This window comes from Oncorhynchus kisutch, linkage group LG29, assembly GCF_002021735.2.
Source record: "Oncorhynchus kisutch isolate 150728-3 linkage group LG29, Okis_V2, whole genome shotgun sequence".
NCBI lineage: Eukaryota > Metazoa > Chordata > Actinopteri > Salmoniformes > Salmonidae > Oncorhynchus > Oncorhynchus kisutch.
In genome coordinates this window covers 25,389,725-25,663,169 of record NC_034202.2, presented here as the reverse complement: position 1 = coordinate 25,663,169, position 273,445 = coordinate 25,389,725, and the positions used below count along the sequence as shown (strand labels likewise).

Here is a 273,445-nt window from a genome sequence, read left to right as displayed (position 1 = left end):
GACATGCAGTTCCTAAACCATCTCTCTCTCTTCTCTCCTAAATAACCATAAAAAGAGCCTGTGCTTTTCTGGGCCACCATGCTGCACTACCAGGGAGGGACACATAATTGACACACAATTAGAGTAGGCAATTCAATTACTGGTAAATTGATTTATGTAATGAGAATTGTGTTGCAGCAGAGAGGTGGCAGAGGCGATTAGGATGACCACACATTCCACTCTAATTAGAGCACAAACCCTGCATGACCTTTTCCGACTGCAAATGGTTACACAGGTCACTGTTTGGCCAGCCACAGAGCCTCCTGCTTATTTAGAATGTATCAGAATCTATGCATTATTGCTTCATTAAGTTAGCTTGCATGGAATGATCGACCTGACTGAGTAAAAACAAGGACAGTGTCTGTCAGAGCCGTGCCGGATAACTCAATCTCAACCCTGACCTGCTGACCCTGTAGCTGGACCGGGTTTTAACCTTGTTGACATCTAAGCCTCAGAGAGAGAGAGATCCACCAAGACTCCTATTTTGTGAGTGGTTATGGAGTAATAGCAACAGTAACAATGGGCATTCGTTTGAGTTGTAAAATGTAAATTAATTCCAGTGAAAAGAAAGCAGAGGCCTGCTAAAATCACACCTGGTGGCTGTCATGAGGAGTGATACCAACTGAGCAAGAGAAGACAGAATACTTTTGAATTACTGGATGGGAGGTGAATTTAAAGACATATGGAGATCAAACAGACTTAAAACCGTCAATGTTTTCAATCATCCATCATGGAACTATAATTTCAAAAGCTTCAGTACAAAATATATCTGACATCACGTGGCAGAGGCAATAACCACTGAGGTGCTGTGGACACAGTATGTTTTTTAATAATGTTGTTGGTGGGTGAAGTGGAAACAATGTGGAACAAAGTAAGCAGCAGCCATACATGGAAACAAGTTTTGCAGTTACAAAATTGTTAGGAATTACAACATTGAGGGCCAGAGCAATGTTTCTGGATCATGCTTTGTGTTTCCACCAGAAATGCTCTTAAGGCGTCTACTGGTGTTGAAATGCATTGGGTGCCCACTTGTAAAGCAAATGGCTTTATCTCTATTTGCTTTGTATCTTCTTGCTGTAACTCAGTGGGATCACAACATGATTTTTATAGATTTTTGTGCAATTTGCAGCATATGACAGACACCTCAAAAGACTCCAGTCGATTTTCTCAAGTGTATTAGTAATAGACGATGACTGAAGATGCCCTTTGCCAACAGAGGTGTTGAACATACACAACATTTGATAAAACAAAAACAATGACAGGCCCAAATACCATGCTGAAAGTCAGGGAGGACATGTGAATGTCTATTCAAACGTCATCATTCAGCACAACTGTAATATGATCCTCTGCTAAAGTGCTGTCATATTTGTCATATTTGTCTGTATTGTCTCTGTCACTGAAAGGCCCACATGGCTTTGCAACAGGATAGGATTCATGTTAGGGAGGTGAGGGGTGCAATTAAGCCTCATACACTGTTTTACAGTCAATCACTATTGATCAGGGATGAAATGGAATTACACCTTGGGTGAGAAGGAGCTATTAACTCACATGCACACATGGGTTAGTGGACATTAAAAGGACATTAGTTGGCACTGACAAAACGTTGGCACACGGTGGCAGACGGTGATCTTGTTAAGACTTCCCTCTCAGGCACCAGGCCTGGGACCTATTTGACAGTTGGACAATCCTTTATAATTATAAGATAGGGGGATAATGTTTTATGTAGGTAGGATGTGGGGGAAAAGCAAACCTGTTTTGCATGACACAGCAGTATATATGGATGGCTCTTTATCTGGACCTATGCTGCCTCCCTGTGGGTGAGAGTGGAACTTGCAGCAGCAGTGACAGATTCACAGCATACTAAGAAGACACCTGTCTGAAAACAGAGGTGGGATATTATGTCATAAATATATTTAACATTGCCCACTCCCCACCAGCCAGATAATTGCCCACTTCAAACAGTGCTTAAGCAGAGAGGCCTCTACATGTCTCCCCCTGAGACTTTTCCAGCTGATGAGAGACTCTCTGTAGCCAATCAATTCTTAATGAGAAAGAAGGAATTAAGCCTCTAGAGCTATCGATCATTTCAATGATGGGTCTTATTCACTTCCATCACACAGACAGTATCATCTGCAGTAATTTGGAGGACCTTGGCAATCAGTTTCATTTTTCTCTGTACACTTTTGAGAGCTTGTGTTCCACCATACTGACTAGAGAAGAAAGGGGAGAAAGAGTGGGACCACTGTTCTTACTAAAGAATATCAACTAAACACATACTTCAGTTTCATTGCTGTAACTTTCCAGGATTTCTCATCATTGCATAGATGGAACAGATTGCAGCTGGTTTCACATAGCCCTATACCCCCTTCATAGAAGCTACCTGCCTTTAGCGCCTTCTGATTGAAGGCATCTTCTTCCGGGGTGGGGTCCTTTTGTTAAGAGTCCCGACGCTCAATCTGAATGTGAACACGGTAGCCCATTCATAGAAGCTAACTACCTTTACCGCTTGTTGATGAAGGTATCTTCTTCCCGGAGTCCTTTTGCTCAGAGCCCCGACGCTGTTTCTAGAACCGTATAGCAATTGAGAATCGATTCACGTTAAGATGGAGTATTTGGCTGTTTTGGCTGCCAGAGCGAGTCTACCTCTGAAGAGAACATCGGTAGCCTCAGTGCAGTCAAAAACTTAATTCTCAAGTGTTTCATATATATCCACACTATGAAGTTGGGATAATACTGTTAAATTGTGAAAATTATGATCAATGCCCTTTAAGTGTAAGAGCTATTTGAAAAGACTACCTGAAATGTCAGCTTGTTTTGGTGGGATGAAGTTTTGACCTTCCATGGGGACACCACCATGTGGTAAATTAGTTTATAGAGCAATAAGAAAGAGTTCCAAACCTCTCTGTCAATAACAGCTAACTTTCAGTTTCCCTATCCCCACTCAGACCACTCCCAGACAGTCCAAGCAAAAATCCCAGTAAGGTGATCGCTCTGCCATTTCCTGTTTGCAAAACGTTTGTGACAAAACAAGCAAGTCCAGTGTAGAGAATCATTGTACCATCTAAACCGCTGTGAAATATATTTTCCATTAAAAAAAAAAGAGTGTATATTCAGCTGTTTGAAGCTGGTGTAAAAAAAACAAGAGTAAAAGATGCAAAAACAAAATTAAGATAGGGAAGCATAGGAATAGCGCACATAGAACAGATCTACCGCTTCTTAGACTTCCTTTCAATGAGAATGAAAGATCACTAACTCACTTTTCTATATGAATTTGGTCAGGTTGCCCAAAAAGTGACATATTGCAGCTTTAATTGTTACCCAGAAAGGATTTGATATTGAGATACAAAAGGGCGGTGTTGTGATTTAGAATTCTTCATGATTCTAGCTATGGGAACACCCAAAACATGTTGTTGGTTGGAATGGCCATATGCACTAGATATGCAGGTAACTGCCAAAATAAAGAAAACATGAACATAAAGTGTCTTAATAGGGTATTGTTGGGCCACCACGAGCCAGAACAGCTTCAATGCACCTTGTCATAGATTTGTCCTAGAAGTGTCTTGAACTCTATTGGAGGAAGGCGACACAATTCTTCTTCAATAAATTACATAATTTGATGTTTTGTTGATGGTGGTGGAAAATGCTGTTCAATGGCGAACGTGCATAAAGATGGCAGAATTCAGATATGATGTCATTGTTTTAGCACTATCCACTATTTATAACAACGTTTTTTCCCCCAAATTGCTTGCGTCTAGAAGTAACAATTGGGATCATGTATACTCTGCTAATGACCATACAAAAAAAGACCCACGGAGAGCAAAGTACAATTAAGCAAACTAACAAAATGAGGAATTTGTGATAAGTGCATGGGGGCCGCCATCTTTATGCACCTCTGCTAATAGGTTGAGATCAGGTGACTGAGATGGCCATGGTATAGGACCCTAGAGGCTCCCGAGTGACGCAGCAGTCTAAGGCACTGCATCTCAGTGCCAGAGGCGTCACTACAGTCCCTGGTTTGAATCCAGGCTCTATCACATCCGGCTGTGATTGGGAGTCCCATTGGGCGTTGCACATGGGGGGTGGCAGCCTAGTGGTTAGGCTGTTAACCCCCTATTCCCCAGGTGCTGATGTTGATTAAGGCAGCCCCCTGCACCTCTCTGATTCAGGGTTGGATTAAATGCAGAAGACACATTTCAGTTGAATACATTCAGTTGGACAACTGATTAGGTTCCCCGCTTTCCCAATTGGCCCAGCACTGTCTGGGTTTGGCCCGGGTAGGCCGTCATTGTAAATAAGAATTTGTTCTTAACGGACTTGCCTAGTTAAATACATGAAAAAGTACAGTCAATGCTTATAAACTTAAGTTTTTTATGGGAATTTCCATATCATTGACACTAACAAAAGGGTTGAATTGTTGAGCAACATGTGTAGTGAACATGGTTTTGGTGATGAAAGGTACATCATGTATTTGTCATCTCCCTATCAGGCCACTGCATGCTGTGACATGGGCTTGGATGGTGACACACATCTTCTTCAAGCTTCCTGACTCAATTCTGGGGTCTTCAGTGGTTCCGGAAGCAAGGCCCTTACCTGGGAGCACAACAACAGTCTCTCTGTCTCGCAGTCATTCTGTTAACATACAGTATATTGTATGTAACCACTCAAATTCATACAAACTGCTACGGACGCAAGCGCCGACTTATATTCACTTTGTCCCATTCTTTAATCTTGTCTGGGATATAGGTGAGAAACCTATATGATATATATTAACACCAAAGTTTTCACTGTAGACACGACACCTGAATTGATTTTAGACCTTTTAAATCATAAACTCCAAGTATATTTGTCTGGATGTTTAAGTAATCACAAAAGTTAGTAAAAATATGAAGACCAACATGACGAACATGCTATGAAAAAATTTGTGTTTTGTTATCTAAAATAAAACAATGTAAATGAGTTGTTCATGCAAAACTATTGCATTTGGTCAGCCCCAAAATGTGTCCGTTGAAAGCATTTCACTATAAGGTCTGCAGCTGTTGTATTTGGGGCATCTGACAAATAACATTTGATTTGATTTGAGTATAGTTAGCTGCTAGCTTAGCCAGATGCAGCCTGTGAGGCCAGGATAATTTTGCAGTCAAACTGCTTCAAATAGGGTGATTAGCCTAGGTAGCTAGCTAGCTAAATGAAAGTATTAACTATTGCTTAATTCAGAAAGTAGGCTTCACCTCCGAGTTACATCTGTAGGCAATAGCTTGCTAGCTAGCGGGATCTAGCTAATGTGAGCTAGCTTGCATTGTTTCTGATATACCACAGTCCTGCTTACTTTACATCTGACATATGTAACTACTGTAGCTAGCTAGATAAGAATGGTTTATGATAATTGCAGTTCATTATCTAGCACTTAGCTGGCTAACCAACTATGCAGTTATAAAAGACACTCACTCTGTAACTTACCATACTTTTCTGACCAACTAGACAGAGTCGCTGAAGTAACGGTGTTGAGGCTGCTGCAGCTTTAAGATTTCCCTTCACTGGAACTATGGAGCCTAGCCTGAACGATGAAAAACAGCCCCAGACAATTATTCCTCCTCCACCAAACTTTACAGTTGGCACTATGCATTCAGGCAGGTAGCATTCTCCTGGCATCTGCCAAACCCAGATTTGACTGCCTGATGGTGAAGCGTGATTCATCACTCCAGAGAAAGCATTTTCACTCCTCCAGAGTCCAATGGCGGCGAGGTTCACAACACTCCAGGCGACGCTTCGCATTGAGCACGGTGTTCTTAGGCTTTTGTGCGGCTGTCGGCCATGCAAACCCCTTTCATGAAGCTCCCAACGAACAGTTCTTGTGCTGACGTTGCTTCCCTGAGGCAGTTTGGAACTCGGTACTGAGTGTTGCAACCGAGGACAGACGATTTTTACGCGTTTCAGCACTTAGCGGTCCCATTCTATGAGCTTGTGTGGCCTACCAATTAGCTCCTAAGCCATTGTTGATCCGTTTCCACTTCAATAACAGAACTTTCAGTTGACCGGGGCAGCTCTAGCAGGGCAGAAATTTGACAACCTGACTTGTCGGAAAGGTGGCATCCTATGACAGTGCCACGTTGAAAGTCACTGAGCTTTTCAGTAAGGCCATTCTACTGCCAATGTTTTGCTGTTAATCTTTTGAGACTGCATGGCTGGGTGCTCGATTTTATACACCTAACCTAAATCCACAAATTTGAAGGGGTGTCCACATACTTTTTATATAGTGTAGCTATTCAGTACATTCCAGTAGTCATGGCCAGGATTCTCATTCACAGGTTGATCATCGCACAGCCCTACCATAATGCAGGAGACGAGGTACGGGATGATGCACTTCCCATCACCTGTGAGCAGAGACAAGGTCATATCCAAATTCCCAAAGGTACCTAAACAACACACCATCAGACTGCTACCAGCCAACTGGCCATCTGGACCAATTCAAAGCTACCATAGTGTTTTAGTGGCTCGGGAAAGCCGCACTGGCGTACACCCCCTTCAGGGCTGCAAAGGCTTCAGAGGATGTGGCAAGACAGACACATTCCCAATACGCAATGATTTAGCTACGTAGGAATACTTTTCCCTACAGTCTCTTGGCACCTTAAATTAAAAGTTCAGGGGATTTTAGGTAACATTTTATAATGCTGGATATGAGAAGGGCTTTTACAGTGATGTCAACAAGAATAAATGGAACACCGAGGCTTCAGAGACAGCTGGTATTAACATGGAACACAATAAAAAATGCCATCAGCATGTCAGATGGACGCTCATAACAAGATCAATGTCAGTGCTGCATTATTGTTTTCATTACAGATACCAAACAATGCATAAACTCTTCTGTGTGACTGCATGTCATTGAGAGTGATGTGGGTTAACGTCGATGCTACAGTTGTTTCCAGTGTATTACTCTACATGCATGTCTGCAGATGGAGGACTGGAATACTCAGGCAAAGGTTGTCTGTAAAGACAGCGCCAACAGGCATCAGGTGTGAGTTTCCTCGTTAGGTGAATTGTTCGATTAAAGTCTGTGACTGATTGATTAATATTGAATTCATCTGGAAAAGCAACAGTGGTTTCAGATGTTAAATATTTCCTTTGAAGATGGGACAGACTGAAAATGTTCAAAGCAGTGGTTGTTGGTGATCTGAATGTGGGCAAGACCTTCCTAATCAACCGGTAAAGTATTCAACTTTTGACCAGACTACTTGGGGTGGCAGGTAGCCTAGAGGTTAGAGCGTTGGACTAGTAACCAGAAGGTTGCAAGATCAAATCCCTGAGCTGACAAGGTAAAAATCTGTTATTCTGCCCCTGAACGAGGCAGTTAACATTTCATCTTCCTTTTAGGTGGTAAACAGCCTCCTAACATGCTTGTATATTCTGTGCTGCACTTTCAGTTTCTCAAAGATATATTTACCAGAGACTACAAGGCCACCATTGGAGGTGACTTTGAGATTGAGATTGAGATCTTTGAGCTCTCAGGAGCTCCATTCTCCCTTCAGATGTGAGAGAGGGTCAAGGCCTGGTTTGATTTTGTGCTTTATTATTTGATTAGAGACATTATACTTATTTACTTTTATGCAGGTAATAATTTTCCCCCCTCCTCTACATAGCTGGGACACAGATGGCCAGGAACATTTCAAATGCATCGCTTCAGCATACTACAGAGGAGTTCAGGGTAAAACCGAGACAGCCAGTGAAATACCTTTGTAGAGTAGAATATGGAAACCCTGGGGGGGTTCGCTGTTGCTGTTTGACATGGCAGACATTAAGACCCTGCAAGGTAAGTTTATTTAATAGATTATAAAATCAAGAGTGAGCACAATACAAAGATAAATCTGAATGATCAAAGTCAAATTATATCTCAAATTAAATGTCTATTTATCTCTCGCAGGCAATGGTTAGAGGAGACCATGAGGGAGAATGAACCTGGTCGGAACCAAGAGCCATGACCTACTTGTGAGTGCACATACATGTACATGGTTCATGTTAGGTAGATAGGCTACTGTAAATAGATATTGTAGAAAGGCACACATGCACTTCCCTACGTATTTATTTGTACAGTGAAGCTAGAATGTTTAATTTAGCTTTATACTCCAGCATTTTGGATTTCTTTTGGATTTCTTTTAAATGAGGTGACAGTTCAGATAATCAGCTTTTATTTGAGGATATTTTCGTACATACAGTGAGCTCCAAATGTAATTGGGACAGTGACAATGAATTCCTGAGTTAAAGCAGTTCTGCATTCAAGAGTGGGCCAAAATTCCTCCACAGTGATGTGAGAGACTGATCAACAACTAAAGGAAGCATATAGTTGAAGTCATTGCAGCTAAAATTGTCACAACCAGTTACTTTTTCACACAGAAATTGGGTGTTGCATAACTTTGTTAATTATACAAAACAGGTTCCTTCTAATATTAGATTTTGGTTGAAGATCTGATAACATTTAGTTTAAAAAATATGCAAAAAAAGACAATCTGAGGGGCAAATACTTTTTCACTGTATGTGTATTAAAGTATTTTAAAGTTTTGTATTTGGTCCCATATTCTTAGCACACAATGATCAAACTTGTGACTCTACGAACTTGTTGGATGCATTTGCTGTTTGTTTTGTTTGTGTTTCAGATTATTTTGGCTAACAGAAATTAATGGTAAGTAATGTATTGTATAATTTTGGAGTCACTTTTATTGTAAATAAGAATAGAATATGTTTCTAAACACTTATACATCAATGTGGATCCTACCATGATTACAGATAACGTACAATTAGAGGACACAGGGGATACACACGTCAGAGAAGATTGGAAGAGGAGAGGGAGATGGGTAGAAAAATGAAAGTGGATTTCAAAAGTGGAAAGAACTGTGACTGACACGAGCCTCCATATCTGTCTTAACTGGTATCATTCGTACGTGCCTCACTGTCTAGAATGGACACACAAGAGTCTACAGCCTTTATAATCATAATTTAGTACTGCCATTTTGGCATGTAATGTATCAACATGCTTGATTTTAATATGGTCATCAATTACCTTTATTTAATGCATTGTATTTTATGAATTCACAGTATTTTGTCTAATTTTGGAAATTAGGGTGCATTTCAGACTATTTTGTATTTGAAGTGGTTTGACGGTTGTTTTATGTAATAGATGATCATGTATTGTAATGTGTAGCCCTAACATTCTGCAGCTGAAAATGTGACATGTATTGTGTATTTGTGTTATTACTCCTAACCTCGTCCCTATGCTGAATTGCTACTGCTCAGAGATAGAGCCGGCTGCTGGGCAAGATTACTTCAAAATAAAGCGTTCTATTTTTGTACGGGTCTCCATAGTGTGACATTTACATATCTCAGTTCCTTTCACTTGGATGGCTCTTACTTTATAAAATGCTACAGTGCTTTTTTACAAAAGACAATCACCTCAATGGAAAACGGGTTCAATATACTGCTTGGACCACCATAAACATCTCTCCAAACACAGAATAAACTGCAAACAAACAAAAAAATATTACTGCAGTGGAATAACTTTCTATAAATATTTGGTCAAATTTGAGTTAACAAATACCGATACAGAGAAACAAGCATAACTTCTGAGCAGATTTGACCCAAAACAATTGCTCAAGACAGCATGGTCCCCAAAATGGTCACCTTCAAACAGAATACACACCAATGATTTGTTTTGAAGCCACAGTGCCTCCATCTTGGCACTCCCGCACCGTTGTAAAAAATATTTTGGGAAGCTGAGTGTGAGGCTATAAAAATGCATTTCTTAATGTCTAGGTTTGTTTTTGACATGTTTATTCTATTACAGACACTGTAATGCATACTTTTAAATTATATTATGTGAGCTAAACAAAAATGAAAATAAAATGTTTTATAAAAAAAACAGCTACCTTATACACACAAGTGTAAAGGGATGAAGAATATGTACATAAAGATATATGAATGAGTGATGGTACAGAACGGCATAGGCAAGATGCAGTAGATGGTATCGAGTACAGTATATACATATGAGATGAGTAATGTAGGGTATGTAAACATTATATTAAGTGGCATTGTTTAAAGTGGCTAGTGATACATGTATTACATAAAGATGGCAAGATGCAGTAGGTGGTATAGAGGTATAGTATATACATATGAGATGAGTAATGTAGGGTATGTAAACATTAAATTAAGTGGCATTGTTTAAAGTGGCTAGTGACACATTTTTTACATGTATGGCAGCAGCCACTCAATGTTAGTGGTGGCTGTTTAACAGTCTGATGGCCTTGAGATAGAAGCTGTTTTTCAGTCTCTCGGTCCCTGCTTTGATGCACCTTTACTGACCTCGCCTTCTGGATGATAGCGGGGTGAACAGGCAGTGGCTCGGGTGGTTGTTGTCCTTGATGATCTTTATGGCCCTGTGACATCGGGTGGTGTAGGTGTCCTGGAGGGCAGGTAGTTTGCCCCCGGTGATGCGTTGTACAGACCTCACTACCCTCTGGAGAGCCTTACAGTTGTGGGCGGAGCAGTTGCCGTACCAGGCGGTGATACAGCCCGACAAGATGCTCTCGATTGTGCATTTGTAAAAGTTTGTGAGTGCTTTTGGTGACAAGCCAAATTTCTTCAGCCTCCTGAGGTTGAAGAGGCGCTACTGCACCTTCTTCACCACGCGGTCTGTGTGGGTGGAACAATTCAGTTTGTCCGTGATGTGTACGCCGAGGAACTTAAAACTTTCTACCCTCTTCACTACTGTCCAGTCGATGTGGATAGGGGGGTGCTCCCTCTGCTGTTTCCTGAAGTCCACGATCATGTCCTTTGTTTTGTTGACGTTGAGTGTGAGGTTATTTTCCTGACACCACACTCTGAGGGTCCTCACCTCCTCGCTGTTGGCCGTCTCATCGTTGTTGGTAATCAAGCCTACCCCTGTAGTGTCGTCTGCAAACTTGATGATTGAGTTGGAGGCATGCATTGCCACGCAGTCGTGGGTGAACAGGTGAGTACAGGAGAGGGCTCAGAGCACACCCTTGTGGGGCCCCAGTGTTGAGGATCAGCGGGGTGGAGATATTGTTGCCTACCCTCACCACCTGAGGGCAGCCCGTCAGGAAGTCCAGTACCCAGTTGCACAGTGCAGGGTTGAGACCCAGGGTCTCGAGCTTGATGACGAGTTTGGAGGGTACTATGGTGTTAAATGCTGAGCTGTAGTTGATGAACAGCATTCTCACATAGGTATTCCTCTTGTCCAGATGGGTTAGGGCAGTGTGCTTGCGATTGTGTCGTCTGTGGACCTATTGGGGCAGTAAGCAAATTGGCGTGGGTCTAGGGTGTCAGGTAGGGTGGAGGTGATACAGTCCTTGACTAGTCTCTCAAAGCACTTTATGATGATGGAAGTGAGTGCTATGGGGTGGTAGTCGTTTAGCTCAGTTATCTTAGCTTTCTTGGGAACAGGAACAATGGTGGCCCTCTTGAAGCATGTGGGAACAGCAGACTGGGATAAGGATTGATTGAATGTGTCCGTAAACACCAGCCAGCTGGTCTGCGCATGCTCTGAAGACGCGGCTGGGGATGCCGTCTGGGCCTGCAGCCTTGTGAGGGTTAACACGTTTAAATGTTTTACTCACGTCGGCTGCAGTGAAGGAGAGTCCGCAGGTTTTGGTAGCAGGCCGTGTCAGTGGCACTGTATTGTCCTCAAAGCGAGCAAAGAAGTTGTTAAGTCTGTCTGGGAGCATGACATCCTGGTCCACGACGGGGCTGGTTTTCTTTTTGTAATGCGTGATTGACTGTAGACCCTGCCACATACTTCTTGTGTCTGAGCCGTTGAATTGCGACTCTACTTTGTCTCTATACTGACGCTGAGCTTGTTTGATTGCCTTGCAGAGGGAATAGCTACACTGTTTGTATTCCGTCATGTTTACGGTCACCTTGCCCTGGTTAAAAGCAGAGGTTCACCCTTTCAGTTTCGCACGAATGCTGCCATCAATCCACGGTTTCTGGTTGGGGAATGTTTTAATAGTTGCTGTGGGTACGACATCGCCAATGCACTTGCAAATGAACTCGCTCACCGAATCAGCGTATTCGTCAATGTTGTTGTTTGATGCAATGCGAAACATATCCCAATCCACGTGATCGAAGCAATCTTGAAGCGTGGAATCAGATTGGTCGGACCAGCGTTGAACAGACTTGAGAGCGGGAGCTTCCTGTTTCTGTCTATAGGCTGGAAGCAACAAAATGGAGTCATGGTCAGCTTTTCCGAAAGGAGGGCGGGGGAGGGCCTTATATGCGTTGCGGAAGTTAGAATAACAATGATCTAGGGTTTTACCAGCCCTGGTAGCACAATCGATATGCTGATAGAATTTAGGGAGTGGTGTTTTCAGATTAGCCTTGTTAAAATCCCCAGCTACAATGAATGCAGCCTCAGGATATATGGTTACCAGTTTACATAGAGTCAAATAAAGTTTGTTCAGGGCCGTCGATGTGTCTGCTTGGGGGGGAATATATGCGGGTGTGATTATAATTGAAGAGAATTCTCTTGGTAGATAATGCTGTCGACATTTGATTGTGAGGAATTCTAAGTCAGGTGAACAGAAGGACTTGAGTTCCTGTATGTTGTTATGATCACACCACGTCTAGTTAATCATAAGGCATACCCCCCCCCCTGCCCCTCTTCTTACCAGAAAGATGTTTGTTTCCGTCGGCGCGATGCGTGAAGAAGCCAGCTGGCTGTACCGACTCCGATAGTGTGTCTCGAGTTAGCCATGTTTCTGTGAAGCAAAGAACGTTACAGTCTCTGATGTCTCTCTGGTATGCAACCCTTGCTCGGATTTCATAAACATTGTTGTCAAGAGACTGGACATTGGCGAGTAGTATGCTCGGGAGCGGTGCGCGATGTGCCCGTCTCCGGAGCCTGACCACAAACGAAAATAGATTTTTAGAACTTTTTGCAAATGCATAAAAAACAAAACCAGAAATACCTTATATACATAAGTACTTTTATTTAACCTTTATTTAACTAGGCACGTCAGTTAAGAACAAATGTTTATTTACAATGATGGCCTACCCTGGCCAAACACTCCCTTAACCCGGTCGAAGCTGGGCGAATTGTGTGCCGCCCTATAGGACTATCGATCACGGCCGGTTGTGATCGAACCAGGGTCTGTGGTGATGCCTCTAGCACTGTGATGCAGTGCCTTATACCGCTGCGACACCTATGTATTCAGTCCCTTTGCTATGAGACTCAAAATTGAGCACAGGTGCATCCTGTTTCCATTGATCATCCTTGAGATGTTTCTACAACTTGATTGGAGTCCACCTGTGGTAAATTCAATTGATTGGAGATGATTTGGAAAGGCACACACCTGTCTATATAAGGTCTCACAGTTGACAGTGCAAGTCAGAGCAAAAACCAAGGCATGAGGTCGAAGGAATTGTCCGTAGAGCTCTGAGACGCCAGAATTGTGTCGGGCACAGATCTTGGGAAGGGTACCAAAATATTTCTGCAGCGTTGAAGGTCCCCAAGAACATAGTGGCCCCCATCATTCTTAAATGGTAGAACTTTGGAACCACCAACTTTGGAACCACCAAAAATTGATTAGATTTAGATGTTTTGTCACTGGCCTACACAATACCCCATATGTGTCAAAGTGGAATTATGTTTTTAGAAATGTTTACTAATTAATATAAATTAAATGCTGAAATGTCTTAAGTCAATAAATATTCATCCTCTTCGTTATGGCAAGCCTAAATAAGTTTAGGAGTACACATTTTTTTACAACTCACATAAGTTCCATGGACTCACACTGTGCAATAATTGTGTCATTATTTTTGAGTCACCATCTCATCTCTGTACCCCACACATACAACTATCTTTAAGGTCCCTCAATTGAGCAGTGAATTTCAAACCCAGATTCAACCACAATGACTAGGGAGGTTTTCCAATGCCTAGTAGCTCGAGCTTGAATAATGTTCAAATATTGTACAATCCAAGTGTGCAAAGCTCTTAGACTTAGCCAGAAAGACTCACAGCTGTAGTTGCTGGCAAATGTGATTTTAACATTTATTGGCTCAGGGGTGTGAATACTTATGTAAACTATATATTTCTGTATTTTATTTTCAATAAAATAAAACAAAAAATCTAAATACATGTTTTCACTTTGTCCTTATGGGTTTTTGTGTGTAGATGAGTGAGGGAAAAAATCTATTTAATTCACTTTGAATTCAGACTAACACAACAAAATGAGGAATAAGTCAAGGGGTATGAATACTTTCTGAAGGCACTGTATATGTGTGTTTATCTGCTATATACACTCACCTGACAGTATATTAGGTACACCCATCTAGTACCAAGTCACACTCCCCTTTACATCCAGAACAGCCTGAATTATTCTGGTCTTGGATTCTACAAAACTGTCGTTCCACAGGGATTTTGGTCCATGCTGACGCAATGACATCACACAGTTGCCGCAGATTGGACTGCGGTCCATTCATGCTGCAAACAGCCCATTCCATCTCATCCCAAAGATGATCTATTGGGTTTGGTCAAACAATTTTCAGGTATGGTATCAAGGGAACTAATGTGTGCCAGGAAAATATTCCCCACACCAGTACACCACCGCCACCAGCCTGTACATTTGACACCAGGGAGGATGGGTATGGACTCCTGCTGCTTACGCCAAATCCTGACTCTGCTATAAGCAGGAACTGAGATACGTCAAACCAGGCAAGGTTATTCCACTCCTAGATTGTCCAGTGTTGGTGATTGCGTGCCCACTGGAGCCGCTTCTTCTTGTTTTTAGCTGATACCGGTGTGGTTGTCTGCTGTAATAGTCCATCCGTGACAGAGATCGACGAGTTGTGTGTTTCCCGAAATGGCATTCTAAACATCACTGTTGTACTGCGCCATTATTTGTCTATTTGTGGCCCACCTGCTGGCTTGTAAGATTCTTGCCATTCTCCTTCGACCTCTCTCATCAATGACCTCTTGTCACGTCTGCTCCCTCTCTTCCCTCCCCCTGGTGCTCCCCCTGGTGCATTATATGTCTGTTATTTATTAAATGTTACTCCCTGTACCTGCTTCATCTCTTCAGCGTCAACACGTGATAGAATGTAGCATCCATACGAAGTATCGGGAAGTACTGGGGTACCGGTTGGTATGGTGGCATCGGCTCTGGGTCGCCACCGGGCTTCCGTGCCCTAGCTGGCTCGAGAGGTTTCTTTGCACCGGTTGGCTCGGATGGCACCCATCCCAGGTCGGTCCGCAGCCGGAGTGTCAGTTCTTGTTCGCCCAGCCGGTCCAGGAGTTTTTTGTTGTTGTTTGTTTTGTTGGTGAGGTCGGGGTGGATTCCACCGCCGATGGAACCAGGTATGCCTAAGCCAGCCCGTCGGGCTTCCACGACCTGGCTGGCTCGAGAGGTTTCTTTGCCTCAGTTGGCTCGGCAGCTTCCCATCCCACGTCACACTCCACCGGATCATCGGGTTTCCTCAGCATGCTCGACAGGCATCTTGCCTCAGCCGGATCGTCAGGCTCCCATGCCTCAGCTGGCTCGCCAGGCTCTCACGCTCCTGCCAGTTCGTCGGGCTTCCACGCCCCAACTGGCTTGCCCAGCACCCATGTCTCGGCCAGTTCGCCCAGATGGGACGCCGGGTGGCGCCCCTAGAGGGAGGGGGGGGGGGTATTGTCACGTCTGCTCCCGCTCTTCCTTCCCCCTGGTGCTTGAGGGCGCCAACTTGCCTTGCATCACGCACTCCTGCCATCCATCACACAAACCTGCCTTCCCTCGTCACACGCATCAGCGTTATTGGACTCACCTGGACTCACTTATAACCTGTTAATTTCCTCCCCTATATCTGTCAATTCCCAGCTCTGTTCCCCACTGCTGCATTGATTGTTTTTGTCTTTGTTTTCTGTTTGCTGACTCTGGTCCTGTCTCATTATATGTCTGTTATTTATTAAATGTTACTCCCTGTACCTGCTTCGTCTCTCCAGCGTCAACTCATGTGACACCTCTCTCATCTGTTTCTGAGATACTGGAACAGGGGCGCCTGGCACTGATGATCATACCATGCTCAAAGTCGCTTTGTTCGCTAGTTTTGCCCCTTCTAACGTTCAATCGAACAGTAACTGAATGTCTTGTGCCTGTCTGCCTGCTTTATATAGCAAACCACGGCCACCTGACCCACTGTCTGTAGGAGTGATCCATTTTTGAGAACAGGGTGGTGTACCTAATAACCTGGCCAGTCGGTGTATATGTGTTTTTGTTGTAATCATACTGCTCATCAGATCACACCTATTTCAGATGTACAGTATGTATGTATGTAACGTCCTCCCTTCGGCAAATCTGACCACGACGCCATCTTGCTCCTTCAATCTTATAGGCCGAAACTCAAACAGGATGTACCAGTGATGAGAACCATTCAATGCTGGTCTGACCAATCGGAAGCCACGCTTCAAGACTGTTTTGATCACGCTGAGTGGAATATGTTCCAGTCAGCCTCAGAACACCATCGACCTATACGCTGACTCGATGACTGCATTTTATAAAGAAGTGCATTGGTGATGTTGTACTATTTTTTATTTTTTATTAAAAAATTAAAAAATTTGGATGGATGGAAGTATTCGCACAAAACTGAAAGCGCGATCCACCGCATTTAACCATGGAAAGAGGTCTGGGAATATGTCTGAATACAAACAGTGTAGCTATTGCCTCCAAGGAAATCAAACAAGCGAAATGCCAGTACAGGGACATGGTGGAGTCGCAATTCAACGGCTCAGACACGAGACGCATGTGGCAGGGTCTACAGGAAATCACAGACTACAAAAATAAATCCAGCCACGTCAAGGACACAGACGTCACGCTTCCAGACAAACTAAACACCTTCTTTGCCCGCTTTGAGGATAATACAGTGCCACTGTCGCGGTCCGCTAACAAGGACTGCGCCCCCCCCCCTCCTTCTCGTGGCCGACGTGAGTATAACATTTAAACGTGTTTACCCTCGCAAGGCTGCTGGCCCAGACGGCATCCCTAGCCGCGTCCTCAAAGCATGCGCAGACCAGCTGGCTGGGGTGTTTACGGACATATTCAATCGCTCCCTATCCCAGTCTGTTGTCCCCACATGCTTCAAGATGGCTACCATTGTTCCTGTACCCAAGAAGGCAAAGATAATTTAACTAAATAACTATCGCTCGTAGCACTCACTTCTGTCATCATGACGTGCTTTGAGAGACTAGTCAAGGATCATATCACCTCTGCCTTACAGGCCACCCTAGACCCACTTCAGTTTGCATACCGCCCCAACAGGTCCACAGACAACGCAATCGCCATCACACTGCACACTGCCCTATCCCACCTGGACAAAAATAATGTCTATGTAAGAATGCTGTTCATTGACTACAGCTCAGCATTCAACACCATTGTACCCTCCAAGCTCATCACCAAGCTGGAGGCCCTGGGTCTCAACCCCGCCCTGTGCAATTGGGTCCTGGACTTTCTGACGGGCCGCCCCAGGTGGTGAAGTAAGGAAATAACATCTCCACTTCGCTGACCCTCAACACTGGGGCCACACAAGGGTGTGTGCTCAGCCCCCTCCTGTTCTCCATGTTCACCCACGACTGCGTGGCCATGCACGCCTCCAACTCAATCATCAAGTTTGCAGATGACACAACAGTAGTGGGCACTCGGAGTGTGGTTTCAGGAAAACAACCTCACTCAACGTCAACAAAAAAAGGAGATGATCGTGGACTTCTAGAAACAGCAGAGGGTGCACCCCCCATCCACATCGAAGGGATAGCAGTGGAAAGTTCTAAGTTCCTCGCCGTACACATCACAGACAAACTGAAATGGTCCACTCACACAGGCAGTGTGGTGACGGTGCAACAGCGCCTCTTCAACCTCAGGAGGCTGAAGAAATTGGGCTTGTCACCCAAAACCCTGACAAACCTTTACAGATGCACAATCAAGAGCATCCTGTCGGGCTGTATCACAGCCTGGTACGGCAACTGCGCCTCCCTCAACCGCAAGACTCTCCAGAGGGTGGTGCGGTCTGTACAACGCATCACCGGGTGCAAACTACCTGCCGTCCATGACACCTACAGCACCTGATGTCACGGGAAGGCCAAAAAGATAATCAAGGACATCAACCAGGCGAGGTCAGTACAGGTGCATCAAAGCTGGGACCGAGAGACTGAAAAACAGCTTCTCTCTCAAGACCATCAGACTGCTAAATAGCAATCACTAACTCAGAGAGGCTGCTGCCTACATTGAGACCCAATCACTGGCCACTTTAATAAATGGATCACTAGTCACTTTATACAATGCACTCTAAATAATGCCACTTTAATAATGTTTACATATCTTACATTTCTCATATCACATGTACTGTATATACTGTATTTTATACCATCTATTGCACCTTGCTTATGCCGCTCGGCCATCCGCATCTATATATTTACGTGTACATATTCTCATTCACCCCTTTTAGATTTGTGTTTTTTAGGTAGTTGTCGGGTAATTGTTAGATTACTTGTTAGATATTAGCGCACTGTCAGAACTAGAAGCGCAAGCATTTCACTACACTCACGTTAACATTTGCTAACCATGTGTATGTGACAAATAACATTTGATTTGATTTGAAGTTCTGGTGGACCCGCTTCCTGCTACTGCCGGCCGGGGGGGCAAGACGTGTGGTGGACGGGAAGGAGCACTGGGACATCTACAGAGAGGGAGCGGGCAGAGAGGGCACCAGGGAGTGGGCCCTGCTGGACGGCTTCATCTACTTCCTGGAGGGACTCGACTGCATCCACAGACAGGATCATCAGGGTAACACCCTAAAATGCTGTCTTACTCAGAATAAGTTTAGGAAGTAAAAAATACTAAAACTCTAAATATCAACTCAAATTATGTGATTGAGCAGTCTTGCAAACCCAGTCAAGAGGAAAAACTGACTCGAAAAGAAACTAGAAACAATAATTCTATGCAATGTTGTCTTAAGCTGTTTTAAGTTTTTGAGCTTCCTGTCATATTGTCTTCCCCTCACTCAGAAACCACACATTGCACTAGTGTTTGGCAGATTTGAGCCAAAACAAAGGTAAGATCTTAGTTATCCTCCTCTGTATTTAACTAGCAAGAGACCAGGAGTGATTGTTATGTAATATAAATTAAATGAATAGAAGGCAGCAGAGTAAGTACCTGAGTCTGTCTGACTTCATTCTAACCTTTGCTGATTGGCCTTTAGGTTTCTAGTAGGGCTGACCCCATTTAGTCGACTGGCCGATTGTTTGACCGATAGGCTGTTGGTCGAGCAGTTGCAAAATGTTTACATTTTGATTGATACGTGTCTCAGTGGACTAATCCATTGTGGTGGCAGTGGGATAGTATCACCAAATCAAATTTGATTTGTCACATGCTCCGAATACAACAGGTAGACCTTACTATGAAATGCTTACTTACAAGTCCTTAAACAACAATGAAGCAAAATAAATATTTACTAAATAAACTAAAGTAAAAAATAAAAAGTAGCACCATAAAATGACATAACAACGAGGCTCTATACAGGGGGTACCAGTACTGGGTTAATGTGCGGGGTACAGCTTAGTCGAGGTAGTTTGTACATGTAGTTTGGGGTAAAGTGACTATGCATAAATAATAAACAGCGAGTAGCAGCAGTGTAAATACAAAGGGGGGGGGGGGGGTCAATGTAAATAGTCCGGTTGGTATTTTGATTAATTGTTCAGCAGTCTTATAGCTTGGGGGTAGAAGCTTTTAAGGAGCCTTTTGGACCTAGACTTGGCGCTCCGGGAGAACATTCTAGACTGGGGTCTTTGACAATTTTTGGGCCTTCCTCTGACACCGCCTAGTATATAGGTCCTGGATGACAGGAAGCTTGGCCCCAGTGATGTATTGGGCCATACTCTCTACCCTCTGTAGCGCTTTACGGTTGGATGCCGAGCAGTTGCCGTACCAGGCGGTGATGCAACTGGTCAGGATGCTCTCATTGGAGCAGCTGTAGAACTTTTTGAGGATCTGGGGACCCAAGTCAAATCTTTTCAGTCTCCTGAGGGGGAAAAGGTGTTCACGTCTGCCTCTTCGGCCCTCCTTTTCCTGTAGTCCACGATCATCTCCTTTTGTCTTGCTCACATTGAGGAAGAGGTTATTGTTCTGGCCAAACACTTCCAGGTCTCTGACACTCCTCCCTATAGACTGTCTCATCGTTGTCGGTGATCAGGCCTACCATTGTTGTCGTCAGCTAAATTAATGAGTCGTGCTTGGCCAAACAGTCGTGGGTGAACAGGGAGTACAGGAGGGGACTGAGCACGCACCCCTGTGGAGCTCCAGTGTTAAGGATCAGCGTGGCAGATGTATTGCTACCTACCCTCACCACCTGGGGGCGGCCCGTCAGGAAGTCCAGGATCCAGTTGCAGAGGGAGGTGTTTAGTCCCAGGATCTTTAGCTTAGTGATGAGCTTTGAGGGTACTATGGTGTTGAACGCTGAACTATAGTCAATGAATAGCATTCTCACATAAGTGTTCCTTTTGTCCAGGTGAGAAAGGGCAATGTGGAGTGCAATAGAGATTGCATCATCTGTGGATCTGTTTGGGCGGTATGTAAATTGGAGTGGGTCTAGGGTTTCTGGGATAATGGTATTGATGTTAGCAGTTACCAACCTTTCAAAGCACTTCATGGTTAAGGACGTGTGTGCTACAGGTCTGTAGTCATTTAGGCAGGTTGTTTTTGTGTTCTTGGGCACAGGGACTAGGATGGTCTGCTTGAAACATATTGGTATTACAGACTCAATCAGGGACATGTTGAAAATGTCAGTGAAGACACCTGCCAGTTGGTCAGCACATGCCCGGAGCACACGTCCTGGTAATCCGTCTGGCCCCGCAGCCTTGTGTATGTTGACCTGTTTAAAGGTCTTTCTCACGTCGGCTACGGAGAACGTGATCACACAGTTGTCCGGAACAGCTGATGCTCTCATGCATGTGTCATGACTGTCCTGAGTGGGGGTTTTATGACCCCTCACGCCCCTGGTTCATCTCAGGCCACAGACAAATTCCTTTGTCCTGTTACTATGGAGAACCAGCATCAGAACATTAAACATGAAATAAAGGGACTTTGGAACAATGGTTTCCGTCAGCCACAATGGTGGTCATGACGATATGTCATTTTTGTTTTGTTATTAAAGGTTAATAGATTACGTTATTACGAAAACATTGTAACGTGAAGAGTTTTCCTAGTATATGTTTGACGTTTATACATTGTATGTTGTATGTAAAATATCCAAATTTCCAGACAAGACTACGTGACCCAAGCTGCAGTCAAGGTCTAAAAAGTCAACGAACCCAGAACGCAACACAAGTTTCAAGACAAATAAATATTTTTCTACCCAAGCTACGGATGAGTAGCTGTGACTAAGCGGGTGAATACAAGTCGAACCACCTAGCCTCCATCTCCGATCGAATCGTGGTATCTACACTGTTTCATTCCAACGCTCTGAGCTACAGAGCTGTCTGTCCTCAGAAGACCGCTTCCATAGCAAGGGTGAGGGAACATACTCCTAAGCCAAAAGGACACTGACATCGTGAGGACGACCATGAAGGCGCGCCGGAGAAGTGCATCATCGAGCAGCTGAACGGTCCCTTGAACGGTTCATGCAAAGAATCCTTGGAGACCTCCCCCACATAATTACATCATTATATTCTGTCCCATAAGAACGGCAGTTTGGGGCAAGGCTAAGGTTAGAATAGCATAGCTGACAAATTCCCCCAAATGTATATTTCTCTCGTGTACTTTCTTTTTTCTCTCTCTCTTTGAAATCCCCATTATACTAAGTTCTAATCAATAGCCTATAATGTGTTTTGTCTATATCTTTTATCATCATTTTAGCTTTTTAGTAAATAAATATTCAACTAAGATTGGTGTGGTACGAACTCATTGGTGAGACCCGGGTCCGTGCAGATTCACGGACTATACGACGTTCGGAATGAGATTGTAGAGGTAACTGGTTAATTAGTGGTTGTTGTAAAATCGATATTCTGATATTCTTTGAGTTAATTTGGGAAATAGAAACTCAATAAAAACTAGTTTTCCCATGGTGCCCCAGGTTAATGAGTTAATAATTGCTTGATTCAGATAATCACACAATTAGAAACTTTTAATCATTCGATGAACAACAGTCATCACATTAACTAATACAACGTCACGACACATGCCTCAGTGTTGCTTGCCTCGAAGCGACCATAGAAGTGATTTAGCTCGTCTCGTCTGCTTCCTGCTTTAGCTCGTCTCGTCGGCTTCCTGCTTTCATTTTTGCTTGTAAGCAGGAATCAGGAGGATAGAGTTGTGGTCGGAATTACCAAATGGATGGCGAGGGAGAGCTTTGTACGCGTCTCTGTGTGTAAAGTACAGGTGATCTAGAACTTTTTTTACTTCAGGCGAGCAAAATCTAGAGACTTCCTTAGATTTTGTGCACCAGCTGTTGTTTACAAATATGCACAGACTGCACCACCTCTCGTCTTACCAGAGTGTGCTGTTCTATCTTGCCGGTGCAGCGTATTTCCCGCTAGCTGAATATCCATGTTGTCATTCAGCCACGATTCCGTGAAACATAGAATATTACAGTTTTTGATGTCCCGTTGGTTGGATTTTCATGATGTACCTCGTCTAATTTATTGTCCAATGATTGCACGTTGGCGAGTAGTATTGACGGTAACGGCAGCTTTCCCAGTCTCCTTCTCCGGGTCCTGACCAGGCATCCGGCTCTTTGTTCTCTGTACCTGCGTCACTTCCTCTTGCAAATAACGGGGATGTTGGCCCTGTCGGGTGTTTGGAGAATGTCCTGTGCGTCTTGCTTGTTGAAGAAAAAATCTTTATCTAATCCGAGGTGAGTGATCACTGTCCTGATATCCAGAAGCTCTTTTTTGCCGTAAGATACGGTTGCAGAAACATTATGTACAAAATAAGTTACAAATAATGCAAAACCCCCACATAATAGCATAATTGGTTGGGCGCCCGTAAAACTGCTGCCATTTCTTCCGGCGCCATTTTACAATCTCTCATGCATGCTTCAGTGTTGATTGCCTCAAAGCGAGCATAAAAAGCATTTAGCTCGTCTGGTAGGCTTGCGTAACTGGGCAGCTCACGGCTGGGTTTCCCTTTGTACTCCGTAATAATTTGCAAGGCCTGCCGCATCCGATGAGCGGCAGAGCCGGTGTAGCAGGATTCAATCTTAGTCCTGTATTGGCACTTTGCCTGTTTGATGGTTCCTCTGAGGGCATAGAGGGATTTCTTATAAGCGTCTGGATTAGTGTCCCGCTCCTTGAAAGCAGCAGCTCTAGCCTTTAGCTCGGTGCGGTTGTTGCCTGTAATCCATAGCTAATGGTTGGGATATGTACATACGGTCACTGTGGGGACGACATCATCAATGCACTTATTGATGAAGCCGGCGACTGAGGTGGAATACTCCTCAATGCCATTGGATGAATCACAGAACATATTCCAGTCTGTGCTAGAAAAACAGTCCTGTAGCGTAGCATCTGCCCACTTCCGTATTGAGCTGGTACTTCCTGCTTTAGTTTTTGCTTGTAAGCAGGAATCAGGAGGATAGGATTTGCCAAATGGAGGGAGAGGTAGAGCTGTGTATGCGTCTCTGTGTGTGGAGTAAAGGTGGTCTACAGTTTATTTTAATTTTTTATTATTTATCTTTTTTTTCCCGCTCTGGTTGCACATGTGACATGCTGGTAGAAATTAGGTCAAACAGATTTAAGCTTGCCTGCATTAAAGTCCCCGGACACTAGGATGCTCATGTTGTTGTTTGCTTAAGTTCTTATGTAGCTAGTTGAGTGCAGTCTTAATTCCAGCATCGGTTTGTGGTGGTAAATAGAGGGCTACGAATAAAATATAAGAGAACTCTCTTGGTAGATAGTGTGTTCTACAGCTTATCATGAGGTACTCTACCTCAGGTGAGCAATACCTTGAGACTTCTTTAATATTAGACATAGCGCACCAGCTGTTATTGACAAATAGGCACACACCCCTGCCCTGTCTTACCAGACATAGTTGCTCTGTCCTGTCAATTCACGGAAAACCCAGCCAGCTCTATATTATCTGTGTCGTCGTTTAGCCACAGCTAGCTGAAACATAAGATATTACAGTTTTTAACGTCCCGTTGGTAGGATAGTCTCGACTGTAGATCATCGAGTTTGTTTTCCAGTGATTTCACGTTGGCCAATAGAATCAATGGTAATGGCAATTTACTCACTCGCTTAAGAATCCTAACAAATCACCTGACTAAGTACATTTGCCGTTAATTCCCATAATTTCTAATAAACAATGTTTGTTTATTTACCAGAATTTCTGTTAATCCATTAAATATTATTGTTAGTCTTTTACAGTTCTCATTGTAGGATTGGACACATTGTTTGCAGTGCACAACCTAGGCTACACTTGTGAGAAACAAGTTTTGTTTATTCATTGAGTTTGGACGCTCATGTCAATGTTAAGTAAAGATGCGCAGCTGATTACACATAGAAGTACGCCAAGGCTACCTGGCCTGTGCGCAAATGTAGGCTTATAAATGTGCCCATTTGGGGTTTCTGATAGTCACCACCACTAATGAGCTGTGGAGCTTCTCAGAGTAATTTTTTCTTCACCTCAAACAGAAAGTAAATAAAGTCTGCTTTTATATACAGTTGAAGTCGGAAGTTTACATATGCCTCAGTCAAATACATTCAAACTGTTTTTCACAATTCCTGACATTTAATCATTGTAAAGATTCCCTGTCTTAGTTCAGTTAGGATCACCACTTTATTTTAAGATTGTGAAATGTCAGAATAATAGCAGAGAATTATTTATTTCAGCTTTTATTTCTTTCATCACATTCCCAGTGGGTCAGAAGTTTACATACACTCAATTAGTATTTGGTAGAATTGCCTTTAAAAATTTTAACTTGGGTGAAACATTTCGGGTATCCTTCCACAAGCTTCCCACAATAAGTTGGGTGAATTTTGGCCCATTCCTCCTGACAGAGCTGGTGTAACTGAGTCAGGTTTGTAGGCCTCCTTGCTTGAACACGCTTTTTCAGTTCTGCCTACAAATTTTCTATAGGATGGAGGTCAAGGCTTTGTGATGGCCACTCCAATTCCTTGGAAGTATGCCAGGGGTATCATCGGATGGGGCTACAGTGTCTCCTGACCCCTCCTGTCTCAGCCTCCAGAATTTATGCTGCAGTAGTTTATGTGTCGGGGGGATAGGGTCAGTTTGGGGTTTTAGGGTCAGCTTGCTGTTTGGGGTTTTAGGCTGGGTTTCTGTACAGCACTTTGAGATATCAGTTGATGTACGAAGGGCTATATAAATACATTTTATTTGATGCTTGGTGGTCATTGTCCATTTGGAAGATCAATTTGTGACCAAGCTTTATCTTCCTGATTGATGTCTTGAGATGTTGCTTCAATATATCCACGTAATTTTCCATCTATTTTGTGAAGTGCACCAGTCCCTCCTGCAGCAACTGTGGATATAGATAATTTTGTACCCGTTTCCTCCAGCATCTTCACAAGGTCCTTTGCTGTTGTTCTGGGATTGATTTGCACCTTTCGCACCAAAGTACGTTCATATCTAGGAGACAGAACGCGTCTCCTTCCTGAGCGGTATGACGGCTGCGTGGTCCCATGGTGTTTATACTTGCGTACTATTGTTTGTACAGATGAATGCGGTACCTTCAGGCGTTTGGAAATTGCTCCCAAGGATGAACCAGACTTGTGTAGGTCCACAATTATTTTTTCTGAGGTCTTGGCTGATTTCTTTTGATTTTCCCATGATGTCATGCAAAGAGGCACTGAGTTTGAAGGTAGGCCTTGAAATACATACTCAGGTACACCTCTAATTGACTCAAATTATCTCAATTATCAGAAGCGTTCTGTCTCCTAGAGATGAACGTACTTTGGTGCGAAAGGTGCAAATCAATGGCATAATTTTCTGGAATTTTCCAAGCTGTTTAAAGGCACAGTCAACTTAGTGTATATAAACTTCTGACCCACTGGAATTGTGATACAGTGAATTATAAGTGATACATATCTGTCTGTAAACAATTGTTGGAAAAATGACTTGTGTCATGCACAAGTAGATGTCCTAACCGACTTGCCAAAACTATAGTTTGTTAACAAGACATTTGTGGAGTGGTTGAAAAACGAGTTTTAATGTAAACTTCCGAATTCAACTGTACAATGAGAATGAGGAACTATTGTCAATGTAGCCTATTTCCCTCTCTCCCTTTTGATAACCACTTGGTATGAAAGGGAACATTTTTTAATGCTCTGATCTGGTGGAAACGTCATAAAATAGACCTACCTGACTACTTCTTATCCCATGCGCAAATAGCCTACATCTTTGTCTGTCCAGAGCTCAATGGTGCCTTATACTCTGAGCGTCCAGACTATTTCATACAATGGTGCAAGTTTGTTAGCACAAGCTTCTGCTGCCAAGTTGATAGTTGATACAATGTTTCATGTTCCTTGCAGACAGGCAATGTGATTTATTTTCTACCTGCAGGCTGCCATGTTTTTCTTTGTTGGCTTTATGCAAGCAAGTTTTACATAGTTGGCAATATAACTCACTTTTAGATTTGTATAACTTTCATTTATATTCAGATATCATTTTGATGACTCACATGACAATGATTTTGAGATAAGACTTTATTATAAAATAAACTGTTCCACAAAAATGTGCATATGACAATCATAAACTGGCATGCAGATCGGGTGAATTGGTAAGATAAATTGGCACTCCAAATGGAAAAGGTTGCCAACCCCTGGTGTAGCCTAATACCAGCAGCTCTGGGAGTATAATGACAGACTCTGGGAAGGCTAACAGCAGCGGGAGGAGGAGCTCCGGGAACAGTTTTTTTTTCTTCTGGTTAGGCTATCTTGATCTCTGGCTCTCTCTGGAGTCATTTGTGTGTAGTAATTATTTGATCAGTGTGCTTAAAGCATCATACAAGCTCAGTAGCCTACATATAATGGATTTGATTAAAACACATAGGGTGTGTCTATACTGTATATGGAAAAATACATGTTTTTACATTTTAACCAGTCGATTGGTCAAAAGAACAGACGACCAACGATTTTTTTTGGTCAGGGACAGCCCTAGTTTCTACAGTCTGTTGAAGGAGGAGCCACAGACAAAGGAGGTTAGTCAGGGGCTGGGGCGGGGACCAGTGCGGCTGCAGCCCATGCAACATGGGGCACAGGACACAGTTTACATTCAAATCAGAAGGGATTTTTATAAATTTCTTTCCCACCTACTTTCTGTAGTTAAAATGTTCAAAATCCAGGGGCAGAACGACAGATTTTCACCTTGTAAGCTCAGAGGATATGAACTTGCAACCTTTCGGTTACTAGTCCAACATTCTAACCACTAGGCTACCCAGCCGCCCCAAGTTTGTGGTTTGTGGAAAGACTTCTCCTCAAGAACAACTGTGTCACCCTCTGTGTGCTGTGTCCCCCTCAGGACTTGTGCCTTGCATATGGGTCAAGGTTCTCCCAAGATGTACTCTTAAGGAGCGTACTGTTACTCTTTGGGGTCCAAAGATTTTATGTTATTTCAGAGGTATTTTGGCACTGGCAGCCAAAACAGCCAAATACTCCAAACTAAACCACAAGAGGCTACTGAGGGGAGAACAGCTCATAATAATGTCTGGAACGGAGTGAATAGACTGGTATCAAACACATAGAAACCATGTGTTTGTTTTCAATACCATTCCATTTATTCCATTCCAAGCATTGCTAAGGTGCCACCGGCCGGCAGTGATCTAGACGTGAATCGATTCTAAATTGCAATACAGTTCTAGAAAAATAAAGCATATTACTTTCATATCACATCAAAATAATTTCATAAATGCAAAATATACACTGACTGTACAGTGTTTTAACCGGCTTTATCAAAGTTACAGCCGACAGTATTTTTCAGTGACAACACGTTTCTGGCGGGCTTCTTCGGATCATGCTAGATAGCCAATTAGCACAGGTCTTCTGTCGGTCTTCCGTAAATACATGCTGTAACTTGGAGATATGGCTGTGTGGGACCCTTATGTAACCTTTTTTAAATGTTTTTTTATTTTCTCGCTGATATGTAAGATGTATGTATGTAAGATCCTTATACTTCCAAAACCGTACCGCAAGCGATGTGCGTTAATGTTCAGACCAAGAGTCGGGCCTCTTAACAAAACTCCCACGAACAAAGGACGTCTTCGTCCAATAACTCTTATGTTTAATGTAATGGAACTGATCTAGGGCTAGGTTAAGGTGAAAGGTCAAATGCTGTTGATATGAAGGCTATGGAAAGATTTAAATTGCATACTCCTCGTCTCCTTCTTAACACACATTGGAGGTTAGAGGGGAAGAACCTCTGGCTTTCTCATCCAATGAGTTTTGAGAAGGAAATGAGGAGAGAAGACACGAGTAGTATGCAATTGATGTCTTCCCCATGCCTGACGAGCAGAGACCCTAATGAGCTGCTAGTCTTTTTTGAAGTCAAGTGAATAATAAAGAATAACTTTAAAAAACAACAACTAATTTCACATTTATTTAACCAGGTAAGTTAGTTGAAAACAGGTTCTCATTTACAACTGCGACCTGGCCAAGATAAAGCAAAGCAGTGTGACACAAACAACAACACAGTGAGGAGGTAAGGCAACAAATAGGCCATAGTAGCAAAGTAATTACAGTTTAGAAAATTAACACTGGTGTGATAGATGAGCAGAGTAGAAATACTGGTCTGCAATAGAGCAGAAAAGTAAATAAAAATAATATGGTAGTCTAACCCTGGTAAATGTCTCTACATAACATGTCCAGGAGTGCAACATTGAAAACTTGGACTTTAAGCAGATTTTTTTATTTTACCTTTATTTAACTAGGCAAGTCAGTTAAGAACAAATTCTTATTTTCAATGAAAGCCTAGGAACAGCGAGTTAACTGCCTGGGGCAGAATGACAGATTTGTAACTTGTCAGCTCAAGGGTTTGAACTTGCAACCTACTGGTTACTAGTCCAACACTCTAACCACTAGGCTACCCTGCCACCCCAGTATTCATGTATTATTTTGTTGCAGAAATTAATACAAAATAAATATCAATAAATTATTAGGTGGTCTGTTCAGGATGTCTAATTGCATGAGGATAAGGTAATGCCAGTTTCCCTTCTCTCTCTATATATAGTGTATCCTTCTACTCATCAGCTTGCCATAGTGCCCAGTTACAGCGTCATGTCTCTGGCATACAGCTTTTGTCTAATTGACGTCAAAAGTTGATTAATTAACTGCAGCTAACCCTAGGCTTAGCAGTTGCCAACAACCGGAAGTATCTGTTTTTTAGGGATGCAGCTAAACCTAGCTTCATAAATGATCCTAACCAGCCTAAGTCAATTTAGACAAAAGCTGTATCCCTTCTAGACTAAACCAAGTAACAGGGAAGAGAGGATGGAATGTGAAGTGTTTACCTTTTAGGGATGGATGAAGGAGGGAACGCTTCTGAGGACCACGGAGGTCTTTTGCACCTTTCAATGACGTTTATACATTACAATGGTTGGCATAAGTGCCATCATAGCTACCATTATTCCCCTATCATGGCTTTGGGACTGGGCAGATGTGAGTGAAGGCACTGCTTTTGTCCTCCATGTTCTCCTCGCCATCCTATTTTGTAAGCTTTCCTTCCATGTCCATACTACATGTAAGGCCTGGAGAAGTTACTCTACCTAGCACCACCAATGATATACAGTATACACATCATTGGCGCCAACCCTACACGCACGCGCCCTCAGTTGCTGCAACAGCTCGAGGATGCAGTACGTCGCACTGCGCATGCACGCTTGCAGCGCACGTTTCTATTTTTAGAAAGTGACGTCATCATGAAATATCAGCGGCCGCCTTCGGCCCCCACACCGGATAGACTGGATTGACTGGACGCTTGCAGTAGCACCACAGGCCGCAGTAGCCATCAGTTAGAGATAGAGAGGGTTTGGAGCTGTTTACTGATTGTCTCCCTTCTAATTTGCGCCTCAGACATTAGCATTAACAGAATTGCTTCACCATTGTTTTAGCTAGGTCTTATGTAAGCGGGTATTTCAGAGAAAATCCGCAGTTACGTTTGATGTACTGTTTATAGCTTTGGACATCAGCAGGAAAATACACATCCGTCTATTCGAAAGCAATTGTCGATAGCCTGCTTCCTGTATCGTGGAACTGACTGCCCGACCTTCGGCGCACATCAACAGCGACAATGGCAGATAGAGAGCAACTGATCCAGAGAGCCCGTATGGCTGAGCAGGCGGAACGGTACGATGACATGGCCTCGGCGATGAAACAGGTACTAGAGACGTCATCGTTCTGCACAATGCATCTCACATGAAATAATTACATAATGTGACAATCATTGATATCAGTTTGTAACAAAGGTCATCAGATGACATCATTCAATGGTCATACAATGTAGTATCTTGCTAACTACGGTAGCTAGTTAGCTGGGTTTGTCGTCTTTCATTATGGAAATTATTTATAAGTATCTGCATAATCAAATCAATATGAAACCTGGTGCACACAACATCAAGGTTATTTAGCTTCTGTTACTGTTATTTTGTCATATCGTTTTGAGAAGTGAATGTAGTAACTAACGACCTAGTTATCTATATCTAGTTAAGAATGATACTGGTGGTGGTCTGGCTTCGTGGCTAGCAACGGCTGGTCGATGCAGTAGCACCAGCCAAAATGAACATAGGCACACATTGGGTGCGTTCGTTCACTAGTTACGGCACTTCGAGCTAGTGAATAAAACTAGCTAGCTAGTCCAAGCTTGAAAGCTGGTTTTACATTACCTGTAATAGCTTAACGAAGATAGTAATGGTGAACTTTATGTCAGACAGAGAACATTTTTCTTAAATAACTAGCAAATATGAAGGTGGAAATGTATGAAGGACCAGATTTCGCGCCTTTGCGAATGCACCCACACATATCCTGTCTGCAAGAGGGTCGTCACTTGTTACCACAGCCACAAATGGATAAACCCTGTCTAGTTCTATAATTGATCTTCTTCTTAAAATCTGACTTTAAACCTTTTTGTTTTCATCAATGTATGATATAGCCCATTTTGACTGGTAACTAGTGACAACCCTGCAAGGTCCGCTGTATTGATGCTGATGGATACATTTTCAGCTATTGACTTAAATGCTTCCGGTTGCTCAAAAGGCATAGAAGTATCTTTATATAATAAAACTAAACGTCTGGTTCAATCAAGCACAGCTTCATTCCCAAACACAGCACACTGTACATCTCCACCTAGATATGGATGCACCCTGCAACCTCACACCTTTGTCATGGTGAATGTGTAGGTCCTCCCAATGTTAGGCCAATTTCTTAGATTTATAAAAAGTATATGATATGGTAGCATTTTCACATCCTGTCAACAATATTAAAATATATGCCATTTAGCAAATACTTTTATCCGAAGTGACTTCCATACATGCGTGGATACATTTTAAGTATGGGTGGTCCCTGGAATGGAACCCATTATCCTGGTGTTGCGAGAGCCATGCTTTACCAGCTGAGCTATTTAACACTTCTATGTCCTCACCAGGTGACTGAGCTGAGCGAGCCTCTGAGTAACGACGACCGCAACCTACTCTCTGTGGCCTACAAGAACGTGGTGGGGGCCCGGCGGTCCTCCTGGCGCGTCACCTCCAGCATCGAGCAGAGGGCCATGGCCGACGGCAACGACAAGAAGCTGGAGCTGGTGAAGGCCTACCGGGAGACCATCGAGAAGGAGCTGGAGACGGTGTGCCAGGACGTGCTCAACCTGCTCGACCAGTTCCTCATCAAGAGTTGCGGAGAAGACCAGCTGGAGAGCAAGGTGTTCTACCTGAAGATGAAGGGCGACTACTACCGCTATTTGGCCGAGGTGGCCACAGCCGAGAAGAAGACCTCCGCCGTGGAGTCCTCCGAGGGAGCCTACAAGGAAGCCTATGAGATCAGCAAGAGCATGGCGGCCACCCACCCCATCCGGCTAGGCCTGGCCCTCAACTTCTCTGTGTTCTACTACGAGATCCAGAATGCTCCCGAGGAGGCCTGCAGGCTGGCCAAGGAGGCCTTTGATGAGGCCATTGGACACCTGGACAATCTGAACGAGGACTCCTATAAGGACTCCACCCTCATCATGCAGCTGCTGCGGGACAACCTGACCCTGTGGACCAGTGACCAGCAGGACAGCGAGGGGGGAGAGGCCCAACCCTGAGACCTCCTCCTACCCCCAGATAGTCTTTAGCTAGAGTTAGACACTCCCCTTCCCCTTATTCTCTACTATTTTCTGACCTTCTCTATTCCCTCTATTTTCTTCTCTTCCTAATCGCTCACCTCTTTTTCTCTTTGTGCCATTATAATGCTCAATTAAGGCCTCATCAGGAAGAATCTGTTCTCTAGTGGCCTGTCGTTTTGTCCTACATTCTCACCTTTACCCCTGCTGCTGCATTCACCTTCTCATACTGTCCTCCTCAACTCTCTCCCTCTTCTCTGTCCTCCCAAGGCTTTCTGTCCCTGGCCCACTTTCTGTGCACTAGTGATATTTTGTTTTTATTATAGTCATTCCATCCCATTTTTGATAGTTGCTGATGATGAACTGAATGGTTGGTATTCAAGTGGCATTTCCACAGGATGTTCTCGTGAGGACAATCTATCATCATGATAATGTCTGTAATGCTAACTAGGGAAATGTTTCATTATTTTGCACAGCATAGTGCAAATGTCACTATTTACCAGAATGTTGTTGTGCTCTCCTCCTTGACTTGTACCGCTTCTATGCCCCCCCCCTGTCACTGTAAGATGTCTGTCTGTTGTTCCTCTCTATTTCTTGCCCTTTCCACTTTGCCTTCTGACCTCTGTGTGCACTGTTAGCCCCTGTGAACGTATTCCAGCCATCTTCCATCTTGAAATGTCCGTCTATGAATGTTGATGGGACAGTGTCTAGAGTTTTCAGTTGTGCAAGTACATTTGTTTATTATTATGAATCATGCGTGGTCATTAAAGAATTCCATTAAAACATAACCTACCATGGGAACTTGTGTGGGTTCATGCCCTGTGCTTCAGAGTAATTTATCATTTCAACAAATGGCCTTGATTTCTGTCTTTGGTGTGCTGTTTTATAGTGTGTTTGTGTGCAGACATGCGTGTGTAGCCTATTCTGTGGGAATACTTGGATGAACAGCATGATTGTGCGCGTCAGTCGCTGAGTGAATCTTGCCCTGCAGTCATGAGCAATTTGGTCATGTGTGTTTATTTTCTCATTCAGGTATTACACACAGACACACACTGATTTTGTTCACTGTGTAGGATTTTGTGTTTATGGTGAGGATGTTGCTCTCATGGTATTCCTCACCCATTCTGACTTTGTCCATCAGGGAATCTTGGTGCAGTATACATTTCCAATTAATTATCGACACACCTTTTATATTTAACTAACTTAACCATTTGTTTAAAAAAAAGGCTAGTAATAAGTCTAATACTACCCGTTTTTGTTTTCTGTTGCAAATGTTTTGCTTTCATGTGCCCAACTGAACAGAACCCTGGCTGGTTTCACCACCCTTTTTTGAGCCTTGCGGGCTCTTTTTTTTTGTCCTCTGCATTTAACCATGCTCAGCTCAACTCAATAGCAGCATCTAGTGATGGTTTTTGGTACTTTTACTCTCAACTACAGGGTTTATAGTGTAACAGCTCAAGTAAAGTAATATACACTACTGTTCAAATGTTTGGGGTCACTTGTTTTTGAAAGAAAAGCTTTTTTTTTCGTCCATTAAAATAATATCAAATTGATCGGAAATAGAGTGAAGACAATGTTGTAAATGACTATTGTAGCTGGAAAAGGCTGATATTTAATGGAATATCTACATAGGCGTATAGAGGCCCATTGTCAGCAACCATCACTCCTGTGTTCCAATGGCACGTTGTGTTAGCTAATCCAAGTTGATCATTAGAAAACCCTATTGCAATTATGTTAGCACAGCTGAAAACTGTTGTCCTGATTAAAGAAACAGTAAAACTGGCCTTCTTTACACTAGTTGAGTATCTGGAGCACCAGCATTTGTGGGTTCGATTACAGGCTCAAAATGGCCAGAAACAATTAACCTTCTTCTGAAACTCGTCAAGTCTATTCTTGTTCTGAGAAATGAATGCAATTCCATGCGAGAAATTGCCAGAAACGAATGATCTCGTACAACGTTGTGTACTACTCCCTTCACAGAAGAGCGTAAACTGGCTTTTAACAGAATAGAAAGAGGAGTGGGAGGCCCCGGTGCACAACTGAGCAAGAGGTCAAGTACATTAGTGTCTAGTTTGAGAAACAGATGCCTCACAAATTCTCAACTGGCAGCTTCATTAAATAGTACCCGCAAAACACCAGTCTCCAAGTCAACAGTGAAGAGGCGACTCCGGGAAGCTGGCCTTCTAGGAGATAGTTCAGGCTTTGAAATAGCTGAGATAAAAGCACAGGGTCGGGATTGAAGCATCAGGCGATACCAAGATAGGAGCAATACAAGGGTATTGTAAGATCATACTGTGATGTTACAAATGTTATATATTGTAGACACTGATGCAACTTTGTGAACAAGATTGTTTGTAGCTGTGATTGAGATGTGACAGATAATTGTTTATGAAAGAGAAATACATATTTTATGGATAACAGCACCTCACACACACTCAAGTCTTCACCAGCAACCTGACAAGGAATGACGGAAATACATATAATTCTATGGATAGCAGCACCTCATTACACACAGTCAAGGAGGAATGACGGAAGGACAGAGTAATAATTAACCCACTATCTGTGGGCGTGTTTACTCTGTGGGTGAGGTAGCGTTGTGGAGAAAGTACCTTTTTGGTTGACTGACCTTAGAATTAGTTAACTTGTTGATATAAACCATCATATTGACAGAGGTCATGGACTAGGCTTGCAGTCAACATACTATACTATAGCGATGACCATTAACATACATCTAATGCCATTGTTATTATACTGAACAAAAATATAAACGAAACATGCAACAATTTCAAAGATTTTACTGAGTTACAGTTCATAAACTCAGCAAAAAAAGAAACTGTCAACTGCGTTTACTTTCAGCAAACTTAACGTGTAAATATTTGTATGGACATAAGATTCAACAACTGAGACATAAACTGAACAAGTTCCACAGACATGTGACTAACAGAAATTGAATAATGTGTCCCTGAACAAAGGGGGGGTCAAAATCAAAAGTAAGTTAGTATCTGGTGTGGCCACCAGCTGTGTTAAGTACTGCAGTGCATCTCCTCCTCATGGACTGCACCAGATTAGCCAGTTCTTTCTGTGAGATGTTACCCCACTCTTCCACCAAGGCACCTGCAAGTTCCCGGACATTTCTGGGGGGGAATGGCCCTAGCCCTCACCCTCCAATCCAACAGGTCCCAGATGTGCTCAATGGGATTGAGATCCGGGCTCTTCACTGGCCATGGCAGAACACTGACATTCCTGTCTTGCAGGAAATCACGCACAAAATGAGCAGTATGGCTGGTGGCATTGTCATGCTGGAGGGTCATGTCAGGATGAGCCTACAGGAAGGGTAGCACATGAGGGAGGAGGATTTCTTCCCTGTAACGCACAGCGTTGAGATTGCCTGCAATGACAACAAGCTCAGTTAGATGATGCTGTGACACACCGCCTGTAACGCTCATTCCTTCAACGATAAATGCGAATCAGACCATCACCCCTGGTGAGACAAAACCGCGACTCGTCAGTGAAGAGCAACTTTTGCCAGTCCTGTCATGTCCAGCGACGGTGGGTTTGTGCCCATAGGCGACGTTGTTGCCGGTGATGTCTGGTGAGGACCTGCCTTACAACAGGCCTACAAGCCCTCAGTCCAGCCTCTCTCAGCTTATTACGGATAGTCTAATCACTGATGGAGGGATTGTGTGTTCCTGGTCAAAATGGCGCCGGAGGAAAGATTTTTTCTTCAACAAGCAAGACGCACAGGACATTCTCTAAAAACCCGACCGGGCCAACATCCCCTTTATTTGCAAGAGGAAGTGACGCAGGTACAGAGGACAAAGAGCCGGATGCCTGGTCAGGACCCGGAAAGGCGCCAACGTGTAATCATTGGACAATAAACTAGATGAGGTACGGTCACGAATATCCTACCAATGGGACATCAAAAACTGAAATATCCTATGTTTTACGGAATCTTTGCTGAATGACGACATGGATATTCAGCTAGCAGGAAATACGCTGCACCGAGGATAGATAGAACACCGAAGAGGATAGAACAGCACACTCCGGTAAGACGAGGGGGAGGCGGTCTGTGCATATTTGTAAACAACAGCTGGTGCACGAAATCTAAGGAAGTCTCTAGATTTTGCTCGCCTGAAGTATATTGTGATAAATTGCAGGCCACACTACTTGCCTAGAGAGTTTTCAGCTATACTTTTCGTGGCTGTTTATTTACCACCACAGACAGATGCTGGCACTAAGACCGCACTGAGTCAGCTGTATAAGGAAATAAGCAATCAGGAAACCACTCACCCAGAGGCGGCGCTCCTAGTGGCCGGAGACTTTAATACAGGGACACTTAAATCAGTTCTACCAAATTTCCATCAACATGTTAAATTTGCAACCAGAAGGAAAAAAAAATCTAGATCACCTGTACTTCACACACAGAGACGCGTACAAAGCTCTCCCTCGCCGTCCATTTGGTAAATACGACCACAACTCTATCCTCCTGATTCCTGCTTACAAGCACAAAAATTAAAGCAGGAAGCACCAGTGACTCGGTCTATAAAAAAGTGGTCAGATGAAGCAGATGCTAAAACTACAGGACTGTTTTGCTATCACAGACTGGAACATTTTCCGGGATTCTTCTGATGGCATTGAGGAGTACAACACATCAGTCACTGGCTTTATCAATAAGTGCATTAAGGACGTCGTCCCCACAGTGACTGTACGTACATACCCCAACCAGAAGCCATGGATTACAGGCAACATTCGCACTGAGCTAAAGGGTAGAGCTGCCGCTTTCAAGGTGCGAGACAATTACCCGGAAGCTTACAAGAAATCCAGCTATGCCCAGCGACGAACCATCAAACAGGCAAAGCGTCAATACAGGGCTAAGATTGAATCATACTACACCGGCTCTGATGCTCGTCTTATGTGGCAGGGCTTGCAAACTATTACAGTCTACAAAGGGAAGCACAGCTGCAAGCTGCCCAGTGACACGAGCCTCCCAGACGAGCTAAATCACTTCTATGCTCGCTTCGAGGCATGCAACACTGAGGCATGCATGAGAGCATCAGCTGTTCCAGACGACTGTGTGATCACGCTCTCCTTAGCCGACGTCAGACCTTTTAACAGGGCAACATACACAAGGTTGCGGGGCCAGACGGATTACCAGGACTTGTGCTCTGGGCATGTGTTGACCAACTGGCAGGTGTCTTCACTGACATTTTCAACATGTCCATGATTGAGTCTGTAATACTAACATGTTTCAAGCAGACCACCATAGTCCCTGTAACCAAGAACACAAAGACAACCTGCCTAAATGACTACAGACCCGTAGCACTCACATCCATAGCCATGAAGTGCTTTGAAAGGTTGGTAATGGCTCACATCAATACCATTATCCCAGAAACCCTAGACCCACTTCAATTTGCATACCGCCCCAACAGATCCACAGATGTTGAAATCTCTATTGCACTCCACACTGCCCTTTCCCACCTGGACAAAAGGAACACTTATGTGAGAATGCTTTTCATTGACTACAGCTCAGCGTTCAACACCATAGTACCCTCAAAGCTCATCACTAAGCTAAGGATCCTGGGACTAAACACCTCCCTCTACAACTGGATCGTGGACTTCCTGATGGGCTGACCCCAGGTGGTGAGGGTAGGTAGCAACACATCTGCCATGCTGATCCTCAAAACTGGTGCTCCACAGGGGTGCGTGCTCAGTCCCCTCCTGTACTCCCTGTTCACCCACGATTGCATGGCCATGCACGACTCCACCACCATCATTAAGTTTGCAGACAAAACAACAGTGGTAGGCCTGATCACCGACAACGACGAGACAGCCTACAGGGAGGAGGTCAGAGACCTGGCCGGGTGGTGCCAGAATAACAACCTATCCCTCAACGTAACCAAGACTAAGGAGATGATTGTGGACTACAGGAAAAGGAGGACCGAGCATGCCCCCATTCTTATCGACGGGCTGTGGTGGAGCAGGTTGAGAGCTTCAAGTTCGTTGATGTCCACAACAACAACAAACTAGAATGGTCCAAACACACCAAGACAGTCGTGAAGAGGGCACGACTAAGCCTATTCCCCCTCAGGAAACTAAAAAGATTTGGCATGGGTCCTAAGATCCTCAAAAGGTTCTACAGCTGCAACATTGAGAGCAGTGATGCAACCTGACTGGTTGCATCACTGCCTGGTACGGCAATTCCTCGGCCTCTGACCGCAAGGCACAACAGAGTGTATTGCATACGGCCCAGTACATCACTGGGGCTAAGCTGCCTGCCATCCAGGACCTCTCCACCAGGCGGTGTCAGAGGAAAGCCCTAAAAATTGTCAAAGACCCCAGCCACCCCAGTCATAGACTGTTCTCTCTACTACCGCATGGCAAGTGGTACCAGAGTGCCAAGTCTAGGACAAAAAGGCTTCTCAACAGTTTTTACCCCCAAGCCATAAGACTCCTGAACAGGTAATCAAATGGCTACCCGGACTATTTGCATTGTGTGCCACCCCCAACCCCTCTTTTTACACTGCTGCTACTCTCTGTTTATCATATATGCATAGTCACTTTAACTATACATTCATGTACATACTACCTCAATTGTGCCGACCAACCAGTGCTCCCGCACTTTGGCTAACCGGGCTATCTGCATTTTGTCCCACCCACCACCCGCCAACCCCTCTTTTATGCTACTGCTACTCTCTGTTCATCATATATGCATAGTCACTTTAACCATATCTACATGTACATACTACCTCAATCAGCCTGACTAACCAGTGTCTGTATGTAGCCTCGCTACTTTTATAGCCTCGCTACTGTATATAACTGCTTTTTTACAGTTGTTTTATTTCTTTACTTACCCATTGTTCACCTAATACCTTTTTTGCACTATTGGTCAGAGCCTGTAAGTAAGCATTTCACTGTAAGGTCTACACCGTTTGTATTCGGCGCAGGTGACAAATATACTTTGATTTGATTTGATTTAATTCGGGCAGTTGTTGTTGCCATCCTGTACCTGCTCCGTAGGTGTGATGTTCGGTTGTACCGATCCTGTGCAGGTGTTGTTACACGTGGTCTGCCACCTCGTGGACGATCAGCTGTCCGTCCTGTCTCCCTGTAGCACTGTCTTAGGCGTCTCACAGCACAGACATTGCAATTTATTGCCCTGGCCACATCTGCAGGCCTCATGCCTCCTTGCGGCATGCCTAAGGCAAATTCACGCAGATGAGCAGGGACCCAGGGCATCTTTCTTTTGGGGGTTTTCAGAGTCAGTAATTGCCTACCGTCTGTAAGCTGTTAGTGTCTTAATGACCGTTCCACTGGTGCATGTTAATTAATTGTTTATGGTTCATTGAACAAGCATGGGATGGAGATCTGTGGATTTTGGGATTTTTACGAATTATCTTTGAAAGACAGGGTCCTGAAAAAGGGACGTACATTTTTTAGCTGAGTTTGTAAGGAAAATCAGTAAATTTAAATGAATAAAGTAGGCCCTAATCTATGGATTTCACATGATAGGCCCACCAACTGGGGAGCTAGGCCAAGCAGAATGAGTTTTTCCCTACGAAAGGGCTTTATTACACACAGAAATACTCCTCACTTTCATCAGCTGTCCAAGAGGCTGGTCTCAGACCATCCCGCAGATAAAAAAAAGCCGATGTGGATGTCCTGGGCTGACGTGGTTACACGTGGTCTGCGGTTGTGAGGCCACTTGGACGTACTGCCATTCAAATATCTGGCAAATGTTCTGGTGGACATTCCTGCAGTCAGCATGCCAATTGTACTCTCCCTCAAAACTTGAGAAATCTGTGGCAGTATGTTGTGTGACAAAAGTGCACATTTTAGTAATGATGCTGTTTAATCCATTTCTTGATATGCCACACCTGTCAGGTGGATGGATTGTCTTGGCAAAGGAGAAATACTCACTAAAATGGATGTCAACAAATTTGTGCACAAAATTTCATCAAAATAGTCTCTTTGTGCTTATGGAACATTTCTGGGATCTTTTATTTCAGCCCATGAAACATTGGGATCAACACTTTACATATGGCGTTTTTATTTTGGTTCACTATATTATTATTACTACTACTATAGTTTCCTATTAAACATATCCTACTAAAACAAATCAGAAACCCACCATATGCTCTTTCTCACAGGAGTCCTCAACTCACCTGCTGCCACAGCACTGTCACAGTTTACTTATCTACCAAGAGTTTGATCAAACAGCCCTTTCCATTACGACTAGGTTTAGTGTAATTCTGATAGTGGAGTGATATGCTTCCTAAATTATTTTATTTTTTACAGGAATATGTTTCTTTCCTCCAAGCATTTCCTGTTCGGTTGATCATTAGTTACCCTTTGTTTGCCATTAAACACATTCTTTGATTTCTGACACGTTTGTGAACAATTCAAACATTTATTAATTTGCTGCAATGCACACACGCATTGGCAGGCAAGCTGACACACCTTTTCATGGTCTCTAACACAATATTAACCAGCAGTACACGCATTACACACGCACACACACACACACACACACACACACACACACACACACACACACACACACACACACACACACACACACACACACACACACACACACACACACACACACTTATACCTACCTTTGGGGTCAGTGGTACAGAAGCAACAGTAAAGGACAGAATCTTCATCAACACACCTGTCCTCTGGTCACCTCTGCAGCTCGGAGCAGACAAAATGACAAACGATTATTCTGGGTTCCCCTTAGTTAGGAATGTGTTTAACAATGGCACGGTAGCCCTCAACAACCCGGCGGATATCTCCGTCATTGTGATCTACTTTTTGGTTGTCTTGGCAGTCGGAGTATGGGTGAGTTGCTTAGTCTTTCCATTGACCAGTCTGCAAACTCTTAAACAAATCTGTGTCTATGAATAGTTAACCCCTCAGCAATGATAAAGAGATGCATGGCATGGTTGTCGTCTAATCTCAAGAAAAATTGGTTGTTTTCTCTATTCTGAATACGTTAAAGTCCAAGAAACCTTATTAAAAACCAGTGGAAGCATCTGGATAGTGTTTCCTTCTGAATGATAATATGACAAAGTCCTTAGATGTACAAAAGTGAAATATGAATTATGATATTCTACACTTTCATGACAAAGTTATTTTATTTTATAATGATCCACATTAGCAGACACCAATGGCAACAGCTAGTCTTACTGGGGTCCGACACATAACGAAAAAGACATCACAGACAAAAGGCTTGACAATTTACATACATTATTGAAACTATCGCCCATAAAAAAGCCGTAGTGCACTGTGATAAACTCTGTCCAATGGCTTCAATACAGTGGTACAGTAGCTGCATTCATATAGACAATATCGCTATAGTCTTTAACCGGTATGAATAACCGACTGAATGATTTGTTTTCACATGTAGTGTGTGTATCTATCAGTAACACATACTGTACATGTCAGTACATATACACACAACAAATAATATATACACACAACATTCACGGTCATCTGTTGTCAGATGGCGTCCACATTTTTTTAATCACTAGTAGGTTCTTGGCTAGACTGATGCAGTATACTTGTTTCTGCAGATATTGACCCAATTGGGCTATTGTGCCTGGAACATTATGCCAACGTTCTCCTCAAGTGTAAGCAAGGAAGGGCATGTCTGTTGTTAAGTATGAATGTCAAGAAGCCTACACTCACTTACACTCTTACAAAAAAGGAGCTACCTAGAACCTAAAACGCTTCTTCAGCCATCCTCATAGGAGAACCCTTTCCACAGAGGGTTCTACATGGAACCCAAAAGGGTTTTACGTGGAACCAAAAAGGGTTTACCTGGAGCCAAAAAGGGTTCTCCTATAGGGACAGCCGAAGAACCCTTTAGGAACCTTTTTTTCTAAGAGTAACAAGTGTACTGACCTTTCAGTGAAGAACCTTGATTGTTTCAATTTATGCCCTCCTGCCAAATGGATAATATTGACAAATGTTTAAGTCACCAAGAATGTTAGAATTAAATTGCTGAGCAATACAGTTGAATGTGTTATATTGTTTCAGCTATGTGTGGAGAGTAGATGTGCACACACACATACAGTACCAACTACTAGGGCTGTCAAACGATTAACACATTTAATCGAGTTAAACACAGCATTTGCTAGGATTAATCACGATTGATCACAAATTCAGAATTTGCTAAATTTCAGCTGTAATTTAAGATTCTTTTATACAAAAAACATTGCAAGAATACTGACGTCTTGATCTTGTCCAAAGTAACAGTTATTAAAATCAGGTAAATTGATAATACACACTTTCTTTAACTTCAATAGCAGTTTGTTTTGAATTGGCATTGTTGTTTTTAGCTGTAGGACTATATACACTACCATTCAAAAGTTTGGGGTCATTAAAATAACATCAAATTGATCAGAAATACAGTGTAGACATTGTTAATGTTGTAAATGACTATTGTAGCTGGAAACTGAAGATTATTAATGGAATATCTACGTAGGCGTACAGAGGCCCTTTATCAGCAACCATCACTCCTGTGTTCCAAACGCACGTTGTGTTAGCTAATCCAAGTTGATCATTTTAAAAGGCTAATTGATCATTTAAAAAAACTTTTGCAATTATTTTAGCACAGCCAAAAACTGTTGTGCTAATTAAAGAAGCAGTAAAACAGTCCTTCCTTAGACTAGTTGAGTATCTGGAGCATCAGCATTTGTGTGTTTGATTACAGTCTCAAAATGGCCAGAAACAAAGAACTGTCTTTTGAAACTTGTCAGTCTATTCTTGTTCTGAGAAATGAAGGCTATTCTATGTGAGAAATTGCCAAGAAACCGAAAATCTCGTACAACGCTGTGTACTACTCCCTTCACAGAACTGCGCAAACCGTTTCCAACCAGAATAGAAAGAGGAGTGGGAGGCCCCGGTGCACAACTGAGCAAGAGGACAAGTACATTAGAGTGTCTAGTTTGAGAAACAGACGCCTCACAAGTTCTCAACTGGCAACTTCATTAAATAGTATACGCAAAACACCCGTCTCAACATCAAAGGTGAAGAAGCAACTCCGGGATGCTTGCCTTCTAGGAAGAGTTCCTCTGTCCAGTGTCTGTGTTCTTTTGACAATCTTAATCTTTTCTTTTTATTGGCCAGTCTGAGATATGGCTTTTTCTTTGCAACTCTAGAAGTCGCCTCTTCGATGTTGACTGGTGTTTTGCGGGTACTATTTAATGAAACTGCCAGTTGAGGACTTGTGAGACGTCTTTAACTAGACACTCTAATGTACTTGTCCTCTTGCTCAGTTGTGCACCGGGGCCTTCCACTCCTCTTTTTATTCTGGTTCCGCTGTGCTAACATAATTCTGGTTCAGCTATGCTAACATAATTGCAAAATAGTTTTCTAATGATCAATTAGCCTTTTAAAATTATTAACTTGGATTATATAACATAATGTGACATTGGAACACAGGGGTGCTGATAATGGGCCTCTGTACACCTATGTTGATATTCCATAAACAATCTTCAGGTTCCAGCTACAATAGTCATTTACAACATTAACAATGTCTACACTGTATTTCTGATCTATTTGATGTGATTTTCTTTCAAAAGAAGGACATTTCTAAGTGACCCAAAACTTTAACAGTAGTGTATTATGTATTTTGGATGTTTGCAGTGTATTTGGAACACTTCCAGACAATGGGATTAATTAAAATGCCCACAAACCTCCCTGGTCTCTGTGGTTGAATCTGTGTTTGTAATTCACTCCTCGACTAAGGAACATTACAGATAAATGTATGTGTGGGGTACAGAGATTGTATCTGTGGTGTACAGAGTAGTCATTCCAAAATCATGTTAAACACTATTATTGCACACAGAGTGAGTCCATGCAACTTATTATGTGAGTTGTTAAGAAATGTTGTACTCCTGAATTTATTTAGGCTTGCCATAATGAAGCGGTTGAATATTTATTGACTGAAGATATTTCAGCATTTAATTTCTATTAATTAGTAAACATTTCCAAAAACATAATTCATAAACATCTAAATTTATTCAATTTTAAATTCAGGCTGTAACTATTATTTTGGGGAAAAGTCAAGGGGTGAGAATACTTTCAAGGGGTGTGAATACTAACCTCCACTGTTGGAGGTTAGCATTGGTAATGGTGAGACATTAGCATGCTTTGGGTACATTATCTTTGTGCCTCTAACTTTCTCACTCATTATTTACGATGATCTGTAATCATGGTAGCATCCAAATCAATGTAGAAGTGGTCACAAACATATTATATTATTTGTTTACAATAGAAGTGATGTAGTCATTGCGTGCTAGGAAAATGGGACCAAATACTAAACGTTTGACTACTTTATTACACTAATTTGTCCAAATACACGACACCTTCAAATGGAGGGACTCGATCAGATATGTATGAAAATACCCTCAAATAAAAAGTTATATTCTGTACTGTCCCCTCATATGAAACATTTGATCTCAAATCCAAAATGCTGTAGTATAGAGCCAAATTAAGCGTTTTAGCTTCATTGTCCAAATAAATAGAGGGGGGGGGGGGGTGTACCTCTCCAGTTATATACAACTGAAAGAGGTGCTACTTACTGTATTCATGTAACCACAAGGTTATTGATCCCTGGCACATGGATATAGTATCTCAAAACAACTCAATGATCCCGTCTAACCTTTGCAGGCTATGGTGAGCACAAACCGAGCCACAGTAGGGGGATTCTTCCTGGCAGGAAGAAGCATGGTGTGGTGGCCTGTGAGTAAAAGTCTTCTCTCAGGACAGTTTATTACATAGTATCTCAATAATACATTATGACATTCGAATGCATCTGTCTCTCTCTACTTTGCTGGCCACTGTTTGTGACACTGGCCCATATTTGGAAAGACACACCCTGCTCTCCTGAACTATCCCAATACTTGCCTGTATTGGAAATGTCCAGCTCATATTTAAAATCAGAAAAATTATGTTATAAGGGCATTATGTTTTATCTTGTTGCATTGGAGGTCCACAAATACCATACCTTTCATTTTAGACTGATCGGTTCCCAACCACCCAATAATTTTACCATGACACATAGTGCCTAACTTAATTTCCTTCTATGGAACTATGGACTATGGACTTGGCAACCCTTATCCCTGTTATCCTACATGGCATGCCCTTTGCTGTTGTAAATGTTCCTTTATGAATGAAGTGCTCCTCAATGACCTTCCATATCCAAATACTGTGAAATAATATAACTACTTTCTGTATAAATTGATAATGAACATTCCTCTGTCCTTCTTCTATCCCCTTTCCCAGATTGGGGCATCTCTCTTTGCCAGCAACATTGGCAGTGGGCATTTTGTTGGCATTGCAGGGACTGCGGCTGCAGCTGGAATTGCCATTGGTGGATTTGAATGGAATGTGAGTGGCAACGTCTAAAGTAAATACCATGATAACCTCTTAGGCAAACATCATCATAAAGTCTGACATCTGATATTATCACTCATCTCCATCTTTATTGCACTTTAATTGTATAAAAGGTGATAAATAAATGATCTATACATTCTGGGGCCGATACGCCTGTAGGTTATTGTGTCGATCGATACTTGAGCACAGCAGTGGATAAAAGCAGTAGCACGTCTAGTAAAAAAGGTTAATCTGTCATTTCATGAATTCCCCATCTGAGCCCTTAGAATATGTGTTTTTCAGGCCCTTGTGGTGGTGATCCTTCTTGGATGGCTCTTTGTGCCCATTTACATCAAAGCTGGGGTGAGTACAACCTTTTGTGTTATTAGAGAGGAATTACCATTTTACCAAGCCATTTCAAGTGCTATTCTAATGTGTAATCACGTATACTGGAGGTGTTTAGGTCGTGACCATGCCAGAGTACTTGAAGAAGAGGTTCGGAGGGCAGCGCATCCGCATCTATCTCTCAGTGCTCTCACTCTTCCTCTATGTCTTCACTAAGATCTCAGTAAGTTCCTCATATCTCTGTTCATTGTATATCACTGATGTTCAGTCCATAAAAAATGACTAGGCATGTACAATAGCCCCATTTAGTCCATATAAACCCTTCCGTTGTCCCATTGATAAAAACTCTCTGCTCTTTCTTTTCATTCTCTCTCTCTCTGTCAGGCGGATATGTTCTCTGGAGCCATCTTTATTAACCAGGCTCTGGGGCTGAATATCTACCTAGCTGTGGTTCTCCTACTAAGTATCACTGCTCTATACACAGTCACAGGTATACAGTACTTATGTATATGCTCCACTTAGTGGTGGCTAGTGGCACTTTAAATGGGGAGGATGGGCTCATAGTAGCTGGAGTGGTACTCCCTCACCAGCCTCCTTTGTCACTTACTGTATATACTATATAACTGCATATATAACAGCAATATATAACTAATTCACTGAGAGGAGCCCTAGATCAACTGTGTCCCTGTAAACCAATATGGAGCTCTTACCTGTAACGCTAACTGCACTTCATCGCGATCTTGCGGCATCACTACAGCCTGGGGTTTGATCCCATCAGCTGTGACCGGGAGTCCTATAGGGCGGGGCACAATTGGCCCAGTGTCGTCCGGGTTAGGGGAGGGCTTGGCCGGGGGGGGGCTTTTCTTGGCTCATCGCGCTCTAGTGCGCGATGAGACAAGGATATCCCTGCCGGCCAAACCCTCCCCGACCAGGACGAATCTGGGCCAATTGTGCGCCGCCCCATGGGCCTCCCGGTCGCGGCCGGCTGCGACAGAGCCTGGGCTCTGCGATGCAGTGCCTTAGACCACTGCGCCACCCGGGAGGCCTTCTAGCGACTCCTTGTGGTGGGCCGGTGCCTGCAAGCTGACTTGGTCGTCAGTTGAACGGTGTTTCCTCCAACACATTGGAGTGGGTGCTAAGAAGTGCGGCTTGGCGGGGCATGTTTCAGAGGATGCATGACTCGACCTTTGCCTCTCCCGAGCCCTTTGGGGAGTTGCAGCGATGAGAAAAGATCGCAATTAGATGTCACGAAATTGGGGAGAAAAATTTGGTGTAAAATCAAAAAATAAATAACCAACTCATCATCAACCTTTAATTATTTGAATCAGCTGTATAGTGCTCGGGCAAAAACCAAAACGAGAACTGAGAGGGGGTCTGGGAAGTTTGGGAAACCCTGCTCTATAGCAGGTTTACTAAACCCAATCCTATAAATAGATTGACTCACAACATCAAGTACTGTGATGCACACGTGACAAAGCAATCGTTTCGCGCTAGAGTCAACAGCAAATGATGTGTGTACTATTATTATTTTATTTTTATCATTATCGCAAATGTACAGCACTGCTGAGGGGGAGTTATTACATTTGAGTCATCTAGAAGATTACTCTGGATAAGAGCATTAGTGTTAAGTGCCTTACCCAAGGGCCCATCGATCGATTTTTCACCTAGTCAGTTCAGGGATTTGAACCAGCAACCTTTTGGTTACTGACCCAATGCTCTTAACTGCTAGGCTACCTGCCACCCATTGATTCTTTATGATAGATGAACATCAAACGAGCAACTGGACCATTAAAATACTATCCCTTTTGACCATGGGCAATCATTACAGTTAAAAATAAAATATCACATTTATAGTGTAAACGAGTACTACAGGAGCTTTCCACAGCTTAGTCATGTACAACCCTATATAAATAATGATTGGAATTGTATTGTGCTGTATCTCACTAAGTGTACTGTACCACAGGTGGACTGGCTGCAGTGATCTACACAGACACTTTGCAGACCATCATCATGGTCGTGGGATCTTTCATCCTCATGGGTTATGGTAATGTCTTTTTATGCATCTATGTACCTCATGCTGCCCGGTCCCTCTTTTCCAGTTCCAATAACGCCATCTCTTCCTCATTGTCGTCCCCCTGCTATTTATCTGGCCTCTCTTATTCCTCTTTCTACTTTTAGTTCATTGCTACTACTAGTTCATCTGTGATCCCAGTTTCTAACCCTCTCCTGTCTGTCTCCTCAGCCTTCAATCAGGTGGGAGGTTATGAGAACTTCCAGGAGCGCTACATGATGGCCATGCCTACTCAGACTGGGGTCAACATCAGTAAGAGATGCTACACCCCTAGGCCTGACTCCTTCCACATCTTCAGGGACGCGGTGACAGGGGACCTGCCTTGGCCAGGCCTGGTGTTTGGTCTCACTGTCCAGGCCACCTGGTATTGGTGCACTGATCAGGTAGCCTACTGCTCTGTAGGGAATTAATAAGTCTAACACCCTCTCTCCCTCCTTCATTCACAGGACAAGTACACACTCATGTCATGTAAACACACTATCTACCCCCACACACTAATTTGTGCATCATTATCATGGCCACTCTTTCCAAAATAGCTCTAAGCTTGTCTTAGCTTAAGTGACTACCTTATGAAGAGAGGAACATTTTTAGTTAGACACAAATGCGCTCCCACAGACTAAGATAAGATTAAAAGCCAGGCACACAGGTGACTATGAACAAAGAACAGGATGTTGATTCACTCAACCACTCACAAATGAGCACTCACACACAGTAAATACACAAGTTGAAACAGCCTATTACATCTGCAGAACTCAAAGCTTCTCTTTTTTATTGTTTATTTTATTAAAACATACAATCTACCTGCAGTAAAGCTGCTCAACATTTCCATAACATTCAGTCATCTAACACAGGTATTCTCAAACTGGGGTACGCGCAATGCTGTCGGGGGTACGCCAAATAAAAATGTGATTAACATACACACACATATATACACACACACATATATATATACATATATACATATATGTATATGTGTATATATATGTGTGTGTGTATATACAGTGCCTTGCGAAAGTATTCGGTCCCCTTGTACTTTGCGACCTTTTGCCACATTTCAGGCTTCAAACATAAAGATATAAAACTGTATTTTTTTGTGAAGAATCAACAACAAGTGGGACACAATCATGAAGTGGAACGACATTTATTGGATATTTCAAACTTTTTTAACAAATCAAAAACTGAAAAATTGGGCGTGCAAAATGATTCAGCCCCTTTACTTTCAGTGCAGCAAACTCCCTCCAGAAGTTCAGTGAGGATCTCTGAATGATCCAATGTTGACCTAAATGACTAATGATGATAAATACAATCCACCTGTGTGTAATCAAGTCTAAGTATAAATGCACCTACACTGTGATAGTCTCAGAGGTCCGTTAAAAGCGCAGAGAGCATCATGAAGAACAAGGAACACACCAGGCAGGTCCGAGATACTGTTGTGAAGAAGTTTAAAGCCGGATTTGGATACAAAAAGATTTCCCAAGCTTTAAACATCCCAAGGAGCACTGTGCAAGCGATAATATTGAAATGGAAGGAGTATCAGACCACTGCAAATCTACCAAGACCTGGCCGTCCCTCTAAACTTTCAGCTCATATATGGAGAAGACTGATCAGAGATGCAGCCAAGAGGCCCATGATCACTCTGGATGAACTGCAGAGATCTACAGCTGAGGTGGGAGACTCTGTCCATAGGACAACAATCAGTCGTATATTGCACAAATCTGGCCTTTATGGAAGAGTGGCAAGAAGAAAGCCATTTCTTAAAGATATCCATAAAAAGTGTCGTTTAAAGTTTGCCACAAGCCACCTGGGAGACACACCAAACATGTGGAAGAAGGTGCTCTGGTCAGAAACCAAAAGCAACACAGCACATCACCCTGAACACACCATCCCCACTGTCAAACATGGTGGTGGCAGCATCATGGTTTGGGCCTGCTTTTCTTCAGCAGGGACAGGGAAGATGGTTAAAATTGATGGGAAGATGGATGGAGCCAAATACAGGACCATTCTGGAAGAAAACCTGATGGAGTCTGCAAAAGACCTGAGACTGGGACGGAGATTTGTCTTCCAACAAGACAATGATCCAAAACATAAAGCAAAATCTACAATGGAATGGTTCAAAAATAAACATATCCAGGTGTTAGAATGGCCAAGTCAAAGTCCAGACCTGAATCCAATCGAGAATCTGTGGAAAGAACTGAAAACTGCTGTTCACAAATGCTCTCCATCCAACCTCACTGAGCTCGAGCTGTTTTGCAAGGAGGAATGGGAAAAAATGTCAGTCTCTCGATGTGCAAAACTGGTAGTGACATACCCCAAGCGACTTACAGCTGTAATCGCAGCAAAAGGTGGCACTACAAAGTATTAACTTAAGGGGGTTGAATAATTTTGCACGCCCAATTTTTCAGTTTTTGATTTGTTAAAAAAGTTTGAAATATCCAATAAATGTTGTTCCACTTCATGATTGTGTCCCACTTGTTGTTGATTCTTCACAAAAATACAGTTTTATATCTTTATGTTTGAAGCCTGAAATGTGGCAAAAGGTCGCAAAGTTCAAGGGGGCCGAATACTTTCGCAAGGCACTGCATGTGTGTGTATGTTAATCACATTTTTATTTGTGTATATATATGTGTGTGTATATGTGTGTGTATATGTGTGTGTGTGTGTGTGTGTGTATATATATATGTATATATATGTGTGTGTATATGTGTGTGTGTGTGTGTATATATATATATATGTATATATATGTGTGTGTATATGTGCGTGTGTGTGTGTGTGTGTGTGTGTGTGTGTGTGTGTGTATATATATATATATATGTATATATATATTTTCTGTCTGCATATATATATATATATATATATACACACACACATATACACATATATATATACACATACACACACACACATATACACATATATACATACACATATATACATGTATATACACACACATGTGTATATATATATATATATACATACATACATACACATCTTTTAAAAATGTTATTAAAATGTTATATTTTGTAAAAAAAATAAAAAATCAAACAGTCCATTTATATTTTCCAATAGGGCTATACATTTGGGTGAGGTTTTTTCTCTCGCCTAAGTAGACTCGTTTCACTGCAAAAAATAAAATTAAACAATCTAGAGTTCAGCGAAATAACAACAAAATGTCAAATACAGGTAGCCGAGTCAAATAATAAACATCCAATCACATTAACCGTTACTCTCTCGCGGGAAACCTTCACTCTTGTGCAGACATTTAGAAATGAAACATGACCATTTGAAAAATTAGCCACAGGAGTTTTTTGAGCAAGAATAAAGATGTGTTTCGAGTAGTAAGACGTGCATAAAAGCAACAGGTACCATTAATAAGAAGGGGCTAGAAGCATTTTATATGGTGAGCTACCGAGTGGCTAGGACAGGCATACTATTGTGGAGGACTTAGTTCTTCCTGCTGTCGCGGATATGGCTGGGACAATGCTGGGGGAAAAGGCCCCCAAAAATATACAGACAATGTCTTCATCAAACAACACTGTTTCACAATGCATCAGTGACATGGCAAGAGATTTAACAATTACTGCTTTGCATACAAGCCAGTGAATTCTATGCGTTACAGCTGGATAAGTCAACAGACGTGGCGGGCCTGGCACAGATCCTGGTATATGTTCATTACGTTTATGCGGGGTCAATTAAGGAAGACATCTTCTTCGGCAAACCAGTGGAAACCAGGACAACATGAGAGGATATTTTTTAAGTACTGGACAGCTTTGTGACATCAAATGGACTTTGGTGGTCAATATGTGTTGGTGTCTGTACTGATGGCGCAAAAGCCATGACGGAGACATAGTGGAGTGGTAACGCGCGTGCAAGCAGTTGCTCCCGACGCCACTTGGGTACACTGCAGCATCCACCGAGAGGCTCTTGCTGCCAAGGAGATGCCTGACAGCTTGAAAGACATTTTGGACACTACAGTGAAAAGCAAGACCCCTGAACTCTCTGGTATTTTCTGCATTATGCAATGATATGGGCAGCAACCATGTAACTCTTTTGCAACATACAGAAGTGCGTTGGTTATCAAGGGGCAAAGTACTGACATGTTTTTTTTTAATTGAGAGACGAGCTTAAAGTTTTCTGTACCGACCATAATTTTCACTTGTCTGACCGCTTGCATGATGATGAGTTGCTCACACGACTGGCCTATCTGAGTGATGTTTTTTCTCACCTGAATTATCTGAATCTAGGATTACAGGGACTCTCCTCAACGATATTCAATATGCGGGACAAAATTGAAGCTATGATTAAGAAGTTTGAGCTCTTTTCTGTCTGCATTAACAAGGACAACACACAGATTTTTCCATCATTGTATGATTCTTTGTGTGCAAATGAACTCAAGCTTACGGACAATGTCAAATGTGAAATAGCGAAGAACCTGAGAGCTGGGTGCGCAATTACTCAGTTACTTTCCCGAAACGGACAACACAAACAACTAGATTCGTCATCCCTTTCAATGTCCTGCCTCCAGTCCATTTTCTGATATCTGAACAAGAGAGCCTCATCGAAATTGCAAGAATTGGTTCTGTGAAAATTGAATTCAAATCAGAAGCCACTGCCAGATTTCTGGATAGGGCTGCGCTCAGAGTTTCTTGCCTTGGCAAATCACTCTGTTAAGACACTGATGCCCTTTGCAACCACGTACCTATGTAAGAGTGGATTCTCGGCCCTCACTAGCATGGAAACTAAATACAGGCACAGACTGTGTGGGGAAAATGATTTAAGACAGACTCTCTCCAATACAACCCAACATTGCAGTTATGTACATCCTTTTAAGCACACCCTTCTCATTTACCTGTGGTGAGTTATTCACAGTTTTTGATTTACAAATAAGGTTTTAATACGTAAGATGGTTACAATGATTGATTATTATTATATTATTTGTGCTCTAGTCCTATAAGAGCTCTTTGTCACTTCCCACGAGCCGGGTTGTGACAAAAACTCACACTCATTCTTATGTTTAATAAATGTATTGTATAGTGTGTGTGTGGCAGGCTTACAATGATGGCAAAAAACAACATTTGAGAGTGCGCTGACCCTGGTGCTAGAGGGGGTACACAGCTGGAGGTTGAATGTTTGAAGGGGTACGGGACTATAAAAAGTTGGGAAACCACTGATCTAACAGACTCCCATCCATAGCGACCCACAGAGGCAACCAGGGTCATCGTCCTGCCCAAGTCAAAACGGGGACCCAAACCAGCGACCTAAAGGCCACCGGCCCAAGCTCCCAACCGCCAGGCCACCAACATCCCTCCAGTTTCCAGAGAGGTGCCCATCAACCATCCGAGAGACCGTCCGTGTCAATCAAACATATTTTTTTGTTTATTTTTTATCTTTGACCTTCATTCTATCCCCTGCCCAGCAACTCCACTCCCACTTGTCCCAAGTTCCATATCCCAACCCTCAGCCCATCCCACCTATCTTTCAAATCTTATCTTAGTTTCTGTTTGTCTAATTCCTATCGGATTCCCCCACTTGGCTGAGGCTCACATGCATTCTACTGTGCTCAGCAATTTGGGTCATGTTTGGAAAGGAAAACATTTAATTTGATGAATATTTCAACTAGAAAAGCTGCATAGTGGGCCTCTCGAGTGGTGCAGTGGTCTAAGGCACTTCACTGCAGTAGTAGAAGCGTTATTACAGACCAGAGTTCAATCCCAGGCTGTGTCGCAGCCGGCCGTGACTGGGAGACCCATGAGGCAGCGCACAATTGGCCCAGTGTTGTCTGGTCTAGCGAGGGTTTGGCCGGCCGGGTGTCCTTGTCCATTAGGCTCTAGCAACTTTAGAGGCAGGCTGGGCGCATGCACTCTGACTTTGGTCGGCAGTTGTATGATGTTTCCTCTGACACATTGGTGCAGCTGGCTTCTGGGTTAAGTGAGCAGTGCGGCTTGGCATGGCCGTGTTTTGGAGGACGCATGGCTCTTGACCTTTGTCTCTCCTGAGTCCATACGGGAGTTGCAGCGAAGGGACAAGACTAACTACCAATTGTGGAGAAAAAGGTAAAAAGTACAAAAAAAGCTGCATAGTGCATACACATTTGTGCCTGTCAGTAGATCTGTGTTTGTATGGAAGTAAACCCGTTTTTTCCCTCTCTTGATATGGATTCTTGGCATATTCAAGCAATACAGCGGCACCATACTTACAGAGTTCTGTATGCTTTGACCATGAAAACTGAGCCTTGAAGATTCAATCCATCACCTCTAGTCACTGGAGGCCTTTTTTCTCCCCTGTCCTCTAGGTGATTGTCCAGCGCTGTCTATCTGCCAAAAGTCTGTCTCATGTCAAGGCTGGCTGCATCCTGTGTGGCTACCTGAAGCTGTTGCCCATGTTCGTCATGGTCTTCCCTGGCATGATCAGCCGAATCCTCTACCCAGACGAGGTGGCGTGTGTGGACCCAGATGAGTGCCAGACGTACTGTGGTGCCAGCGTGGGCTGCACCAACATCGCCTATCCCAAACTAGTGGTAGACCTCATGCCAAATGGTGGATAACAGAAGACTCATGTACAGATGTAGAATCTTGATTTGAATCAGTTTGCTACAGCAGGAAAAAAAATGCTGCAGCAACAGGAAAATGTGAATTATTATGTAGGTTACAATTGGACATTTTTGTATGGGTTGATACATTTTTCAAAAGTCGAAATTACAAACTTCTGAAGCATTTTTAAACCGCAAATACACTACAAATGTATAATATCCTATATCTGTAGTAATAATGACAGTCCTGTCACCACTACCAACACCAATACTACTGCTACAAATAATGTACTATTGTACTAAATACAGCACTAGTCCTTATACCAGGACAATAGTTGTCTTCTACAACCTACCATCACATTTGTTTGTCTCTTATTCTTTATCTTTTCTCTTTTCCACACCTATCCACCTCCCCTCCCTCCCATCCTGTTCTCCTTCTCATTACCTCCTCCCTGCTCTCTCTTCTTGTCCTCCCCCTCTCACCTGCAGGTCTGCGAGGCCTGATGCTGTCGGTGATGATGGCGTCTCTGATGAGCTCCCTGACCTCCATCTTCAACAGTGCCAGCACCCTGTTCACCATGGACATCTACACCAAGATACGCAGCTCTGCCTCCGAGAAGGAACTCATGATCGCTGGGAGGTACAGTAACACACATCTCTGCGTGCTCAAGTTCTTTGGAGTTAAATTGCTTTAATGCATACGTCACTATGCTAGTGTTTGTGTATGTTCGTATTTTAGATAAATGGGTAAGATTGATTGTATTATCGTTGTTTTTAAAGGGTATTTATCCTGGTTCTGATCGGGGTGAGTATAGCGTGGATCCCTGTGGTCCAGTCTGCTCAGAGCGGCCAGCTCTTTGACTACATCCAGTCCATCACCAGCTACCTGACCCCGCCCATCGCAGCCACCTTCATGCTCGCCATCTTCTGTAAGCGTGTTAACGAGCCGGTGAGTCTCCATCTAAACCAAACTCCCTGTGATATAAACTAGTTTACTTTAGTTACTTGTTGTTTGAACTGGTTAATTTAACCTGTGGTCTAATGTAGTGTAGTTTATCTGTACTCTGCCAGTTTGGCTCAATGATCCCTGGTTACCACGTTCACCATTTACTGTCTTGTTCCTGATAAAGTTTTTTTGTGTAATAGGAAGTGAACCATGAGAAAGTGTTGAGTAACTCTCCTTTCCCCCCCTTCAGGGTGTGTTCTATGGGCTTATGATAGGCCTGGCCATTGGCCTATCCAGGATGATCGCTGAGTTTGCCTATGGGACGGGCAGCTGTGTGGCCCCTACTAACTGTCCTGAGATCATCTGTGGAGTCCACTACCTCTACTTCTCCATCATTCTGTTCTGCATTTCGTGCTTGGTGATACTCACCATCTCCCTCATGACCAAACCCATTGAAGACAAACATGTAAGTTACAAATACCAAACTGATTTTGTTATTCTTCCATCCATGAATGCTAATTGTATAAAAACTATTTCTAGCTATTTCTAAATGAACTTCTCCCCATTTGTTTGTTCCATGCATCTACCTCCCTCCAACTCCAGTTGTACCGGTTGTGCTGGAAGCTGAGGAACCACACAGAGGAGAGGTTGGATCTGGAGATAGATGATTGGACAGAAAACCAAGAATCAGACTATATGGATATTGAAGGTAAGAGAGGTCTCTCTCCCATCTCCATCTGTTATTCCGTGACATGCAGTGCCTTCGGAAAGAATTCAGACCCCTAGACTTTTTCCACATTTTGTTACGTTACATCCTTATTCTAAAAGGAGTTTTTTAAAATCCTCAGCAATCTACACACAAAATAAAACAGAAATACCTTATTGGCATAAGTATTCAGACCCTTTGCTATGAGACTCAAAAAATTGAGCTCAGGTGCATCCTGTTTCCATTGATCATTCTTGAGATGTTTCTACAACTTGATTGAAGTCCACCTGTGGTAAATTCAATTGATAGGACATGATTTTGAAAGGCACACACCTGTATAAGATCCCACAGATGACAGTGCATGTCAGAGCAAAAACCAAGACATGAGGTCAAAGAAATTGTCTGTAGAGCTCCGAGACAGGATTGTGATGAGGCACAGATCTGGGGAAGGGTACGAAGAAATTTCTGCAGCATTGAATGTCCCCATCATTCTTAAATGGAAGAAGTTTAGAACCACCAAGACTTCCTAGAGCTGGCTGCCCAGCCAATCTGAGCAATTGGGGGAAAAGGGCCTTGGTCAGGGAGGTGACCAAGAACCCGATGGTCACTCTGACAGAGGTCTAGAGTTCCCATGTGGAGATGGGAGAACCTTCCAGAAGGTCAACCATCTCTGCAGCACTCCACCAATCAGGCCTTTATGGTATAATGGTCAGACCGAAGCCACTCCTCAGTTAAAGGCACATGACAGCCCACTTGGAGTTGGCCAAAAGGCATCTAAAGACTCTCAGACCATGAGAAACAAGATTCTCTGGTCTGATGAAACAAAGATTGAACTCTTTGGCCTGAATGCAAAGCGTCATGTCTGGGGGAAACCTGGCACCATCCCTACGGTGAAGCATGGTCGTGGCAGCATCATGCTGTGGGGATGTTTTTCAGTGGCAGGGACAGGGAGACTAGTCAAGATTGAGGCAAAGATGAACAGAGCAAAGTACATAGTAATCCTTGATGAAAACCTGCTCCAGAGCACTCAGGACCTCAGACTGGGGTGAAGGTTCACCTTCCAACAGGACAACGACCCTAAGCACACAACCAAGACAATGCAGGAGTGGCTTCAGGACAAGTCTGAGTGGCCCAGCCAGAGCCCGGATTTGAACCTGATCAAACATCTCTAGAGAGACCTGAAAATAGCTGTGCAGTGGTGCTCTCCATCCAACCTGACTGCTTAAGAGGATCTGCAAGGAGAATGGGAGAAACTTCCCAAATACAGGTGTGCCAAGCTTGTCGCTCCATACCCAAGAAGACTTGCTGTAATTGCTGCCAAAGGTTCTTCAACAAAGTACTGAGTACATGGTCTGAATACTTATGTAAATGTGATTTAAGTTTTATATTTGTAATACATTTGCAAAAATGTCTAATAACCTGTTTTGCATTGTCATTATGGGGTGTGTAGACAATCTAATCAATTTCAGAATAAGTCTGTAACATAACAAAATGTGGAATAAGTCAAAGAGTCTGAAGACTTTCCAAAGGCACTGTACATAGAAATGTTTTTATCACATCTACACACACATCCCTACTGTGTTTGTGTGTCTGTGCAGATCCCACAGAGGAGCCAGGCTGTTGTAAGAAGGCAGTATTGAACTTCTGTGGTTTGGAAAAGTCGGATGCTCCCGCGCTGAGTGCTGAGGAGCAGGCTGAGCTGCAGAGGAAACTCACAGACACATCAGAGAAACCCCTGTGGAGGAATGTGGTCAATGCCAATGGCATTATCCTCCTGTGTGTCTGTGTCTTCTTCCACGGTTTCTACGGTTAAACATCTCCTCATCCTGGACCTCCACTGCCCTAGAGTCTGGACTGTCTAACCATAAACTTGAGTAGTCTCGTCTTTCAACCCTGAAATCCCCACCAGACTCACAGGCCCACGATGCACTGTACATAGCAACCTCTCTTACACGCCCTCCCTCTATCCATCATCTGGGGGCCTGAAGTGGTTTATCCACACCCCTGTAACGTGGTCAATGCTACGACCGCCTTGGCTTCAAGACACCCTGCTCCATACCTGTATGACTGTCCTTGACACTATCTGGGAGTCACAAAACTCCTTTGTTAGGTGTTCTTTGCTTTGTGGACTTTTACATTTTGTGTATGTACGATGAATGTGTAATGAAGATAGTAATGAGGATGATGATGGAGGATCTGAATAGGACTTAGTGTCCAATGGTATCCAATGTTTCTTTCTGCCCTTCATGAAGTTACTATAGTTTGGTATATTGCAACCACTAGGTGGAGCTGCAGTATGAATAAACTTAAGATTGAACAGTATCATTACCAAGGTAACACTGTACGGCCAGTGGATATAATGCATGACATGTACTAACTTTGTAATCTAATTAATAATGTATTCCATCTTAGTTAGAAAAAAGTTGAACACTAACATATTTTTCAGAGAGGAAGGGACGCACAAACTCACACATTCGATCTCCTACCTTGAATCAAGCCTGGTTTTTGTGACGTTCTATCAAAGACAACATTTTTTTGCCATATTTAATATTTTCTCTAGCTGTCATTTTGTTTTGCTACGTGCTAATGAATGATATCTCAAGGATGGAAGGAGCAGGGAATCTTCTAATTATTACTGGAGTAATAATCCACTCAACACACACACACACACACACACACACACACACACACACACACACACACACACACACACACACACACACACACACACACACACACACACACACACACACACACACACACGAGCCATGACCCCCTGCTTGTCACAACACTAAGTGCACCTGAAGGACCAACAATGTAAAATGCCACGGCCAAGGTTAGTTTACACTCTGTTAGTGTAAGTATACCTGTTGCAAGAAGTATACCCTAACCCTGGACTGGTATTAGAGTTGTTCCATGTAATTTCAGCAGACCATGACACCCACCATCTCTGTTTCTAACTAAAGAAATTGTTAATTTAGTTAGAAACAGATAAAAGCATTCCTGCAACTTTATGTTGTTGAAAACTATTTGAACTCTAAAATTAAGTCTTGATTGCACAAAATTGGCCATTTCAATTTATAGAATTCATATAATATGAAATAAATACAGTACCCAACATCTGATTTGGACCAAACCTCTTCCTAACAATGATACAGATGCGAATAATCCAAATAAATGGTCAAAAGCCAACCAGAGACACCCCAAACCCCACATCAAGCCAACCCCAACGGCCAGTATACAGTATTATCTGTCTGACAAGTAGTATGATGCTGTAGCCTGGAGCATTGTTTCTTCATACTATGTAATGTATTCATAGTGGTTATTTTCCCACGTTCAGAGAATTGAGGGCTATATTCTATCAGATCCGCACTAACCGGATGTGCACTGCAATAGAGCTGTCAAATCTACAAGAGGCTCCTTGCGAATCCAAAATAGCCCCATAACCTCTAACGAGTTTTGGTGGTTCTACTAAGCTAATTCAATGGAGGTCGGAAGTTTACATACACTTAGGTTGGAGTCATAAAAAAATCACTTTTCAACCACTCCACAAATTTCTTGTTAAGATAGGGGGCAGCATTTTCATGTTCGGATGAAAAGCGTGCCCAGAGTAAACTTCCTGCTACTCAAGCCCAGAAGCTAATATATGCATATTATTAGTAGTATTGGATAGAAAACACGCTGAAGCTTCTAAAACTGTTTGAATTATGTATGTAAGTATAACATAACTCATATGGTAGGCGAAAACCTGAGAAAAATCCAACCAGGAAGTGTGAAATCTGATGTTTGTAGTTTTGACATCTACTTTTTGCATGACACAAGTCATTTTTCCAACAATTGTTTACAGACAGATTATTTCACTTATAATTCACTGCATCACAATTCCAGTGGGTCAGAAGTTTACATACACTAAGTTGACTGTGCCTTTAAACAGCTTGGAAAATTCCAGAAAATTATGTCATGGCTTTAGAAGCTTCCAATAGGCTAATTGACATAATTTGAGTCAATTGGAGGTGTACCTGTGTATGTATTTCAAGGCCTACCATCAAACTCTGTGCCTCTTTGCTTGACATCATGGGAAATTCAAAAGAAATCTGCCAAGACTTCAGACATTTTTTTGTGGACCTCCACAAGTCTGGTTCATCCTTGGGAACAATTTCCAAATGCCTGAAGGTACCACGTTCATCTGTACAAACAATAGTACGCAAGTATTAACACCATGGGACCACGCAGCCGGCATACTGCTCAGGAAGGAGAGGCGTTGTCTCCTAGAGATGTACTTTGGTGCGAAAAGTGCAAATCATTCCCAGAACAACAGCAAAGTACCCTGTGAAGATGCTGGAGGAAACAGGCACAAAAGTATCTATATCCACAGTCCTATATAGACATAACCTGAATGGCTGCTCAGCATGGAAGAAGCCACTGCTCAAAAACCACCATAAAAAAGCCAGACTACGGTTTGCAACTGCACATGGAGACAAAGATCGTACTTTTTGGAGAAATGTCCTCTGGTCTGCTGAAACAAAAAAAGAACTGTTTGGCTAAATGACTATCGTCATGTTTGGAGGTAAAATGGGGATGCTTTTGCAAGCCGAAGAACACCATCCCAACCATGAAGCACGGGGGTGGCAGCATCATGTTGTGGGGGTGCTTTGCTACAGGAGGTTCTGGTGTACTTCACAAAATAGATGGCATTATGGGAGGGAAAATTACATGGATATATTGAAGCAATATCACAAGACATCAGTCTTAAACTTAAAGCTTGGTCGCAAATGGGTCTTCCAAATGGACAATGACCTCAAGCATACTTCCAAAGTTGTGTCAAAATGGCTTAAGGACAACAAAGTCAAGGTATTGGAGTGGCCATCACAAAGCCCTGACCTCAAACCTATAGAAAATGTGTTGGCAGAACTGAAAGAGTGTGTGCGATCAAGGAGGCCTACAAATCTGACTCAGTTACACCAGCTCTGTCTGGAGGAATGGGCCAAAATTCACCCAATTTATAGTGGGAAGCTTGTGGAAGGCTACCCAAAACATTTGAACCAAGTTTAACAATTTAACGGCAATGCTACCAAGTACTAACTGAGTATGTATGTAAACTTCTGACCCACTGGGAATGTGATAAAATAAATAAAGCTGAAATAAATCATTCTCTCTACTATTATTCTGACATTTCACATTCTTAAAATAAAGTGGTGATCCTAAGACAGGGAATGTTAACTAGGATTAAATGTCAGGAATTGTGAAAAACTGAGTTTAAATGTATTTGGCTTAAGTGTATGTAAACTTCTGACTTGTTGTAAGATGGTCATACCATGGATCATTTAGCTATTTGATTTATAAATGTAGGTATTCCAATTTTCAGGATGTCTCCTGGTCTGACAAACAGTGCTGAAACTCTGCCACTTTCTAATACAGGTGCGGACATAGGCGGATGTTGTGGATTGAGACGGAGCCATGCAAAGAAACAGATATCTCCAGCTGATGAATTTTGATGAGGATTTTTAAGGCCCACAACATCAAAGATCACTCACAATATTTTACAGTTGGTATGAGGTTATTTTCTGTATATGCATCCTTTTTTCGACACCAATCCCACTGCTTGTGTGTGTAGCCAAATAGATCTATTTTCATGTCATCCAACAAATGTAAATGCCTGGCGTTTGCTAAACAGTACTGGCAATTGGATTGGAACCGGTGCGATGGTCAGATGACATGAAAATAGGGCTCTTTGGCCACGCACACCAGTGGTGGGTTTAGTGTCGAAAGAAGGAAGCATATGCAGAGAAGATAACCCTTTACCTACTGTAAAATATGATGGTGGATCTTTGATGTTTTGGGTCTATTTTGCTTCCTCTGAACCTGGGGCCCTTGATAAGGTCAATGGCATCATGCACTGACACAAATCACTGATGATTGGCTGAAATAAATTAATAATAATAAGATTGTGGGAGCTGTTTTGTAAGACTTCAGTGTAACTTTTGACATTGTCGATAATAGTCTGCTACTGTTATGGCTTTACATCCTCTGCCATATTTTGGATTGGGAGTTACCTATCTAACAGAACACAGAGGGTGTTCTTTAATGGATGCCTCTCTAACGTAAACCAGGTCAAGTTTCACATACCTCAAAGTCTTGGCCCCTTGTTTTTTCAATTTTTTACTAACGACCTAGCCTTGAGTAAAACCTGTATGCTTATGTACGCTGATGACTCAACATTACATACATACCCCACAAGACATGCCACCAGGGGTCTCTTCACAGTGGGAAACACACAGTACTTCATAGAGCCATGACTACATGGATCTCTCTATCACATCAAGTAACTCAAGTGAGCAGTAAAATCAGATTAAAAAAAACAGATAAAACACCACCTCACAACGCGGACTGTGAAGAGACATACACACACATAACAAACACACACTCTATACACACATTATAATGTTGTATTTTTGTAATATTGTACATTTTATACTGTACATTTGAAGTAATGGAGAAATGTACATATGTATATTGCATTATGTCTAGTTGATGGACTGTTTTGTTTACGATGTAGGCTATTTTTTTACTATGATGTGTTTGTAACATTCTTGTTTGGATCCCAGGAATAGTAGCTGCTGCCTTGTCAGCAGCTAATGGCAATTCTCATAAATACTCAACTTTACCAAGTACCAGGACATTTTAACCCAAAACCTGGTTGCCTCTGCTAGGAGGCTGAAACTTGGCCGCAAGACATTAAAACCAAGCACACATCAAAATCCACAAAGAAATTGTTAATTGACCTGTATGCTCTCGTTAGCTGATCCTCGTTTCATATTCGTCGCCAAACCCACTGGCTCCAGGTCACCTATAAGTCTTTGCTAGGTGAAGCCCCGCATTATCTCAACTCACTGGTCACCATAGCAACTCCCACCGTAGCACTCACTCCAGCAGATATATTTCACTGGTCATCCCCAAAGCTAACACCTCCTTTGGTCGCCTTTCCTTCCAGTTCTCTGCTGCCAATGACTAACGAATTGCAAAAATCACTGAAGCTGGAGACTTATATCTCACTCACTAACTTCAAGCATCAGCTGTCAGAGCAGCTTACCGATCACTGTACCTGTACACAGCCCATCTATAAATAGCACACCGAACTACCTTATCCCCATATTGTAATTTTGTATTCTATTTTGCACCTCAGTATCTCTACTTGCACATCATCATCTGCATATCTATCACTCCAGTGTTAATGCTAAATTGTAATTGTTTCGCCGCTATGGCCTATTTATTGCCTTACCTCCCTAATCGTACTACATTTGCACACACTGTACATAGATTTTTCTATTGTGTTATTGACTGTACGTTTGTTTATCCCATGTGTAACTCTGTGTTGTTGTTTTTGTCGCACTGCTTTGCTTAATCTTGGCCTGGTCGCAGTTGTAAATGAGAACTTGTTCTCAACTGGCCTACCTGGTTAAATAAAGGTTAAATATTGTTTTTTATTTGGCCACAACTTCAAGGGGGTGCTGGAGAACTAAAGACAAGGGTGCCAGTAATTTTGACTCCTATCTTCTTGAGTAAAAAAAAATATTACTTGTTAATAATGTAGGGGGCAGGATTTTAATGTCCAAATGAAATGGCCTATTTCTCAGGACCAGAATCTAGAATATGCATATAATTGTCGGATTAGGATAGAGAACACTCTAAAGTTTCCAAAACTGTCAAAATATTGTCTGTGCGTATAACAGAACTGATATTGCAGGCGAAAACCTGAGGAAAATGCCAGGTGCTGTTTTTCCTGAAAGCTCTCTGTTCCATTGCCTGCCTTCGCTCCATTTAAAGGGATATAAACCAGATTACTTTTCCTATGGCTTCCCCATGGTGTGAACAGTCTTTAGACATAGTTTCAGGCTTTTATTTTGAAAAATGAACGACAAAGATCACATCGCGTCATTGTATGGCGACAGCAGCGTTTTGCATGCACAACAGCTTGGAGCAGACATTTCTCTCTCTCTCCTATTGAAGAAGCTTACAGTCCCGGTTGAAATATGATCAATTATATATTGTAAAAACAACCTGAGGAGTGATTATAAAAAAACGTTTGACATGTTTCTACAAACTTTACGGATACTATTTGGAATTTTCGTCTGCGATGTCGTGACCGCTCGAGCCTGTAGATTTCTGAACATAACGTGCCAACCAAATGGAGGTATTTTGGATATAAAAATAATCTTTATGGAACAAAAGGAACATTTATTGTGTAACCGGGAGTCTCGTGAGTGCAAACATCCGAAGATCAAAGGTAAGCGATTCATTTTATTGCTTTTCTGACTTTCGTGACCAATCTACTTGGCTGCTAGCTGTTTGTAATGTTGTGTCTACTGAGAGAGATGTCCTTACATAAACGCTTGGTATGCTTTCGCCGAAAAGCTTTTTTGAAATATGACATGCCAGGTGGATTACCAACAAGCTTAGCTGTGTTTTGCTATATTGCACTTGTGATTTCATGAAAATTTAATATTTTTAGTAATTTAATTTGAATGTGGCGCTCTGCAATTCAGCAGATGTTGACGAAAATGATCCCGCTAACGGGATGGGTGCATCAAGAGGCTTTAAACAAAATATGATTATATTAGTATAAAATAATAATGAATAAAAATGAGCAGACAACAGAGATCAGTATGTGTTATTTATTTAATATAGTCTTCTTTGCTCCTCTTTATCAAGGTTGCCAATCATTTTGACTACGTCATACATTATTATCTCTATTTCTCTACAGCTTATGTTGTGTCATAACTCTTTAGTTTTTTTTCATCATAACAACAAAATGATGGTATCTTAATGTTTGTGTAGAAAGACACAGATAATCCTCTTTCACAGCCAAAAGTATAAAGAATCAAGCAACTTTAATGACATGTTGTCTCAATGTGTGCCTTATATGAAAGCACAATTATTCTTTATACTTCACGTGTGTTGTGTTAAATATGAGGGATTTGTTTTGTGCGATAGCTTACATAAGATATTCTACATTTGAATGAATTTGTTTTTCAATTTCAGATGTGCTGTACTCTGCAGATTAAATCTATTTGTTAGCAGCTTCCTGTATTTCCTGTGTGCCTGTCCTGTGCCGGAGAATGTGTGGTGTGTGTGTGTGTTTGATGGATTAATATTGTATATGGAGTATGATTCATATGATATCTGCACATAGCCTTTGTCTTTCAGTAGGTTGTGTGGGTGAGTGAATGAGTGTGAGTGTGTGTGTGTGTGTGTGTGTGTGTGTGTGTGTGTGTGTGTGTGTGTGTGTGTGTGTGTAGGGGAGAAGGGGGTGGGTTTTGTCAGGGCCCACATTGGCTAAAATATTTTCACTGGCGACTAGAAAACGTGATCCGGCTTGCAGAGGCACTGCAGCGGAGACTGCAGAGAGAAAGGCAGGGAGGGAGGGGGGGAGAGAGAGAGAGAGAGAGAGCAAGAGCAAGAGCAAGAGGGGGAGGAGAAAGCATCAAGACATTTTCAGGTCGAGAGAGAGAGAGAGAGAGAGAGACATATAAGTTACATACGGTGAGAGAGATGTAAACATAGTATCCGTGAGCCTGTGTGTGTGAGTGTATGCACAGAGGCACATTGACAGAAGCTGAGAAGGAGAACGGGAGCACAGACGGCACTGAGGGAAAGACAACAACAGGGGAGAATAAAAGAAGAAAGGAAGGAAGAAAGACAGCAGTAAATACCTGAAGACCCGAGGCTCCTATTGAGACCAAATAGGAAGATATAAAGAGAGAAACAGAGAAGAGAGGAGGAGAGGAAGATACTCAGAGAGACATCACAGGAGCTCAAGTAATTACACAACCTCTTTGGCTGACTGACAGACCGAGAGAAAGGAGGAGGGATGGAGAGAGAGCCGTTAGCAACCGCTGGGCCACACCACAGAGGAAAGGGAGAGAGGGAGGGAGAGTGAAGGACGAAGGGAACAGAGGAGGAGAAGAAGAGGAGGAGGGCTCCACCACCAGCCTCTGTCCTCCATCACTGTTGCTGAAGGAAGGAGTGACGCACCCACCCTCTGACAGCTCAGGCTCCATCTTACCTTCCCTTCCCTTCTTTCATCTTTACCTTCCTCCCTCCACCTCTATCATCTCAGGGTCTCAGACAGGAATGAGCACCTTGTCTCCTTTGCTCCTCTCCTCCTCCTCTTCTTCCTCCTCCTCCCTTATGGCAAAACATCCTCTGTTCTGCTTCCAGATGCATGGGCCATTACATGCACAGTGAAGCTCTACCCTGTAACAAGACTACTGTCATTTCACAACACAAGACAGACAGTATATTCAGGACAGTAATCTCCAAAAGCAGCAACACACAGCAAGAAGCAGGCTTGGCAAGGTGGTTGGAGAACTGGGAGGACCATATGACAGGACTGACCAGCAACACAGGTAAAAGGATTGATCTAGGATCCATCAATGTGTGAGTGTACACTGAGGGAGGTCTGTGCATGATGTTTGTGTCTGTGCATGTGCGTTTTTTATTGCGGTTTGTGCATTTCAGGTTGGTTGAGAGCGTCGTTGCATCACAAGGACACATGCACGGGCTTAGACATACAAATACACACCCGCTATGCACACAACTGGTGGGGGGTCAGATTCAGTCTACAGATATTCCATTGTGTGTTGACTGCAGGGGAAAGGGTATCTTTGGGGTATCTCAGATCTCTCTGGAGAGGGATGGGAGAGAGAGGGGAGTAAGGGGACCTGTCTGGAACTTCCTGTTGTGTAGCAGTCAGCAGCACTGAGGGATCTCCATATTGACCATGCACTGGGCTGGCGCTGCTGACTGCAGTCAGAGTGCTGAGCTGCGTACTGCTGCCATGCTGCGATTGCATAACTGCTGCTGGTGCACCACTCCCACACGCTGCTGCCGCGTCAAACCTGCTCCTTCCTTACTTACTAACTGAGCCACCAAACCAAGCTCCCCAGATACACAATGCAGCCTCCATTACTCAGCTCATACTCATCTCTGTTACTTGTCTCCCTCTCCATCCTTATCACAGCAACAGTGTCGGTCTGCATCTCCCTGAGCTGAGACAGAGCTGCCGCAAAACTCTATTTGCTCAATCAATATGGCCACTGGAATATTGATTGACCATATGTTGCTCTACACGTCCCTCATAAATCCTTCATGCGGCTGTGTGTCAGGAGGGCATAGCCGCAGGAAATAGGAGTGCTGCACCTGATAAATCAATATTTATACAGTGCCAGTCAAAAGTTTGGACACACCTACTCATTCAAGGGCTTTTCTTAATTTTTTTACGATTTTCTACATTGTAAAAAAAATAAAGACATCAAAACAATGAAACAACACATGGAATCATGTAGTAACCAAAAAAGTGTTAAACAAATCAAAATATATTTTATATTTGAGATTCTTCAAAGTAGCCACCCATTGCCTTGATGACAACTTTGCACACTCTTGGCATTCTCTCAACCAGCTTTACCTGGAATGATTTTCCAACAGTCTTGAAGGAGTTCCCACATATGCTGAGCATTTGTTATCTGCTTTTCCTTCACTCTGCGGTCCAACTCATCCCAAACCATCTCAATTGGGATGAGGTCGGGTGATTGTGGAGGTCAGGTCATCTGATGCAGCACACTATCACTCTCCTTCTTGGTCAAATAGCCCTTACACAGTCTGGAGGTGTGTTTTGGGTCGTTGTCCTGTTGAAAATCAATTGATAGTCCCACTCAGCGCTAATCGAGATGGGATGGCTCATCGCTGCAGAATGCTGTGGTAGCGATGCTGGTTAAGTGTACCTTGGATTCTAAATAAATCACGGACAGTGTCACCAGCAAAACACCCCCACACCATCATACCTACTCCTCCATTCTTAACGGTGGGAACCACACATGCGGAGATCATCCGTTCACCTACTCTGCATCTCACAAAGACACAGCGGTTGGAACCAAAAATCTCAAATTTGGACTCATCAGACCAAAGGACAGATTTCCACAGGTCTGATGTCCATTGCTCGTGTTTCTTGGTCCAAGCAAGTCTCTACTTCTTATTGGTGTCCTTTAGTAGTGATTTCTTTTCAGCAAATCGACCATGAAAGCCTAATTCACGCAGTTTCCTCTGAAAATGTTGTAAAGCATTTTTTTTGGCCTGCAATTTCTGAGGCTGGCAATTCAAATTAACTTATCCTCTGCAGCAGAGGTAACTCTGGGTCTTCCTTTCCTGTGGTGAAAGACAGTTCCATCATAGCGCTTGATGGGTTTTGTGACTGAACTTGAAGAAACTTTCAAAGCTCCAGACTGACTGACATTGATGTCTTAAAGTAATGATGGAATGTTGTTTCTCTTTGCTTATTTGAGCTGTTCTTGCAATAATATGGACTTGGTCTTTTACCAAATAGGAGTATCTTCTGTATACCACCCCTACCTTGTCACAACACAACTGATTGGCTCAAACACATTAAGATGGAAATAAATTCAAAAAATTAACAAGGCACACCTGTTAATTGAAATGCATTCCAGGTGACTACCTTGAAGCTGGTTGAGAGAATGCCAAATGTGTGCAAAGCTGTCATCAAGGCAAAGGGTGGCTACTTTGAAGAATCTAAAATATATTTAGATTTTTTGGTTACGACATGATTCCATATGTGTTATTTCATAGTTTTGATGTCTTCACTATTATTCTACAATGTAGAAAATAGTAAAAACAAGCGTCCATCTTTTGATTAGTATTATATATAATAATGTATATGTAATAATAGTAATGACCAACCCCCCTCCGTCGACAGCTCAAAACATCTTCCCGCGGCCATGCAGGAGGATCTATTATTGTTCTGCTGGAGTTGACACTGTCGAGCTCTGACAGACAGAGACAGAGAGCGAGAGAGAGAGAGAGGTAGGGAGAGAGTTAGAGAGAGCAAATAGTCATCATCAACATGATATAGGCTTATACTAATCAACAACGGCATATGCAATAAAGCAGTGCTTTATGGAATTCACAGTCAATTTAAATGCAACATTTTACTCAGATGTGCATCAGTCAACAGGGATAAATCTGGGGATTTGTCCACAGCGAGCTCTAAGGTCATCATACCGTTTACATAATCATAATACATCATAACCCCCACAGGGTAGAGCAGAGATATGCTGATGCCTTTATCAGCAAGACAGACCTGTGGACGCTAAACAGAACACAGCCAGCATTATCTGTGTAGTAGTGCTGTGTGTGTTATAGGGGAACAGGCACCGTTCAACCAGTTCTTTGGCCCAGTCCAGTTCAGGTCACCTGGCTGCGGGTGAGGCGTGTGTTATGGAGATGCAGAGGTACAGTAGAGGATAGAGGCGGGGACAGCCAGCTGATAGTGTCTGACTCATTTTGAACATGGTACCCTTCTCCTGCTCTCTTCACCACACAAGTGGAATACATCAAGGAGGTTGTGTGAGGGAGACAGCTGGACTGGGCAGTGCGTGTGTGTGTGTGGAGGCAAATGGAGGGAGGAGGAACGGGGGAGTGGAAGATGGTAGTAATGTTCAGGCTGTTTTGTTGTTGTTGTGGTAACGTGCGCATTAGATGTGAATAACACAGTGTATTTATAGTCCTGCATCTTTAATGTGTCCATGAAATATGAGACTAGAAGTAGTCTGGCTTATTAGCGTATAATAGCAGTTTTGCACGCATGTTTGTCTGTCAATTCAATGTGGGTATCCTGGAATATCATGGGTGGTGTTTGTGATGGGGGTGTACAGAATAAAGGTGAAAATGCTATTGGTGTTCTGTGTGTGTGTGTTAGGGTATGTGTACTTACGTAGGAATGTATGTGTTGTGCATGTTGGTTGAAAGAGATGCATGTTGTTTGCTGAGATGACCTGTCAGATCTCTCCTCTAGCTTGAGCTCTGCTATCTCCTTCTCTCCCTTGTTTGTTTTCGCTGACAGGAACAAATATGCAGCACATGATTTCATTAGTTTAATTCTTGGGTGGGCGGACTGACTAGCTGACTGTACCGGGCTGGGCTGGCCCGGCCTGAGGCAGCCAGCCAGCCAGACAGAGGGCCTTGGTATCTTAACAACATAGGGCTGACTGACTGACTGGTACAGTTATAACCCTCATCTATGCGTGTTAATACTGAGTCTGATTCTGAGATGAGCCTCTTATATAATTCTATCCCAAGGTACTAACGTCGCACCTCAGCACGAGGCCTCCTTCCTCATCAGCTTCCATTTATATATCACTGTCGCCAAATGAGATATTAATTTTAGATGATTAATTTTCAAGGCTGTGATGCTGTGAGGCTCCTTGGGCAGCTGGCCTGAATGTCTCTGCTCCATTACCTCAATCATAAGACAGCTCCCTCTGACTGACCTGTTATAAATAATATCAAAGCGACTTACAGTCATGCATACATTTTACATGTATATATATATATATATATTAGGAGTTGAACCCACTACCATGGTGTTTCAATTACCAGGCTCTACCACCTGAGCTACAAAGGACCATATGATTATACATACATACATACATCAGGTGTGTTGTTTGTGTCTGCAACCATGAGAGCAGGCTGGATGAATGGACACTGAAGGGAATTATTGAATACTATTCTACCTCAATTATAAAACAAATTGACTTGAATTAGCTACATATCATAAAGTGATAATACGTGGTCGGGAAATGTGTTGTATGGCACATATTGGCCTTGCCCTGGCAGATGCTAGTGTGAAATGGAGTGAGAGCATGCATGGCTGTGTACAGTGTGTGGGTTTGTGAACGAATGTATGTGAGAGAGAAAGGGCGAGAAAGCTGTTATTTAAGAAGAAGCATTGCGGCACTGCAGTGCCGGTGGAACGCATTGAGAGAAATTGTGAGTGACACTGGCTAACGGCCCTCTCTGTCACTGAATGGGGTCAGATACAAGAGCACAATCAGAGACAACAGAATGTTTTCATCAGCGAGATACAGGAGAATTTACACATGCCTGCTCAGCATAGATGCTCTATTGGAACACGGTGGGGTAGTGTAGGTGATGTTTTAAGTGTCTGTATGGGAATGGGAATATGGGGAGAGAGAAAAGAGAGAGTGTGTTTGTGTGTTGGGGTTTGAGGGTTAATTCGCTAGGGTATTTCCGCCTGTAATGGTATAGCTCTTTCACTCTGTGTGAACCTTCAGAGGAGGTTGGGGGCAGGAAACCACAGTGAAAGATAAAGACGCCATAAATAGAAACCTGGACCAATGTTGCACTCCCTTTTATTCTCTCTCACTCTCTCTCTCCTTCTCGCTCTTTCGCAGCATGTAGGTCAACTCCCTCGCTCTCCTTCCATCTTCATGCATCACGTCTACTGAGAGCCTTGTGTGGAAGAGAAAATATGTGTAATTTTCCTCCATTGTTGTGTTGACTTGGAAACAGACATAGTACTACAAACAATCGTACATTTACGCCACCTACATAATGCACATTACCACTCGAAATGAAACCTACTCACACACTGATGATTGCCAATTGTTTTGCTCATTTGCCTCTGACCAAACATGAAGCTTTTTCATGCGTCATATAGTAGGATGATAATAAGGGTAGACAGGATGCTAGAGGCATGAGGAGACCAGAAACACAGACTCATAATTCTTTCAGAAAACTAGCGTTCTAGAACCCCAGTATACTTTGACAAATAGAGCACCTTCTCTACAGTTAAGGATTTCAAAGGAGGGTGTTCTATTCTTAATATTTCTTAAAATAGAGAGAGTATCCACACCTGTCCACATCCATCATACAGTATTGCAATAACGGGGCGGCAGGGTAGCCTAGTGGTTAGAGCGTTGGACTAGTAACCGGAAGGTTGTAAGTTCAAATCCCTGAGCTGACGAGGTACAAATCTGTCGTTCTGACCCTGAACAGGCAGTTAACCCACTGTTCCTAGGCTGTCATTGAAAATAAGAATTGATTCTTAACTGACTTGCCTAGTTAAATAAAGGTTAAAAAAAAGAAAAAAAACATATGTTAACAATTATACATAGTCATAAGGTTTTGTCATATTTTTTAAATGTATAATTGCATTCATTTTGCTGGACCCGAGGAAGAGTAGCTGCTACCTTGGCAGCAGCTAATGGGGATCCATAATAAATACAAATAGCAGATTAATGTGTGATTTACTTTGATGGATGGTGCTTAATCAAACTCTCCTCTCCTTCCTCAGGTAACTGAGCCAAAGAGGATAACAGTCACACCATCTGACAGTCTGAGGTCACTGCTGTCACTCTGAACCTCTGAGGGACAGACACACAGACCGTGACGAAGAAAGGACCTCCCTGGAGACCTTTATCTGCCCACTAGTGGGAGCACCCCTTCACTCCCTCCTTAGAGAAATTCAGGAGGGGTGTGTTTAAGGGCAGGGGAGTCATTCCAAGAGCCTTCCATCGTCTCTGATACACCTCCCACTGATACGCCTCATGAGACCCCAACCAAGGCCAAAGGTCACAAAACCATATTCAACCAAAAGCACAGGCAGAGAGAGGAAGAGAGGAGGTTCTAGTCTGAGTGTATACAGGTTGTTCACACACACATTCACACACTAGGCTGTTCCACAGCCTCAGCTAGAAACAGGAACAAAGTGCTGGTTTCAGCAGCAACCACCTAGAAACAAGCCAGCCCCAAGCCCTGTTTGCGTCAGTTTCCCCTGACAAGCCACAGGATGCTGTGAAACAGTAGACTGAACTACTACTGAACAGCCCCTGCTGCTTGAGCTCTCCATTTTGAGAGAGTAGAATTCTTCACAACCCTGTAGTGTTATGTGAGCATCTATATATATGTACATATAAGATTATTTATTGGTGTTATCACTGAAAACATATCATTTGTGCTGATGTGTTGAGACCTGTCTGTTGTTCAGCTGCTATTGCGGACTAACTACCAGGCACGGACTGTTATCCCTGTCTATCAGTAGTGTTGTTAGAGGACAGTATTTCTGTCTAATAGGGACGTCTTCTTCACTGCTCCAGGTTAGAGGGCTCTGGCTTTAGTCCTCAGTCCTTCTGTCCCACATAAAGACTCAGGGTAACAGCACAACAGACGTGGGAAAAATGGACAGAATCATACGTCCCCACGTCCCCTCTAATGGCTGACTTTGACACACCCAGGTCACTTCAGAGCCCCGACCTACTTCCAGCCCAAGCCAGGGGCATCGCCCGCTAAACCAGCCATAGGACCCTCTCTTAAAAAAAGACAGACACCCAAATACGCTTAATGTCCATGTCCTGCCTCAGGCGACAGCCTGTGACCATCCCCATGGATACCGTCAAGATCATCCAGTCAGAGAAGTTCCCCCGGGAATGCCCGGTGCCTGTCACCCAACCTCGCTTTGCCCCTCCCCCACGGGTGGCATGGGACGGAGGGGGAGAGGGAGAGATCATAGTCAATCAGGCATGCAGTGACCTAGCCCTGGACATGACCTGCAGGGATCTTGCAATGGAGGTGACCTGCACTGACCTGGCCCCCACCAGACCCATGGTCTCATCTCCCCCAGCCCCCATGGGCCGCAAGGAGAGCTACCTGGCCCAGCGCAAAGCCAGCTCCGCAGAGATCTGCTACCACCAGTTCCACTACAAGATGGAGGATGTCATAGTCAACCAGTACGTGCTGCGTTCTTCTTCAACGTCCTCCTCCACCTCCTCTTCCTCCTCGGGTCCCGTGATGCCCTGTGAACCCCTAGACTGCCCCACCTGCGGCCACACCTACAACTTTACTGGCAAGCGTCCTCGCATCCTCTCCTGCCTACACTCGGTGTGTGAGGAGTGCCTGCAGATCCTCTACGAGTCCTGCCCCAAGTACAAGTTCATCTCGTGCCCCACATGCAGGCGTGAGACGGTGCTGTTCACAGACTATGGGCTGGCTGCCCTGGCCATTAACACCAGCATCCTGAGCCGGCTGCCCTCTGACCCCAACGGCCCGGTGCAGTGGGGAGGGGAGGCCGACCGGAGTTGCTACCAGACGGTGCGCCAGTACTGCCAGTCAGCCTGCACCTGCCAGATCGCCAACCCCCTGTCCTCCTGTGGCATCATGTAGAGACCTAGGCAGGGGCCAAACTGGCATGACTTAACCCTGCCTCTTCTCTTCCACCTACCCTCCTCCTCTCTATCTCGCATACATACAACCCCACACAGATGTATCTCTAGATTTAATATTACAGATGGATGCTGTCTGGGTCAAATGGATCGTGAAGGACACCGCTTGCAGACGAAAGCAGGGAAATGGCAAATAAATGTATTTTATGTATGAACTGTGAATCCTATTCCCCCTCTCTTGTTCTGATGTGTTTGTGTTGACATCTCTTTACATGGGAATGCTATAGGGGAGGCCTATCCCCTCAACCTAGGTAAATAAAACTATAAAAACACACATTGCTGTTTGGTCTGAACTGGCTATGGATGTTCAGTCATTTATAGACAGGATGATAAAAAGTCAATGGTTGATGATTTAATATGTTTCTACATTTCAAGTCACACCATCTCTCTGCCTTGTGGTGCAGGGAGTAAAATCCCTATAGCTCAGTTCATCTGACTAACTCCTCTACATGGGATTAACAATGTACTGTTTACTGTCAACAATAAGCGGTACATTGTTAATCATCTGTATTTCTATTTGTATTTATTATGGATCCACATTAGCTGCTGCCAAGACAGCAGCTACTTTTCCTGTGTTCCAGCAAAATGAAGGCAGTTATACAGTTTTAAAAACATTACAATACATTCATTACAGAATTCACAACACACTAAGTGTGTGCCCTCAAGCCCCTACTCCACTACCGCATATCTACAACACAAAATCCATGTGTTTGTGTGTCTAGTGCGTATGTATGCATGTGTCTGCGCCTATGTTTGTGTTGCTTCACAGTCCATGCTGTTCCATAAGGTGTATTTTTATCTGTTTTTTAAATCTGATTCTACTGCTTGCATCAGTTACCTGATGTGGAATAGAGTTCCATGTAGCCTTGGCTCTATGTAGTAATGTGCACCTCCCATAGTCTGTTCTGGACTTTGGGACTGTGAAGAAACCTCTGGTGGCATGTCTTGTGGGGTATGCATGGGTGTCTGAGCTGTGTACTAGTAGTTTAAACAGACACCTCGGTGCTTTCAACATGTCAAGTAGTGATATAGTCAATCTCTCCTCTACTATGATACTGTTATGCATATTATTGTTTGCTATCTGTGTACATCCAAGGGCCAGCCGTGCAGCCCTGTTCTGAGCCAATTGCAATTTTCCTAAGCCCCTCTTTGTGGCACCTGACCACAGGTGCGACACAACTAGAGCCTGTAGGACCTGCCTTGTTGATAGCGCTGTTAAGAAGGTAGAGCAGCACTTTATTATGGACAGACTTCTCCCCATCTTAGCTACTATTGAATCAATATGTTTGGACCATGACAGATTACAATCCAGGGTTACTCCAACCAGTTTAGTTACCTCAACTTGCTCAATTTCCACATTATTTATTACAATATTTAGTTGAGATTTAGGGTTTAGTGAATGATTTGTCCCAAATACAATACTTTCAGTTTTTGAATATTTAGGACTAACTTATTTCTTGCCACCCATTCTGAAACTAACTGCAGCCAGTGACATGTCTTTAGTAAAGATTGAAAAAAGTAAGGGGCCTAGACAGCTGCCCCGGGGAAAGGGAAAGAGGGATACCTAGTCAGTTGTACAACTGAATTCCTTCAACAAAAAACTCCTGATTCTACCTGGATTATGTTGGAGAGGCTTCCATTAAATAACACCCTCTGTGTTCTGTTACACATGTAACTATTTATCCACAATATAGCAGGGGGCGTAAAGCCATAACACATGCATTTTTCCAGCAAGCAGAATATGATCGAAAATGTCAAAAGCCGCACTGAAGTCTAACAAAACAGCTCCAACAGTCTTTTTATCATCAATTTCTCAGCCAATCATCAGTCATTTGTGAACTGTAAGTGCCGTGCATGTTGAATGCTCTTCCCTATAAGCGTGCTGAACATCTGTTGTCACTTTGTTTACTGTAAAAAAAAAACATTTTATCTGGTCAAACACCATTTTTAACAAAACTTTACTGAGGGTTGGTAACAGGCTGATTGGGTGCTTTACTATTCTTAGGTAGCGGAATGACTTTCACTTCCCTCCAGGGCACACACTTTCTAGTAGGGTTAAATTGAAGACATGGCAAATAGGAGTGTCAATATCGTCCGCTATTATCCTCAGTAATCTTCCTTCAAAGTTGTCAGACCCCAGTGGCTTGCCATTGTTGATAGACAATATTTATTTCAACTCTTCCACACACTTTCAAAACTACAATTATTGTCTTTCATCATTTGGTCAGATATACTTGGATGTGTAGTGACAGCGTTTGTTGCTGTTATGTCATGCCTAAGTTTGCTAATCTTGCCAATGAAAAAAATCTAAGTAGTTTGCAATATCAGTCGGTTTTGTAATGAATGAGCCATCTGATTCAATGAATGATGGAGCCGAGTCTGCCTTTTTCACCACAACTGCATTGAAGGTGAACCAAAGCTTTTTACTATCATTCTTTGTCCTTTATCTTTGTTTCATAGTGTAGTTTCATCTCTTTATTCAGTTTAGTCAAATTATTTCTCAATTTTCAGTACGTTCACCAATCGGTTGTGCAGCCAGACTTACTTACCGATCCATTGCCTTCATCCCTCAAACATACACATTTTCAACTCCTCATCAATCCATCAGCCTTGGGAACTTTGGTTTTCCTAGATATGACTACTATATCACTATATCAGATGGATCTGGATACTGCTTTCAAGCACATTTCTGCAGCATTAGTAAAGATGTGATCAATACATGTTGATGATTTCATTCATGTGCTGTTTGTAACTACCCTGGTAGATTGACTGATAACCTGAACCAGGTTGCAGGCACTGGTTACAGTTTGAAGCTTTTTCTTGAGTGGGCAGCTTGATTAAAGCCAGACCATTTTTAATTCACCCAGAAAATGTATGTCTATGTTGATATCACATACATTATCAGGCATTCCACACGTTATCCAGAAACTGACTGTTCACACTTGATCGTCTATAGCAGCTTCCCACAAGAATGGGCTTTAGGTGAGACAGATGAACCTGTAGCCATATTCCTAAAAGCAGTATTTAACATGATATCCTCTCTAATCTTTACAGGAATGTGGTTCTGAATATTAACAGAAACACCTCCACCACTGGCAATTGTCTTTTCTGTAAATGTTATAACCTTGTATTGCTACCACTGTATCATCAAAGGTACTGTCTAAGTGAGTTTTAGAGATAGTCAGAATATGAATGTCATCTGTTACAAGCAAGTCATTAACTTCATGAACCTTATTTCTTAAGCTATATACAGTACCAGTCAAAAGTTTGGACACAGTCACTCATTCAATGGTTTTACTTTATTTTTTACTATTTTCTACATTGTAGAATATTAATGAAGACATCAAAACTATTAAATAACACATATGGAATAATGTAGTAACCACAAAAGTGTAAACAAATCAAAAAATATTTTAGATTCTTCAAAGAAGCCACCCATTGCCTTGACAGCTTTGCACACTCTTGACAATCTCTTAACCAGCTTCCCCTGGAATGCTTTTCCAACAGTCTTGAAGGGTTCTTTCATATGCTGAGCACTTATACTGCTTTTCCTTCACTCTGCGGTCCAACTCATCCCAAACCATCTCAATTGAGTTGAGGTCGGGTGATTATGGAGGCCAGGTCATCTGATGCAGCACTTCATCTTCTTGGTCAAATAGCCCTTACACAGCCTGGAGGTGTGTTGGGTCATTGTCCTGTTGAAAAACAAGTGATAGTCCCACTAAGTGCATACCAGATGGAGTGGCGTATCGCTGCAGAATGCTGTGGTAGCGATGCTGTTTAATAGTGCCTTGAATTCTAAATAAATCACTGACAGTGTCATTAGCAAAGCACCCCCACACTATCACATCTCCTCTATGCTTCACGGTGGGAACCACACATGGAGAGATCATCCGTTCACCTACTCTGCATCTCACAAAGACACGCGGTCGGAACCCAAAATCTCACATTTTTTCACCAGTCTAATGTCCATTGTTCATGTATCTGGGCCAAGTCTCTTCTTATTATTGGTGTCCTTTAGTTGTGGTTTCTTTGCAGAAATTCAACCATGAAGGCCTGATTCACACAGTCTCCTCTGAACAGTTGATGTTGAGAGGTGTTTGTTACTTGAACTCTGAAGCATTTATTTGGGCTGCAAATTCTGAGACTGGTAACTCTAATTAACTTATCCTCTGCAGGAGAGGTAACTCTGGGTCTTCCTTTTCTGTGGCTGTCCTCTTGAGATCCAGTTTCATCATAGCGCTAAATGTTTTTTGCGACTGCACTTGAAAGAAACTTTCAAAGTTCCAGACGGACCTTCATGTCTTAAAGTAATGATGGACTATACTATTTCTTTGCTTATTTGAGCTGTTCTTGTAATAATATGGGCTTGGTCTTTTACCAAACAGGGCTATCTTCTGTATACCACCTCCACCTTGTCACAACACAACTGATTGGCTCAAATGCATGAAGGAAAGAAATTCCACAAATTAACTTTTAACAAGGCACACCTGTTAATTGAAATACATTCCAGGTGACTACCTCATGAAGCTGGTTGAGAGAATGCCAAGACTGTACTACATGATTTCATATGTGTTATTTCATAGTTTTGATGTCTTCATTAATATTCTACAATGTAGAAAATAGTAAAAAATAAAGAAAAACCCTTTAATGAGGAGGTGTGTCCAAACTTTTGATTGGTACTGTATGTTCACATTAGGTGTTTTGAGCACTTTTCTGGGATGGTTGACTGTTTTCATTGCTCTACTGGGAAGCTTAGTAGAAGTAAATATTCTCATGTTAGTTATCTTAGATCACGTCACGGTGAGCTGGACACAATGGACTTCCTACTAGGGCACACCACCTCGGTGCTAACAGCATAAATCTGGTTCATCGACATGATTGCTGCATACAATAGCTGTAGGATCAGCAGAGGCATTCAGGGCAGTTAGAGGGACACAAATTAGGTTACTTACATTGTGTCTTCCAACGCCCCTGGTATAATATACATTTGCTAAAGCATTATGATAACTCAGCAACACATTGGTGTGGATTAACTGAGCTGGGTTTGGGTCATTGATAAGTCATTGTCTCAACGCAGCCTTATAGTGCTGTGAAAGGATCCAGGAACCCAAATTATTTGGGTGGATCCCATCCTCCTTATAAAATGTGTTTTGTTTCCAAAAGGTATCGAAATTGTCAACCAAATTTGTAGGAGTAATTGTTATGAACTGGTTATACATTTTCCCACACAGTTGTTTGGAGTGCAGATGACCTGTCTTAGTTACTGTAAATAAATTGGTCCTTTTCTTGTGGAAGAAAACCAGCGTTTCCTGGAAGACTGATAAAGTGCACAACAATTGGGGTACTTATGGAGTGGAAATCCAATAAGAGGAGCACAAATTCAGTCATGGCTTCAATCAAGATTCTGTAAGGATGAAGAAATCTCTGTTATGGTTACGTTCATAAATGGCTCATGAATTTAAAAAAAATGGGTCTAGATATTGGTTGTTGCAGGGGCATAGGCATGGGTGGGCCTGGGTGGAAACAGGCCCACCCACTGGGGAGCCAGGCCCTGCTAGGCTCACCCAATCAGATTGAGCAAAAACAAATACATTATTATGACAAAAATACTCCTCAGCAGGTAACTTTTAGATGACTTTCCCCTTGTAAAATAGGTGCAGGTTTAGTTGGCACAGTCACAAAATCTGATTTAAACCTAACCCCACTGCTAACTCTGATGCCTAACCTAACACATATTAAAAGCAAAGGTTTTATTTTATACATTTCAACAAAATAGCACATTTGACTTTGATGCTGGCCCATCCAGCGGAAATCACTCAGTTCTGCCTAAATGACAAGACTCATCCCATTATATGTCAACCTGCAAATTAAGAGGCATTATAATAATACAAGAATGTACATTAACAATTGAACATCTATTGCAGGATAAATCATAGCAGGCCATAAATGGATGTTGCATTTTACTTTATGGGTTGGTTATGTGGGCTTCTTCTAACCCATTGCTTTCTACTACAGATAATGAATAGCATAAGGCGATAATTTACTTGTTTTTGTTGTACAGAGTCTGCCAAATTTCCAGTCATTCCAATTAATTGTACACCCCTTGATCTTCAAAAATAGGAATTGAAAATATGGAAATATATACTGAACAAAAACATGAACGTAACATGGAGATTTATGAACCATAAGCTGAAATAAAAGATCCCAGAAATGTTCAATACACAGAAAAATCTTCATTTTCTAAAATGTTGTACACAAATTACTTTACATCCCTGTTGGTGAGTATTTATCCTTTGCCAAGATAATTAATCAATTTGACAGGTGTGACATATCAAGAAGCTGATTAAACAGCATGATCATTAGACAGGTGCACCTTGTGCTGGGGACAATAAAATGCCACAAAAAAATATGCAGTTTTGTCACAAAACAAAATGCCACAGATGTCAAGTTTTGAAGAAGCGTGCAATTGGCATGCTGACAGCAGGAGTGTCCACCAGAGCTGTTGCCAGAGAATTGAATATTCATTTCTCTACCATCCCTCCAACATCATTTTTGAGAATTTGGCAGTACATCCAACTGGCCTCACAACCGCAGACCACGTGTAACCACACCAGCCCAGGACCTACATATCTGGCTTTTTCACTTGCAGGATCATCTGAGACCAGCCACCCAGACAGGTGATAAAACTGAGGACAGAATTTCTGTCTGTAATAAAGTCCTTTTGTGGGGAAAAACTCATGATTGGCTGGGCCTGGCTCCGAAGTAGGTGGGCTTATGCCCTCCCAGGCCCACCTATGACTGCACCCCTGCCCAGTCATGTAAAATCCATACATTAGGGTCTCAATTTATTTCAATTGACTGATTTCCTTATATTAACTGTAACTCAGTAAAATAGTTGAAATTGTTGCATGTTGTGTTTATATTTTTGTTAAAATAGTTTTACCTGAACATACACCAAGCACTAATTAACCTACTCTGTTGTTTATGATTTTGTTGTCATGGAGGACTGATTGGGCTCATTACTTCGAGTTGAAAAATAAATGCTGCTCTCAGAATGGCGTGCTTTGAGTTATTTGCATATAGTGCTGTACTTATATACACACACATACATATATACATATACATACATACACACATATATACACACATATATATATACACACACATATACATACACATATATATATACACACATATACATATATATACACACATGTATATATACACACACATATACATATATATACACACACACATATACTCACATATACATATACATACATATATACACATATATATATACACACACACACACACACACACATATACATATATATATATATATATATATATATACACATACATATATATACACATATATATATATATACATATATATACACATATATATACATATATATATACATATATATATACATATATATATGTATATATATACACATATATATACATATATATATACATATATATATACATATATATATATATATATATATACATATATATGTGCAATGTAGTGCAACATATATATATATATATATATATATATATATACATATATATACATACATACATATATATACACATACATATATATATATATATATATATATATATATATATATATATATATATATATATATATATATATATATATATATTGCACTGGCAATGTATATACATATATATATATATATGTATATATACATATATATATACATACATATATACATACGTATATACATTGCCAGTGCAATGTAGTGCAACATATATATATATACATATATATGTATATATATATATATATATGTTGCACTACATTGCACTGGCTTTACTTATTTTAAAACATTATATGATCATATCCTATAGCTAATGTACTTGGACATCAACGAAACATAAAAACACATTGGTTATTGGCTGTATAAACTTGCAATATAAAAATATATATGCTACCTGAGTATAAATAACTATACATGTAGCAGCAGACAAACACCAATATCCATATATTGAGATGACTAAATAGATTGGCGTCCTGTGAATCCACAGCTTTGTGGAAAAAGGGTTACAGTATGTGTCCTCATTCTCCAAGTCTTAACAGAGGAATGTTACTTAGAACCAATGACTGTAATGTTGGAATATTCTGCTCTTCTCATTCTGGCACAGTTTTCCTTCTCTTGAAAAGCTGTCTCAACCGACGCCCGCTCACCTTCTCCACGGATGAATGAATCGGTTTGCTTTATGTGGAAGAAAAATCATCCACCAGAACTATTAAAGATTGCACGGATGGAATATGTAGCTCTTAAAACAGAATTCCTCAATGCACAGTGAGTGATTGTAAACAGAGGCCATATGGGATGGGTCCAAGTGAATTTTCATGAACAGATGCCTAGGCTAAGTATGTGCTCTTCCCAGCTCCTCTGAGCACACTGTGCATTATTTATGCAACAGTGAATCATTCCCATTTGGCTGCCACGTTAGAGCAGCCATGGATATTTTTTCATAAGAGCATCACATAGCATGAAAAACCACACACACTTTCCTCCAGGTGTCGCTGTCGTCTCACCTGGTTTTCTCTGTGGTCTCCTCCCTCCTCAGAGAGCCAATCTTCAGCTTCCAGGTCTTAATCCTACTTCCCTGCTCTTTCTTTCCTACCTCTTCTTTCTCCTGGAGAGCCACATAGATAGTTGTCAATAGAGACATATATCCAGACTCATGCAAAAAACATTTACACATAGGCACAAGCATACTTTCACACAGACATACACTACACACACAAGTACGAAAATACAGCTTAATTATTTGTGTCTATTTGAGTGTGTGTACAATTTGAGCTAGTGTGTGTGCAAGTGTGTCCATGCATACCTGCATGCTTGTGTGTCTTCACGCATGCGTGCGTACATGCAAGAGTTTAGTTCACATAATTTTACCTGCTTTTTGTCATCCTTGGGCTGTTCAAGCAGGTCCTCTTCCTTCACCTTCCCTAAAACACACACAATTCACAAGCCTCAGTTTCAACCCAAATAACCAGTGATGACTCCGTATTTCCCAGTGTACACTGTGGGAAGTAAAATTGGAGGATCACTCACTCAGATATCCCATCATGAGTCTTGTGTCCGATGCTGACCTCCGTCGAAAAGGCTGATGCACGTTACAATTATTTTTAAATGATTGGCAGGGTAAGTCCTCAACATAATCTTTAGCATTAAGTCGTCTTTCATTGGCAGAGCGGCCACCGTCCTCAGCAGCCTTGCAGTCACACTGACTGTGTTGTGAATTCTATACGGATAGAAACAGCAGGTCAAATGTTGATGAATAATTTCCTGTTATGCTGACTGTGTTAATTCTCACAGCAAATCAACTCAAATACGGACTTATTAGAAGCTTTATCCACATGATTCTCTATTTAGACGTGACCCAGAGATCAAATGTCAACATATCCCCTTACCCTGTTCTCCTGCTGCTCCTGGAGAGCCTCCATCTCCACCTGTAACCTCTGGTTATGCATCTGTAGCCTAGCAATCTCCTCCAGCATCCGGCACACATGCTCCAGGTACCCCAGCCCTGGGGTGAGCCCCTCATACGCTCTCTCACACACATCATTCTCCCAGATCTGTAAAGAAAGGTAACAGTGCACATGGGAAAGTACAGTAAATTAACTCTGGCGTATTACTTCACAAAACATGTATTGTTCTGAATGGAATAGAATAGCAATCTAACGTTATGACTTCTGGGGCAGCATACTTTATATTTTCATTGCTGATTAGTGACTAAATAAAGTGCAGTCACTAGGAGCATGAATTACTGTATATTTCTTCCTCAAAGAGAGCTGAGCTAATGAGGTGGCCTTTAACTGGCTTTTGCCAGCCTGATGAAAACACAGCACCCTGTCTGTGTCCCACAGAGAGCAAAGACCTTCAAGTACACTGACTAATATCCCCATTTGAGACATAATGTTCCTGTATTACCTAATTCATTTCACCAACCATTGTCAACACTCTACATGACCTTTGGATAATAACATTACAAAAGAGGAATCCTTAGGGCGGAAGACTAACAATTTGTATAAGGATACAAAAGGATCTTGGCCAAAATCTTTAAATAGAGGATTTATTGAAATAAAGGACCCAATGGGACTGCCCTCACTTCGCCATCTGACACAGAACTGTGACGGACAACACAGCAGACTGCTCAACACAACACCCTCATAAGCCATCTGCATAGGCAGCACTGCACCAGGTTGGCTGCATTCCACTCATGCTAGTGGCTGACTGCTCACCTGGACAGACTGGTTCACAGTATGACACACTACAATATGAACAATAACAACCCACAGGCATCAAAGGGATTCAGACAATGTAAATAAGTGTTTGTCTTCCTGTCTAGCTCTGTGTCTGTTTGTGTGTGTGTTGCAACTGTTAACTGTGATAAAGGGTAAAGGCTCATTTACACCTTCCTGACATTCCTTCAGTCCACTGTAAAAACAGACACGGAACATAACAATTTATGGACGATACACTGCTTGAAAATGACAATGGACTTCCGCCCGGCATAGTGCGTAATATTGTTTGCCGTAATAACATGTCGGAACAATCCGATTTGAATGTTTGTTCAATACATTTGGGAATAATATTTCAAATGACTACTGAAGATGTCCCATGTACAAAACATGAAGATGACAAAATTGCCAAACAATCAGCTGGGTGAGATTTTGGGGAAAAACATGGCACTATAGATCACTCTGTCTCAAACTAGATTGCTTTGAAGGAAAACAGTCAGAGAATCATAAGATTGAAGTAAACAACTCCTTTCAATATAAACCTACCTCTGTCTCTGTCTGAGGAGGCAGAGCGTTGTGCTGTGGGGAGAGGCCTCCTCTGTGCTGCAGCAGCTCTGTTGAGGCCTGTTCCTCCACAACTGACAGACTGACTGTCCTCCTCAGACCAGCACTCCCTGACCTGTGACCTGCCCTCAGGTTATGGGTCATTGAATGCGTTGAGGGTAGTGAAGCCATGTGACACTGCCGTCGTGACACAGCGTCTCTGCCTCCATGCCTCAGGACCTGCCGCCTGCCTCTTGTGTCTGTCCTCCGCAGTGCCTGCTCCACTTTTTGGTGCATGACCACAGCAAGCTCCCTGTGCCCCTGAGCCCTGGTCCTGAGGCAGAGCGACAGGGAGGAAGAGGAGCAGAAGGATGGCGGAGAGAGGACAGGAGAGCATGGAGGAGAGGTAGAGGGGAGTCCATCCTCCTCCCTGATTGAAGTTGAGACAGGATCAATAGCTGTATTACACATGGACACAGACGGAGAGGAGGAAGGGAGAGAAGCCTCAGAGCTGGTTATCTCCACCCCAGAATCCTCTGTACCCACGTCAGATTTAGACATGGAAGTAGTCCCTGAAAGGGTGAGGGGATCTCCAGAGTCACCCCCTTCCCACTGGCCCTCCAAAGCTACCCCTTCCTGGGGGTCTGAGATTATGTTGGAGGGTCCACCCTCAGTCACCCAGATCTCCAGAAGATTGCTAAAGCTCATGTACAAATTCATCACAAAAACCCAAAACCTGTCCTCTCCTTTTCACTCTTCTTCTCCCCAAAATGGTAGCAGCACGAGGAGGACAAAGAAAAGTATCTGGCTTAGAGAAGCCCACACAGTCTGAAGTGAGTTTGTGAGATAGAATTTAAAACATCCCTGAAGTTCCGCCAATATCCTCATGACATGCCTCGTCATCTATCATCCATCCTGTCACAGCGGTGATGCTGCATGCATGTGGAGGGCTGTGTGGGCACGGCTGTTCCCTGGCATATCTCTGTGGTCTGTCTGGGAACTATGACTCCCTCTCACCTGAGACCACAACTCCTCCCACCAAACACCATCAAACTCAGGTATGACAGAAACAAGTCATGACAAAGCCAAAGTGATAGCAACACCATGTGCCAGTTAGCTGCTGATGAAACATCCATGTTTTTCCTGAAAAATAAGATGATACTTGTTATGACATTTACAATAATATGTTACACAAGAGGTTTGGCATGTACTGGTGGTGAGTGGGTAGGTGTGACGTACTGTACACTGTAAAAAATACAATCTAAAAACGTTTCAGTGTTACCTGAACTTTGCTCCAACATGAGAAAACGTAGACAAATTCAAAATTCAACTTAAAATAATGTTTTTGTCTCATATGTTCATTCAACAAAAAATTATTATTTGGGCAACTTACCTAAGAAAAGGCACACAGTGCACACAATGCTTTTAACATTGAGTTTGTACATAGATTTACAACTCCAGAGGCTGTGACCTATCTGAGTTTAAGCATAGCCTCTTTACTTATTTTAAATTAGGATTTTCACTATTTGTTTTGTGTCAGTGTACAGGCAGAATCAGTACCTGTAAACAATGATGTGAAATGTAATTTTCACTTTGGAATATGATGTTAAAAAAGAGGAGTACAAATGAGAAGTTTGACCTTTTAGCTATTACTATTTTATTGTACACAAGGAAATATCCCAGCCAATGTTGCAATGCTGCTGTTATTCACCAGGTGTCGCTATAGACCAGTATACTTTCATGCCACAAACTTGATAACCTTTCAGATATCTAATTTTATTTCAAAATGAATAACTAATTCATAATTTCATGTATTTATCTATTTTCCCATAGGCAAATTTAAGATCTGATAATTAAAAGTGAGTGAAACATGGGAGATGGCTAAAAAACAAAACCAGGAGGGTTTGTGTAAAAAACAACAACACCTGGCTATAGTATCGAATAAGAGAAACATAATAAAATAAGCCTATTGAATATGTGAAATAACATTTAGAAAGGATAGACTGGGTTGTTTATTCAAATGACACGTGACACCTGTTTGACCATAAGGTGCATGGGAATGTGTGAGGGCGGTGCGTATTTGCCACTGCGGAATGAAGCAACAAGCTGTAGCCTACAGTACAGTACACAACAACAAGTTTTAAAATGTTGAGGGCAAAAGGCGAGCAGATAACCTTCACAATGGGAACAATGAAATGACGGAATAATGGATCCTTGACCTGGTCTAGACGTTGTCGACATATCTCTGCGCGCAGTCCACATCCTGACAACCATCCGCAAACACTACAAAGTGCGTTACTGTCAGCCCCCCGGCCCCAGATCTCGAGTCCGGTTCTGAGGTACAGTATGGTCAACATGGAGGAATTCCCCCCAAAATTCAGTAAGGTGCTGGTGACACCTGATCCGCACTACATACCGGGGTAGGTAATTCACACTGCTGCTTTGCTTTTGTATTTTAGCAAATCAATGAAATACTCTAATTAGATGTGTGCAATATTAAGCTTTATTTCTATTACATACATGGTGTGCTATGTATAGGGAAATTACTGCATTCTAGCCTTTTCAATTATGCATTAATGAGTTGGCTATTCGTGCGTAATTCCATAGATTTTATGCTTGCGCATACGTTTTTACTTGATTATTTCGCCCTTTCTCTCATTACACATAACATACATTCGGCCTACTATAGGCCTAAGGAATTAACATACACATTTTCACAAACCTAGCGAAATTTCCTTGAGGAAGAAAGAGCAAGTCAGTGCTCTAGGCCATCACCCATGGCAACGGTACCCAGGAAGGTTCAACTCAGAGGCTGAACTTGCTGACATGAAGAAACACAACACAGCTCAAACTAACTACCTGAGATCCATAGTCACCTTTCATTTCAATAAAGCCTGACTTTGATATGGACATGGTAATAGGTTTCAATTATTTATACTACTGTCAACATGACAGAGAATAAATCCAGAAAGCCTTGTTTGAAATCTAGTCAGAATCCTCACCACCTCTGTTCACAGGTATGCAGGGTACTGCCCCCAGCTGAAGTACCACCTGGGGAAGACCTACGGCCAGCTGACCGCCAAGTTGCTGTCCTCTCCGGAGGTGTCACGCTCGCGTCGCCTGGTCCTCCATACGGGCCGCTTCCCCTCCACAGAGACAGACACGGGCCCACGGGACGAGATCTGGAGGAGCCACCATGGAGAACGCAGGAATCTGGAGAGGATGATACCGGGCTACACTGGTAAACAGACTGTTGCTCAGCTTTCATATATTAAGCAGAACTCCTTCTCTTCTGTCAAGTATGTTTTGCATTGTGTTGAATCTGGTGTCTTTTACAGGCTTTGTTCCCAAAAGCCAGAACTACTTCTCCCGTACGTATGCCGAGACATGTCGCGAGGCCCTGTCTGAGTTTGACCGGGACCAGCAGAGGGTTCGCCTGGCATCAGCAATACCGCTTGTCAGCAACAACACCATCTCAGAGTTTAAAGTAACAAGCTCTAATCTTTCGCTCACTTATGCATGCATGCATGCTCGCCCCACCCACACACACAGGGTCATCCCTGTTTAATAATCCATGCTGAGATCCTGTGTCAGTGTCATGTATAACTTGTCTAAACGAGGCCAGGTGCACAACCTGGAGAGCACTCCAATCATAGACCACCCACAGATTCAGATCAGTCATGGGCTAGATTCAATCAGATTGACAATCATATAACGTTGTTTTGGTGGTGTCGGAGGTGGAACTGCGTTAGAGCTGTCAAATCCACAAGGGGCTCATTGCATTACTGTATCGCAGACACTGCCAATGGATGCAACGAAACCACACCAACTATAATCCAACAAATCCCATGCACCCGCATTAGAAGTTGATTGAATTATACATTTTTTCGCAATACCATGGGAGAAAATCTCCTTTTATAATCAAAGGTCTATAGTCTGGGATAGGGCCTTTGGTAGGAGCCAGAAGCTTGAATACCTTCTCTGTCTCAACCATAGTGTCTGTCATTCTATCTATCCCCTCCAGCCTCGGAGACTGAGCACCCCTCTGACGGCCATCTCTAAAGAGCCAGCCCCCTACAAGACCATGGACCCCTGGAAGCCCAAAGGCTCTCCGTACTTCATGGCAGACAGCAGTCCACACAAGTACTTCATCTCAGGTAGGTACAGTATGCCAGAGGTACCATTTGAAATACCTCATGTGATAGTGTTTGCTTTAGTGTGCAGCACAATCAACGGTATAGGAGTCCCTTTGTATTGACTAGATCTTCCATTTGGGCATGTATTCAGGTTTCACAGGGTACGTGCCCAAATCTCGCTTCTTGATTGGGACGGGCTACCCCATCACCACCAACAAGGCTCTGGTTCAGTTTGGGAAGGAGATGAGGAGTGACCCTACCTCCCTGCAACTCCCTGGGGAGGAATCAGGATCCCTGCCCCCCATCCCCACTGTCTACCCCTCCCACCGGGGACTTCTGCCCTCCTACACCGGCCATGTTCCAGGTGGGCCTTAACTTCTTCAAAACACTACAGTACCAAGCCTCACACACATCTCTGAAATCTCCATATCTACCATCTACTTGATTATTATAATTGATCATATTATATTATCACATCAAGATCAAGTTTTAATCAAGTCACCTTCAATCTGCCCACAGGATACAAGTTCAGGTACGGCCAGACCTTTGAGAAGCTTACCCACAATGCCCTGGGCCTGAGCGGCGCTCAGAGGAAGATTGAGGCCAGAGCCCAGTAATGGAGGAACAATTCAACAGACAATCATAAGGACCAGGGTTGAGAACTGAGTGAAGGAATCCTCGGAATTTGAAATAACAGCGTCTGTGAAACAGCAAAACTTTGGTCTGTGGACTATGTACATCCCAGGGTGATAAATAATAATGGCCCAATTTTTTTTTGTATGAGCAGAACAACAAGTGAATGTGAAGTACAAGTCACAAGATAACTTATTGATTTATCTTTATTTGCAAAGGTTGATTGTCACAGGGAACTTCCACTCAGAGGGTGCATTCTTCTAAGGTTGTAGGGTTAAGTACAGTTAGGTTGGGGAGGAAAGATGAGAGGGGTTTGATAAACTCACTTTCACATTATTGCAGAGGTTATAATAACCAAGTCATTCCTGTCACGCAATTTCAAACTTTTACTCCTTGGCTTAGTACTACTGGCCTATCAAAACAGTGTACACCTGAAACACACCATGATAGCTTAATATTGTGAAAACGACACACTCGATTTGGAGACTAACGGTTCCACAATTCTAGAATTTGATTACCTAAATATTTACAAAAAACTCTACTTCTCTATCATAAAAAACAATATATTAGGATATTGATGTAGGTAGAAGAACCACACAAAGTAGTAGGATTAAATTAGCACCTAATGACTCCTTGAACGTACATATATTATTTTTTATACACATGCACAGAAATCTTACCTTGCTAGACTGGATTATTTCACAAACATGTATTGACTTTGTCTAGTTGAATATGAAGGCTACCTCATTTTGGAAGATAAGCCACTGTACAAGGCTGCTGAGTGGCATAATATTTGGCACTAGTTAACATGGCTAGTAAAGATTGCCTTTCTGCATTTTTATGTTGACATTCCATTCGCACATAGAATAGACAGGGCATAGGGGTTGGACGGTAGAGGACAGATTGATACTATTAGGAGAATAGGATGCTACTGTATGGTATGCATGCAGCTCCATTAAATACTAATTGGTTTCTTATGGAGAGTCTGGACTGGTCCACAAGGCTTTCAGATCCTAAGGCAAGACTGTAGCATAGGTGGAGCCTCTCATTGACCACAGTTTGATTGACAGGTGCACAGAGAGAATCTATTGCATGAATCCCAATTCATGACAGATGAATAGAAGCACTTGTAAATATAACTAAACATCGTAGAGTTGTTATTGCCTTAAAATGACATTTGGGTAAATGTATCACCCATGCTCAGACAGTAACAAATGGTCTACTGTGCTTTTCTGTCCAGTGTGAGTGTGTTCTAGCTGAGGTGTCTGTGTGTAACACTTTGCACTATAAGACAAAGTAGTGTATCTTCTCTTCTCCCTACCCCTCTCCATTGTGGTCCTGGGGCACTAGGTCTATGTTTGGTGTTTCCGGTCAGGCTGTTTCCCTGACCATACTGTATGGGCCAATAGGCCCAGCTGAGAACTGTCCAACTGCAGCCACTGTGAAGGTCTCCTGTAAGACAAGAGAAATACAGTTATTAAGGAGCAACTGTAATAACAACATAGGAACAGGTTAGCCATAGTTCAGTCATAAATGTTGACCTTTTCTGGGTCTGTGTCCCATTGGGGTTTTGGGGTGCCCTCTGTGTCCTGGCAGGGTGGTCCCTTACTGATCCAAAGAGCTTGGCCCAGCGTAGCCCACCCTGGGAAGGGCTATCATCCTGGGGGTCTGCCGTCATCCTGGGGGTCTCTGGACCCCTTCCCTCCCTCCTGCCCTCCTGTGAAGTCACCTCTTCTCTCCTCCCCTCCATCCTCTGCTGAGGCTCAGGGTGGATGACATGCTTGTAAATCTGTCCACATTCCCCCCTCTCCGCATGGGAAGGTTGTCTCTGCCAACACCCTGGAATAGCGGTTGACCACAGGCTCCTGCTAGACTCACCTACAGGCCTCACCCTCTTATCCTGACCCATGGCCTTTGAGACCTGGGAGGACCCCTGAAGATGCTGTACCAGCTGGTGTGGTTCACCTGTTGGCCTGCTGTTCTCTCTGGGTCCATCCATAGAGCTATATGCCCCCTGTCTGTCTTCTCTGTCTCCTTTCAACAGCGGACAACTGGTCATGAGAAAAGTAGAGCATGGTGGAGATTGTTCCTCAGAGCAGAGCTGTCTGTTGTGTAGCAGGCGGGGCTCCAGCAGCAGGTTGAGATCAAAGGGTAACATGGAGAGAGGCTGCAGCAGGAGGAGGAGCTCCTGGAACAGAGGCTGACACTGCCCCTGCGACATGGCGAGGAAACCCCATGGATGGTAGTGATCTTTCACCACCTCTGGGGAGAGGAGAGTTTGAAAGCGTATGAGAGAGGTAAGTTTCAAGAACATCATTTTTTCTAATAATTTGGAGAAAAGGAAAAAATAGCCTGTCCTTTAATCTAAACACCTTTTTGGTTGTAGAGGTGATTCAGCCAGAATTCCAAGGTCCTGAGGCTAAAAGAGAGAATATAAGTCCTTCATTTTACAATCATAACATTTCATAAATCAATACACAACATTAGTACACAATGTGATATTCTACTAAAATAGACCATCGGAGACTTGACAGGGACTCACTTGAGCAGGCCCATGATGAAGGCTCGTAGTTTCATACAGTGGCTGGTCAGCAGGGAGCACTGCCTCACCTTGGACAGCAAGCTGTGGAGCACCCGGGTGGTAGGGCCTGAGACAGGAACAGAGACCATCAAACTACAACCCCCATGTGCAACTAGCCATACCATCATCAGCATCAAACCTACCACAACCCCCCACATAATCATTATCATCATCACCACCATGCAATTCTGACCTGTGTGAGTGGAGTCCTCCACCACGTTCCAGGCATGGTTGCGTCGCTGACCGATGATCAGGTCCAGTTTGTGGTCCCTGAGACCATCCTGCAGAATGTTCTGGATGGTGGGACACAGATGCTCCAGAACAAGACCACCAATGGTGGTACCTAGCCACATCTGGAGAGAGTGGTACATTATCATATCATGATCAATATTTACACCGTAATTCAAAAATAATAACATATCTTTATGGGGGTTGATCCATCCTATCAGGACTACTGTCAGCTTTTGTGATTTGTCCGGTTATTCTAGTTCCTTTCAGATTGCTTTTAGCTCAGATGCACTGCACCTTTTCCCCAGGATCTCGACTGGTGCCAAAATGAGCCATGATCAAATCCACTGCCAAGCTCACAGATTTCAGCAGACCTGGAGAAACATGAAAAGGGAAGAAGCCCATCAAGGCTCATTTCCTTTTCTGCACCATGCAGGAGGTTATCAACATACCTGAGGGGACTGACATAAAAGACTATCACATTTTGATTCATTAACCAGAAACATCACACTGAATAAAAAGGTGTGTGGCTATATGGAGAACCACCAGGAACTATATCAATGTGTTCAGGTTTTATTTGTCACACGCACAAGTACAGTTTAATGCTTAACTTACAAGCCCTACCCAACAGTAGGGCTTGCAATTCAATATATTAAGAAAGTACAACTAATTAAAAAAAACTGAAATACAAGAGGTGAAAAGGAAAAAATAGCCTGTCCTTTAATCTAAACACCTTTTTGGTTGTAGAGGTGATTCAGCCAGAATCACAGCAGCTATACAGCAGTGTTTCCCAACCCTGGTCCTCCAGTACCCCCAACAACACACATTTTCATTGTAGCCCTGATCAAACACACCTCAATTCAACTCATTGAGGGCTTGATGATTAGTTGACAAGTTGAATCAGGTGTGCTTGTCCAGGGTTACAATACAATGTGTAATGTTGGGGGTACTGGAGGACTGGAGTTGGGGAAACACTGGTAAACATTGTACATTTACAATGTGCAGGGGTACTGCACATGATTCATGATTGTGAGGCAGTAAGGGTGGGTCTGGAGAGGACACCAGCAGGTCTGGATGATGGGTGTGACTACATGATTCATCCACCATGGTGAAAAAGGAGGAAGGGAGAGTAAGAGATAGAATGCTCTATTGCTATTCTCACCCATTCTCTCCTTTCCTCTCCCTTCCTCTCTCATTTTCTCTCCCTTCCTCCATCTTGTCTGGCTCTCTCTAAAATGTCAGGGTACAAATCCCTATGCATATTAAATCTGCCTACAGTGCTCTCCCCTGCCAAGCGGACAGTGCATCACCGTGCAAGTTTTGCTTTCACAAGACAATGTGCATACAAGCATGTGATTAACATTTACATTGTTTGGTTATAAAAATGTGTCGTTATTGTGGCACAAAAAATTCGAATAAAATAAACATAATTCTGTGAATCATATATCCAGGGTATCAACAACACTGCACCCACTGTAACACACTCACTGGAGCTTGCACACTCTCACACACTAGATGTCTCAGCCAATCCTGTGCAGGGAAAGATAAAAATAGGTCATGTTTGAAAGAAACCCCCTTCAGGGTATTGAAGGCACTGCTACAGCAAGCTCTGCAGAGTAACAGACAATGTAGAATTCCAGTTTCCCATAATGACTGTTCAGAAGAGTCTAACTACTCTTCATCTTCAGATTACTGACACTGGTCTGCCTACCACACACATCCTCTTCATACGTTGACATCACATCACACAATCCACATGAGATACTCTCAGCTCAAAACACCCTCAACCCCATACATGCTCACCTACATATAGACTACCTCACCAATCTACAGTATATATGAGATCTTCCATGCTCTATCCCCTATACACAGATCAGACCCCTTCCTCCCCCTCACCTCTCCTCTGCAGATGGCTGATGGACAGAGACTCGTAGGAGGCTTCAGGTGACAGGCAGAACTCCACAGGTGGCCAACTGTCACTCAGGCTGAAGGAGTCGCAGTGCTGTTGTTGATGCTGCTTCACACTGGGCCCTGCTAACACCAGGGGCTGCAGGAGGGTGCTCAGAGAGGACATATGGGCCACTGAGGAGAGAGCAGCTGTCAGGCTATAGTGAGAAGCTGCAGACCCAGCCTTAGGTATTGAGGTTAGTGGGGTTCTCTTGTGGGGCGGTAAGGGTGTGTCTGGAGAGAAGGACACCAGCAGGTCTGGATGAGGGGTGTGACTGGCAGAGGGGGACATGGTTGCTACATGCGAGTCAACGGGGCAGTCAGGGCTGTGGGTCAGGAGGACTGGTCTGGGGCTCGGCTGCTCTGGAAACCGGCGAATGAGATCTTGGCAGATCTGAGCCATACCTTGGCTACGTTTGGTTGAATCTTTACATTGAGACTGGTTTGGGCTATTGTGGGCCTGACCTGGGCTGGGATAGCTTTGGTCTAGGTCTGCAAAGAGCTGGTCCTGGCATGAATGAACCTGGGTTAGTTCGGTATTAGATTGTATTGTGCTTATGTGAGCTTGTTTTGGACCTGTAAAAGTAAAGCCATCGCTACTGTAGGGCCTGTAAGGACTGGAGTGTGTCCAGTTGCCTCTGGACTGGAAGTGTTCTGGACTGGGGGTGCAGGTGGAGCAGGTATCAGAGCTAGAGGGGCCCTCCAGTAGGATGGCTCCATAGCTGCCCAGCGGTGAAGGACGCAGGTCGGTCAGGAGTCTGTTGCCTTTGCACTTGAACCCTGGCTGGGAGCTGGGCTTGGTGTTCTTGTGGCTGATGTACTGGTCCAGCAGGGAGCCCAGGGGCTGGCTCTGAGGTTTACCCGCTGGGGGAAGCAGGACAAAGGGCTGGATGGGCAGGGAGCTGGGCCTCTGAGCCTTACTGTACCGCACTACAGGAGTTGCCCATGAACACGCCCCTAAGAGTAGGAGGGGAAAGAGGGAAGACAGGGGATTGAACGTTTGCAAAATAGGAAAAAACAAGGGTTAGCTTAAGCTTAATCACAATTACTCATGTAAAAATACAGACAGGCTTGTTTTCATACCCTCCTCCTCCGCCTCATGGTCTGGTGACACAGAAGGGTGGTTGGACACAGTGCTACTGCCTTGGTTGGGACTCAGGAGTAGGGGGGAGTGGCTGCTATTCTGGCCCAGGGAAACTGCCTCCTGGATGGGACACAGGTCCTGAGAGGTGTGGGAGTGGCTGGAGCTCTGACAGCTGTCTGTATGTCTCTTACAGTGTACAATCTCAGCGAAGGAGGTGACATGTTGGGAGTCCCAGCTCATACAGTGAGGACTGTGCAATGGGGCAGCTCTCCTCCCTTCTTTGTCTGAGCCTTCTTCCTGCTGGCCATGGAGAAACGGAGAAAACTTTGTTTAGGAAAGTCACCTGTTATGAAAGTAATTCTGTTCATCATACATCTTACAAATTAGTCAAAACACGAAGGACATTTTTAAACATACTGTACGTTATTGTGGTAAGCCTACCTGTTTGTTCCCCCGGCCCTGATCTCCCCGGGCCTTATTGAAGAGGACGTAGTGGCCCTCTGAAGTGACACTGGTGGTGCTGGACAAGGCCGGGCTAGGCAAGGCTGACTGGGATGAGAGGTCACAAGTCACCAGCTTGTAGTACTTCTGGGTGGTCCCTGTGGGCAGCAGCCTGGCCTGGCTTTGGAGACAGGAAGTGAGGTCAGAGACTTCCAGAGAGGACAGGAGGCTCTGGGCATCGGGAAGGTAGATGTTACAGTTGGAGTCCAGCGCCTGCGATGACCAGCAGGGGGCAGAAGTCCCCCTGTCATGAGGAGAGGAGGTTGTTCGGCTCCCCTGACTGGGTCCAGCAGCCTGAGGCCCCTGGGACTCCTGGGAGAATGTGTGCAGGTTTAGGAAGACAGAGCCCTCTACTGGCTGGGAGGACTGTACTGCAGGGCAGCTGAGGTCATTTGGGGTGGCAGGGTTGTTACTCTTGTTGTAGATAGCGCTGAAGTTGACGAGAACCCCATCAGAGCTGTTGCAGGAGGAGTCTGTGACATACTCTAAATTACCCTCAGAGAAAGACTCAGGGAAACATTTTGGTTGGCCATAGCTGAAGCAGTAGCCCTCATTACCACATGTGAACATATTATCTTCAATATCCACTACTCTCTCCTGCTCCCCACAGTCCAACAACACAGTACTACCCTTGTTGTCATTGTTCTGCTGACTGGCTGATTGGCTAGAAGGTTTGGAGAACCGCCTCCCAGCATTACTCAGGGCCCAGTTAGAGTTCCCATGCAGCTGCAGCACAAAAAAAGGGTCCTCGTGGTATCTGTGCAGGTTATCTCCATCACTATCCTCCTCATCTTCTTCCACCCCTTCATTCGGGAGGAAGGAGTTGTGTGACCGTAAAGAACCTTTAACTACAGGGTGTTCTTTATGTCTTTGGGAGATGGTCATCTGTGACGCCTCCTCTGGTGAGGATCCAGAGTCACACCTCCCGCTGCTGTCGCTGCCCCCCTCCCCGTCCCCCTCCTCCTCGCTCCGGTCCTCCTTGAGGCTCCAGTAGCTGGAGGAGATGTGTCTGAGGCTGCTGTGGAAGGGCTCTCTGTGGAGGTTGTCCTGCTCGGGGAGGGAGGCGGCACGGGTCAGACCTACGGAGCTGGAGCACAGCCGACCAGGCTGCTTGGCAGAGCCACTGCACAGAGCTGCCTGCACAGGAAGCTGCCAGGGGGGAAGCTGCACCAGGGGGAAGTGACACGCAATCAGGGTATCCCCTGATAGGCTAGCCGTCCTGTTCATTCTCTCAGCTCATGAGGTGATGTTATTACTGCAAGAGTCTCCATTCTCTGAAGAAAACACCTGAAACAGGAGGTGAGCATTCAATGGGCTATGATACTATGAAGCCTCGTGATAATTCTGGAGCCTATAGTCAGTCAAACTACAACTACATCCTCTACCTCTGGGCTAGAGCTCCATGATTCACTCAGTCAGCCGTGGAGGAGAAAGCACACAGCAGACTATCACATACTGTTCACACATGAGCCCAACTCTCATCCCCTATAAACCCTCAGCTAGCGCTTCCTCCCTGTAAAGACAAAAGGCTGAGGCTCAGAACTATGACAACAGTGTCATGGATTACAGTGAGCTGGCTCACAGAGTCATTTTAAGAGATTTGAAGAGGGTGGGCTCTACTCTACTCCTGGCTCTTTTGGAGAATTTAAAACCCCTGTCATTTTCTGAATGATGTTAAATCATCCAAATAGTCTCATCTTGAGCTTTGAAGCTTATTTTCGTATTGAGGTCAAGTCACTATAAAAACTTTAAAGCGATTTTAAATGCAAAATGTTTGCTACATTTTTTGGGGTACAGAGTGTTGTTTATGAGAGGTGTTATCCTTCACACCCCATCTGGGTGTAATCTGTAAATCCCAGCAACATCTGGTACCAGGGACCAGGGAAAGGCTGAAAAAAACATCCTCTTTATCCTCAAAAGGTTTTCAAACAAAAACATGTCAACAAATATCTCCACCATCAAAATCTATCCATAACTGAACTAATATCCATTACAGACACATTCATAAAAACCTTGTATTTTAACTAGGCCTAAGTGTCTCTGTGTTTCAGTTCCTCTGTTTACTATGGAATTACACATCACTTGTCAACAAGCTGTTCCTGATTTGGCATAGAAGAATAGTTGAAGTTCCTCTCTAATCCCATACAGTAGGCATCGTATCCATGGGAACTGGAATTCATGCACTGACATTTCCTTGGAGCCTCTCATCTTTAAATAAGATCATTAAGTTTAATACCAGGAGAGAATTTCATGTGGAAAGTGGGCCATGCAGGCTGACAGGGTGTTGTTGCAGATGACTAACCACGGCACTGCATATTTGATATGTCCCCCGCGTCCCAGTCAGCACCCTGCCTGCCTGGCTACTAATCTGTGGTAGAGTGGAACACAGATCAAGACAACAAAATTGATGTTGTTTGTTTCTGTACTGTTTGTTTTCCTGTAATGAACAATTAAAGGGTTGTTATGCTGCTCAGATTAGAATGGTTTAGCCTATATTCTGTGGAAATGATTGTTGTAAGCACGGGTAATACAGAATTGGAAAGGTCATTTTAAACAAACTACATTCAGTCATTTCAGCAGAAGATTTATCCCAACACAGTACATCAGACAGAGCTTGGTCTCCTAGGTCACCACCTCCTCTGCTTAAAGGTTAAGGGTTAACAAACAGTGGAAGGAAAACGGTGTATGTGTATGTCCAGTGCACTAGACTGAATAGTGAGTTAGTTACAATGTCTCAGAATGCCTTTGAGGTTGTCATGCTAGGTCGCACAGCACACCTGAAAGACATCACATGAGTTACAATGTGACATAGGGTCTGCATGAAAGATGGGGAGGGCGTGTGAAATGGGGCGAGTGTAAACAGCGCATCATGATAGTAGGCTACCAAAACACACACATGACCAACATTTGACAGTAGCACTACGATGTCCTGAAGACGTTTACATTAAACAAAATTCTAAACATACACACAATTCATCTGAGCATCATGGAATAGGCTATGCAGCCATCTCCTAACCTACATTTCTTTCTAACAGGGTCAAAACTTGCACTGTAATCCTCTCCCAATTTTACAATTTAAAGTTACAATGGATGCATAATATTCATATTATATAATTGAGAAGAGTAGGCCTAACGATATATTTTTTCCTTCAAAATCTTCAACATAATGCAGTTGAATGATTAATAAGACATGCGCCACTCGAATACTGATGTATTAAATTACGTAAAACAAACAACATTTAACATACATACATACGGTCGGTGTTGCGGGTAGTTTGAAGGCTTCGTTCGGTTATTATATTGTAAATTGTGACTGCCAATAGTCCCAACTGCTGCAGGTCGGTTCCTTCTTTCCAACTGTCCGTGCGTCGCGCTTCCAGTGCCGGTGAAACAGAGGCCAGACCAGGTCAGCGGTATATTTGCGTCACAACGTCTCTAGCCAATGCGCAGAGCGCAGGACTTGTCACTCAAGCCGTTTCCAACAATAGCGAATAGAAATGTAGGCCATGTACTTGTAAAAAATGACCAACGATTACAAACAACTAAAACAACAAAAGGAATACAAAAATATCAAACATTTATTATGGCAGTACAATGCTCAAAAAGTAGGGTACATATAATTCAAATCACATTAGAGAGTTTATGATTAGTGTTTCAATGATTGAGAGAAACAATATAACATCTTTATGTAGGTCCAACAAATATTACACAAATATGTCTACTAAGGTATACTAACATAAATCAGGCAAAGTCATAACAGGCTATGACTGACATAATGCACTCAAATAATAATATATCATAACTCAATGCAACACCCTGAGTACAGACACTACAATGTAGGTGGAACAATATGTAAAGAAGGTTTGTATAAAAGTTTCAAATTATGTTATTTAAGGCCATTTTAGTCTCACTAAATTGTATAATAACACAATAATAACTCAATAATAACTATAATTCATTAAAGCTATAATAAAACAGGGGATGACCATCCTCCTCGGTGAATTTCATTTTTTTTAATTTGGTGAAACAAAGAAAGTGATACTTTTTTTAGATAAAACTATACTAAATATACTAAATTAAAATGCACTGTTTTGCAATAAGGGTCTACAGTAGCCTCAATAACACACTCTGGGGTAGCACCATGTTGTAACCGGAGGACAGCTATTTTCCATCCTCGTCTGTTTACAATGACTTCAATAAAAATACCTAGGAGGCTCATGGTTCTCACCCCCTACCATAGACCTGCAAAGTAATTATGATGGCTTACGGAGGACGTCCTCCAACCAATCAGAGCTCTTGCAGCATGAACTGACATGTTGCCCATCCAATCAATGGATCAGAGAATGAATCTAGTAGTGAAAACATAAGCTGGCCCTGTAGTGCATAACATGTGGTGAGTAGTTGACTCAAAGAGAAAGACAATAGTTGAACAGTTTTGAAAAAATTAATTTCTTAAAAAAATAAGGAGAAGCAGCAGAGAGAGAGAGAGCTGCATTTTGTTCACTTTCTAGGTAATGCAGCTATTTAAATTTAGCCTACTTAAACACCTGGCTCAAACAGAGAGGAATGTTACTTATGTTAGCTAGCTGGCTAAGGCTATCCAACACTGAAACTCTTCCAAGTCTAGGTAAGCTTTCGTTTTTTTATATTGTCACCGGGGCCCACCGGTGTAACTGCTAAACTGCTTGCTGTACACTGTACTGCGTGAATGTAGTGGGTTTACTAACACATTATTTCTAGTAGCTATGTTGACTATGATGTAAGATAATATGGTGACAACGATGTAGGCTGTGTGAAGCGGTTTAGTGGTTATGATATGAAGCTTTGGCTTGGAAAGTGTTTTTTGACTGGTCACTGACAACTGTTGTGTTGTGCACTGAAGTCCACAAGCGAAGGGAAAAGGTGAGAGGAGGAGAGCGCATAGAAGCGAGAAAGATTTATACAACGAGCAAAGTGACGATGCTGTTTGTATGTGGCTGCTATGAAAGTGAGCTGTGTGTGCGGGTGATCAGGGGTGTATTAATTCTGCTAATTCTGTTGAAAAACGTATCTTAAACAGAAGCAAATGGAACGGGTACAAACCTACCTGAATTTGTCCAATAGAAATTCTCGTTTGCAACGGTTTGAACTAATGATTACACCCTAGATCAGCTAGATGCAGGCACTGTCTGTCACCTTGATTACTCCCATTTGTATTTTGACATGTGCACCTAGGCTAGGTTGTAGCAGCCTCATGATGGGTATAGGGAAAATTAGAGTATGATGTAGCAGCCTAAACCTATAGATGTTACATTGAGCTGGGTGAATGGAATATGAATGACAGTCATCCAATAGTATGCTGTAATAGAAATAAGGCCATAAAAAAAATTTGTCCTCCCTAATCATAAACGGCACCAACCGCCACTATGACCATTGTACCATAATGATCATTTTGGACTTATGCCCAGCATAATTTTGTTGCTGTATCACCAATACTTTTTTCTTTACAGTTACAAGTACAGTACTTCCACATACATACATACATATATCTTGAAACTAAACCTGGCTGAATTTAGGCTTGGGGTTGTCCTTGTACTTTTCATCCAGAAGAATGTTCCACATCCTCGCATCAGTGGAAGTGTTTCACAGAAACATGGCTGATTGACATTTGATTTTTCTTTTAGGAATAGATTGAGGATTTTCAGACTGAATGGCCAGAACACTGTGTGCTCTGTTAGGTCATCACTCCTAGGGACTCAGTGGTGGCTCCCCCCCCTCATTGATGGTGCGGTAGAACTGAGGCTGGGTCTGGGCCAATGGGGAGTCTGTCTGGGAGAAAAGGGCTGGCCGGCTCTTCGGGGTCCACCGCAGGAATCTGCCTGAGGTCACCAGGTCACCGTAGCCCTGGGCGTGGGAGAAGGCGTAGCCTGACCGGCGGGTACTGGTGCGGCGGGCTTGGACACGGCGAGGGGCAGGGGGTAACACCTTGTCCTGTCTCACCTTGTACCTCACCTAGAGGGAGGAGGAGGAATGAGAGAGAGTGAGGGAGAAGTAATAATTTGTGAATCTTCAATGCCAATTACAAAGGAGTTAGCCCTCGACATCTGACCTTGTCGTTGACAGTGGGCCACAGCAGGATGCGGAGGAAGCGATATGCCACCACGGGAAGCACACAGAGGATGGAGGTGAGTAGCATAGTCAGCCACACATTGGGCTGGTTCAGGGAGTTCCTGGCTGTGCCTGTTACATAGAGTATAGCATCACAACATGTATTCAGATGATGATTGCTGCGACAGACACTCACCTACATAGTCACAGATACTGTAACAAACAGTTACAGATAGTGTCACTGACCAAATGTTCAGATAGAAAGACATGAATGATGAAGGGAGAGGAGGTGGATGGATGGGTGCTGAGTGGTACTACTCACCAATGAAGGGGAAGGAGGAGGTGAAGATGAGAAACATGCCATTGCTGTACATGGTGAATATGACAGCAAAGTACACACACAGACTGCCCCACAGGAAGAACTGGTTCACTGATGTCCAATAGTGAGTGTCCAGACCCAGCTTTAACAAAGACACATGCAGCTACCTTAGACGCTGTTACTGTGTGTATGTGTTTAGAGAGATGCCTTCTACATTAGTCCAGAGTGTGTATGTGTACAGTTGAAGTCGGAAGTTTATATACACCTTAGCCAGATACATTTAAAATCAGTTTTTCACATTCCTGACATTTAATCCTAGTAAGAATTAGGTCAGTTAGGATCACCACTTTATTTTAAGAAAGTGAAATGTCAGAATAATAGAAGTGATAATTATTTATTTCAGCTTTTACAACATTCCCAGTGGGTCAAAATGTTACATACACTCAATTAGCATTTGGTAGCATTGCCTTTAAATTGTTTAACTTGGGTCAAATGTTTCCGATTTCAAAGAAAACCGAGATATCAACACAAAAAATTAGGACAGTAAAATTGATTTCTGGACATCACTCATTCTTAAAATACTTCCACAAACCTCCCACAATAAGTTGGATGAATCTTGGCCCATTCCTCCTTACAAAGCTGGTGTAACTGAGTCAGGTTTGTAGGCCTCCTTGCTCACACACACTTTTTCAGTTCTGCCCACACATTTTCTATAGGCTTGATGTCAGGGATTTGTGATGGCCACTCCAATACCTTGACTTTGTTGTCCTTATGCCATTTTGCCACAACTTTGGAAGTATGCTTGGGGACATTGTCCATTTGGAAGACCCATTTGTGACCGAGCTTTAACTTTTTGACTGATGTCTTGAGATGCTGCTTCAATATATCCACATCATTTTCTTTCCTCATGGTGCCATTTATTATGTGAAGTGCACCAGTCCCTCCTGCAGTAAAGCACCCCCACAACATAATGCTGCCACTCCCGTGCTTCACGGTTGGGATGGTGTACTTCGGCTTGCAAGCCTCCCACTTTTTCCTTCAAACATAATGATTGTCATCATGGCCAAGCCGTTCGATTTTTGTTTCATCAGACCAGAGGTCAATTCTCCAAAAAGTATGATCTTTGTCCCCATGTGCAGTTGCAAACCGTAGTCTGGCTTTTCTTTGGCGGTTTTGGAGCAGTGGCTTCTTCCTTGCTGAGCGGCCTTTCAGGTTATGTCGATATAGGACTCATTTTACTGTCGATATAGATACTTTTGTATCTAGCATCTTCACGAGGTCCTTTGCTGTTGTTCTGGGATAGATTTGCATTTCTCGCACTGGAATTTTCCAAGCTGTTTTAAAGGCACAGTCAACTTAGTGTATGTAAACTTCTGACCCACTGGAATTGTGATACAGTGAATTATAAGTGAAATAATCTGTCTGTAAACAATTGTTGGAAAAATGACTTGTGTCATGCACAAAGTAGATGTCCTAACTGACTTGCCAAAACTATAGTTTGTTAACAAGACATTTGTAGAGTGGTTAAAAACAAGTTTTAATGACTCCAACCTAAGTGTATGTAAACTCCCGACTTCAACTGTATGTTTGAAAATATGGTTTAAGCCTCAGTTGAAACATTCATATACCACCACACATGCCCAAATTCGATAACTTAAGTACACATGTTATTTCCCATCTTCTCCCTTCTCCTTACCTGTATACTGACGGCGATGAGCAGGCAGGTCTGGGCCAGCAGGGCGAAGGACTGATAGTCCACAATGTCTTTGCCGTCGTCTCGGACCGTGTCGTACATGGCTGCCCAGGGAATGAAGAAGAGGACCAGGGAGCTGTAGCCACTGTGTAACACTGTGTAGACAAAGGCCCTCTTACTGAAGTACTGGTTGAGCTGGCCTGGGGCGTAGAGCTTGGGGTACTGGAAACTCCACCGATCATTTACATCCTAAACACACAGATATATAGGGAGACATACACTGAACAGTGGTGTAATACTTGAAATACTTGAAAGTACTATTTAAGTACTTTACCATTTATATTTTACTTCACTACATTCCTGAAGAAAATAATATAATATTACTCCATACACTTTCCTTGATACCCAAAAGTACTTTTTACATTTTGACAGGAAAATGGTCAAATTCACACACGTATCAAGCGAACATCCCAGGTCATCCCTACACTGATTGAAGTGGATTTAACAAGTGACATCAATAAGGGATCATAGCTTTCACCTGGATTCATCTGGTCAGTCTATGTCATGGAAAGAGAGTTCTTAATGTTTTGTATACTCAGTGTATGTGATTACATACATATTACTTACTTGCATCGGCATACATAATTGGCTGACGTACATTACTGACATACTAACATAAGAGACCTGATTACCTGGTCAAAGAGACTCAACGCCAGCACAGGTAGAGCTGTGTAAACCAGGTTATACAGGGTGATGAACCACTCGTCATACACAGTCTGTTAGGGGGAACAACAAATCAAATCAAATGTATTTATATAGCCCTTCGTACATCAGCTGATATCTCAAAGTGCTGTACAGAAACCCAGCCTAAAACCCCAAACAGCAAGCAGCAAGCAATGCAGGTGTAGAAGCACGTCTCAAATAATACACATTAGATTCATGACTGTTGTTTAGTCCATTAGAGCCCAGTATGTTTCCTGGTCAGGAACTACTTCTGCCACTAGTTATAAAGGGAATTAACATGTCATACTCTAAACAAACTAAAGCATGACTTTTCTTCTCCTCTCTGTGCATGCACCTCTGTCTCTGTGTCTCACCTGTGCTGAGAAACCGCAGAAGAAGCCGTACCAGAAGTGGACGAAGGTGAAGGTGAAATTCTTGTAGAAGAAGTAACGCAGGAATTTGCACATCCTCAGGTAGGACCAGCGGCCGTGCACCAGCAGGAGGCGCTGCAGGTAGCGGAACTGAGCGAAGGAGAAGTCACTGGAGAGCACCGCCTGCATTCCCTCCTGACCTGATATACCTACTCCTATATGAGCAGCTAGAGGGGGGAGAGAGGAAGAGGGGTGGTGGGAGAGAGATGGAGAGGATGCGTGTGTGTATGAGTTGATTAGAGGAATCATAACAGCAGTCAAACATTTAGCATCAAGAATCAGGATCCTTCAACACCTTCACAGTGATCAAGCAGCTCATAATCGGAGCTGTTTGACCCTTGATCAAGCTGCCCTACCCTTGATCATGCTGACGTCATTGGCGCCGTCACCGATGGCCAGAGTGATAGCCTGCTTGTACTTCTTCACCAGCTCCACCACCTGGGCTTTCTGCAGTGGAGTCACCCTGCAGCAGATCACCGTCTGACACATACACGCTGTCCGCAGCAGCTCCATCTCCATGTCCTTCTCCAGGGCAAAGGCCTGGGTGGAGAGGGAGGGAAGGGGAGATGGAGGAGAGGGGGAGGGGAGAGGGAGTAGTGGAAAGACAGAGATAAATGAATGAAACAGAGATTGGAACAGAGATTATGAAAAGTAATTACAACATATGTCAAATCAGAATATAAGTTTTATGTTTCCAGTAACTTGTCCTGTGACCCACCAGAGTCCTTGTCCTTACCAGACTGTGTCCGTTAATCACCATAGCGTACTCTCCATCCACTGGTTCATCTGCCACAGTCTCTGTCTTTAAAAGACAAAACAGGCCACTTCTACTCTTCGTGACTGTAGGCTCCTCTGGTCCATCAGGTCTCATCTTCCTCCTTGCGGTCCTGGTCAGGGAGAGAGAGATACGTTTACATGTCCCCTTACTGTGGTGCGTCAAGCTACGAAAGTGATTGACAATAGTCTGTCTGTGGACTCACTGGAGCTCCTTTCTGACTTCCTCTGCTGTGTTTGCCGACACGATGAACACTTCGGTCATCTCCTCTCGCAACATGTTGCAGGAGTAGCCAATGTTCTCTGCCGTTTCTGTTCCGACACAGAGAGAAGAGAATCAAGGTGCGCCAGAGAAAACTATTGTAGCCTATTGATAGTATATTCTAAGGAAGATAACCCACCTTGCTTGTCTCCAGTGAGCACCCAGATCTTGATGTCGGCTTTGGAGAGCTGCTCAATGGTCTGAGGCACTCCATCCTGTAGCTTATCCTCTACTGCAGTGGATCCTAACAGCTACACACACATACCGGTACAAACATGAAAGATTCAGTTGATATTGTGCTAGTGGATTGTCTTGTAGGACATTGTAATGATACTTTTGTCTGTAGTACCCACCAGCAGGCCTTTCTCGATCTCCTCATACAGTGCATCCAACTTCTCCTCCCTCTCGTCCATGGCAGTGCTGGCCTCATGGTGGCGCAGTTTCCACTCCTCCATATACTTTGGGTCTATGTCCTTGTAGGCCAGAGCCAGCGTACGCAGACCATCCCCAGCATACTCCTGTCAATGGAACAGTTACATTAGAGTTAGGATCTAACACACGGGTACAGAGTTGGACATACAGGATGTAGTTCATCTTGTGTAAGATTTTACATATATTCGCACGCTCCACAAAAAGTACAGAATTCTAAACACGGACACACAGAAGCTGGTTACTCACATTGAGGTGTTCGGTGGTGACCTCCTTTAGTTTGCTGCAAGAAGGGTTCAGTCTCTCAAAGATTATGGTGTCTGCTCCCTTACAGTAAAGAGTCAGCTTGCCCTCCGGACTGCGGACTAGGGGCCACACAACACATAATCAGGTTTTGTTAACTTAAATCTCAATGTCAATCGGTTACAATAAAGCCATCAATGTTTGAACAAACTTCACATATCATTCAGATAATTCTAAATAGCTACAGTTTCAGAACATATTCCCCTATAATTCTAAAGGCGTAACGGTTAGTGTTTGTTGGACTCACCGATGACCGACATCCTCTTGCGGACGTTGTTGAAGTCCAGTACAGCCAGCAGCTCGTAGGTGACCAGCTCTCCCATCTCCACTACAGTGATGCTCTCTGGCGTACGAGAGCGGAACACAAAGCCAAAGTTCCTGGCTGCTGTGACCAGAGCTCCCTCGTCTGGTGACTGGGCCTGGTAGTACAATTCACCTAGAAGATCACAATAATTGGAAGATATTTACTAGTCGCCTTGTCTAGTTTATGGAGTAGGTAGAAGTTGTCCTCCCAACCACTGTGCAACTTCTACCTCAAGCCGCAGTCCATAGTCACCCACACCAATGCAATAACATATGAATCCAGCAGGAGTCGCTTTCTCACCCTCCTTCTTCTCCTCGGGCATGACGGTGTGACACAACGCAAGCAGGCGGAAGAAGGCCTGCACCTCGGGGTTGCCCTCCCTCACCACCTCCACTAGGCTGTGGTCATGGAAACAGAACTTTGGGTCGGCCAGGTTGTTCCAAGAGAAGTCCACCTTCTCTGTTTTCTACCAGAGAGTGAGTGAGGGTTAGGAATGTTAGTGCCACGGAATGTAAGGATTTATTGCCAAAGAAAGGGCCTTAAGAGATTTTCTTTCATACATTTAAATCCATAAACCCAACACACCCTTTTCCTCCTCTCACCTCATTAATCTCCACTCTTTGTCCAGAAAAGTCCAACAACTCCCCTGGAGAACAGAAACACATTTAGTCAGTTATATGGTACAGTGAATGATTGCCACCTATGTGTATTAATGTATGCCTTACCGTGTGTGTAAACACATGATGCATGCTTATAGTGCTAGACTTGACCTTTTTGTTCATCTACCGCTATTACCATCCATCCCTGCACATTGATATGGTAATGGTACTCCTTGTATATAGGTTCATTCTTGTGTGTTTTATTTCTCATGTGTTTATATATACAGTACCAGTCAAAAGTTTGGACATACCTGCTCATTGAAGGGTTTTTCTTTATTTCAACAATGTTTTACATTGTAGAATAATAGTGACGACATCAAAACTATGAATATATATAAATAAATGTAAAAAATATATACCGTATTTTTTAACTTGTTAGTAAGCATTTCACGGTAAGGTCTACACCGGTTTTATTCGGCGCATGTGACAAATACAGTTTGATTTGATATAAGTGTGTGTATTTCAGCGCCAGGCCTCACCATAGGACTTCCCGTTGATGGAACACTTGTTGAAGGTCATGATGTTCTGTGTGAGTGTTCCAGTCTTGTCAGAGAAGATGTATTTGATCTGGCCCAGCTCCTCGTTGAGCGTGGTTGTCCTGGCCTCAGCAGGCGTGTCACTCTTGGGATAGTACATCTTCCTGTCCCAGTCTATGTAGAAACTGTTCCCCAGGCGAATGATCTCCACACTGCACCCAAAACACAGGAGAAAGAGAAAGTGGGAGAGAGAAATGCAAACAATTCACATTGATGATTCATGGTGATGTAGTCCTGTCATCAAAGGCACAGTAGAAGTAACACATTTGGACACAGAGATGCAATTGCAGTGAATGACTGGATAATATGTGAAGTGCACTGACCTGACATAGAGGGATATAGGCACCACAGTGTTGAGGATGATGACGTAGGACCAGAAGGTGAGGAAGGCTGAAAAGGGAGCGTTAACCCCCTCTTGCTTGGGTAGGAATGCAGCAAACTTAGAGCCCTCCTGGTACTCCCAGATTCCATTCCCAACGGCCAGGATTAAACACATAACCGCCAGGAAACCAAAGATCTGGAAGACCAAACACGACAGTTAAGAAGTGTGTGTGTGTGTGTGATGACTGTGTGTGTATGTATAGTCATACTCACACTCAGCACCAGAACATTCATGAGGCGATCAATGCTGGTCCGTTTCAATGTAGTCTTTCCACAGTTCTGCATCAGCTTGGTGTCTGGACCTGGAAGAGGAAATAGATTGATCATCAGTTGTGGATATATTTTTTAAAGTCTTAGGTAATTTCTCTGACATTATGTGGACCGGTGAGACTCACCTCCAAAGACGACCAGGCCGAAGCACCACTGAGTGTTCCTCAGAGTACAGCCTCTCAGCAGGACCCTCTCGTTGTCCAGGGAGTACATCTCTCCCTTCAGAGTCAGGGTGCCAGTGAACTTATCTAGGCGGTTGTTGGGTGGCTCACAGCGCACCTCGCCTACACAGGGACAGAGAAGTTCAGGGACTGTACAACAGTTAAGAATATTCTGATTCATAAGATCTAGACTTTTAAGCCATGATAATCTAAACTTTTTTCCAGTCTTACCGTTGAAGTTGGCCAGTTTCTCTATGCAATCCTCCAGTTCCCCTGTTACAGTCAGGGCCTGCTTCACCTTCAAGTTAGTTTCTCTAAAGGAGGAGGAGGGCAGGATGAGAAACACAGAGAAAGAGGAAGAGCTCATACAATTAAGAAAAGGCAGTGAAATATCTTTGGTGTCAAAGGTAAACACAAACACATGCATGAATGCAACAGAGACACACCCATCTAGTTCAGCTGTTTCTATGTAGATGAGGTTGAGAGGCTCACTGCTGGACAGCAACAGGAGATCGGCCTGGAGAAAGAGAGTGATAAAGACAAGAGAGAGAGCTATAGAATGTTAATGTGAAACCCCATAAATTATGACTTACTTGAAATATAAATTAGTCCGATTTTCTATTCTGTAGAATGACTGGTGACCTACACTGGCTGATTGTATTTCTGTGGTACATCTGCCCTTTGACCCTCAGCAGACATCTCCAACCTTACCGTGACAAACTGATTATTCTCCAGCTTGATGATGTCCCCAACTTGAACATCCATCCACTTTTCACTCCTTAGTCTGAAAAGAGCAAGATCGTAATGATGCTGCGCTAAAGCAAGCCTAGAGTGACATCTGGTGTTTGAGAATGCTAACACTGACTAACAAATCACCACCTGATGCATACACAACAAATATACAGACCTCTTGAGAGATAATCTGTGACATTCAAGCACTTTCCAAGCACTGAGAAACAAGCTAAGACAAAGGGAAGAGAGACTCACTCTCCATCGATGAGGACCTCCACCTTCCGGTTGTTCACCTGTCTGTCACATCTGTGTCTGTTCTACACAGGCGAAGGAGAGGGAATATTAGGATCTGGAGACCAGAAAAAAACAGGTCTATGTAGAAACCATGTTCTGTATCTGGTCTTAATACTGTAATTAGTAGACGTTGAGCTCACTATGTCGTCGCTGCCGTCCTTAGCCATGGTCATGGAGAGCACCAGGACCAGGGGGACCACGGTGGTGAACCAGGACAGGGATGATATCTCTGGGATGAGCTGAGAGTAGCCAGGAGAGACAAAACATCACCAGCAGGGACTCAACTTTCTGCTGCCAATTAGTACTGCTACTACCTACAATATAGTATAAGCCTACAGCCAGCTCCAGGCCATGAGGGAGCTTATGTGGATACTATGAAGAAATATACATTTGCACTCAGATTCTACATTTTGGTATATTTACAGCTTCAAATCTTCTTGGGTATGAAGCTACAAGCTTGGTACACCAGTATTTGGGGGGTTTCTCCCATTATTCTCTGTGGATCCTCTCAAGCTCCGTCAGGTTTGGGGAGTGTCATTGCACAGCTATTTTCAGGTCACTCCAGAGATGTTTGATCGGTTCAATCCGGGCTCTGGCTGGGCCACTCAAGAATATTCAGAGACTTGTCCCGAAGCCACTCCTGCGTTGTCTTGTCTGTGTGCTTAGTGTTGTTGTCCTGTTGGAAGGTAAACCCCAGTCTGAGATCCTGAGTGCTCTTGAGCAGCTTTTCATCGAGGATCTATCTGTACTTTACTCCATTCATCTTCCCTTGATCCCGACTAGTCTCCAAGTCCCTGCTGCTGAAAAACATCCCCACAGCATGATGCTGCCACCCCCATGCTTCAGCATAGGGACGGTGCCAGGTTTCTTCCAGACATGACACTTGGCATTCAGGCCAAAGAGTTCAATCTTGGTTTCGTCAGACCAGAAAATCATGTTCCTTTAGGTGCCTTTTGGCAAACTCCAAGCAGGCTGTCATGTGCCTTTTACTGAGGAGTGGTTTCCGTCTGGCTACTGAGGAGTGGTTTCCATCTCTACTATAAACGCCTGATTGGTGGAATGCCGCAGAGATGGTTGTCCTTCTGGAAGGTTCTCCAATCTCCACCTAGGAAGTCTGGGGTTCTGTCTGAGTGACCATATGGTCCTTGGTAATCTCCCTGACCAAGGCCCTTCTCCCCTGATTGCTCAGTTTGGCTGGGAGGCCAGCTCTAGGAAGAGACTTAGTGGTTCCAAAGTTGTTCCATTTAAGAATGATGGAGGCCACTGTGTTCTTGGGGACCTTCAATGCTGCAGGCATTTTTTGGTACCCTTCCCCAGATCTGTGCCTCGACACAATCCTGTCTCACTCTACGGACAATTCCTTCGACCTCATGGCTTGGTTTTTGCTCTGACATGCACTGTCAAATGTGGGACCTTATATAGACAGGTGTGTCTTTCCAAATCATGTCCAATCAATTGAATTTACCACAGGTGGACTTTAATCAAGTCGTAGAAACATCTCAAGGATGATCAATGGAAACAGGATGCACCTGACATCAATTTCGAGTCTCATAGCAAAAGGTCTGAATACTTACGTAAATACGGTATCTGTTTTAAAATGTTAATATATTTGCAAATATTTCAAATCTGTTTCCGCTGTCATTATGGGGTAGTGTGTGTAGATTGATGAGGACATTTATTTATTTATTTAATAGATCTTAGAATAAGGCTGTAACGTAACAAAATGTGGAAAAAGTCAAGGGGTCTGAGTACTTTCCGAATACACTATATCTATAGGCATCAGCCCTGTGCAGCATTGACAGAATAAGGCTTAGAGTGGCTGCATTAAAGGCTGTGTAAAGGTTACCTGGAGACAGAGGAGGAAGAGGAAGTAGGCATTGGCCAGCCTTTGGAACTGCTCAAACAGATTGAGTGGGAGAAAGGTGAAGATATTGTATTTGGAGGTTTTAATGGCATTGTCCTGCATGGGAAGCAAGAGGGGAATGTGTTACTGTGACAAATACACATGAAAACATAACATGCAGACACACAATGTAAACAATGGCTTGGAATGAGTAATCGACAGCAGTACTTACAGCATACTCGTAAGACAAGTTGAATTCTCTGTCATTTGCTCGCAGGTGTCTTTCTTCCTCTGTAGGGTGAAACACAACATCAATTATATATCACAGGTGTGGCAATAAACTGCTCAACTCTTCCACAAGTAAATGTTGGCTTTAGCCCCTTAAGGGCTGGGACACAGATAGCCAGATCACAGGCGTGGCAGTAAAATAATAAACTCTGGGGATGCTCTCCACATCAGAGCTGGGGCTAGACTACAGCAGGTCAGTTAACTCACCTTTTACTTCCTTCCTCCCACACTCCAGACCCAATTGTGACAGTAGCGACCCCATGTTCAGCTCATCACTCCCATTTCACACCTGGGAGAAGAAACAGATGGCTGATGTGGAATAATAACTTGATTAATAATGGAATCACAAAGTGAAACTCACTATATAAAATGAGGCAAGGTTGGGAAACTTCCTGACCATGATGATTTCTCCATACTTGTGGTACAGCTACAGTATATTGTAACCGTGTTATGACAGAGCGAAGGGAGCGGAACGGTCTCATTTACAGCAGGTCTATACACTCTAACCAGTGTGTGGAACAGCAAGTATGGAACAGCTATAATCATTTTATGACAAGTTCATGGTGAGCCTTGCAGGGTTGTACTAACGTAGGCCTATGTGTAGTATCCTTGGCAACGACCACTTATCAGTTTTACACTATTGGTGAGAGTGAGAATTCTTTAATCACTGGCCCCGCCTCCACACATATCCGCATGCACACACAGACACACAAGCCTGTTCCCTACGCAAATGAGCTTCCTGATATCTAAATGAACACCAAGAATCATTAACTTTCAAGTGAACATTTTGTGAAAATGGCATTGACGTGATCTAATGAGCTTTATACAGAAATGATCGAATTGACTTTATAGGGATAATCTGTTGAGTTATGGACAAGGCACTGGTTTTTATGAACAGGTTTCACAGGTTAAATTAGTCACGGAGTAGGCCAGATTTTTTTTAAATCATGAAATTTGAATTTCATAAATATAATTTATGTTTGGGTTTTATTCTTCTGGATTACTGTGGCTGGAGCTTTTTAAATGAAGATCAACCATAATCTGGGAATATTTTAGGCCATGTCCATGAAGATAAACTATGAATCCTCTTTATTACAGTGTAAATTGTTCCATGAGGAAGCTTTGAATTTTGTTTGAAATATAAAAAAATACAGATCTGATCAAGGCAAGTCTGGGGTGGCAGGTAGCCTAGTGGTTAGAGTGTAGGGCCAGTAATCAAAAGGTTGCTGGATCGAATCCCCAACCGGATAAGGTAAAAATCTGTTGTTCTGCCCCTGAACAAGGCACTGTTCCTCGGTAGGGTGTCATTGTAAATAAGAATTTGTTCTTAACTGACTTACTTAGTTAAATAAAGATTAAAAATAATAAATTTTTTAAGTCCAGTATAAAGAGGAGTCAAATGTATAGTTTCTGATATTAAGGATGAAGCTCTTGTAAAAGCTCATGTACATTAACCTGCTATGTCGTACATTTCCCCTCTATGCTCACTGGTAGAGTAAATGCCATGTTGAGATGTAGTAGTCACTCCTTATCAACCATTTGTACCAGAACAAAATACACTTGATAATCCATACTCAGTCACTACACTTGAGATCGCTAATAACCCTGAACATTAGACCTGGTATTCCCCACATTATGTTCGCCTGCCTGAAGTCACAAAGTTCTCTTATCAGACTCCTTATCAGTCTCCTTATCAGTCTTCTAGCTCCTCTGTGATGGCTGCCACCAGCTCAAAAACCTCATACACAGCTCACACACACCTTATACATTCAAGTAAATAGAAAGCCTTAGAAGTAGAGAAACTATTATATATAAACTTGTCAGAGGAAGACACTATAAAGAAGATAATATTAATATATATATGTATAGTATCTTCCTCTGACAAGTTTTTCACCATGAAATTGTACAGTTCAATGACCATCTGTTTTGGCCGAAACTCACAAATAAACAGCCGAAATTCACTCCAAACCACAGGTCAAAAAGTAATCTCACGCTCTCACGCCCACCACAACACCAAAAGCCTAAACTTCTCCCCAATTCCATGCTTTCCCACACCCATATTTCTTTCATTTTTGTTTTAGTTTAAACTTTCACATTGGGAATATTTACTTCCTGCATTGTACCAGAACACACACACTTTGATACAAAGTACCCACTGGGCACACACACTGGTTGAATCAGCGTTGTTTCCACATAGGGCTGTGGTGGTCACGAAATTTCATCAGCCAGTGATTGCCAAGCAAATAACTGTCGGTCTCACGGTAATTGACCGTTAATTAACATAAACACATTTAACATTTCCTGGCTTCCACACATAGCCTACAAGCAGACCTTTGGAACATCTACATTTTAAAAAGTCTAATAAATCCATGTAATACAGCCTACACCTTTACAATAAATCCCTTATTGTAAAGACAGGTCTATGATATGCAGAACATGTAGTCTATTTCAGAAGAACAGAATAGCATAATCTGAGTTGTCCTAATGTTAGGTCCTGATCTGGTTATGCCAAGTGGCTGTGGGCTACACTAGTTCTTTTAGTAGACAAGATTTGCATAGACTTCAGTGGCATTATTTTATAGTATGAAAAATATAATTGAACAAAGCTAAATAAAATGGAAAGAATATTATCTCCAAACAATTGGTGTGCGCACATGCAGCTCTTCTGTGTTGAGCGGTTAACAAAGAATTATGAATATCTATATTTTCTATTTAGAGTTATTAATGTAACTTTAGTTGTTCTACAAACCTTGGGCTATATGTTTTGATTTTTAATACATTGTAAGGCTGCATGATGAGACTAATGATGATTTGAAAAAAAGTTGCTGGAAAGTTGCTTGAAAGGCACGAGCTCGGCTGTACACACTACATCAGTCTCTCATTCACAATTTGACAAGCACTTGATGATCAATTCCTAGAATTTCACGGCTGCATCCCCTTTGTGTGGCCGTAACACACACTAAAAAAATCCATGCCTTTTTTTGGGCCAGTGGCCCTTCTCCCTAGGTGCTGTGCACTCCATCACATGATTGGGTTTTTCTTACTGGCTACAAGTGAAGACAGTCACATCGGGGATGCAACTGCGTGGTTCCTTATCCAATTCCAAGCTGCATATTGAAGATATTGGAAGAACTGTCCACATTTACTTTTCATCAGCCAACAAGGTGAGTAGGCCTTATGAACAGCAAAATCACTAGCCTCTGTTAATCTATTCCAAACCTTGCCTGGGACAGTTGTGGGATGCGATAGATCCAAAATGAATACAACCACTAGCATTAAAAAAATGCAACGTGGCTGACACAGCAGATCAGAACGTTTAGCTTAAAATGTTAAACTATTAGGCTATTTCTTTACATTATAAGCGCAAAAATGTGCACATGGTAGTAAGCTATAAGCGCAAATGTTCCATGTTCCAAATACCATTATCAAAAGTGACTGCAAATGCAATTATGCATGTAATGCTTCAATTTAAGAAGTTATTTGGCCACTTCAGTTGTGATACAAACTTAACAAAACATATCGGCCTATGGTTAGGCTACATGAGGTGTTTATTTTAATTTAACTAGGCAAGTCAGTTAAGAACAAATTCTTATTTTCAAAGACAGCCCAGGAACAGTGGGTTAACTGCCTTGTTCAGGGGCAGAACAACAGATTTTTACCTTGTCAGCCCAGCGATTCGATCTTGCAACTTTTTGGTTACTAGTCCAACGCTCTAACCACTAGGCTACCTGCTGCCCCAGTGTGCGACTAGGATTAGACAAAGTCTCAAAAAAGGCATTATTGCTTGGGCTGGGCATCATTCACAAATGATAATATATCATTCACAAGTGATAGGCTAATATTGTCACCCATCAGACATAATCATGTCTTTACATATACTAAATAAAATATGTGTGACATTTTTTTAAATTTAGAATGGACCATTATCATGCACCTGTATTGAAACAGGGACAGCTGGAAAAAGTACATGTCATCTATGTACTTAAATAGCGAATGAAGGACTATTTTCCTGTGGTTCATTCATTTGCTATACTCCTGTTTTAAATATAAGCAATGTGCGTAACATTAGGAAAGTTGAAAAATAAATATAGTAGGTCTAGCCTATAGAAAGCTGATTCTCTTCTTTTTAGTAGAGGCCATCACTCTGTTTTCTCGCGCAATTGCATAGCCGATTGAAATGTTGCGCAACATGAGCTCATGCGCTCATGAACTGTTTGATTAGATTTTCTAATACATTTGCATTGATGTCAGAGTGATTAGAGGGACAATAGAGTGCCGAGTACCAGGCAGTTAGCAAGTTTGGTAGGCTACTAATGACCATCAGCAGCATCAGAGCTTGGAGCAGCCTAATTACCGTGACTAAACGGTCACGTGGAATTTGAATGTTTTCATGACCTGTGACTGCCGGTGTGGTGGTAATACGGTCACTGCAACAGGTCATTTAAATTAACTTATGTTAAACCAACGTTGATCAGACGTTGAATTGACGTCTGTGCCCAGTGGTTTTATGTTCAAATTCATTAGGATGCTGTATATCAGTTTGATTAACTGATCAGCTTTTCCTTATTAGCCAAATACTGTATGTCTGAAGTCCCTGAACTTGTCGACAGACCCGTTCGAGACAGACCCCAGGCACAGGTTCACTTAATTGTTAGCAGCAGTATCATTGGAGAAAAGCAAATAATGTCCAGTCACATACCTGTGAGAAGAATGATATCGGAGTCCCTCAGGAAAGTCAAGGTCCTTCAACAGAACACAGACAGGTACAACAAAGACGGGCAGGAAGTAGGCCTAAGGATGTCTCCAACGACACCCGCTTCTCTCACTCAACACACCCTCCCTGTCAGTTGAACTAGAGTAAATCCAGGAGACGGAACTGCGCTTCAGTCTGGGCAAACACACTTACACCAAGACGCAGACCCAGAGGGTCTCCTGAGACTCCTAGGTAGAAGGCAGGAGTGGAGCAGAGCAGGTGGAGTCCCAGAGGTGGGGTGTGAGGAGGTGGGGGAGGCAAAGTCATGGGCAGCTACAGGAAACAGAACGGGATCCCCCTAAGGGTAATGGCACAGAGCTAGAGTAAACACTGCAGCCAGCGATCTTTGGACCTGGATGTTGAGACACAAAGCAGAGGCAGGTGCTGAGCAGCAGTAAAACTGAGGTGAGGGACAGACACTGGCCAATCAGAACAAACAATGGGGCAATGACCTGGAAGATCAGAGGATACCAGGCATGTCACACACACCCTGAGGTGGGGACGCATGCGCAGACACACTATTTTCCACTTCCTATATATGAATTCATATCAAAACAGTCATACTGCACGTTACAATATATTCTATATTTTGATTAAAGTCTATGAGTTTTACCCTTTAGACGTGGCATTGCTCGTATGTGGACTAGAAGTGTTAATACCATCGGAATTGTGATGATTGTTATGAAAGTGGGGGGAGGATGTTGAACAGAATCTCAGAGCTTCAGAGCCACAGGTGAAATCCAAAACCTGGACACGAGTACAAAAGGGTCCTCTGTAGTCCCCAGGACTTCATTATGAGCCAATGGGCAAATGGATGCACAGCCACAGAAGCACGGTCACACACACAGATACACACACGCACATGATACCAAGGAATGTTGAAGAGACACTGTCATTATTACTGAGTGCATGTCTTACCTTGTGGTGATAGACATCTTCATGACCCTTCTTCAAGGGCACAGTGGTCTTTTCAGGGCACGTGTTTATTATAAGGCTCTACCAAGCTCAACATCCGCAGCTTGGAGAGAAATGGCAAGGTATCCTCCAGACATTTACGAAATACCAAATGGAAAAGGATATTTGTGAACATTCTTTAGTTTTATGCAATGGTTTGTATTTTACCTCTTACAAATAACATAGCTGCAATATGAATTAATGCTGATTATCAAACAAAATATTACTGGCAAAAAACAGCAGGAAAAAAACAAGTCATGTAAAAATTCATGAATAACTATCACATCTGGAGATGAGAATCAGGTTTTTTTGTAAAGGAAAACACACTAAATTCGCCAGACACATCAACAGATATTTCTTAAATACTTTATACAAAATTCATAAATTGGAATGTACACATTGTAAATGATCAATACCATATGTTATCCAGTAGCAATAATAGAAATAAAACTGCACAATAGTACTTTGACTGATATACTATACGTGCTAACTATTGTGGTGATTTAATAGTAGTGCAAAAGTTCACAAGTTAAAAAAACGATGTATTAAAAACAGAATGAAATGATAAAAAGTGAACACTTGGGGACAGCTTGGCACAAGGAACATGTCATGTTAAGAGTGGCAGTGCCGTCCTTAAAAGGTAGACATTTTTCCCTAAATCAACAGCCCAAAAGATGTAGGACTTCACGTTGGTACAGTAGATACTGTATATAAAGCCCAGATATAACTTCTGCAGTGTGTGATTTTGCAGTTGTTTCCTATTCAACAAACAGACTATAATTGTATGGACAATGGCAGTGTTACTTGACAAATACAAAAATATTTTCAGTATGAGTGTGATTTTTTTCTCCCCTCATTTCTATGAGGAAGTTGACTGGCATGCATCACACTTTAAGCGAATTGATACAGTACTGAACAGCTCCACCATCATTCCATGTTTCCAAAAAAGGTTTACACACATTTTCAATGTCAACTTTAAAAAAGACTAAGAGAATAACTACAACTCAACAAATATTAAACCAATATAAATCCTTCAAAATTATTAAATACAGTTGATTTCAGGCAAATTGACCAATCCTCTATTGTTGTTCAACAAAAGAAATACACAGAAAACAAGGGGTAAAACAGGTATTAAATAGACAGCTTCTATTATCATCACAGTAGCAAGGCCACTCAGAGATACAAGGAAACAAAGCTGGAAAATAATTGTTTTTCTTCAACGGAGACAAAAACTGTTTAAACTCCTCTGGTCCCAAAATATCCTCTAGGTCCAGTTAGTATCTGTAGGGTACTGCAGCACAAAGCCATTCAAAACAACCACTGCAAACAATACTCAAATGCTATCTAGTAGCCCTCTTTGTTTGCAATAGTAGACCTCATTCGTCATCTGGAATAAATACATAAAAAACGATAAATAAAATGTCTGTGTCATAGAGGGTTGGCAAGATTAGCCAAATGTTTGTAAAGCATGTTTTAAATGTCTTCACCAGGGTTATTTCCTAGTGAACGTTTAAGACACGGCCCTCCATACACCACTGCACTTTGATGTACTGTAATAAGCGATTAAACATGCTCACATCTCCATCTATCCTTAATGGAAGTTTCTCTCTCTATTGAAGGCAGCCCTTGGGTTGACGATGTTGATGTCAATTTATCTCCACCCAGCACAGCCAGAAGAGGACTTGGCCACCCCTCATAGCCTGGTTCCTCTCTAGGTTTCTTCCTAGGTTCTGGCCTTTCTAGGGAGTTTTTCCAAGCCACCGTGCTCCTACACCTGCATTGCTTGCTGTTTGGGGTTTTAGGCCGGGTTTCTGTACAGCACTTTGTGACATCAGCTGATGTAAGAAGGGCTTTATAAATCAATTTGATTGAATTTAGACTCAAAAGCATTATAGAAAATACTAATTCAAAGTGCATTGTCAACATGGTACACTTACGGGATTAATGGGTCAGGAATGAGAGCCCAATTCCTGGCAGGACACACAACCCCTTTACATTGAGTGCTGTTGGCATTACAGTACCTCAAGTCAGAAAATAGGTGGATGACTCAAATGTAAAATCACTTCAGAAACACCACAAGGCACCACTTTCAATACAAAAAAAACACTTTCCTTTTCTACAGCAGAAACCAATGTATTTGTACACTATATTTAGGAGCAGGGTACTTGACATGTGGTAGAAGTCAAAAGGATAGAAACCAGGTGAATCTACCTTGACCGATGCACCAACATTAACAAGACATCCCGTGTTTGGACCCTTAAAGTAGCATCGATGAGACTAACAAGGATCCTGAAGAACACTAAAGTGAGATTGAGGAAGATAAATAAACAATTTTGTACTATAGGTTATAGTCTAAACTTCACACATTCACAGCTTCCAAAGTGTAAGGCATCAAACGTACAGCCACAGTTGGGGGGGTATTGCACATGACAAACATTTGTGGGATGAGGGGGAGACCCTGTACTGAAGTACATACAGGCTGGCAGGGAGGTGACTGGCACACAATGCCCATGGCATGTCCATAGTGCAAGACTGGCAGACCCACAGGAAGTACAGTATTGTGTGAGTGTGTGTAATAACCACTTAGTGAAAGAGAAACCGTGTGTGTGAATGATATAGTGAGTGAGAGATTCATAAGGTGAGTGTGATAAATAGTGACCGTATGTTGGTGAACCAACCAACAGCCAGTAGCAGCCAGGAAACATAATTAGTCCAAAGTCGAGCGGCTTTCCTTCTGTGACAAAGATTCTCCCATCCCTCTCCACTTGTCTTTACTAGAGGCCCTTCACACTCCTCCCCTCCTTTAGGGAGACCTCATCTGCCCTCCTCCGCAGAACGTATCTCAGACTTGAGTTTGACAAACTCCTTGGCCACCTCGTCGTTTGAACGCTGGGAGAGGATGCGCATGGCGGTGAGGCCTGTCTCATCCATGGTGACACTCTGGCCCAGAGGGCACCAGCACGCCACGCTGCCTTTCTCTGCCACGTCCCTCAGCTGCATCACAGCCATGCCCACCACCCGGTCAGCACGACCAAAGCAGTAGTCCTTCACACACATCTGAAGTTCGTAGCACTCAAAGCCATCCTCGTTGCCCAGGACACTGAGGAGACATTGAGGGGAGGGAGAGTTCTTTTTTACGATGAGCATTGGCTATTTCAAGGGGCTACTATTGGTTAATGTAGGTAACAGGCTACTGTACTATTGCTTGGCTCTGCACTCACAAGTGGAAGGTCTCGTTGAACTTGGGCGCCCAGCTGTTGTTCTTGGACTTGGTTTGGAACTTGCGCTTCTTGTCACTGAGGTGGGGTCCGATCATGGTGATCTCCACGAAGGGCCGGAACATCCCAGACGTCTGCCACTTCAGATCATTGCCTCCCACCACTGATACACAATGAGGAAGGAGATTGTTAGTTTGTTGGGACAGGGAGAAACAGAGATAATGGTTCATTATAGTCATTTTCCCTTAAACCTTTACAAATCCCTATAAGAACCTTTGACAGTGACTTTGTGCTCCCCAGTCCCAGGATGGGTGAATAGGTCCATCTGTATGGATATCTCTCCAACTGGCTTGTCCACTCCTGAGCCTAGCGTACACACAGATAGAGACACAAGACATGATCTTCTAGTGGTGGTCAGTGGTTATAGATACCAGGAGTAATATCCGTTAGGGAGGGGGAGGAGGAGAGGGCATGGGTAGTGTCATACAACCAGGAGGAGGAGCAGTCAGGGTTGATGTTTGGGGAAAACTCACCCACAGGGGCAGGGGCAGATGGGAAGGGGTTTATGTACAGTCACAGAGTAAAGGAGGGAGGGGTTGTTGGCACACGCTATCCATTGTTGGCACAACCTACCCCTGGAGGGTTGTATTTTTTCATTGGGAGTTAACCTAATACCCTTCCCATTGTGCACTGGTGAGGAGGCAGCAGAGGAGATAACAAGAGAGAAGACAAACAGCAAAAAAACACATCAAATGGCAGCAGAGTCATGTTAGACTTCAACTCACAGAACAGTCACACAGACAGATAAAGTTAGTTAATAGGTAAGTAATAGAGACAGACAATATTTAGCTGATAGATCAACTTCAAGCCCTTTACTGGAATATAACAGTACTCAAGACCCCTGGTGACCCCTGGTGGCAAGGCAGGGGAGAAACAAACGTTATTTTAGGACTGTGTTGTGTACAGTATTTATTTAGAAACAATGGAACACAGACTGATGCAATTGTGTGTGCGCGCGCCTTACCTTGTGCGTGTTGTGTTGTGACGAAGGTCTTGATGAGTGTGTCTGTGGTCTGTGTGTAGAGGGACAGAGCGTGGCGTAGTGAGGTCAACTCAGAACTCTTCTCCAGGAAAGCCTTCTTCAGACCGTTTCCTCCAGCATGGAAGTATTGCTGCAGAAGAAAGGGTAAATATGGGAAAAGAGAGGGAGACGGAAGGATTGTTTTCCTCCTACGCAATGAATGAGGACGGTAATTAAATGCTCAGCAACCAAGTCATCTTCAGCAACTACTGTAAGTAGTAACTTTATCACATCACTATGAACTTAAACATAACACAAACCTTGATTGTGTCCAGTGCTATATCGATGACAGCACACTGTTTAGGTGTCAGGCTTTTGGCCTCTCCTGCCATGTGATCCTTGAGCTTGGAGAGCTGTCCCAGTTCCTTGGCTGCAGACAGGATCTGAGCCCCCTGACCCACACAAAAAATAGATCTCTTTTTTATGTATTTGTATTTCTTTTAGGATACATGTGAAATAGGTAGAAAAGGCCAAATAAAAAATATAATAATAATAATAATAATAATAATAATAATAATAATAATAATAATAAATATATATATTTAATGCAATTGAAATGCCTTCCAACATATATCAAGGAATGTATTTCAAATGTCTATCACAATGAGTGTAGAAAACATTATAAAACAACTGCTCTTTCCATGACAGACTGACCAGGTGAACCCAGGTGAAGAAACACTTAAAATAAGAGATGTGTTTCATGTAGGCTTACCCTGGTGTGATGCTTTGATAACCTTGGAAATCTCTAGGACAGTGGTTCCCAAACTTTTTATAGTCCCGTACCCCTTCAAACATTCAACCTCCAGCTGCGTACCTCCTCTAGCACCAGGGTCATCGCACTCTCAAATGTTGTTTTAAGCCATCATTGTAAGCCACCAATCATTGTACCCCCCCACCCCCCCCCCCCACCCACACACACACACACACACACACACACACACACTATACAATACATTTATTAAACATAAGAATGAGTGTGAGTTGTCACAACCCGGCTCATGGGAAGTGACAAAGAGCTCTTATAGGATCAGGGCACAAATAATAATATTGTAATTATAAATCATTTTGCTCTTTATTTAACCATCTTACATATAAAACCTTATTAGGTCATCGAAAATTGTGAATAACTCACCACAGGTTACTGAGAAGGGTGTGCTTGAAAGGATGCACATATAGTTGAAGTCGGAAGTTTACATACACTGAGGTTGGAGTCATTAAAACTCATTTTTCATTTTTCAACCACTCCACACATCTTGTTAACAAACTATAGTTTTGGCAAGGTGGTTAGGACATCTACTTTGTGCATGACAAGTAAGTTTTCCAACAATTGTTTACAGACAGATTATTTCACTTATAATTCACTGTATCACAATTCCAGTGGGTCAGAAGTTTACATACACTAAGTTGACTGTGCCTTTAAACAGCTTGGAAAATTCCAGAAAATGATGTCATGGCATTTGAAGCTTTTGATGGGCTAATTGACATCATTTGAGTCAATTGGAGGTGTACCTGTGGATTTATTTCAAGGCCTACGTTCAAACTTAGTGGCTCTTTGCTTGACGACATGGGAAAATCAAAAGAAATCCGCCAAGACCTCAGAAAAAGAATTGGAGACCTCCACAAGTCTGGTTCATCCTTGAGAGAAATTTCCAAACACCTGAAGGTACCACGTTCATCTGTACAAACAATAGTACACAAGTATAAACACCATGGGACCACACAGCCATCATACCGCTCAGGCAGGAGACACGTTCTGTCTCCTAGAGATGAACGTACTTTGGTGTGAAACGTGCAAGTAAATCACAGAACAGCAGCAAATGACCTTGTGAAGATGCTGGAGGAAACAGGTACAAAAGTATCTATATCCACAGTAAAATGTGTCCTATATCAACATATCTTGAAAGGCCGCTCAGCAAGGAAGAAGCCACTGCTCCAAAACCGCCATAAAAAAGCCAGACTACAGTTTGCAACTGCACATGGGGACAAAGATTGTTCTTTTTGGAGAAATGTCCTCTGGTCTGATGAAACAAAAATAGAACTGTTTGGCCATATTGACCATCGTTATTTTTGGAGGAAAATGAGCCGAAGAACACCATCCCAACCGTGAAGCACGTGGGTGGCAGCATCATGTTGTGGGGGTGCTTTTCTGCAAGAGGGACTGGTGCACTTCACAAAATAGATGGCATCATCATGAAAGAAAATGTGGATATATTGAAGCAAAATCTCAAGACATCAGTCAGGAAGTTAAAGCTTGGTCACAAATGGGTCTTCCAAAAGGACAATGGCCCCAAGCATACCTCCAACGTTGTGGCAAAATGGATTAAGGACAACAAAGTCAAGGAATTGGAGTGGCCATCACAAAGTCCTGACCTCAATCCTATTGAAATTTTGTGGGCAGAACTGAAAAAGCGTTTGTGAGCAAGGTCTACAAACCTGACTCAGTTACACCTGCTCTGTCAGGAGGAATTGGCCAAAATTCACCCAACTTATTGTTGGAAGCTTGTGAAAGGCTACCCGAAACGTTTGACCCAAGTTAAACAATTTAAAGGCAATGCTACCAAATACTAATTGAGTTTACGTAAACTTCTGACCACTTGGGAATGTGATGAAAGAAATAAATGCTGAAATAAATAATTCTCTACTATTATTCTGACATTTCACCTTCTTAAAATAAAGTGGTGATCCTAACTGACCTAAGACAGGGAATTTTTACTAGGATTAAATGTCAGGAATTGTGAAAACTGAGTTTAAATGTATTTGGCTAAGGTGTATGTAAACTTCCGACTTCAACTGTAACTTCAACTGTATCTTGGGTTGTATTGGAGTGAGTCTCAGTCTTAAATTATTTTCCACACACATTCTGAGCCTGTATTTAGTTGTCATACTAGTGAGTGCCGAGAATCAACTCTCACATAGGTACGTGGTTGCAAAGGGCATCAGGGTCTTAAAAGTTAGATTTGCCAAGGCTGAGAGCAGCCAATCCAGAAATCTGGCAGTGGCATCTGATTTGAATTCAATTTTAACAGAAGCGCTTGCGGCAATTTCGATGAGGCTCTCTTGTTCAGATATCGGTAAGTGGCAGGGCATGAAAGGGATAACGAATCCATTTGTTTGTGTCATCCGTTTCGGGAAAGTACCTGCGTAATTGCGCATTTGACATTGTCTGTAAGCTTTAGCTCATTTGCAAACAAAAAAAATCAAACAATGATGGAAAGATCTGTTTGTTGTCCTTGTTAATGCAGAAAGAGAAGAGCTCCAACTGCTCAGTCATAGCCTCAATTTTGACCCTCACATTGAATATAGTTGCAGAGTCCCTGTAATCCTAGATTCAGACCATTCAGACGAGAACAAAACTTCACCCAGACAGGCCGTGTGAGAAACTCATCATGCAAACGGACAGACAAGTGAAAATTAAGGTCTGTAAAGAAAACTTTAAGCACGTCTCTCAATTCAAAAAAACATGTCAATACTTTGCTCCTTGATAACCAGCTCACTTCTGTATTTTGTAAAAGCGTTACATGGTGGCTGCCCATATCATTGCATAGTGCAGATTATACACGAGAGTTCAGGGGCCTTCCTTAAACAAAGTTAATAATTTTCACTGTAGTGTCCAAAACATCTTTCAAGCTGTCAGGCATTCCCTTGGCAGCAAGAGCCTCTCGGTGGATGCTGCAGTGTACCCAAGTGGCGTCGGGAGCAACTGCTTGCATGCGTGTTACCACTCCACTATGTCTCCGTCATGGCTTTTGCGCCATCAGTACAGACACCAACACATATTGACCACCAAAGTCCATTTGATGTCACAGCTTTCCAGTACTTTTAAAATATCCTCTCCTGTTGTCCTGGTTGCCAGTGGTTTGCAGAAGAGGATGTCTTCCTTAACCTATTTGGGCTAGGGAGAAGCATTTTCACTTTTGGATGAAAAGCGTGCCCAGAGTAAACTGCCTCCTACTCAGTCCCAGATACTAATATATGCATATTATTAGTATTGGATAGTAAACACTCTGAAGTTTCTAAAACTGTTTGAATGATGTCTGAGTATAACACAACTCATATGGCAGGCAAAAACCTGAGAAAAAATCCAAACAGCAAATCTGAGGTTTGTAGTTTTTAAACTCAGCCCCTATTAAAGTTACAGTGGGATATTGGTTATATTGCACTTCCTAAGTCTTCCACTAGATGTCAACAGTCTTTAGAAACTTGTTTGATGCTTCTACTATGAAGGGGGGCTGAATGAGAGGGGAATGAGTCAGAGGTCTGCCAGCAGTCACGAGCTCAGTCATGCGCATTCACGAGAGGTAGCTCTCGTTCCATTGCTTTTCTACAGACAATAGAATTCTCAGTTGTTTGGAACATTATTGAACATTTATGATAGTAAAAAAAACAGTAACATAACTTTTTGGAATTTTCGTCCGACCATTCCGCTGGAAGTTTGCACGCGCGTTTCAATTTGTTTACCAAACGCCCTAACAAAAGGAGGTATATGGACATAAATTATTAACTTTATCGAACAAATCAAACATTTATTGTGGATCTGGGATTCCTGGGAGTGCATTCTGATGAAGATCAAAGGTAAGTGAATATTTATAATGCTATTTCTGACTAATATTGACTGCGCAACATGGCGGATATTTCTTTTGGCTGGTTTGGGCTCTGAGCTCCGTACTCAGATTATTGCATGGTATGCTTTTTCCGTAAAGTTTTGGGGAAATCTGATACAGAGGTAAAGGAGAAGTTTATCTAAATTTCCATGCATAACACTTGAATTTTCAAGTGATGTGGCTCTCTGCAAAATCACAGCATGTTTTGGAAGCAAAACATTACTGAACGTAACGTGCCAATGTAAAATTAGATTTTTGGATATAAATATGCACTTTATCGAACAAAACATACATGTATTGTGTAACATGAAGTCCTGAGTGTCATCTGATGAAGATCATCAAAGGTTATTGATTAAATTTCTCTATTTGTGCTTTTTGTGATTCCTCTCTTTGGCTGAAAAAATGGCTGGGTTTTTCTGTGATTGGTGGTGACCTAACAATTGTTTGTGGAGCTTTCGCTGTTAAGCATTTTTAAAATTAGACACGGTGGCTGGATTAATGAGAATTGTATCTTTAAAATGGTGCCTAATACTTCTATGTTTGAGATTTGATTTATGAGATTTCTAGCGGAACCCCGTTCCCAGACAGGTTAATAGACCCCCCATAAACATAACAGACATTTACCAGGAGCTGTGCCAGGCCCGCCACGTCTGTTGACTCATCCAGCTGTAACACACATAATTCACTGGCTTGTACGCGAAGCAGTAATTGTTTCAAAACACCTTCTGCCATGTCACTGATGCATTGTGAAACAGTGTTGTTTGATGAAGGCATTGTCTGTAGTTATTTTGGCCTTTTTCTCCAGCATTGTCCCAGCCATATCCACGGCAGCAGGAAGAATTAAGTCCTCCACAATAGTATGCCTGTCCTAGCCACTCGGTAGCTCACCATATAAGACACTTCTAGACCCTTCTTATGGTATCTCTTGCTTTTATACATGTCTTACTACTTGAAAGTTGTCTTAATTCTCTTTCACAAAACTACCCTGGCCTCTTTTTCAAAATGCCCACTGGCTCCAGGTCATCTACAAGTCCATGCTAGGTAAAGCTCCGCCTTATCTCAGTTCACTGGTAACGATGGCAACACCCACCCGTAGCACGCGCTCCAGCAGGTGTATCTCACTGATCATCCCTAAAGCCAACACCTCATTTGGCCGACTTTCGTTCCAGTTCTCTGCTGCCGGTGACTGGAACGAATTGCAAAAATCGCTGAAGTAGGAGACTTATCCCCCTCACCAACTTTAAACATCTGCTATCTGAGCAGCTAACCGATCGCTGCAGCTGTACATAGTCTATCGGTAAATAGCCCACCCAATTTTACCTACCTCATCCCCATACTGTTTATATTTATGAACTTTTCTGCTCTTTTGCACACCAATATCTCTACCTGTACATGACCATCTGATCATTTATCACTCCAGTGTTAATCTGCAAAATTGTAATTATTCGCCTACCTCCTCATGCCTTTTGCACACAATGTATATAGACTCCCCTTTTTTTCTACTGTGTTATTGACTTGTTAATTGTTTACTCCATGTGTAACTCTGTGTTGTCTGTTCACACTACTATGCTTTATCTTGGCCAGGTCGCAGTTGCAAATGAGAACTTGTTCTCAACTAGCCTACCTGGTTAAATAAAAGGTGAAAAAAATAAATAATAATAATAATTAAAATGGCATGTTTTGTTTCTAAATGTCTCCACAGGAGAGAAGGTTTAATTGAGTTGTAGTGTTGCACATATAACACACTTGCTGAGGAAAGGCACTACTCCCAATACAAGTGAACCCCAACTCACTGCAGTTCTCATCATATTTGCACCTCTTTGATGGTCCAACGTCCTGGTCTGTTGTTCTGTGCTTTCCCGGGTAAGGGGCAGTAGCTCTTCGGCTGCATCAGATTCACAACTGTCAGTGTCCATGCTAGCTGGGCTAACAACACATGTAGAATTATTGATGCTAGCATTGGATGTGCTCGTGGAAGCAGAACAACTTATGTTGTCGACAGAATTGATCCATTATCAAGCAAACTGAATGAGCAGCAGCTACATTTGGCTACATAAGGACCGTTAGTGGAATTCCCGCAACAGAGTAACGGTTAATGTGATTGGATGTTAATTATTTGACTAGGCTACCTGTATTTGACATTGTGTTGTTATTTCGCTGAACACTAGATGGTTTAATTTTATTTTTGGCAGTGAAACGAAGCTACTCAGGCGAGAGAAAAAAAACTCACCCAAACGTATAGCCCATTTGGAAAATAGAAATGAACTATTTAAACATGCGAAGAACCCCTGTTCGGGAATATCTGCTCTAGGACAAGGTAACTTTTATCAACATATTCAGCCCCCCAAAAATGAAATGCTAATTAGCTGCTAACGTGGCTATCATAAATAACTACAAATGCCATGATGATCTGGACGAGACTGATAAATTGAGGCAAAGGTAAGAATCTCTGGATTAATTATCTAATGTTAGCTAAATGTAGTAATTCTGTGAACTTTCTGGTGCAAGTTTAAAATGGACAATACCTTTTAGCAAAGGTGTCAGCTAGAGATGACGTGTAGAAGCTTGCAGGGATTTGTAGTTTTGCATGATGTCTACTTTGATGCTAATTAAATCAAATCAAAGTTTATTTGTCATGTGCGCCGAATACCTTACAGTGAAATGCTTACTTACAGGCTCTAACCAACAGTGCAATTAAAAAAAGGTATTAGGTGAACAATAGGTAAGTAAAGAAATAAAATCAACAGTAAAAAGACAGTGAAAAAAATAACAGTAGCGAGGCAATATACAGTAGCGAGGCAATATACAGGCACCAGTTAGTCAGGCTGATTGAGGTAGTATGTACATGTCGATATGGTTAAAGTGACTATGCATATACGATTAACAGAGAGTAGCAGTAGCGTAAAAGAGGGGTTGGCGGGTGGTGGGACACAAGACAGATAGCCTGGTTAGCCAATGTGCGGGGGCACTGGTTTGTCAGGTTCATTGAGGTAGTATGTACATGAATGTATAGTTAAAGTGACTATGCATATATGATAAACAGAGTAGCAGCAGCGTAAAAGAGGGGTGGGGGGGGTACACAATGCAAATAGTCCGGGTAGCCATTTGATTACATGTTCAGGAGTCTTATGGCTTGGGGGTATAAATGAATTAAGAATTTTCGAATCTGAGAGTAAATAGAGACGAATATATTGATAAAGGTCACCTTGTCCGAAAGAGACTTACATGGTTTTCAAATTGTCATGCCAAGGTAAGTCTACTTGAAACACAGCCCTTACTTTAAGTGTTTCATCAATACCAATGGGAAAAAGTAACGGTGGAAAAACAATTGGAACCAAAACATTGTAGAATAGAATGCCTCTCATTGGAGGACCTAGACCTACACTTTGACACATTGTGGAGCATTGTACGATGTATAGTATTTCTTTTCAGCATTAAAAACGAAGTCCCTTAATATAGTAAAAGAAAATACCTAAGGGATTTTTTTTATTTTATGAAGTTGAACATGTGCTCTTTATGACAGAACAAACAATTAAAATGATATCACTGCCAGTTTTGGCTTTGTGGCCAAAAAAAGTATCTCCATTAGCCAATACGTAAAGAGTAATATTAGAAGATGAATTTGGAAGCACTTTGGCCACCCTGAAGTCTAGATGTCATACCCAAGCATTTCTGGAATATTGTCAGGCATTACATTCATTTGAGCAAATACGCAAATGTATGTACAGTACCAGTCAGAAGTTTGGCCACACCTACTCTTTCCAGGGTTTTTCTTAATTTTAATATTTTACATTGTAGAATAATAGTGTAGACATCAAAACTATGAAATAACACATATGGAATCATATTTTACATTTGAGATTCTTCAAAGTAGCCACCTTTTGCCTTGATGACAGCTTTGCACACTCTCAACCAGCTTCATGAGGTAGTCACCTGGAATACATTTCAATTAACAGGTGTGCCTTGTTAAAAGTTACATTTGTGGAATTTCCTTCCTTCTTAATGTATTTGAGCCAATCAATCAGTTGTGTTGTGACAAGGTAGGGGTGGTATACAGAAGATGGTCTTTTACCAAATAGGACTAAGTACATATTATTGTAAGAACAGCTCAAATAAGCAGAGAAACGACAGTCCATCATTACTTTAAGACATGAAGGTCAATCAATCCACAAAATGTCAAGAACTTTGAAAGTTTCTTCAAGTGCAGTCGCAAAAACCATCATGTGCTATGATGAAACTGGCTCTCATGAGGACCGCCACAGGAAAGGAAGACCCAGAGTTAACTCTGCGGCAGAGGATATGTTCATTAGAGATACCAGCCTCAGATATTGCAGCCCAAATAAATGCATCACAGAGTTCAAGTAACAGACATCTCAACATCAACTGTTCGGAGGAGACTGCGTGAATCAGGTCTTCATGATCGATTTGCTGAAAAGAAACCACTACTAAAGGACACCAATAATAAGAAGAGACTTGCTTGGGCCAAGAAACACAAGCAATGGACATGAGACCAGTGGAAATCTGTCCTTTGGTCTGATGAGTCTAAATTTGAGATATTTGGTTCCAACCGCTGTGTCTTTGTGAGACGCAGAGTAGGTGAACGGATGATCTCCGCACGTGTGATTCCCACCATGAAGCATGAAGGAGGTGTGGGGGTGCTTTTCTGGTGACATGGTCTGTGATTTATTTAGAATTCCAGGCACACTTAACCAGCATGGCTACCACAACGATATGCCATCCCTTCTGGTTTGTGTTTAGTGGGACTATCATTTGTTTTTTAACGAGAATGACCCAACACACCTCCAGGCTGTGTAAGGGCTATTTGACCAAGAAGGAGAGTGATGGAGTGCTGCATCAGATGACCTGGCCTCCACAATCACCCGACCTTAACCCAACTGAGATGGTTTGGGATGAATTGGACCGCAGATTGAAGGAAAAGAAGCCAACAAGTGCTCAGCATATGTGGAAACTGCTTCAAGACTGTTGGAAAAGCATTCCAGGTGAAGCTGGTTGAGAGAATGCCAAGAGTGTGCAGAGCTGTCATAGTTTTGAAGTATTCACTATTAGAAAATAGTAAAAAATTAAGAAAAACCCTTGAATGAGTAGGTGTATCCAAACGTCTGCTGGTACTGCACATGCATCTCTGGAGTACATTTTAAGGCTTTACATGCATTTTAGCAAAGGTGCAAATGTATCTACATGTATTTGACATAAATATTTAACCTCCACGTAAAATGTGTTTTTTTTCCAAATGGGGAGGAAAAGAACATGCATAACAGGAGAGTGTTTGGAGTAGAAAGCCATGAGAAAAAGGCCACGTTTTAAAAGGTGAATGTTGAGGGTGTTAGGTCTTACAAAGGTGCCATTTCCTTGCGGAAGGACAATGGTCTTCTCCAGGCTGCTCATCACAATCCTCCACAGCTCCTTCAGAACCCGCTTCAGAACAGTCTTCTCACACGCCGAGGCAAACAGCGTCAACCTGCATACATACACACACTCAATGTATGTTGTGCCATGCATTATGGCACAACATTACTGACAATAACACCTTTGACTTCATAGAGAAGGCCCTAAAATGTATGCCACCAAAACAGTGACCATAGCAAAGCAGGAGAGAATCAAGGGATCCACTCACTTTGAATCCAAGAAGTCCATGAGTGGCCGCAGCATGTTGTCGGAGTCGGCCTCCACCACGTTGTGGGTGTTGGCGTTGACTGGGCCCTTGATCTGATAGAGCAGAGAGGCCATCTGTCTCATACAGTCATCAATATGGACCTGGAAACTATAGGAGAGAAAGGAGCCACAGAGGTTATGGGTCAGAGCAAAAAATGTACTACAGAGTCTGTGTGCAAGAGACTACAGTACAAACATTAGGAATGAGTGAGTTGTAGAGTATGGGGAGAGTGTACATGTTTGAATCTTGGGACTGCGATGTGTGTGTGTGTGTGTGTGTGTGTGTACCTGTTTCCAAATGTGGTACTCAGCTCATCCAGCACATTGTTCAGCTTGACCTGAAGCTCATTCAGGAGGTCACTAGCGTCTGTGTCCAGCTGCAGATGGACAGACAGGCAGAAAGAGAAAGGCATAAAGATAGACATTAAGGCAGACAGACGCAGAGAAGACAGTCTGATAAGTACGAGTACGGCACGTTTTACTTTACCATGTAACATGTTATATCAGCATGATTCTCACTAACCAGAGAACACACACACTGTAAAGTGTGCATATTGCAAGCCAAAGTAGAGCACATGATAATCCATCATCAATGGAGGAAAAGTTATTTTCGCCAGTAAATTAACAAGCACGGCAAGAAAAGGAATCAAACATTTTCATAGAAAGTGAAAATAGGCCATGTTTGACGGAAGTAGTGAGATTCCCTATAATTGCAATGCACAACATGTCACTGCTACTTCTTTTCTATTTAATTATAGTCACTCTGTTTTATTAGACACACACTACTGCAGAATAATCCACCTTTTTGCATGTAATAATCACCACCTTCAAAAACTATGATTAAAGAAAATGAAGTTTTATTATGACAGCAGATTCATGATATTGACTCAGAAGTATACACTATTAGAGGAGCCACCAGGTGTCACGTGTCCCAGATCTACAACCACAGCATCAGTCTGACAGAAACCATCTCACAGAGGCCTAAAGCAACCCCAGCCAGACAGATGACAACATGTGGCCCATTAAGCTAATACTCCAATAAGCCAGCTGATACATGGACTGCCAGGGACTAGACTACATGTCTAGGGTGTAGAAGAGGGTACAATATAGGACAGCTGTGGGGGAGACTACTTAATGAGTTCTGCACCAGTGGATACAAGGAAGGCTTACATGCGCTATAGGGAGAGACCGAGTATGTTTTTCATGAGCATCCTGTGCGTGTGTATACTGCTGAGTAAGTGACTGTTAGTGACTGTGATGCACGAGTGTGTTAGGGGGGGGGAAATCGCCACTCACTGAGGATGTCACATCCTCACTACACTCACCTTTACCTCCTCTTCCTTTTCAGGCTATCCGAGAGTGGTAGGGAAGAAAAGATACGGCAACATGTACTGCCATCTCTTATGAAGAGATCGCATTGAGTAAAAACAACCCACACTGCTAGCAATATATGGCAAATACCTGAAGAGCAAGTAAATCTTTTGACCAATGAACCAGTGTCATTTTTGTGAGCAGCATAGCTACCCCTCAACTACACAACGCAGGGAGAAAGACACACCTTTTCCTCTTCTATGGTTTCACGGTGGGGATTCCTAAAGGCTCTATAGAGGGTGAACCATAAAATTAGGAATTAGAGTAATTTAATAGGATCTCTGTGGGGTTAACTTTATTCCACGGACTCCATGTGCAGTCTTCTAATGATAACATAAACCAACCAGAGTCTTTCTATCCACATAATCAGTTATGACCTGCTGGTCATGTGGGAGGTGAGTTACATACTCTATCTACAACACCACTTTGGTAACTATCAAACTGCCCCCAATCAAAAGGGAAAGCACAACCACTTCATCATCCTCATTATCCTCCTGTTTGTCAATATTTAGCAGTGAAGGAAATATCTATTTACACTCAAGTTATCACACTTTTGTGCTACAATTCAATCATGGGTGTGTAAACCAATATTAAGGGATTACTAAGCCAAACTACTTTACTCAACATCCAATAACTCAGTTACAACTCAGTAAGAATGGGACAATAATTCAGAATGAAGCCGGTCCTCTTCATACTTAACATACAGCTTTTCTTTACTTTCAATGTTTTCTACATTGTAGAATAATAGTGAAGACATCAAAACTATGAAATAACACATTTAGAATCATGTAGTAACCAAAAAAAGTGTTAAACAAATCAAAATATTTGTTATATTTGAGATTCTTCAAAGTAGCCACCCTTTGCCTTGATGACAGCTTTGCACATTCTTGGCATTCTCTCATCCAGCTTCATGAGGTAGTCACCTGGAATGCATTTCAATTAACAGGTGTGCCTTGCTAAAAGTTAAATTTGTGGAATTTATGTGACAAGGTAGGGGTGGTATACAGAAGATAGCCCTATTTGGTAAAAGACCACATCCATATTATGGCAAGAACAGCTCAAATAAGCAAAGAGAAACGACAGGCCATCATTACTTTCAGTCAATGTGGGAAATCTCAAAAACCATAAGTTCATTAGAGTTACCAGCCTTAGATATTGCAGCCCAAACAAATGCATCACAGAGTTCAATAACAGACACATATCAACATCAACTGTTCAGAGGAGACTGCGTGAATCAGGCCTTCATGGTCGATTTGCTGCAAAGCAACCACTACTAAAGGACACCAATAAGAAGAAGAGACTTGCTTGGGCCAAAAAACACAAGCAATGGACATGAGACCAGTGGAAATCTGTCCTTTGGTCTGATGAGTCCAAATTTGTGAGACGCAGAGTAGGTAAACTGATGATCTCCGTATGTGTGGTTCCCATCGTGAAGCATGGAGGAGGAGGGGTGATGGTGTGCTTTGCTGGTGACACTGTCTGTGATTGATTTAGAATTCAAGGCACACCTAACCAGCATGGCTACCACACCATTCTGTGGAACTATAATTCGTTTTTCAACAGGACAATGATCCAGCACACCTCCAGGCTGTGTAAGGACTATTTGACCAAGAAGGAGAGTGATGAGTGCTGCATCAGATGACCTGTTCTCCACAATCACCCAATCTCAACCCAATTGACATGGTTTGGGATGAGTTGGACCACAGAGTGAAGGAAAAGGAGCCAACAAGTGCTCAGCATATGTGGGAACTGCTTCAAGACTGTTGTAAAAGCATTACAGGTGAAGCTGGTTGAGAGAATGCCATAGTTTATTTAATAGTTTTGATGTTTTCACTATTATTCTACAATGTAGAAAATCATAAAAATAAAGAAAAACCCTTGAATGAGTAGGTGTGTCCAAACTTTTGACTGGCACTGTACATATAACTACATTGTGCTCTTAAAGTAGGGATGCTAAACATAGGGAAGGTCAGACCATACATAGCTTTTTGCCCTCTAGGAAGTTGATGTAGGGAAATAATATAAATCACCAAGGGCATATGTTAATGTAACAGTCTAGTCTACACAATAAGAAGTGGCTTATACAGTACAGTATGCTATTTATCTAATGCTCTATTCTTCATGATGACATCAACGATACTCTAAATCAGCGATTCTCAACTGCTGAGTCACAGTTGAGAAAAGTTTGTTGAAATTAACTTATATTTTTAAATTAACTTGATCTCTAAAAATAAATCTTCAATCTTAACAATATAGAGCTGTTTAGCAGATTTGGTTGATTTTCTGGTCTCAAATCAGTGAGCTTAACATTCTTCATCAAGAATATGGGAAAAATGGACTTATTGACAATGAAAAAGGTGGGACTGCTGTTCCCTTGTCATATTACTGCTACATTTACTATCAAATTTGCTTTGCATGATTGGGTTGCGACAGACAACCTGGTTCAATTTAGGTCCTGAGGCAAAATCAGTTGAGAACCGCTGCTCTAAATCATGTGGACCATCTCCATACCATTGCTTCCTTGTTTGCTAACTGGTACAGAAAGACACAAATACCATGTTCATGACCTTGTCTATGAAGAGCAGTTTCAACATCATTGAACCATATGTTCACAACTTCACACATAACAAATAATTGAGATTCTTTATTTCTCTAGGTGTGATGCCAGAGTAGCACATCATTCACTCCTTTAAATCCATACCTGCTAACACCAAAGTCTGCTCAACTAGCTGCATGAGCCCAGAGACACACTGAGCCTGTAGACTTCTCCAGCAGGTTCCTGGTGGTCTGTAGCACAGTGAGGAAGAACTGTTCACCCCCACCCGCCACCCCAGCTCCATCTTACCAATCTGTGGAAGAAGCCATTTGTTATTATCGCTTCCTATACATAGTGTCGCTGCTTACCCGTTTGGCACCCATGGACTCAAACATCTTCTCCAGCTGGATCCGCAACTGCTGCACATTATTCATCAGTACACACGTCTACACAGGGGGAGAGAGAGGTACAGAGACCCGTTTAAAACTCTGCAAAAACCCCCACCAATGATATGTTGTGTAAGGCAGGATATGAAGACTTACAATCTTCTCTTTGTCAGAGTAGGAGGGGAAGCTCTTGGTCAGAATGGCACTGTACTGCAGAAGAACTTTGGCAATAGTCTGTGGGGAGGAAAACAAGTAATTAAACTGTCCAACTAAATATGGGTGACATGTCCTTGGAAATATATTTCATCAAAACCACTAAATGACCGTCATCCTTTTCTGTGAATGCGAAGTGGTCTTTTTACACAGGCTAGAGGCTAGTGTGGTTATTCTGTAAAGTTAAAGTAAGGGTATGTATGTGAGGTTACTGCCAAAAGGCCTCTGAAAGTATGAATGTATGCTGTGCCAGGCCAGGCTAGCCCCAGGGATCTAGCCCCAGGGAGAAGGAGAGAGGGTATATTAAATGATGTTGTCCCATTAGTCATTTTGATTTAATGAGAACATATCATATCCAATTCCTTTTAGACAAATGTGAAAGTCCCTCAGTCCCTCAAAAGTCCCTCCGGCTACTTTTATTGAAATGTGATTTACTGGGGCTCATATCTGTAATAAGCGTATGCTACTCTCAAATAAGAAAAGCAATGGTAAGGATTTCTCTGAAGGGCAGAGTTGGCTGTTTTCAGGCCTAGAAAATGCTCTGGGCGGTCATGAATCACTTTAATAAGATTTGGGGATGTTTCAAAGGTTTGAGCCAGTGTTGTCGTACTTGAGACCGGTCTCAGTCCCAAGACCACATATTGAGTGTCTGGGTGTGGAACACATTTTTATTCAGTCTTGACTTGGCCTCGGACAGTGAGGACTCATCATTTCTTCCTGAGACCAGCAGAGTAAAACACTCCATATATCAGCTTCCATTCAGACAGGCAAAATATATACACTAATTTCATGAAACAATACAGTGCATTTTGAAAGTATTCAGACCCCATGACTTTTTCCACATTATGTTACAGCCTCATTCTAAAATTGATTAAATATTTTTCAATCTACACACAACACCCCATAATGACAAAGCAAAAGCAAGTTTAAACATTTTTGCAAATTTATAAACATGTAAAAACAGAAATACCTTTTTTCCGTAAGTATTCAGACCCTTTACTCAGTACTTTGTTGAAGCACCAACACTCCCTACCGAGTTCCAAACTGCCTCTGGAAACAATGTCAGCACAAGAACTGTTTCGGTAGCTTCATGAAATGGGTTTCCATGGCCAAGCAGCCGCACACAAGCCTAAGATCACCATGCGCAATGCCAAGCGTCGGGTGGAGTGGAGTAAAGCTTGCCACCGTTGGAATCTGGAGCAGTGGAAACGCATTCTCTGGAGTGATGAATCACGTTTCACCATCTGACAGTCCAACGGACGAAACTTGGTTTGGTGGATGCCAGGAAAACACTACCTGACCCAATGTATAGTGCCAACTGTAAAGTTTGGTGGAGGAAGAACAATGGTCTAAGCTGTTTTTCGTGGTTCGCCTCAGATCCAGTGAAGAGAAATCTTAATGCTACAGCATACAATGGGAAGGCAGCGTAGCCTAGTGGTTAGAGCGTTGGCCTAGTAACCGAAAGGTTGCAAGATCAAATCCCCCAGCTGACAAGGTACAAATCTGTCGTTCTGCCCCTGAACAAGGCCGTTAATCCACTGTTCCTAGGCCGTCATTGAAAATAAGAATTTGTTCTTAACCGACTTGCCTAGTAAAATAAAAGATAAAAAATAAAATAAATGACATTCTAGACAATTCTGTGCTTCCAACGTTGTGGCAACAGTTTGGGGAAGGCCCTTTCCTGCTTCAGCATGACAATATACCCTGTGCATAAAGCGAGGTCCATACAGAAATACTTTTTCGAGATCGGTGTGGAAGCCCTGACCTCAACCCCATCTAACACCTTTGGGATAAATTGGAACGCTGACTGAGAGCCAGGCCTAATCGCCAAACATCAGTGCCCGACCTCACTAATGGAAAATTACTGCTCCCTATTGCACAGTGACCCGTTGGCCCCAGAGACCACCAAAGACAAAACCTGATTATAACTTTTTTCCTATTTAGTTTTAACCCTTTCCTTTCTAACAAACACTGAAGAGCTTAAATTAGAACATCATTGAAAAGATTAATATAATAATAATTATTGTTGTAATTTTATAAATCCTTAGCATTTCACTGAAAGCGTAGAAGGCCACACTATATTTGGGTTAGTAATCATTTGTAGAGTGGCTCTATCTTCCTTCAGCATGCATTTATTCTGAATGTCTAAAGAATCTACATGTTATTCTGAAACATGAACACAGAAATACTGGACATTTTGTCATGGTGACAATTTGACAGAATTGCAGTCATGGTCTTGAAATGGATTCTTGGTCTTGGTCTTGACTCAGACTCGATTTGCTCCGGTCTTGGTCTTGAATCGCTCCCTAACATGAATCTCACAGAGGGTGGAGATATGAGAGAGCAATCTATCCCTCCAGGCATTGGTCTACAGTACACACAGTTCTGACAGGTAGGTAGGTAGGTACGATGCGGAGGATAAGGTTACCTTGGCGAATCGTCGGCTGTAGTGAGCCATGACCTTCGGGTCAGGACAGTCCAGTTTCTTGATGATCTCAAAGCTCTGGTTGAGCTGGGTGAAGACGTCCACCACCGAGCAGGAGAAAAGAGCATGCTCAGATGTCTGCTGGAACTGGGAGGAGAAGGGGATGAAGACAAAGGTAACTATATAGTTTATAGTGAATAACTGACAAAGATGTAAGGGACAATCAACGAGGGGCTATGCATATTATCGAAAATAAAGAACAATGTGGAAGGTGCGTTCCATGACACCTTCCACAGTGGAAGGAGTGGAACTGACCTTCCTTGCACGGAGTTGCATTATTTTCCAGAGAACGCATAGAGCCCAGAATTGATTATCCATTTTATAATTCAACACATTTGCCACTAGAAATGTGTTCATTTGTTGGTAGAAACGAGTTCAACATCCACTGAAGTAGTTAAAGTTTACTAGATAGCTACAGTAGTTGCATTGGTAACTAAATAGTTAAAATAGTTTAGCTAACCAAACCATCAGTCCTAGCTTGCTATTATGAAAATCGAAATCAACAATGCCAAGAAATGTTTTTAATTCCACTTTTGCTTTCAAAAGCAGCTCAAACAAAGCATGTAAGAATGAACTAATAGCCATTGAATTCTACCATGCGCTATAGGGAATTATAAACTGGGTGGTTCGAGCACTGAATGCTGATTGGCTGAAAGCCGTGGTATATCAGACCATATACCATGGGTATGACAAAACGTTTATTTTTACTGTTTTAATTACATTGTTAACTAGTTTATAATAGCAATAAGGCACCTCAGTGTTTGTGGTATATGGCTAAGGGCTGTTTCCAGGCACTTCGTGTTGCGTTGTGCCTGAGAACAGCCCTGGGTTGTGGTATATAGACAATATACCACATCCCCTTGTGCCTTATTGCTTAAATAACTACTATCAGTTACTCACTCCATCTTTCTTGTCTCTCTCCAGAGCTCCGTGCATGAACTCCATGGAAACGTACTCATTCTCATCCAGCCACTGCAGCACAAACTGTAAGAACCACCTGAAAGAATGAAGTAAGGGGTAAAAAAGGGTGAACCTATTTTTAGACATTTCTGTTAAGTTTAGAAAACTCATGGTTAACTCACGATGGGTAGTCGGGGACAACGCTATTGAAGTTTGGCAGGTCTTTCACATACTCGTTGTACAGCCACTTGACCTTGAAGTGCAGGTTCATGTAGTCAGCACTCTTACACAGCCGGTGTTTCTCATGCTCTGTGGCGACAAACACACCAGGGGGAGTTTGTGTCTCTCGAAGTGTGTGTTTGTGTGTGTGCGCATGTCTGAGTGTGTACAGTCGTGGCCAAAAGTTTTGAGAATAACACAAATATTAAATTCCACGAAGTTTGCTGCTTCAGTGTTGTTAGATTGTTCTTCCGGCGCTGACAGAGATGGCCGCGTCGCGTTCCTAGGAAACTATGAAGTATTTTGTTTTTTTACGTGTTATTTCTTACATTGGTACCCCAGGTAATCTTAGGTTTTATTACATACAGTCGGGAGGAACTACTGGACATAAGAGCAACGTCAACTCACCATCATTACGACCAGGAATAGGACTTTCCCGAAGCGGATCCTCTGTTTTTCCCACCACCCAGGACAATGGATCGGATCCCAGCCGGCGAACCAAAACAACGAAGCCGTAAAAGGGGCAGACGAAGCAGTCTTCTGGTCAGGCTCCGGACACAGGCACATTGCACACCACTCCCGAGCATACTACTCGCCAATGTCCAGTCTCTTGACAACAAGGTTGATGAAATCCGAGCAAGGGTAGCATTCCAGAGAGACATAAAGAACGTTACAGTCTCTTGTTTCACGGAAACATGGCTCACTCGAGACAAGCTTTCGGGGTCGGTACAGCAAGGTGGTTTCTTCACTCATCGAGCCGACAGAAACAAGCATCTTTCTGGTAAGAAGAGGGGCGGCGGGTATGCCTTATGATTAACGAGACTTGGTGTGATAACAACATACAGGTCCTCAAGTCCTTCTGTTCACCTGACATAGAATTCCTCACAATCAAATGTCGACCGCATTATCTAGCAAGAGAATTCTCTTCGATTATAATCACAGCTGCTATATTCCCCCCCAAGCAGACACATCTATGGCCCTGAACGAACTTTATTTGACTCTATGTAAACTGGAAACCACATATCTCGAGGCTGCATTCATTGTAGCTGTGGATTTTAACAAGGCTAATCTGAAAACACCACTCCCTAAATTCTATCAGCATATCGATTGTGCTACCAGGGCTGGTAAAACCCTGGATCATTGTTATTCTAACTTCCGCGACACACATAAGCCCTCCCCCGCCCTGACCACGCCTCCATTTTGTTGCTTCCTGCCTATAGACAGAGACTAAAACAGGGAGCTCCCACGCTCAGGTCTGTTCAACACTGGTCCGACCAATCTGATTCCACGCTTCAAGATTGCTTCGATCATGTGGATTGGGATATGTTCCGCATTGCTTCAAACAACAACATTGACGAATACGCTGATTCGGTGAGCGAGTTCATTTGCAAGTGCATTGGCGATGTCGTACCCACAGCAATTATTAAAACATTCCCAAACCAGAAACCGTGAATTGATGGCAGCATTCGCGCGAAACTGAAAGTGCGAACCACTGCTTTCAACCAGGGCAAGGTGACCGGAAACATGATTGAATACAAACAGTGTAGCTATTAACCTCAGCAAGGCAATCAAACAAGCTAAGCGTCAGTGTAGAGACAAAGTAGTCACAATTCAACGGCTCAGACACAAGAGGTTTGTGGCAGGGTCTACAGTCAATCACAGATTACAAAAAGAAAACCAGCCCCGTCGCGGACCAGGATGTCTTGTTCTCAGATAGACTAAACAACTTCTTTGCCAGCTTTGAGGACAATACAGTGCCACTGACACGGCCTGCTACCAAATCCTGCGGACTCTCCTTCACTGCAGCCGGTGTGAGTAAAACATTTAAATGTGTTAACCCTTGCAAGGCTGCATGCCCAGATGGCATCCCCAGCCGCGTCCTCAGAGCATACCCATGTGAGAATGCTGTTCATCAACTACAGCTCAGCATTTAACACCATAGTACCCTCCAGACTCGTCATCAAGCTCGAGACCCTGGGTCTCGACCCCGCCCTGTGCAACTGGGTACTGGACTTCCTGACGGGCCGCCCCCAGGTGTTGAGGGTAGGTAACAACATCTCCACCCCGCTGATCCTCAACACTGGGGCCCCACAAGGGTGCGTTCTGAGTCCTCTCCTGTACTCCCTGTTCACCCACGACTGCGTGGCCATGCACGCCTCCAACTCAATCATCAAGTTTGCAGACGACAATAGTGGTAGGCTTGATTACCAACAACGACGAGAAGGCCTACAGGGAGGAGGTGAGGGCCCTCAGTGTGGTGTCAGGAAAATAACCTCACACTCAATGTCAACAAAACAAAAGGAGATGATCGTGGACTTCAGGAAACAGCCGAGGGAGCACCCCCCTATCCACATCAACAGGACAGTAGTGGAGAAGGTAGAAAGTTAAGTTCCTCGGCGTACACATGACGGACAAACTGAATTGGTCCACCCACACAGACAGCGTGGTGAAGGCGGCGTGGCAGCGCCTCTTCAAACTCAGGAGGCTGAAGAAATTCAGCTGGTCACCAGAAGCACTCACAAACTTTTAGATGCACAATCGAGAGCATCCTGTCGGGCTGTACCACCGCCTGGTACGGCAAATTCTCCGCCCACAACCGTAAAGCTCTCTAGAGGGTAGTGAGGTCTGCACAACGCATCACCGGGGGCAAACTACCTGCCCTCCTAGACACCTACACCACCCGATGTCACAGGAAGGCCATAAAGATCATCAAGGACAACAACCACATGAGCCACTGCCTGTTCCCCCCGCTATCATCCAGAAGGCGAGGTCAGTACAGGTGCATCAAAGAAGGGACCGAGAGACTGAAAAACAGCTTCTATCTCAAGGCCATCAGACTGTTAAACAGCCACCACTAACACTGTGAGCTGATCTGACAGCTGGTGCTTCTAGTGTTTAATTGCTATACTGTAATTACTTCGCCACCATGGCCTATTTATTGCCTTAACTCCGTTATCTTACCTTATTTGCAGTCACTGTATATAGACTTTTTGTTTTCTTTTGTTCTACTGTATTATTGACTATGTTTTGTTTATTCCATGTGTAACTTTGTGTTGTTGTATGTCAAATTGCTATGCTTTATCTTGGCCAGGTCGCAGTTGCAAATGAGAACTTGTTCTCAACTATCCTACCTGGTTAATTAAAAGGTGAAAAAAAATCTCGTATGTATATACTGTACTCGATACCATCTACTGCATCTTGCCTTTGCCGTTCTGTGCCATCACTCATTAATATATCTTTATGTACATATTCTTCATCCCTTTACACTTGTGTGTATAAGGTAGTTGTTGTGAAATTGTTAGGTTACTCGTTGGTTATTACTGCATTGTCGGAACTAGAAGCACAAGCATTTCGCTACACTCGCATTAACATCTGCTAACCATGTGTATGTGACAAATAACATTTGATTCGATTTTTTTGTCAGATGTTACTATGGAATACTGAAGTATAATTACAAGCATTTCATAAGTGTCAAGGCTTTTATTGACAATTACATGAAGGTGATGCAAAGAATCAATATTTGTTGTGTTGACCCTTCTTTTTCAAGACCTCTGCAATCCGCCCTGGCATGCTGTCAATTAATTTCTGGGCCACATCCTGATGGCAGCCCATTCTTGCATAATCAATGCTTGGAGTTTAAGAATGTGTGGGTTTTTATTTGTCCACCCACCCTCTTGAGGATTGACCACAAGTTCTCAATGGGATTAAGGTCTGGGGAGTTTCCTGGCGATGGACCCAAAATATCGATGTTTTGTTCCCCGAGCCACTTCGTTATCACTTTTGCCTTATGGCAAGGTGCTCCATCGTGCTGGAAAAGGCATTGTTCGTCAGCAAACTGTTCCTGGATGGATGGGAGAAGTTGCTCTCAGAGGATGTGTTGGTACCATTCTTTAGTCATGACTGTGTTCTTAGGCAAAATTGTGAGTGAGCCCACTCCCTTGGCTGAGAAGCAACCCCACACATGAATGGTCTCAGGATTCTTTACTCTTGGCATGACACAGGACTGATGGTAGCGCTCACCTGGTTTTCTCCAAACAACTTTTTTCCGGATGCCCCAAACAATTGGAAAGGGGATTCATCAGAGAAAATTACTTGACCCCAGTCCTCAGCAGTCCAATCCCTGTACCTTTTGCAGAATATCAGTCTGTCCCTGATGTTTTTCCTGGAGAGAAGAGGCTTCTTTGCTGCCCTTCGTGACACCAGGCCATCCTCCAAAAGTGTTCACCTCACTGTGCGTGCAGATGCACTCACACCTGCCTGCTGCCATTCCTGAGCAAGCTCTGTACTGGTGGTGCCCCGATCCCGCAGCTGAATCAACTTTAGGAGACGGTCCTGGCACTTGCTGGACTTTCTTGGGTGCTCTGAAGCCTTCTTCACAACAATTGAACCGCGCTCTCCTTGAAGTTCTTGATGATCCGATAAATGGTTGATTTAGGTGCAATCTTACTGGCAGCAATATCCTTGCCTGTGAAGCCCTTTTTGTGCAAAGCAATGAGGACGGCACGTGTTTCCTTGCAGGTAACCATGCTTGTCAGAGGAAGAACAATGATTCCAAGCACCACCATCCTTTTGAAGCTTCCAGTCTGTTATTTGAACACAATCAGCATGACAGAGTGATCTCCAGCCTTGTCCTCGTCAACACTCACACCTGTGTTAACGAGAGAATCACTGACATGATGTCAGCTGGTCCTTTTGTGGCAGGGCTGAAATGCAGTGGAAATGTTTTTTGGGGGATTCAGTTAATTTGCATGGCAAAGATGGACTTTGCAATTAATTGCAATTCAACTGATCACTCTTCATAACATTCTGGAATATATGTAAATTGCCATCATACAACCTGAGGCAGAAGAATGTGAAAATTTATATTTGTGTCATTCAAAACTTTTGGCCACGACTGTACAAGTGTGCACCCATGTACAGTGCCATCAGAAAGTATTCACACTCCTTGAGTTTTTCAAAATGTTGTGTTATACCCTCAATTTTAAATGGATGACATTGAGATAAAGTTTCACTGGCCTACACACAATATCCCATAATGTCAATGGGGAATTATGCTAATTACACATTTTTACAAATGAATGGCTGACATGTCTTGAGTCAAAAGTACTCAACCCCTTTGTTATGGCAAGCATAAATAAGTTCAGGAGAAAAATGTGCTTAACAAATCACACAAAAAGTTGCATGGACTCTCTTTGTGCAATAATAGTGTTTAACATGATTTTTGAATGACTACCCCATCTCTGCACCCCACACATACAATTAACTGTATGAAATTCACTGCTCAACTGAGGAACCAAACACAGATTCAACCACAAAGACCAGGGAAGTTTTCCAATGCCTTGCAAAGGGCACCTATTGGTAGATGGGTAAAAAAAAAAGCAGACACTGAATATCGCTTTGAGCATGGTGATGTTATTAATTACACTTTAGATGGTGTATCAATACACCCAGTCACTACAAAGATACAGGTATCCTTCCTAACTCAGCTGCTGGAGAAGGAAAAAAAAAAATCACTCAGGGATTTCACCATGAGGCCAATGGTGACTTTAAAACAGTAACAGAGTTTAATGGCTGTGATAGGAGAAAACTGAGGATGGATCAACAACATTGTAGTTACTCCACAACACTAACCTAAACAACAGAGTGAAAAGGATGCATCCTGTTTGCAATCAGGCACTAAAGTAAAACTGCAAAACAATTGGCAAAGACATTTACTTTATGTATACAAATACAAAGTGTTATGTTTGGAGCAAATCCAATACAACACATTACAGAGTACAACTTCATACTTTCAAGCATGGTGGTGGCTGCATCATGTACTGGGTATGCTTGTTATCTGCAAGGGAGTCCTCTAGGGAGTTTTCTTTTATAAGAAGAAACAGAATAGAGCTAAGCACATTCAAAATCCTAGAGGAAAACCTCTTCTTCGCAACAGACACTGGGAGACAAATTCTCATTTCAGCGGGACAATAACCTAAAACACAAGGTCTAATATATACAGGAGCTGCTTACCAAGACGACCATTAAGGTACAACCCTAACTCTGTAAACAAGGGCACCCTCATAGACGTCATCCTGACCAACTGGCCCTCCAAATACACCTCCGCTGTCTTCAACCAGGATCTCAGCGATCACTGCCTCATTGCCTGTATCCGCTACGGAGCCGCAGTCAAACGACCACCCCTCATCACTGTCAAACGCTCCCTAAAACACTTCTGTGAGCAGGCCTTTCTAATCGACCTGGCCCGGGTATCCTGGAAGGACATTGACCTCATCCCGTCAGTTGAGGATGCCTGGTCATTCTTTAAAAGTAACTTCCTCACCATTTTAGATAAGCATGCTCCGTTCAAAAAATGCAGAACTAAGAACAGATACAGCCCTTGGTTCACCCCAGACCTGACGGCCCTCGACCAGCACAAAAACATCCTGTGGCGGACTGCAATAGCATCGAATAGTCCCCGTGATATGCAACTGTTCAGGGAAGTCCGGAACCAATACACGCAGTCAGTCAGGAAAGCTAAGGCCAGCTTCTTCAGGCAGAAGTTTGCATCCTGTAGCTCCAACTCCAAAAAGTTCTGGGACACTGTGAAGTCCATGGAGAACAAGAGCACCTCCTCCCAGCTGCCCACTGCACTGAGGCTAGGTAACACGGTCACCACTGATAAATCCATGATTATCGAAAACTTCAATAAGCATTTCTCAACGGCTGGCCATGCCTTCCGCCTGGCTACTTCAACCTCGGCCAACAGCTCCGCCCCCCCCGCAGCTCCTCGCCCAAGCCTCTCCAGGTTCTCCTTTACCCAAATCCAGATAGCAGATGTTCTGAAAGAGCTGCAAAACCTGGACCCGTACAAATCAGCTGGGCTTGACAATCTGGACCCTCTATTTCTGAAACTATCTGCCACCATTGTCGCAACCCCTATTACCAGCCTGTTCAACCTCTCTTTCATCTCGTCTGAGATCCCCAAGGATTGGAAAGCTGCCGCAGTCATCCCCCTCTTCAAAGGGGGAGACACCCTGGACCCAAACTGTTACAGACCTATATCCATCCTGCCCTGCCTATCTAAGGTCTTCGAAAGCCAAGTCAACAAACAGGTCACTGACCATCTCGAATCCCACCGTACCTTCTCCGCTGTGCAATCTGGTTTCCGAGCCGGTCATGGGTGCACCTCAGCCACACTCAAGGTACTAAACGACATCATAACCGCCATCGATAAAAGACAGTACTGTGCAGCCGTCTTCATCGACCTCGCCAAGGCTTTCGACTCTGTCAATCACCATATTCTTATCGGCAGACTCAGTAGCCTCGGTTTTTCGGATGACTGCCTTGCCTGGTTCACCAATTACTTTGCAGACAGAGTTCAGTGTGTCAAATCGGAGGGCATGCTGTCCGGTCCTCTGGCAGTCTCTATGGGGGTGCCACAGGGTTCAATTCTCGGGCCGACTCTTTTCTCTGTGTATATCAATGATGTTGCTCTTGCTGCGGGCGATTCCCTGATCCACCTCTACGCAGACGACACCATTCTATATACTTTCGGCCCGTCTTTGGACACTGTGCTATCTAACCTCCAAACAAGCTTCAATGCCATACAACACTCCTTCCGTGGCCTCCAACTGCTCTTAAACGCTAGTAAAACCAAATGCATGCTTTTCAACCGGTCGCTGCCTGCACCTGCATGCCCGACTAGCATCACCACCCTGGATGGTTCCGACCTAGAATATGTGGACGTCTATAAGTACCTAGGTGTCTGGCTAGACTGCAAACTCTCCTTCCAGACTCATATCAAACATCTCCAATCGAAAATCAAATCAAGAGTCGGCTTTCTATTCCGCAACAAAGCCTCCTTCACTCAAGCCGCCAAGCTTACCCTAGTAAAACTGACTATCCTACCGATCCTCGACTTCGGCGATGTCATCTACAAAATGGCTTCCAACACTCTACTCAGCAAACTGGATGCAGTCTATCACAGTGCCATCCGTTTTGTCACTAAAGCACCTTATACTACCCACCACTGCGACTTGTATGCTCTAGTCGGCTGGCCCTCGCTACATATTCGTCGCCAGACCCACTGGCTCCAGGTCATCTACAAGTCTATGCTAGGTAAAGCTCCGCCTTATCTCAGCTCACTGGTCACGATGGCAACACCCATCCGTAGCACGCGCTCCAGCAGGTGTATCTCACTGATCATCCCTAAAGCCAACACCTCATTTGGCCGCCTTTCGTTCCAGTACTCTGCTGCCTGTGACTGGAACGAATTGCAAAAATCGCTGAAGTTGGAGACTTTCATCTCCCTCACCAACTTCAAACATCAGCTATCTGAGCAGCTAACCGATCGCTGCAGCTGTACATAGTCTATTGGTAAATAGCCCACCCTTTTCACCTACCTCATCCCCGTACTGTTTTTATTTATTTACTTTTCTGCTCTTCTGCACACCAATATCTCTACCTGTACATGACCATCTGATCTTTTATCACTCCAGTGTTAATCTGCAAAATTGTAATTATTTGCCTACCTCCTCATGCCTTTTGCACACATTGTATATAGACCCCCCCTTCGTTTTCTACTGTGTTATTGACTTGTTAATTGTTTACTCCATGTGTAACTCTTTGTTGTATGCTCACACTGCTATGCTTTATCTTGGCCAGGTCGCAGTTGCAAATGAGAACTTGTTCTCAACTAGCCTACCTGGTTAAATAAAGGTGAAATAAAAAAAATAAAAAATAAAAATGTTCCTGAGTGATCTAGTTACAGTTTTCACTTAACATTAATCGACTTGAAAATCGATGAGAAGACCTGAAAATGGCTGTCTAGCAATGATCAACAACCAACTTGACAGAGCTTGAAGAATTTTTTAAAGAATAATGTGCAGATATTGTACAGTCCAGGTGAGCAAAGCTCTTAGAGACTTACCCAGAAAGACACAGCTGTAATCGCTGAGAGATCTGTCATTGGGAGAGTGTGAACATTTTCATGTGGACAGGGGGAAGTAGAGATACTACTTAGAGATATACAGTCCACCGGTGGGGAGAGGAGTTATAGAGAGGTCCTGGAAGACATAAGCAGCTTTCACACCCAGCACATAACGCTCTCTCGCTCTGCACCGCATAGGGCTCTACTGTATCACACATCCCCAGAACTCCTCCATCCTCCCCTGGGATACAGCTCTCTTTATTCCTCACGCCCTCATTCCTCTCTCCATACTCGGCTTCAGTGTAGCTTGCTCCCTATTCTTCTCCAAGCATTAAAAATGATTCTCTAACCTCAGCAATGAAATGAGAGAACAGACGGAATATGTAAAACATAGTCAGGAACTCTGACCACAGTGAAAGAAGTGGAGGAGATTCAGCAACACTGAGGACAATTTAATTAATAAAAAATGTTTCTTTATCACTAAAAGTAGAACCTATGTAGGTTTTCAAAATTAGTTTTTTATTGAATTGTCCTCCAAGTGTGGCAGAATTTTATCTCTTCAGTTTTCTCCTCAATTCATGCACCTTGGTTGGAAAGAGAGGTAGTGGCAGTGATCCCTCCTTTTACCACAGTGAAAGAAACAAACAATGGCCTTCCCTAGATAATTAACTCGCCATCTCTATTGGAAATGGCAGTTTTCCCTGGAAACAGATCTAACTGTCGGGGATTGTGGGGTTCTGGGAGGAGAACAGGAGGGGGGGGGGGGGGGGGGGGGTTGATGCTCTTACCAGCATAAAACATCTGCCTAAAGACAGTGGAATTCAGATGTGAATAGAATACAGAGAAATGAGCAAGGACGAAGGAAGGAAATGAAAGAGAAGAACAAGGCAACACAAATAGAAAGAAATATAGCAAGATAGAAGTGAAAAGATGGAGATGAGCCATACAGAACTGATGAATACAAATGGCTTGCCAGACTATGAATAAAGCCAATAGAATTAACGATCAATGGAAATAGTGTTTTTTCTGTAATAGGGAATTATTTATCAATGGGTCAGAGACATGGGAGGAATGTGTCTATACGGTGAGCCTGAAATAGGATACTCGATATTTGGCCATTGGCCCAGTTGTACTGCAAGGACTTCTAATTTGGTCACCACAGGCTAGGGCTGGGTTATAAAACAAGATCCTGTCCCTTTGTTCTGGGGAGATAATCACAGGAAAGAACCACAGGAGAGAGTCTCAGGAGAGCTTCACTGAGGACAGGAGAGAATGATCATCTACTTCCAAGCATAATTTGTCCTATTTGAATAAACCTATTTTCCGCACCTGATTTGCTTTGGAGTCGGTGTGGTAGAAGTCAAATTATATTCAACACTAAAATAGATGATTTCTAATGGCTAAGAGAAAACTGTCACCTACTGTAGCATAGCATAATAAGAGGGTCTACTCTATCGTCTCACTTGTCAGTCTTACCCTGAAGCCACTGGTAATGATCAACATTATCCATTACTGAAAGACAGACAAAGGAGAAAAGACAGACAAGGCTGAGACAGAGACTGTTGCTTAGGGTCTACAGTACAATCTCCACAGGTATCCTATTGGGCTCATTCTTTCACCATATAGCTACAACATATGCAAACACACCCAGAAAAAGGGCCCAAGTAGGGCCAACAAAGTCTAGGATATAGTAGCAGTGATTTAGGACCTTGACCCCAAAATGACCCAGATAGGGGACATGTCTGCATGGCTCATGAGAGGGAATCTGTGGAGACTCACCCTCCATGGCATACTTCATGTCCTGGGAGAACAGCATCCACATGACCTCAGCACACACCTTCCCCACATTCAGCTCCTGAGGGAACCTGGAGGAGAAATGGCACAGAGCAGCATTAGATACTGGAAATAGAAATCATTAGTACATTAGTTAGGTAATAGTAATTTAATACTAACTGGCTGAGGACGGGTGTGTAGGAGTTCCTGTCCTCCTCTACGATGGAGACGATGAGGGTGATCAGTTTGGGCCAGAAGTCCAGGTTCTTGATGCTGGGGCCCTGCTCCTCCAGGGGAAGATCCTCTTTGTGCTGGACAAGAACACAACCACACAGTCAAACTAACACAGCTTGTTCTGGGCCAGAACACAACCATAACCACACTCCAAGTCAGACAAAACACTGCATGAAACACAACACTGCTGGATTAAAGTAATATCCCTCGTCATATGAATAACCTGCATTTAGACCATTTGTGTAAAAAAAAATTAAGGGGCCTTGTGCTGCCATCCTGTTAGAAGGTAACAGATTATTTTATTACAATGGTTAAATTGGATTTTCATTGTGTTCAATGGTGTTATTTGCCCCCTAGTGGAGCTTTCTGGTACTTAGAAAGACTACGCAAACAGGAAGTAGAGAATTTGTTCTGCACGCATAGAAGCAGCTACAAACAACGCTACGGTGCAGATCTTTCAATGTAGTTATTTCTTGTCACGCTTCAGCCTTGGAAAATATTTGTTTGTAAGTTCGATTCAAGCATTTAGCTAATGATGATAATCTTGTTATTGATAGAGTTGCTTACATATCAATGTTGGTTGCATTTACTCACAAATTGCAATGCCTTTAATGTATGTCGTTAGCTGTATTACTTTGCTCGTGCGTCATGCAAACGAATTGTAAAATATACAATACTGTAGTTTTGTTACTGTTTCTATTGTAATATGCTTTGTTATTCTACATAGATGGTTGTACATTATTAGAGTAATGAAAGGATGAGTAACAATTAGCTATATGGTTTGGCATCATGCCAGATGCATGGTACCTTGGCACGTGCTTTGTATTTATGCAACTTCAAATGTTTAATGTACAGCTACAGTATGTCGGTGTGAATTGAATACTAAAGTATATTCTTTTCTGTATTTTGAAGTTTCACAACATAAACGTTTTCAATATATTCATTCAAGAAAAGTCACGCCTTGGGAGTTTTATTGAAGACTTAGTTGTTAGCTATCTGTCTAGTTTTGCATGGGAACGCAACTCAAGGGCAGAATAGGCCTAGACAGCTGCCCTGGGGAATTCCTGATTCTCCCTGGATTATGTTGGAGAGATTTCCATTTTATTTTTATTTCATCTTTATTTAACCAGGAAGGCAAGTTGAGAACAAGTTCTCATTTACAATTGCGAACTGGCATTAAAGAACACCCTCTGTGTTATGTGACAGGTAACTCTTTATCCACATTATAGCAGGGGGTGTAAAGCCGTAACACCCTCTGTGTTCTGGTAGATGGGTAACTCTTTATCCACATTATAGCAGGGGGTGTAAAGCCGTAACACCCTCTGTGTTATGTGACAGGTAACTCTTTATCCACATTATAGCAGGGGGTGTAAAGCCCTAACACCCTCTGTGTTATGTGACAGGTAACTCTATCCACAGTATAGCAGGGGGTGTAAAGCCGTAACACAAGTTTTTCCATCAGCAGACTATGATCGATAATGTCAAAAGCCACTGAAGTCCAACAAAACAGCATCTTTTATCATACATTTCTCTCAGCCAATCATAAGTCATTTGTGTAAGTGCTGTGCTTGTTGAATGTATTTCAATTCCTCAACAATCCACAGGGATTTAACAGTGTTTACAGTCACTTTCTTAATGGGTGCATGCTTATTAGTAACTGAAATAAGCAATTTTGTAAATGTGTCAAGTGCAGCATCTGGCTGCTCCTCATTACACACCACAGACCAATAAATATCACAATATAGGAATCACTACAAAACTTATTGTATGACCCCTTATACACTATTTTCGGCCCAGGATTTGATATTTTTGTTTTCCTAGATTCCTGGCTACTATTGTGATCACTACATCCGATGGATTTGGATACTGCTTTAAACAATTCCTGGGCCGTTTGTAACTACCCTGGTAGGTTGATTTATAACCTGGACCAGATTGCAGACACTGAAGCTTTTTCTTGAGTGGGCAGCTTGAAAGCCAGTCAATACTTAAATCTCGCAGAAAAAATACCTGTCTGTTGATATCACATACATTATCAAGCATTTCACACGTTATTGAGATACATATAGCACTTGGTGGTCTATAGCAGCTTCCCACCAGAATGGGCTTTAGGTGAGGCAGATGAACCTGTAGCCATATTACTTCAACATTATTTAACAAGAGATCCTCTCTAAGCTTTACATGAATGTGGTTCTCACCCAGAAAATATACCTCTGTCGATATCACATACATGGCACTGCAGTAGAAAGTGAGTAGAACCTGAGTGGGTCTGAGTGACTCACTGTGTCCAGCAGCTGGTACTGGCGGCTGTACAGCTCCTGGCAGTTGTTGAAGATGTAGTCATAGGTGGAGTTGAGACAGGCCTTGACACAGTCCCTCACCACCTGACTGGCTCTGGGGGGACTCTGCAGTTCCTGGACCTGGACGCCAGAGGGAAATGGTGAGCATTTCACAGAGAGAAGAGATAAAGAGAGAGAGAGATTGCATAGCACTATCAACAGTCATTATTTTAGGTGGGGAGTTACTGTCATAACACACTGATTACAGATATCTGTACTAAGGAAGATAACAGAGCTATCTGTTCTACCAGAGATAGGAGTACATCTGGATTGTTTTATACTGAGAACCGAACCCTGAGTGTGTGTTTCATTTCCTTCTGAACCCTGGTGTAAGACTACCTTCATCCTGAAGAAGGTTATGCTAGTCAGGAGGTCTACAGTGGACTTGAGGTCTTGGAGACGGTCCTTACTGCTCGCAGGAAAGTTGTTCTGGATGAGAAGAAAAAAGGGGACCATTAGGAACACAGAGATAAAAGGGGGAAGATGTAGTTCAACCAACAAGTGCATTTTGAGGTTCAGGTGAAATATGTGTAACTCACCCTGTATGTGGAGAGGTCAATGCGTAAGGAGTTGTGGAGTTGATCCAAGAGCTTGACAAAGCGCTCTTTCTGTTGGAGAGAAAGTAAGAAAAATAGAAGTAAAAACAGAGCCTGTAATCTGGACCTATAGAGGATAGAGACATTTGTACATGATAGAGAGATGGGGAAACGAAAACATACATTCAGAAAAAGGCATCCTGTGTTATAAAACAGGGTAGAAGCCAAGATGGTGTAATTGTGGAAAGGGATGTCAGTCAGGCAATACTCACTCCAAAGTTGGAGGCGGAAAAGCGGTCAGAGGCGGAGACGTTGGTGGAAGCGGTAGTGTGGGCGTAGAAGGCATTGATGTTGGCGAGCAGGGTGCTCATCACAGCGGGAACACCAGGACACATGTACTTAGAGGAGAGGCAGGCAAAGTTTCTAAACACACCAGCAGAGGGCACTACTGTCAGGGAGGGCTCAGAGACAGCAGCTCAATGGGACATGATGCTGTTTGTTGATGGATTCTATTCATTCATGTATTTATTATGTCTCTTTTACACAAATCATAATGACTGATGTAATGTTCAGGTCAAAATGTTAATGGAATCAATTTGTTTATGTAATTTGAACCAATTTACACAAGATGGACATGTTCTTTCATTGTGGAACAAAATAATCTACAGTATAGAATATTATGGGACGTTATGCATGTTATAACAACACTGCACAAGACTAGGTCTATGTTTAGCTTCCTAGCACCCTCACTGGGATCAGACTTACACCGAATGAATCCTCCCTATGCGGGACGGCTGTTTCATTTCTCCCATCAAGCCCCTGCCCCATTCTAGCTGAGGGATGGCCACCTGAGTGTGCTTTATGTGAATGATGGACCCGGTTAACAGGCATCTGTATGGAGACAGATCCATTCTAAGACCATTTATAATAGACTTTCCTTAATTTGGAGGCAGCCAGGGAATGACAACAGCACCAAATGGTTATTTCATAGTAGAGAGAGGGGGGAGAAGGGGAGACAGACAGAGAGCAAGATGGAGAGTGTGCGAGAGAGAGTGCACGAGAGAGTGGTCTGCTCCCTCTGACTCACGTCATGGCCTGGTAGATGGACTCGATCCCGTAGCGCATGGCGAACTCATCCACTATCTCCTGTGACACCTCGTCAAAGTACACCTTCCAGGCATCGTCTCCTTTAGCATCGGGGATCCTTACTATCCCCTGGCCCAGAATGTCTGTTGAGTGGTGGAACAGGTTCTAGAAGGCAGACAGATATAATGTCAGTGTGATAGAGACCCACAAGTAGCTGTGCTTTTAGGGCTGGTTTAGGACTAGTTTTAATGTGATGTCTGCAGTAATCATACTGTGTGAACAGATATGTACTGAGTGTTGTACCTCGTGTAGACAGGTGTATTGGACGTGGTAGGGAGCTACTTTCTCCTCTCCCTTGATCTCCACGCTGATCTGGAGACGGATGGCCCCAGACACGGCTGACTTGTCCGTCCTCTTCTCTGTAACAATAGGCACACATGTCAGTGACTCAATTACTTCAATCCAGACAGACAGACACACAGACAGACAATTTAGTCAGCCCCCAATTGTGCAAGTTCTCCCACTTAAAAAGATGAGGCCTGTAATTTATCATAGGTACTCTTCAACTATGACAGACAAAATTTGAAAAAAAAATCCAGAAAATCACATTGTAGGATTTTTAATTCATTAATTTGCAAAATATGGTGGAAAATAAGTATTTGGTCAATAACAAAAGTTTCTCAATACTTTGTTATATACCCTTTGTTGGCAATGACAGAGGTAAAATGTTTTCTGTAAGTTTTCTTGAAATGCTTCTTACAAAGCCACTCCTTCGTTGCCCAGGCGGTGTGTTTGGGATCATTGTCATGCTGAAAGACCCAGCCACGTTTCATCTTCATTGCCCTTGCTGATGGAAGGAGGTTTTCACTCAAAATCTCACTATACATGGCCCCATTCATTCTTTCCTTTACACGGATCAGTCGTCCTGGTCCCTTTGCAGAAAAACAGCCCCAAAGCATGATGTTTCCACCCCCATGCTTCACAGTAGGTATGGTGTTCTTTGGATGCAACTCAGCATTCTTTGTCCTCCAAACACAACGAGTTGAGTTTTTACCAAAAAGTTATATTTTGGTTTCATCTGACATTCTCCCAATCTTCTTCTGGATCATCCAAATGCTCTCTAGCAAACTTCAGATGGGCCTGGACATGCACTGCCTTAAGCAGTGTGACAAGTCTGGCACTGCAGGATTTGAGTCCCTGGCGGCTTTGTTACTTTGGTCCCAGCTCTCTGCAGGTCATTCACTAGGTCCCCCTGTGTGGTTCTGGGATTTTTGCTCACCGTTCTTGTGATCATTTTGACCCCGCGGGGTGAGATCTTATGTGGAGCCCCAGATCGAGGGAGATTATCAGTGGTCTTGTATGTCTTCCATTTCCTACTAATTGCTCCCACAGTTGATTTCTTCAAACCAAGCTGCTTACCTATTGCAGATTCAGTCTTCCTAGCCTGGTGCAGGTCTACAATTCTGTTTCTGGTGTCCTTTGACAGCTCTTTGGTCTTGGCCATAGTGGAATTTGGAGTGTGACTGTTTGAGGTTGTGGACAGGTGTCTTTTATACTGATAACAAGTTCAAACAGGTGCCCTTAATACAGGTAACGAGTGGAGGACAGAGGAGCCTCTTAAAGAAGAAGTTACAGGTCTGTGAGAGCCAGAAATCTTGCTTGTTTGTAGGTGACCAAATACTTATTTTCCACCACAATTTGCAAATAAATTCATAAAAAATCCTACAATGTGATTTTCTGGATTTTTTTTCTCAGTCATAGTTGAAGTGTACCTATGATGAAAATTACAGGCCTCTCATCTTTTTAAGTGGGAGAACTTGCACAATTGGTGGCTGACTAAATACTTTTTTGCCCCACTGTACATACACACACTCATTCAATGTTTTTTCTTTATTTGTACTATTTTCTACATTGTATATTAATAGTGAAGACATCAAAACTATGAAATAATACATATGGAATCATGTAGTAAAAAAAATATATATTTTAGATACTTCAAAGTAGCCACCCTTTGCCTTGATGACAGCTTGGCATTCTCTCAACCAGCTTCACGAGGAATGCTTTTCCAACAGTCTTGAAGGAGTTCCCACATATGCTAAGCACTTTTGGCTGCTTTTCCTTCTCTCTGCCATTCGACTCATCCTAAACCATCTCAATTGGACTCTGTGAAGCATTTATTTGGGCTGCAGTTTCTGAGGCTGGTAACTCTGATGAACTTATCCTCTGCAGCAGAGTTAACTCTGGGTCTTCCTTTCCTGTGGTGGTCCTCATGAGAGCCAGTTTCATCACAGCACTTGAGGGTTTTTGTGACTACACTTGAAGAAACTTTCAGCATTCTTGAAGTTTTCCAGATTGGTTGACCTTCAAGTCTCAAATTAATGATGGGCTGTCATTTCCCTTTGCTAATTTGTGCTGTTCTTGCCATAATATAGATTTTAACAAATATTTAACAAATTATTACAAATATGTAATAATGCATTTGGAAGGAAAGAAATTCCACACATAACTTAACAAAGCACACCTGTTAATTGAAATGCATTCCCGGTGACTACCTCATGATGCTGGGTGAGAGAATGCCAAGAGTGTACAAAGCTGTCATCAAGGCAAAGGGTGGCTACTTTGAAGAATCTCAAATATAAAATATATTTAGACTTTTTTGTTACTACATGATTCCATGTGTTATGTCATTGTTTTGATGTCTTCACTATTATTCTACAATGTAGAAAATAGTACAATGAATAAAAATACTGGAATGAGGTGGTGTTATTTATATATATAAATAAATAAAAGGTATGTGGACACCCCTTTCAGTCACACCGGTTGCTGATAGGTATAGAAAAATCGGGCACACAGCCATGCAATCTCCAAAGACAAACACTGGCAGTAAAATGGCCTTACTGAAAAGCTCAGTGACTTTCAACTTGGCACTGTCATAGGATGCCACCTTTACAACAAGTCAGTTTGTCAAATTTCTGCCCTGCTAAAGCCTTCCCAGAAGAGTGGAGGCTGTTATAGCTGCAAAGGGGGGACCAACTCCATATTAATGTCCAAATAAATGCTTCACAGCCGGTCTTATTCTGGAAGTGCCGTGTTCAGCAGCTCAACCCGGCTATTTCCCTTGACAGCCACATTATTAGGCTAATTTGTACGTGTCGTCGGAGCGGTCGACTTCCTGGAGTGTGCTACATAATAATCAAGGAGGATCTCTCCCCTGAGAGGACGGAGGGGAGAGAGAGGGGGACAGTGGGGGATTTCAATCTCTTCTTTTACTGTGTGGTATCGAACACATTCAATGAGAAACCTTAGCTAAAATGTATGTTGTTTCAGATAATCTAGGGAAATGTACATACATTTTCCCATTTCATAGGGCTAACACACCTCACAACCACTCCACAACCACTAACATTCAAGACCTTTGAAGGCTTGTTTCAGTATCATGGTGGAGTCCTTTTTAAAAAGTCAAGTAGGCAAATGAGGCCTGCAGCTTCAGAACGGCACAGTTAATCACACACACACCAACACCATGAGTTACTGGTGTGGCGAATCTCATCTGCAGAGATACGAAGTCCATGACAGACTGTGATGCATCCCTGAAAGGTTGACTATCATTATGAGGAGAAAGAAAAGAAACGCACCAAGAGCAATGAAACAATTATCTTTTGGAAAGTGTTTGGAGCTAGACCTTGGAGTCTTCTCTATTAAAGAGCTTTTTAAACATGCCACCCTCCTCCTGAGTCACCAACCATCCCATTCCGAAAGGGATAGAAAAGCAAGAAAAAACAGATGAAGAAAGTAGCCATGTGGACAAAGGAAGAAAGAGAGGGCATATTCTACAGAGATGCAGAGGAAGCACAAGTGAGGGTAAGCCCAGGGGAAAGTAAAGACCATTGTGGGGACAGACATTTCATTCAGTGCAAGTAGGAGCCTTTGGGCCAGTTCTCGCCTGGGTAATTTGTCGAGAAAAATGCTGCTGGCCAAGGGAGAAGTGGGTAATGAGATACAAGCACAACACAGACTAGACTAGAGAAGAGGGCTGGGATTTAGAACAGAGCTGGTGACATGAGAGGCAGATTGTGTCCCACCACCCGTCCCTCTATTTACGCTTCTGCTACTCTCTGTTCATCATATATGCATAGCCACTTTAACGATACCTACATGTACATACTACCTCCATAAGCCTGACTAACAGGTGTCTGTATATAGCCTTGCTACTCTTTTTTCAAATGTCTTTTTACTGTTGTTTTATTTCTTTACTTACCCACACACACACACACACACACACCTTTGTTTTTCCCGCACCATTGGTTAGAGCCTGTAAGTAAGCATTTCACTGTAAGGTCTACACCTGTTGTATTCGGCACACGTGACAAATAAACTTTGATTTGATTTGAGATGCACTATGATGCTAGCTAACCCACTTTGTTACTGTAAGATGTCCTAGACTTTCTACCCATCATTAACTAGCCCTCTGACAGATAGTCCATTAAGACAAAACACTGTGCAGCAACTAACAATCTGTTAGTTTAAAGGGTTGATTTCAGCCCTCCTATAGAGAAAACTAATGATAGAGTATGACTAAAAAAAAAACATTTGAGGGGGGTTGGCAGATGCAAGGAGGAAGCTAACAGAATATGCATTCGATGAAACTTCGAAGAGTGGATTTATGAGAACTGAAGAACTGTAGATTCCAGCATGAACATAAGCACCAAAAAAGAAAACATAACCTGCCTCCTTTTGATAATCTCAAACGTTTGACTCTCACACCAGGCCCATCAGATCAGTAGAAGGGAATATTCCTTCAAAGTGACTGCTGAATCAAAGCACTTACACGTGGATCCCGACAAAGACCCCACACACACACAAAAAAATAGCCTCTCGGACACAATGAGGAGGCATGTGAGGACTGAGGAGAGGCTGTGAAAGGGAGAGGGATGCCATGTCAAGTTATATAGAGGAGAGACCGGAACTGCCCTGGCTATAAAGAACAGAGACTTCCCTGTTCCACAGCCTCAGTTGGCCTGCTACTGGAATATTTGAATGGCTTTCGCAACCACTGTGATTATCATCTGACCCTGCTGGACATCTATGAACTTGAAGAACAATCTGGCCTTACTGGCTATGTACTTTTATAATCTCTACTCAGAACAGCCAGAAGAGGACTGGCCACCCCTCAGAGCCTGGTTCCTCTCTAGGTTTCTTCCTAGGTTCCTGCCTTTCTAGGGAGTTCTCCTTGCTACAGTGCTTCTACATCTGCAATGCTTGGGTTTCTGTATAGCACTTTGTGACATCTGCTGATGTAAAAAGGGCTTTATAAATACATTTGATTGATTGATTGGCTTCAGAGATTAAGCAATAAGGACTGAGGAGGTGTGGTATATGGCCAATATACCACAGCTAAGGGCTGTTCTTATGTACGATGAAAAACGGAGTGCCTGGATATAATGGCCATATACGACAACACCAGAGGTGCCTTATTGCTTATATAAAATGGTTACCAACATAATTAAAGCAGCAAAAATAAATATTTCGTCATACCCGTGGTATATGGTCTGATATACCACGGCAGTCAGCCAATCAGCATTCAGGGCTTGAAAAGAATGGATGTTTCCTTTGAATCAACAGTTCTAAATAAAAACATGTCCATTGTGTCCCGACTACTGTGTCTCAGGGCTGTGATGTGGTGTAGTGCCCCAATGACTCATCTTTACCTTTACTTAACATAATAATCATGGGTCTCCAACACAGGCAGGAACCTTCCTCTCACATACAGCACACAGTATACTGTAGCAGAGAGAGGACTTGTGACGTACCCAGGTTGTACCAGACGTCCATCTCTCCGCTGAGCGTGCGGACCTCGATGATGCTCTGACCCAGGAAGTCATCTGACTCTCTCTTCAGACGCTGTTTCACCCGGGACTTGATGTCATCATCCTCGTCCCACACACGCACCTTGATACGGTCCGACGAGTTATGACACTCGCTGGGGGGAAAAAAATGGTAAGATGGTATCAAATCTTCACATTTACACTAAGAAAAGATATGCATGGTAATTACATTGCTTTTATGTACACATTGCAGTTCATTCTTCCATAATTCAACTGAACTTGGTTTGGCCTAATGCCATTTAAGGCAAACGAGGATAGAGTTAATTACCCATGTGTGCCACTACCCTGAATAAATGAGTGTCTGACAATGTCAGAAGGCTCCAGACAGCGTGTGACAATTAGGACGTGGGTTCTTAAGACCACACACGCATTTGGGTGAGGAAACCTAGACAGCCTGAGGCTTACTCATGCCATGGCCTGCTTACACATAGAAACCCACTTTACTACGCACAGGGACCCACTTTACTACGCACAGGGACCCACTTTACTACGCACAGGGACCCACTTTACTACGCACAGGGACCCACTTTACTACGCACAGGGACCCACTTTACTACGCACAGGGACCCACTTTACTACGCACAGGGACCCACTTTACTACGCACAGGGACCCACTTCACTACCCACAGGGACCCACAGTTTTACAAGAGAATACTACAGACTACACACAAGATCCCAGACATTAACAGGGCCAGGTTAAATAGACTCACAAGTGGAAGTTCTCCTCCCAGACAGGGTTGAGGTTACCGTAGATGGTCTTGGTCCTCTTCTTGGTCTTACCCACCTGGACCGTGACATAGGGGTCGCTGGAACCCGTCTTATCTTTGGCCTGCAGTCCCTGGGCACACAGCACTGCAGACAGGCAGATGACGTGGGACAGGAGTCAGGTTGATATCAATAGAGAGACATGGACAAAGTCAGATGGGAAGAGAAAGAGACTATTTACAGTAGAACAGAACAGTTTGTGGAACATGACCACTAGTGCCATGACATTACTCCCTGTTTCTGTGCACCTGTGATGGTGATCTTGGCCGACCACTTGGAGGTTCCGTCCAGTACACTCTGTTTGATGGTCTTCATCTGCTGAGCGTGGATCGCCTTGCTGACGACAAACACATCCCGGATCACGTCAAAGATCTCCGGCTTGTTCCTCTCCCTGATCTTCATGCGGTCCTTCATGGCCATGATGATGTTCTGGGTACGATCCTCAGCCCCATGCTTTGAACTCTTCTCCGCAGCACCTAGAAAATCAGAAACCACACACTTACAGTAAACGGACCGTCTTTTTGGCACCGTGTGTGAATATTGTAATGTAAATGTGCAAATCTGTTGATATGTATCCAGTTGTTTAAAGCTATTTATTTTCCGGTCCAAAATCAGGTGGATGTATAATTAGGTCTTCACTGAAACATCAATCACAACCAATGATGGTACATCATAATTACACAGTACTTTACATATCACTGACAGCTGTATTCTGGGATGGAGATGAAGCAAAAGTAATTTAACAGGAAAGTTTGAGCCAGAAACTCTGTAGACAAATTCTGGAAAAAAGTGTCAACCTTGTCAATCAGGAGAAAAATTGTAAAGTACAAATCCATTACAAATGGACATTTACGTTTCATACACTGTCAATCATGTGATTGCCTGCATTAGGAAACTAAGCTCAGTCATCGCTAAAGGATCTTAAACAAACCTCCTCTTAGTCCAACTTCCACTGTGCTGTACTTACGTTGCAGGCAGTCAGCATTCAGTAGCTCCTGGCACTTCTCGTGACACTTGACCCCGCACTCAGAGCACCTCATGCCCTGGCGGGCAATGCCCCACAGCAGCCCCTCACACTCATAGCAGTAGGTGGGTGTCGTGGCCGTCCACACCTCAAAGTTATGGGGCGTGGTGCAGGAGATGGGGTAAATCAGAGCCTGTAAGGTCTTCTTATAAACGTGGTTCTTCTACAGAGGGGAGAGGAGAGAGCAGAGAGTGAGGATACTGAGATATGACATTGGTGAGTTTTTAAAAGAGTCTTGATTATCTCAGTAGAGTAATATGTATCCCATGATGTACTCACCAGCTCCTCATCTTTGACGGAGGAGCGTGCGGCCATGGAAGAGGTGATTCCAGCCTTCCTGGCCTGGACAAGTGACTTGGATGACAGGGGAAAATAGTGTTAGTTGCCATGGTAACACACCAACAACCCTTCAACTAACCCCAAACGGTTGGTGTAGTATTGTAAGTGTTTGGAATACATTTTAAATGAGTAGTTAGGCCCTTTACCCAGGGAGTGTTCTACCCAGGTGAGTAATCCAAGGCCCATAGAGCTTTAACACCCCAACCAAACCAAAGCGGATGAAGGAAAAAACTCATGTAAGGATTGTTACAACACAGGTCATATAAGAGGTGACAACATGGGCAGAACTGAACCATCACTGACCAGTCGAAGAAACAGACACTTAACCCAGGTGCGTGTGTTACCAATGGTGGCTTGGGTTAAAACCCTGGTAGTGATGGTATGTTCATGGTTCAGCATGTAAGGGTGGAGAATAAAACCCCAACAGAAAAAAATAAATCATATGAATGAAGGGGAGAGGTAGAATAAGAGGAAGGGAATATTGTTTTAAGTTATTATATCAAGTAGGAACACCACAGTGCAGTTGCACCATAAAACCCTTGTTGCACATTAGTACACATTTTTTTGCAGGACAGCTGCATACTGTACAATTTCTTTGCACAAGCAGTGCAATTTGTCTTGATATACAGTTTTTCCTTTACATTTCTGACTACAAATGGGAGGGGCAATTGGGTTATTTCCACTTACCATAGCCTGACCAAGGAAAATGATTGCATTCAAGCAAGTTGATAATTAAAGGTTTAAGAGAGGGGGAGAGAGAGATTATAAGACTGGTTTCACATGTGCCTCATTGGGTGATATCTTGGTGATTCCTCATGCGATCACTTGTTTTTAACAGATCGACTTAAGCAAACAATGAAATTATAAATGTAATCCTTAATTATCAAGATGCTTCTCTTGTGCTGGTATTACAGGATAGAAAAACATGTACTGACAGATAGAACAGCACTGAGATTTTAAGCAGTGACAAGGATGGGAGGCAACACTCACCACATCGCTGACCAGGGGTATAGGCTTCCTCTTACGAAGGTCTGGCATGCTGTCAATCCCAAACAAACCACTTCCACCGCTGTGGACATGGAACAAAATGATATGCTTGTCCTCATACAGAAACAGATGCATTACTTTTTTCCAACACATTAAAAAAGCATGGCAAATCTAAATCAACAGAAATTATTTGGGTGTCATCATATACCCTGGCTTGATCCAAGCTTGTCTGGAGTTGGGTTCATCATCTTGTCCCTGCAAGATTTAAAACACAATAGGTTTTCAGATTCAGCTATAAAGACTTAAAAGACTTAATCTTATAGGTTAAAAAGGTACACAGAGGATAGAGAATGGAAAGACACACAGATGGTTGAGTTTCACCTCTTCGATGGTACATGCAGAACAGAACACATTCAGAACATCATTTTACACATTTGATGAATACATGGCATCTAATGCTTGTTGGCAAACTGAAAAGCCGAAAATAGAAGAAAAATATATAAATCAGTAGCAAAAGGGAGGTACTTGTAAAATGAGAGCGGGAAAGAGATGAACACATTAAATGACCAGTTTTCTGTTCGATATCACTAACAATGTACAGATGCAAATAAAACAAGGAACAACTTGTTTTGTTGCGCAGATGTTCAAAGTACAACTGGGAGAACTTTGGGGGGTGGGGGGTACTTCAGATAACCTTTTTGGAGTTGTGCAATAACATGGAAAAAAAACAGACGTATTTCATCTCTCTTCCTCTGAGGTAAAGTGTTTCATCAGCTCCTGAGCACCTCCTCCTCTCAGATGTATGGGGCTAGAGTTGGGTAGCTGGGCTCTCTAGGGCTCCTCTCCCTCTGCCTCTCCTAGTACTAGGAGGTTCTGACAGCGTTTGAAACAGTTCTGAGCTGGTGCTCAGAATATGGCATCTACAAAACAACTTCACAACAATGTTTCTACTGATCTGATGCTGCCAAGAACATAATTATTTTACCCTATTCAGATTTTGAATTACATAAATAATAGGTTATTTTATTTCAATCAAAACATAATAGTAAAGCCATTTGAAAATGCATTCATTAGGAGCAAACCTCAACAATAAATTACAAGCTGTTAAACACCTCCGCTAAAGGTATGCCAAAAGGAAAACATGGGGACCGTGCATAGGATATGAAAACACCCAACGGCAAATGCAACAGTCACATCAAAACTCAAAATATATCTGTGTGAATGAAAACAACAAAACATAACTAAAAAAAGGGAGCTAATTTAAAAGGCATGAGAATAACCTGGTCATCTTCCCTGCTGCCGTCTGGAAGGAAGAAAAATCCACAAAAAAATAAACCATTAGGGTTCATGGATATAAATAGCTAAGAAAAGAACATCAAATAACCAGATCAACTACACTAGCAATCAATAGTGGCAATGTTTAACCCAAGGTGGCAGGATCAATCATAATCGTGTAATGCTACATTCATTAGTATAAATCATGGGCTAATGCAGTCAGAGAAAATCTGTCAAAGTTTAGGTACATAAGGAATACGAGTGTTAGATTACTTATTTTTTTGCTGGGCTTGCAAATACCGTAGTGCACAGCTACCTGGATTGAGCTCCTCCTCAGAGAAAGTGGACTGGGATCCTTGGGAAGATTTGGAGAGTTTGCGTCTCTGTCTCTTTTCTTTTAGGATGCGCTGCAGATTAGCAAGGCGTTCCTTAGGGCTGACAACATCCTGTTCACTAAACTCATCCTGATCAGCTCCATCATGGTCCTCTCCTATTGGACTTAACCCTATCCCCCTTGGGCTGAGGTTAGACTCTCCTGGGCTATGCCCAGCACCTCCAGGAGGACTGTGGTCTGGTGTCAGCTCTGGGATGGGCAGTTCTCCATCAGTCTGATACGCTTCTCGGCTCTCTAAATGCTCCATGGAGTGATATTCAGTAGGGGTGCAGGGGGAGTGAGTACTTTCCTTTGCTGCTTGTAGGGAGCACAGCAGGTTCTCTTGGTCTGGGCTGCAGTCCACATACACTGATGCCTCACTGAACTCTTCCAGTGGAGACCCAGAGTGGACGTGATCAGTTGGCAGAGTGATCTCTCCCTCAGGAGGTTCAGGGGAGCAGGGTCTGACAGGAGAGGGAGCTGCTTCAGACTCACTGTCATCTCTACCATGCTCCAGGCTGGACCCCTCCAGCTTCCTCAGAGCCCCTTTCAGAGCTGACCTGAAACTGAGCACAGCCTTCTCAATGCTCTTCACATCAAATCCCACATTGAGGGGCTGGGTGTTCTCAGGCTCAGGGCTAGGCAGGTCCCCCGACTCCCACTCTCCTGCATCATCTCCTGAGACAGACTGTTCAGTCCACTCCCTGTCAAGGCTCCTAGCAGATCCCATGTCCAGGGCATCAAATGAGGATGGACGGTGGTCACAGGAAGAGTGCGGCTCCAGGTAGCCATCATCACAGTCTGTGAGCAGCACAGTAGAGTGACTTATGCTCCTGGACGGCCCACAGCTCCCCACATCATCAGCGTAGGCGTCTACAGTGTGGTAGCCAGAGCTCCGGGAGTATGGGCAGTTGGCTGAACAGTCACACTCCAAGTGTCCATTGCTGCCCTGCTGTCTGGGCGGCCGCCAGTCCACTACACTGGACGAGCTGGAGGGGGAATTTTTGTGGCAGCTGAAAAGCAGGGACAGGTGCTCTGAGCTGCTGTGGGAGGACTGGCCTGGGGTGCTGCTGGTCTCTCCCATGGTGTACCTGGCCCAGCCACCGGGCCCTCCACAGTGGTCCTCCACCTCCTCTCCACTGTTCAGACAGGAGCAGACATCCTCTTCGCTCCATCCGTTCTCCCCACTCCACCCCCCATCACCACTCACACTATGCTGCATATCCGCTGATGACCAACCGCTCTGCCACACCCCGGCCTTACCAGAGCGGTACCTGGTGTCCCGGTCCAGAGTGTTGGAGCTTTGGCCAGAGGACAGGGAGCTGGTGCTGGGGCAATCATGGGCATACCCCCTCTCCAGGTTGGAGAGGCTGGACCCTGAACAGGGCACATCTGAGCTATGGTCTGAGTTCTCCTGGTCAGGTAGTTCAGGTTGGAAAGGAGGTAACCTTTCTCTCCATCTCTTAGGTGACCCTTGGGGTGGCATCATCATCACTGGGTCTATGTCCCAAGACTTGTGCCGGCGCTCCAGTAAAGGACTGGTGTCCCTCCTGTGGAAAGCTGTGACAGCATTTTGCCTGCCCAGGCTGCCGCGTCTGACGCTGAGCCTCTGAGGTGTCTGGGGATAGAGCTGGGTCTGGGGTCCTGGTGCTGAGGCTCCATAGGAGCAGAGCTCCCCTATCTCATTCAGCACTGTATCCACACAGCAGGAGACCTCGTCCACAGAGCCCCTCACAGAGGTTAGGTAATGCCGCAGGTCTGATATTTCCTCCTGGATCTTGTTGATCCCTCGCAGTTCTTTCAATATGTGCTCGACGATGTCACTGGTGCCTTTTTCTCCCTCCTCATCTTTCTCTTCTTCTTCTTTCCCTTCACTAGGAGAAGGCCTGTGTGTCCCCCCCACAACCCCGATCCCATCCTGACATTCAGAGCTGCTGTTCTCTCCAGAGGGAGAGGTGGGGAGACTAGAGGTGGGGCCGTTAGTGCGTACAGTACAGGGGGTGTTGATGAAGCCCTCCCTGTTCAGCTCCATCTCCCCAGCCACAGGTGGGTTTAGTGTCAATGTGTGACTGCGGCAGTTGTGCAGGAAGGAGTGGAGTCCAGGGAATTCCCCACTGGAGGGGTTTCTCTGCAGGCCACAGATGAACATGTCCTGCTGCATCTCCACAGGGATGTGCTGGTCCTGGGGCTGGTGGATGGAGGGCTCCACAGGACCCTCCGATCCCTGCAGGTACTTCTGGAGCTTCCTCTGCACGCTGCGACTCACCTTGGGGCTCTGAGTCCTCTCCCTCCCCCCCAGCTCCCTCCTCTTGGACCACTTGTGTGGACTCTGAGGTGGCTCTGTCCCTTTTGGTTCATCTCCTCCACTGACACCCCTCTCGTGACCCCTAGAGAACATCCCTGAGGACTGTATGGGGACCTGGCTTCACTGGTCTCCGTCCTCAGAGGCCGACCAGCACCCTGAGGATTGAATCTCTGTGTGACCACACAACATCCTGACGATATAGAAGAGACTGATCTGCTTACAGAGCCTTGTTCATGACTGGCGAGACAGAGAAGACAAAGATAAATAATGTGCAACATTTTTTTTAGGGAGGGGAATGCTTGTTTTCTATCAACATGAACCTTCCCTTATGCATTCTTCTAAGCCATTTCATCCTTTACATTTCAGTCATTGGCATACAGCACACAAACCCCTCAGAGAATCAATACAATTTATACACATTTGCATAATTCCACATCTTCATTTTGAGAGCTTGCCAGTATTCTAATTTTTCAGTCCAACAGACCAGAAAGCAGAGAGAGAGAAAAACAAGAACATATTCCTGCTGCTATAATGGCTTGTGAGATCATGATGAAAAAACTAAGTAAATAAGTCTCTCTATAGCCAAGATAAGTTTAATTGCAATGGATGACTGAAAATGTATTTTTAGCTTCGATTTGGTTTGCAAACAACCTACATAACCATCTTACTAGCTCATGCCAATGCATTCCTATGTACATTGCAGGCAGAATTCTATAAAAACACACAGACAACACACACAGACACTCAGGCATGGGAGAGTGGGAGTAGAGGGCTTTAATCTCTGCAACGCCAGAGAGATAGACTATGGTGGCAAAGCAGAGTGTGGAATTGTGATTTTAAAAAACACATTGATATTGGGGTCATTGTGAATCAGGCCAGTGATCTGTATATCAGTGGGTTGGCCACTCACCCGCTTTCTTCACTCACAGAGAAGGAAGGATCAGGGAAATGATCGGACCATACAGCTGGCCTAAACTCTATAATTAGGACGTGATCAGAAGACAGCCTTGTACTTAACTGACGGCTCAATTCTATCCTCCGAGTCAGTGTCATTATTGTGCACACACCAGCTGCAATAGAGGAGGTAGATAGCTGTGACCTCTCCCCCTGCTAGACACAGTGTGTGGGCTGGTTGAGTGACACCGGGATAACTAGGGAATCTGTTGGGTGACATGACCATACTATCGGACTTGAGTGACTAGTACTTCAATATATGCAAGGTATTGTAGAAAGATGCATGCAATTTAAAATCAAGGCATATACCTGTACATGGAAATCCATGATTTTATCTACACTGTAGTGAGACAATAAGCTAGTATGCACTAGCCAACTAACACTCAAGGATTATTTGCTGGGCTTAACCTATTCATCTGCCTCTTATCCCCACTGATCCTGGGTGTTGGAAGACAGCTCAGGCAGGAGCAGCCCAACCCTATGCACTTGCTGTGTAGCATTATGCTGTTAAGCACCAACCCGCTGAGGGGAATCAGTGCTGCACAATTTTCCTCCCTGTGCTGTTGTCTCTGCGTAAGACAGAGTGACAGACAGACTGGTCAGTTTAACCACCATCTTTCTGTGTGCTTCTGTGGCCATTTGCCAAGACTGAGAACTCTGTTTCAGACAGAGCACAGGGTTAGCTGAACTTTTTCCCCATCAGCTTTTCAGGCAGTTTTCACCAAGGTCTAACTGGACTGGCGTTTCTGATGCATATAACTATTAACAATTGTGCAAGTTCTCCCACTTAAAAAGATGAGAGAGGCCTGTAATTTTCATCATAGGTACACTTCAACTATGACAGACAAAATTGTAAAAAAAATCCAGAAAAATCACATTGTAGGATTTTTTATGAATTTATTTGCAAATTATGGTGGAAAACAAGTATTTGGTCACCTACAAACAAGCTGGCTCTCACAGACCTGTAACTTCTTCTTTAAGAGGCTCCTCTGTCCTCCACTCGTTACCTGTATTAAGGGCACCTGTTTGAACTTGTTATCAGTATAAAAGACACCTGTCCACAACCTCAAACAGTCACACTCCAAATTCCACTATGGCCAAGACCAAAGAGCTGTCAAAGGACACCAGAAACAGAATTGTAGACCTGCACCAGGCTAGGAAGACTGAATCTGCAATAGGTAAGCAGCTTGGTTTGAAGAAATCAACTGTGGGAGCAATTAGTAGGAAATGGAAGACATACAAGACCACTGATAATCCCCCTCGATCTGGGGCTCCACGCAAGATCTCACCCCGTGGGGTCAAAATGATCACAAGAACGGTGAGCAAAAATCCCAGAACCACACGGGGGGACCTAGTGAATGACCTGCAGAGAGCTGGGACCAAAGTAACAAAGCCTACCAATAGTAACACACTATGCCGCCAGGGACTCAAATCCTGCAGTGCCAGACGTGTCCCCGTGCTTAAGCCAGTACATGTCCAGGCCCATCTGAAGTTTGCTAGAGAGTATTTGGATGATCCAGAAGAAGATTGGGAGAATGTCATATGATCAGATGAAACCAAAATTTAACTTTTTGGTAAAAATTCAACTCGTTGTGTTTGGAGGACAAAGAATGCTGAGTTGCATCCAAAGAACACCTACCTACTGTGAAGCATGGGGGTGGAAACATCATGCTTTGGGGCTGTTTTTCTGCAAAGGTACCAGGACGACTGATCCGTGTAAAGGAAAGAATGAATGGGGCCATGTATAGTGAGATTTTGAGTGAAAACCTCCTTCCATCAGCAAGGGCAATGAAGATGAAACGTGGCTGGGTCTTTCAGCATGACAATGATCCCAAACACACCGCCCGGGCAACGAAGGAGTGGCTTCGTAAGAAGCATTTCAAAGTCCTGGAGTGGCCTAGCCAGTCTCCAGATCTCAACCCCATAGAAAATCTTTGGAGGGAGTTGATATTCCGTGTTGCCCAGCAACAGCCCCAAAACATCACTGCTCTAAAGGAAATCTGCATGGAGGAATGGGCCAAAATACCAGCAACAGTGTGTGAAAACCTCGTGAAGACTTACAGAAAACGTTTGACCTCTGTCATTGCCAACAAAGGGTATATAACAAAGTATTGAGATAAATAAGTATTTGGTCAATAACAAAAGTTTTCCACCATAATCTGCAAATAAATTTATAAAAAAAAAAAAATTAAATCGTATTGTCTGTCATAGTTGAAGTGTACCTATGATGAAAATTACAGGCCTCTCATCTTTTTATGTGGGAGAACTTGCACAATTGGTGGCTGACTAAATACTTTTTTGCCCCACTGTACATACCAAACATGAAAATGACCAATAAGATAAAACATATTGCCATAAGTCATTGAAGGGCAAGTGCAGTCAAAAACATGATTTTTCTGTGTTTTATATATATTTCCACACTATGAGGTTGGAATAATGCTGTGAAATTGTAAATATTATGATAATGCCCTTTTAGTCTATGAGCTGTTTGAAAAGACCACCTGAAAATTCTGTCAGTTTTGGTGGGATGGAGCTTTGGCCTTTCCATGGTAACATTACCATGCAGTAAATTAGTTAATAGACTGATAAGAGAGTTCCAAACCTCTCTGCCAATAACAGCTAGTTTTCAGTTTTCCCCTCCCCACTCAGACCTCTCCCTGACAGTGCTAGCAAAATTCTTGATTGAGAAATTGCTCTTTGCTAAGAAGCTATTTTTGTTTATTGTTGGCCATTTAATTGAAAACAGTCACAGTAAGGTAGTGAATCGTTAGCCAGAAATGATTTGATATTGAGATAATAATGGCTGCATTGGACCTTTAATACATTCAGTCACTAACAAAAGTGATTGTCTCTATCAGTCTATTTTCTGTTAGTTGAAGAGATCTGTGGTGAGTCGTGACATTTGCGTTACAGCACCCTTGTGGAGCAGCAGCATGTTAAAAGTAATCGACCGTACCAAGGGGAATATATTTACTCGTAATGTAGAGAGGGTCTTGTGTTGAGCGCAGCTAATGTTGATTACTCTACAACAAGAGATGCCAGCCATCATTGGAATTCATTGAAATTCCACGACTGCCTCTGTCTGTTGTTACTCACTCAAATGGATTCAGGGAGACATTGGCTCCACTGTGACTGAAACAGCGGATAGATAGAGCATTGGCATTTGTTATGGCAGATGGCCTAACGTTTGTAATAAACAGTGATGGATGTGGATAGAATTTCTTTATCACGTTATGTTTCGAACTTAATAGAAATGTATAGTCAGAGTAGAAACCATCCCAAATGATCAGACAAATTCACCTTGGCTGGGGCAAACAAGGTCAACGTTTCCTTGCCAACCTATGAAGCAAATGTATTTATTCTATAGCCCTAGTACTATAATAGACATAAAAGTTTCAAATGTAACACATTATAACATAAAAGTACTGCAATAATGACTTTGCTCCCATCTGAATTGATAGGGGAGTAATTCTATGGCTGTTAAGACAGAACAACTAAGAAGATGTAAAAGCATGAGAGGTGTTAAAGTCCATCTCCAGCTTGCGCACAGGACTCCCTGGTAGGAAACATTCGTAACCCTCTCCTCCACCAGAAGTTTAACCTCTATCCAATACCACTCAAGTACTGGAGGTGTGCATTAGCATGATAAGAGCACAGTTGACGGGAAGGCATAATCATGAATAGCACTAAGACAGCTAGCTGCCAGACCAACGGTGCTGTTGTTAGTGATGCACATTTATAAAAGCTGCCCAGGACTGTCAGGAATCACATATACTGTTATTAGCAATATAAGTACAGGAGAGGTTTAAAAGACTGTAAAAGACTGAATCAGATATCCTCATGGTGGACATGGACTTTCCATTTAAATAGCTTTTTTTTTGCCATTTCATGTCATAACCTTTATTTAACTAGGCAAGTCAGTTAAGAACAAATTCTTCTTTTCAATGACGGCCGAGGAACAGTGGGTTAACTGCCTTGCTCAGAGGCTGAACGACAGCTTTGTGCCTTGTCAGCTCTGAGATTTGAACTTGCAACCTTTCGGCTAATAGTCCAACGCTCTAACCACTAGGCTACGCTGCCGCCCCAACTATGACAATCTGGAAATAAACAGGGACAAAATGAACAGACATTCCCAGGTAAAATACACATTGTTTATCTAAAATGTGATTTAGACATCAATCACTTTCACAGCAGTTCTTAGCTGGGCTCCTGAAGACAACTCCTGGCCCATTTAATGTATGCAGCCAGCAGCCCATATAATCTGAATGGCCAGTGGCTCAGCCTCAGCAGTAAGCTGTCCAGACCACGGAGAGGGGGAGCCGGCTGGTATGTCTGGGTAACTCTGACTGAGTCACTGGAGTGCCCCAGAGCAATGTCTTCTCTCTTTCCTTCATGTTCTGTGGTCTAGAAAAAAAGTCTGGCTTGGTTTGCTCGTGTTTAACTGATCAATTGGCCGCTCATTCTATTCCTATTCATGCAACAGGAGCAACGTTGTCATTTTCAGAATTATATTGGACTATATCACAATTTCAAACCTGGGTTCAAATACTTGTTCAAATATCTACATTACTTTCACATTTACTGAACACAAATATAAATGCAACATGTAAAGTTGGTCTCATTTTTCATGAGCTGAAATAAAAGATCCCAGAAATCTTCTATAAGCACAAAAAGCATATTTATCTTATTTATGTAATTAAAGCCCTTCAGTGGGGAAAACTCATTCTAATTGGCTGGGCCTGGCTCCTCAGTGGGTGGACCTATGACCTCCCAGCCCCACCCATGGCTGCGCCCCTGCCCAGTCATCGGAAATCCATAGATTAAGGCCTAATTAATTAATTTAAATTGACTGATTTCCTTCTATGAAGTGTAAATCAGTCAAATCTACGAAATTGTTGCATGTTGCGTTAATATTTTTTTCAGTATAAATTCGAAGAAAGTACAGATATTTTTCATTTGAAAAGACAGGTAGTTTAATTATTTTATGAATTTGGAAAAACACTTGGAAAATATTTGAAAATACTCAGATACACTCTCATGCATTTAACCCAGTTATTTGAAAATATAATTATCAATAAGTATTTGACAATTCAATTTTAAATAATTATTTGAAAATACTCTCAAATGCAATTTGGTAGACTATTTGGTTTTTACAAATAACCATTCTATACTAAAATAAAAGTACCTGTTTTGGACAGTGTATTTGAAAATACTCAAATACAAAGAAAAAAGTATTTTAAATACCAGATAATTTAATACACATAATTTGAACCCAAGTCCGCACAATATTACTCATTGTTATGGAAAATGTTTTCTATTAGCCACACATTTTATGAATAAAAGTCAGAATAGTCGAGAGCAAACATTCTCTTAAGTTGATGTAGCGCAATATTAAATGCAAACTTTATGCAATAATACCATTTCTAAAGATGCATAAAATTCAATAAACCTTACCTCATGAAGGCAGAAAAAGGTAATAGTATACTGTAAGAATCTGTGAAGGCGAGAGAAGTCACTTAGTGGGGACCGTTGACTCCATGTGGAAAACCACTCAATAGAAGACAAGCGCCAAATCTTAAAAGTAATTTTTCCCCATTTTGTTAAATATCCCCAGGTGCTTATAATTCCATGAGCTACATTCAAAGCACATTGGACTGCTCGTATTCACCCAGATTGACAGACGCAGGAGAAGTGTTGACTCTCTCATTCCAGATGTACAAGCGCATGGCAAGCGTGAGCAGTCTAGGCTCACATGACAGTTCAGTCCCAGTTAAGTACCCCTCCCTCCCGCTCTTCGTGCATTCCCTCTCTCGTTCCGTCCCCTTTCTCTCTGTCCTCTGGCGATGTATTCCAGTACAAAGCTAATCTGAAGCTGTGAAAATGCCAGCTCTCAGTCTCCCTCTCTCCATATCCCCCCTCTCTCTCCACCTTTATCTGTACCATCCTGCTGTCCTCACTCTCTTTCCATTTGACCCTTATACCGGTCCTATAGCAATCAGTATAATGGAACACAGCACCATGCCAACCCCTTCCTCATAATCTAGAAGAAAAAGAAACGCACACCTACTTAGGCGAGGTGCTGGCTAGCGGAGCAGAAAACTTGGAAATAACAGAGAGCCGCACACTCTAGGAGCTCAGATGCAAAAATTGAATTACCAATGTTTCGACAGCCAAGCTGTCTTCATCAGGGTATAATCACAAACACTGCGGAATGACTCGTTAATATAGTGTCAAAAGACACAGGTGTCTGTAATCATGGCCAAGAGTGGCCTAATATCATTGGTTAATTCTCAAATATTAAAATTGCATACAAAGAACAGCATACAAACAACAAATGGATAGCATACAATCATAGATTAATTTTAGACTACACAAGCTTACAAACAATTACAATGGCAAAGTAACAAAAATCCCCAAAATGGCTTCAGATCAAATTCTATGTTGAGACCGAAGGGAGCAAGGGTCTTTAAGTTAAAGATCCAGGCAGCCTCTCGTTTTAACAATAAATGATCAAGGTCACCCCCTCTCCTAGGGAGGGTGACATGTTCAATGCCAATATAACGCAGAGACGAAATCGAGTGGCCTGCCTCCAAAAAGTGGGCCGTAACTGGGTAAGTCAAGTTTTTGCATCCAATGGTGCTACGATGCTCTGAGATACGTACTTTTATTTTGCGCTTTGTTTTACCCACATAATCTTTTACCACAAGGACAAGTTATAAGATAAATAACTGCCTTAGTGGAGCACGTAATAACACCTTTTATTGGGATCGATTTCCCTGTTTGTGGGTGTTTGAAGGATCTACATTTATACGTGCCATTGCATTGAGCACAGCCATTACACTTGTAATTTCCATCCAGTAGGGGCGCAAATAGACGTTGTTCAGGAATATCTTGGGGTGGTAAATCAGAGTGTACCAACTGATCTCTGAGATCAGAGGGAATCTCTGAGGGAAGGTCCGAAAACACTTTACCAAGACTATCATCGGATTTTAGAATGTGCCAATGTTTGTGAACGATTCCCTTAATTTGATCAGAACGCTTTGAATAGCGGGTAGTTAGAACACAAGAATGCGTCTTTTTGCGAGACTGACCTTTAAAAAGGTCATGTCTCATTTTGTTTTGAATTTTCTCAATGGCAATAAAAATCGGATCATTTTTGTAGCCCCTCTCCTTGAACTTTCTTTGCGTCTCAACCCCTTCCTCATAACCAGGCTGTATGGCATAATTAATGGAATGCATCGCAAGACACCACACTACTATAACTGTAACCTGTTCATTACGACCAGCACTGGTATCTAACCGCGGATCAATTGGTTTAATGGAGTGCATGACTATAAACAACAATCTGTGCTACAGCTGAAACCAGTCCTTCTAGTCTTCTACACATTCCTCATACTGTATATGAACCAGACCTGGGTTCAAATACATGTGTATTTTAGTATTTTTTTAAATTATAAAAATGTGTATTTGAGTATTTTCAAATACACAGCCCAAAACAAGTACTTTTATTTCAAGACATGCTCCAGAACTTTGGCGACTACAAAATCTTTCTTAAACCTGCTGTGGGCTGAATGTGTCAATGTGTAGTTCATACATGCATAATCTATGAACAGAATTACTGTGTTAGCTCAGTTAGCTACAAAATCCCTAGTTTGAAAGCAACCGTTTTTCTGGAAGCTGTGCTGCGCCATGTTCCCTACATTTCCCTCCATGTGGGCCAGCCCCCTAGCAATTAGAGTTCTAGCCAACGATCTTCAGCCCCTTGCCATTTGAGTGACAATTAGCAAGATGCACACACTTCAGAGCGAGATTGCAATGACGTGGTGCACATATTTGACATAGTACGCTATTTTCTGGGGGTTGTGAGCACTACTTTCAGAACTACTGCCTAAAAGATATATAGAAGTACAGGAGAATCTAAGTATTTGAATTGTTATTAAATCAAGCAAATTGCATTTGAAAGTACTTTATTTCAAATTCCTGGGTTAAATGCATGCATTTCCAAATACATTCCCATATTCAACTACTTGTTTTAATTTCAAATAAAGGTTCTGAATACTTGTTTTGAAATGTATTGAAAAGTAATTGAAATACCTGCAATAGTATTTGAACCCAGGTCTGATATGAACAATCTCTGAACAACAGATAGACTGACGATATCTGACCATTCTTTTGCAATATAAACCTTAAAAAGGTAGTGATGGAGAAACAAAGCTTCCAGAAGCATTGATGCTTTCCAGTCAATTGTGTCAAAAATAGGTTCATTACTCACAGCTTTGATCAACACAGTGTACACTAGTGGCACATGCTGGTCAAAATAATTTAAAGCAGCCAAATGATTATAGATGACGTCCCACACGGTGTAGCGCATGCGCCGGGTAGCCTTTTTGTCTTATACCAATACCAAACCAATCAGGTGATTGTTTGACGAAATTAAACTTCGGACGTCATTGATCACATGCTTCTGATACAGGCATCGGCACACTGTTTCGAAGTAAACTGCTTAGCGATTTCGACGCATGCCTTGGAGCTCCGGTATCACTACTTAAAAAAGGTCCACTATGCAAGAAATCACTCTGCCATTTCCTGGTGGCTAAAATTAAAATAGTTTGCCTAATTTCAGTTCATGTGACAAAATAAGCAAGTAGTGTTGAGAATCATTGAACAACCTACACTGCTGTGAAATATATTTTCCATAACCAAAAATATAGTATTTCTCAACTATTTGAAGCTGGTATACAACACCAAAAGTAAGGCGCAACAACACAACATAAGACTAGGGAGCATAGAAATAGTGCACATAGAACAGATCTTCCACTTCTTAAGACTTGCTTTCAATAAGAAAGGCAGAACTATAACTCACATTTCCATGTGAATTTGGTCAAGTCACCCAAAAAGTTACATATTGCAGCTTTAAGGCAGCTCCACCTAGCCATCTACATCACAGAGAATCAGGATAAATTGAGGTTGACAGAGATGTCATTCCTTTTTTGATGTATTCAGTTTGGAGATTCAGGTTTTTCTGCCCTCTTAACTCGATCAAATGCACTTGTGTAGTAAGCGCCGAGTCTACAATGTAAAATCAGCATGGTTTCTCACAGTACTTTTCTGCAAATATCCCAGCCCATCCAATCATTTTGTACAATAAAAAAAAAAAAATCTGTATGTGCAAAACATTTTCACTATCCTTATACTCCCCAAAGTGAGCATCACAGGATAAAACAAGGCCTAAATTTGCTCTGCAAAATGCACAAAATAACAATGTGACAAACATTGAAGCTGTACTTCTTTATTCCCATCACACTTGTTCCCTATATTCCTGCACATTTGTTCCCTATATTCCTGCACCTTTCCCTCACTCTCCCATTTAGTTGTTCAGTCTCTCTCCTAGGCGCAATTCACCACTCCATTAGTGCAGTGGCTACAGAGGGAGAATGAGTCAGAGATGGAAAGTATTTCTGAATTTAAAATACGCATTTTAATAACCTTTTAGTATTTTGTATTTCACTGGTCTGCTCTACAATCCAATGTATTTTGTAAGAAGATACTTTCAAAACCTGAAATTTGTATTATCAAAATACAAAATCATTGTATACACTATTTTTTTATAGCAGTTCACAATTTTGTGACCAACTTTCACCCTGCATTGGTATCAGAAGTCTGATGGCACTATGATGAGATAAGAGTGTCTGCTAAATGACCAAAATGTAAAATGAAAACTTAATGCATGATGGGTATTATTCTAATGAGCTCTGCCCCCGAAACATGGCCAATAAAAATACCCTGTATGCTTTGCAATTGTTTATTTTTACATTTAGGTAATTTAGCAGACAAGGTAGATAAACAACTAGTACTGCACCTCAGTCACTGGCTTCATCAATAAGTGCATCGACGACGTCGTCCCAACAGTGACCATACGTACAGGTCCCAACCGGAAACCATGGATTACAGCCAACATCCACACCGAGCTAAAGGAGCTAGACACCAAGCCGGATGCTTATAAGAAATCCCGCTATGCCCTCAGACAAACAATCAAACAGGCAAAGCGTAAATATGGGACTAAGACTGAATCATACTACACCGGCTCTGACGCTCGTCTGATGTGGCAGGGAAGGCTTGAACAATATTAGACTACAAAGGGAAACCCAGCCGCAAGCTGCCCAGTGACGTGAGCCTAAAAGACGAGCTAAATGCCCGTTATGCTCGTTTTGAGGCAAGCAACACTGAAGCATGCATGAGAGCACCAGCTGTTCCGGACAACTGTATGATCACGCTCTCCATAGCCGATGTAAGCAAGACCATTAAACAGGTGAACATTCACAAAGCTGCGGCCAGACGGATTAACAGGACGTGTACTCAAAGCATGCACAGACAAACTGGCAAGCGTCTTCACTGACATTTTCCATCTCTCCCTGACCGAGTCTGTAATACCTATATATGTTTCAAACAGACCACCATAGTCCCTGTGACAAAGAAAACTAAGGTAACCTGCCTAAATGATTACCGCCGCATAGCACTCACGTCGGTAGCCATGAAGCGCTTTGAAAGGCTGGTCATGGCTCACATCAAGACCAACATGCTGGAAACCCTAGACCCACTCCAATTCGCATACCGCCCCAACAGATGACATAATATCAATCACGCTACACACTGCCCTTTCCCACCTGGACAAAAGGAACACCTATGTGAGAATGCTGTTCATTGACTAGAGCTCAGCATTCAAAACCATAATGCCCACAAAGCTCATCACTAAGCTAAGGACCCTGGGACTAAACACCTCCCTCTGCAACTGGATCCTGGACGTTCTGACAGGCCACCCCCAGGTGGTAAGGGTAAGCAACAACACATCTGCCACGCTGATCCTCAACACTCAAATCTGAGGTAGCACGAGAAGAGGAGAGGCTGCAATTGAGAGGTCCTTTGTGGTGTATGTGAGAGTGATTCATTTCTGAGTTAACAATCCATCAATGATAATTTTCCACCTCTGAAGCGCAGAGCCACTAGGGTCACATCTAACTCAAAGAACAAGAACAGTGAACCGCTATTTGGTATTCTAACTCAACCAGCAAACATACACGTAAGTAAACACATCTTGATGAATACTTGGAATAAGCTATTTAGTTTGCCGATTTCGAACTACCAGAGGTGAAACTCAACCAATCAGATGGGGGAAAAATACAAATGGGGAGCAGGATAATAAACGTGTGGTTGTGAATGTGTAGAGTGGGCAAGATGATTAGAAGGTAATATATGAGAGGAAGGGGCACATAAGATTAACATTGGGAAAAAAACCTACCTCCTGAAGCTGATCCCGGACTTTGTTGATGGCCTTCAACCAGTGTATTCTGGATGGAGAGAAGGGAAAGGGAGACTCATTGTCGTGTAAAATGAGATGTGTGGATTGAGAGATAAAGTGAGAGAATCACCAAGAATGTACTTGTACTATTCAGTAGAGGTTCAAAATTCACAACTCTTTCTTTCTCTTATAAATGACTCACCTTTGCAAATGTTTGTTGGATCTTTTCTCTACTGAGTGGTCTAATTTCTTCAACGAGCCATTTAAGCTTTTCCCCACATCCAGGCAGTGTCTGCCCAACTTCTTCCCCAAAACATTGCTGGGGATGTGTCCATTGGTAGGTTGCTGGACATTGATGGAGGGGTGGAAGCCGGTACTGTGATAGGAGTGTAAGGGCTCTTCCAGCCCTGAGCCTGGAGCACTCTCCTGGCCTGTCTCACTAATCTGGGAGCTGGTCTGGCTCAGGTTCCCAGAGGACCCAAAGCGACTACTTTCTACCGGACTGGAGTGGTGAGGGAAGAGACTTAATATTAGAATAATCATTGTTGTGATGAAGAAAAACTAGGTTCATTAATTGGATATAGACATTATTCTATAGTTTCTACTGAATTGTACAACATTTTAAAAAGACATCCAACCTTACAGAGAAAATAACTACCTGTTGGCAAATTAGAATGAATACACCAATTGCCTGAAATGAATTTTAATGTACCAGATTATCCCAATAAATGTTTGTCTGTACTTTTTTTCTTGTATTACTATTTCTGGGAGACCATGAGTGATTGAAATCTCTAACTTGATCAAACTGAATGGCAACAGGGATTTTTGTAAGGTGATATATATATTCTTAGAATTATAATTGCAATGTATGTACAACTTGAATTAATCTTACGCTAGGAGTTTAAGAGTATGAAATATTTCGCTTATTGTCAATATCACAACAGGTATAATACACTTCCCAATCAACCACCAACACAGTAGCACAACTGCTTACAACAAACACGGTTAAAAGGAAAGAGACAGAACACAGTACTCAGTGGGGTGGATTGCGGAGCTGGACCCTGGTTACGCTCCCCAAAATATCAATGCATCATAAAGGGTGTATGCCTCTACTGGCCTTTTAGCACTCAATAGGTCCTTCTTGAACTGGTCGTCCAGATGTATTCCAGAGGTGGGATCTGCAGAGAGGGGTGGTTCTACAAGGCTTTCCTTCTCCTTTTGGGAAAGGGATGCTGGAGGATCTACCTCAGGTGTGGAGATGTAAATCTGGGGTTTGGCTAAGTCACCAGGGGGACCTACCGAACTTTGATCGCTTGTCTCCTTGATTGGCTTATCATTAGTTTTAGGCTGAGTGGTAACAACTGGGGGAGCTTGTAGTTTGGGAGGTTTGGCAGCCCCCTAGAAACCTCAGAGGCAGTGGATGGTTCTTGCTTTGCTACACTTATCTTGTCCTCCTGAAACAGGCCTGCAGATATTGTTTTGAATCCTGAGAACACACCACCACCTGCTTCTGCATGAGGAATTATGGGAAGGGCTTGGGAATTGTAGGTGTAGATCAAAACATGGATCCAAAAGACTTTCCAGCGTCATCAGTTCCTGAAATAAAACCACCAAACAGGGACATGAGGGCTGGCTCTTTAGGTCTTAGGCAACTGGTCGGCTGGGGTAATCTTCTGGGCACTTACCACTGGTGGGCCTGATTTTGTCCATTTCCTTACTTTCAGGCTCTCCCACAAAATTACCATGTGCTTCTCATGTATTACTGCTTCTTTCACAGCCTTTTGTTTTCCAGACGAACTGGACTGATCCTTCGTTGGAGGTAGTTCTGCTTTTGAGGGCTGTTCTGTTTTAGCAGGTTGCCCTGATGCTGTATGGATATCAGCTTCTTTTGATTGACAGTTGACAACTGAAGCAGGAGGTTTCTCAATGCCTTGGCCTTGGACTACTTTAACAGCCTTAGGATCAGGTTTGAGGGAAATTGACTCGAGGTTGAGTTTTGGCGTCAGGTTGTCGAGGTGACTCAATTGTGAATCTTTGTGCAACGTAACAGTCTGCCTCCCGGGTCTTTTATTTTGACACTGCTATCAGCTGGGGTGGTGTCAGGTATAACTGTTGCTATTTTCTTCTCTGCAGGCATTGTTGGTGCCGTTTGAGGAGTAGTTGTAGCTGGTAGGGGACTAGACCCTCCCAACGAACCCCCAAACCTAGAACCTGCAGTTTGAAGGGCAGCTGTGCCAGGCTTGGGAGTAGACCCTCCAAACATGGAAAGAAATCCAGTAGCTTGGGTCTGTTTGAGAAGTAGTTGCAGTGGGCTGGGGAATAGATCCTACAAACAACCCTCCCAACATAGAACCTGCAGTTTGAGGAGAGTATGTAGGTGGTGGCTCTTTAAGGGCTTCTGGTTCTTTAGTTGTGGCAGGTTCCTGAGGTGCACACTCTGGGATGGATTCCTTTTGGGTAGTGGCACACTCAGGAGTAGGTACTGTGGTTGCCGATTCATCAAAGCTAGCTTGTGGGGGTGACAAAGGGCCACTGAACATGGAAAATACACTTCCGTGTGTGGTTCTTTAGGCACTGTAGATCCTGGAACGGAGGACCCTGTAACCGACAGAGCTGCTGCTGAAGGATGTGGGGGCACTGGGGCCACCAAACATGGAAAACAATAATTTTGCTGGGCTTTCATTGGCAGTTGAACCAGAAAGGAGTCTTCCAAGAATCGAGTTAGCCTCTGGTTGAGGCACCTGAGAGGTGGACCCAGATTGAGATGGTGCCTGTAGTGGACTTGGTCCACTGAACATTGAGAATAAACTTTTACCAGGTGGTTTTGGAGGAGGTGCTTGTGATGAGGACCCAGTTTGGATTGAAGCCTGCTGTGGACTAGACCCACCAAACATGGACAATAATCCAATACCAGGAGTTTCCTCTTTAATAGTGGTGACAGTTGTTGGTGGTTGTGGTGTTCCAGAGACCATGTCTCCAATTTCTCCCATAAAGCCAAACAGTCTGCCTGATGGTTTTGGGGGTGGTTCCTATTTGGTTTGTCCGATTGGTGGAATAGTCTGTGATCGGCCCGGGGTGGGGCCAGTGATTGTATTAGGAGGAAATACTTGTGACATGCTTTTACCTGATTGCTGAACAAGAGCTGGCTGTTGGACCCCACTTTGCCCAGAACCATCCATTGTTTGTTGTTTCTGAAGTGAAGGTATGCATGGTGTCAATTGAGAACCTTGTGTTGTGAGTCTGTTTGGCTAATTTCTAACTACAGGTTTTTAGTTGCAGTTGCTGTGATGGAGGAGGCTCTGCACTAAAGAAACTGCCTATTGACCCAAATGGACACAGAATATTCTAGTCTTCCTGTTTATGTGGGTCTGTGATCCCAGGTAAGCTAGCAGTGCAACCAGTCCCATCTTTTTATGACAAAGCCTCTGAGGGTTTAGTGGGCTCTGGCATCAGCTCCTCAATCAGTAAGGCAGACTTGAAAATGCTCATAAATCCCCCCTGTGGTGGTTCAGCTTGTTTTTCAGCAGGTTTTTTTCCAGCTGGTCTATCTGTGGTGTGCTGTGCTGTGCTTGTGGCTGTAGGGGAGAGGCATGTTTATTGAGTGAGCTCATGGAAATGGTTAGGACTGTGGGCTGTGTTGGTGGAGCATCTTGCTGAGACGTGATGGCTTGTCGTAAAAGTCTAGGTATCTGAGTAACAGTCTGATCACTATATTGCCAATTAGCTGAATAAGATAGATTCTCCTCATAGTATCCCCCATGATATGAAATGCTATTAAGACTATAACAGCTACTATTATCAATGGAGTTCCATTTGCCAAACTTAGCTTTATTCCTTTTGGTGGTCAAGTTCAATGCACCCTCTTCTTCAGTCCAGTACTGTTTCTGTTCAATCATTCGATTAGAATGCGTGAGGTGAGGTTACACGTGGTGGTGAGGTTACACGTGGTGGTGAGGTTACACGTGGTGGTGAGGTTACATGTTGCTGCCTTTCTTGGCTGAGGCACATTGTCTGTGAAATCTTTTTTTAAATAGCCCAGAGAGCAGAACTCTGGATTGACAAGGCTGCTAGTTAGTTGATTTTGACTTTGCACCTGTTGACTAGGCTGTTGAGTTGGTTGATTTTGTCTTTGCAACTTTGCAAATATCTGGTCTTTGCAACATCCTGCATGTTTGGGTACTGCTGGCTAGGGGGAATGAGAGGAGCTGCAGAAAGTGTCTGACGGATTGGGGACTGATTGGTACGGTACAGTCGTGGCAAAATGTTTTGAGAATGACACAAATAATAATTTTCAGTCTGCTGCCTCAGTGCCTTTAGATATTTTTTGTCAGATGTTACTATGGAATACTGAAGTATAATTACAAGCATTTCTCAAGTGTCAAAGGCTTTTATTGACAATTACATGAAGTTGATGCAGAGTGTCAATATTTGCAGTGTTGACCCTTCTTGGCAGAGCCCTGGCATGCTGTCAATTTCTGGGCCACATGCTGACTGATGACAGCCCATTCTTGCATAATCAATACTTGGAGTTTGTCAGAATTTGTGGATTTTTGTTTGTCCACCCGCCTCTTGAGGATTGACCACAAGTTCTCAATGGGATTATGGTCTGGGGAGTTTCCTGGCCACGGACCCAAAATATCAATGTTTTGTTCCCCGAGCCACTTAGTTATCACTTTTGCCTTATGGCAAGGTGCTCCATCATGCTGGAAAAGGCATTGTTCGTCACCAAACTGTTCCTGGATGGTTGAGAGTAGTTGCTCTCAGAGGATGTGTTGGTACCAATCTTTATTTCATGGCTGTGTTTAGGCAAAATTGTGAGTGAGCCCACTCCCTTGGCTGAGAAGCAACCCCACACATGAATGGTCTCAGGATGCTTCACTGTTGGCATGAAACAGGACTGATGGTAGCGCTCACCTTGTCTTCTCCGGACAAGCTTTTTTCCGGATGCCCCAAACAATCGGAAAGGGGATTAATTCAGAGAAAATTACTTGACCCCAGTCCTCAGCAGTCCAATCCCTGTACCTTTTGCAGAATATCAGTCGGTCCCTGGTGTTTTTCCTGGAGAGAAGTGGCTTCTTTACTGCTCTTCTTGACAGCAGGCCATCCTCCAAAAGTTTGCCTCACTGTGCGTGCAGATGCACTCACACCTGCCTGCTGCCATTCCTGAGAAAGCTCTGTACTGGTGGTGCCCCGATCCCGCAGCTGAATCAACTTTAGGAGACGGTCCTGGCGCTTGCTGGACTTTCTTGTATGCCCTGAAACCTTCTTCACAACAATTGAACTGCTCTCCTTGAAGTTCTTGATATTCCGATAAATGGTTGATTTAGGTGTAATCTTACTGGCAGCAATATCCTGCCTGTGAAGCCCTTTTTGTGCAAAGCAATGATGATGGCACGTGTTTCTTGCAGGTAACCATGGCTGACAGAGGAAGAACAATGATTCCAAGCACCACTCTCCTTTTGAAGCTTCCAGTCTGTTATTTGAACACAATCAGCATGACAGAGTGATCTCCAGCCTTGTCCTTGTCAACACTCACACCTGTGTTAACGAGAGAATCCCTGACATGTCCACTGGTCCTTTTGTGGCAGGGCTGAAATGCAGTGGAATGTTTTGGGGTGGATTCAGTTCATTTGCATGGCAAAGAGGGACTTTGCAATTAATTGCAATTCATCTGATCACTCTTCATAACATTCTGGAGTTTATGCAAATTGCCATCATACAAACTGAGGCAGCAGACTTTGTGAAAATTAATATTTGTGTCTTTCTTAAAACTTTTGGCCACGACTGTAGATACTTTCCTTGCAGAAGCAAATTGAAAAATTCCAGAAAGGAGACCACCCTGTTGAGCAGGTTCTGGAACTGTATGTTGTCTAGAAAAGGCTGGTTTCTCAGTGGACCACGGTTTGTTCCTGGCATATTCTGTTGGTTAAAGTTCTGCTGATTACGAGCTGTTTGGTTGCTCAAAACATTAGCGGAACACAATTTAAACAACCCAGAGAAAATGCCTCCTTGTTGGGGGGGTGCTTGTTGAGATGGGTTTGGTGCTCGTTGCTGACTTGGATGATTGCTTGGGAAAGCACCTTGCTGTTGGGCCTGGGGAGGTTGTACACCTAAGTGATAGGCTTTCTGCAGATGAAAACCTCAGAAACCCTGAGAGAATACCCCCCGGCTGAGAATGTGGACTTGCACTTGTGTGGGAGGTTGCAAGGGAACTGTTGAGGATTACTGGATCAGGGGGTTGACTGTTTGGGGGAACTTGCTCTGGTGGTGGGTTCCCAGATAAGCCACCCACAGAGCCAAATCTAAGAAGTCCTGTTAAAAAACCTTGAGGTTCAGGTTTAGGAGGAGCATGCCCAAGAGGCATTGGAGGTCTCTGATGTTGCTGCATTATGCTACTGATGTGGAGCTGGGGTGAATTAGTGATGCTGGGCCTGTTGTTGACTAGGATTTTCTGGGGGTTTGGATGCATGGACATCCTCACCAGAACCAAATTTCATGATTCCAAAGAACATTCCTCTTTCCGGGTTTGAAGGCTGTTGGGAAGAGACATCATCAGAGGAAAGAAACGGACATTTTAGCTTACTGCCTAAAGATGGCTCCTCCATAGGGTTATCTAAGCTAATATCTGGATACACTGCAACAGGGAGGGCCCTGTGAGAGAACAGGGTTAACTGGTGCAATTAATGAGCTGAAATATTTATTGAAAGGGATAAAGAACCCTGAACTCACTGGTTCTAGTTGGCTAATGGGCTTCCCACTTCTCCCTGGAGGTCATTTTCCCTCTGTGGAGTTCACTACCTCTTCACCTGAAAAAAGTTTACCAAAACAAATTCTCTCAAAAGCGAAAGTGACTGCTGGTGTTTGTGGCATCGTTGCAGAGTCCTGAACTTTGTCACTTGTACTATTTAGAATCTCTGTTCTAATGACTGGTGTATCTTGATTGTGGACTTGTGTCTTGGCATCAGACTGGGAAGGTAAATTGAAGGAAATGTTCTGCTGGGGTGAACTGTAGGAGATACAACAGATACAGGAGCAGGGCTGGTGGATTTTGGAATTAAAGAAAACAGTGTGGATATACCAGATTGGGAAGATGGTGCAGGTGATACTTCTTTAGTTTCTGCAGAACCTGAGCTGGGCTGCTTGGGGCTGAGCTAACCTTGTCAGTGAAGGAACTGAGTAATGAACTCATAGCCTTTTTCACTGGTTTAGGAGAAGCCTCTGTCTGGGTCTCCTCCTTGACATCTCTAGGGGTCCTTGGGTCCTCTCCAGTAGATTATATACTTACGCTGCCCTGGGAAAATAACCTTGATATGGATGACTTGGGAAGGGACCCATACCTGCTTATTTCCTCATCTTTTTCAGCCAGGTAATCTGATACTGTTTCAACTAGGCACTGGAGCTCATCCATGGGATCCATATACTTGTCACGTGGTTCCTCTACTGGAGACAGCATTGCTTCAGGAGCCCATCCTCCCATTTCCACCTTTCCCCTCTTCTTAACCAGATAACTCTGATGCTTGTCTATGTTACTTCCATGGGATGAAGCATGTCTGCCTTGGCCATGGCCCCTCCCATTCTCAGAATGAATGGTCTCTGCTAAGGAGGCAATTTCCTCTAGCTCCTCCTCCGATCGCTTGGAGCAGTGCAGCTCCTCCTCTGAATCGTACCCTAAACCTGTCCTCATTCTGGCAGATTCGTCCCCCTGATACTCTATGTAGTTCTCCAAGGTGTCCCTCAGCATGTTTTTGGCGCACATCCTAGTCTTGTAAAGAAGTCTGTTCTTGTATGGCTTGAGACACGGTGTCATCTGCTCCACCTCGATCTTTAACACCTGGCGCAGCACCAGCTCCCCTCTCTTCTGGCGGAGGAGTGCAAGATTAGGGGGGAAAGGCTCATCTGTGAGTTTCTCTGACTCCAAGTCGGCCAGTCCTCCTGGATTCCAAATCTTTTTCGTCCACTGCCGATCGATAGTGTCATAGCCCACTGGGTAGATGGCAGGTAGGATGCCACTGCATTGTGTGCTTTGGGAGAGTGAGCTGCCTGAGGGCTCAGTGAGAGCTCTCCCCATGCGGAGGATAACATCGTCCTCAGGCCAAAGATTCTCTTCCTTGTCCAGTAACTCGCTCAGCTGATTTCTCCCCTGCTCTTTGTACTTGCTCTCCTAATCCTCCGCACCCATACCATAATCTACAGGGATGATCCTGACCCTCCCTTTATGGTTTATGGCTCTAGTTTAGGTTAATTTATTAAGGTAGAGGTACAATGGGATGTGAGAGGAAACAATAGCAGAAAAGAAAACAATACAAAGATTGCATATTATAACAGGACAAAAAAAGTCAGATAAAGAAAATGTGACAGAGACAATAAGCATTAAATACATACATATGATAAATGTGGTGAATTTGTGTTTATGTGTATGTGAGTATATTGGTAACAGTGTTACTAAGATTGTTTGATATAAGTGCGTTGTGTGTGAGGACCGAAATTCACCTCCTCATTCTGGGGGATTATCAACAACATAAAATCCAAGCTGAATCATCTCTGTCCAAAGTAGTATTACAGACCACATAGAGACATGGTCGAGGAGGGCAATCTCTATTACTAAACCAACACCAGGGTCCCAAAGACCCATATGTGACCACAGCAGGCTAAACTAAGCTCAGTTTCATTAAAACTACCAAAATAAGTTTAGTAAAAGAATACGTCTGAAGAAAAAAAAAAATCCTGGATGTAATCCCACTTTTCTTTTCAGATGTTATGGAATTATCCGGATCAGCTTTCTATCTGTCCACACAGACTGACATTTACCACAATCTCATTGAGCCACATGTTTTACAAAGCAAGTCACACATGTAAGAGTGCAAATAACCATTCTACACTGGATACATGACTGGAGTTAGCAAAGTATTTGTGTTTCATCCTGGAAAACTTCCAAGCAGTTGGACAATTTTGACAATTTTACCATTTTGGTTTAAGACCAAATGTGTTCCTTCTTAACTACAGTGCTTTCAGAAAGTATTCACACCCCACAACTTTATCCACATTTTGTTATTTTACAGCCTGAATTTATAATAGATGAAATTGAGATTTCTTGTCACTGGCCTACACACAACATAGCGAAAGAGGGATACCTAGTCAGTTAACCAACAATATATTCAACTGAATTTTTTGTTCCACATTTAACCCAACTGAATCAGAGAGGTGTGGGGGGCTGCCTTAATCAACACCTATCAACACCTCTTCGGCGCCCGGGGAACAGGGGGTTAACTACCTTGCTCAGGGGCAGAACGACAGATTTGGTACCTTTTTCCTTAATACAAAGTGTTACAGTGCATTCATAAAGTACTCAGACCCCTTCTCTTTGTCCACATTTTGTTACGTTACAGCATTTTCCTAAAATGTATTAAAACAATTAATACATTTTGCAAATTTATTTAAAAAATATCGTATTTACATAAGTATTCAGACTCTTTGCTATGGGACTTGAAATTGAGCTCAGGTGCATCCTGTTTCCATCACCTTTGGTTAGAAAGGTAATCCAACTTTGGCAAAAACCAAGCTATGAGGTTGAAGGAATTGTCCATAGAGCGCCGAGATAGGATTGTGTTGAGGCACAGATCTGGGGAAGGGTACCAAAAACGTTCTGCAGCATTGAAGGTCCAAAAGAACACAGGGGCTGCCATCACTCTTAAATGAAAGAAGTTTGGAACTACCAAGACTCTTCCTATAGCTGACCGCCCAGCCAAACTGAACAATCGGGATGGGGGCCTTGGTCAGGGAGGTGACCAAGAACCCGAGGGTCACTCTGACAGAGTGAGATGAGAGAACCTTCCAGAAGGACAGCCATCTCCGCAGCACTCTACCAAAATCAGGCCTTTATGGTAGAGTGGCCAGACAGAATCCACTCCTCAGTAAAAGGCACATGACAGCCTGCTTGGAGTTAGCCAAAAGGCACCTAAAGGACTCTCAGACCATGAGAAACAAGATTCTCTAGTCTGACGAAACCAAGATTGAACTCTTTGGCCTGAATGCCAAGCGTCACATCTGGAAGGAACCTGGCACCATCCCTATGGTGAAGCATGGTGGCAGCATCATGCTGTGGGGATGTTTTTCAGCGGCAGGGACTGAGAGACTAGTCAGGATCGAGGGAAAGATGAACAGAGCAAAGTACAGAGAGATCCTTGATCAAATCTGCTCAAGAGTGCTCAGGACCTCAGACTGGGGCGAAGGTTCACCTTTCAACAGCACAACAACCTTAAGCACACAGCCAAGATAACGCAGGCGTGGCTTCGGGACAAGTCTCAATGTCCTTGAGTGGCCCAGCCAGAGCCCGGACATGAACCTAATCGAACATTTCTGGAGAGACGTGAAAATAGCTGTGCAGCGATGCTCCCCACCCAACCTGCTTCAACAGGTTGCTTGTCATTATGTCGTATTGTTTGTAGATTGATGAGGGGGAAAAAAACTATTTAATCCATTTTAGAATAAGGCTGTAATGTAACAAATGGGGAAAAAGTCAAGGGGTCTGAATACTTTCTGAATGCACAGTATGTTTGGGGCAAATCCAATAAAACACATTACTGAGTATCACTCTCCATATTTTCAAGCATAGTCGTGGCTGCATCATGTTATGGGCATGGTTGTAATTGTTAAGGACTGGGGAGTTTTTCAGGACAAAAAAGAAGTGGAATGGAGCAAAGCACAGTCAAAATCCTAGAGGAAAATCAGTCGTCTGTCTAACAGACACTAGGAGATGAATTCACCTTTCAGCAAGACAACCTAAAACACAAGGCCACATTTACAAATCTACACTGGAGTTGCTTACCAAGAAGACAGCGAATGTTCCTGAGTGACCAAGTTAGAGTTTGGACTCAAATCTGCTTGAAAATCTATGGCAATACTTGAAAATGGCTGTCTAGCAATGATCAACAACCAATTCAACAGAGCTTGAAGATTTTTGAAAATACTAATGTGCAAATATTGTACAATTCAGGTGTGCAAAGCACTTAGAGACCCAGAAAGCCTCACAGCTATAATCGCTACCATAGGTGATTCTAACATGTATTAACACAGGGTTGTGTATACTTATGTAAATTAGATATACCTCTATACTTAATTTTCAATACATTTGCAAACATTTCAAAAAACTTTTTCACTTTGTCATTATGTATTATTGGTGTAGAGGGATGAGAAAAAAAATCAATGTAGTCCATTTTGAATTTAGGCTGAAACAACACATTGTGGAATAAGTCAAGGGGTATACTTTCTAAAGGCACTGAATGTTAACAAATATATATTCTATTAACTAGATTAAAATTCTATATACAAATTCTATACTAGATCCAATTATATACAAAACACCAAAGATTCAATATCTATTGGGTTAACTTGCACTGTTGCCCACAACATTATTAGATTGAAGAATCACTTCCTTCGGGGGAACTATTTAGATTATTCAAGCAGGTGACATTGTTAACCTCCTTCTTATGCTGTGTTAAAGGATGTGTCCGTGACAAATAACCTGACTAGATTTAAAGCTGCCAACCTTACTTAAGAAATGTGCTTGTATTCTGATGCTTGATTCTGTCATTCTGTACCAGGAGGGTGGATGTCCCCAAATCATCTGAAAGAGGGACACCCTCCAAAAAACAAAAGAGCTAAGCCTCAGGCCCTCAGTTAACTGGGCCTAAATCAAGCCATCAGAACAAACCAACAGAAAATAAATGACTGCACTTCAAAAACTCTATTCATGTCTTAACTCTTCTTCACTGTGTGTCAATATGTATGACTGTAGTATACGTGAGGTGTGCCATCTTTTTTTTTAAAGGTGTGCCATCTTTAATGGCTGAATTTGTATTGTGCATGTGTTTTTGTATTCTGTGTAGGGGCATGTCCTGTATGCTTGTGTGTGTTATTCAGAACCTCTACCTGCTCCCGCGGTGGTCTCTGTAGTCCATGTCAAAGCTGTGCATGGAGTCTGTGCAGGAGTCCAGGTGGTTCTGGAGCTGGGGGCCCATGGGGTACTGGTGCATGGAGGAGTTGGGCTGGGCCGTAGTATGGTAGCGCGGGGGTAAGCTGTTGCTGGTCTCACTGCGGTAGTCACTGTCCCGGTCGTCCACTGCACTGTCATGGTCATCCAGGGCTGTAGAGGGACAACAGGACAAGCTCCACAACACAGAACATCTAGAGACCTCTACATCCTCAAACTGCTAAAATGACTACAGAATCTCCATTCTATACACTGAGGTCAGGAATGATCAGGTAAGAGGGAGGTGAGGAGGGCAAGGGTCATGCACTTTTGAATGCAAGCCAACCAGAAAAAAAACTTCAGTGGGAAGGGGAAAGTGATGCAAGTGAATATATAGGCCATTAAAGACAGAACCCTTAGTTGCTACATCCATTTTTAATTTTTAAGGAAAGTATTCTGAACCCTTGACTTTTTCCACATTTTGTTACGTTACAGCCTTATTCTAAAAAGTATTACATTGAGGGGGGGGGGGGACTAAGTAAAAAAACAGTTAAAAAGAAAAAAGTTTGCTAATTTATTTAGCTAAACACTGAAATATTACATTTACATGAATATTTAGACCTTTACTTTGTACTTTGTTGAAGCAACTTTGGCAGCGATTACAGCCTCGAATCTTCTTGGGTATGACGATACAAGCTTGGCACACATGTATTTGGGGAGTTTCTCCCATTCTTCTCTGCAGATCCTCTCAAGCTCTGTCAGGTTGGATGGGGAGCGTTGCTGCACAGCTATTTTCAGGTCTCCCCAGAGATGTTCGATCACGTTCAACTCCGGGCTCTGACTGGGCCACTCAAGGACATTCAGACTGGTCCAGAAGCCACTCCTGCAGTGTCTTGGCAGTGTGCTTAGGGTCGTTGTCCTGTTGGAAGGTGAACCTTCGCCCCAGTCTGAGGTCCTAAGAACACATTTTCATCAAGGATCTCTCTGTACTTTGCTCTGTTCATCTTTCCCTCAATCCTGACTAGACTCCCAGTCCCTGCCGCTGAAAAACATCCCCACAACATGATGCTGCCACCACCATGCTTCACCGTAGGGATGGTGCCAAGTTTCCTCCGGATGTGACGCTTGGCATTCAGGCCAAAGAGTTCATTCTTGGTTTCATCAGACCAGAGAATCTCTTTTCTCATGGTTTGAGATTCCTTTAGGTGCCTTTTGGCAAACTCCAAGCAGGCTGTCATGTGCCTTTTTACTGAGGAGTGGCTTCCTTCTGGCCGCTCTACCATAAATTCATGATTGGTGGAGTGCTGCAGAGATGGTTTTCCTTCTGGAAGGTTCTCCAATCTCCACAGAGGAACTCCAGAGCTCTGTCAGAGTGACCATCAGGATATTGGTCACCTCCCTGACCAAGGCCCTTCTCCCCCGATTGCTCAGTTTGGCTGGGTAGCCAGATCTAGGAAGACTCTTGATGGTTCCAAACTTCTTCCATTTAAGAATGATGGAGGCCACCGGGCGGGGGGGCATGAAATGCTGCAGACATTTTTTGGTACCCTTCCCCAGATCTGTGCCTCAACACAATCCAGTCTCGGTGCTCTACAGACAACTCCTTCGACTTCATGGCTTGTTTTTGCCCTGACATGCACTGTCAACTGTGGGACATTATATAGTCAGGTGTGCCTTTCCAAATCATGTCCAATCAATTGAATTCACCACAGGTGGACTCTAATCGAGATGTAGAAACATCAAGGATGATCAATGGAAACAGAATACACTTGAGCTCAATTTTGAGTCTCATAGAAAAGGGCCTGAATATTTAGGTTGTTGATAAATTTGCAAAAATTCCAAAAACTTGTTTTCGCTTTGTCATTATGGGGTGTGTCGATTGCTGAGGATTATTTTCAATGTTTTCAAATTTAAAACAAGGCTGTAACGAAATGTGGAAAAAGTCAAGAGGTCTGAATACTTTCTGAAGGCATAGTAACTTATAAATGCCACCTGAGCTTAGATTAACTGTCATACCACATCATAACCCAAAATATAAGCTTGTTATACTCAAATGTTTGTAAACAAACAAAGCATATCCTCAAAACATGGTTAAAACTATCATTTTGACATCATGGACGGTCAGTCCTTGCATATGTCATTGTAAATAAGATTTTGTTCCTGACTTTGCTAGTTAAATAAAGGTTACCGTTTTCATTTATTTATTTTTTATTTTTTAGAAATACATAACTCTGTCTATGAATTTGAGAGGTTACATTTCTCTAGCCCCATTCCTCAGCTTTTTACCAAAAACACAGGCGGGTGACAGCTTTGTTTCAATTAAGGATTCCTGCTTTAAATACAGCCAAAAATGGACACTCCAGTCAAAAAGTGATATTCCAAAATGACTGCGTTAAGTAACTCAATTGCCATGTTGACATAAGGGAATTCTCTCTCCTTAGTGACCCAGACTCAATTTTGGCATCAGACAGGTCCTTTGGATTGCAGTGCTGACCCTGAGCTGAGTGGCCTGCTTAAGGGGACATAGGCCTTTATCGCTCCAGGCTGATATGTGAGATAGATAGATAGCTCAGGACAAACTGATGTATTGATATCTCTAAAAATCAGAGGGGAAAACAAGTTGTCAAGGTGACTGGCAAACAGTGCCCCCCGTCTGTGTGATGATGCGGTTGCATCTCACAGACATTGTTCAAGAAGTCAACTGCAACTATGCTTTATCAAGGTCACCCGCTGACTACAAAAACATAGACCTAGGCCTAACTGCTATTGTCCAGTTATGTTTCCATAGAGGTAGTAATAATAACCATATGTGTTTCCATGTCCTGTGGGGAAATTGATATAGATGATGAAACTCAGATGGCATGAGGTGTAGTGTGATGAGGTGGGGCTGGGGGATATTTCCCCTGGCTGTAGCGACTATTGTTGGTGCTGGAAAACATGCATAAAGCATTGAGGATTGGCCAAGGTGAAGCTTTGGGAAGGTTTAGAATTCATCAGAAAAAGACTGTGTATTACATACTCAGTGTGTCAGTCCATCCGAAATAGTTGCCTGGTGAGGGTGTTGGCGGAGAAGTAAAGTGAGAGGTAGTGGAGAGTATGCAAAAACAGTGCCTGACTTGGGAGGGGGAAGTATGACCATAACATACACAGTGGACAAACAGAGACAACACTAGCAGACATGCATGAACGTGGCATCCCTGTGTTGACATTCTTCATAACTTTGGATAAGTAGTGACTGTTCTGGAAAATTAAGATTGGATAAAAGGCTTACTTGATGTCAACTCTGAGCTAGGAGATTTACACATAACTCAGGAATAGGACAAGGAAATAAATAACATAAAAAGGCCAAACTAATGGAAGACAGAGGGAGCCAAGGCTGATGAGAGAGCTCCATCTAGTGGGATATTATGGGGTGGAAGTCAGTCCCACTCACAGCATTGGGAGGCAGCGGGAGGCATGAGGCGTCTCTGGACCTCATCCTGCAGAGGGTACCAGAGAGAGGAAAGGAGACAACAAGAATTGTGACCTCTAACCATCATAATCCACAAAAACAAAATCATCATCATCATCGTCACCAATCTCAAACTCCTGCATTTGTCATAATATTGTCATCACCACCATGACTTCAATGCCACTGCATGCAATAGTTCGACCTACCATCTACGTTATCACTTCAGAGCACACAGTGATAAACACACGCTCAAGTCAATACAGTACCTAACCAGAGTTTTCTGTGACATGCAAAAGCGAGGTGAGGAAAATGTCAAATGACAACAGGGTTAGTCCCATCTTCCATTTCCATGTATTTTACCGTGTGCTAGTGAATGCAGAGAGCCAAGTGTAATCTGGAGATAAGGTTACAGAATATTCAACCGCATTCTACATAGCCCACCTATAATTTAGCCCAAACAACTACCTCTTTCCCTACTGTATTTAATTAATTAATTAATTTTGCTCCTTTGCACCCCATTATTTGTATTTCTACTTTGCACATTCTTCCATTGCAAATCTACCATTCCAGTATTTTACTTGCTATATTGTATTTACTTTGCCACCATGGCCTTTTTTTTTATTATCTCACCTCATTTGCTCACATTGTATATAGACTTGTTTATACTGCATTATTGACTGTATGTTTGTTTTACTCCATGTGTAATTCTGTGTCGTTGTATGTGTCGAACTGCTTTGCTTTATCTTGGCCAGGTCGCAATTGTAAATGAGAACTTGTTCTCAACTTGCCTACCTGGTAAAAATAAAAGGTGAAATAAAAAATAAATTGTACTGGGAACTTTACAATTTGTATACATAGAGAGGGTATTTTCGAAAATACTTCACCTCTGTAACTGCTTGAAATATAAATTGGTAGAATTTGTTACTACATTTTTGACCTACATGTTCCTGGTGAAATAGCGCCTTAGCATGTAGGGTAGGCCTTACCTCATCATAGATCCTCATAGTGTTGATGCGATCCAGCTTGCCGGTCCAGTACTGCGCCTCGTCATCTGGGATGTCTGATAGAGAGGGGTGCACACACACACAGAGTGGGATGACTGGTGAGCTGCATCCTGCCCTACCCCATACCATCCACTCTCCAACATGCTGCGATTATATATTCATGGTCCTATATAATGAGCCACTTAGGAAAGAGACATTAAAAATAGTTGGCTATGCCCTGAAACTGTACTGTTGGGGGACAGGGACCATGAATGACAGGGCTCCACTGTAGTAATGTTTGTCGTGACAGATGCAAATGATTGCCCAGAAGAGCACAAGACAATGACGTTAGTACTGACAGGGACAGAACTTCACAGTGACATAAGCGCAGAGCACTAGACTTTCTAGAGACTGCAAAACTGTGCAAACCTTAACTTGATGACATTACCAGCCTAACAACTGACAAATGTGCAGACAGGTAAATTATACATTGATGCCTCCTACCAAACCACTGGTCTGTTAGAGCAGACCCCTCTCCCTCCCTGTGACCTGATGTCCCATGATCCTTTACAGAGAGACACTGGACATTAAAGTGTTTCCCCTATATTAATTGAACATTTACCCTATATTAATTTATCATTCCCCTATATTCATTTACAGCAATAAAAAAATCAAAAATCTAGGGGAAATCCTGGACTTTAAAGAGAGCTGAACACAAAAATGCCAGAGGTTCAAAGGCAGATGAAACCAAACCCCTGTCCTGGTGAATGAATGGGATCAGTGGTACACAGAACCCAGACAAACACACAGCCTCCCTTCCCTACCGCTACCTTCAAAGGCCTGCCCTTAAACACCTGAAAGCTGCTCTAGTCCCTCTCACAGACAAACACTTTTAACTTATTGATCTTAGGGGCATGTGTTTAGTCCCCTCCTGTACTCCCTGTTCACCCACGACTGTGTGGCCAAGCACAGTTTTTGATTAATTAATTAATTTGACATAAAAAGTTTTTAAAAAATCTCCCCAATTGGTAGTTACAGTCTTGTTCCATTGCTACAACTCCCGTACTGACTCGGAAGAGGCGAGGGTCGAGAGTCCGGCGTCCTCCAAAACACAACCCTGCCATGCCGCAGTGCTTCTTAAAAAAATGCACGCTTAACCTGGAAGCCAGTGTGTCGGAAAAAACACAGTACACCTGGCGATCGTGTCAGCGTGCATGCACCCGGCCCACCACAGGAGTTGCTAGTGCATGATGGGACAAGGCTGGCACACAGCTGGAATCGAACCAGGATCTGTAGTAACGCACCTTAGACCGCAGCACCACTCAGAAGGCCTTTTATTTTTTACTTTAGTTTATTTAGTGAATATTTTCTTAAACTGCATTTTTGGTTAAGGGCATGTAAGTAAGCATTTCACGGTAAGGTCTACTACACCTGCTGTATTCAGCGCATGTGACAAAAAAAAAGTTATTTGATGCACACCGACACCAATACTGGCAAAGTTAAGGGACAGCGATGTAGAAAGTGATCCGTAAATTACATAACTGTTCCTTCTCAGTGAAGAGATGAGAGCGGCTGCATCCAAAAGGCTCGCTACGCAACCTGCTGGGATTTCAACCAATCACTATCAGGTGTGGTGGCATATGTTAAAGCACAGGTCACTGGAGAAGGCTACTACTGTATAATCATTACTGTATTGTGCCCTATACATGTACCTATAACATTTCAGCATCATACATCATACCAACTGTAGCTACTGTAACTGTAGACACAGTTTGATGGACAATAGACCCTGGTACACAGTACAGAATCAACAAAAACATTTAAAGAGATAACATATGATATAAAATAGATATCCTATGGGAAGCTAAGTGCCCAACAGAAACATTGTGATCAATATAACATTTTACCAAAGGGCAGCTCAAAGTGGGAGTCCAGAAGAACCTGGTGGTGTGTTGGGTTCTTGGTGCCGTAGATCTCATCAGCCTTCATCAAAACCTCAGCATCCAGGAAGGTCCAGTCCCCTGAGCCCTCCTGAGGGAAGAGAAAGGGCTAGGTCAGAGGTCATAGACAGAGAGACCAGATGAAACTAACTGGGAGGTGAACCAGTGCCCAAACTACTCTGTACATGTTTTATAGCAAATTTGAACTGTGTGTTGTAAATGTTGGTTTTCAACATCGGAGCTGAATGTGTGTTCTCTAAATGTTTTGGCCAGTTGTGTTGGTGGTGTGTAACGTTGTATGAGTGCATCATCTGCCCCTCTCACCTCCTCTGACTGGCGGATGCTCTTAAGGGGGATCCAGGCAGTCCCCAGCATGGTGTCCCAGATAAGGCCTTTGTTCCACACCTCCACAATGAGGCCCAGGTCCAAACAGTTGATCTCACTGGAGAAACAGGAGAGAGAAGCAATAAAGGAGAGGGGGTCATAATCAACTCTCATTCAATACAGACACACAGTTTAATAGAGCGACAGATCAATAGAAAGAAAGCGACACAGTGATCGTCTAACAAATGTATAATGGTTTCATTCAGTATGTGTTGAGTCACCTCCATGACATTGAAATAATTATTACAGAAACTAGAGCTAAGCGCCGTCTGGCTGTTCACTGATCCCTTGGTCTTTGATTAGGCCTATGCATCATGTCAGATGTCGTGATGCCTTCCATCCTTAATTTGCCATTGAAAAGGATGCAAATACAGCTTGCTGACAATAAAAGAGCATCTCACTTGAAAGCGACCACTGCTCATAATTTCTTCATCTCATTTGCGGCACTTCAAAAGGAAGATGAGAGAAGAGATACTTATCAAAAGTGCACTGCCCTCAGTAAAGGTGGCAGTAAGAGCGAGCCCAGGTGCAAACAAAAATATTCTAAACCACTAACACTAAAGGCGATGTACCAAATGAAGACAACACTATTACTGTAATGAGCAGACCAATCACCTTCACATCTCTTTGGCTCTTACGTGGCCACAGTGAATGTAAACATGTACTTGTATAAACTACTTACAGTCATATAGTACTTTTATAAAACAAATATAAAACGAATGAGTAGACAATTTTTAACATTTCATAAAAAATATTAAACCAAGACTCTTTTTTGATCAATCACACACCGACTTCACTTTGAGCTCTCTCTATCGTTCCGCATCATGGAAACACAAATTAAAGAACCCATAGACCCACTCCACCATGAAAACAGCATTCAAAAATCCATTAATAGAGAGATAGAGTAGATAGATCAGTAGAAAGACAGCGACACAGTGATTGTCTAATAAATGGATAATGGTTTCATTCACTATGTTTTGAGCTACCTTATCCCAGACCTGCTTTTTTTGGACTCTCTCTCTACCGCACCTGCTGTCTATAACTCTGAATGATCAGCTATGAAAAGCCAACTGACATTTTCTCCTGAGGTACTGACCTGTTGCACCCTCTACAACCACAGTGATTATTATTATCTGACCCAGCTGGTCATCTATGAACGTTTGAACATCTATAATCTCCACACGGCAGAGCCAGAAGAGGACTGGCCACCCCTCAGAGCCTGGTTCCTCTCTGTTTCTTCCTTAGGTTCCAGCCTTTCTAGGGAGTTTTTCCTAGCCACCATGCTTCTACATCTGCATTGCTTGCTGTTTGGGTTTTAGGCTGGGTTTCTGTACAGCACTTTGTGACATTGGCTGATGTAAAAAGGGTTTTATAAATACATTTGATTGATTAAATAATGTTCCATTTGAGCTCCCCATTGTTTGTGGAGTGAGATGGGAATGAACAGGCTCCTGCAGCACAGGGACACAAAGGCTTTGGAAAACGCTTGAAAATAAGCACTACACAGAACACACCTTGTATTCTACTGCATTTATTATTTTTCCCATTACTTTCTAAAAGACACTCCAAAAGCAGGGGTAGGATGGAGTAATGCCTAACTGATTATCTCCATGGCAACCAGATGAGTGTTTTGAGGCTTCATTCAACCATTTTTCTATGGCTGGCCATGCTTTCCACCTGGCTACCCTTACCCCGGTCAACAGCTCTGCAACCCCACAGCATCTTGCCCAAGCCTCCTCCATTTCTCCTTCACCCAAATACAGATAGCTGATGTTCTGAAAGAGCTGCAAAATCTGGACCCCTACAAATCAGCTGGGTTAGACAATCTGGAACCTCTCTAAAATTATCAGCCGCAATTGTTGCAACCCCTATTACTAGTCTGTTCAACCTCTCTTTCGTATCGTCCGAGATCCCTAAAGATTGGAAAGCTGCCGCAGTCATCCCCCTCTTCAAAGGGACCCAAACTGTTACAGACCTATATCTATCCTACCCTGCCTTTCTAATGTCTTCGAAAGACAAGATAAACAGATCACCGACCATTTCGAAACCAACTGTACCTTCTCCGCTATGCAATCTGGTTTCCGAGCGGGTCATGGGTGTACCTCAGCCACGCTCAAGGTCCTAAACGATATCATAACCGCCATCGATAAAAGACAATACCGCGCAGCCGTCTTCAATGACCTGGCCAAGGCTTTCGACTCTGTCAATCACCGCATTCTTATCGACAGACTCAACAGCCTTGGTTTCACAAATGACTGCCTCGCCTGGTTCACCAACTACTTATCAGATAGAGTTCAGTGTGTCAAATCGGAGGGCCTGTTGTCCGGACCTCTGGCAGTCTCTATGGGGGTGCCACAGGGTTCAATTCTCGGGCCGACTCTTTTCTCTGTATACAGTGCCTTGCGAAAGTATTCGCCCCCCTTGAACTTTGCGACCTTTTGCCACATTTCAGGCTTCAAACATAAAGATATAAAACTGTATTTTTTTGTGAAGAATCAACAACAAGTGGGACACAATCATGAAGTGGAACGACATTTATTGGATATTTCAAACTTTTTTAACAAATCAAAAACTGAAGAATTGGGCGTGCAAAATGATTCAGCCCCCTTAAGTTAATACTTTGTAGCGCCACCTTTTGCTGCGATTACAGCTGTAAGTCGCTTGGGGTATGTCTCTATCAGTTTTGCACATCGAGAGACTGAAATTTTTTCCCATTCCTCCTTGCAAAACAGCTTGAGCTCAGTGAGGTTGGATGAGAGCATTTGTGAACAGCAGTTTTCAGTTCTTTCCACAGATTCTCGATTGGATTCAGGTCTGGACTTTGACTTGGCCATTCTAACTCCTGGATATGTTTATTTTTAAACCATTCCATTGTAGATTTTGCTTTATGTTTTGGATCATTGTCTTGTTGGAAGACAAATCTCCGTCCCAGTCTCAGGTCTTTTGCAGACTCCATCAGGTTTTCTTCCAGAATGGTCCTGTATTTGGCTCCATCCATCTTCCCATCAATTTTAACCATCTTCCCTGTCCCTGCTGAAGAAAAGCAGGCCCAAACCATGATGCTGCCACCACCATGTTTGACAGTGGGGATGGTGTGTTCAGGGTGATGAGCTGTGTTGCTTTTACGCCAAACATAACGTTTTGCATTGTTGCCAAAAAGTTCAATTTTGGTTTCATCTGACCAGAGCACCTTCTTCCACATGTTTGGTGTGTCTCCCAGGTGGCTTGTGGCAAACTTTAAACAACACTTTTTATGGATATCTTTAAGAAATGGCTTTCTTCTTGCCACTCTTCCATAAAGGCCAGATTTGTGCAATATACGACTGATTGTTGTCCTATGGACAGAGTCTCCCACCTCAGCTGTAGATCTCTGCAGTTCATCCAGAGTGATCATGGGCCTCTTGGCTGCATCTCCGATCAGTCTTCTCCTTGTATGAGCTGAATGTTTAGAGGGACGGCCAGGTCTTGGTAGATTTGCAGTGGTCTGATACTCCTTCCATTTCAATATTATCGCTTGCACAGTGCTCCTTGGGATGGGAAATCTTTTTGTATCCAAATCCGGCTTTAAACTTCTTCACAACAGTATCTCGGACCTGCCTGGTGTGTTCCTTGTTCTTCATGATGCTCTCTGCGCTTTTAACGGACCTCTGAGACTATCACAGTGCAGGTGCATTTATACGGAGACTTGATTACACACAGGTGGATTGTATTTATCATCATTAGTCATTTAGGTCAACATTGGATCATTCAGAGATCCTCACTGAACTTCTGGAGAGAGTTTGCTGCACTGAAAGTAAAGGGGCTGAATAATTTTGCACGCCCAATTTTTCAGTTTTTGATTTGTTAAAAAGTTTGAAATATCCAATAAATGTCGTTCCACTTCATGATTGTGTCCCACTTGTTGTTGATTCTTCACAAAAAAATACAGTTTTATATCTTTATGTTTGAAGCCTGAAATGTGGCAAAAGGTCGCAAAGTTCAAGGGGGCCGAATACTTTCGCAAGGCACTGTACATCCATGATGTCGCTCTTGCTGCTGGTGATTCTCTGATCCATCTCTATGCAGACGACACCATTTTGTATTCTTCTGGCCCTTCTTTGGACACTGTGTTAACAACCCTCCAGACGTGCTTCAATGCCATACAATACTCCTTCAGTGGCCTCCAACTGCAAGTAAAACTAAATGTATGCTCTTCAAACAATTGCTGCCCGCACCCGCCCGCCCGTCTTGCATCACTACTCTGGACAGTTTCTGACTTAGAATATGTGGACAACTACAAATATCTAGGTGTCTGGTTAGACTGTAAACTCTCCTTCCAGACTCACATTAAGCATCTCCAATACAAAATTTAATATAGAAACAAAGCATAATTTCGCAACAAAGCATCCTTCACTCATGCTGCCTAGCATACCCTCGTAAAACTGACTATCCTCCCGATCCTGGACTTCGGCGATGTAATTTACAAAATAGCCTCCAACACGCTACTCAGCAAATTGGATGTAGTCTATCACAGTGCCATCCATTTTGTCACCAAAACCCCATGTACTACCCACCACTGCGACCTGTATGCTCTCGTTGGCTGGCCCTCGCATCATATTCATCGCCAAACCCACTGGCTCCAGGTCATCTATAAGTCTTTGCTAGGTAAAACTCTGCCTTATCTCAGCTCACTGGTCACCATAGCAGCACCCACCCGTAGCACGTGATCCAGCAGGTATATTTCACTTGTCATCCCCAAAGCCAACTCCTCCTTTGGCCGCCTTTCATTCCAGTTCTCTGCTGCCAATGACTGGAACGAATTGCAAAAATCACTGAAGCTGGAGTCATATCTCCCACACTAACTTTAAGCGTCAGCTGTCAGAGCAGCTTACCGATCATTGCACCTGTACACAGCCCATTCGTACATAGCCCACCCAACTACCTCATCTCCATGTTGTCATTTATTTTTTTGCTCCTTTGCACCCCAGTATCCCTACTTGCACATTCATCTTCTGCACATCTATCACTCCAGTGTTTAATTGCTAAATTGTAATTATTTCGCCACCATGGCCTTACCTCCCTAATCTTACTACATTTGCACAGACTGTATATAGATTTTCTATTGTGTTTTTGACTGTACGGTTGTTTATACCATGTAACTCTGTGTTGTTGTTTGTGTCGCACTGCTTTGCTTTATCTTGGCCAGGTCGCTGTTGTAAATGAGAACTTGTTCTCAACTGGCCTACCTGGTTAAATAAATAAATAAAAATTCAAGCACAGAAACATTAAGGCTCTCCTCTATGTCACTTCCTGGAGCACCCTGTTGTGGAAACAGTGAGAGACAACACAATCAAAGACAACACCATCACAGTCAGTGTAAACATAAGCCATCAGTTCAATGAGACAATCTCATGAAGGCTCTTAAACATTACATAGGCCAAGCTCTAGCAGTGAACACAAAACATTTTTGTGTATTTGTATCCCTAAAGAACAATATCCATCTCTAATGACAGAGCAGCATAGCACAGGAGCTATGGAAACAGCTCTAGAAATAAGGTGAGCTGGGATGTACGGTGTATATATTGATCCATAGCTTTCGCTACATTCCCGTTTTCTGTCAGCCCTGGTGGCCTGAGCCGGTCTCTTGGTGGGGATGGCCATTATCTCACAAGGAAATTGTAGTCTGGACTGGACTCTAGTCTCCAAGGCCCTCTGGCTAGCATAGAAACAGAAGCCTGGTCTGACAAACCAAAATACCATTTGGCAATCTGCTATCTCATTAAGAGGAGAAAGGTGCATCCATCCACTTAAGTACTCTGTGAGTCAATTACATAGTATGCAATCAAAATCAATTATGTGAATCTGTTACATAAAAGGTTGACCCACAGAACCAAGAGGCTACAGCTTTCTGGCAAGGAAACACGTCATTGGAGAAGAAAGAAATCCAGCAGAGCCAGTTTCAAGTCAACAGTAAACTTCAGACTCGCTGACAAGTGCTAATGCATTGTGTTTCATGAACAGTACTACAGAACCAAGCATTTATACTCAGAAACATCCTTGAAACAGATGTGGAAAAATATCATAAAAATTGCATACACAGATGCGCACACACAGGAGTAAGCCTGGAGCTAAAAACTGCCCAGCCTACATACGGAACACTGAAAAGAGGAAATTAGATGAGTAACCATGAGGAAGTGAATAGTTGTGAGAAAAGGTAAGCTAACTTTCCCGAAACAACAACCCACCTGGCAGGCAACAACGGGGACAAAACATTCCTGGAAATCCCCGACTGTGGCCTGCTCTCACATATTACTGTCTGAAAATCATAAACCTGAACTGTAGCTACATAGCATTAGCACCAGAGGCAGACTAGCTGCCCTGCTCTCACCTGTCTGAGTGGAAGAGTACTCAGGTGGTTGCGTCTGCTGCATAATTCCAAAAGACAGTCAGCCTTAATCAAATAAAGGTGTTAGGTGGCTGAGCATGGAGGATATACTGCACTGTTACAATAAGTCTGTTGAGCTCAGAGCCATAGACCCTCCCTTCATCGTTCTGATCATCATTTAAACAAAACAAACCTGATGTTACCTGATTCTATGTTGACACTGTATGAAAATGTGACACTTGACACTTACAGAGCCTCCAGACAGACCACTGGTATTCTATCCGCCACACACAGCAAGTATGTTGTGGCTTATACGACATACACTACATGACCAAAAGTATGTGGACACCAGCTTGTTGAACATCTCATTACAAAATTATGGGCATTAATATGGAGTTGGTCCCCACTTTGCTGCTATAACAGCAGGAAAGGCTCTCCACTAGATGTTGGAACATTGCTGAGGGGACTTGCTTCAATTCAGCCGCAAGAGCATTAGTGAGGTCGGTTACTGATGTTGGGCGATTAGGCCTGGTTCGCAGTTGGCGTTCCAATTCATCCCAAAGGTGTTTGATGGGATTGAGGTCAGGGCTCTGTACAGCCCAGTCAAGTTCTTCCACACCGATCTCGAAAAAAACATTTGTGTGGACTTCGCCTTATGCACGGGGGCTTTGTCATGCTGAAACAGGAAAGGGCCTCCCCCAAACTGTCGCCGCAAAGTTTGAAGCACAGAATCGTCTAGAATGCTGTAGCGTTAAGATTTCCATTCACTGGAACTAAGGGGCCTAGCCCGAAACATGAAAAACAGCTCTAGACCATTATTCCTCCTCTACTAAACTTTAAAGTTGGCACTATGCATTGGGGCAGGAAGCATTCTCCCGGAATCCGCCAAACCCAGATTCATCCATTGGACTGCCAGATGGTTAAGATTCATCACTCCAGAGTACACATTTCCACTGCTCCATAGTCTAATGGTGGTGAGCTTTACACCACTCCAGCCGACGCTTGGCATTGCGCATGGTAATCATAGGCTTGTGTGCGGCTGCTCGGCCATGGAAACCCATTTCAGGAAGCTCCCAATGAACAGTTATTGTGCTGATGTTGCTTCCAGCGGCAGTTTAGAACTCAGAAGTGAGTGTTGCAACCGAGGACAGACGATTTTTACGCGCTATACGCTTCAGCACTCAGCAATCCTGTTCTGTGAGCTTGTGGGGCCTATCACTTCGTATTAAAAATGTGTGTGACTGTCCTGTGTATCAGTGTATCAGTGTTCCGTTACTTGTCGTGTTTTGTGGATGTCAGGAAGAGAAGCTACTGCAAAATTATTTGGGGATACAAATAAACAAAGACTGAGTGCATAGGACAGGAATAGAGAGGTCTAAGAAGTGTGTGGTTACTGGTCACTTACAACATGAAGTCCTGCTCCCAGCATGGCTGGTCCCCTCGCACGGTAATGGAGGTGCTCTTGACATTCTGCACCTTCAGCGTCACATAGCTATTGAACTTACCTGCAACACAGAAAGGAGGGGAAAAGAGGTGAAAAGCATGCATATAATGAAATGAAGTAATGGTGGGAGAGGTACTGATATTTAATATTCGTTCCAATCAGTACTTCTGCTCACCACATTACAAAGATAGATTGTCATGTTGAAATGAGAAAAAAAAGAGTAGATTACAGTGTACACGTAGGAGACCAAGTCTCCATACTACTTTGTCTTTATAGGACATGAGCAGTAATCTGCATGACGTCAAATGATTTGCCAGATGGAGAGCTTCTGTGTACAGGTAAGAAAGACAATTGTGGTAGCAGACGTAGCAATGATGGCCAATCTAGCATTACTGTTACTATCCCAACTGCTTCACTTTGACTTTGTGTGACTGAAGGACAGTCGGCGACGTAGGTGAGAGTGAAAGCAGATAAGTCCGTTTCCCCATCCCTTCCCCCCACCGCCCTGCACCCAGACCAATTCACTGACCCTGGTAATCTCACTACAGAGGAGTGCCACACAGCCAGGCAGGCAGCAGATATAGCCTAGCCATCCATCCTCTCTCCTGGCTGATGTGATTCACTCACTGCAGAGCAGCCACCCTAATATAGCTCTGGGCATGATCACCATTTCACCTCTGACACTGAGACATAGGCCAGTACAGTAGGACTACGTGATGCAGAGACAGGCGAGACCAGCTTCTACAGCAGAAAAGGTCTTTGTCATCTCTCATACCATCAATTTAAAGACCAAGGTTAAAAGACCTTGTTTGATTTATAAACATATTTAAAAGTCATCACTGTGAAGCAGGTAGTGGCAAATCATTTCATATTTATTGTAGGGGCAGATGTGGTGGCACCACAGGTCACAAAGAAGTGGGGCCAACTTCTTTCTCATGATCATGACCAGTTAAAACTGCTCTCTTGTTGTCCCATTAGGTCTTCTTTTTTTGCCTTTCCAGTAGCCCAACATAGCTACACTGGGGTGTTGCAAAATCTATTGTTTTTTTTCTGCTACAATGAAAGCGTACATTTTGGTCAGGGTGAGCAGAGCGCAAGTCACTTTATCCTATTGCTCTCATAGCAGAAGTCCATCTAGCACGCTGGGGGTGATGAAACAACAGAAACTCCATTCAACTCCATTCATTTTCAATAAGTGGGCGGGGGACCGTTGGTTGATGCGAGCATGGGTGAGGGAACATGAACAGGTTGGGATCAAAGTTGGGGAAAGCTGAACTTTTGTCGCGTGCGCTGTGGTGCTATTGACCAATCGAAGCTCACTCTAGTTTTAAGCCCCTACAGGATTGGCTGTAGATACCTAGCACTACCTATCTTGTTAGAACCGACATGAGGGTGAAGCTTGCGTGGCTATCCATATAGTGGATCATTGGCTGTCAGGCCTGCTGTCAAGCACGAGTTGCACGTCGAAAAAACTTGAAAACAGAACTAGAATGCCCAGGTTTCTGATTATTCTGGCATGAGACCAAGTCCATATTATGGCAAGAACAACTCAAATAAGCAAAGAGAAACGACATTCCGTCAATATTTTAAGACATGAAGATCAGTCAATCCGGAACATATCAAGAACATTGAAAGTTTCCTCAATTGCATTCGCAAAAACCATCAAGTGCTACGATGAAACTGTCTCTCATGAGGACCGCCACAGGAAAGGAAGACCCAAAGTTACCTCTGCTGCAGAGGATAAGTTCATTGGAATTATCAGCCTTAGAAATTGCAGCCAAAATAAATGCTTCACGGAGTTAAAGTAACAGACAAATCTGAACATCAACTGTTCAGAGGAGACTGGGTGAGTCAGGCCTTCATGGTCAAATTGCTGCAACAACAAAAAACACAACTAAAAGGACACCAATAAGCAGACACTTGCTTATGCCAAGAAACACGAGCAAATGGACATTAGACCAGTGGAAATGAGTCCATATTTGAGATTTTTGGTTCCAACCGCCGTATCTTTCTGAGACGCAGAGTAGGTGAACGGAAGATCTCCACATGTGTGGTTCCCAACGTGAAGCATGGAGTAGGTATGATGGTGCCTTGCTTGTGACAGTGTCAGTGATTCATTTTGAATTCAAGGCACACTTAACCAGCATGGCTACCACAGCATTCTGCAGCGATATGCCATCCCAGCTGGTTTGTACTTAGTGGGACTATCATTTGTTTTTCAACAGGGCAATGACCCAACACACCTCCAGGCTGTGTAAGGACTATTTGACTAAGGAGAGTGATGGAGTGCTGCATCAGATGACCTGGCCTCCACAATTACCCGACCTCATCCCAATTGAGATGATTTGGGATAAGTTAGATGCAGAGTGAAGCAAAATCAGCCAACAAGTGCTTAGCATATGTGGGAACTTCTTCAAGACTGTTGGAAAAGCATTCCAGGTGAAGCTGGTTGAGAGAATGCCAAGAGTGTGCAAAGCTGTCATCAAGGCAAAGGGTGGCTACTTTGAAGAGTCTAAAATATATTTTGATTTTTTTTAACACATTTTTGGTTACTACATTATTCTGTGTGTGTTATTTCATAGTTGATGTCTTCACTATTCTACAATGTGGAAAAACAAAGAAAAACCCTTGAATGAGTAGGTGTGTCCAAACTTTTGACTGGTACTGTATATTATTTAGTATATGTAAAGTCAAGATTAAATCAATAAATAGTCTGATGGGTGACAATATTAGCCTATCATTTGTGAATGATATATTATCACATGTGAATTATGACCCGCATAAGAAACAATGCCTTTTTTTGTGACTTTTTCTAATCATAGTTGCACACCTCATGTAGCCTAAAATTAAGCACATTAATCTGCTTTACAAGGGGTGTAGAGCTGGCATACATTAGCAGCGTGAGTTTTCAGTTTGGGGAAGATCATTTTCACCATAAAAAAGCACCTTTATAATAAAAGCATAATTGCATTTGCGGTCACTTTTGATAATGGTGTTTTCTGTTAAAAGAACATTTGCGCTTATAGCCTACTACCACGTGTGCATTGCTGCACTTATCATGTGAAGAAATAGCCTAAGAGTTTAACATTTTAAGCTAAACGTTCTGATCTGTTGCGTCAGCCACATTGCATAAAAAATATTTTTTGATGGTAGTCGTTGTATTAACTTGGGATCAATCACATCCCACAACTGTCCCAGACTATGTTTGGAATATTTATTTATTGCACAGAATAGGTCGACTATTGTACAATGAGGGATAGGTTGACATAGGTTAGTGCTTTTGATGTTCGTTAGGCCTACTCATCTTGTGTGCTGACGAAAAGTAAAATGTGGACAGTTCTTCAATATGCACACAGTGGCATCCCCGATGTGTGTCTTCACTTGTAGTCGGTTAGAAAGACCCTATCACCTGACTGAGAGCCATGTGAGTGGGTGGTGGTTCGAATTGCACAGCACACTCAGGGAGAAGGGCACAATGCTGCACTCCAGGCCGCGAAAGGCCTGGATTTTTTTAGGGTGCATTACAGCCACAATGAGGATGCTGCCATGATATTCGAGGCATTCTCAAGTGCTTGTCAAATTGTGAATAAGTGACTGATGTAGTGTGTACAGCCTGCGCGAAAAACAAAGCAGAGCTCATGCCTTTCAAGTAACTTTTTTCAAATCATCATTAGTCTCATCATTCCGCTTTACAATGTATTAAACATCAAAACATAAAGTTACTAAACTAAAGTTGCATTAATAACTATAAATTAAGCATATAGGAGTACATATTTATTTGTTAACCGGTCAACACTGAATCGCCGCATGTGAGCATTCCCTCAAATCATTTGGAGAAAATATTTCACTTTTTTTCAGCTTTGTTCAATTGTATTCTTCAAACAAAAAAAGATATTTTAAAAAATTATGCCACAGAATTATGAGCAAATCTTGTCTGCTAAATTAACTAGTGTAGCCCACAGCCATTTGGCATAGCCACGTCAGGACAACTCAGAGGATGCTATTCTTTTCTTCTGAAATAGACTACATTTTCTTCATATCATGCTTCTTTAGACCAGTCTAAAGAATCCAATAATGGATTTATTGTGAAGGTGTAGGCTATATTACATGGATTTATTAGACTTTTTTAAATGGCTTGTAGATTATGTGTTGAAGCCAGGAGATACTAAATGTGTTTATATTAATTTAACGGTCATTTACCGAGAGACTGACAATTATTTGCTTGACAATCACCGGCTGACAAAATTTTGTGACTGCCACAGCCCCAGTGCAACCCAATAATAGGAATGTTAATGTTTTGACTTACAGGGGAATTCTGTTATAGACAGAGACAACTGCGATGAGACAATAGGACTAACAGGGTGGAGCAGGGGCTGCATCATGTAGGCCTATATAGGCTACATCTGTAATTCAAAAGTTACAGGTGCATATTAACACAGTCCAGTCTATGTCATCACTATTTGTTGATGTGATTAATTCCAGTCAATCATTTTGTATTAAAAAAGGTCTAGTTAGCCTACCAACCAAAGTTAGAATATAAACCAAATTTGATCACATTCACATTCTATTAACACAAATAAATTGGCTTTGGCTATAAATATATAGCGTTACCGCTTCATTTCCCCTGACCAAATTGGACAGATCGCTAATGTTTAGGTGTAGGCTACTACAACATTTCTGTAAGGAATTTTTGCTTGTTCTTTTCCTGTTAACCAGCAGCATACCACCCTGCACACCACTGCTGGCTTGCTTCTGAAGCTAAGCAGGGTTGGTCCTGGTCAGTTCCTGGATGGGAGACCAGATGCTGCTGGAAGTGGTGTTGGAGGGCCAGTAGGAGGCACTCTTTCCTCTGGTCTAAAAAATATCCCAATGCCCCAGGGCAGTGATTGGGGACACTGCCCTGTGTAGGGGGATGTTAAACAGGTGTCCTCACTCTCTGAGGTCATTAAAGAGCCCATGACTCTTATTGTAGGGGTGTTAACCCCGGTGTCCTGGCTAAATTCTCAATCTGGACCTCAAACCATTACAGTCACCTAATAATCCCCAGTTTACAATTGGCTCATTAATCCCCCTCCTCTCCCCTGTAACTATTCCCCAAGTCGTTGCTGCAAATGAGAATGTGTTCTCAGTTAACTTACCTGGTAAAATGATGGATAAATAGTTGGCTAAAATAATACCGGAGGAAAGTTGAAAGCATGCTCTGTTTTCTATATATATGCGCAACCTGAGATTTCTGTGGATCTGAATAGTCAACACACACACCTTTATGTAGGACTATCTACCTGGGAAAAGATACATGGTCACTTGACTTCTCAATGCCTCTCCACAGTGGCAAAAAAAACATTTATTTTGCCATGGACACAAAGCTTCAGTTCAGTCAACAGAGTTGGTACACAATGAGAATGTGCGTAAAAAAAACGATACCAGATATTTTCAATTTTAGCAGTCTTTTAAGCATTCTAGTACAGTTAAATAGTTAACATACACACACGTTGTGGTCTAAGGCACTGCATCTCAGTGCAAGAGGTGTCACTACATTCCCTGGTCTGAACCCAGGATGTATCACATCCGGACGTGATTGGGAGTCCCATAGTGCGACAAAGTCATTGTCAATAAGAATGTGTTCTTAGCTGACTTGCCTAGTTAAATAAAGGTTACACACACACACACACACAAAAGACCAAAAAGTTATTTTGTTGGCATTTACATACAGTGGAGCAAAAAAGTATTTAGTCAGCCACCAATTGTGCAAGTTCTCCCACTTAAAAAGATGAGAAAGGCCTGTAATTTTCATCATAGGTACACTTCAACTATGACAGACAAAATGAGAAAAAAAATTCCAGAAAATCACATGGTAGGATCTTTAATGAATTTATTTGCAAATTATGGTGGAAAAAAAGTATTTGGTCAATAACAAAAGTTTTCAACCATAATTTGCAAATAAATTCATAAAAAATCCTACAATGTGATTTTCAGGATTTTTTTTTCTCATTTTGTCTGTCATAGTTGAAGTGTACCTATGATGAAAATTACAGGCCTCTCATCTTTTTAAGTGGGTGAACTTGCACAATTGGTGGCTGACTAAATACTTTTTTGCCCCACTGTATACTTTTCGTGTGTCACGCCCTGGTCTTAGTATTTTGTGTTTTCTTTATTATTTTGGTCAGGCCAGAGTGTGACATGGGTTATTTATGTGGTGTGTTTTGTCTTGGGGTTTTTTGTAGGTCATGGGATTGTGGTTAGTGGGGTTGTCTAGAATAGTCTATGGCTACCTGGAGTGGTTCTCAATCAGAGGCAGGTGTCGTTGTCTCTGATTGGGAACCATATTTAGGCAGCCATATTCTTTGAGTGTTTCGTGGGTGATTGTTCCTGTCTCTGTGTTAGTTTGCACCAGAATAGGCTGTTTAGGTTTTTACGTTTATTGTTTTGTATTGTTCGTGTTTATCTTTTATTAAACATGTATCGAAATAACCACGCTGCATTTTGGTCCACCTCTCCTTCACCGGAAGAAAACCCTAACATCGTGGCTGTTTATTTACCACCACAGACAGATGCTGGCACTAAGACTGCACTCAGTCAGCTGTATAAGGAAATAAGCAAACAGGAAACCACTCACCCAGAGGCACCGCTCCTAGTGGCCGGAGATTTTAATGCAGGGACACTTAAATCAGTTCTACCAAATTTTCATCAACATGTTAAATGTGCAACCAGAGGGAGAAAAAAATTCTAGATCACCTGTACTCCACACACGGAGATGCGTACAAAGCGCTCCCTCGCCCTCCATTTGGTAAATCCGACCACAACTATATCCTCCTGATTCCTGTTTACAAGCAAAAATTAAAGCAGGAAAGACCAGTGACTCGGTCTACAAAAAAGTGGTCAGATGAAGCATGTGCTACAGGACTGTTTTGCTATCACAGACTGGAACATGTTCTGGGATTCTTCCGATGGCATTGAGGAGTACACCACATCAGTCACTGGCTTTATCAGTAAGTGCATCGAGGATGTCGTCCCCACAGTGACTGTACGTACATACCCCAACCAGAAGCCATGGATTACAGGCAACATTCGCACTGAGCTAAAGGGTAGAGCTGCTGCTTTCAAACCCGGAAGCTTACAAGAAATCCTGCTATGCCCTGCGACGAACCATCAAACAGGAAAAGCATCAATATAGGGCTAAGATTGAATCATACTACACAGGCTCCGACGCTCGTCTTATCTGGCAGGGCTTGCAAACTATTACAGACTATAAAGTAGTCTACAAATCACTTCTATGCTCGCTTTGAGGCAAGCAACACTGAGGCAGGCATGAGAGCATCAGCTGTTCCGGACGACTGTGTGATCACGCTCTCCGTAGCCAACGTGAGTCAGACCTTAAACAGGTCAACATACACAAGGCTGCGGGACCAAACAGATTACCAGGACGTGTGCTCCGAGCATGTGCTGACCAACTGGCAGGTGTCTTCACTGACATTTTCAACATGTCCCTGTAATACCGACATGTTTCAAGCAGACCGCCATAGTCCCTGTGCCCAAGAACACAAAGGCAACCTGCCTAAATGACTACAGACCCGTAGCACTCACGTCCGTAGCCATGAAGTGCTTTGAAAGGCTGGTAATGGCTCACATCAACACCATTATCCCAGAAACCCTAGACCCACTCCAATTTGCATACCGCCCAAACAGATCCACAAATGATGTAATCTCTATTGCACTCCACACTGCCCTTTCCCACCTGGACAAAAGGAACACTTATGTGAGAATGCTATTCATTGACTACAGCTCAGCGTTAAACACCATAGTACCCTCAAAGCTCATCACTAAGCTAAGGATCCTGGGACTACAGTGCCTTGCGAAAGTATTCGGCCCCCTTGAACTTTGCGACCTTTTGCCACATTTCAGGCTTCAAACAAAGATATAAAACTGTATTTTTTTGTGAAGAATCAACAACAAGTGGGACACAATCATGAAGTGGAACGACATTTATAGGATATTTCAAACTTTTTTAACAAATCAAAAACTGAAAAATTGGGCGTGCAAAATTATTCAGCCCCCTTAAGTTAATACTTTGTAGCGCCACCTTTTGCTGCGATTACAGCTGTAAGTCGCTTGGGGTATGTCTATCAGTTTTGCACATTGAGAGACTGAAAATCTTTCCCATTCCTCCTTGCAAAACAGCTCGAGCTCAGTGAGGTTGGATGGAGAGCATTTGTGAACAGCAGTTTTCAGTTCTTTCCACAGATTCTCGATTGGATTCAGGTCTGGACTTTGACTTGGCCATTCTAACACCTGGATATGTTTATTTTTGAACCATTCCATTGTAGATTTTTCTTTATGTTTTGGATCATTGTCTTGTTGGAAGACAAATCTCCATCCCAGTCTCAGGTCTTTTGCAGACTCCATCAGGTTTTCTTCCAGAATGGTCCTGTATTTGGCTCCATCCATCTTCCCATAAATTTTAACCATCTTCCCTGTCCCTGCTGAAGAAAAGCAGGCCCAAACCATGATGCTGCCACCACCATGTTTGACAGTGGGGATGGTGTGTTCAGGGTGATGAGCTGTGTTGCTTTTATGCCAAACATAACGTTTTGCATTGTAGCCAAAAAGTTCAATTTTGGTTTCATCTGACCAGAGCACCTTCTTCCACATGTTTGGTGTGTCTCCCAGGTGGCTTGTGGCAAACTTTAAACAACACTTTTTATGGATATCTTTAAGAAATGGCTTTCTTCTTGCCACTCTTCCATAAAGGCCAGATTTGTGCAATATACGACTGATTGTTGTCCTATGGACAGAGTCTCCCACCTCAGCTGTAGATCTCTGCAGTTCATCCAGAGTGATCATGGGTCTCTTGGCTGCATCTCTGATCAGTCTTCTCCTTGTATGAGCTGAAAGTTTAGAAGGACGGCCAGGTCTTGGTAGATTTGCAGTGGTCTGATACTCCTTCCATTTCAATATTATCGCTTGCACAGTGCTCCTTGGGATGTTTAAATCTTGGGAAATCTTTTTGTATCCAAATCCGGCTTTAAACTTCTTCACAACAGTATCTCGGACCTGCCTGGTGTGTTCCTTGTTCTTCATGATGCTCTCTGCGCTTTTAACGGACCTCTGAGACTATCACAGTGCAGGTGCATTTATACGGAGACTTGATTACACACAGGTGGATTGTATTTATCATCATTAGTCATTTAGGTCAACATTGGATCATTCAGAGATCCTCACTGAACTTCTGGAGAGAGTTTGCTGCACTGAAAGTAAAGGGGCTGAATAATTTTGCACGCCCAATTTTTCAGTTTTTGATTTGTTAAAAAAGTTTGAAATATCCAATAAATGTCGTTACACTTCATGATTGTGTCCCACTTGTTGTTGATTCTTCACAAAAAAAAACAGTTTTATATCTTTATGTTTGAAGCCTGAAATGTGGCAAAAGGTCGCAAAGTTCAAGGGGGCCGAATACTTTCGCAAGGCACTGTAAACACCTCCCTCTGCAACTGGATCCTGGACTTCCTGACGGGCCGCCCCCACGTGGTGTGGGTAGGTAGCAACACATCTGCCCCCCAGGGGTGCGTGCTCAGTCCCCTCCTGTACTCCCTGTTCACCCACGATTGAATGGCAAGACTCCAACACCATCATTAAGTTTGCTGACAACAACAGTGGTAGGCCTGATCACCGGCAACAACGAGACAGCCTACAGGGAGGAGGTCAGAGACCTGGCCGGGTGGTGCCAGAATAACAACCTGTCCCTCAACGTAACTAAGACTAAGTAGATGATTGTGGACTACAAGAAAAGGTGGACCGAGCACGCCCCCATTCTCATCAATGGGGCTGTAGTGGAGCAGGTTGAGAGCTTCAAGTTCCTTGGAGTCCACATCACCAACAAACTAGAATGGTCCAACCACACCAAGACATTCGTGAAAAGGCCACGACAAAGCCTATTCCCCCCCAGGAAACTAAAAAGATTTGGCATAGGTCCTGAGATCCTCAAAAGGTTCTACAGCTGCAACATCGAGAGCATTCTGACTAGTTATATCACTGCCTGGTATGGCAATTGCTCGACCTTCGACTGCAAGGCACTAGAGGGTAGTGCACACGGCCCAGTACATCACTGGGTCTAAGCTGCCTGCCATCCAGGACCTCTACCCCAGGCGATATCAGAGGAACCCTAAAAATTGTCAAAGACCCCAGCCACCCCAGTCATAGACTATTCTCTCTACTACCGCATGGCAAGCGGTACACTGGAGTGCCAGGTCTAGGACAAAAAGGCTTCAACAGTTTTTACCCCCAAGCCATAAGACTCCTGAACAGACAATTTACTTTGTGTGCCACCCCCCCAAACTCTCTTTTACGCTACTGCTACTCTCTGTTTACCATATATGCATAGTCACTTTAACTATACATTCATGTACATACTACCTCAATTGGCCCGACCAATCAGTGCTCCCGCACATTGGCTAATCTGGCTATCTGCATTGTGTCCCGCCACCCACCAACCCATCTTTCACACTACTGCTACTCTCTGTTCATCATATATGCATAGTCACTCTAACCATATCTACATACTACCTCAAATCAGCCTGACTAACCGGTGTCTGTGTGTTGCCTCGCTACTTTTATAGCCTCGCTACTGTTTTTCACTGTCTTTTTACTGTTGTTTTATTTCTTTACTTACCTATTGTTCATCTAATACCTTTTTTGCACTATTGGTTAGAGCCTGTAAGTAAGCATTTCCTTGTAAGGTCTACACCTGTTGTATTCGGGGCACATGACGAATACACTTTGATTTGATAGCTAATACTTACAAGGATTCCTAAATCATTGTTAACCTGTTTGGGGTAGGGGGCAGCATTTTCACTTTTGGATAAATAGCATGCCAAAACTGAACTGCCTCCTACTATGTCCCAGATCCTAATATATGCATTTTATTATTAGTATTGGATAGAAAACACTCTGAAGTTTCTAAAACATTTTGAATCATGTCTGTGAGTATATCAGAACTTATTTAGCAGGCGAAACCCCGAGGACAAACAATTCAGATTTGTTTTTTTGAAGTCACTGTCTTTTCAATAAGTTTTCATGGGGAATCCATGCAGTTCCTACCGCTTCTACTGGATGTCACCAGTTTGTAGAAATTGGTTGAGGTTTTTCCTTTGTGTAATGAAGAAGTACCATAGCTCAGAACGAACGTCACTTCATGTGTACCTTTTGATAGAGGCGTGTAACCAGAAAAGTAGCATCAGTTTGTTTTGCTCCTGTATTGAACACAGATCATCCCGTCTTCAATTTGATCGATTACATACATTTAGAAATGTTTAAGGTTGTATTACAAAAGTAGTTTGAAATATTTTGGCAAAGTTTACAGGTAACTTTTGAGATATTTTGTAGCGACGTTGCGTAAGTTGGAAGCGGTGTTTTTCTGGATCAAATGCGCCAAGTAAATGGACATTTTGGATATATATCAACTGAATTAATCGAACAAAAAGGACCATGGGACATATAGGAGTGCCAACAAAAGAAGCTCGTCAAAGGTAAGGCATGATTTACATTTTATTTCTGCGTTTTGTGTCGCGCCTGCAGAGTTGAAATATGCTACTCTCGTTGTTTACGGTTGTGCTATCATCAGATAATAGCATCTTATGCTTTCGCTGAAAAGCCTTTTTGAAATCTGACACGTTGGCTGGATTCACAACGAGTGTAGCTTTAATTTGCTATCTTGCATGTGTAATTTAATGAAAGTTTGAATTTTATAGAAATGTATTTGAATTTGGCGCTCTGCATTTTCCCTGGCTATTGGCCATATGGGACGCAAGCGTCCCGCCTACCCCAGAGAGGCTAAGAATAATGAAAATGACTGCAGGTTCTACTGGTCATTGTTTTCAGGCTCGTTGTATTGGTGCTAGCTAGGTACCAACGATATATCGTACATCCCTGATACGCACCACATTTCACAGAGACAGAAACAATTCATTGATTGACACTAATGAGGTAATGCAGTATGTTGTTAGTCCCAGAGGTCTAGTTATATTGAAACCTGCTGTAAGCTATCCACCGAGAGTACAAAACATTAGGAACACCTGCTCTTTCCATGACAGACTGACCAGGTGAATCCAGGTGAAAGCTGTGATCCCTTATTTATGTCACTCATCTACACTTTCAATTAGTGTAGATGAAGGGGACGAGACAGGTTAATGAATGATTTTTAAGCCTTGTGATAATTGAGAAATTGATTGTGTATGTGTGCCATTCAGACGGTGAATGGGCAAGATAAAATATTTAAGCGTCTTTGAACAGGGTATGGTAGTAGGTGCCAGGAGCACCGGTTTGAGTGTGTCAAGAACGGTAACGCTGCAGGGTTTTGTGTATCAAGAATGGTCCACCACCCAAAGGACATCCAGCCAACTTGACACAACTGTGGGAAGCATTGGAGTAAACATGGGCCAGTATCCCTGTGCAATGCTTTCGACACCTTGTAGAGTCCATGCCCCTAGGGCACAAGGGTGTGAAACACAATATTAGGAAGGTGTTCTTAATGTTTTGTACACTCAGTACAAGTCTCCAGTGGGGACATCAGGTAAACAGCCAGGCCTAGGGCTCTGGGTTGAGAAGAAACAGGTCTAATTAGAGTATCAGGAGGCCAGTCAGCAATACAGACATTACGACCATGATCTGGAGACACTCCCCATCTCCCCCTTACTAATTAGATGCCCCATGCCTCGTCTTGGACCACACTTGCTGCTTCTCATGAATACAAGTTCAAAGATAAGAGGAGGAGGCGGCCTGGATTAGATTAGAGCCACTTAGTGATTGTGGTCTCTATCTGAAAGAGCTCTTCCACCTTGCACAAAGGACTGATAGCATCTTACCAGAAAGAAACGGCCACCCTCTGTCATAACACACACCCGCACATGCACGCACACAGAGAGCACACTTGGATTGTCGTGTGGACCGACCATCAAACAGCAGACTTTGATAAGTACCCACACTCTGAAAGTAGACAGAAGATCTGTCCAGGTTACTGAGTCATACGAGCGACAGAACCCCTCAGTCTTTCGCTCCAACTCACCACACATGCCTTAGTCAAGTGTCTTCATTCATTATTGTCACATCATCAGTTTTCCAATAAATTAGTCAGAAAAACATGGATGGTTGGAAGGCTGACATTTACTATTTGGACCTCTCATCAATGTTGTATGTCATAGAAGACATATTCCTCTGTCACAGGGCACACCTGGGTAGTTGTGTTTTATGAATAGTGGTAGGTAAGTATTTGCAAATAGCACTAACAATCAAATGTATGTGTATATTTGTATTCTGGGCCAATTCATGTCAAGCCTAACCAGTCAGTTTTTCCACTGCAAATGAATCTATCCAAGTCAAAATATTTAGCTGTAGTTGGGTTAAAATCGGATTCCATAATCATGTGTATCCAAATGCAATACGGCCTGTGTGTCTCTGATGGCCCTTGCCAGGTCACTAACCGTTGCATCACCAGAGTAAGGCTATTGTACATGTGTCTATCTTGCACCGTCATGCAATTAAGAGACTAGAGACAATGAGCTAATCCTAAACAACTAGTGTTCTCGTATTAACTAATTGAGTCAAGTAAAAGCAAGGATGTAAAGGTGGAACACAAAAGCATATGATGTGTGTGCAAATTTAAATGAGGATTTACCCGTACAAAATTATGAATGTAAAGTCAATTAAAGAGTTACTCTAAGTGAGGACTGCATTTACTCAAACAACTAATTGGTTTATTAGTCCCGAATGAATTAACACTCAAACAATAGCAGTTAACATGGAATATATAATACAAAATAAAACAGAGTAAATGTCTATCACAATAACACAGTCATAGGGTTTATGAGATAGGAGTGAGGGCAAACAGTATAGGGATTTACCTAAGTGGAGTGCGTGGGGATTTGGATTTTGCCAGCACTGATCTGACCAGTTGTGGCATGTATTCATGGATGCCAGGGGAAGCCAGGCTTCCCCAAAATATTGAAAAAAAAAGTCTCAGTTTCCAAATTTTTATTAAATTTGCAAGAGGCTGAATGTACGGTCTCTCACCGGAGAAAGGATCAGAGCAAACGAAACAGCACCCCTTTGTCTCTGTATGTGTAGCCCATCTGTCTATCGATAGATCTATCTGATGCTATTTGGTCAAAAAGTGTATGACATGGTTGCCCGTAGCATTGAATGCAAGGGAAGCCAGCGGTCATTTGGCCTACCCTGATGAAAAGGTATAAAATAATATTCAATCAGCAGTGAGCTAAAATGAGTGAGCTCATATATGAATGGTTCAGTTGCACCCTAAATAAGCATCATACCAATCACATCAAGTGAAAAATGTCATTGACAGAAAAAACTTGAATTGTTGCATCTCCCTGTGTTGTTGTCTTCCGGTGGCTAGCTAGTTAGCTAGCATTTCAATTTTTTAAAATTTAACCTTTATTTTGATAGGGGAGACATTGAGACCTTAGGGCCCTTTTCCAATTGTGATTACACACACACACACAGAGAGAGAGATAAATCAGAACCATGGCGAGCCAAATCATATTTAGCTTACGTATATAGGACTAAATTGTTATTGGTATCTTTTAGTTGTCACTGTATTAGATTAAGCAGAGGTGATTTGATAAAGTTGAAATGGTGCTGGTATAGTGGAGGCAACTCCTGTTTGTTTGAGACTTGCAGTAACTCTCCGTGGTTCTAAATCAATAGTTGTTTAGTGGTCCGAAAATGTCAGAAACATGAACTTGCTTGACCGTGCTGTAGGTTATGTAACTGTTTGTTACATGCAATATGCTTTGTGGACTTCAGACAGAGGTTGCTCTCCGGTTTTGTGATGAAAGAAAGGTGTGGTTGAATTTATTCTGCCACTTCTTATTGTCTCGGCCTTAGGCATATATACCAGTGTCAAGGCATATGAACTAACAGGTTATAGAGCAAACAACGCAATTATCAAAACACATAGGTTGCAATATGCCAGTAGCTTCCCCAGTGATTTTACGCACACACGACTACTGCTGAGCAGCTCACCTGCAGCACATGGGATAGAGCTAGGTGGGAAGCAGGGACAGAAAGCCCCATTGGATTATGCTAATACAAAAGTCAACCAACCACTGCCCTGACTGATTGCCCTACAGGAGAAGTAGGTGCAAATGACTTCCTGCTATGAAGGATTTTTAAAAAGGGTCACAAACAGTCCTAGTTTCGGTCAGCATTCGAGTACATAACTCCTAAATAAAGAGGTCGTTTAAGGACTTACCTGGAGATCCTTGGAGTTTGGCTTTCTTTACTGAAATAGAAAGAGAAAACAACTGTTAGAAACAAAAGACATAAAACTGTGTTTTTAATAAAACCTAGACAGCAAGTCGTTATGCCTGCTCATGATTTACTTCAAGGATATCATACGGACTCTGATAAGGCTGATTGCTGGAGGCTAGCCCTACATTGTGTACAATTAATGTGATCGGGTGTTCACTTCACGTCACTTCGGTGTCCCCCTAAGAGGCCACAGTCAGAGCCAGGATATCCGTCATGCTGAGAGTGTAACAGGATCAGTGAATCACGGACCAGAAAGAAGTCACACGGACACCAATCAGCCACGTGTTATCAACCACAACGACAGAAAAACAAGGGCACATGACATTTGTCGGTGAGTTCTGACATTCATTGATATGCAGACCGACAGATGGGGCACATGTTGATGAAGCATGGAGTAGGATTGTGTTAGACGTGGCCAGACGTGTCTGAGTGAGCATCACAATATTCTCTCAACCTATCAGCAGAAAACACCAGCCTATCACATTTTTGAGAAGCACCAAATACTAACAAAAAAAAGTGGCATGGGGGAATAGAATCCACCACTGTTAATAATTGACCACGTTTACATGCGCACAGTATACCAGATAAGGTCTTACACGGATAAGCTGTTTACATGCAACTTTTAAATCCCGCTAACGAATAGCCCTGTATCTATGAATACACCGAATACTCCTAATTGAAGTTCATATGGGTAAAAATGGAATAGTAACTGAAGTCAGTACACTGACTGTAGACCTATAACCTCTCATATGTAGCACAATATTAACTCCTGCTGAATTAGGCATTTCTTGCAGAAAAATGATACAAGTGTGCGTGTAATGTGTCATCTTTGAAACTCATGCAAGAAGACAGTATTTCAACCACATAAAATATGCACCCAAGACAAACTGTAGTCTATTCATAAACATTCATTCTAAAACATTCATTCAGAAGTTATGACAGAAGAGAAGCTGCATGTACAGCACATTCGGAAAGTATTCAGACCCCTTGACTTTATCCACATTGTTACGTTACATTGATTACATAAATAATTTCCCTAATCAATCTACACACAATGGCCCATAATGAAAAAGCGAAAACAGGTTAAGAAATGTTTGCACATTTATTAAAAATAAATTATTCAGACCCTTTGCTATGAGACTCAAAATTGAGCTCAGGTGCATCCTGTTTCCAACTTGATATAAGTCCATCTGTCATAAATTAAATTGATTGGACATGTTTTGGAAAGGCACACACAAGTCTATATAAAAGGTCCCACAGTTGACAGTGCATGTCAGAGGAAAAACTAAGCCATGAGGTTGAAGGAATTGTCCTTAGAGCAACGAGACAGGATTGAGTTGAGGCACAGATCTGGGGAATGGTACCAAAACATATCTGCAGCATTGAAGGTCGCCAAGAACACAGTGGCCTCCATCATTCTTAAATGGAAGAAGTTTGGAACCATCGAGACTCTTCGTAGAACTGGCTGGCCGCCCGGCTAAACTGGGCAATAGGGGGAGAAAGTTCTTGGTCAGGGAGGTGACCAAGAACCCGATGGTCACTCTGACAGAGCTCCAGAGTTCCTCTGTGGAAATGGGAGAACCTTCCAGAAGGACAACACTCTCTGCATCACTCTAGCAATCAGGTATTTTTTTATTTATTTAACTAGGCAAGTAAGGCCTTTATTGGTGGAGTGGCCAGGCGGAAGCCACTCCTCAGTAAAGGGTACATGACAGTGTCGTGGCAGAATCAGAATTAGTTGGGTAACATAGATAAGATGTTTTATTTTCATAATATGCTTGTGAGATACTTGTCATTTAGAATGTATTTTGTTGTACTATAGTGTTGGCCGGTTGCAGTTATCTGTTCTCTGTCAGGGTTCAGTTACTTGGGCCACAGAAAGGGGAGAGGTCAAGCTTGTCTTCATATGTAAAGGTATATTTTAAACCATGTGAAGGGATGATTGAGGGGGAACCAATTATCTCTTGGCTCCACAATGTCTGTGTGCCAGTCACTGTCTCTCTGATCTTGTCCAGGAGGGGGTGTATTTGATATATGCCATTGGGTGAGGTAATGGTGTTGGTCCTGAGTGGTACCAAGAGCGAGATAAGAACATAGTTTAGGAGACCAAAGCTGAACGATAATTTATAGCCAATGCTGTCTGGCTATGTGTGTCTTTGCTATAAAGGATCTCAGTTGCAATGTGTAAGCACTCTCAGAGAATTCATTGATAGACACTGAATTGATCTGAGAGTCACAGGGTTGTGATGGAGCTCATTATAATTAAAGATGGACTTTATGATAACTCTGACTTGTGTGGTGGTTTGCTCTCATGATTTGGTAAATACAGGAAACTTTCATTACAACAGCCCGCTTGGAGTTTGCCAAAAGGCACCTAAATGACTCTTAGACCATGTAAAACAAGATTCTCTGGTCTGATGAAACCAAGATTGAACTATTTGGCCTGAATGCCAAGCATCCCATCTGGAGGAAACCTACAGCAAAGTACAGAGATATCCTTGATGAAAACCTGCTCCAAAGTGCTGAGGATCTCAGACTGGGGTGAAGGTTTGTATTTGCTATGGATCCCCATCAGCTGCTGCCAATCGGGCTCTTCCTTAGGTCCGACAAAATTAAGGTGGTTACAAATATATTGTAAAGGTTTAAAAATGTTTTATTGTATAACAGATTTCACAACACACCAAGTGTGTGCCCTCAGGCCCCTACACCACATGTCTACAACACAAAATCCATGTGTATGTTATCATGTGTGTCGTGTCTTTGGCTATACCGGATTAAGTGATATGAGGTGTAAACCCATAACACACGTTTTTCCAGCAGCAGACTATGATCGATAATGTCAGAAGCTGCACTGAAGTCCAACAAAAAAGCTCCCAATCTTTTTATCATCAATTTCTCTCAGCCAATCATCATTTGTGTAAGTGCTGTGCTTGTTGAATGTCCTTCCCTAGAAGCTTGCTGAACGTCTGTCAATTTGTTTACTGTAAAATAGCATTGTATCTGGGCAAACACAATTTTTTCACAAAGGTTGGTAACAGGCTGATTGGTCGGCTATTTGAGCCAGTAAAGTGGGCTTTACTATTCTTAGGTAGCGGAATTACTTTTGCTTCCCTCCAGGCCTGAGGGAACACACTTTCTAGTAGGTTTAAATTGAAGATATAGCAAATAAGAGTGGCACTAACGTTCGCTATTATCCTCAGTAATTTTCTATACAAGATGTCAGACCCCGGTGGCTTGTCATTGTTGATAGACAATTTTTTTACCTCTTCCACACTGAATTTACAGAATTCAAAATTACAATTGTCTTTTATAATTTGGTCAGATATAATTGGATGTGTAGTGACAGTGTTTGTAGTTGGAATGTCATGCCTAAGTTTGCTTATCTGACCAATTAAAAAAAGAATTAAAAGTAGTTTGCAATATCAGTTGGTTTTGTGATGAATGAGCCATTGGTTTCAAAAAATTATGGGTTGAGTTTACCTTTTTTCCAATAATGTCATTGAAGGTGCTCCAAAGCTATTTACTATATTTCTTTATGTCATTTATCTTTGTTTCATAGTGTAGTTTCTTCTTCTTATTCAGTTTAGTCACATGATTTCTCAATTTGCAGGACGTTTGCCAATCGGCTGTGCAGCCAGACTTATTTGCCATTCCTTTTGCGTCATCCCTCTCAACCACACAATTTTTCAAATCAGTTTTTACAGTCATTTTCTTAAATGGTTGCATGCTTATTATTAACTGGGATAAGCAATTTCATTAACCTCTTGAAGCTGTGTTTTGCAATATTGCACTTGTGATTTCATGAATATTATGAATGAATATTAATATTTTTTAGTAATATTATTCAGTGGTTGCTGATGAAAATGATCCCATGACAGGGATCAGGGGGCAGTATTTTCATTTTTGGATAAAAAAAATTCTCGTTTTAAACAGGATATTTTGTCATGACAAGATGCTTGACTATGCATATAATTGACCGCTTTGGATAGAAAACACTCTGACGTTTCCAAAACTGCAAAGATATTGTCTGTGAGTGCAACAGAACTGATGTTACAGGCGAAACCCAGATAAAAATCCAATAAGGAAGTGCCGATGACTCCTTATATGGCTGTGAATGAGCTACGAATGAGCCTACATTTTCTACGTATTCCCCAAGGTGTCTACAGCATTGTGACGTCGTTTTACGCATTTATGTTGAAGAATAGCCGTAAGGGACCACATTTAGCAAGTGGTCACATGATGGCTCCCGCAGAAAATCTTGCATAATGTACACAAGTAGCCATTTTTCCAATCGCTTCTTATGAGAAACCAATTGTCCCGACGGATATATTATCAAATTGTTATGTGAAAAACACCTTGAGGATTGATTCTAAACAACGTTTGCCATGTTTCTGTCGATATTATGGAGCTAATTTGGAAAAAAGTTCTAGTGACTGCATTTTCCGGTCGATTTCTCAGCCAAACGTGAAGAACAAACGGAGCTATTTCACATACAAAAATAATCTTTTGGGAAAAAAGGAACATTTGCTATCTAACTGGGAGTCTCCTGAGTGAAAACATCCGAAGTTCTTCAAAGGTAAATTATTGAATTTGATTGCTTTTCTTATTTTTGTGAAAATGTTGCCTGCTGGTAGCAGAGCCTAGCCATAGCATTATGCCATGATAAACAAATGCTTGTCTAGCATTGGCTGTAAAGCATATTTTGAAAATATGAGATGACAGTGTGATTAACAAAAGGCTAAGCTGTGTCTCAATATATTTAGATTTTCTAGGAAGATTTATGTCCGCGGCGTTATGCTAATTAGTTTGAGGCTATGGTTACGCTCCCGCATGCAGGTTTGAGAGTCATGAGTTAACTGAGCTGGGCTTGGGTCATTGTCTTGTTGGAAGGTGAACAATGACCCAAGCCCAGCTCAGTTAACTCATGACTCTCAAACCTGCATGCGGGAGCGTAACCATAGCCTCAAACTAATTAGCATAACGCAGCGGACATAAATCTTCCTAGAAAATCTAAATATATTGAGACACAGCTTAGCACACAGCCAAGATAACGCAGGAGTGGCTTCAGGACTTCGGGACAAGTCTCAATACCCTTGATTGGCCCAGGCAGAGCCCGGACTTGAACCCGATCGAACATCTCTGGAGACCTGAAAATATCTGTGCAGCGATGCTCCCCATCCAACCTGACTGAGCTTGAGAGGATCTGCAGAGAAGAATGTGAGAAACTCCCCAAATACAAGTGTGTCGCGTTTGTAGCGTCATACCGAAGAAGACTCGAGGCTGTAATCGCTGCCAATGGGGCTTCAACAAAGTACAGAGTAAAGGGTTTGAATACGAATACCTATGTAATTTGATTTAAGTTTTTTATAAATTAGCAAACATTTCCAAAAACCTGTTTTTGCTTTGTCATTGTGGAATAGTGTGTAGATTGATGAGGGGGAAAAACTTAAAATAAAATAGTTACATGCCTGAGTATACCGTCTGATCAGCATAGCCCAGGCATCTTATCCAGGTTTCTCATAAATAAAAATGTATTCGTTCTTCTGATTGAGAAGGGCATTGCCAAAAACATTGATGTGTCTAAACTTAAGAAACAATGTTTCAGGTTTTTGATGGAAATGTTCAGATGTTTCAAAACAATTCACCACTAGTCTGTGACAGACCACACTTTCATATTGACCAATGTGGTGTAATCTTTGAGAGTCAAATCTCTTAATACACAACCCACATCCATACCGACCCAGCCCACCCAGATAAGCTATATGCTTATCCCATAGGGCGGCACACAATTGCCCCAGCGTCGTCCAGGTTAGGGGTGGGTTTGGCCGTCATTGTAAATAAGAATTTGTTCTTAACCGTCTTGCAGGTTAGCCTACCAGATCTAAAAAAATCAAAATAAAAATGCTTCCTATAAAGATACATTCTTCTTTTATCTACACTGTCGAAAACAAGAGCAGAAAAACAACCTCTAGAGCACTCTGATATATTTTTAGACTTGGCAGACCTTTCCTGTATCTATATAATAACAGTTATGGGATTGAAAGATGGATTAGAGGGGATTCATTGTGAATGCTGCTCCCGCCTTATGTACAGCCAAATAAACGACTGAGCCGGGATGGCAGATGAACAGGATTGGGTGGCAGTGAGTGACAGAAGCTGACATTACATGATTTTAATATCAGCACGTGCAGCTCTTCCCCCTCGCTCTCTGTACACAGCTAGAATAACACGCAGCCCAAGTGAGTGTGGCTCTATTTATTTACCCATCTTAGTTTGCCACGTTGCTGGTGGTGAGATTAAGTGGCTATTGGCTAAGAGACAAAAGGGAGGAGAGAGAGAGGAATTATTTCTAAATACAAGTTCAAATGCACCTGCCATCTTCCATTCTCTACACAAGGGGTTCCCAACCTGGGAGAAGCTGAGCTATGACCTAAGTTCCAAGAGTCAAAGAAATTGGACTTGGGAAGTAGTTTTATACAATGAACCAGATTTATACAACTTCCCAAGTCCAATTTCCTATATACAGGGGGTACCAGTACAATATTAATGTGAAGGGGTTTGAGGTATTTGAGGTAGATATGTACCTGAAGGCAAGGTAAAGTGACTAGGTATCAGGAGAGAAGCGTAAAATAAAGAACAGAGTGTGTGGGTATGGGTTTGTGCTTGTGTTGTATCGGTATGTGTGTGTGTTCGGTTTGTGTGCGTGCGTGCGTATGAAGCAGTGATGGCTCCTCAGAGTAAATTTCATACAAATAAAAATGGTAAAACATTGAAAAATGTATCCTTTTTAGATAAAACTATACTAAATATTTTCACGTCACCAAATAATTAATTAAAACAAACTGTTTTGCAATGAAGGTCTACAGTAACCTCAACTGCACTCTGTAAGGTAGCACCATGGTGTAGCCGGAGAAAAGCTAGCTTCCGTCCTCCTCTTGGTACATTGACTTCAATACAAAACCTAGGAGACTCTTGGTGCACACCCCCTCCATAGACTTACACAGTAATTATGAAGGCTTCCAGAGGACATCCTCCAACTTATCGGAGCTCTTGCAGCATGAACTGACATGTTGTCCACCCAATCAAATGATCAGAGAATGAATCTAGTACTGAAAGCATAAGCTACAGCTAGCTAGGACTGAAGTGCATAAAATGTGGTGAGTAGTTGACTCAGAGAGAAAGACAAATTAATTTCTTCAAAAATGAAGGAGAAGCAAGAGAAGTTGTCAATTTTGTTTCACTTACTTAGCTAGCAAATGCAGCTGGCTAGTTTAGTTACTAAAACACCCGGCTCAAACAGAGGGATGCTATGTTAGCTAGCTGGCTATGACTATCCAACACAACACTGGAACTCTTCCAAGTCAAGGTAAGCTTTTGTTTTTATTAATTTATTGCCACCGGGGCCCATCGGTGTAACTACTTACTGCATATACACTAACGTTGCTGCACGATTATAGCGGGTTTACTAACGCATTAGTTCTATTAGCTATATTGACTAGGACGTTACTTTAGCTAATATAGGGACAAAAATGTAGGCTGTGTGTAGTGGTTATGACATGGTTTGGCTTGGAAAGGTTTTTTCGCCTGGTCATATACAGCTGACGTGTTGTTAATTGAAGTCTACAAACGAAGGGAAAAGGTGAGAGGAAGAGAGTGCAGAGGCTAGAAGAGCATGGCTGCCAGGACTACCTGACATGATGACTCCTTGCTGTCCCCAGTCCACCTGGCCATGCTGCTGCTCCAGTTTCAACTTCCACCTGACTGTGCTGCTGCTCTAGTTTCAACTGTTCTGCCTTATTATTATTCGACCATGCTGGTCATTTATGAACATTTGAACATCTTGGCCATGTTCTGTTATAATCTCCACCCGGCACAGCCAGAAGAGGACTGGCCACCCCACATAGCCTGGTTCCTCTCTAGGTTTCTTCCTAGGTATTGGCCTTTCTAGGGAGTTTTTCCTAGCCACCGTGCTTCTACACCTGCATTGCTTGCTGTTTGGGGTTTTAGGCTGGGTTTCTGTACAGCACTTTGAGATATCAGCTGATGTACGAAGGGCTATATAAATAAATTTGATTTGATTTGATTTGATGATCAAAGGTGTATTCATTCTGTCGATTCTGTTGAAAAACATTTAAAACGTAAGTAAACTAAACTGGGATTTAAAAAAAATAGCTGAATTTGTCCAATAAAAACTATTGTTTGTAACTGGTTGTACTAATGATTAAACCCTAGATAAACTGGATGCAGGCAAGCGTGTGTATGTAATCTCAAATTTCTCTCTAGACTTGTGTGCACCTACGTTGTAAACTTCCATTCATAGGCTAGGTTGTAGCAACCTCATGATGGATATAGGGACAATTTGAGTAACATGTAGTAGCCCAATCCTATCGATGTTACATTGAACTGGGTGAGTGGAATATGAATGACAGTCATCCAACATGCTGTAATAGAAATAAGGCCATAAACGGCATTGACCGCCACTGGTATGTAGTGAATGTGTGTGAGTTTTGTCCTTAGTGATGTGGACACCAAATAACTTGAAGCTCTTGACGCACTCCACTGCAGCCCTGTCGATGTGGGCGTGCTCTCCCCTCTTTCTCCTGTATTCAACGATCAACTCCTTTGTCTTACTGACATCGAGGGAGAGATTTGTTGTCCTGGCACCGCACTACTAAGTCTCTGACCACCACACTCATCGCAGTCTGTGATCACGCCTACCACCGTCGTGTCGTCAGCAAACTTGGTGTTGGAGTCGTGCGTGGCCACAGTCACAGGAAGGGACTAAGCACAAACCACTGATGGGCCTCTGTGTTGAGGGTTAGTGTGGAGGAGGTGTTATTGCCTACCCTCACCACCTGGGGCTGGCCTGTTAGGAAGGCCAGGACACAGTTGCAGAAGGAGGTGTTCAGTCCCAGGGTCCCCAGCTTGGTGATGAGATATGGAGGGGACTATAGTGTTGAATGCTGAGCTGTAGTCTATGAACAGCATTCTCACATACTGTAGTTATTTTTCTTGTCCAAGTGGGAGAGGGCAGCGTGAAGTGCATTTGAAATTGCGTCATCTGTAGATCTGTTTGGGAAGTATGCAAATTGGAGTGGTCCAGGGTGTCTTGGATGATGGTGTGTATGTGTGTCATGACAAGCCTTTCAAAAGCACTTTGTATTTACAGATGCGAGTGCTACAAGTCAACATGGCCCATTTCATGAGTGGTAGCTATAGCCTTCAGCCCAGAGCCGATATTGCCTGTAATCCATGGTTTTTAGTTTGGATACGTTCGCATAGTCACTGTGGGTGCTACGTCATCTATGCACTTATTGATGAAGCCCGTGACTGTTCTGATAAACCCCTCAATGGTATCGGATGAATCCCGGCACATATTGCAGGAAATTAGCTTCAAAACAACATTTTCCTCGGTCGCTCAAATTAAACAAAATCAAGCTGGTGGTGTATTTAATATAGGCTCAGTAAACAATAAAAAAAGGTGAAAAAGGGGGGCCTAGGGGGAAAAAGGTTGGGAACCCCTGCTCTGCACAGACACTCATTTCCTCTCCCTCACACTGGGAAATTCTCAATTGGGCAAAGGTCTGTACACTCCTCGACTCCTCCATCCCCCACTCCTTCGTGAAACCAATAAGTGGTCGCAATATGTAGGAGACAGTGGAGGCTCCTGAAGGGGAATAGGTTTTGTTGTGCCCTCTTCACGACTGTCTTGGTGTGCTTGGACCATTCTAGTTTGTTGGTGATGTGGCACCACATGGCCAGGTCTCTGATCTCCTCCCTATAGGCTGTCTCACCATTGTTGGTGATCAGGCCTACCACTGCTGTGTCATCAGCAAACTTAATGATGGTGGAGGATGTTCAGGATCATCCTACCATGGAAGAGGTTTGAAATCCCCCACACTCCCATTGAAACAACTGTTTTCTCAGATGAGAAAAGCATGCACACATTTTAAAATGATAAGCTACTTATCCTTGTAACTATACTGAACATTTATTTAATTTTTTCATCCCAGCCCCCATTCCCGCAGGAGGTCTTTTGCCTTTTGGTAGGCCGCCATTGTAAATAAGAATTAATTAACCTTAATTTGCCTAGTTAAATAAAGGTTAAATAAAAATGAATTTAAAAAAAATTAACACAACATGCAACAATTTGAAAGATTTTACTGAGTTACATTTCAAAAGGAAATCAGTGAATTTAAATAAATAAATAAGGCCATAATCTATGGATTTCACATGACTGGGCAGGGGTGCTGCCATGGGTAGGCCTGGGAGGGGGGGGGGGGGCATAGGCCCACCCACTTGGCAACAAGGCTCACTCACTCGGGAGCAAGGCCCAGCCAATCAGAATGAGTTTTTCCCCACAAAAGGGCTTTGTTACAGAGAGAAATACTCCTCAGCACTAGAAATAAGCTTTGTGTGCATATGGAACATTTCTGCCAAGAGTGTGCAAAGCTGTCATCAAGGCAAAGCATGGCTACTTTGAAGAATCTAAGTGTTATTTCATAGTTTGGATGTCTTCACTATTATTCTACAATGTAGAAAATAGTAAAAATAAAGAAAAACCCTTGAATGAGTAAGTGTGTCCAAACTTTTGACTGGTACTGTAAGTGTTTCCAGACAGGCTCTTCTAGGCCACCAGGCTGTGACTCTGGCCTGTGAGTTGGCACGATGGCATGATGTCCCAATCAAGCTGATGCCTTGTAAGCAGAGGAAAACAGAGCAGAGAGCCATAAAGCGAGGGCCCATTATGATGGAAACTGATGCTCATCTCTCCTCTGCTCAGCCCTCCATCTTTGTGGAAGCGGCTGTGTGAAGCCATCAGTGTTTGGCCAGGGGCAGTTACTCAGTTACCCCATCAACATACTGTTTTCTAATCTGTTCTACGGTGTGCTCAGCTGATGTCTAGCCATATTGGTTTCTTTACTAAATAAGCTGACAAGAGGGACATATTTGATATGGGCAACCACAAAATATCACTAAGCAGTAAAAGTTATAATAATTTGAGCCAGGGTGTATTAGTTTTAGTAGATTAAAAACACAGCATAGCAAAGAAATTATGGGATAGAAAAAAGCTAACAGCAGTTCCACTAACAATACTACATACCAACATAATTTATTACATCCACTCAAACTTTAACTGCCAGCAGCCCAGCACGAGGCGCATTTTAATATTAACTCGCTTGCGACTGTTACTTAACTCAGAGGATTAGTAGTGGTAACACTTAAATTGGCACTCCAGTCTCCTTTTCACCTCATTGTTAAATATTACTGCACTGTCGGAGCTAGAAGCACAAGCATTTCACTACACCTGCAATAACATCAGTTAAACACGTGCATGTGACCAATACATTTGATTCGATAACACCTGGTTTACTTAACAAAAGTCACATCTCAATAGGAGGTCCAGGTAAGTCATGACATAGCACAAGTGTGCTCATCTATTATCCCTCAAGAAAGGGGGAGGCCGATGACATCACAGATTCCCATCAGACCATCTCCTTGAATGCCCTACTCGCTGAAGTTTGCAGTTATGTCTAAAAAAAACTTTTTCTCAAAACATAGTTTTCTTACTTTTTAGTACTGTGTTCTTTACTGTATTTATAAGTGAGATAAAAGTAAAACAGTAAAAGTTTTTTTTAAATAGCTGGAGGACATCTTTAAGTTGGGGACAGAGGAGGCACATCATGTGAACACATGGTGGATGGAAGGGACAGAAACTCCTGACTCTGGCCCTGCATGCCTGGAGTGCGTAGTCCATACACCTCGAGCTATCTGTCTGTCGCTTTATCTATATATCAGATTATTGACACAGCTGAATCTGTGCCAAAGTCAACATGGCCCATTTCATGACATTGTTTGCTTTCATTTCATGAAGATTGTCACGAACACTGTTTTTCTATAACACTAAGAGAAACACATCACTGTTTTTTCAGAGGAGCCACAGACTAAATCCCAGTCCATGTCAATGGCACACTTAGCATATGAAAAGGCTTGGTGGTACTCCTAAATATTCTGTCTGCAAAAATGATCTACCAAATCAGGATGTCTATCCAGGATCCACACATTACAATCCCTAGGTTTTCTGGAGAATATTATTATAATGGTCCCTGTGTACTGTCCACCTAGCCACGCTCCACACACTGCAGGGGTCTCTGTGACTGTGCCTTGTCCACCCTATCCTGTTTCACACGCAGCAGGGGTCTCATGACTGTCCCTGTCACACGTGGGCACTTGGAGGGGAGACCACTTATCTGTTGTGTAGACATCACCATGGAGAGGGGCCTTTCTAAAGGTAATAAATAAACCAAAAACCATGGCGCTGCTGTACGGGGGAATGGGTGAGTCACAGCAGCCAATCACATACAGGCCGACCAGCCGGTTTAGTGGGGACTCAATGGAGTGGCAGGTAGCCTAGCATTTAAAATCTGTAAACCGGCAAGGTTTAAAAATCTGCCATTCTCCCCTTGAGCATGGCCATTCTCACTTGCATGGTGTGATGAGCCTGACAACTGAATTTGTAGTTGGTTAGAACTGTGATCACAAACAGACCTAGGTGGCAAGACACACGAGCTCCTATAATAAGTACCTCTGCCAAGTGGTCACAATCACACATCTGTGCCATAATGTACCTGCCAAAATATAATGATTGAAGAGATATGAAAATAATACCTCAGAGCGTGGTTGACACTGGCATGTCTGCTATGTACACTTGCATGAAATGGACAAAATAATATTTTGAACATTATTAGTCTTGATAGAGATAGGCCTGAAGGACTAGACTTGACACTCAACACCTGCCTGTTTTTTTTCTCTCAGTGTCAAAAAGAGAAAGAGTGACCGTACCAGCCACAGAGGTATTGACGACAGGGGGAGATAATAAAACTAATCAGATACTAGTAATCATTTTTCTATTTGGGTATTATTTTGTTACATTTGAGTATTTTTCCCAAACTGAAAAGTAGGGAGAATAACAGGGAAAAGCTCAAAAGTCACGCAATTCTAAACATTAGAAATAATTGAAGTTCAGAGAACTCAGTCAAGCAGCTCTACGGCTGGCCATACTTTCCTCCTGGCTACCCCAACCCCGGCCAACAGCCCCTGCCCCACAGCTACTTGCCCAAGCCTCCCCAGCTTCTCCTTCACCCAAATCCAGGTATCAGATGTTCTGAAAGAGCTGCAAAACCTGGACCCGTACAAATCAGCTGGGCTAGACAATCTGGACCCTCTATTTCTTAAATTATCAGCCGCCGTTGTTGCAACCCCTATTACTAGTCTGTTCAACCGCTCTATCGTATTGTCCGAGATGCCTAAAGATTGGAAAGCTGCCGCAGTCATCCCCCTCTTCAAAGGGGGTAACACTCTAGTCCCAAACTGTTAAAGACCTATATCCATCCTGCCCTGCATCTATAAAGTCTTCGAAACCAAATTAATAAACAGATCACTGACCATTTCGAATCCCACCGTACCTTCTCCGCTATGCAATCCAGTTTCCGAGGTGGTCACGGGTGCACCTCAACCACGCTCAAGGTACTAAACGATATCATAACTGCCATTGATAAAAGACAGTACTGTGCAGCCATCTTCATCGACCTGGCCAAGGCTTTCGACACTGTCAATCACCATATTCTTATCGGCAGAATCAATAGCCTTGGTTTCTCAAATGATTGCCTCGCCTGGTTCACCAACTACTTCGCAGACAGAGTTCAGTGTGTCAAATCAGAGGGCCTGTTGTCCGGACCTCTGGCACTCTCTATGGGGGTACCACAGGGTTCAATTCTCGGGCCGACTCTTTTCTGTATACAGTGGGACAAAAAAGTATTTAGTCAGCCACCAATTGTGCAAGTTCTCCCACTTAAAAAGATGAGGCCTGTAATTTTCATCATAGGTACACTTCAAGTATGACAGACAAAATGAGAAGAAAAAAAATCCAGAAAATATGGTTGCTGGTATTTTGGCCCATTCCTCCATGCAGATCTCCTCTAGAGCAGTGATATTTTGGGGCAGTTGCTGGGCAACACGGACTTTCAACTCCCTCCAAAGATTTTCTATGGGGTTGAGATCTGGAGACTGGCTAGGCCACTCCAGGACCTTGAAATGCTTCTTACGAAGCCACTCCTTCGTTGCCCGGGCGGTGTGTTTGGGATCATTGTCATGCTGAAAGACCCAGCCACGTATCATCTTCAATGTCCTTGCTGATGGAAGGAGGTTTTCACTCAAAATCTCACGATACATGGCCCCATTCATTCTTTCCTTTACACGGATCAGTCGTCCTGGTCCCTTTGCAGAAAAACAGCCCCAAAGCATGATGTTTCCACCCCCATGCTTCACAGTAGGTATGGTGTTCTTTGGATGCAACTCAGCGTTCTTTGCCCTCCAAACACGACGAGTTTAGTTTTTACCAAAAAGTTATATTTTGGTTTCATCTGACCATATGACATTCTCCCAATCCAATTGCTCTCTAGCAAACTTCAGATGGGCCTGGACATGTACAGGCTTAAGCAGGGGGACACGTCTGGCACTGCAGGATTTGAGTCCCTGGCGGCTTAGTGTGTTACTGATGGTAGGCTTTGTTACTTTGGTCCCAGCTCTCTGCAGGTCATTCACTAGGTCCCCCCGTGTGGTTCTGGGATTTTTGCTCACCGTTCTTGTGATAATTTTGACTCCACGGGGTGAGATCTTGCGTGGAGCCCCAGATCATCAGTGGTCTTGTATGTCTTCCATTTCCTAATAATTGCTCCCACAGTTGATTTCTTCAAACCAAGCTGCTTACCTATTGCAGATTCAGTCTTCCCAGCCTGGTGCAGGTCTACAATTTTGTTTCTGGTGTCCTTTGACAGCTCTTTGCTCTTGGCCATAGTGGAGTTTGGAGTGTGACTGTTTGAGGTTGTGGACAGGTGTCTTTTATACTGATAACAAGTTCAAACAGGTGCCATTAATACAGGTAACGAGTGGAGGACAGAGGAGCCTCTTAAAGAAGAAGTTACAGGACTGTGAGAGCCAGAAATCTTGCTTATTTGTAGGTGACCAAATACTTATTTTCCACCATAATTTGCAAATAAATTCATAAAGCATCCTACAATGTGATTTTCTGGATTTTTTCTCCTAATTTTGTCTGTCATAGTTGAAGTGTACCTATGATGAAAATTACAGGCCTCTCTCATCTTTTTAAGTCGGAGAACTTGCACAATTGGTGGCTGACTAAATACTTTTTTGCCCCACTGTATATCAATGATGTCGCTCTTGCTGCGGGTGATTCCCTGATCCACCTCTACGCAGACGACACCATTCTTTATACATCTGGCCCTTCTTTGGACACTGTGTTAACTAACCTCCAAATGAGCTTCAATGCCATACAACACTCCTTCCGTGGCCTCCAACTGCTCGTAAACGCTAGTAAAACCTGCCAGCCCGACTAGCATCACTACCCTGGACGGTTCTCACCTAGAATATGTGGACAACTACAAATACCAAGGTGTTTGGCTAGACTGTAAACTCTCCTTCCAGACTCATATTAAACATCTCCAATCCAAAATCAGCTTTATATTTCACAACAAAGCCTCCTTCACTCACACCACCAAACTTACCCTTAGTAAAACTGACTATCCTACCGATCCTCGACGATGTCATCTACAAAATAGCTTCCAATACTCTACTAAGCAAATTGGATGCAGTCTATAACAGTGCCATCCATTTTGTTACCAAAGCCCCTTATACCACCCACCACTGCGACCTGTATGCTTTAGTCGGTTGTCCCTCGCTACATATTCGTCGCCAGACCTTCTGGCTCCAGGTCATCTATAAGTCTATGCTAGGTAAAGCGCCGCCTTATCTCAGCTCACTGGTCACGATAACAACACCCACCCGTAGCACGCGCTCCAGCAGGTATATCTTACTGGTCATCCTCAAAGCCAACACCACTTTTGGCCACCTTTCCTTCCAGTTGTCTGCTGCCAGTGACTGGAACGAATTGCAAATTTTTTTTAGCTGAAACTGGAGACTTATATTTCCCTCACTAACTTTAAACATCAGCTATCTGAGCAGCTAACCGATCCCTGCAGCTGTTCATAGTCCATCTGTAAATAGCCCACCCAATCTACCTACCTCATCCCCATATTGTTTTTAAATGTACTTTTCTGCTATTTTGCACACCAGTATCTCTACTTGCACATCATCATCTGCTCATTTATCACTCCAGTGTTAATCTGCTAAATTGTAATTACTTCGCTACTATGGCCTATTTATTGCCTACCTCCTCACGCCATTTGCACACACTGTATATAGACTTTATTTTTTTCTATTGTGTTATTGATTGTATCACACTGCTTTGCTTTATCTTGGCCAGTTGTAAATGAGAACTTGTTCTCAACATGCTTACCTGGTTAAATAAAGGTGAAATAAAAATAAAATGCCTCCTTGATGGTATTTTGTGCATCATTTCAGTGACTGCAATTGAAATCATAAATTGAACAAGGAGTCACTGTGAAAGCATAAATAGGGCCAGTATCAAGCACCCCCAGAAAGGGAATCGAACAACACACTGTACAAAATCTTCTCTCTTCTTAAAAAAAAGAAAAGTTTATCTTCATGTGCTTTTGTTCTACCTTATGTTTTTAGTAAGCATTGATATTGATTATTGCATTTTGGGTTTAGAGCTTGCAAGAAAGACATTTTATTGTACTTGTGCACATGACATTAAAACTTAAAATTTGAAAATGGGCAGCCAGTTTAGCCCTGACAAAAATGCCAGTCAACTAAATTAATTATGACTGTATACTACACGTCTACAATAAAAAAAATGTTGACCGATTAATCAGAATGGCCGATTAATTAGGGCCAATTTCAAGTTCTCATAACAATCGGTAATCAGCATTTTTGGACACTGATCATGGCCAATTACATTGCACTCCATGAGGAGACTGCGTGGCAGGCTGACAACCTGTTATGCAGTGCAGCAAGGAGCAAAGGTAAGGTGCTAACTAGCATTTAACGTATCTTATAAAAAAACAATCAATCTTAACATAATCACTAGTTAACTACACATGGTTGATGATAGAGGTCGATCGATTTATCGGAATGGCCGATTAATTAGGACGGATTTTAAGTTTTCATAAGAATCCGAAATCGGTAATTTTGGACGCCGATTTAGCCTTTTTTTTTTACACCTTTATTTAATCTTTATTTAACTAGGCAAGTCAGTTAAGAACACATTCTTATTTTCAATGACGGCCTAGGAACGGTGGGTTAACTGACTTGTTCAGGGGCAGAACGACAGATTTTTACCTTGTCAGCTCAGGGATTAAATCTTGCAACCTTACGGTTAACTAGTCCAATGCTCTAACCACCTGCCTCACGAGGAGCCCACCTGTTACGCGAATGCAGTAAGAAGCTAGGGCGAGTTGCTAGCTAGCATTAAACTTAATCAATCATAATCACTAGTTATAACTACACATGGTTGATGATATTACTAGTTTATCTAGCGTGCCCTGCGTTGCATATCATAGATGCAGTGCGCATTCAGGAAAAAAGACTGTCAATTGCTCCATTGTGTACCTAACCATAAACACCAATGCCTTTCTTAAAATCAATACACAGAAGTATATATTTTAAACCTGCATATTTAGCTAAAAGAAATCCAGGTTAGCAGGCCATATTAACCAGGTGAAATTGTGTCACTTCTCTTGCGTTCATTGCACGCAGAGTCAGGGTATATGCAACAGTTTGGGCCGCCTGGCTCAATGTGAACTAATTTGCCAGAATTTTACGTAATTATGACATAACATTGAAGGTTGTGCAATGTAACAGGAATATTTAGACTGATGGATGCCACACGTTAGATAAAATACGGAACGGTTCCGTATTTCACTGAAAGAATAAAAGTCTCGTTTTCGAGATGATAGTTTCCGGATTCGACCATATTAATGACCTAAGGCTCGCATTTCTGTGTGTTATTATGTTATAATTAAGTCTATGATTTGATCGAGCAGTCTGACTGAGCGATGGTAAGCACCAGCAGGCTCATAAGCATTCATTCAAACAGCACTTTTGTGCGTTTTGCCAGCAGCTCTGCTGTTTATGACTTCAAGCCTATCAACTCCCGAGATTAGGCTGGTGTAACGGTGTGATGTGAAATGGCTAGCTAGTTAGCGGGGTGCGCGCTAATAGCGTTTCAAACGTCACTCGCTCTGAGACTTGGAGTAGTTGTTCCCCTTGCTCTGCATGGGTAACGCTGCTTCGAGGGTGGCTGTTGTCGTTGTGTTCCTGGTTCGAGCCCAGGTAGGAGCGAGGAGAGGTACGGAAGCTATACTGTTACACTGGCAATACTAAAGTGCCTATAAGAACATCCAATAGTCAAAGGTATATGAAATACAAATGGTATAGAGAGAAATAGTCCTATAATAACTACAACCTAAAACGTCTTACCTGGGAATATTGAAGACTCGTTAAAAGGAACCACCAGCTTTCATATGTTCTCATGTTCTGAGCAAGGAACTTAAACGTTAGCTTTTTTACATGGCACATATTGCACTTTTACTTTCTTCTCCAATACTTTATTTTTATATTATTTAAACCAAATTGAACATGTTTCATTATTTATTTGAGGCTAAATTGATTTTATTGATGTATTATATTAAGTTAAAATAAGTGTTCATTCAGTATTGTTGTAATTGTCATTATTACAAATAAATAAATAATAATAAAAAATAATATAAAAAAGAAATAAAATAAATCAATAAATGTTTAAAAAAAATACAAATAAAACAAAAATCGTCTCATTTAGCGGTATCGGCTTTTTTTGGTCCTCCAATAAATCGGTATCGGCGTTGAAAAATCATAATCGGTCCACCTCTACTTCAGACAGCATTATAAAAAAAGTATAACGTGTGCTTTACCTGATATGTAATAGGACTATACTATCTTAAAGTAAGTATCCAGTGTTTCCAGATATATATGAAATATGACCTATAATTAATTACAACATGAGTGAAATTGTTTAATCATGTTAAAAAGCAGCTTTTCCATGTTGAAATGGGGTGGGCGTACCTCAATAACAGAATTGTGAGGGTGTATACTGGTCATTAATAATATTAATGTGATAGACCAATGATTGGCAAGCTCATCCTCCTCAAAAAGATGACATCATCCTCTCCGAGGCAATAGCAAGCATTTCTGAAACGTCTTTTTAAGATACAAGTTTGAGGTGAGGATTTTGATTTTCCTCCAATTTATGCTTTGGACACAAATACGGGTACAGGATGAGTCAACAACATTATATGGGTATGAGTTAACAGAATATGAACAGAAAAGTTAGATTTTCAATGGACAGTTACTTCAAGACAGTTTAGGATGTTAAACAGAGACACTGCCAAACATGTCTAGTGTCTAGTAAATTAGATATTTAGAGGAAATGGACATGGTGATCTAAGACATCCACAATCTAAAGATAAAAGGCTGTCTAGTATCTAGAATCACACACACCTCGTTTAGATGGCATTGGTTTACATGAAATCAAACAATTTATAAATATACTTTGATATCCAATTACACTATTACACCTGCTAAAAATATTTATCTAGTGAAACTGCTTTTTACTACATATTCCAATGTAGTAATTTGGAAAACTGTTGACAAATGTCAAATGTCAAAACATTGACAAATGTTGAGTCACAGCTGACAGAGAAGAAAACACTGGGAAACAGCTGGTGAATCATTACGTAATGTAGACATGCAGTCTCCAAATCCAAATAAAATAAACTATTTTATTATAATATCTGAGCTTCATGAGTTTCTCCTCCCTATCTGTATAAGGGAGACAAAAACGTAAATAACTCGGCTTCAACAAGGGAAAAAAACGTAAACAATCACGGTCGCAAAAGTTCAATTCGTTCAGTTTGGTCCATCCTGCTGTCAAAACCGTTACATATAATGTTTGCGAATCACACTCTGCTTTACTTGAGACAATTGTATTTCTTTCGCTTTAAGAAGTCAACATCAATGAAAATGTATTAAAGAAAAATTTAATAACTCACCTCTTACACAAAGTAGAGACATGGCAAAAGTTTCTCTGACAATTCCTCTAGTTCAAAAATGCGCTCGGCACGGCAACATTACAAACAATGCCTCCAATCACTTTTTAAATTCTTCGCAGAATTTCCAGAGTTAGAGGTGGGCTTGAGATGCTGGAAATGGAAACATAAATGTTCGGCAGTGAGCAATAGGTGCCTGCCAAAGGCACGCCATGAAAAAAATAATTTGACTAACCTGACAGCACCGCGATAAGAGGGCGGTGCCGAAGTACTCTGTAATGACATCTAGCCCATCCATTGAGGGAGCATAATCTCTGAAAAGGGCGGACCATACAGAAGGTTCTGACCAATCGATGAAGAGAGACTGAAAACCACAGTTGAGGGAACAGGTGGTGACGCAGACTCCTAGATAGTGTCCTGCGCTGTAGATGTTTTGTTTGTAATTTTTGCAGACTCTCTTATCTAGAGAGCAATTAGGGTTAAGTGCCTTGCTCAAAGCCTGGAGTTGTTTTGTCCGCTACATTGCCAGTTGGTCTTCTTTCCTTTACAATCAGATTCAGATCCCTTGTAAAGTTTTATATTGTTTCCTTGGAATTCTAACATGTTGCCATGACATAGAAAGCTTTTGCCTGTAGACCTATATTAAAACATTATTGAATAGCCTATCACTGAAAATGTTAATTTAATTGCAAATTCAATCAATACTATTACTATTTATGTCTACACAAGCAGCCCAATTCTGATATTTTTTTTACACTTGTTGGTCTTTTGACCAATCACATCAGATCTTTCACATCAGATATTTTTCAGACTTGGGCTGCCTGTGTAAATTCAGCCTTAGAGTCGAACTGGTACCCCCTGTATATATTCTCGCTATTGTTATTTTACTGCTGGTCTTTAATTATTTGTTACTTTTATGTATTTTTGAGGTATTTTGCACAAAACTACATTTTTGGTTAAGGGCTTGTAAGTAAGCAATTCACTGTAAGGTCTACACCTGGTGTATTCGGCACGTGTGATAAATAACATTTGATTTGAAATAGTACTGGTAATTGAAAAAAGTAATTTATGCTCGATTTTTTTTCCAGACATTTGATTTTCTACATAGATATAAATGGATAGAATCAGCACCATTTCTGTTATTCGGTTAAATGTGTCGAGCAAGCATATGATAGACAACAACCCATGCTGAAAGAATAATTAAATAACTATAAACTACTAAGGATTGGAGTAATTTTGATTATGTCACAAGTAAATACTACAATATCACTGATGCATATTGTTAGACCTTTATTGTCCATTGACATGGAAATTATGAACCATTGTATACCGAACAAAAATATAAATGCAACATGCAACAATTTTACTAAGTTACAATCAATATAAGGAAATCAGTCAATTGAAATAATGTCATTATGCTCTAATCTATGGATTTCACTGGGGAGTCAGGCCCAGTTCATCAGAATGAGTTTTTCCCCACAAAAGGGCTTTATTACAGACAGCTGTCCGGGTGGCTGGTCTGACGATCCCACAGATGAAGAAGCCGGATTTGGATGTTCTGGGCTTGCGTGTTTACAGTTGGATGTACTACCAAATTCTCTAAAACGACATTGGAGGCAGTTTATGCTAGAGAAATGAACATTAAATTATCTGGCAACAGCTCTGGTGGACATTCCTACAGTCAGCGTGCTAATTGCACGCTCCCTCAAAACTTGAGACATGTGGCATTGTGTTGTGTGACAAAACTGCACATTTTAGAGTGGTGTTTTATTGTCCCCAGCACAAGGTGCACCAGTATAATGATCATGCTGTTTAATTAGCTTATTGATATACCATACCTGTCAGGTGGATGGATTATCATGGCAAAGGAGAAATGCTCACTAATGGGAATGTAAACAAATTTGTGCACAACATTTGAGACAAATAAGCTTTTTGTGTATGAAACATTTCTGGGATCTTTCATTTCATTTCAGCTCATGAAACATGGAACCAACACTTTACATGTTGCGTTTATATTTCTGTTCAGTATATTTTTCCCTTACATTAAAATACATACTTTACATCTCTAGGTGGCCAACACCTTTTCATTGTTGAGTCTGAATGATGTCATTATACCTAATGCAGCCATTAGGATCACCTTCAGCTTTGGTTGGGGTGGTTCATATATTGTTTGGTTGGGGTGATATTGTAGCAGCTGTGGTGGAATAGCAAGAGTAGGGGCTAGTGTGACATCGCTGGCAACAGGCGCCTGACTGGTCCACAAATCACCTTGCCACATAAATAACTACTCATTATTTGTAGATCAGTCAGTCACCATTTAACCACGATGCTCTCGAACACTGCCTAGGACATGAACCCATACCCAGCATTCTGGACTAGTCCCTAATATATTTTCCCAGTCATGGTGGCACCAGAAATGGTTTAGAAAAGCTGTAAGTGGCTTGGCTGCTACTAGTAGACAAAATATCACTAAATAACTCAACAGCCCCTCCCTGAGGCTTTTATGTGTAACATCCACTGTGGTGGAATTTAAAAAAATCATTTTTAACCTTTATTTAACTAGGCAAGATCAGTTAAGAACAAATTATTATCTTCAATGACGGCCTAGGAACAGTGGGTTAACTGCTTGTTCAGGGGCAGAACGACAGATTTGTACCTTGTCAGCTCGGGAGTTTGAACTTGCAACCTTCTGGTTACTAGTCCAACGCTCTAACCACTAGGCTACCCTGCCGCCCCAAATCATGATAAAGGATATTGTTTTTACTGAGATTTAATTTTCAAACTTTCAGTGACTGACTTTTGTATGTATATTTACTACAATGAACAATATGGAAAAATTAAAAATATGAAATCCCTGCTGTGTACACTTCCAAATCATTCAAACACAAGATTTATTATGATGAGATGTTACAATCTTCAGACAGTCACAAATCCTTTAATAGTGCCAGCATCATCATGAAATTATACATGGAAGGCCATTATTGGTCTTTTGGTTAGGATAGTGTATTGTCATTGTATATATACACATTTCCTATGTTATGTCAAACCTTCCTCATTCACAGATGACCCTTTCGATCTGGTATTGATGTGAAATGAAACATTGCACTTCCATAATGTATTTTTGATCTGAGGTAATTTTTGAAACTTTTTTGGTTACTACATGATTCCATACATGTTATTTCATAGTTTTGATGTCTTCACTGCTAATCTACAATGTAGAAAATAGTGAAAATAAAGAAAAACCGATGAATGAGTAGGTGTGTCCAAACTTTTGACCGACACTATATTTAAATCTGACCTTTGTTCCCTTCTCTGCTTGCTCTGAACCAGGGAGGATCTTAATGTCAGGGCACAAGCTCTCACTTACATGAACTAAAACATTCATGAGACTATGAACTAAAAAGGACAAATAATTGGACAACAGTCAAATCATTGCAACAGTACAGCACATAAAATAGATCATATCCTATTACCCGGGAGCTAATTCAGAAAGCCTTAAACCAGTCTAGCAGTTTACTATCATACCTACCACTGCAGTCCTTTGATCTGTTGATGCAAGAGAAGAGTATCAATACGACAGCTCGTGGATTTGCAATTGGAACATGTGTACGTACTGTGTACAATACCACTCATTCAAAATAAAACAATGTGTAAGTGACATGTATTGTCTCAAATGGGTTGATGTTTCCAGGCTGTTAAGCATTCCCAAAGTTTTTACATTCTTATCCTGCCCTTCTGTTTCTATGTCCTGCAGCATGTCCTTTGGGCCAGACAGAGGTGCTGAACAGGCACTCGTGGTTGTATGGCACAGCTTCTGGTTCTGTGCCTGACTCTGAGTGGTCTTGACATCATTCACTACTGGGCTGGTGGTGCAGGGTCCTCACTCTTCTCCATCGCCCACTCTGGGGTCACTGGGGTCACACATTCTATCTTTTTTGAGCTTTGCTTGGCCAGGCTGCCATAAATAGCCATAGCCTAAAGAGAAGGGAAAAATAGATACTGTTACTGTTCTGAAATAGGAAGAAGAGTGAGAGACAGGGGTGTGTTGAAAGGGAGGGACAGGGAAGATGGCCGGTGCAATCACACATAATTAAATAGCTTAAGAAACAGAGACAGACCTGTGTGACCATGCCACTCATGTCACCAGAGTTGGAGGGCAGCAGGATAGTGTTGGACTCTTTGGCTAGCTTGGAGAAAGCTGAGACGTACTGCTCAGCCACACTGAGGGAGGCTGCCGCGTTTCCATTCTGTCCAAAACATAATGACAGTTGGGTCAAGTGCCATTTAGACACAATACATCAACATGTACACACTTACATGAACACGATGAAGCAATCACAGCTACTTTACCTGCTCAGCTAGAGCCTCTGACAACAGCCGGATAGCCTTAGCCTTGGCCTCTGCTTTGGCTAAGACAGCATTGGCCTCACCTAGGTGAAGATAAAGATAAGAGTCATTCATCAGAAATGGTGAGAGAGACTAGAGTCCTGTCCAGGGGGTGTACTTGTACATCAAGCTTCCTTACATTAGAGAAACATTTGTCATTTACCCAGAGTGACTTACAGTCAGTGCATTCAACTAATTTTGATGAAGCAAACAGGAGCCGTTCGGGGCCTCCCGGGTGGTACAGTGGTCTAAGGGTTCGAGCCCAGGCTCTGTCGCAGCCGGCCGTGACTGGGAGGTCCATGGGGCGACGCACAATTGGCCTAGCGTCGTCCGGGTTAGGGAAGGTTTGGCCGGTAGGGATATCCTTGTCTCATCGCGCACTAGCGACTCCTGTGGCGGGCCAGGCGCAGTGCGCGCTGACCAGGTCACTAGGTGTACGGTGTTCCTCCGACACATTGGTGTGGCTGGCTTCCGGGTTGGATGCGCGCTGTGTTAAGAAGCAGTGCGGCTTGGTTGGGTTGTGTTTCGCAGGACGCATGACTCTTGACCTTCGTCTCTCCCGAGCCCGTACAGGAGATGTAGCGATGAGGCAAGACAGTAACTACTAACAATTAGTAGTTTCTCCCATTCTTCTCTGCAGATCTTCTCAAGCTCTGTCAGGTTGGAAGGGGAGCGTGGCTGCACAGCTTTTCTCAGGTCTCTCCAGAGATGTTTGATCGGTTTCAAGTCCGGTCTCTGGCTGGGCCACTCAAGGATTTGTCCAGAAGCCACTCCCTGTGGTGTCTTGGCTGTGTGCTTAGGGTCGTTGTTCTGTTGGAAGGTGAACCTTCACCCCAGTCTGAGGTCCTGAGCACTCTGGAGCAGTTTTTCATCAAGGCTCTCTCTGTACTTTGCTCTGTTCAGCTTTCCCTTGATCCTGACTAGTCTCCCAGTCCCTGCCGCTGAAAAACATCCCCACAGCATGATGCTGCCACTACCATGCTTCAACTTAGGGATGGTGCCAGGTTTCCTCCAGATGTGACGCTTGGCATTCAGGCTAAAGAGTTCAATCTTGGTTTCATCAGACCAGAGAATCTTGTTTCTCATGGTCAGAGTCCTTTACGTGCCTTTTGACAAACTCCAAGCGAGCTGTCATGTGCCTTTTACTGAGGAGTGGCGTTCGTCTGGCCACTCTACCATAAAGGCCTGATTGGTGGAGTGCTGCTGAGATGGTTGTCTTTCTGGAAGGTAGGGCAGCAGTACTCCCATCTCCACCTAGGAACTCTGGAGCTCTGTCAGAGCGACCATCGGGTTCTTGGTCACCTCCCTAACCAAGGCCCTTTCCCCCCAATTGCTCAGTTTGGCCAGTCCGCCGGGGTCTAGGAAGAGTCTTGGTGGTTCCAAACTTCTTCCATTTAAGTATGGAGGCCATTGTCTTCTTGGGGACCTTCTATACTGCAGACATTTTTTAGTACCCTTTCCCAGATCTGTGCTTTGACACAATTCTGTCTCAGAGCGCTACAGACAATTCCTTCAGCCTCATGGCTTGGTTTTTGTCAACTGTGGGAGCTTATATCAACAGGTGTGTGCCTTTCCAAATCATGTCCAATCAATTGAATTTACCACAGGTGGACTCCAATGAAGTTGTAGAAACATCTCAAGGATGATCTATGGAAACAAGGATGACCCTGAGTTCAATATCGAGTCTCATAGCAAAGGGTCTGAATACTTGAGTAAATATCTGTTTTTTATTTGTTATACGTTTTCAAAAATGACTTCAAACCTGTTTTCGCTTCGTCATTATGGGAAATTGTGTTGATGGGTTCTGACTACAAAACTTGAACAAAAAAAATTCACAGAGAGAGAGGGGAATGTAGAACGCTTACATTCTGTCAATATGTTATTTTTGGACATCAGGGATCCTATGGGGAGGAGTAAGGAATTTGGGGTCGAGGTCAGGTCAGAGGAAGAACAGATATCCCTAAGGTTCTGGATAGCAACAGAGGTGTATTTGTGAATGTGAATATGTTTGTCATTTGCAGCTGTATGACACAGTGGGTGAATAAACTTGGTTTGAGCTTTACTAAGCGTCCATGAGTTTCTTTTACTCTGTTTATTTGGAACCTAACAGTGTATAGATTTACATGTTTTTATTTAATCTATTTTATAATAAGGCTGTAACGTATCAAAATGTGCAAAAAGTAAAGTGGTCTGAATACTTTCTGAATGCACTGTATGTGTATCAACCTACCAGCTGCATTATTGATCTGTTCTGCTTTCTGTCCTTCCGAGGCCAGGATCTGAGCTTGCTTGCGACCCTCAGCAACATTGATGGCTGCTTCCTTGTGCCCTTCCGACTCCAGCACAGTGGCTCTCTTCTTACGCTCTGCCTCCACCTACACAATGAAAGGCAGTCAGAAAGAGTGTATAGATGTTCTATTTTAATTTGACCAGTTTCTCACAGCAGGAAAACAATCCTGTAGCAACAGGAAATGCGAATTATTATGTGGATTATAATTAATGGAAATTTTTGTGGGTTGATATTTTTTCGTAAGGGCAAATCAAGTCTGAAATTTGAAAGTTTAAAATTAAGATGTCCTTCAGCGATTGTTTTATACTTTTGCTGATGAAAAGCGATATCCCAAGCATAAATACAGTAAAGTACACACACTAAAATACTAATAAAATAGGTTGAGCAAAATAGTGTTCTATATTGCTCCGCTATTGTCACTCAAGAAATGGGGAGGCCGATGACATCATGAATCCCTAGCTGACCAACCCCTTGTATGCCGTACTTCTTGAAGTTTGCAGTTGTCTAAAAAACAACCCCCCCCCCATTGTGCTGTGTCATGATTTACCTGGACCACCTATTGAAATGTGATAAATGAGCTGAAAAGGAGACTCGAGTAGGACTTCAAAATACACTACAAGTTTGCATTTTCTGCAACAACAGAGTGATCAAATTAAGAGAGTACATCTGTACACATACAATACTGATAGGCTAAGATAAGCTCATGTTCAGCGATAATTTCAGGTTGAAGATATGTCTCCCAGTTTGTTGGCAGCAGGGCCAGCCACTCTCACCTGCATCTGCATGGACTCTTTGACACGAGGAGGAACATGTATATCCTTGATTTCATAACGAAGGCAACGGATTCCCCAAGCATCTGATGCCTGGTTTATGGAGTGGACTATGTTGGTATTTAGGGTCTCTCTTTCCTGAAGAAAGAAATACATAAAACAATAAGGTAATGAGGTAAATAAATACAAATTCACTCTGAAACACAATTTTGAGTCTCACCCTGAATACTTTGTCCAGGGTCAGTTTTCCTAACTCTGAGCGCATGGTGGTCTGAGCAAGTTGGGTGACAGCATACTCTGGGTCCTCAACTCCATAGCTGGCCTGGAAGGAAGTACATCTTGTTATCAACATCTAAAAACAAAGCAAAAACATTCAATGAACAATAACATCAAGACATCATGGTTTTCACCAACCTACCTTAAAAGGATCCAATATCCTAAGATAGAGGACTCCATCTATCTGTAGTGTCACATTATCTGTGGATGTAATCAGACATCAGTTAATCCAGAGCCGAGGACCAACTGACCACATTGCAGTGAAAATGACAGTGACAAACACAGTGATGTCACTCACCTAAAGAGACCGCAGACTGCTCTGGGACATCAATAACAATCTCTTTAAGACTTTGAACATAACGAATTTTGTCCAGGATTGGGATAAGGAAATTCAAGCCCTACAGAATATACAAAAGAGGACAAGATGCATAAAAATGATCAATTTGATATATATATATGTATATATATATACAGGATTTATACTGTGATATAGTGTGACAATATAATTAAGGGTGCAGATCACTGGCTAATTGCAGATCAATGGGTAAGTTACCGGCTCCAAGATGCGATGGAAGCGGCCCATCCTTTCCACAACCCAGGATTCTTGTTGTGGTACAAACAGAACCACAGTGTTCATGGGTAGACTGGATGCCCATCGCTGCTGGGCTTGTGTCGCCCACAACACTGGCAATGTGGGCACTGTCCTCTGGGAATGCTGGAGGGAAACAATAACAAACACCATCAGAGTGACACATTGTTGCATCATGACCAGAAAATTACTCCATGAGAGTTGAAACTTGAAAAGCTACATAATGATGGAGCTTGAAACCTCAGTGATTGGCTATGACCCTAAACATGATAGAAATTAGATATCTAAATAGTTTTTCATTCCTTGCTTGTTATTCACCGGTAGTTTCTACCATAGCCCGCTAGCTATCTACTGGTACTCTTTCTGGTTTCAATGCTAGTTAACATGATGGATATGAGTTGAATACCCAGGGTGCGTTCAGCAGGACACAACGTTTTGGAACATTCAGATACAAATATGCTGTGTAGAACAAACATGCATCTCTGACATGTTGAATAAGGTATAACGTCAGCTCTATTAATTCATGAAACGGAGGGCTGAGCACACACCCATCCACATCAACTGGGCTGTAGTGCAGCAGGTCGAGAGCTTCAAGTTCATCGTTACCCACATCACTAAGGAATTATCATGGTTCAAACACACTAACACAGTCGTGAAGAGGCCACGACAATGCTTCATCCCTCTCAGGAGGCTGAAAAGATTTGGCATGTGCCCTCATATCCTCAAAAAGAATACTAGAGCTGCCTCACTGCATCACCACTTGGTATGGCAATTGCTTGATTCCACCACAAGGCGCTACAGAGGGTAGCGCATATGGCCCAGTATATCTCAGAAAATGGTACCGATGCACCAAGTCTGGAACCAACAGGACCCTCAACAGCTTCTACTACCAAGACATAAGATTGCTAAATAGTTAGTTCGGGTAGCTATTGGTTAACTATCTGCTTTGATCCTTTTTCCACAAAAAGCCAATTTATGCTTAATACGAAAATGTGGTTGGAGGTTCCGTGTGGAAGGTGTGACGCAATTGCGAAGCTTCCAGAATCATGCAGAGGCCAAATTGAGCTTCTTACCCCATCACCTCCCAAATTTTGTAACAATGTGGCGGGCTCCATATAGCTCCGCAGTGACGGTAGGTGCAGGCGGGAGGTGCTATATAAACACAAAAGCACATCCTTGACAACAGCTCTGCTCAACAGCACTGCTCCGTGAAGCAGTATGAATGCCCAGACTTCTGCAGAGGCTGTGTCACCGTAAATGCTGCAGGCCAATACAGACGTCAGATTGCCCACCTGTGTGTAAACTGAAGATGGATGCCACAAACGTGTTGTCACTGCTAAAATATTGTTGGCTGCAACTGTTAAAAGACAGTTAAAACAGTGTACAGCAGTGACGGTCGGTGCCTTTTGAGGACAATTTTTATAGTTTATGATGAGGGAGGGCGATTTTCTTTTTCATGAGCATGGACTTATTTCTATAACAGCATGTTGGATGACTGTCATTCATATTCCATTCACGCAACATGTCAGTTCATGCTGCAAGAGCTCTGATAGGTTGGAGGACAGCCTCTGGAAATTGTCATAATTACTGTGTAAGTCAATGGAAGGGGGTGAGAACCATGAGCCTCAGTTTTGTATTGAAGTCAATGTACGGAAGCTAGCAGTGGCTGGCTACACCATGGTGCTATCCTACAGAGGGCTGTAGACCTTCATTGCAAAACATTGTAATTTAATCAATTATTTGGTGACATGTGAATCGATTTTGTATAGTTGTATCTAAAAAAGGATACATTTTTAAACGTTTAAATATTTGTATGAAATTCACTGATGTGGATGGTCCTCCGCTTCCTCCTCTGGTGCACAGCAAGTGTGTATTTTGAATTTCTGAAATGATTTTGACATATGAAAGTTGATGGATTGATGTTTCTAGAACCGTACTGCAATTGAGAATCGATTCACATTTAAATAGAGAATTTGGCTGTTTTGGATTCCAGAGCTGGCTCTTTTTGTCTAATATCGGGCTAGCAGCTAGCTAACTGGTTTAGCAAGCTAGCAAACTAACTGCATTGAAATACTCTGTGTTTTACCTTTAAAACAGCACCACCGGTCCGGCACAATGTTTGGAACATTTTCTTAACGTAATTGTTGGCTGATATGTATGTGGCTTAGTTTAAAAATGAATATCCTCTCGCGTGTGACACTCGGCCGACCCAGGAAACGAAAGTTACAACATTGAAGTGGTGCACTGGTTAAACACGTCCCCTTGTTGATATGGGAAACTGAACTCTGGCGATTATCTGTCCAGGTTACTGCAAAAAAATACATTATTCTAACTTTAAAACATATACATTGTGAATGTTTAATAAGTTCAACACGTTCTGATGTCTTTAAGCATGGTTGTGTAGGTTGACAACAACCTGAGTCCAAATTTCCCGCACTTTTCATATGTTGTAGTCGTTGATTTATATAAAATTGGTTGCAGTGCGCATGCCGGCATTGCAGCGAGGGTTACCGGGGTTACAGCGAGACCTGACCGTGTGGCGACATGCACTTCCGCGTGGCAATGTAATCATTAGCTGGAGTCCCAATGAAAATAAGAGGGGAGTATTATCGGATTGTGTGTACCCGAGAAGAAAAAACGGAACGCTAAAACAATCTACTGCATCTTGCCTATGCCGCTCTGTACCATCACTCATTCATATATCTTTATGTACATATTCTTTATCCCCTTACACTTGTGTGTGTATAAGACAGTAGTTTTGGAATTGTTAGTTAGATTACTTGTTGGTTATTACTGCATTGTCGGAACTAGAAGCACAAGCATTTCGCTACTCTCGCATTAACATCTGCTAACCATGTGTATGTGACAAATAACATTTGATTTGATTTTGAGGTCAGAAGTTAGTATGGCCAGTTAGCTACAGTAGCTAGCACTTGCAACTGATGAGCGGTAGTTATGGTAGTACTGATGAGGCCAAGAGTTTTTTACTTTGTGCTGGGCTCTAAATTACATCAAAACAAAAGCTGATGACCGAGGTAAAATTTGTTTATATTGGATATTCGGTTTTCTCACTTCAATAGCTATTGAACCAAGCATGCCATGACTATGAAGATGTTATATTCTGAATCAGGGGTGGATAGTGGAAAATCTACTGCTTATTTTGTTGTTGAAAATATTTATATATTTTCCATCGTTCAATCTTCAATAGCTCTTAGACAAAGTGTGCCATGACTATGACAATTATATATTCTGAATCGGGGGGTGATGGACAAAAATTATTATAATAACATTTTTAAAAATGTATTTGTCACATGTGCCGAATACAACTTTACTGTGAAATGCTTACTTACAAGCCGATAACCAACAATGAAGTTCAAGAAAGAGTTAAGAAAATATTTACTACATAAACTAAGGTGAGAAAAATGTAATTAAATCAAAAAGTAACACTAGAAAATTACATAACAACGAGGCTATATACAGGGGCGACCAGTACTGAGTCAATGTGCGCGTGGGTACAGGTTAGTTGAGTAAATATTTTCTTAACTATATTTCTTGAACTGCATTGTTGGATAAGGTAAGTAAGCATTTCACAGTAAGGTTGTATTAGGCACATGTGACAAATAAAATTTGATTGATCTGATGCACTCTGGACATGCTTTGGTAGTACTCAACCCGCTAACGACCATCAGTCCTTATGGCCTGGTACTTGGTGCTCAATTGTCCCTATAACCACTCTGGCATCAATGCAAATGGTATGGAAATCACATCAAACACATCATCAAAACAGTATGTGCTTTTAAAATTCACATCACTGTGATTGATCAATTTGAAGAAAGAAGTTCAACTGAAGGTTGAAACTGAGTGGAAAACATGGTCTTTGTGGATGTTGTTTCGAAGACTAGCACAACGAAATGGACAGCTCTTTCTAAAGTGATGATGAATTCAAAACACCTATATGCTTATTAGAGCTTATGCATAAGCATAGGCCTAATGTAAAACTCACCAAAAAAAGAAACGTCCCTTTTTCAGGACCCTGTCTTTCAATGATAATTTGTAAAAATCGAAATAACTTCACAGATCTTCATTGTAAAGGGTTTCAACACTGTTTCCCATTCTTGTTCAATGAACCATAAACAATTAATGAACAATTAATGAACATGCACTTGCGGACTGTAGGCAATTAACGTCACAGTTATGAAAACTTAGGACAATAAAGAGGCCTTTCTACTGACTCTGAAAAACGCCTAAAGATGGATGCTCCGGGTCCCTGCTCATCTGCGTGAACGTGCCTTAGGTATGCTGCAAGGAGGCATGAGGACTGCAGATGTGGCCAGGGCAATAAATTGCAATGTCCGTACTGTGAGACGCCTAAGACAGTGCTACAGGGAGACAGGACGGACAGCTGATCGTCCTCGCAGTGGCAGACCACGTGTAACAACACCTGCACAGTGTGGAAATCAGGTGCAGTCCATGAGGAGGAGATGCACTGCAGTACTTAATGCAGCTGGTGGCCACACCAGATACTGACTGTTACTTTTGATTTTGACCCCCCTTTGTTCAGGGACACATTATTCCATTTGTGTTAGTCACATGTCTGTGGAACTTGTTCAGTTTATGTCTCAGTTGTTGAATCTCGCTTTGTTCATACAAATATTTTCACATTTAAAGTTTGCTGAAAATAAACGCAGTTGACAGTGAGAGGAAGTTTCTTTTTTTGCTGAGTTTATACGTTTTTTTTTAAATACCTGAATTTGACACATTCAAATTTACATTTATATTGCATTAGTAATTGATTTTCAATAGTCAAGTAATAGGGAATTTTAAATGATAGGCTCACATATTACCTTTAGCTACAGAATATCTCCCACTGTGAGTTTCCATCTCCTTCATTCCTTTTTCCACTGTGCAGAGAGAGGGTCTGTCAGCAGTATAATTAAATATGTTTCTTTGTGAAAACATATTACTATCGATGTTCTTGAACAGATTTCACTTCGCTTCCCAAGTTAAGCACTGGGTAGTTGCAGGAAGTGTTGGAGAGCCCATGGCATACAGAGATAGGGCGGAATATCACCTGTCGGTGAGTAGCCTTACACGACATGAGTGAACAACGTAATGGCGGGAAAGTGACCTCCATTCGCTATTCCAGTGCATACCGGATGACATGTCTTTTTTGTCTTGCCCCTTTACTTGCCCATTTGATAATGGCTCATTCTAGACCCCCCCCCCCAAAAAAATAAAAATAAATGATGGAAAAAGTACTAAATTGTCATACTTGAGTAAAAGGAAATATACCTTAAATATACTTTTTTTTTTTTTATATACTACTTGAGTAAAAGTCTAAAAGTATTTGGTTTTAAATATACTTAAGTATCAAAAGTAAAAGTATAAACCAATTCAAAGTCCTTAATAAGCAAACCAGACTGAACAATTGGTATTTATTTTTTATTGCTCGACAGCCAGGGGCACACTCCAACACTCAGACATAATTTACAAAAGAAGCATTGGTGTTTACTGAGTCTGCCAGATCAGAGGCAGTAGGGATGGCCAGGGATGTTTTCTTGATAAGTTTGTGAATTGGACCATTTTCCTGTCAAAATGTAACAAGTACTTTTGGTTGTCAGGGAAAATGTATGGAATTAAAAAGTACATTTTATTTATGAATCTAGTGAAGTGAAGTGAAAGTTGTCCAAAATATAAATAGTAAAGTACAGATGCCCCAAAAACAACTTAACTAGTACTTTAAAGTATTTTGGCTTAAAAAGTTACACCTTTGCTAATTTTTGATATTAGTAAAGACAGGATTCAATTGAGAATAGTCTGATTGGTGAAAATATGATCACTTGATGAGAGAACAGTGTGTGCAGCCTGAAGCAAGGTAGAGAGCAAGCTCTTTTTTCTTTTTTAATGACTTTCTAAAATCATCATTAGCCTATAGTCGCATCATGCAGACCATATATATTTTAATTTCTAAAATGTGTGTCTTTCACTACTAAAATTGTTACATAACTCAATCTAGGATATACAGTGGCAAGAAAAGTATGTGAACCGTTTGGAATTATCTGGATTTCTGCATAAATTGATCATCAAATTTGATATGATCTTCATCTAAGTCACAACAATAGACAAACAGGGTGCTTAAACTAATAAGACACAAATTATTGTATTTTCTTGTCTATATTGTATATATAATTTAAACATTCACAGTGTAGGTTGGGGAAAGTATGTGAACCCGAAGGCTAATTGGAGTCGGCTAACCTGGAGTCGAATCAATGAGACGAGATTAGAGATGTTGGTTAGAGCTGCCTTGCCCTATAAAAAAACACTCACAAAATATGAGTTTGCTATTCACAAGAAGCATTGCCTGATGTAAACCATGCCTCGAACAAAAGAGATCTCAGAAGACCTAAGATTAAGAATGGTTGACTTGCATAAAGCTAGAACGGGTTACAAACGTATCTCTAAAAGCCTTGATGTTCATCATTCCGCGGTAAGACAAATGGTCTATAAATGGAGAAAGTTCAGCATTGTTGCTACTCTCCCTAGGAGAATGCTCAATGAGGTTAAGAAGAATCCTAGAGTGTCAGCTAAAGACTTACAGAAATCTCTGGAACATGTTAACATCTCTGTTGACCAGTCTACGATACGTAAAACACTAAACAAGAATGGTGTTCATGGGAGGACACCATGGAAGGAGCCACTGTTGTCCAAAAAAACCCATTGCTGCATGTCTGAAGTTTGCAAAAGTGCACCTGGATGTTCCAAAGCGCTACTGACAAAATATTCTGTGGACAAAGGAAACTAAAGTTGAGTTGTTTGGAAGGAACACAACACTGTGTGGAGAAAAAAAGGCACAGCTCACCAACATCAAAACCTTGTCCCAACTGTAAAGTATGGTGGAGGGAGTCATAGTTTGGGGCTGCCTCATGAATTTCCAAGTTTATCTAGACATTTTGCAGGAGAATGTTAGGCTATCTGTCCACCAATTGAAGCTCAACAGAAGTTGGTTGACGCAACAGGACAACGACCCAGAACACAGAAGTAAATCAGCAGAAGAAAATACGCCTTCTGGAGTGGTCCAGTCAGAGTCCTGACCTCAACCTGATTTGAGATGCTGTGGCATGACCTCGAGAGCAGTTCACACCAGACATCCCAAGAATATTATTGAACTGAAACAGTTTCGTAAAGAGGAATGGTCCAAAATTCCTCCTGAACGTTGTGCAGGTCTGATCTGCAACTACAGAAAACGTTTGGTTGAGGTTATTGCTGCCAAAGGAGGGTCAAGCAGTTATTAAATCCAAGGGTTCACATACTTTTCCCACCCCGCAAGTGTAATGTTTACATGGTGTGTTCAATAAAGACATGAAAACGTATAATTGTTTGTGTGTTATTAGTTTAAGCAGACTGTCTATTGTTGTGACTTAAAATATGATATTATCTTCACCTATGACCAATTTATGCAGAAATCCAGGTAATTCCAAAGGGTTCACATACTTTTTCTTGCCACTGTAGTACCTGTTTAAATTGATCTCTTTTACACAGCCACTTTTATTTTATACAGCGAAGTTCAATTATAATATAAAATAATGGCATGGGACGTAAGCATATCTTGTCTAATAAATGAACAACTCTACAGCCTTATGGCAGGGTGCATAGCCAGATAACATACAGTACATTTGGCTAACTCATATTCTGTTCTTCTGAAATACATTTTCTTAAAATAAATAATGCATTTATTGTGATGGTGTATATTAAATAGATGTATTATACTTTTCCAAATGTAAATGTTCCAAAGGCACACATCAGCGGCATGGGGGCCTGGAGATGCTAAATGTGTTTGTTAATTAGTCTACCTGTCGATTACCTGTCGATTACCTTGAGACCAGCAGTCTTTTGCATGACAATAACCAGCTGACAAAATGTAATGTCTGGCATTGATTTTTCCACGTTGAATGACCTTTGTCTTGTCTCTATCTCCCTGTAGAGTGATTCTAAGGTGGTGCCCCAGACAGATCTGGTACCTACCCTTGCCCTGCTCCTGGGCATACCCATCCCCTACAGCAGTGTGGGCAGGTCCTGCTGCCTCGGTTCCCTGCAGACAGCCAGATAGGGGGTGCACCAGCAGGTCTCAGCCAGGCGGGGGCGCTGTGGATCAATGCCAAACAGGTAATCACAGAGCATTAATCATGCCAGATACATTCATGTGCTGTATATTGAATATTACAGTTTACTGCACGTCTCTGCACATATTTGAACCATGAATAGCCAAAGACATCGAGTGTCTGTCTCTCAGCTGCATACAGACTTCTCCCGCCGCCTCCTCTGAGTACCTCACCACTGTCAATGATGGCCACTCTCCCACCCCAGAGCTAGTGACCTCCCTGCAACTGTACCTGACCTCTGTTCGGGACACCTGCCGAGCCACATGGGCATGCTTCGACCCAGCCAAGATGGCTGTCGGCATAGCTTTCCTGGCATGTTCCTACGTGGTATGATGTCCTCTGTGCTGGTGAGGGAGAGTGATCTGCTGAGGGTCCCTTTGGTGGCAGCCACTGGGGTAGGGGTGTGTATAGCTGCAGGTCAGCTGTTTACACAGGGCTATGCTGAGGGGTCCTGGTGCCTAGCGGCTGTAGCCCTCTCCTCTGAGGTACTGCTGCTCTGGAGAGCCTGACTGGGCCAGCAAGACTGCTGAGGGTGGAGAGGTGGCCCCAAGGAGTGACTGACTGACCCTGCCTCGCTTCTTATTAACCCCTCCCCTCCTGGTGCTCCTCCTGCGCTATGACTCCCTGCTCTCTGACAGCTATGTAATAGCAGAGGGCTGTGTGGTCACCTTTCTGCTTTTCTCCTTGAGCCTCTGTCTCCTTCCATCTCACCTGGGATGGCTATGACCCCCTGGCCTGCCTGGGGGTGTTTTTAGGCTCTCTCTCCCACTCCTTTCATGGCTGTCAGGAGGAGCAGGGCTCCTGCCATCCCTTCCTGTTCCCCTCCCGCCTGTCACAGGTGCAGGACAGCTGTCTGAAGAACCTGATCTACATCCTGTCTCTGGGCTCCTGGATCTACAGTAACTGCTGTGGCGCTGCAGCAACCTGAACAGTCCTGGTGGTACGGTGTTCACGGCGTGCTGGATCCTGCCCCGGCTGTCGGTCTGTTTTGGGCTTCAGTGGGCTATGGCTGAAACCCCGGAGGACAGCTTTAGGAACCTGGTTGAGCTGATCAGCCTGGTCCAGCGGGCCCTCCTCAGGGCTGCCTTCTCTCTGCTGGGCTTAGGGCTAGCCTTGCTCTGGCTGGACCCTCTTCACCGTATTCATCAAGACCAGGGTACCAGCCCCTGTCCAAGGCCCTGGATCAAATCCCCTCCCACCCCGCTACAGGGCCAGCACAGGCATCAGCCCCCAGGCAGAGCTGCACCACCTCCTCTCCCCCGCTCTACCAGCGCATGCACTGCTCTCTGGAGGAACCAGCCAGGCAGGCCAAATATATTTTATATTTGAGATTCTTCAAATAGCCACCCTTTGCCTTGATGACAGCTTTGCACACTCCTGGCATTCTCAAAGGAGTTCCCACATATGCTGAGCACTTGTTGGCTGCTTTTCCTTCACTCTGGGGTCCGACTCATCCCAACCCATATCAATTGGGTTGAGGTCGGGGGATTGTGGAGGCCACGTCATCTGATGCAGCACTCCATCACTCTCTTTCTTAGTCAAATAGCCCCTAACAAGCCCGGAGGTGTGTTGGGTCATTGTCCTGTTGAAAAACAAATGATAGTCCCACTAAGCACAAACCAGATGGCATGGCTTATCGCTGCACAATGCTGTGGTAGCCATGCTGGTTATGTGTAGATTGAATTCTAAATAAATCACAGACATATATTGATCATGAATATGAAGCTCAGTTTTTGCTGACGTGTCTGTATGTTTGCGCGTGTGCAATGGCTTGGCCACTGGTGTGTGCGGGGGATGAGAAGGAAGAGGAGGCAGTGGGGAGGAAGGCGAGGACAATGCTATCATGGAGATGAGACTGACAGAGAGTCCCCAGCAGTTCAGCTCTGCCCTTCTTCAGCTAGCAACATGCTACCTATTCATTAATGGGGCACATATAAACAAACACAGACACACCCCTGCGATTGACTCAGGACCTCCTCTCCTCTCTTCTCTGATCTTTGCATCAGTCTGTGCAACTGGTATCTAATGGTGTGGAAGATTTTTGCACTCAAGTGCCAATTCACATGAACCACAGTATATGTTTTTAGTGTCCTTCCTTCCTGCTCTGTGTGATAGATCATGCTCTCAAAAGGAGTCGTGCGTATTCTATACCATGTTATTAATCATCACGTCTTCTCTGCCATTTTATTAAGCATTATTTATTTTCAAAAAATCTCTAAATTTGCAGGTTGATGTTCGAGGCCTAAGGGTTCCCGGAGCAGTGTCTTTGTTCTGGTGGAGGTGACCCGCGTGATGAGAGTCGACATGGCAGTGGGCCGTTGGTTTAAGAGACTCTTCCTTGACACGTCTAGGTAGCGCTGCTCATGCTCCTGCTCTGTTGCAACTGACCAGGGCTCACTCTAAGGTTCTCTACACTGTACATCCCTATCTGGTTCTAGGGGCGAGGCAAGGGGAGACACGAGGATGGACATAGGTGATCTGGGGAAGTCTCCATAAGGACAGCCATAAAGATCTGGAGAACGCGAGATGTTATGTTTGGGTGACTCCATACTCAAAATGATGAACTCTAAAACTATTGAACTACATCTGTAAAATTGGGAAAGGTCCAAACTTTACTTGCCAATGTATTGCCTATCGGGAGAACAGATATCGAGGATGTTTGCAGAGTGGATGGGAAAGGGACCTATGAGACCCACAATGCACACTCTTGCACATACTCAGTTAGGTGAGATGTGTCTAAAGGAAATGAGTGGGTAATGTGCAAAAGCAATGATTGAATCCATCCCTGCAACGTGCATTATGTCTGTCATCTCAATTGTCTGCTGAAGGAAATGATCAATTCTTATCTTGTGTTTCTATAATTGTTTAGTTTTTTAAACAATCGATATGCAGCACCAAAGATAATACGACAATGTTTTACTGCAACAGCAATAACTTTCTTACTTAATCTCTAATAAACAGTTTAATTCATAACAATGTTTTCTAATCACAAATATACAGTAGTCTTACATGGGCCAGTAATACACCTTTCCCTGGGACAGGTGTCCAGCTTTAATGAATGCCTTGTGTGAGGTGTTGGATGAAAACATTTAAATAATAATGATCCAGGACATAAGCATTGCATGTTTATTTCTTTCTCTGTGGTAGATGCAGTGTGCTCTAGGTTACTGGACAAAGACATGTTACATTTCTCAGCTGTAGTCTAAAATGCATGAAAATGAAATCTGAGCTAAGGTTAAATTAGCCCTATGCCATAGAGCTGCCTTGCTCAAGTGAATGATTTATGTCTTCTTCTCATGGTGGCAGGTAGTGGGTACTATATACAGTTGAAGTCGGAAGTTTACATACACCTTAGCCAAATATATTTAAATTCAGTTTTTCACAATTCCTGACATTTAATCCTAGTAAAAATTCCCTGTCTTAGGTCAGTTAGGATCACCACTTTATTTAAAAAATGTGAAATGTCAGAATAATAGTAGAGAATTATTTCCACTTTTATTTCTTTCATCACATTCCCAGTGGGTCAGAAGTTTACATACACTCAATTAGTATTTGGTAGCATTGCCTTTAAATTGTTTATCTTAGGTCAAACATTTCGGGTAGCCTTCCAAAAGCCTCCCACAGTAAGTTGGGTGAATTTTGGCCCATTCCTCCTGACAGAGCTGGTGTAACTGAGTCAGGTTTCTAGGCCTCCTTGCTCGCACACTCGTTTTCAATAGGGTTGAGGTCACGGCTTTGTGATGGTCACTCCAATACCTTGACATTGCTGTCCTTAAGCCATTTTGTCACAACTTTGGAAGTATGCTTGGGGTCATTGTCCATTTGGAAGACCCATTTGTGACCAAGCTTTAACTTCCTGACTGATGTCTTGAGATTTTGCTTCAATATATCCACATAATTTTCTTTCCTGATGATGCCATCTATTTTGTCATTTGCACCTGTCCCTCCTGCATCAAAGCACCCCCACAACATGATGCTGCCACCCCTGTGCTTCATGGTTGGGATGGTATTCTTTGGCTTGCAAGCCTCCCCCTTTTTCCTCCACAAACATAACGATGGTCATTATGGACAAACAGTTCTATATTTGTTTCATCAGACCAGAGGACATTTCTCCAAAAAGTACAATATTTGTCCCCATGTGCCGTTGCAAACCGTAGTCTGGCTTTTTTTATGGCGGTTTTGGAGCAGTGGCTTCTTCCTTGCTGAGTGGCCTTTCAGGTTATGTCGATATAGGACTAATTTGACTGTGGATATAGATACATTTTTACCTGTTTGCTCCAGCATCTTCACAAGGTCCTTTGTTGTTGTTCTGGGATTGATTTGTACTTTTTTGCACCGAAGTACGTTCATCTCTAGGAGACGGGACGCGTCTCCTTCCTGAGCGATATGACGGCTTCTTGGTCCCATGGTGTTTACACTTGCGTACTATTGTTTGTACAGATGAACGTGGTACCTTCAGGCGTATGGAAATTGCTCCCAAGGATGAACCAGACTTGGGGGTCTAAAATGATTTTTCTGAGGTCTGGGCTAATTTCTTTTGATTTCCCATAATGCAAGCAAAGAGGCACTGAGTTTGAAGGTAGGCATTGAAATACATCCACAGGTACACCTCCAATTGACTCAAATTATGTCAATTATCAGAAGCTTCTAAAGCCATGTCATCATTTTCTGGAATTTGACAGCTGTTTAAAGGCACAGTCAACTTAGTGTATGTTAACTTCTGACCCACTGGAATTGTGACACTGAATTATAAGTGAAATAATTGTCTGTAAACAATTGTTGGAAAAATTACTTGTGTCATGCACACAGTAGATGTCCTAACCGACTTGCCAAAACTATAGTTTGTTAACAAGAAATTTGTGGAGTGGTTGAAAAACAAGTTTTAAAGACTCCAACCTAAGTGTATGTCAACTTCCGACTTCAACTTTGTGTGTGTATATATATACACTGCTCAAAATAATTAAGGGAACACTAAAATAACACATCCTAGATCTGAATGAATGAAATATTCTTTACAAAATCACACAATTATCAATGAAAATCTAATTTATCAACCCATGGAGGTCTGAATTTGGAGTCACACTCAAAATTAAAGTGGAAAACCACACTACAAGCTGATCCAACTTTGATGTAATGTCCTTAAAACAAGTCAAAATGAGGCTCAGTAGTGTGTGTGGCCTCCGCGTGCCTGTATGACCTCCCTACAACGCCTGGGCATGCTCCTGACCTGGACTAAAGAATCTGCCAACTCCTGGACAGTCTGTGGTGCAACGTGGCGTTGGTGGATGGAGCGAGACATGATGTCCCAGATGTGCTCAATTGGATTCAGGTCTGGGGAACGGGGGGGCCAGTCCATAGCATCAATACCTTCCTCTTGCAGGAACTGCTGACACACTCCAGCCACATGAGGTCTAGCATTGTCTTGCATTAGGAGGAACCCAGGGCCAACCGCACCAGCATATATCACAAGGGGTCTGAGGATCTCATCTCGGTACCTAATGGCAGTCAAGCTACCTCTGTCGAGCACATGGAGGGCTGTGCGGCCCCCCCAAAGAAATGCCACCCCACACCATGACTGACCCACCGCCAAACCGGTCATGCTGGAGGCAGCAGAACGTTCTCCACGGCGTCTCCAGACTCTGTCACGTCTGTCACGTGCTCAGTGGGAACCTGCTTTCATCTGTGAAGAGCACAGGGCGCCAGTGGCAAATTTGCCAATCTTGGTGTTCTCTGGCAAATGCCAAACGTCCTGCACGGTATTGGGCGGTAAAGCACAACCCCCACCTGTGGACATCGGGCCCTCATACCACCCTCATGGAGTCTGTTTCTGACCCGTTTGAGCAGACACATGCACATTTGTGGCCTGCTGGAGGTAATTTTGCAGGGCTCTGGCAGTGTTCCTCCTGCTCCTCCTTGCACAAAGGCAGAGGTAGCGGTCCTGCTGCTGGGTTGTTGCCCTCCTACGGCCTCCTCCACGTCTCCTGATGTACTGGCCTGTCTCCTGGTAGCGCCTCCATGCTCTGGACACTACGCTGATAGACACAGCAAACCTTCTTGCCCCAGCTCGCATTGATGTGCCATCCTGGATGAGCTGCACTACCTGAGCCACTTGTGTGGGTTGTAGACTCTGTCTCATGCTACCACTAGAGTGAAAGCACCGCCAGCATTCAAAAGTGACCAAACATCAGCCAGGAAGCATAGGAACTGAGAAGTGGTTTGTGGTCACCACCTGCAGAACCACTCCTTTATTGGGGGTGTCTTGCTAATTGCCTATAGTTTCCACCTGTTGTCTAGTGGACAGTTTGATTTCACAGAATTGTGATTGACTTGGAGTTACATTGTGTTGTTTTAAGTGTTCCCTTTTTGAGCAGTGTGTGTATATATATGTATGTATGTATGTATATATATATATATATATATATATATACACACACACACACACATACAGTTGTGGCCAAAAGTTTTGAGAATGACACAAATATTAATTTTCACAAAGTTTGCTGCTTCAGTGTCTTTAGATTTTTTTGTCAGGTGTTACTATGGAATATTGAAGTATAATTTCAAGCATGTCATAGTGTCAAAGGCTTTTATTGACAATGACATGAAGTTGATGCAAAGAGTCAATATTTGCAGTGTTGGCCCTTCTTTTTCAAGACCTCTACAATCCACCTTGGCATGCTGTCAATTACTTCTGGGCCACATCCTGACTGATGGCAGCCCAATCTTGCATAATAAATGCTTGGAGTTTATGAATTTGTGTGTTTTTTTTGTCCACCTGCCTCTTGAGGATTGACCACAAATTCTCAATGGGATTAAGGTCTGGGGAGTTTCCTGGCCATGGACCCAAAATATTGATGATTTGTTCCCCGAGCCACTTAGTTATCACTTTTGCCTTATGGCAAGGTCCATCATGCTGGAAAAGGCATTGTTCATCACCAAACTGTTCCTGGATCGTTGGGAGAAGTTGCTCTCAGAGGGTGTGGCTTATTCATGGCTGTGTTCTTAGGCAAAATTGTGAGTGAGCCCACTCCCTTGGCTGATAAGCAACCCCACGCATGAATGGCCTCAGGATTCTTTACTGTTGGCATGACACAGGACTGATGGTAGCGCTCACCTTGTCTTCTCCAGACAAGCTTTTTTCCGGATGCCCCAAGCAATCGGAACGGGGATTCATCAGAGAAAATGACTTTACCCAAGTCCTCAGCAGTCCAATCCCTGTACCTTTTGTAGAAAATCAGTCTGTCCCTGATGGTTTTCCTTGTTGAGAAGTGGCTTCTTTGCTGTCCTTCTTGACACCAGGCCACCCTCCAAAAGTCTTTGCCTCACTGTGCGTGCAAATGCACTCACACCTGCCTGTTGCCATTCCTGAGCAAGCTCTGTACTGGTGGTGCCCCGATTCCGCAGCTGAATCAACTTTAGGAGACGGTCCTGGTGCTTGCTGGTCTTTCTTGGGCGCCCTGAAGCCTTCTCACAACAATTTAACCGCTCTCCTTGAAGTTGTTGATGATCCGATAAATGGTTGATTTAGGTGCAATCTTACTGGCAGCAAATTCCAAATGCAGTGGAAATGTTATTTTGGGATTCAGTTCATTTGCATGGCAAAGAGGGACTTTGCAATTCATCTGATCACTTCAGAATATTCTGGAGGATATGCAAATTTCCATTATACAAACTGAGGCAGCAGACTTTGAAAATTAATATTTGTGTCATTTTAAAAACATTTGGCCACGTGTGTGTGTGTGTGTGTGTGTGTGTGTGTGTGTGTGTGTGTGTGTGTGTGTGTGTGTGTGTGTGTGTGTGTGTGTGTGTGTGTGTGTGTGTGTGTGTGTGTGTGTGTGTGTGTGTGTGTGTGTGTGTGTGTGTGTGTGCGTGTGTGTGTGTATAATATATAGAATGATATTGGCACGCCTTGTTATTAGTATTGATGAGTGACATTTTGAAGTGTTAGTAGGTTTTCTGTCTCTTCTCCAGAGGTAGGTAATTCCCAGAATACCAAAGGAAGACTTCCTGTCAGTCAGGCTGATGCATGTAACATGTCAAGGTACTATACTGTCCCTGCAATCACACAACTCCTGAACAGAATATCTCTGCTCGAATGCTTGTAATGTGTCGCTGACTAACACGTGAAACACTGTCCAGTTTTTCTTAAACAAATTGTAGCTGAAAAGGCACAGTTACACTTAAAACATTAAACAATTATAATAATTGGGCAGTGTCCTGTCTCAATTCTATAGAAGGGGCCACATGCACTCCCAGCCAAAGAGTCCATGTGCAGCCCATTTTCACAGCTTGGTTGAGGCTGTGAGGCAGGTATTTATATGTTTTGTTGATTCAAGGTTAGATCAGCAGTTTCCATGGCTCTGAGAAAGTGGGAAACCTCTGCTGTGCCTGGGGAATTCTGGGAATTGTAGCGATTGACCACTAGCCAGGGTGACACTCCCCTCTGGTCAAACAGCCTTATCTTTGATTGTTGCAGAGTAAACTCAGGCTTTCCACAACTCCCTGATTCTTCATTATCACCCAGTAGAAGATTAACCTCATAATCATGTACAAATATACAGTGCTACTACCACAGCCTTTCCTTGAACACAATGCTAATAACTAGAAATCACATGACTAACACTGTCAGAGTATGAAGGAATAGTTGTGCAAGACAAGTGCCATATACGGTACATTGTTAAACAATAATGCTTTTTGTGAGGCTTATTTCAGAAGCTAGGATTGTTTTCGTATGGCATTGCTTTCTTGTGAAATGAGGTGTACATAGTGTGCCGTTGTTGTTTTCGGTATCTTGCTGGGATACTGGTGAGATGACTTCCCCAAAACCAAGGATTCTTGAAACTGTTACAGGAATTTTCTGCTTGGACTGCTGGCCAAAAACAAGCCAGAGTCTGTAGTCTACTGTCATACATACAGCCCTGTTAGTACTGGCTAATTGTTTATTGATTGGACAACTACATTACTCTGTAATGACAGTGACACGTGTGTATGACAATACACTGAGCACAGCATCAGCAGGCCTGCTTAAACATAGGTCTGACATGAGGTGAGCATGGGGTGAGCACCTATTACTGATAACCACCAAGGTCTATTAGGGTTTGACATGGGTTTGTTACTGGTTAAGGTATTAAACATGCATGGCCTGTGAAAGAGAAGAACATGAGAACAGACATTAGCACCGTCATCCTCCATTTGGCATCGTCATCCAGTCTCGGTAACTCCAGAGCCGTTGGTTATGCAGAACAAAGCACTGACTGATAGTCCCCTTACCTCCACTGGATGGCTGCCATCTACTGTGCAAAGCCTTACTTACCTGCATATCCTGTACCTCTCATGCTAATACAGTGGCAGGAGCTCTATTTCCCGTAATATATTTACACAACAACAATGCCAGCAGAGACCTGGCAGGCGTTGAATAGAGGTATAAGAAGCGGGTGAGAGTTGACAGACAATGGGTTGATTTATGTACCATGTCACTTTTTAAAGAGCTGTCACAATGACGGATAATTCCTCGTAACCCATCTGAACAAATATTACGAGATACAAGTTTGAACAGGCAAGTTCATCAGAAATGTGGTGGGGTTAGTTAAGTTTGAGATAACAAAATGGGAAAACGGCTGTGCCAGTCGTTTATAAGCCATGCAACTATTTTGAGTGCAAAGATTTTTGAACCAACTGAGGAGATGTATTAATAAGTACTTTGTATTTATCTGCCATACGGTGTACCCCTTTGATAAAACACATTGTTAAAGGAGCTGCTGTAATCACTGCGTTTTGGAGTAATAGGCTACCTCTCTCTGGCTGGATCCATCATAGAGACCCCATTAATAGCTAAATGAGCTGGAAGGGAGAAAGATTTGTCTTGATGCAGGACCAAAGTAAACACTAAGCCTTCGCCTCTCACTTCATGCCTCATCAGGCTTCATAAACCCACTTTGGATCACATTGCAGAAGGAAAAGGTTTGTATACCACTGTTGAGTTTCAGCCTAGACCTGACAGGTTTAGGTTAGTTAAACAACCACTGGAATGGACAGGTTACTGCCAAAATAATGGAAACACTTGAGGAAATGAGGGATACAAAGTGTATTGAAAGTGTGGTTCCTGAGTTAATTCAGCAATTAACATCACATCATGCTTAGGGTCATGTATAAAAATGCTGGCTAGACCATTATTTTGACTACCGTGGCTATGCCTCCATAGGATGACAATGCCCCCATCCACAGAGCTTGATTGGTCACTAAATGGTTTGATGAGCATGAAAACAATGTAAACCATACTATAACCGCCTCAGTTACCAGATCTCAACCCAAGTGAACACAGATTCTACCACCATCAACAAAACAGCAAATTATGGAATTTCTCGCGGAAGAATCCCTCCAATAGAGTTCCAGACACCTGTAGAACGTATGCCAAGCTGCATTGAAGCTGTTCTGGCTCGTGGTGGCCCAACGCCCTATTAAGACGCTTTATGTTGGTGTTTTCTTTATTTTCGCAGTTACCTGTATAGTTCATGCTACAGTGCATTTGAGATGTTCTTTCATGATGATTTGTGATTGCAGGGTATGGTCGAAAGATACAACATAAAGGTACACTACATTACCAAAATGATGTGGACACCTGCTTGTCTAACATCTCATTCCAAAATCATGGGCATTAATATGGAGTTGGTCCCACCTTTGCTGCTATAACAGCCTCTACTCTTCTAGGAAGGATACCCACTAGATGTTGGAACATTGCTGCGGGGGCTTCCATTCAGCCACAAGAGCATTAGTGATGATGGGGGATTAGGCCTGGCTTGCAGTTGGCGTTCCAATTCATCCCAAAGGTACTTGATGGGGTTGAGGTCAGGGCTCTGTGCAGGCAAATCAAGTTCTTCCACACCGATCTCGACAAACCATTTCCATATGGACCTCACTTTGTGCACGGGGGCATTGTCATGCTGAAACAGGAAAGGGCCTTCCCCAAACTGTTGCCACAAAGTTGGAAGCACAGTATTGCCAGGAATGTCATTGTATGCTGCAGCGTTAAGAATTCCCTTCAATGGAACTAAGGGGCCCGAAACATGAAAAACATCCGCAGACCATTATTCCTCCTCCACCAAACTTTACAGTTGGCACTATGCATTGGAGCAGGTAGCATTCTCCTGGCATCCGCCAAACCAAGATTCATCCATCGGACTGCCAGATGGTGAAGAGTGATTCATCACTCCAGAGAACACGTTTCCGCTGCTCCAGAGTCCAATGGCGGAGAGCTTTTCACCACTCCAGCCGATGCTTGGCATTGTGCATGGTGATCTTAGGTTTGTGTGCAGCTACTTGGACATGGAAACCCATTTCATAAAGCTTCCAACGAACAGTTCTTGTGCTGACGTTGCTTCCAAAGGCAGGTTGGAACTCAGCACTCGGCGGTCCCGCTCTGTGCGCTTGTGTGGCCTACTATTTTGCGGCTGAGACGTGGTTACTCTGGACGTATCCACATCACAATAACAGCTGACCGGAACAGCTCTTGCAGGGCAGAAATTTGACGAACTTACTTGTTGGGAAGGTGACATCTTATGTTGAAAGTCACTGAGCTCTTCAGTAAGGCCATTCTACTGCCAATGTTTGTCTATGGAGATTGCATGGCTGTGTGCTCAATTGTATACACCTGTCAGCAACAGGTGTGGCTGAAATAGCTAAATCTACTAATTTGAAGGGGTGTCCATGTTCTTTTGTATATACTGTATAGTGTACCTCAGACCTGTGTTCTGTCTGTCACACACATACATAAAAGAAAGAGCACTGACTGACAATAACAGCCCCCCTCTTCCATATACACACACACACATCCAGATGCACACAGACACACAGGAATGTGGCCATCCTAATTCTGGGATATCAGTAATTATAGATGAGGTACAGCTGAAGCTGGAAGTTTACATACACTTAGGTTGGAGTCATTTAAACTCATTTTTCAACCACTCCACAAATTTCTTGTTAACAAACTATAGTTTTGGCAAGTCAGTTTGTGCATGACACAAGTCATTTTTCCAACAATTGTTTACAGACATATTATTTCACTTACATATCACTGTATCACAATTCCAGTGGGTCAGAAGTTTACATACACTAAGTTGACTGTGCCTTTAAAACAGCTTGGAAAATTCCAGAAAATGATGTCATGGCTTTAGAAGCTTCTGATAGGCTAATTGACATCATTTGAGTCAATTGGAGGTGTACCTGTGGATGTATTTCAAGGCCTACCTTCACACCCAGTGCCTCCTCTTTTGTCTCCAAGAGATGAACGTACTTTGGTGTGAAAAGGACAAATCAATCCCAGAACAACAACAAAGGACCCTTTGAAGATGCTGGAGGAAACAGGTACAAAAAAATCTATATACACTGTAAAACTACTCCTTTATCGACATAACCTGAAAGGCCACTCGGCAAGGAAGAAGCCACTGCTCCAAAACGTCCATTAAAAAGCAAGACTACGATTTGCAACTGCACATGTAGAAATGTCCTCTGTTCTGATGAAACAAATATATAACTGTTTGGCCATAATGACCATCGTTATGTTCGGAGGAAAAGGGGGAGGCTTCAAAGCCGAAGAACACCATCCCAACCATGAAGCACGGGGGTGGCAGCATCATGTTGTGGGGTTGCTTTTCTGCAGGAGGTACTAGTGCACTTCACAAAATAGATAGCATCATGAGGAAAGAAAATTATGTGGATATATTGAATCTCAAGACATCAGTCAGGAAGTTAAAGCTTGGTCGCAAATAGGTCTTCCAAATGAACAAAGACCCCAAGCATACTTCCAAAGTTGTGTCAAAATGGCTTAAGGACAACAAAGTCAAGGTATTGGAGTGGCCATCACAAAGCCCTGACCTCAATCCTATAGAAAATGTGTGTGCAGAACTGAAAAGGTGTGTACGAGCAAGAAGGCTTACAAACCTGACTCAGATACACCAGCTCTGTCAGGAGTAATGGGCCAAAATTCACCCAACTTATTGTGGGAAGCTTGTGGAAGGCTACCTGAAACATTTGACACCAAGTTAAACAATTTAAAGGCAACCAAATACTAATTGAGTGTATGTAAACTTCTGACCCACTGGGAATGTGATGAAAGAAATAAAAGCTAAAATAAATAATTATCTCTACTTCTTTGACTTATTCTGACATTTCACATTATTAAAATTAAGTGGTGATCCTAACTGACCTAAGACAGGGATTTTTTTTAAACTGAGTTTAAATATATTAGGCTAAGGTGTATGTAAACTTCCGACTTCAACTGTAGGTAAAGCACTTCATGATGACAGAAGTGGGTGCTACGGGTTGGTAGTCATTTATTTCAGTTATCTTTCCTTTCTTGGATACAGGAACAATGGTGGCCAAATTGAATCCTGTGGGGACAGCAGACTGGGATAGGGAGCGATTGACTATGTCCGTAAACACACCAGCCAGCTGGTCTGCACATGCTCTTAGGACGCGGCAAGGGATGCCGTCTGGGCCAGCAGCCTTGTGAGGGTTAACACGTTTAAATGTTTTACTCATGTCGGCCACGGAGAAAGGGGGGTGGGGTGCAGTCCTTGTAAGCGGGGGGCCACGACAGTGGCACTGTATTATCCTCAAAGCAGGCAAAGAAGATTTTTAGTTTGTCTGGAAGCGCAATGTCAGTGTCCGTGACGTGGCTGGTTTTCTTTTTGTAGTCAGTGATTTCCTGTACACCCTGCCACATATGTTTCGTGTCTGAGCCTTTGAATTGTGACTCCACTTTGTCCCTGGCATTTCGCTTGTTTGATTGCCTTTCAGAGGG

The 273,445-nt window shown here is 42.7% G+C and overlaps 9 protein-coding genes and 1 pseudogene across 14 annotated transcripts; 5 read left to right on the top strand and 5 right to left on the bottom strand.

Moving 5' to 3' along the window:
* The first annotated feature begins 29,915 nt into the window (after positions 1–29,915).
* Positions 29,916–33,142, top strand: LOC109874034 (14-3-3 protein eta-like). The gene is made up of 2 exons (XM_020465775.2): positions 29,916–30,383; positions 31,647–33,142. The coding sequence occupies exons 1-2, from the start codon at positions 30,297–30,299 to the stop codon at positions 32,298–32,300; spliced, it is 741 nt and encodes a 246-aa protein (XP_020321364.1). The 5' UTR covers positions 29,916–30,296; the 3' UTR covers positions 32,301–33,142.
* A 7,798-nt stretch (positions 33,143–40,940) lies between these two features.
* On the top strand, positions 40,941–58,908 carry LOC109874303 (sodium/glucose cotransporter 1-like). 2 transcript variants are annotated; one of them, XM_020466159.2, is made up of 14 exons: positions 40,941–41,162; positions 45,000–45,071; positions 45,615–45,719; positions 46,008–46,067; positions 46,168–46,272; positions 46,434–46,539; positions 48,013–48,093; positions 48,292–48,503; positions 54,410–54,653; positions 55,136–55,286; positions 55,427–55,595; positions 55,843–56,058; positions 56,196–56,301; positions 57,897–58,908. In XM_020466159.2, the coding sequence occupies exons 1-14, from the start codon at positions 41,031–41,033 to the stop codon at positions 58,109–58,111; spliced, it is 1,974 nt and encodes a 657-aa protein (XP_020321748.1). In that variant the 5' UTR covers positions 40,941–41,030; the 3' UTR covers positions 58,112–58,908. The 2 variants fall into 2 exon arrangements, with proteins under 2 accessions (XP_020321748.1, XP_020321749.1); XM_020466160.2 differs by lacking the exons at positions 40,941–41,162; positions 45,000–45,071 and having other exon boundaries at positions 45,687–45,719; positions 46,160–46,272.
* A 6,773-nt stretch (positions 58,909–65,681) lies between these two features.
* On the top strand, positions 65,682–74,661 carry LOC109874380 (RING finger protein 208-like). The gene is made up of 2 exons (XM_020466263.2): positions 65,682–66,704; positions 72,464–74,661. The coding sequence occupies exon 2, from the start codon at positions 73,510–73,512 to the stop codon at positions 74,326–74,328; it is 819 nt and encodes a 272-aa protein (XP_020321852.1). The 5' UTR covers positions 65,682–66,704; positions 72,464–73,509; the 3' UTR covers positions 74,329–74,661.
* Positions 74,662–87,196: 12,535 nt separating this feature from the next.
* LOC109874127 (protein FAM166B) lies at positions 87,197–91,345 on the top strand. Its single transcript, XM_020465918.2, has 6 exons — positions 87,197–87,650; positions 88,248–88,471; positions 88,569–88,717; positions 89,255–89,387; positions 89,518–89,730; positions 89,886–91,345. The coding sequence occupies exons 1-6, from the start codon at positions 87,577–87,579 to the stop codon at positions 89,981–89,983; spliced, it is 891 nt and encodes a 296-aa protein (XP_020321507.1). The 5' UTR covers positions 87,197–87,576; the 3' UTR covers positions 89,984–91,345.
* LOC109873621 (iporin-like) lies at positions 90,674–99,770 on the bottom strand. Of its 2 annotated transcripts, none has more exons than XM_020465257.2 (10): positions 99,597–99,770; positions 96,281–97,627; positions 95,839–96,139; positions 94,705–95,712; positions 93,106–93,182; positions 92,774–92,933; positions 92,542–92,647; positions 92,372–92,418; positions 91,541–92,261; positions 90,674–91,451 (listed from the first exon to the last, which is right to left on the bottom strand). In XM_020465257.2, the coding sequence occupies exons 2-10, from the start codon at positions 97,565–97,567 to the stop codon at positions 91,352–91,354; spliced, it is 3,807 nt and encodes a 1,268-aa protein (XP_020320846.2). In that variant the 5' UTR covers positions 97,568–97,627; positions 99,597–99,770; the 3' UTR covers positions 90,674–91,351. The 2 variants fall into 2 exon arrangements, with proteins under 2 accessions (XP_020320846.2, XP_031665001.1); XM_031809141.1 differs by having other exon boundaries at positions 95,839–96,136.
* A 130-nt stretch (positions 99,771–99,900) lies between these two features.
* On the bottom strand, positions 99,901–117,925 carry LOC109874354 (phospholipid-transporting ATPase ID). Of its 2 annotated transcripts, none has more exons than XM_020466224.2 (28): positions 117,529–117,925; positions 113,037–113,138; positions 112,774–112,832; positions 112,545–112,658; positions 110,839–110,937; positions 110,660–110,721; positions 110,384–110,456; positions 110,119–110,189; positions 109,904–109,986; positions 109,637–109,795; positions 109,455–109,543; positions 109,184–109,377; positions 108,804–109,012; positions 108,268–108,311; positions 107,966–108,131; positions 107,609–107,797; positions 107,308–107,423; positions 106,983–107,147; positions 106,769–106,880; positions 106,574–106,679; positions 106,330–106,480; positions 105,950–106,133; positions 105,537–105,760; positions 105,132–105,215; positions 104,443–104,688; positions 102,750–102,888; positions 102,429–102,559; positions 99,901–102,331 (listed from the first exon to the last, which is right to left on the bottom strand). In XM_020466224.2, the coding sequence occupies exons 2-28, from the start codon at positions 113,089–113,091 to the stop codon at positions 102,068–102,070; spliced, it is 3,588 nt and encodes a 1,195-aa protein (XP_020321813.1). In that variant the 5' UTR covers positions 113,092–113,138; positions 117,529–117,925; the 3' UTR covers positions 99,901–102,067. The 2 variants fall into 2 exon arrangements, with proteins under 2 accessions (XP_020321813.1, XP_020321811.1); XM_020466222.2 differs by having other exon boundaries at positions 113,037–113,118.
* Positions 117,926–118,667: 742 nt separating this feature from the next.
* On the bottom strand, positions 118,668–243,398 carry LOC109874011 (protein unc-13 homolog B-like). 3 transcript variants are annotated; one of them, XM_031809138.1, is made up of 39 exons: positions 243,181–243,396; positions 223,095–223,124; positions 207,794–207,893; positions 199,965–200,082; positions 199,608–199,731; positions 197,704–197,777; positions 196,700–196,745; positions 193,227–193,440; positions 181,501–181,800; positions 181,299–181,347; positions 165,304–165,350; positions 165,099–165,177; positions 164,049–164,123; positions 163,713–163,932; positions 162,994–163,221; positions 162,691–162,832; positions 161,906–162,075; positions 156,399–156,514; positions 156,097–156,260; positions 155,775–155,900; positions 155,282–155,432; positions 155,013–155,081; positions 154,813–154,902; positions 154,417–154,554; positions 152,084–152,214; positions 151,910–151,995; positions 141,183–141,309; positions 141,001–141,097; positions 140,044–140,187; positions 137,559–137,636; positions 137,385–137,462; positions 133,398–133,486; positions 133,072–133,218; positions 132,792–132,915; positions 123,096–123,227; positions 122,779–122,926; positions 122,028–122,120; positions 121,758–121,917; positions 118,668–121,636 (listed from the first exon to the last, which is right to left on the bottom strand). In XM_031809138.1, exons 1-39 carry the CDS (start codon positions 243,200–243,202, stop codon positions 121,351–121,353), a joined length of 4,812 nt encoding a protein of 1,603 aa, XP_031664998.1. In that variant the 5' UTR covers positions 243,203–243,396; the 3' UTR covers positions 118,668–121,350. The 3 variants fall into 3 exon arrangements, with proteins under 3 accessions (XP_031664998.1, XP_020321336.1, XP_031664999.1); XM_020465747.2 differs by lacking the exon at positions 155,775–155,900 and having other exon boundaries at positions 243,181–243,395; XM_031809139.1 differs by lacking the exons at positions 118,668–121,636; positions 121,758–121,917; positions 122,028–122,120; positions 122,779–122,926 and adding an exon at positions 129,230–129,321 and having other exon boundaries at positions 123,133–123,227; positions 243,181–243,398.
* On the bottom strand, positions 165,358–169,281 carry LOC116358275 (uncharacterized). Its single transcript, XM_031809140.1, has 2 exons — positions 166,687–169,281; positions 165,358–166,398 (listed from the first exon to the last, which is right to left on the bottom strand). Exons 1-2 carry the CDS (start codon positions 169,139–169,141, stop codon positions 166,337–166,339), a joined length of 2,517 nt encoding a protein of 838 aa, XP_031665000.1. The 5' UTR covers positions 169,142–169,281; the 3' UTR covers positions 165,358–166,336.
* A 2,651-nt stretch (positions 243,399–246,049) lies between the features above and the next one.
* LOC109874196 (stomatin-like protein 2, mitochondrial) lies at positions 246,050–253,773 on the bottom strand. The gene is made up of 10 exons (XM_020466012.2): positions 253,575–253,773; positions 251,453–251,614; positions 251,198–251,297; positions 251,042–251,100; positions 250,844–250,945; positions 250,627–250,761; positions 249,794–249,938; positions 247,528–247,607; positions 247,296–247,424; positions 246,050–247,152 (listed from the first exon to the last, which is right to left on the bottom strand). The coding sequence occupies exons 1-10, from the start codon at positions 253,614–253,616 to the stop codon at positions 247,033–247,035; spliced, it is 1,074 nt and encodes a 357-aa protein (XP_020321601.1). The 5' UTR covers positions 253,617–253,773; the 3' UTR covers positions 246,050–247,032.
* Positions 253,774–259,076: 5,303 nt separating this feature from the next.
* LOC109873620 (uncharacterized) lies at positions 259,077–260,575 on the top strand (annotated as a pseudogene).
* The last annotated feature ends 12,870 nt before the right edge of the window (positions 260,576–273,445 follow it).

Bases quoted from the DNA above. Each gene is read 5' to 3' on its own strand.
- LOC109874303 (XM_020466159.2), top strand. From the start codon at position 41,031: ATGACAAACGATTATTCTGGGTTCCCCTTAGTTAGGAATGTGTTTAAC. The intron at 48,504-54,409 runs GTAGCCTACTGC...CCTGTCCTCTAG, and splicing joins GGTATTGGTGCACTGATCAG to GTGATTGTCCAGCGCTGTCT. The intron at 55,287-55,426 runs GTACAGTAACAC...TTGTTTTTAAAG, and splicing joins GAACTCATGATCGCTGGGAG to GGTATTTATCCTGGTTCTGA.
- LOC109874196 (XM_020466012.2), bottom strand. From the start codon at position 253,616: ATGTTCCAAACATTGTGCCGGACCGGTGGTGCTGTTTTAAAG. The intron at 251,615-253,574 runs GTAAAACACAGA...GTTTCCCTCCAG, and splicing joins CCGGTGGTGCTGTTTTAAAG to CATTCCCAGAGGACAGTGCC. The intron at 251,101-251,197 runs GTGAGTGACATC...TTACATCCACAG, and splicing joins GCAGTCTGCGGTCTCTTTAG to ATAATGTGACACTACAGATA.
- LOC109874380 (XM_020466263.2), top strand. From the start codon at position 73,510: ATGTCCATGTCCTGCCTCAGGCGACAGCCTGTGACCATCCCCATGGAT.
- LOC109873621 (XM_020465257.2), bottom strand. From the start codon at position 97,567: ATGAACAGGACGGCTAGCCTATCAGGGGATACCCTGATTGCGTGTCAC. The intron at 96,140-96,280 runs GTAGGCTTACCA...CTCCATGGCCAG, and splicing joins AGGGCCGGGGGAACAAACAG to CAGGAAGAAGGCTCAGACAA. The intron at 92,262-92,371 runs GTGTTTAGATTA...TCCTCTCCCCAG, and splicing joins TCACCTCTACAACCAAAAAG to AGGTGGTGAAAGATCACTAC.
- LOC109874354 (XM_020466224.2), bottom strand. From the start codon at position 113,091: ATGGGGTCGCTACTGTCACAATTGGGTCTGGAGTGTGGGAGGAAGGAA. The intron at 110,457-110,659 runs GTGAGTCTCTCT...TGCTCTTTTCAG, and splicing joins GAGGTCCTCATCGATGGAGA to ACTAAGGAGTGAAAAGTGGA. The intron at 107,798-107,965 runs GTGAGAAAGCGA...GTGATCTTCTAG, and splicing joins GCCCGAGGAGAAGAAGGAGG to GTGAATTGTACTACCAGGCC.
- LOC109874127 (XM_020465918.2), top strand. From the start codon at position 87,577: ATGGTCAACATGGAGGAATTCCCCCCAAAATTCAGTAAGGTGCTGGTG. The intron at 88,718-89,254 runs GTAACAAGCTCT...TATCCCCTCCAG, and splicing joins ACACCATCTCAGAGTTTAAA to CCTCGGAGACTGAGCACCCC. The intron at 89,731-89,885 runs GTGGGCCTTAAC...ATCTGCCCACAG, and splicing joins CTACACCGGCCATGTTCCAG to GATACAAGTTCAGGTACGGC.
- LOC109874011 (XM_031809138.1), bottom strand. From the start codon at position 243,202: ATGTCTCTACTTTGTGTAAGAG. The intron at 181,348-181,500 runs GTGAGTCATTTA...CTCTCCATCCAG, and splicing joins TCCAACAAACATTTGCAAAG to AATACACTGGTTGAAGGCCA. The intron at 164,124-165,098 runs GTGAGTGTTGCC...CTGTCATCCAAG, and splicing joins TACCCCTGGTCAGCGATGTG to TCACTTGTCCAGGCCAGGAA.
- LOC109874034 (XM_020465775.2), top strand. From the start codon at position 30,297: ATGGCAGATAGAGAGCAACTGATCCAGAGAGCCCGTATGGCTGAGCAG. The intron at 30,384-31,646 runs GTACTAGAGACG...TGTCCTCACCAG, and splicing joins TGGCCTCGGCGATGAAACAG to GTGACTGAGCTGAGCGAGCC.
- LOC116358275 (XM_031809140.1), bottom strand. From the start codon at position 169,141: ATGTTCTCTAGGGGTCACGAGAGGGGTGTCAGTGGAGGAGATGAACCA. The intron at 166,399-166,686 runs GTAGCTGTGCAC...TCTTCCTTCCAG, and splicing joins TGAGGAGGAGCTCAATCCAG to ACGGCAGCAGGGAAGATGAC.